The 244,047-nt window shown below is 40.7% G+C and overlaps 4 protein-coding genes and 2 pseudogenes across 13 annotated transcripts; 2 read left to right on the top strand and 4 right to left on the bottom strand.

Annotated features, from left to right (window-relative positions):
- Positions 1-3,635: 3,635 nt before the first annotated feature.
- On the bottom strand, positions 3,636-35,266 carry FAXDC2 (fatty acid hydroxylase domain containing 2). The gene is made up of 9 exons (XM_079144998.1): positions 34,914-35,266; positions 19,800-19,877; positions 17,654-17,745; positions 17,424-17,527; positions 13,781-13,902; positions 7,632-7,837; positions 7,079-7,184; positions 6,494-6,660; positions 3,636-5,573 (listed from the first exon to the last, which is right to left on the bottom strand). The coding sequence occupies exons 2-9, from the start codon at positions 19,875-19,877 to the stop codon at positions 5,417-5,419; spliced, it is 1,032 nt and encodes a 343-aa protein (XP_079001124.1). The 5' UTR covers positions 34,914-35,266; the 3' UTR covers positions 3,636-5,416.
- An 8,491-nt stretch (positions 35,267-43,757) lies between these two features.
- Positions 43,758-61,275, top strand: CNOT8 (CCR4-NOT transcription complex subunit 8). Of its 5 annotated transcripts, none has more exons than XM_079146066.1 (8): positions 43,953-44,115; positions 44,972-45,163; positions 49,063-49,190; positions 50,684-50,877; positions 52,896-53,057; positions 54,376-54,520; positions 56,160-56,270; positions 59,824-61,275. In XM_079146066.1, the coding sequence occupies exons 2-8, from the start codon at positions 45,154-45,156 to the stop codon at positions 59,971-59,973; spliced, it is 900 nt and encodes a 299-aa protein (XP_079002192.1). In that variant the 5' UTR covers positions 43,953-44,115; positions 44,972-45,153; the 3' UTR covers positions 59,974-61,275. The 5 variants fall into 5 exon arrangements, with proteins under 5 accessions (XP_079002195.1, XP_079002192.1, XP_079002196.1 ...); XM_079146068.1 differs by having other exon boundaries at positions 43,957-44,115; positions 48,984-49,190; XM_079146069.1 differs by lacking the exons at positions 43,953-44,115; positions 44,972-45,163 and adding an exon at positions 43,758-43,888 and having other exon boundaries at positions 48,984-49,190.
- A 1,916-nt stretch (positions 61,276-63,191) lies between these two features.
- Positions 63,192-112,710, bottom strand: GEMIN5 (gem nuclear organelle associated protein 5). 3 transcript variants are annotated; one of them, XM_079145451.1, is made up of 28 exons: positions 112,456-112,709; positions 111,483-111,643; positions 110,510-110,691; positions 107,111-107,262; positions 106,777-106,896; positions 105,487-105,619; positions 103,295-103,460; positions 102,265-102,477; positions 100,893-100,978; positions 99,222-99,304; positions 98,106-98,242; positions 96,684-96,757; positions 95,850-96,031; positions 93,613-93,752; positions 92,598-92,769; positions 90,164-90,391; positions 88,353-88,466; positions 87,860-87,982; positions 86,400-86,495; positions 85,881-86,018; positions 83,821-83,968; positions 80,514-80,633; positions 79,774-79,984; positions 71,650-71,901; positions 69,371-69,533; positions 68,300-68,798; positions 65,381-65,477; positions 63,192-64,826 (listed from the first exon to the last, which is right to left on the bottom strand). In XM_079145451.1, exons 1-28 carry the CDS (start codon positions 112,619-112,621, stop codon positions 64,659-64,661), a joined length of 4,524 nt encoding a protein of 1,507 aa, XP_079001577.1. In that variant the 5' UTR covers positions 112,622-112,709; the 3' UTR covers positions 63,192-64,658. The 3 variants fall into 3 exon arrangements, 2 of the variants coding, with proteins under 2 accessions (XP_079001577.1, XP_079001578.1); XM_079145452.1 differs by having other exon boundaries at positions 106,777-106,893; XR_013764734.1 differs by having other exon boundaries at positions 64,688-64,826; positions 65,381-65,472; positions 112,456-112,710.
- A 1,411-nt stretch (positions 112,711-114,121) lies between these two features.
- On the top strand, positions 114,122-145,297 carry MRPL22 (mitochondrial ribosomal protein L22). 2 transcript variants are annotated; one of them, XM_079145453.1, is made up of 7 exons: positions 114,122-114,268; positions 114,349-114,397; positions 132,200-132,335; positions 137,162-137,227; positions 137,936-138,013; positions 139,615-139,684; positions 145,006-145,297. In XM_079145453.1, the coding sequence occupies exons 1-7, from the start codon at positions 114,241-114,243 to the stop codon at positions 145,215-145,217; spliced, it is 639 nt and encodes a 212-aa protein (XP_079001579.1). In that variant the 5' UTR covers positions 114,122-114,240; the 3' UTR covers positions 145,218-145,297. The 2 variants fall into 2 exon arrangements, with proteins under 2 accessions (XP_079001579.1, XP_079001580.1); XM_079145454.1 differs by lacking the exon at positions 132,200-132,335 and having other exon boundaries at positions 114,185-114,268.
- A 35,684-nt stretch (positions 145,298-180,981) lies between these two features.
- Positions 180,982-197,387, bottom strand: LOC306664266 (rho GTPase-activating protein 29-like; annotated as a pseudogene). Its single transcript has 4 exons — positions 197,178-197,387; positions 192,371-193,322; positions 189,784-191,950; positions 180,982-181,229 (listed from the first exon to the last, which is right to left on the bottom strand). The product of its transcript is annotated as a rho GTPase-activating protein 29-like (transcript).
- A 30,446-nt stretch (positions 197,388-227,833) lies between these two features.
- Positions 227,834-231,747, bottom strand: LOC306664265 (rho GTPase-activating protein 29-like; annotated as a pseudogene). The gene is made up of 3 exons: positions 231,615-231,747; positions 230,438-231,420; positions 227,834-230,040 (listed from the first exon to the last, which is right to left on the bottom strand). The product of its transcript is annotated as a rho GTPase-activating protein 29-like (transcript).
- Between the last annotated feature and the right edge of the window lie 12,300 nt (positions 231,748-244,047).

Genomic DNA, 244,047 nt, shown 5'->3' with positions numbered 1-244,047 from the left:
TTCAAACTGTTGGAAAACAGAGTTGGCCTGGATCTGGAACATACTTGTCCTCAGCCTGAGCGTCTCCCCCACGCCAGAGGGGAAAGGGGAACACCTGGCAGCTGAGGCTTGGATATGTTTCTCACATTGTCCTGAAAGATTGCTGAGAGCTCAAGGAGGCTTTGTCTCTCGTGAAAGGTGGAGGAAGGTGCCATTCTTTTCCGAGGGTCTGGTGGGGTCTCCCCATCTTGCATCCCCCGTGTGCAAGCCATCTCTGCCCACCCTTTCTCTGATCAACCCCGCCTGGGAAGGAGACCCCGCCTGGGAACGAGGGATGAGGAGGAATTGGGGGCTGGGGGGAATCCTGCCAGTTGGTGAAGCCCTGTGGCAGGAAGGTATATGTGGACATAGAGTATACCTAACTTCTCTTCTCCAGCCACTGACTGCTTGAGTTGGGCTGTGAATGACAATGGAATGGCTGGAGTCTACTGTCGTCAGAAGCTAGGGAGGGTGACGAAGGACTGGCCCGCACAGACTGGGATGTGTGTCAAGTACAGGCAAGACTGCGTGTTCACCCCCAGTGGGAACTGGGCAGCATGGAGAAGCTTGCAGTCTTGTTGCTCAGTTACTGAGACTTCTTTGGCCCTCCTTTTCAACAGGTTCCTCTGTTGACCCAAAGGTTGGGAGCAGGAGACAGTATCCCAGGCTGACAGGGGCTTGCCCTCTGTCTTTGGGTACCTCGTTGCTTTTAGTCTGTGCCCCCCTCACCGCTGTCATCCCAGTGCTTAGTAAGTGGGAAGCCCATCTCACTCCCTGGGACCCAGTCGTCTTGACCAAGGATGAATGTCTGGTCTCTGCTGTGACGATGGGTCTGAGGCCTCTCCCTAACCAGTCTGGTGCGCCTGCCCCACATTGTCCCAGACACTGGACTCCTGGACCCTCTTCTCCCTCCCCCCCTCCCGTTTTTTTTTTCCTTTGGGTCACTCAGCCCTGTACCATATCCAGCACCACAGAAACCTCAAGTGTTTGGCCCCTGCTGGGTTTGGGGACACAAGGAAGCCTTGGAGCTAGGGAAAGGCTGTTCTCATCGAGTTACTCCCAGGTCAGGGGCTGCCATCCTCTCCATGGTCCTCTCAGATACCCCTAAAGGAGGAAACCCCTTTGGGGTTGGTTGGTGAGGACTTCATCTCAACATAGGCTGAGGAGGGGGTGGGGGGCTATTTTTCTTTTTTCTTTTCTTTTTTTTTTTTTTTTTTTTTTTAACATGTTAGGAGTTAATGTTGCAAAGAGTAGTTTACATCTTCACTTTCTGAAGACACTTGAATTTAGGACCGATGTATCTGTGACAAGCATGAGTGGCAGGGGCCATCAGGACTAGCCACTTAACACCCACCACCTTCCCATGGGAATCCGAGACCTGAGACACAAAGCAACAGCCTGCCCCATCCCCCCTGTTCATTCTCTGCCCTTATAAGGTTGATCCATGCCAGAATGACCTGTGGGTGTCAAACAGAAGGTCTGTGTGTGCCTGGGCCCTGGTGAGGGACAGGGTTCTCTTGTGCCCTCTCCAGAACCTGAGACACATGCACTACCAGTAGAGAAGGCCGCCCAGTCCTGCCTCGGCCTGGACCCCTGGGGCTCAGAGGCCTGAGCCCCCACGTCAGAGTTAAGTGTTTTTTTGTTCCATTGTAACTCTCCCCCACCCCTTTTCTGATGATTGATTTTAAAAAGAAAGTAAGCTGCTCAGAAGGCTCTGGAAGTGGGGAGGAGGGAGCAAGAAGACTAGTAGGAGGGGTAGGGGTCTTTTGCCAAAAGCCTGGGTAGAGTGGTCTGGATCATCTGGCACCCTCCTGAATGGGAACCTCAGAGTACCTCTTGTGTGGAATGGTTCCCGGATTCTCCCCAGCCCCACCCTCTCCTTCAGCCATGTTGATGGCAGAGGCAGAGAACATAAGAACTTACAGCCCGATTCTCACTGGAGAGGAAAACTTGTCATCTGGCGTTGTGGAGAAGGTTCCATCTTACGCTCGTAGTACATTATCTTTACCATGTGCTAGGATATCACATTTAAAAGGACAAAAAACATGTAAAATACTTGAATGAGCTTGTATTATAACATTAATATTATTGAGAGTATCTGCTTTCCAGGCTGAAGTGATTCATTCATTATTCTAGTCCTGCTTTAGTCCTTTGTAATTTGTGGTAATTATGCTTTTCTTTTTAATACAAAAAAAATGTATAAAAATAAAAATTTGAAAAGGCAAAATACTGGCTTGTCTCCCATCTGGGATGCTGCTGTTGGGAGAGATGAAGCCCAGTTAGGGTTCCCCAGAGCCAGAGGAAACTCACTGCGTGTGAGCGGCACCTGCGGGGGCAGCATTAGCGGGCTTTGGGGGAACCACCAGAGGCAGGCCCTCCACTGGACTGCCAGTGCATGGGGCGGCTTCCTCAGCGGTCTTCAGAACCACGTTACCAGTCTTAAGTTCATGTCTTTAAGTGAGACTCGGGGGCTATGGCTGCTGCCACAGAGGTGCGGGGAGCCTGCCTCCTGCACTCGGGCTCCATCCACTGGCTGTGGCCTGGTCTTGTAACAAGACAGCCAAGAAGAGAAAGTCGTGATCCCTTCCGCGTTGGCACAGCCCACCTCTGAAGAGACTCCTGCGAGAGTGTCAAGGAGTAATAGTTCGATCATCAGACCTGAGGAACCTGTATCATCCAGCAACCCCTGACACGAGAGGGAGGGAACAACGAGCTCCCGACTCCACGTAGAAAGTCCTTAAGGGTGAGGCACACGATTTTCCGTCTCCCATACGTGGCACTCCCTACCAAATAGTTTTCTAGAGGCTCCCCCCCCCCCCACTATTCTTCAAATGGGACATAACTTAAAGTGCCACCATGACCTCTACTGGCCAGAGGAAGTTTAGAAGTGGCCAGTGCTGCTGTATATTGGTACTTTGGGAACAGGGAGATGAATTAGTTCTCACTTCCACACATTCCTGTCAGGAATAGTCATCAAAGAGGCCACTGATTACTTATTTGCACTGTCTTAGCTCCCAAATGTGAGGATTATGAGCTTTAGAACAAATCTTAGAAAAAACGTCTACCAGGAATGAGTGGACATGGGTTTATTTTGAATGCTTTCTCCTTTCACATTTTCTGGTGTGTTTTTCCCCCCCTCTCCAGTCTTTTTACCAACTTCAGGGCCATTCTGTTTGATGGAGAAAAGGATAGATGCAGTTGCCAAACAATGGCAGCCAGGACAGTGACATCCTCTTGTCCCTCTAGGCCCCTTGTAGAGCACTTTGAAATCTAAAGCACTTCCTCTCCATGCAGTCTCCTCATCCCCCAGCCTCTCAAGTCTACAGAAGAAGCACTTTCTCCCTGATGCTTGCTTGTAGGAATAGGTGGGTGTAGGCCAGCAGCGTGAGAACTTAATAGTTGGGTGCACTGCTAGACAGAACTGGGCCCAGCATGGTGGGCAGGTGGGGCTGGGGAAGGCCAGAGAAGATGCTGCCTGGAAAGTGTTTGAGTTGGCCTACTGGGAAATCCCTCCACAGTCCTAGTTGCTCAGGAAGAAGTCCTTTTGGGTAGTTTTGCAATGGAGGCTTGGCCCTCTCCGATCTTTCTTGTCTTCTAGGAGTTGGGAGCTCATTCACTTGCAGAGACTGGTCCCAAGCTGGATGCAGGTGGTCCTCCTGCCTCTGCTCCCAGGTAGCTGGGGACCAGCTATAACAGCTTTGTTAAGGATTTTTGTAAAACCACAATAGGTGATTTTTTTTTTTTTTTTTTAAACATTTTCCTGGTATTGAGGATTGAACCAGAGGTGCCTTTACCACTGAGCTCTGTCCCCAGCCCTTTTAACTTTTTGAGGCAGGGTCATGCTCAGTTGCCCAGGCTGGCTTTGAACTGGCAATCCTCCTGCCTCAGAGTAACAGGATTACAGGTGCATGCAGCCTCACCTGGCCACAGATGTTTTCTTGGCCCCAAAGAACTGAAAGTTAGAAATAGGCACAATTGTGTAAGAATTTATTAAATAAACTGGATGGGGTGGTGCATGCCTCAGTAGAGGCTAATGCAGGAGTCATACCAGTTCATGGCCAGACTGGGCAATATTTTCTGTTTTCAAAATAGAAAGTAAAAGGGGCTGGAGATGTAGCTGAGTGGCAGAGCGCCCTGGGTTCAGTCCCCAGTAGGGGTGGAGGTAAATGAGAATGTTGGTAATGGTGGCTTTTCAGAGTGATCTGAATTGTTAGGAGCCAGAGGGTTCCTGGCCATGTCACTCCTAAAGGGGAGGCTGAGGGCGAGAACCCAGATAGCCTTGAGGCTTCGTTTCAGATAAAAAGGGTGCTAGTTAGATTTCATTTGAAAAAGGTATCTGTTAAAATCCAGCCAAATAAATGGTGTTAAGAAAACCAGTAGGGCTGGGGAGATAGCTCAGCTGGTAGAGTGCTTGCCTCGCAAGCACAAGGCCGTGAGTTCGATCCCCAGTATCGCAAAGAAAAAAAAAAAAAGAAAACCGGTGAACCATTTCAGAGAAAAAGAATTTTGCCCTTTGGCCATCTTTTTCTGGGCTCCTTGTTGAGGGAAAGAAGGGTTCTAAACACTGGTTTTGGTCATGTAAGTTAATTAGGGGCCTCAGTTGGGTATCCCCAAAGGGTCATGACCCTGACTGCTTTTGGGTGAAGGGCACCCAGCTGAGCTCAGGGTTCAGCCATGGATCTCCACAGAGAGCTGAAGGTGTTGGGGTGTGGCCTGTGCCTCCTTGTTATCAGTTAATCCAGGGAGGAGCACCTGTGTGCTATTTGTCTCTTCGGGGAAAGGAGGATGTTTGCATGCAGTGTGGAAGGGTTGAAACGGGGCCTGTGTGTGTGTGTGATGGGGGTGAGGGGATGGGGACTGGCACCTGGCATGTTAGGAAGCATCTGGAACTATTTGTCAGGGACAACTGGCCCTGAGCTGACAAAGGATGGAAAAGCCTTTTGAAAGAAGCACAGTGATATCTGATTCCCCAACTCCCTTGCACCAGGAGATCTCCCTGGAGCCCAGATAGCCTCAGGCCTACTGGCGTTTCCATCATTCACTGCATCTTACCTGGGCCACAGGCGGTCATGAGGGGAGGAACCTTTTTCCATCCCATAGCAAAGGACCAGGGGGACTGGCCAGAGCCCTCCTAAAAAGGTTTTCTCCTCCGGCTGGCCTCCAGCCTGGGGAACTTATCTTTCCTTTTCCTTAAGCCAACTCTTGGTCCCATGAAGGGACAAGGCCTAAAGTCTGGGGGAAGCCCTATCCTTAGCCCTGCCTTGCTAGGAAGCTAGCCTTTCCTCTGCCCTAGTGTGCCATCATTAGAGCGTGGCTGAAGGAGGCAAGCTGTTAGGTGCAAACATGAGACCTCGGGTCTGGGAATCCCGCTGTTGGGATAGGACTGTCAAGGGTGCGCTCACTCCATCTTCTTTGGGGAGTCAGGGATGCTCTCAGAGAGCGGGGTGAAGCCCAGCAGCAGGATGTGCCTCTCATAGGCCTTGGTCTGCTTGAATACGGTGTCGGTCCCATGGAGGTGGTCCAGCACCCCCAACACGCCATAGCACTGGTTGAACCTGGAGGAGAGACGAGGGTGCTGCAGCACTGGCACTGAGAGCCCATCTGTGGGTCTCTGTGTCCTTCATGCTGGCCTCCCACTCATTTCTCTGCCCTCATCCTGACCACATTCATCAGCAACCTGGGGACATCTTATGAACATGTCTTCCTGGGGCCACTCCAGACTTGCAAGAACTTGGAGCTACATCTCTGCCCCCCTGCCCACCTCCCCCCACCTTTATTTATTTATTTATTTATTTTTTTTTGAGACAGGATTTTTCTGAGTAGCTGAGGCCTTGAACTCACAATCCCCCTGCTTCATCCTCCAGAATCACTGGGATCACAGGTGTGTGCCACCACACCCAGCTTGGAGTCTTCCTTTGGAAAGCTCACCATGTGATCTGATGCACTTCATTTCAGAACCTCTGGCAGGACTAGGCTTGCCCAGGATGATCCAGGAGCCACCTGCACAGAACCCCTTGCTACATGTTAAAGTGCAGGGTTCTAGACTCTGCTCCTGCAAATATTTTGATTTGATACATTTGGAGTGGAACCCAAGAGCCCGTATTTTAAACAAGCATCTCAAGTGACTCCAGGAAGTTCACAGACCACACTTGAAAAAATCCTGGGGGCTTTCGGAGAACACAAGTCCCCTGGAATTACAAGAAAGATTTTCCTGCACATATGCAGTTTTCTGAAGAAAGTATCTATAACTACATCAGAGACTCAAAAGCCTCCAAATAAAGGTTAAATTCCCAACTGCTGGAGGACCCAGTGTCAGAAAGGAGGCAAAAGTCAAGGTGGTCTCAAGGTCATCATTTCCCCCACCTCCAACCCTCGCCCCACGAGCATCCACACCGAATCCAGTGCACTGTGAGAGGCTCGAGGAGAGTGAGTGGTGGTTATTGATCAAGGACAACTGTGGGCATGGGGGACTTACTTGAGATGGTGGTAGTCGTGGAATTCAGGTGAAGGCAGGAAGGGTAGATGGTAGCCGCAGTGGGAGATGGTGGTGATGATGAGGGCCAAGGAAAACCACACAGTGATGGAGGACAAATGGGAGCCCATTACTAAGGGACCTGCAATAACTGGCAGCAGGTTGGAGGCCTGGAAGAGGAAGGATGATTGGAGGCAGGCCCAGGAAAGGGATGGGGCCCAGGTGGGTCTGCATTTTGGCCCAAGGTGGTACCAGAGGAAGACTTGCTTGACTCAGATCTGGAGAAGATGGAAGTTTCAGGAACTTGCTTTGTTGGGGACATTCACTTTTGTACCTTGGGACACATTAACTATTTGAGTCTCAACTTCCTCATGAGCAAAATCAGGATCACACGGTTATTGGGAGAATTAAGGGTTGCAGCTTGTGTTGGGCACCTAATACAGCCTGGCACGTGGCGTGTCGACAATAAATGGCAGCTAATTAATTGGAAGAAGAAAGGCCCCGTGTGACCTGATTCTCAGCGAAGATCTTAGGGAAGGAAGATGGTTGGGATCACCACTCTTTCTGGAAAGCCGGGGCTGTACTCACCACATGCTCTATAGGGTGGGCATAGAGAGAGGTCACCCCAATGGGAGCTGTCCACTCGTGGTGTTTCTTGTGAATTTTCTTGTAGAATGTTGGGTGGTGAAGGAGCCTGGGAAAATAAATTAATACTTTGTAATAATCTGCCAATTCTCCTTTCTCCCTCCCTGACCAGACCATGAGGAATCAAAGGTAGGGACTGGAGGTGACATCTATGGAGTAAAGCTGAAAACACCGATTGTCTCTGCCTTCAGGTTCTGACCCCACTCCTTAGGCTGTGTGCTCTGGGAGTGGGTTACTTCATCTCTCTTCCATTTGTATTAGCTGTGAAATAAGAGTGTTGCCCAGAAAGAACTCAATAAGGAAATGAATGGGAAACTGCCCCTCCCCACACAAATGGAAACGTTTTCTTTACCGGACATTCCTCAGCCACTTCAAGTTGTCACTTATGGGAAAAATAGTTGTTTTCCTGTTGACTATTTAGCAGGAGACTTGAGATCAGAGGGTGTGGGTTCAGAGCCACAGGTGGGGTGGGTGCCCAGCCGGAGCCCCTGCTCACCGATGCGAGTAGTAGAACAAGACTTCTTCAGTCAAGGTGAAGATGGTCAACTCCAGAAGGAACCAGTGGAAGGTTGGCAGCTCTGGGCCGCAGGGGTCTCCCCACCACTTGAGGAAGGGAAAGAGGAAGACTGCCATGGGGAGAGTGATCACAAACTGGTTAAAAAGAACCGTGTGGATAGCCTGGCGGAGTTTCATGGGGTCTACCTGTTGGAAGGAAGGAGGGAGTGTGAGGAGGAGGTCTTTTCCTTCTGGAAAAGCGGCTCCACTGTGACCTGCTCACGGGAGCTTCAGAGATGGATTTGGGGTGATGTCTGGGCACAGCTGGAAGCTCCTGCCTGTTCCCCAGCCCTGGGGCTGGGACACTGCAGCAGTAAGGCCCTGGCTATTGGGTGGATGAGTAATGACACTGCCCTTGGAGACTGTCCCCTGAGCCTTCAGTCTGTCCAAGACTGCTTCCCCCTTCCTGGTTCTGCGGATAACACCAGTGTCCTCTCCCCCCTCAGGCTAAGCGCCATCTATTCCTGGTAGGCAAGCTGGGGAGCCACCAGCTTACTTGGAGAAGGTGCCAAATCCCGAGTGAGAGAACCTTGTTAGTGACGGATGCAGAGATCTGAATCCTCTGCCTCCTGTGTGTCCTGCCTCACTGGACTGGGCCCAGAGCAGAGAGGGAGACAAGCCAGGGCTGCTCTGCTAACCTCTTGACTACATCCTGGTGGTCGAGGTGGGCTGTCAGGATGGAGGCTGCCCAAGCGCTTGCACCAGGGCCCACTATACACAACTGGCCCTAAATGTTCACACCGCTTTGGCCTCAGAATTCACTCATGTTTTATTTCTGTCCCATGATGAGGCCAGGTCTGGCCAGCCTCATTTGTGATCACATGTAAGATGAAGCCTTGAGTCTCTTCTGGAAACCTTGACCAAGAAGGAGGTGCCCATCTTGTCTGTCTGTCCGTGCATTTAAATGGTACTTACTGAGTGCTCACTATGTAGCTTGCTCTCAGTGTTCCTGGGGATGGAAATCTCTAAATAAAACAAAAATTCCTGGCTTCACGGATTTATAGGGAAGACAGGCTTTACAAATATTAAAATGTCTATAATATATTGGGTGATAAGTGTTTTGGTGAAAAGAAAGTGTAAAGGAGAGAAGGGAAGCAGCAGGAGCCCCAGGTCAGGGCGGGGGTAGGCCTCACTGAGATGGTAAGAGACAGAGACACTGAGACAGAGAGGAAGAAGGGGAGGGAGCTGGCTAAGCAGACATGTAGGGGAAACACCTTCAAGTGAAAGCAAGGCTGGTGAGAAGGTCTAAGACAGCCACATTCTTGGCCTATGTGGCTGGAGAGGAGAGCGGGTGAGATGCAGAGAAACAGGAGGTGACGTCCGAGCTGGGAGGGCCCTGTGTTACCTGGGATTCTGGGGCTACCTTTAGCATGACTGTAGGGAGAGAGATCCAAGATGGCGGACTAGAGGGAGGCCGCGTTCCTTGTCACTCCGTAATGCCGGTTTCAAGCAGAGGATATCTGTTTCTCGGTGAGGCAGTTTCTGCTGCTTATCGATTCCCTGGTGTTTACCCATTTGTCTGCTGTGATGACCTGCAGTCTGCCAGCATACAGACACCTTTTTTGAGAGCAGATTGCTCACTGTCAGGTGTCTATCATCCGCCATTTGCCTGCTTCTCACCTGTCCATCGCCTGCCTTACTCCTATCCATCACCCAATGCACGAGGTTCACCTCCCGATCGTCCAACAACAGTCAGGAAACTGATCGCCAACCGCCAGTGGAGCACCAGCTGCCTGCTGCTGCCTGTAAGTTCACTGTTACAGTACCTGCAGGTTTGATTACACGTGGCTGCTGCCATTTTGAGACAACAGCCAGGCCCCGTAGGGCCCCTGGCGGGACTGAGTCCCATCTCCAGGATCCCTCAACCCAAACGATCACTCCCTGCCTCTGGGGCCCTCACATCAACTGACTGCTCCCTGCCGCCAGGACCCCCAGACCAACTGACTGTGCCCTATCACTGGGAACTCAGACCGACTGACTGCACCCAGCCTCCAGGATCCCACAACCACACCAAACACACCCGACCTCCAGGACCCCTGCCGGACCAACTGCATCCCATCTCCAGGACCTCCAGCTGACCACATCCACCCCTGAGCTGCAGCTCCCCATTTGCCAACACATTTCGAAGCCAGAGCGGCCATCTTGGATAATCCTGGAAGCCGTAGCTCCGATCTTTGGGTGGGGCAAATCCCATCTTGCGACGCCTGCTGGAGGCTTGAAGCTCATTGTCAGGTACCTCTCATGCATCAGGCTACTGAACACTGGGAGGTTTCATTAGTATATGACGGTTATACAGCAGATTTTTTTTTCTCCTTTTTAGAATAAGACTGTAGGAAGGCAATGGTAGCAACAGACCAATGAGAATTTCAGTAAAATTGACAAGAGATGATGGTGACTTGGACCAAGATGGCAGCCCTGCAGGTGGAGAGAACTGATTGGATTCTGGATCTATTCTGGAAATGAAGCCAGTAGGGTTTCCTGACTGATTGGATGTGAAGTAGGAGGGGAAAAGAATAGTGGAGAATGACTGCTAGGTTGTAACTGGAAGGGTGGAACTGCCACCACCTTAGATTAGGGAGGCTGCAAACAGCAAAGTTGTTGAGGGGAAGGTCAGAAATGCTCTTTTGGACATATTGAACCAGAGATGTCTTAGAGCGTGCACTGGAGGTGTCAGGGAGGCCTTGGATATTTGAGACTGGAATTCAAGAGATTGTTCCGCACTGGAGATAAGACTGAATGAGCTGTCAGTGTACAGGTGGTGTTTAAAGTCATAGCATTGAAGAGATAATGGAGGAAATAAAGATAAAGAAGAAAAGAGGATCCAGGCCCTGGAGAATTCAACATTAAGAGGTTGGGGAGAAGAGAAGGAACCAGAAAGGGTGACTATGAAGGAGATAAGGGGAGAACCCAGAAAGTGGGATGTCCTCGAAGCTGAGGACCAGGGGATGCACTGTGGAAAGGCATTTGGTGACTTAATGAGACAAGCCTGAGCCTGGATCACTGGTGACCTTGCCAAAAAGAATTCTGGTGGAACCTGTTTGGGGATGACCACTTACTTGGAGGACATTTATAAAATGGTGACATGTATAAAGACACAGGCTGAAGGACTTAGGAATGAAGTTTTGCAATGTCCTGAACTTACTCTCAAACATTTGGGTAAAAAAAAAAATTATACATGCACCTATATTTAGACATAAAGCAAAACTTGTTAAAATGGTGAACCTGAAGGTATGTAAAGAAGTGATCAGTGTACGATCTTTTCAACGCTTCTGTGTGTGTGTTTGATATTTTTTCATCATAATGAAAAATGTTTGGAAAAATTCTAGACAGGAAGAATTGGGAACTACAGACAACTTAAAGGGAGTTGCCCACAGAGCCAACGTATGGTGGTGGGGCGGTGAGTATGGGGGTGGGGGCAAGGATTGCTTTATTTTTTATGATGGGAAAAATGAAAAATACAGTCTATTTATAATAATACAGAGAGGAATAATCTGGGGTTGTAGTGAGGAAGAGAGAGAGAGAGAGAGAGAGAGAGAGAGAGAGAGAAAATGAATGCAAGAAAGAGAGGTAGCCAGGTGCTGTGGTGTGTGTCTATCCCAGTGGCTGAAGAGGCTGAGCAGGAGGATCATGAGTTCAAAACCAGCCTCAGCAAAAGCGAGGCTCTGAGCACCTTAGGGAGACCCTGTCTCAAAATAAAATATTAAAGAAAGGGTTGGGGATGTGGCTCACTGATTAAGGGCCCCTGGGTTCAATTCCTGGTACAAAAAAAAAAAAAAAGGTGAGGATTGTAAGTGCTAAGGCATTTTCCTGGAGTGGATAAGAGGTGATGGGTGCTGCAGAGAGAGAGCAAGAACTGTGCAGCTCACAGCAGGGAGCGTTCACCTGTGGAGCCTGGTGGGCAGGCAGAGCATGCGGGCGCGGAGCCCATGTGGTGTCCACAAAACTCTCTGTGCTTTAGTTTTCCAATTGAAGCAGGGAGCAAGGCCAACCCCAGGGAGGGAGGTTAGTTGGGGAGGCCCTGGGAATTCCAGCTGGGAGGTGTGCCCCAGGCATCCAGGGGAGTGGGAGATAGCTGGACAGAGATGGAGCGTGTGAAAGCCAGGTAGCACTCAGCTCCCATTGAGGATCTGTTTCTGATGGCTTCTTCAGGGGTCAGTCCTTCCTGGAGAGAGCCAAAGACTCAATGGCCCTTGGAGGTTCCTTCCTACCTGTGTGCCCACCTAGGATGCACATAGTGCAGGAGCAGTGGATTTGGAGCCAGGGATGGGCCCTGGCTCTGTGTCCTAGTCACAGACTGACGTTCAGCAAGTCTCTGCAGCTTTCTGAATCTTAGCCTCTGCAAAATGCAACGGGACCTCCCTATATAACTAACTCATCATCGTAGACTGTCAGGTTGTACAGGTGTTGGTGATGTTGACTGGTAGTTAAGAGCATGAATCCTGGAGTCAGGAAGCCAAAGTCTGAATCATGGTTCGACCCGTGGAACATTTCAAAGTCTCCGTTTCCTCATCTGAACAGTGAGGCTGATTATAGTTCTTGGCCTTGAAGATGTAAGAATTTAATCAGTGGTGACTGCTAAGGAGAATCATTGTGCCAGGAGCAGCTAAGGAGAGCCAGCAGCCTGGGAGGCTGAGGCAGAAGGATCTCAAGTTCAAAGTCAGCCTCAGCAACCTAGTGAGGCCCTAAGCAACTCAGCAGGACCCTGTCTCAAAATTAGAAAATAAAAGGCTGGGGATGTGGCTCAGTGGTTAAGCACCCCTGGGTTCAATCCCTCATACCAAAAAAAAAAAAAAAAAAAAAAAAAAAAAACCAAAAAACAGGAGAGTCATCGTCTGCCAGATGAAAGGTGAGTGTCAGGTACCAAGCACTGGCTTTAACACTTTGGACTCCAGCTCACGTCCTGCCAAGCTGGACCTGGAAGAAGCCCTCCTGGCTGGCTGGTAGTTGTCATTTCAAGAGAAGGGCACTGTGAGCCAGGTCAGCAGCTCCCGTTCAGAAAGGGGCCATTCTGAAGGGTTGAGTCGGGAGCACCATTTACCTCTTCTGCCTTTCTGGAATGCTCGGCTGGGTCAGAATGCCCCGAGAGCTGGGTGAATCACCCAGGCACCTAGGCACATGATCAGAAGATGACTGTTTGAGCTAGGAAAGAAGCCAGGATGTAGTTTGGGTGGAGCTCAGGAAAGAATCTGGCTTTCAGAACCAGGCATTTCCCTGTTGTGTAAGAGAAGGCTTGTGCAGCCTGTCAGGGCACCGAGCTGGCCAGCCAGGCCCTGGGAGAGGTGGGACTCCCTTCCTCGTGCCCAGCAGATTGGAGCTCCTCCTCAGCAGGGTCTGGGCTTTTGTTCATCATAGATTTGCCCTAGTAACTTCCACCATTGTTTCAATTGAATAATTAAGGAGGAGGATCGGCTTAAAAAGCAACGACCTAAAGCTGGGTGCCGTGGTACACTGCCTGTAATCCTCAGGAGGCTGAGGCAGGAGAATCACAAGTTTGAGGACAGCCTGGGAAACTTATTTTATTCAAAATAAAATAAGAAGGGCTAGGGGTGTAGTTCAGTGATAGAGCGCCTGACTAGCAGGTGCTAAGGCCTGGGTTAAATCCTGATTACCAAAAAACCAGAATACAACTGCCCCTCCACATTCAGACTCCACACTTCCCTGTGTGAAGTTGCTGCTCACCCTGGTGGCTGTCCGCCTCGTCCCCAGGGGCAGTGGTGGTCTGTGGTTTCAGCATCCAGCCCTCAGTGTCTAGATTCCCATGATAAAGGGGAGCCGTCTGACATCCCTGGCACAGGCCAGTACCAGGCTGAGATGACTATTCTGCCCCTAAAATACAGGCTGCAGTGTGGGAGAGCAGCACCGAGGTACAGGCAGGCCTGGGAATCAGGAGACAAGCGCATGGTGTACCCTGACCAGTGGCTGGGTGGCTCTGAGATTTGGGGCAAAGGATTTCCTCCTCCTAATCTAAATGGAGGGAGGCTTGACAATACCTTCTTTGCTCACACTGGCCCTTGTCCCTCTGGGCCAGTGGTGAGAATTCTGAGACTGCTTCCCTGGATTTTGACCTTGAGGAGCTGCAGCAACACTTACCGGTTCATTCTTGCCAGCCTGAATTCGGTAGCGAGAGATGAAGTTAGGTTTTCCAGTCGTGTCCACCACCAGCAGAAGCCCATTGAAGGCCCAGAAGATCAGACAAGGCACTTGGGTGGTACCTGAAGTTTGAAAGCAGAAGGGAACAATCAGGGTGGCTTTGGGCTTCTGCAACACCTGTATTAACTAAATACACAAGTTAGCATGACTGTGCCTGGCCAGGGAGGTCTCAGTGCTGAAGACCAGGGCCCTACATCAGTCCTGAGTGGAAAAACTAGCTTTGGGACCATGGAAAAGTCACTTAAGGAATGTCTGCATTTTTTTTTTTTTTAATTGGCTGTCAAGTGGGGACAACAATCTTTAAGGTTGTTAGACACACACACACACACATAAGGGTGTTATTGCACATAATCTACTCTAACAGAAATTGACCGTTGGGAGTCGTGCCCACCAAAGCCTTAATGAACTGATGAAGGGCTTGGGGGTGTAGGGTTCCGGTGGGCACAGGTCTGGGTGTCAGCTGGGGACCCTGATCCCGGTGACCTAGAACTGAGCAGTGGGACCTCAGGTGTCATCAAGGCTGCATTTCCTGAAGTGGAAGGCTCTCAGAGAACTCTTTCATCAGTCTTCATATCCTACTCTTTTGGAGAACCCTGCTTGGTCCACACAAGCGTGGTCACGGCTCAGAGAATTTCTGCAGCCTGGAACCCTGCTTGATTTTGTTAAAATCAATCTTTCCTAGCTCTGTTTGACCCTAGAACACTGTTTTCTCAGAAAAGCTAAGAATAGGATGCCATGCATCCCTGTTTGCACAGGATGATTTCAATTTACAGCTGTCATGGTTGAATAATTATTAACACCTCCTTTTACCCTTACCAGTGTCCCTATGTGGATAACAAATTTTATAAGCCATTCCACCGATTAACAGTCTACCGCACTGATGTGCTACAGAATATTTTAAAAAATATTCAAGACTTAAATTTTAGATTTGGGTGACGCGCACCTGCAATCCCAGAAGCTCTAGAGGCTGAGGCAGATGGATCATAAGTTCAAAGTCAGCCTCAGCAACTTAGCAAGGCCCTAAGCAACTTAGCGAGACCCTGTCTCAAAATAAAAGATAAAAGGGCTGGGGATGTGGCTCAGTGCTTAAGTGCCCTTGGGTTCATTCCCTGGTACCAAACAACAACAACAAACAAAAAATCTAAGTTTTTCTTTGTTTTGTTTGTTTTTTGTCCCACATCCCACTTTTTCATGAAGTCATTCCAAGTATCTGATTTCCCACTCTGAGCCAATAGCACCTTATCCACCCCAGGAGGCAGCTATTCAAATGGTATTACAGGGTTACCTGAATCTTGAACTGCTAGCTTTATTTATTCGTGTTCTGCCTCCTCCTCTAGATTCAGAATCCCAAAAGACACTTAATTCTGTGTCTCTGCACCCCTCCTCCAGCCCCCTGCCCGCTCCATCAATCAGTGTCTTGTGGTAGGTAGGACTTGGGAGAGTCTTGGCCACCACTGTAGAGGTATACGATGGGTCTAAACATTCTGGAGGGTAGTTTGGCAGTATCTGAAGTTAAAAAGAAAATGAGAAAGACAGAGACAAAAAGAAAGAACGAACATATAGATTCATGTACAAACATGTCCATCACAGCACTTTTTTTTTTTTAATCATAAGAAAACATTTAAAGTAGACTTAAAGTCCTTTAGTAGGGAATGGCTACTATGTTAGTCTTTCCATAATGTAATAGACTGGGCAGCTAAAAATATTAAGTCTGTAGTGGTTGACATGGTAACCACTACATGCCCACAGTCTATTCAATGAAAAAAAAATGGGTTAAAAAATTATTGGTGTGCTAGGCATGGTGGTATGTACCTGTAATCCCAGCAACCTGGGAGGCTGAGACAGGAGGATCACAAGTTTGAGGCCAGCCTCAGTAACTTAGCAAAACCCTGTCTCAAAATAAAAATAAAAAGGGCTGAGGATATAGCTTAGTGGTAAAGCTCCCCTGGGTTAAATCCCTAGTCCATATATAGTTGATGTCTCATAAGTACAACTATATATCCAATGTATTAGAGATGTACACTAGTATATTAATAGTGGTTATTTCTGGGAGGGAGGAAAGTGGATGATTTTCATCCTCTCTATGCTTATTTGAGTTGTCTGATTTTTATTGTCAACAATGAGAACACATTTCTTTTTATACTCAGATAGAATGAAGTACCTTTCATGTTAGCAAGAAAAATGTTGGGTTGGTGGTTACCCAGAGGGCTGTCCACCAACGTTCCTGCTTGGAACTGTGGAGGTGCCTCAGGGAAGGCAGAATAGAAGCCACTATGTAAAATGACTTTGAACTTCCTTCCAGCAAATATCCTATCTCTCCAGTGTTTTTCTTATCTCCTAAGTAAGAGGTGGTTTTCACGTTAATGCAACGGAAGCATAAAAACGCCCTCCAGCCACTTTCCCCACAGGTCTGCAATCAACTGTGCTCTCCATGACCGCTTAGTATCCCACAGAACCTACTTCCAGAATCTTCCCAGCTGAAAACCATCCTCGGGGCCATTGTGTTTGCACTTCTGCTTTGGAGCAACTGACACTTTCTTTTTGTTAACAGTGGGGCGTGAGCCCAGCCGCGGAGCTACATCCCCAGCCCTGTACATTTTTTAAGACAGGGTCTCCCTAAATTGCCCAGGCTGGCCTCAAACTTGCAATTCTCCTGCCTCAGCCTGTCACAGGGATTACAGGTGTGGGCCGCTGTGCCTGGCTGCGACAGACACTTTTTATCTTCTCTTGTGGACTATGACTTAGTTTTTAAATGGGGGAGGCAAACACTTCATCTGAAATATTTCTACATCTTCATATAAGTTTGACACATTGTACTGTATATATATATATATATATATATATATTTTTTTTTTTTTTTTTTTCCCCCAGTACTGGGGATTGAATCCAGTGACATTCAACCACTGAGCCACATCCCCAGACTTTTTAATATTTTCTTTACTCTTGCTAAGTTGCTTAGGGCCTCGTTAAGTTGTGGAGGCTGGTTTTGAACTTCGATCCTCCTGCTTCGGCCTCCTGAGCCAGGGTTAGAGGTGTGCGCCACCACACCTGGGTCACATTGTACTGTTAATATTATTTAAGTGAATGAATGTGTGATTGAGGATGTTCACTATGATAGGTAATGTTGGTACCAATGTCTATGTTTAAATGGATTTTTCTTTTTGAGATGTTTCCTTAGGCTTGTTTGGAGTCCTTCATGCTTTCTAAATACTATTGAATGGCCACTTGCTAAGAACTAGAATGGACCAGGTACAGGAGCAGCATTTAAGACGAGAGATAGAGACACTTTCTGCCCTTGTGGAGTTCCATGTAGAAGCAGGATTATTGCTCTAAACAGGCATTCATTTTTACATAAAATGTTTCTTATTTTTCTATACTTGGGGTAGAGGGTCTTCAACTTCTTAGCTTCTTTTCCTAGCTATCCCGTTTCTAGCCTTCAAGCTTAGTACTGTTCCGGAGCAGCTGTCAAGTCCTTATCCTGGGAACAATGAACGGAGACGTGGCCAAGTGGAGACAAAAGAAAAGAGAAAGAATGAACCTAGGATGGGTCCCACCCTTAGGCACTGTGGTCTGGAAACCTCACCTAGAATGAAGAGGATCCACTCTTCCCCTTCAAAGGTAGACAGCAGTCTCTCCCACTGGGCTTGCCAAAAGTAGCCAGAAGCACCCCAAAATCGCTGAAGATGCCTTGGGAGAAAAACCATTAGGTTTCTGGATGGAGACTGAGGGGAGAGAGTTCCTTACTCCAAGCTCTGCCCCCAGCGCCATCCCTGCCCTCAGGTCCTGGATTCGAGCTGGGTCAAGCAGACTTACCAAGTGACTGAGTTCCAGAAGGCCACCAACAAGAGAAGACCAGAGCCCAGGATGAAAGCTGTCCTCCTCATGGAGCCCCAAATGTGTCCCTCCTGGAGGGGGACAAAGAAGCCTCAGCCCCAGCAGGCCTCCTGCCTTCACCCAGCTCACTGCCTGAGGCACAGCTGGGACAATGTGGGACTGTGCTCACCAAACCAGCTGACCTTGCCCCTTATCCTGTGGGAGGCTGTTTGCTATCAAAGGCTCTTGGCTACACCTGGGCGTGTTTAGGCAAGTAGAGCTTCAGGCTCGGAGAGGGACGAGAATTACCCTGACTCCAGAGAACTCGTTGGGCAATTTTATCATCCAGAGAGAGGCAAGTGAGCCTTTTAACACTTGTGCAATTTGTCACCAGGCTGCTTGGCACATGGAGATAACCATCTTCTGCACTTTGGAATCACCTTTAAAAAAGCACAGGGGCTGGGGTTGTGGCTCAGTGATAGAGCACTCGCCTGGCACAGGTGAGGCACTGGGTTCGATCCTGAGCACCACATATAAATAAATAAAATAAAGGCATTGTGTCTATCAACAAATGAAAATATGTATATATTTAAAAAAAAATCTCAATGCCCAGGATCCTCTTTAACCCAATTACACAAGAGTCTCGGGTAGGCCCTGGACCTTCATTTCAACCTTGCCAATAATTCTAATGAGCAAGCAAAGTTGAGATAGTCCCCAGAGAAAGACTTGCAGAATCTATGAGAAGCAAATCTCTCCTAGGTCCTAGGGACTCACTGTGTCCATGGGCCGGCCCCACCGCCCTCTGTCCTTGAAGAAAAGTGTGTTGGACACATGCTCTGATTTTTAATAATCCCTTTGCCTTCTACCAGATTAGCCTGGGCTGCCAGCTGGAGGGGAAGATTAGCTGTTCTAAGAGCAGAGAGGCCATCGCTGGGTGACCCTTAGACATTGTTTTCCAAAAGGTCCTTCTTTGAACCAGAGGTAACTACAAGCTCAAAAGTCAAAGAGCAAAGTGCCAACCAGACTCAGAGCAAGAAAACACTGGCTTCTAGGTGTGTCACTGATTCCCCTCACACTATGGACAGGAATGACAAATGTCCCACCCCTACTGTGTTTCTAAGTCCAGATGGGCTCTGCTCATATCACTATGTAAGAGAGAACTAGAGGTGGTAGTCCCTACGGTGTGTGCCTGGGGCTCATCTGCAGTTGGTGAATGAGGCCAGGCACAGGGGCTCAGGAGGGGTGGGTGATCAAATGGGTGTGGGGGTGCAGTTCAGACCTTCAAGATCTGAGGGAACACAGTGTTTTTGTATTGAGATGAGGGTTTCCTTGTGTGGCCCAGATTGGTCTCAACCTCGTGATCCTCCTGTCTCAGCCTCCTAAGTAGCTGGGACTCTAGGTGTGTGCCACCCAGGCTCAGCTGTGCACATTCAAGCAGTCTGAACTTGCACTGAACTGAATTAGTTCTCCTCAGCATTGTCCCATCCCATGTTTGGTTTTTTTAAAAAAGTTACCAAGAAGCCATTTTCCATGGCCAGTCAAATCTTTGCAGGACTGTGCTTGTCAAGGTGCTGAACTCTGGAAACAACTAACTCCCTCTCTCTCTCTCTCTCTCCCTCTCAGACTGCATTGGCCAGAACAGTCAGAGGCACTTGCTCTTTGACACAAGCCATTCAGGGGTCAAGCTGAGTTCCGAGACGGGTTTACCTTGGGCTATTCTGATCATTCCGATTATTCCCTTTAGGATTCCCAGGACTCTTTTCGGGAACTTTTCTGGACTCGTTGGGAATTTTTCATTTTTTGAGTGTCATCAAACCAAATTAAAACCTCAATTTCATATACAGGATTACAAAGGTTTCGGGGACAGTGGGTTTTCTCATCCCTCCAGCAGCTCCCAGCAATGGTAGAGAGGGGTGGAGCAAGCTGTGGGCTGCAGGTGGGCAGGAGGCCAAGGGACAACAGTGGGACTGAGCCCCCCAGCCCCTCTCCTTCCCTCACACACTTGTGCCGTTATGAGAGAGTCTGAGTCCTCTGCTCAGCCCCTGAAATGAGATCATCACCGTGTGGCAGTCAGCCCTGAGCCTTGGGGGAGACCTCAGCTACACACCAGTACAAATATAGAAAGAGCCCCTGGCTACAGTCTTACCAGTACGGTGGGCGGGGTGCTGGCATTTACCAGCTTGGACTTCCTGTTGGGTAGCATGCTCCCAGCCTCTCCCTTCATCTGGAGAGAGAAAGCACAGGTGAGCAGGACGTTCCTCTCACATGCACCCAAGCAAAGGGGAAGTTGAAAGTCAAAGCTGCCAGCGTTTTTATTCATTTTTTCTTTCTTGGTGCCGGGCATTGAACCCAGGGCACTTTGTCACTGAGCCACATCCCACCCTTTTTATTATTATTTTTTTTTAATTTTGAGACAGGGTCTCACTAAGTTGCTGAGGCTGCCTTCAAACTTGCCATCCTCCTGCCTCAGCCTTCTGAGCCGCTGAGACTATAGGTGTGCGCCTGGCTAAGCTGGTAGCTTTGGTTGCTGTCTCTGGAACCAGACAAAATGATTCTAAAATGTATATGGAGAAATATATAAGCAGGAAATAGCTAGAAAAACACCAGAAAGGAACAAGAGTGGTGCAAGGGAGGGCATAAAAAATACTAGGTCTACCAACTGTAAAAACTTGAAGTTTCTTTAAAAATGTATTTATTCTTTTGATGGGTGTGGTGGCGCAGGCCTTTAAATTCCATCGACTCAGGAGGCTGGGGTGGGAGGATCACAAGTTTGAGGCTAGCTTCAACAATTTGCAAGGACCTGAAAAACTTAGCAAGATCCTGTCTCAAAATAAAAAATAAAAAGGACTGGAGATGTGGTTCAGTGGTAAAGCAGTCCTGGGTTCTATCCCTAGTACCACAAAAAAAAAAAAAAAAAGAAAAAAAAAAACTTATTCATTCTCTCATTTCTTGCAGCTAGTAAAGAGTTGTTGCTATAAAAGAAAAGACTTGTTTTCCTAGGACTTAAAGAATAGTTCTAACTTGAATGGTCCAATTTTGTTGTTATTTATTGGTTGTTTTAAAAACAAAGACCCAAAAACAAAGATCAAGCTATTGTGAAATCAATCAAGAGTTCTTTGGAAAAATAAATGGATATGAATGCCATGTATTAACTTCCTTTTAAAATATACCTTAAGGATCAGGGATATAGCTTAGTTGGTAGAATGCTTAGTTCGCAAGCACAAGACCTGGGTTCAATCCCCAGCACCACAAAAATAAATAAATAAAATAAAATATAGCTTAATGTGGGGCATGGTGGCCCATGTCTATAGTCTCAGCTATTCAGGAGTCTGAGGCAGGAGGACAGCAAGTTTGAGGCCAGCCTGAGCAACTTAGAAAAAGACCAGTGTTAAGTTTAAAAAAAAAAAAAAAAATCCAGTGTTAAGCTTAAAAACTGACAAACACATAATGAAAACTGATAACATCTCTACTACATAGCAAAACCAACATGGCATTGTTCACTTTATATGCTGAACGAGGTAATTTTGACCATGCAGACATATCAAATAAGCTTTTTTTTTTTTTTAAATACATCACAGTCAATGTGTACAGACATAAACTCCTTTGAATTTTAAGAAAACTTTGTTATAAGCAGATTGCATAGTACTTTGATACTAGAATTTTGGTCTGACTTTGGTAAAGGAAGATTATTTCATAATAGTTTGTCAACCGCTACGAAAATATGTCCCATACTTTTGGATGGGATGTGCAGAACTATCGAATCTGGTGACGCAGACTTTCTGGAATTTCTCCATAGTATTTTTTTTTTTTTTTTTTTTTTTTTGTGGTGCTAGGAATTGAACCCAGGGCCTGTGCTCACAAGGCGAGCACTCTACCAACTGAGGTACATCCCCAGCCTCCATAGTATTTCTTAAAGGAACTGTTGAGTCACTGTGGTGTACACCTGAAGAATATCTCAGAGGCAAGAGATATTTTAAATAAAATTTTAAAAGCTGAGAATGTAGCTCAGTGATAAAGGACCCCTGGGTTCACTCCCCAGTACTAACAAAACCAATAGCCCACCAAGGCAGAGATCTTTCTCCAGGCTAGATTCTTCCAGGTACTCCTCTCATACCAGTGCCTGGGGTGGCAGAAGCACACCCACCTTCAGGCAGTGCTACTTGTAATAGCCAAGGGATGGAAGGGAGGCAAGTGTCTGTGGACAGCTGAATAGATAAACACAATTCAACGTACATACTGTGATGGGTTGACGTATTTAACGCCATGGAACTGTTATAGGCCAGGCTATATGGGCAGTGACTAAATAGACTCCATTTTACCTTGAGACTCCAGGTTATGTAGGAAATGCTTCTCCCATGGGAATATCCAGCCTCTGTACCCGTCAACAGTTGCTTAGCTCAATTGGTTTGGCAAGACAAAATGACTAAATGGCAACTCTTGTATCATAAAAAATTGTTGTCTTTTGACTCCTATTTCTCCTAAACAATGCGCCAGGTGAACGGTGATGTCAACAATGATGGTGTGGATGTTAGTAACCATGCTTTACTAACTAGGTACTAGTTTGTACCTAGGTTAGGGTCATTTTGACCCACTTCCCCCCTCTGCTGATGATTTCATGATATTAGTTTGTAATTTCGAATCATAGCAACAGACAATTATGATTGATGTACTGATTTTTGGTATAAAAACCCCTGCAACCCTATGGTCGGGGTTGTTCTCCCAACAGCCATTTTTGGGGCATTGTGTGAGACAGTCAGGTGGCCGGCTAATAAAGACTCTCAAATTTAGACCTCTCAGTGGTGATCCGTCTGTTCTTAAGTTGCATCCCACAACAAGTACAATGGAATTTTATTTGACCTTAAAAAGGAAGCAAATCCCATCACATCCTGAAACCTGGGTGAGTGTTGAGGATGTCACACTAAGTGAAATAAGTCTAAGAGAAGTACTGCATGATACCACTTACCTGAGGTAAGGTATGTATGGGAGTCAAATTCATAGAACCAAAAGTTACAAGGGTGACTGAGGAAGAGTGGTGGTAGAGTGCAGATGAGCATCAGTTTTGCAAGATGACAAGATCTTGGAGATCAGCAGATGTGAACACACTTAGCTCTACCGGACCAGATACTTAAAACTGGCTAAGATGGAGCCAGGCACAGTAGTGTGCACCTGTAATCCTAGCTACTGACTAGGGAGACTGAGGCAGGAAGATCCCAAGTTCGAAGCTAGCCTGAGCAATTTAGTAAAAACTTGTATTGAAATAAAATTAAAAACAGGGCTGGAGAAGTAGCTCAGAGGTAGAGTCGACCTGGGTTAAATCCCTAGGACCATAAAGAAATAAATAATACAGTAAATTTTGTTTTCTGCCACAATTTAAAAAAAAAAGCTTTAATAATTAAAAGTGTTGCACTAGTATTGTCAATTATAGGCAGACATTAGGTAACAGATTAAAAGGTCTGGAAATAGATCTAAACATTTACATGCAAAACACATGACTTTAAACTGGGTGCAGTAATGCTTGCCTGTAATCCTCAGCGACTTGGGAGTCTGAGGCAGGAGGATTGCAAGTTTTGAGACCAGCCTCAGCAACTTAGCAAGGCCCTAAGTAACCTAGCAAGAACCTGTGTCTCAAAAAATAAAAAGGGCTGGGGATGAGGCTCAGTGGTTAAGTACCCCTGGTTTCAACCCCTGGCATAAAAATAAATAAACAAACATGAATTTAGAGTATAAGAAGGAATTATTATAAATAAAACTTAACAGATGCTGAACCTCATCATAATAAAAGGAAATGTGATGTAAATCTACAAAATATTATTTCTCATCTACCAGAATGGCAAAAATTCAAACGTTTGACTACATGCTCTGCTAGTGAGGTGGAGGAGAATTTCAAATTGTATTCGTTCTCTCTTTTAAAAATATCTTTATTGGAAGAAAAGAAAGGTAGGCGGAGTTCTCATGAAAACGGAAGGAAGATCACAAGAGGAGGAAGGAAGGGAAGGAAGAAATACTAGAGAATGCCATTGACCAAATTTTATTGTTATACTGTGTGCATGTATGAATATGTAACAACAAATCCCACCATTATGTCCAACTATAATGCACCAATAAAAATATGGGAAAAATTAAAAATAAAATGTTTATTGGCTAGAGGTGTGGTTTAGTGGTAGCCCTGAGGTCCATCCCCAACACCACCCCCACCAAAAATCTTTATTGAGATATAATTCACTTATACAATTTACTTAAAGTGTACATTTCAATGGCTCTTAAATGTACATCTGTTATGGTTGATTTTAGGACATTTTTATTGCTCCTAAAAGGTATTCTTACCCCTTAGACATGACTCCCCAATTTCTCCATCTACCCACTCTTTCCATTGCCCCAGTGCATTGATCTACTTTTCATTTCTGTGCATTCGCCTATTCTGAATATTTCATATAAATGAAGTCATACAATGTGTAGCATTTAATAATTAGCTTTTCCTGTGTTGTAGCATGTATCTATTTCATGCCTTCTTACCACCAAATAATATTCCATTGTGTAGATATACCACATTTTGCTTATCCATTCTCCAGGTGATGGACAATTCTGTATACATATTTGAGTGGACATATCTAAATCCTAGGAGTGGAACTGCTGGGTCATATGGCAACTATGTTTAGCTTTTTGAGGAACTTTCCAGCTGTTCTACAGTGGCTACATTATTTTGTATTCCTGCTGGTTAATTATGAGAGATTGTTTCTTCACATTCTCACCAATACTTGTTATTGTCTGTCTTTTTTTTTTTTTTTTTTTTTTTTTTTTTTTTTGGCACCAGTGATTAAACTCAGGGCCACTCAGCACTCAATCACTGAGCCACATCCCCAGCCCTATTTTGTATTTTATTAGAGACAGGGTCTTGCTGAGTTACTTAGCACCTTGCTTTTGCTGAGGTTGGCTTTGAACTCTCCATGCTCCTGCCTCAGCCTCCTGAGCCGCTGGGATTACAGGCATGCGCCCCTGCACCCGACCTGGTCTGTCTTTTTATCATAGCCACCTAGAAGGGTGCAAAGGGATTTCTCACTATGTGGTTTTGATTTGCATTTTCCTAATAACTAATGATGTGGAACATTTTTTTTTTCATATGCTTATTGGCCATTTGTATACCCCTTGAAATATCCAGTCAAATCCTTTGCTATTTTAATATTTGATTTTTCTGTCATTTTTAAAAATATTATTGAGTTGTAAGTGTTCTTTATATATTCTAGATGCCAGTCCTGTTCCTTATCTTGCTAGTAATAGCTTCCCATTTCATGGGCTGGCTCCTCGCTTTCTTGATCGGTTCATTTGCAGCATGAAGGTTTCAAATTTTCTGTTTTTGAGATGAGGTCTCACTGTGTTAACCAGGTTGGCTGCAAATTCCTGGGCTCAGTAATCCTTCTGTCTCAGCCTCCCAAGTAGCTGGGACTTCAGGTACACTTCAGTGAGCCCCGCCAACAGTTTTACAATTTCATGTATTCCAATTTATTTTTCTTTCATCACTTGTGCTTTTGGTATTTTATCTAAGAAACCATCGCTTAATCCAAGGTCACAAAGATTGAAGTCTATACTTTCTTTAAAGCCTTCTGCTGTTTCAGTTGTTACACTTAGGTCGATGGTTTTTTTTTTTTCTTGCCTTTTTTTTGGTGGGGGGAATGGATACCAGGGATTGAACTCAGGGGCACTCGATCACTAAGTCACATCTCCAGTCCTATTTTGTATTTTATTTAGAAACAAGGTCCCACTGAGTTGCTTAGGGCTTGGCTAGGTTGCTGAGGCTGGCTTTGAACTCATGATCCTCCTGCCTCAGCCTCCCGAGCCACTGGGATTACGGATGTGTGCCACTGCGCCTGGCTTGATGGTCCATTTTGAATTAATTTTTGTAGGCGGCGTGAGGAAAGGGTCCATCTTCATGCTTTTGCATGTGACTATCCATTTGTCCCAACACCGTTTGTTGAAAACTCTTCTCTGCCCATTGAATTGTGTTGGCACCCCTGTCACGTTGAATTGAATTGTCATTGAATAGTCTTTTGGCAACAAAGGTGTTTTTATGTGGTTGAAATGTGGGGCCCTATGACTGTGTTGACTATTTAAAACTTCTCATTCTAATTTTAAAAATTATGATTCAGAACTAGATGGCATTTTCTCCTTCATCATTCGGTCATTCTTGGCAGACATCACCCAGGGTCTTTCACCTGAGCCTGAACGAAGCTCACAGGCCCAGCCACAGCATGCCCACTGTGGTCCAGAGATGGCCCAGGTTAACCCCTCTGCAACTGTGCTACTCAGCGCCATCACCTGGCTGAGGAGCAGCATTACAGATCATCGGGGAGGATGAAGCACAGAGAGACCAGGTGACTTCCCGGAGTCTACAGGTGATGTGCGAGAGAGCCAGGATCAGGCCCGACTTCCACACGGGGCTTCCTGCCATTGTGCCACTTATTTCTACAGATATTTTATTTCTTGTATGTATTGTATTTGGTTTTATTATTCCAGAGGCCTGTTGACCAGTTATGACTTTAGGAAATACTGTTCCCCTGGATCCACAATTCTTATCGACTACTTAGTCTGGGGGAAAAGGAAGAGAGAATGGGGACCTAGAAAGTACCTTCCAGTGTTGGACGAGTTGGGACATCAGAAGGAGGCCACAGGCAAGCTGCTCACCATTTCCACTGTGAATTCCATTGCAGCAGGAGGGATGTCCAGTCAGCCAAGAGGCAGGACCTCCCAGGGAGCACTCCTAAGCTATTTAGTACCCAGTCGGGGAGGCAGCATCTGACTTAAGATACTCTGATACTTGGTGTGTAGGTCTGACTCCCACTTGGAGCCAGATCAATGGATTTCAGCCGCTCCATGGATACAGGGCCCTGCCCCTACCCCCGTTGGTTCTTCCTCTCTCTCCTCCTACACCCTTCCATACCACTGCCTGGCTGACAGCAGACAACCTGTTGTGGTCTGTACATGTGCCGTGTCTGCCTCAACATGAGCTCTCCCGAAAACCAACAAAAGAGAAGCAATAAAGTGAAGCTGGGCCTTGGCTCCTGGGTCTGATGGATTGGCAGGTCCTCTGTGTACCTGTGTGTAGTCCTGTCCTGCACCACCTAAACCTTCCAGAAGGACGGGTGGGAAGCATTTCACCACTCAGCCCAAACCTGTGGCAAACACTTCTCCACCACCACTAGGATAACACCTGCTGTTTAATCAGCTGGGTTTATGAGGACTTGAAAGCACTGTCCTTCAAAGGACAAAATGTATCTGATTTCCTTGACCTGAGAAATTCCCAGGGCTTGATCCTGAGTTTGGCTCACAGGTGGCTAAGGATCTGTCAGAGAAGCTGCCCTTCCCATAGTGCTAGGATTCTGGGGTGAAGCAGGTGATTTTTAGTCTGGCTAGTCTGGCAGTCTGCTCACTGTCTTGGGTCCTCCAGAACATGGCGCCTTAGGCACAAGGGAGATAGATGGTGGCGTTGGGTTCCTCTGGGGCTAAGTCAATTAAATATTTACAGACAAGAAACAAAGGAAGCAAAGCGGGGGAAACATTTGGAGATCTAACAAACCATTTGCAGACGGGCAGAGCCTTCGTATTAACAGGGGCTTTCCTCTTTCTGGCTTCTTAGGAAGTGAAAGTACTATTGACTGTCAAGTTAGCCATCTTGTTTGGGAAGAAAGCTGAGGGGTTTTAGTCTGTTTGTTTTTGAAGTTTCCGGGACTCTGTCGTCATGTCATCCACAGGAACTTCACTCTTGGCTCAGTCTCCTCCCAGCGTCTGCCCTGTCTGATCAATCCCAGCATCTTTGCTAAGAGGCCTCTGATCTTTGGGGATGCCTGATTCCTTCCAGAAATGTTTGTGAAGAACTCATTACATGCGGGGAGTTGTGGGAAGCTCTGAGATGCACAGGAGAATGAGAAACTTTCAGTCTAGATGTGTAAATCCATCATTCCGAAAATCTCTTTCAGAAGTATTGAGTTAGAGGTCTGGGCCAGAACTAGGAAACAGAACGCAGACCTGGCACACCCAAAACCCTTAAGGAAGGACAGTGCCAGGCTCTCTCCCGCTCATGGATACGCAGTGCCCAACCCCAAGTGAACCTTTTCCTCCCAGATCGATTCTAGCTTATCCAAGGAATGCTGTTTTCAGTCAGACTATATGTATATTGGTGCTAAGGATTGAACCCGGGGTGCTTTACCACTGAGCTCCATCCCCAGTCCTTTTTATTTTTATTTTGAGACAGGAGTTTGCCAAGTTGCTGAGGGCCTCATGAAGTTGCTGAGGCTGGCCTCGAACTTGCAATCCTCCCGCCTCAGCTATCTCAGCTCCTGGGATTACAGCACCACACATGTTTTAAAATCAAGATAGATGTAAGATTCAGCCACATGAATATCAAAACTGCATCAAAGAAATTCCTTATTCCATTACTGAGCTCTAAATAAGCAGCTGTGTACTTTTTATGAGGATACAGATGATAAATTCCAATAAATAAATTAGTGCACATAAGTTTTCCTTTCTGAAAGAAGTGGTGCACTTTCTTGTGGAAATCAAAATCAACTGGACAAACCATTTTTACCTTCTTTTTTCCTTTAGCTACCAGTAAGCTCAGAGTTAAATTTAAAGCTCCATCTTACTTCTTGGGGTTATTTTTCTGAATCATACTCTTGTGTATTCACAGTGACATATCCACAAGGATGTTCATTATGACATTGCTTTAAATGGCTGAAGACTGGGAACACTGTGGATGACCACCAATGAAGGACTGGATAAATAAATTATACCACAGATTACCACAATGAGATATTACCCCACCCCAGTAAGATTGGCTATTACCAAAACAAAACAAAACAGAAGATAACAAGTGCTGGCAAGGAAGTAGGGGTAAGGGAATCCTTGCACATTATGGAAAACAGTCTGCAGGTTCCTCAGAAAAAATTAAAAGTGTAACTAGCCAGGTGTGGGGGCGCATACCTGTAATCCCAGGGGCTTGAGAGACTGAGGCAGAAGGATTACAAGTTCAAAGCCAGAACTAAGCAAGGTCCAAAGCAACTCAGTGAGACCCTGTCTCTAAATAATAAATAAAGAAGGGCTAGGGGTCTGGGGATATAGCTCAGTTGGTAGAGTGCTTGCCTCACAAGCACAAGGTCCTGGGTTCAATCCCCAGCATTGCCAAAAAAAAAAAAAAAAAAAAAAAAAAAAAAAAAACTGGGGATGTGGCTCAGTGGTTAAGTGCCCCTGATGTCAATCCTGGGTACTAAAAATAAAAATGTAACTGTCATGATCCAGCAATCCCTCCCCTGGGTATATATTTAGATAAAATGAAAACAACATGTTCACAAAACATCTGTACTCCTCTGTTATCACAGCACTATCCACAGTTGCCGAAAAAAAGTAGCGGGGGAGACAACCTAAGTGTCTCTCAAGTGACAAATGGATAAAGAAAAGATGCGGCACACATACACAATGGAATACTATTTAGCCATAAAAAGAATGAAATCCTGTCATTTACAATAATATGGATGGAGCTAGAGATCATCATTTTAAGTGAAATAAACCAGATTCCGAAAGACAAGTTCTGGGCTGGGGTTGCTGCTCAGTGATAGAGCACTCACCTGCAGGCACCAGGTCCTGGGTTCCATCACCGGCACCCCGGAAAGAGGGACAGACAGACAGACTAGTACTGCATGATCTTACTCATGTGAAATATAAAAAAGTGGATCTCATAGAAATTCAAAAGGCTGAGGAGAGAGGGGTGAGTACTAAGTTACAGTTAGATAGCAATAAGGAGTTCTGGTGTGTTGCTGCATAGTAGGGCAACTAGAGATAATGATAATTTTCAGTATATTTTAAAAGGCTAGAAGAAAGGATTTTGAGTATTTTCACTATAAAGAAATAATTGATGAGCTGGGCCAAGTGACACACACTTATAATTCCAGCTACTAGGGAGGCTGAGGCAAAAGGATTGCAAGTTCATGGCTAGCCTCAACAACTTAGCAAGATCCTGTCTCAAAATTAAAAATTAAAAAGGACTGGGAATGTAGCTCTATGGTAGAGCATCCCTGGGTTTGATGCTCAGTAAAGCAAAAGAAAGAAAAAAGAAAGTTTTGAGGAGGTGGATATGTTTAATCTAATTTAAACATCATACAATGTATACATCTATAGAAACATCACACACATAGTACCACATACATCTATACAATGTTTGTGTTTTTATGTATCAGATAAAAATCAATTTAATTGATGGGCACAATGGAGCATGCCTGGAAACAGGCGCCAACCCAGGATCGTGAGTTCAAAGCCGGCCTCAGCAAAAGCGAGGCGCTAAGCAACTCAATGAGACCTGTCTCTAAATAAAATACAAAACAGGGCTGGGGATGTGGCTTGGTGATCAAGTGCCCCTGAGTTCAGTCCCTGGTACTCACCCCCCAAAATCAATTTAACTAAAAAAAAAATAAATAAATCATAGTACATCGCAGTCATTAAAGGAACAGGGCAGTTTTGTGCGAACTCTCCAGAGGTACTAGGTAAAGAAAGCCACGTGTGGCATCTCGGCAGGGGTGTGCGTGCGTGGGTGCATGCTGTTCACATACGTGCAGGATAACACACAGAATTCGGCTATCCCTAGAACAGTATCTAAGGAACAGGTTCAATGGCAGCTGCTGGGGGGATAGGGGACAGGGGGAGAGGAAGCCTATCTTTCTTCCATGTACCATTTTCTGTTCGTACCATGAGCATATTTTGCTCATTTAGAAAATTACATCAAAAAATTTAAAAATCAATTCATTGTCCCTTGTCTTTGAAGATTCCTTGAATAATTAGCTCTCCCTTGCATTATCTTTCCCTTTACTCTAAGGTCGATAATTTCAGTTCTTAAAGAGCTTGGGGGAGTCCTTGCCTCCCCTGAAATCGTATGCCACTTTTTCCATATTTGTACTTTGGAGTCGAAGGATCCATAGCTTTCAGGAGATTGTTCCCAACACCTAGGATTAAGACCAGTGCCCCTGTCGTGGTGTGACTGTAACTGCTCCTCTCTGCCCCTCTTCTTCTCCTTAATAATTTTACATGCTCCAAAATCTCCGCAGTAGCAGTTAGAGCACCAGGCTGTCTTCTCTGTGGATCACACCAGTCCCTCAGGACAAAGTAAAAGGTATTTAGTGTTTGATGGTTTCTAATCAGTTTTCATTTCAATTATAGCTGTTCTATTGTATTCTTTTATTGGAAGCTACCTCCAACTCATGAAATGGACCTGGGGATAAAGTATAAGTAAACAGAATCGGACATTAAAATTAAAAACAAAAGTTCATAGAGACTAGGTGACAATCAGGGCAAGAAGACCTTAACCCTGGAACGAGGCAGCCCTGGTGCACGTCGTAAGGCAGGCTGCTGCGTCTGTGTTATGGAAACTGGACATTGCTAAGACGGAGTGTTTAGGGACTTATTCGTAAGTGCAACCTCTGACTGTGAGGTTCCACAACACCTCTGGCCAAAGAGAGAATGACTTTATCTTCTGGTGGTGAGAAAACCCTTTGGCTGTAGGAGTAGCAGCAATTTATCTATTGACATCTGATTTTATTAGAACAATCGAAGCATTTCCTAACCTGCCCTTTATTCTTTAGCTTTGCCAGTCTGCCTGTAGCCAGCTCCTGAGATACTTATCTAGGTGTCTGAGTCCTCTTAAGATTCACAACAGTATCATTCTGCTGAATATTTTATACCAAACCAGCTTGCTTTCTGAGCCTCTCTGCCTTCCTGTGGACGTGTTTTCAGTTTTATGTGAACACAGTTGGTAAGAACGTTCCTGGGGGAGATCTCAAAAATGGGGGGTGCAGGTGGGTCTTCCACCAAAGAAGTTCCTTCACATTCTTTGCCAATCACAGTGTTCAAGTTAGAAAATTTGCCACATAAAAGCTGGGCAGGGTTCACCTGTAACTCTAGCTACTGAGGCTGAAGCAGGAAGACAGGACTTAGTAGACCCTGACTGAAAATAAAATAAAAAGAGCTGGGACCGGGTGTGATGGGGCACACTGTAATCCCAGGGACTTGGGAGACTGAGGCAGGAGGATCATGAGTTCAAAGCCAGCCTCAGCAACTTAGCAAGGCCCTAAGTGACTCAGTGAGTCCCTGTCTCTCTGAATAAAAAACAAAAAAGGACTGGGGATGTGGCTCAGTGGTTAAGTGCCCCTGGGTTCAATCCCTGGTACAAAAAAGGAAGAAAATTTGGCAAGTAAAATGAATTAAAAGCAACATTTGTAAATATTTAAAATGCTCAAGTACTACACATTATATTTTTATTGGGTTTCCTATCTCTGACTTGACTAATTCTTATTTTTTTTCCTTGTAATTTTTGAAATCTCCCTAATCTAAGAAGTTGTCTAGAGCTTGTCTCTTTGTTGGGGTGTGGGGGTAGTGGGGATTGAACTCAGATTGAGCTTGTCTCTTCTGATGTTATTTTCCATTTAAAGAAATGGAGGCATAGAAATATTCAGTATTTGGCTTCAAATTTGACATAGTGGCAGAATTTGAATTTATATTCACTATCATACCTGAGACTGTAGATGAATGCAGGATGTCAAGGATTGAAAAGGCCACAAAGGATGAGATCAGCTTGTGTTAGCTCTGAATAATGGACGTGTGTGTGAGTTACTACCGAAGCACGGTTTCTCTAAAATATTAATCATTCTTTCAGGAAACATTTATTATGTACCAGACACAATGCTAGACACGTGGGATACAAGGATAAGTAAGATAAGCTTTTTGCCCACACTTACAAAATAGTATTATGTAATTTGATTTTTCAAATGATAAAGTATTTAGGAGGAAATCAGGAAATAGTGATTTTAGAAGGAAATGCAATCAGGGAAGATAAAGAAATGAAATTCACTAAAAGTAAAGTTTCTAATATTTTGTAGCAATGGAGTGATTCTCCATCAAAGGAAATTTGATATATATTGTGAGATTATCCAAGTTAAATACTCTTTGTGTGATTCTTATTGAAAGCAGATGATTCTGGTTGTGCAAACTTTTTATTGAAAAATCTCCAAGCTAGATAAATGATACAGCAAAGCCATAGCTGGTGATCATGATCATAAGAATCTGAACCCAGGACACAGGAATAGGGTGAGGGTCGGGGGAGTAGAGACAGTTGAATTTTGAGGTTTTTCTGTAGCTCAATCTTTCAGATCCTAGGTTCCTGAATATTCTGCATGATTGAATGTTCCTTTTTTTATAGGTATATATCATCTTCATGTGAAGATGCGTTGTTTCTTTATCAGCATAAAATTATTTATAAAATTTACTCTTAGAGAACAAATGAAAACAAAAAACACAAAAAAGACCTCATGACCATCTACTCTGCTTTTTTTTTTTTTTTTTTTTTTTATATCAGGGACTGAACTCAGGGGCACTTGACCACTGAGTCACATCCCCAGCCCTATTTTCAATTTTATTTAGAGACAGGGTCTCACTGAGTTGCTTAGTGCCCCGTTTTTGCTGAGGCTGGTTTTGAACTCACAATTAATTCTGCTGTCTCAGCCTCCTGAGCTGCTGGGATTACAAGTGGTGATGAAACTTGAGAGCAGAAGTGACCCACTCCAAATGCCACAGCTTCTGGCAGAATCCAGGGTTCTAGCTGGGTGTGGTGGTACATGTCTATAATCCCAACAACTCTGGAGGCTGAGGCAGGAGGATTGCAAGTTCAAGGCCAGCCTCAGCAATTTAGGGAGACCTTGTCACAACAACAGCGCAAAAGGCTGGGAATGTGGTTCAATGATAAAGCTCTCCTGGGCTCAATCCCCAGTACAGCAAGAGAAAAAAAAAAAAAATTCCATATTTCCTAACACTTTGCATGGTGCTGCAGCATGTGGTTTTGGAACAGCACAAATTCTATTTCATAAGTGAGGAAATGACATAACACAGGGAGAGGGCACCTGAGGAAGTAACTCCCTTACTTCAGCCTTTGCTCTTAGGCTGTATTTTAGGAAAGAGCTGAACTTTCTGCCTCCAGCACCAGGGAAACTGAGCTGAAATGCACGGAACGCAGCTTCATGCCTCTGGTGAAGGTTCTGAGAGCTGCTATGACCCACCATCTGCTCAAGTGTGAGCCTCGTACAGAGGGAAGAGCCACAGATATTGATTCAAGAAGATGAAATGCTTCCAGGCAGTGGTTAGACTCTGAGACAGAAACAACTCCCTTTGGGCCGTTGTACGCCATGGGCTGCACGGTTCTTACAGAACACCCTTTAAAGAGTTTACTGCCCCACTTGACTGTTCACCCAGGAGGCAGAGCCTGCCTGTCTTGTTTACTATGAGATCACAGGACCGCGCCTGGCATGTAGCAGGCACTCAGGAAGTGTTTGCTGAATAAATGAAAGATGAGAAAAAAAAGAACGAAAACCATTGCTTTTTGCCCTGGGAATGTGTCCAATGATTGCTATTGAGCATTTCAGTGATGTTCCCTTGTGCTAGCTACTTTTTTGTCCAATATCAGAAGCTAAGTGCATTTCTGTTCTAGCAAACTGAATCGAATCTTTATATTCCAACCAGAGAAATGTAGCTGGACTTGCATATGAAACTGACGCTAACCCCAAGTCAGCATCTTGTCTTGCTGACCTGATGCCCCAAAGGGCCTGTAGGGGTACCCTGGAAACGCTGGCCTAGAGCTTCTCTCCACCTGCATACCCCGAGGGCATGCCTCTCACTCACTAACCTTTGTGGGAATCCTTTAAGTCCCATCAGACCACTAACAATTTCCACCTGAGACTGCTATTGATATATCTTAGAATGTTGCAATGGAAGCAGTTTTGACCCGACTGTCCAGCTCAAAGCCCACACATCTTTTCAGAGATTTTAGAACTTATTATTTGACCCATTCCTTCCAGGTGATGGCAGATTAGAGCTGAGCAGCAATCAATCAACAGTAGCTTCCCAACAGTCTTCCAGTTTGATTTGCCTCTTGGGAATCGCTCCTCTGCATGAATCTGAAGCCGGCCCCAGCTCATTAGTATTACCTGTCAATTGCTAGAAAAACAAAACTCCAGAGGAGACAGGGTAGTACACATGTAGGTAGAGGATGCAGACAGCTATGAGAAAGAGGTAGGAAGATGTCCCAGGACCTTATTCGGAGGCAGCCCTCACCTGTAGTGTGAGTGGGGGGGACAGGATGGTGGCAGAGGTGGGAATAGTATGTTTTGCCCTTCTGTAAGTGAACTTGAATTTGTCCTGACCTTCCCAAACAGCTTTCCTCCCGAAAACTCCCACATACCTCTGCGGTGGGCTGTTTCCAAGCTTCTCCAAAGTCCTGGTCACAGGTCAAGCCTGGATCTCTTCCCTTTCAGATGTGATCAAGTGTTTGCTGCCGGCTAACCCCGTTGTTATTTGGGTGGGTCGAGAGGCTGGCCATGGAGATCCGATCGCATTACAGAGCTTCCGACTGGCTCCAGGCAGGCACGTGATGAGAGAAAAAGTTTGGGTCTGTTTGGTCTAAAGACAAAATGCCCTTTTTTCTAAAGGGCATGTCCTTAAAACTGAGAGGACACACGCACTTCAAACAAGAGCTTGAAAGAAGTGGAGTTGGTCACTGGTCTGAGTCCCCCTCTTTTTATTTTTTATTTTTTCTAATAAAAAACTCCCTTCATCTTCTACAACTTAAGAAAATGTCCCCGTCTTGTAGAAGATAGGTTGACAAAGAGACTTGGGAGTCAGATGATAGCAGGCAGTTCAGGATAATAAAAAGAGTTAGAAGAAGAAGAAGAAAAAGAGTTAGAGACCGGAAGACATAGTTTTCTTATTTTTTATTGTTTCTTTTCCTGCCAAGGGCAGGCAGGGGGAGGGGCGGGGAGCGCCTCACATGAGCTGTCACTAGAGACTCTAGACGTAGGGAGAGGCAAAGCTGTGGAGGTCGCGTGTATTTTACAGGGGAAGTTAGCAGGCAGGAGGCACATCACAAAATGGGGACTGCCTTTGAAAAAGAACTGAGTTATTTTAAAATTTCTTTCTTCCTTTTCTCAAGATCATTTTGTCTTTATTATGAGTAAATGAGAATACAGAGGAAAAAAATGAATGCAAGTAGTGCAAAAAACAGTTGGTAGTGCAAATGTTATAATATTGACATCTCATTTTCTAAGTTGCTAAGACAGTCCTTTCTGATAATTTAATCTTTAGCTTTTTTTAAATTTATTTATTTTGATTCATAGTACACAAATGGAGTACAACTTTTGTTTCTCTGGTTGTATTATTTTAAAATTTCTAAAAGAATATTTAAAAATGGGCAATATATGCATATGATATAAAATACAAAAGAGTCAGTCCAGGAGTGCTCTACCACTCAGCTGCATCTCCAACTTTTTAATTTTTCTTTTAAGACATTCTTGCTAAGTTCCCTAGGCTGGCCTTGAACTTGCAATCCTCCTGCCTCAGCCTCTCTAGTAGCTGGAATTACAGGTGTGCACCACTGTGCCCTGCTGCCATGTTCTATTTATTTATTAATTTTGGCACTGAGGATTGAACCCAGGGGTGCTTTACCACTGAGCCACACCCGTAGCTCTTTTTATTTTTTATTTCGAGACAGCGTCTTGGTAAGTTGCTTAGAGCCTCACTATAAATTGCCGAGTCTGGCCTCACACTTGCAATCCTGCCTCAGCCTCCAGAACTGCTGGGATTACAGGCATGTGCCACCACGCCCAGCTGCCATGTTCTTTTTAGTGTTGATGTGCTGTCCCACTGTATGGATGTGTCATACTTTATTTGGCTAATAAAAGACCATGTTTTGATCAGTCATCTTTCCCTGCCTAATTCCTTGTACAAAGCCAGGGTTCAGTAAACATTCAATGCTTACTCACAAATTTATTACATTTTGTATAGTTTATGTTTTTGCTTACTTTTCCTTTTAGAAAATCTCTCTCTCTCTCTCTCTCTGGTACTGGGGATTTGAACCCAGAGGAGCTTTACTACTGAGCCACACTGCAACCCTATTTTATTTTACTTTGGGGATTGAACTTAGGGGTGCTTAACCACTGAGCTACATCCCCAGCTCTTTTTATATTTTATTTAGAGAAAGGGTTTACTTAGGGCTTTGCTTAGTTGCTGAGGCTGGCTTCAAACTTGTGATTCTCCTGCCTCAGCCTCCCAAGCCACTGGGATTACAGGCATGAGCCACTGTGCCCGGCTAGAAGGCCAAGGTTTTTTTCAATATCCCAGATGCTTCTATAATGTCTACATCCCCTGGCAGGCCACATCTATCTGGTGCACAGATCTAACATGACCACCTGACTTCCAAGGCCTGCCTTGGTCTGACTCCTTTCATATAAGATTATTTCCTCTCCTTCCTACTAATGCTCAAGCATCCTTGTCATTCACATTCATTGTTCATTTGTGACAATGTACAGAAACTTGTTTTCCCTTTTCTATTACCCCTACTTCCATATCTTTGCTGATGTTGATCCTCCCACTTGAAATATCCTTCCTCTTCTTGTCCACTCTTCTGATGCCAGTGCTTTTCTTTCTGAACTTTTTTTTTTTTTTTTTCCAGCTCATGAGAACAACACCTAGAGTAGCAGGAACTTTTTATTTTTTTCTATAATCATTTCATAGAGGACCTTTATGTATTTCCATGGTATTAATAACTCTGGTACATAGTAGATCCTCAGTAAATAGCTGATTGCTGGGCAAGAGTTACAGAGAAGACTCTCTTTCCAGTGAGAATATCTCTATAGCTGTCTGTGGCTTTCCTTCCATCCTATCTTTGGAGGGCTGCTCAGTTTTCCTTGTCTTGTGGTATGTGAGATACCGGCTCCTGGATGATCTCCTTGAATGAAGTGCTCCTGGGATAGGCGCTGTCTGAGCTCAGAGCACTGTCACCAATCAGCTGTGTGACCTCCACCTCACTGAGTCTCCATTTTTCATCTGTAAAGTGAGTGAAGCAGATTAGTGGATCTCTTAGGCCTCTCCTGATTATAATGTCTGAAGATCTGGAATTGAGATTTATGATCATGTTTATCAGTTTCTCCGGGATATGTTCCTTACGTTCCTCCCACCCCCCCAACACACATCTGGTTGGCAACTTCAGACTCTGAAAGCCTCTGGTTCCCTTTGCTACTAGGACCTTATAGAATGTTACAGAAATTCAAACGAAGACTCTCAATGCAGGTCGTATTAAAAAAGCACAGAGAGGGCTGGGGAGATGGCTCAGTTGGTAGAGTGCTCACCTTGCAAGCACAAGGCCTGGGTTCAATCCCCAGCACTGCAAACAAAATAAATAAATAAAAAAGAGAGACTTTTGTTATCGGGCTGTAATATAGAAGAGTATGGTTTGGTTGGTTAGAGCAGGGAGAGAGTTTTAGAATTAGTTCCAAAAGACAAGTTTCACTCTTACCTATGATAATGTGCCTCTCCTGCTCTCTATACTGGCCTGTGCTTCCAACTGCCAGACAGACATCATCTTTCTTCTTTGCAAAGTACCAATGTTCAGGTAGCAGTTGAAGATTTTCACAAGAACAATAATCAAAAGGCTGTAATGACAACTAATTCTCAGTTGGTTATCTAGCAAAGTTACATCAGTTGTCACCTTATATTTCCATATGCAACGATTCTCTGTGCTGGAGAAACTAGCCAGTTTTCCCTCCCTGCCACATTTAGCAGAATTAACAAAAACAAACAAACAAACAAACAAAAACACAAAACTGTCTTTATTCCATGTCTGTGGAAGTCAATGTAATTTTAAAAACATAAATCTGGAGCAGGTCATTCCACTTAGAAAAAAATTCTCTGGGATTTTCACTGCACTAGGAATACAACCTCAACGCTCCCTGGCAGACACACCTTCCCTGAGCTCTGCAGCCTTGGCTCCGGCCTCTCTGTCTTTGCTCCACCTCTGCGCAGCTGCCAGGGCCTCTTATCACTACCAATAACCCGCAGAACTTGTTTCTTATCCTCTGGCACTTGAAGCTCATTGCTCTCAGCTCCTCATCTCTTTTCCTGTCCTCATCTCTGCCTACAAGCCACCTCTTCAGAGAGGCCTTCTTTGACCTGCATGGAGGTTACTTCCCCTCGTCTCCACTAATCCAGTTATTCTCTGTCACATAATCTCATTAGTTTCATTGGAGAAAACCACCACAATTTCTCATTATCTTTCATTTCTTACTTGAATGTTTGTTTTGTCAGTCCCTCCCATCAAGTGTTAATCTCAAGGTGGCCAAGAACCAGGTCTGTTTTATTCACCAGTGTATACCCTCTAGTGTCACCATAGGGCCCTGATCACAGCAAATGGGCCATAAACAAAAATGACTGGGTGAACATTTAATCCCCCAGACTGACCTGGAAATCAGAAACTCAGATCCCCATACTATCTCTGGGAGCTGAGTGACCTTAAACGAAGTATTTAATTCCTTTCTGTGAAATTAGGGGATCTATTGGTTAGAATTATTTTTATGAACTTTTGCAGTGTTAGAAATTTAAAGTTCTATGATTACTTACTTTTAATTTTTTTTTTTTTTTTGTGCAACTGGGAATTGAACCACTGAGTTACATCTCCAGCCCTTTTTAAAAAACTTTTTTTTTTTTTTTTTTTTGGTGCAGGGGAATTTGAACCCAGGGCCTCATGCATGTCAGGCAAGCACTTTACCACGGAGCCACATCCCCAGCCTTCTCCAGCCTTTTTTATTTTTTATTTTGAGACAGGGTCTCACTAGGTTGCCCAGGCTGGCCTCGAACTTGTGATCCTCCTGCCTCAATCTCCTGAGTCACTAGGACTACAGGCATGTGCCACTGCACCTTGCTGCATAAAATAGATTTAATATATATTTCCAAATTTTAAAAAATATGAACTGGGGGCTGGGAGTTTGGTTCAGTGGTAGAGTGCATGCATAGCATGCACAAGGTCCTGGGTTCATTCCCTAGAACCAACACTAAATCAACAAAACCCAAAACCAAACAACAACAATGACAGACTATGAAAACTCTATTATCAAAATAATACTCAAATGCTTAATTATGAAACATGACCTTTGCTCTTTATTTAGGGGAATTTAGATGATCCATTGATAATTTCCAAGAGCCAGAAGAGGTTTGTTTTTTCCCCTTCTATTATGTAGGAAAAGCAGGAACAATGCATTTTCAAAAGCAGGAACTACCAAAAAAAAAAAATTAAAAAAAAGGCACCAGCTGGGGACATTCTGCAGTTGAATGTAAGACAAATATAAAATCTATTGAAAGCTTTCTAAAAAGTGACAGATGTGCCTTTCCCTGGGGGGTAGGGACTTAAAAAAAGGAATTAATAGGCAGGTTTTTGAAGTACAGGCGCAGAGAATGACTTCTTGTTATTAACCTGAAATCATTTACCTTCTGTCTCATGTTTTAGATATTTATCTTCCTATTACTTATATACACATATATATGTAATATATTTCCCATATTTATATTTATCTTCCTATACATATTGTACTCTTAAGAAGTGCATCCTGCTAGATTTATTTACTTATTTATTTTTTTGGGTGCTGGGGATTGAACCCAGGGCCTTGTGCTTGCAAGGCAAGCACTCTACCGACTGAGCTATCTCCGCAGCCTCCTAGATTCATTTAGAACTGGGAATAACAGGAAGGCTTGGCTGACCAAGACTATCACCTGACTGGTTTTTATTTTTAAAAATTTTTGAATTTGTTCTAATTAGTTGTACATGACAGTAGAATGTATTTGTACATTTTGATAGATCATTCATAGAGTGTAATCTCTCATTTTTCTGATTATACATATTGCAGGATCACATCAGTCATGCAGTCATACATGTACACGAAGTAATAATGTCTGTTTCACTCTATCATTCCTTCCCCCATACCCCTTCCCCTCCCTTCACTCCCCTCTACCTAATATAAAGCAACTCTATTCTTCCCTATTCCCTTCCCCCACCTTATTGTGAATTAGTTTCTGCATATTAGAGAAAACATTTGGCCTTTGGTTTTTTGGGTTTGGCTTATTCCACTTAGCATGGTATTCTCTAACTCCATCCATTTACCAGCAAATGCCAGACTTCCATTCTTCTTTAAAGCTGAGTAATATTCCATCATTTCCTGCAAATGACATACTTACATTTTTTTTTTAAATGACTGAATATGTACACCACAATTTCTTTATGCATCCATTGATGGATACCTAGGTTGCTTCCATAATTTGGCTATTGTGAGTTATGCTGTTATAACCATGGGTATGCATAAATCATCATAGCATGATGACTTTAATTCTTCAAAATAAATATCAAGGAGTGGTATAGCTGGGTCATATGGTGGTTCCATGCCTAGTATTTTGACTTCCATACTTATTTCCCTAGTGGTTGTACTAATTTACAATGACAGTAGAATGCATTTATACATTTTGATAGATCATACATAGAGTGTAAAAGTGTTCCTTTTTCTCCATATCCTCTCCAGCATTTATTATTGCCACACCTTATTCTATAGTTTGTAATTTAAAAACAATAGGCTTTTTTTCAAGTATGAAGTTATTTAATTAATTTCCAACTACCCCCTCAGTGGTCTGGCAGGCCTTTCTCCCATTGAGAATCACTGATTGCCACAAATGTTCTAATTTCGCCATAGCATGAATATAGTATAAAACTCTCAATCTATAATGTAAATACTATGTAATGCTTCATGAAATGTAAGCCATCTGTGTTTGGTTTATCTTTTTCTCTAATAATTTGAGAAAGAAACACCCAGTTCCAGGAGGGGGTGGTGGAGGGGAAGGAGATGGCTTCCTGATTTGATTGTTTCAGTCACATCAAGCCCAGTACTGCCCTGCCTGATAGGGCTACTCTCTACTGAATCCAATTACAATGGGTGAAAAGGATATTAGAAACCCATACAAATGACAGTGGGCAGTGTCTTGCCTTTTCCACCCTAGTATGTGTAAGCGCAAAAGGACAGGAAGCCGACCTCTGCGTATTCAGAGAAGCCTTTATTTCTTTGCGGACTGGGGCGCCATTCAGATGCACTTTCCGGATGGGAAAATGGCCCTCAGTTACAGAGGGGATTCTGGTTTTATAGGGTACAATGAGGATGATGTAACCATTGGAAACCAAGCGTGCAGTTTTGATCATCAGGGGCTAGTTGTACAGGTTAAAACCAGACCTGAAGGGATGAGTATTCAAATCTTGCTCATTGTCATTCAGGACTAATTTGACATGGGGAAGGCCAAGTTTTAGGGCCTGGCATTCCATATCTGCCCCTTTCCTTTAGGGCTCATTGTTATCAGGAATGCAATGGGAGAGGTTTAATTTTTGGCCAATTTCTGCTCCCACTTCCAGAATCACATCATCCCTCCTTTTTCTTGGGAAGCTGTCTTATAGTCATATTATTTTCTATAACAATTCGGTATGCCTCAACAGAATGACTGTCTTGCAGCTAAGCTAATGAACACTGACTATTTCAGAACATTGACTATTTCTGAGACAGGCCAGATACCATTATTTATTTAAGTTTCTTCCTTGGTGCAAGGTGTTTCCTCCATTTATTAACTATTTAATCTTCACATCTTTGGGAGTCATTCGTGTCCCTATTTTATAGATAAGGGGACAGAACACTCATTTGGAGGGGAGTGATGGAGTTCAGAAATTCCGTGACACCTGGTGTGATGCCACACGCCTGTAATCCCAATGACTCCTGAGTCTGAGCAGGAGGATGGAGGGTTCAAAGCCAGCCTCAGCAATTTAGAAAGGCCTTCAGCCACTTAAGGAGACTCTGTCTCAAAATAAAAAATAGAAAGGGGTTGGGGATGTGGATCAGTGGTTAAGCATCCCTGGGTTCAATCCTCCGTACCAAAAAAAGAAAAGAAAAGAAATAGAGCACGTGGGGCTGGGACTGTAGCTCAGTTGGTTGGTAGAGTGCTTGCCTTGCGCGCACAAGGCCCTGGGTTCAATCCCCAGCACCAAAAAAAAAAAAAAAAAAAAAGAAAAAAAAAAAAAAAAGAAAGAAATAGAGCATGTCACTGAGGCTCTTACCCAGGAGGCTGGGGATGGGGCTCTTTTCCCAGGAGACTAGCTTCTGTGAAGCCCGTTTGAAATTGCCGCTTAATGCCAAGCTGGCATGCAGCACAGGCTGCACAAGAATTAGGATTTTGGAGACTCTCATCAGGGAAAGGTGCTTAAAAGTACAGCGTGCAGGAATGAACAGGAGGCAGGCACTAGGGGTACAGCTGTCGCATGCTTACCAACAGCCCTCTCGAGGCACCTGGGACGAAGACTAGACCTGCTGGGGCCGCCCCACCTCCTCCGGGGGACAGGGGCGGGGTCTTGCGAGAGGACTGCCAGGGCGGTGGGCCCGAGACAGCTGCCTGCGTCAAGGCGGTGCTTTGTCTTCTTTCCCACAAAGCCCGACGCAGTGGTGCGTCCCAGCTTGGCCACACGCTGCCAAGGGCAGGCCTGGCAAAGAGGCCTCTCTTCAGCCAGGACTGAGAGCCTCGAGGGCCAGGGGACCTCCTGGGCGAGCTCGGCCGCGCAGCTCTAGCAACGGAGGTCGGCGCGCCTGCTCGGCTGGCGCACACCTCGGTCGAGGGAGCCCGGACGAGGCCTGCCCGCGAGGCCTTGTCCTCTTTGTGCTCGGGCGGGCCGGGGCGAGCCGGTTGCTATGGGAACGCTCCTCGCGGCTCTGGGGGCGGGCCTTGGCGGTCACGCAGGCTCGGTTTGGGGGTGCCGCCCCACCCCCATCCGCATACCATAAAGAATCCCGGGAGGTAGATGTTTTCTCAGGGGCCCCGGAGCTGCATTAATACAGAAGGCGGGATCAGGCTACACCCCACAAACTTCCCTAGATCCCCTCCTGCCAAGGATTTTAACGGTTCTTTAAAGCTGGATAGGGCACTGCAATTTGGGGGATTTGGTTAGGCGGGCCACGCCCGTCCCGCGGTTTTAGGTCTTCCTGGGCCACGCCCCCTGGGGGGGGACTAGTTCTAGGCCACGCCTTTTTCTTGGGCGTGCGGAAGGACAAGCTAAATAGAGATCAAAATTGAGTAGAGCCCGCGCAGCTAATTGCTCGGACTAGAGCGAGCCGTCCTCCGCAAGCGTCTTCCAGGGCCGCCCCACCCCACCTTTTTGACTGCGCGGCGCGCGCGCGCGCGCGACTGATCCTGCGCCTGCGCAGTGCTACCTGCTAGCTCACCAACTGAGAACTCGCACGGAAAGGCGGCGGCGCGCAAAGAGGGAGGAGCCGGCGTGATCGGGCGCGCGCTCGCGCCTAGAGTGACGCAGGAGAGCAGGCGAGTCGGGAGGATCGGGCGGATAGAGTGGCAGAGCCAGGTTGTTGGGTGGACGGTACGTAAGGCCGCTCTGGGCACGAGAGCGCCTATCTCACTGGCCCGCTCGGTTCTAGGAACAGATCCGGGGCAGAGGGAGGAGAACTCCGGGTAAGGGCTTGGTTGCCGCTGGCGCTACTGCTGCTGGGGTTTGCCCGCCAGCCCGCGCTTAGCGGGCCCTGCCAGTCAGGGTAAGTCGGACCCCTCCCGACCGGGCGGATGACTGTGTGGGAGGAGGTCGGGGCCTGTGGGTGGGAGCGGAGTGGGGGCGTGTGTGACGGGCAAGGTTCTTGAGAAGGGGAGGAAGCCCGTCGAACGGTAGTAGTAGCACGACACAACAGTCCTGTCCTCAAGGTGCGTGCCAGGACTTCACCGAGCACTCGATAGCCTTCGTTCTACTTAGCCACTACTGCAGTCTTCCGAGCTGCCTACTGTCAGACCCATTTTACAGGGTGGGAAAACTGAGGCGTAAGAGGTTAAGTACTTTGTTCAAAGCCACACCGCTAGTACGTGAGCGTAGGCTTGTCTGGCCTAAGGCCTGTAATTTTAATATCCTTGCCTTAACCAAGGGAGAAAAAAAAAAATAAAGGAATGAGGTGCTAGAAGCGGGGCGGCGGCGTGAGTGGGAGAGTATGGTTCGAAGTGGAAGGGTGACCCTGAACGGGAAGGGAGTGATTACGGGAGTCGGGAGAGGACCTGAGTTTGGAACTTGGCGGGCCTCCCCCTTCTAACTCGCCGGCCCGCCTCCTTAGTTCTTGCGGCCTCACCTCTTTTCTTTCCAGTTCTTTGGCTTTCTGAACCAGAGCCATTTTGGAGTGCACAGTGCTGGAGCACTCGGTCGTCTTAGACCTGGTCGAATGCGGTTTTCTGGGCAGCGTCTTCGGACACTGTTTCGGAGACGGAGGTTAGCGCGGACCCTGGTGCCATTTCTTGTACCGTGCATCTACTTCCTTTTCCAACTGTCTACGCGCGGCAAAGCCTTTGTTCAGTGCTCTCTAGGGAGGTTCGGTCTAGCGAAGTGATGTTTATTTTTTTCCTTGCACACAGGCTAAAACCCAGAAAAAACAAAAAGAGTATAAATGTACTTTTCCCAAGCAAGCCTGCTACTCTGGACTGCTCGCAGAGGAAACTTGCCGCTGGCTTTATCATTAGTTGCTCTTCAGAGCTTTCCTGGATGAGTAAGGAACTCTGTTTAGGAGTTTACAGATCATCAGGAGCGGTCTGAACAGATGACTGCAGGTCAGCACAGGGCAGGGAGCTTGGTAATTGTGTGTTGTGTGTCTGCCTGCGAAGACTTTTTTCTTTTCTTTTGCGGGGGGGTGGGGGGGGTGCTGGGGATCGAACCCAGGGCCTTGTGCTTACAAGGCAAGCACTCTGCCGACTGAGCTATCCCCCCAGCCCCACATTTTTCTTTTAAAGTTTCATACGTAGCTCCTCATGAGGGCGTCAGGTTTTGATGTCAGCCTGTGAGGCAAACATCGCAAATGATCAAAATCAGCATTTTCTTTAAAAATTCCTTAGGGAGATGCGAAGTTTGTGATTGCCATTTTATTTCTGAGTATATCCAACACGGTCAGATTTTCCTTCAGCTGTGAAAGTTGTTACTGTTGCTTTGGTTGTAACCCACATGAAGTACTTAGGTTACCTTTAAGGGGTTGTGCTATACAAATATTTGGAAGGCACGGAGTCACTCTGCCTGTGAAATGCTGGCGTTGAGACGCTTAAAAGGAGGAAGATATACCCAAGAGAACAGCATGTTTGTGGTTCCTGTCTCAGGCTCATTTTGGAGCAGGTGTTTACTGAGTGGAAAGTGGCAGGCCAGTTGCTGGTATTAAGTCGCTATTTTCTCTCTCCTTTTTTGGACATTACATACAATAATTTGACTTGCTAAGTTAAATGTCCATTGAGTGATTTCTCTTGTTTTGGAATGGCCCATTTAGGGACTTGCAAGCTATTACCTATTTCCCTACAGATTTTCTAGCTAAAGATTGTCTTGCAGATTTTTTTTTTTTTTTTTTTTTTTGGGTATTGGGGATTTTCCAGGGGCACTTTACCACTGAGCTACATCCCCAGTCCTTATTTTTTATTTTGAGACAGGATCTCCTGTCACCCTAAATTGCGGAGAGCCTTGGTAAGTTGTTGAGGCTGGTCTCAAATTTGTGATCCTCCTGATCCTCTTGTCTTGCCTTTGCCAATGTTCTCTTGTGTGGTCCCCGTTTGTCAGATATGTATAACAATGGCAACTTTAATTTTACAGTGGTGAGCATTTTTATAACAATTTGGTAAATGGAGGCCAAGTTTTTTTCTTTATTCCTTTTTTTTTTTTGGTCTATTTCTCTTTTGTTACTTTTGCTTTTTGCTTGAGTGGAAACCTCTCTCAAAAGCCCCAGACTGATATCCACTTCCCCTAAAGAAGTTGTTTTTGAAATGACATCAGAAAGGAAGTACATTTTTCTGTGAGGGAAGTAGGAAGGGCACTGATTTAACATTAAATGGGGATAGAAAATAGTTTTAACTTCTTTTGCAGGGAAAAATCATAAGCATGGTTAGAAATCTAAAATTCTGACTCCCAGCATGTTCTTAATTATGGTCTGATAGTGGAATTCTTCCATATTCAGTGTGAACTTCTGTTTTTGCTGCTGTTTTTATCAGTTAATTTATTAGCTTTTAGTAGAACAAAAACAAGAGAATAAATGGATTCTAAGAAGTTTCTCCCTGTATTTGTTGGGGAGGTACCATATAGTCTACTTAAGTTTAATAAGTATAATTTCAGAAAAACATGTATAAGTGTAGGATGCCTTGAATAAGTGTTCTTAAAGGACTGTTGACAAAGCAGTACATTGTTTTCCTGCTGTTTGAGAGTGACAGTTTTGTTTTGTTCCTGATTCTCATTGTTCCATTTGCCAGTCTTAAGAAAGCAAAGATTTTTCTTACTCTGCCCTTTGGAAACCATTCACTTTCATTTTGTTGTTTCTAGGAAATTGCCCTGAATACATACACTTGAACCCACTATTATATTGTGTTCTTGGGTCCATGTGATGAGCTTGCCTTAAAAGTAAAGGCCCTTAGAATAAGCTTCTAAGTCGGTCTCTTTTTTTTTTTTTTTTTTTTTTTCCCTTAAGATGAGGTCTTGTTATGTTGCTCAGGATGATCTTATTATAGGGCTGGGGCCTTCTGGGATACTGAGGCAGCAAGAAGGCCCTCTTTCAATTGCAGGTTCTTGTAATCAAGTCAGAAAGATTTCAGACAGGTTGTTCAGAGTAACAGGCAGAAGTTTATTGTAGGGATGGGAAAAGGGAAAGGGAATACTCTCAAGGGAGATTGTGTTCTCTCAGATGACTGCGTTCCAGTTATTGAGCTCTTGGAGAAGTTTCCAGAGTCTTGCTCAGGTCCGCCTCTTGAATTTTTTTATTTTTTTATTTTTTATTTTTTAGTTGTAGATAAACACAATACCTTTATTTTATTTATTTTTATGTGGTGCTGAGGATAGAACCCAGTGCTTTGCACATGCTCAGCAAGCGCTCTTCCACTGAACCACAACTCCAACACGCCTCTTAAGAGCAGAATGACATCAGACTTTCAAGTCCCTACTGCCATGACCACTGTAGGTCACTTTGGCCTATTCTGACCAATTGTGATTGGAATCCGTTCTTAACAGATTTTATGGTTAGGGGTTATTATCCTTATTTCCCTGAATTCTGGGGTCTGGTCTGTGAAAGGGTCACAAAAGTTCCTCCCTCTACTTCAAAGTAATTTGTACTCTTCTTATTGACATTACTTTGGGACTGCATTCTCCTGCAGATGACAGGTAGTTTGCTGAGAAATGTGATATATTCAGTCCATTTAAGCCAAATAGGTTTGTAGATAAATTGCTTTTTGGAAAAGAAAACAGGTGTGTGTGTGGGGGGGTCAGCCCAGTGGGCCCATTTTACAGAATTATTCCCTTAATCCCATGTTCCAACCATTCATGTCTGTATGTCATCTGTCAATCTCGAACTAGTGATCCTCTGGCTCAGCTCTCTGAGTTGCTGGAGTTACAGGTGTGGTGCACTGGACCTGGCCATAATATGCTTTTTGAGTTTTTTTGTGGTGTTGGGATCCATCCAGGACCTTGAGCATGTTAAACATGAGCTCTATCACTGAAGCCTCTCCTTTGGCATTTGTTGTAGTAACAGTATTACCCTGAGGCCACATGATATTTAATTTTGTCTTTAGAATGTTTCTCTTCCCCAGTTTCATCCTGGAAGCACACCATAAATTATTTATACCTGACAGCCTTTCTTCTTACTGTTAAATTGCTAGTTTTTTTTAGACAATATTATGTGTTTAAAACTAGACATTAGTAACAAATTTTGATTTTCATTGTGGTCGTTAAGGTTTCAAATTAGCAAGTAAAATTAGTTTTTACTGTTTAAATCCTACCCTTCATAATCTAGTTGCATAACTCTAAAGATTTAATTGTCTCCAGTCATATTTGACTTGGATTGTGGGGAAAAATAATTTCCTTTCTTGGGGAATGCAAGGAGTTGTCCCATGTCCTTAGTCATCACAGGTGTAAAGACACGAGTGTGGATCCTTGAGTGTGAGAGTTTAGGTCTGTGTTATTTTAGGCTTTCAGAGATCTCATGTGCATTTAAAGGTCTAAAGTGATTCTTTAAGAAATATTTCCATGATTTGCTCTCTTTCCAAAGTGATGTCAAAGTCACGGAAAAGGGCATATTTTGTAGACCAAGGGACTAGTTTAGTCTTTAGATAGTCTGCAGAGTGCTGAAAACTGGTTTAAAGTGTTTTCAATTCTGTGCTGAAGGGCAGCTTGGGTATATATCCTTCAATAACTTTAGTTTCTTCAGGTTAACAAAATTGTGTGTGTGTGTATGTGCTCATGTTTGTCTGTCTTGACAAAGGAAAGCTTTCTTGTTACATAAAATGAAAAATAAATATGCTGATGTTCTCATTTTAGCTTAAACTAATGAAGGCATGGCAAAATGTCGATGTTTTTGTTTTGTCGACATACTACTGTACTAACTTAATAGATTTCAAAATATGTTTTTAAATCTAGATCAGATCAAACATTGGTGATCAGATCAAGCATTGTCTGGATTACCTTCTCACATAGTTAGCTAAAAGTGACTTCTCAGGTTTCTTCAGGATGCCTGCAGCACTTGTAGAGAATAGCCAGGTTATCTGCGAAGTCTGGGCCAGCAATCTAGAAGAAGAGATGAGGAAGATCCGAGAAATCGTGCTCAGTTACAGTTATATTGCAATGGTAAGGAGCTCTATTCTACTTGATTCACTTTCTTGTTTGGACTTAAGGAATGTTTAATGTGAGATTTTGGAAAAAAAAAATTATATTTCAGTAAAGTCTTGGTAAGTTAAACTGCATGGAGGTGTTTTTTTTTTTTTTTTTTTGGCAGTGCTGGGGATCGAACCCAGGGCCTGTGCTTGCAAGACAAGCACTCTACCAACTGAGCTATCTTCCCAGCCCTTGTTGTTTTTATGAAGCACGAGGGTGAACAGTGTCTCTGAGGAGGATGTAATCTCTAGTATCTTAGATTTTTCTGTAGTGTTACTCTGAAAACTCTTTAAAGCAGAAGTTGAGTCAGCCCACAGGGTGTATCTGGTCCACTGATAGGATGAAGTTGACTATAGTGTCTTCAAAAATTTGTTGCTAGCATTTAAAAATCATGAGCCCTCACTTAAATTCCAGATTTCTGGCATCTCTGGAAAAAATATGTAGATTTGGTATTCCTCCTTGATATCCAGTGGCTGGAGAGGAAAGGGTATTTTGGTAATGTCTCCTGTAAGAGGCATGTGCCTATTTTACTCCAGGGCCCATTACTTGTTACCGTTTTCATAGCTAGCTTGGTTTATTCTTTTATATTAGTTACTTGTGACTTGTGTTTTAGAGGTAATATCATTATCTTTTTTTTTTTTGGGTACTGGGGATTGCACTCAGGGGCATTCAACCACATCTCCAGCCCTATTTTGTATTTTATTTAGAGACAGTCTCACCTCACTGAGTTGCTTAGTATCTCACTGTTGCTAAGGCTGGCTTTAAACTCTTGATCCTCCTGCCTCAGCCTCCCAGCCACTGGGATTACAGGCGTGTGCCACTGCCTCCAGCTATATCATCAAGTCTTCAGCCTGGTATTCAGAATTCTGTGATCTCTGTTTAGTCTTTTTATTCAAAGAAAATGTGGTGTTTTGTTATTTTTTTCTGAAAGACTATTTCACTTCCCTGTAGTCTATTTTAATTTATATATTAACTATCAATCTAGAATGTTCTTAATTGATTAACTGTCTGCAGTTAATCAATTAACTGCTTCTACATCTTACCTTAGTTGTTTGTTTGTTTATTTATTTATTTATTTTTTGCACTACTGGGAACTGAACCCAGGGGTGCTCTATAATTGAGCTGTATCTCTAGCCCTTTTATTTTTTATTTTGAGACTGGGCCTCAGTAAGTTGTTAAGGCTCACCTTGAATTTGTAATCCTTATGCCTCAACCTCTGGAATAACTGGGATTCAGGCATGGGCCACTGCATGCAGCTGCCTAGGATTTTTAAATAGTTGTGCAAAGCTTTATGGTTCTAGTGCTTTTTCAGTAGATATCAAAAGATCACTATTTTAAAAGATTGTGCCCAAGTGTTGGGCTTATCATATAACTTTTATAAATTGAAGCAAAATTTTATTTGTGTAAATTTTAATTTCTGAATTATTAATTTGTGAAACCTAATGAGAGGCTTTTTCCTTTTCTAGGACACAGAATTTCCTGGTGTTGTGGTACGACCAATTGGTGAATTTCGTAGTTCGATAGATTACCAGTATCAACTTCTGCGGTGCAATGTTGACCTTTTAAAAATTATCCAGCTGGGCCTTACATTTACAAATGAGAAGGGAGAATATCCTTCTGGAATCAATACTTGGCAGTTCAATTTCAAATTCAACCTTACGTAAGTTTCTGAGACATTTCTCAGTGTTACTTGTTGATCTGTTATTATCACTGCAGACTGTGATTTCTTGTTGATTTTTACTAATTTTAAGTTTTGTTTCTACTGAACCCAGCTAGATGTTGGACAAAATAGAGAATGGAATAGGGAATCTTAGAAAATAAAGTCCCCCTTAAAGAATTCTTAAAACTTAACATAAAAGACAACGTTGGTCTGAGAGTGTAGATCAGTGGTAGAAACTTGCGTAGCATGAACCCTAGATGTAATCAATCCCCAGCACCAAAAAAAAAGAAGACAACTCAATTAAAAATTGGTGCCAGGCATGGTGGTTCATGCCTGCATGCCTGTAACCCCAGCTATTGAGGCAGTTGAGGCAGAAGGATGGCAAATTAGCAAGACCCTAGGCAATTTAGTGAGACCCTGTCTCAAAAAATCAAAAGGGCTGGGGATGAGGCTCAGTAGTTAAGCACTCTTGGGCTCACTCAATCCCAGTATCAAACAAAAACAAAAACAAAAAAAACACACACATGACAAATGATCTGAATAGGGGTTTTCCCCTATCTTTCTAAAGGGCCAGTCAGCCCAGGAAAGGATGTTCAACATAATTAGTCAAATCAAAACCACACTACTTCACACCTACTGGAGTGGCTATAGTCAAAAAGATATGGCTTAGAATAATATTTAATGATTAACAGAATTCAGCATAACATAATTGAGTGTTGGAGAAAGTGTCGATATGGTAGAATCCTTATACATTGCTGTTGGGAAATGTAGAAATCTTTGGACTATTTTGGATAATTGACAGTTCCTCAAAAAGTTAAAGAGTTGCCACATGACCCAGCAGTTCCACTGCTAGGTTTATGCTCAAGAGAAGTGCAAACTTATTCATGCAAAAACTTGTATGTAAATTTTCATAGCACATTTTTCATAATAGCCCCAAAAGGAAATAATCCAAATGTCTATGACTTGTCAAATGGATAAATAAAAAGTGGTATGTCCATGTGAAATAATGTTATTATTTTATGAAAAGGAATGAAGTTCTGATTCATGCTCCACATGGAGGAACCTTGAAATGTCTATTTTTTAAGGAAAAAATATCGAGGCTGTCATTTTGCTGATTGTATGAGCTAGTGTTAAGTGTATTTTTTATCAGGTCCTATTTCTTTAATACTGCTTTGTTAAACTGGTCATTAGGTACACATGATAGTTAAGAATAATTTTTTGACTGTTATTCATGTTACAAAATCTCTGAGGTTCAGATAATTTTAGGAAGTGATTGAATCTTTGAAGATTAAAGTGGTTTTCTTTATGATTATTTCGTGCAATTATATCTGGAAACAATGTGAAATCTAGTTAAAAAGAAGTTATTTAGCTTAATATATTTTCTTATTTTTGTATGTTGTGGTATTATAAATATTACTGTATTTAAATTGATGAATATAGCTTTACAGTGGAATATTATGCCACGGTTAAAAAGGATGTTATTGAGTATTGATTTGGAAAGGTAATCTGTCGTACATAGATATAGGAATGTAGCTATATATGTGTAGTTAGAGAAAAATAGTACTAAAAAAAGTTATTTCTGTAGGGTAGAATTATATCAACATTAATATGTATTTTTTTAAAGAGGAAATTTGGAGCTTTTGTAATCAGGACATTTAGCTGGGGCAAAATTCTATTTTTTTATCTGTCACAGAAATAAGATTTTCTGCTTTATATGCTTGCTGGAGTACTAGACGAAATGAAGGATCTATTTTTTTTAAATAATTTTTTAGTTGTCAGTGGACCTTTATTTAATCAATTTATTCATATGTGGTGCTGAGGGTTGAACCCAGGGCCTCACACATGCCAGGCAAGCGCTCTACCACTGAGCCACAACCCCAGCCCCGAATGATCTATTTTTAAATTATGAAAAGTATTTCAAGAATACGTATACTATAAATATAAGTTGGTGGCACTCTTGTTGCCTACTACTTGTTTCATGATCCACCAACTAATTAGGAGAACACTTTGTTTTTCAGAGAGGACATGTACTCCCAGGATTCCATAGACCTCCTTGCTAACTCAGGACTACAATTTCAGAAGCATGAAGAGGAAGGTATTGACACGCTGCACTTTGCAGAGCTGCTTATGACATCAGGAGTGGTTCTTTGTGACAATGTCAAATGGCTTTCATTTCACAGGTCAGTTCCAGAGAATGTGTATCTTTCTTGGTGTTGGGCTACACTATAGCAGAGCATTGAATTCTTTTTTTTTTTTTTTTGGTGCTGGGGATTGAACCCATGACCTTGTGCTTGCAAGGCAAACACTCTACCAACTGAGTGAGTTCTTAGTTATTTTTGCAGTTCTCTTGGCTCTGTTCTGTTCATCAGTAGCAGTTAGAAGTTGAAAATCGTACCTGGGCACTAGTGCATTCCTGTAATCCCAGCTACTCCGGAGGCTGAGGCAGGAGGATTGCAAATTCACGGCTAACGTGGGCAACTTAGACCCTGCTTCAGTAATAAAAATAAAAAGGGCTAGGGATGTAGCTCAGTAGTAGAGTACCCCTGGCTTCAGTCCCCAGTACTAAAGAGAAAAGGAAAATGATACTTATGTTTCACTTTTTCAGAAAACACTGAACACCAGTGCTCATACTGGTTTGTTTTACACAGTATTGGACCCATCATTTGGCCATCAGTGGGTGTCTTTCCAAGTGGAAAGATGGAGGTTGGAAAGGATTACACAGTTGGTTGTCTTTTCAATTGTCTTGGAGTTTTCCAAATATTGAAAATGCAGATTCCTGTTAGGAAGTATATTTTACCTTTTCAATACTTTTGCATTTATTTATTTATTTATTTTATTTTTAATTTTTGGTACTGGGGATTGAACCCAAGGGCACTCAACCACTGAGCCACATCCCCTGCCCTTTTTCATATTTTGAGACAGGGTTTCCCTGAGCAGCTTAGGGCCTCCCTAAGTTGCTAAGGCTGGCTTTGAATTTGCAATCCTCCTATTTCAGCCTCCTGAGCCATTGGAATTACAGGCATGCATAACCACACCTGGGACTTTTAGATTTTTGATGAATAAAATCCACATTTATGCTGGGTGCAGTGGCCCTTGCCTGTAATTCCAGTCGCTCTGGAGGCTGAGGTAGGAGGACTGCAAGTTCAAAGCCAGCCTCAGCAAAAGTGAGGTACTAAGCAACTCAGTGAGATTGTCTCTAAATAAAATATAAAATAGGGCTGAGGGTGTGGTTTAGTGGTAAAGTGCCCCTGAGTTAATCCCTGGTACCACCCTCCCACCCCCAACAAAATCCACATTTATAAATCCTTGGGTTCTGTTGTATATGTTCCACAGTAGCCTGTTATATGTTACTTAGTAGAAAGTTCACAGTACAATAGGGCATACTATTTTGGGAGATTGAAAGCTCCTAACATAAGATAGCATTTTAAAGTGGTTGACCATTGGGATCTGATAACTGCTGCTTTTTTTTTAATTTCCTTGCTTTATTCTCTCTTGTAGTGGCTATGATTTTGGCTACATGGTGAAGTTGCTCACAGATTCTCGTTTGCCAGAAGAAGAACATGAATTCTTTCATATTCTGAATCTTTTCTTTCCATCTATTTATGATGTGAAATACCTGATGAAGAGTTGCAAAAATCTTAAGGTATACTATATTTTTATCAATATTAGCTAAGAGGAAAAACAGAAAATTTTGCTTTGTTGCTGTGTGTTCTGCATGCATCCTTTAGTGTCTGGTAGGTGCCAGCATTCTGCTAGATAGGGTTTCACACAGAACTGATTGGTACAGGATTTTGTGTGGCAGTTGTCCATGCAGGGTGACCTGCACATGAAGGGAGTTCTCTGTTTCTCTCATCCTGAGGCAGCAAGGCAGTGCTCTTCACCTGAGGCCCATAAAACTAGTGAAATAACTGGCAACATGAGGTGTATGTTCAGTGTATTTGAGATGGGCTCTGTACCGTCCTAGATTTTCAGAAGGTTCTTTTTTTTTTTTTTTTTTTTTTTAATGTCCACAAGTTAGGTTTTTAAGACAACATAAAGAATCAGGAGAAAAGGCACATGCCAGTAATCCCAGCTACTGGGATCCAGGAGGATCACAAGTTGAAGACCACCCTGGGTAATTTAGTAAAACCCTGATACAAAACTCAAAAAAAAAAAAAAAAAAAAAAAAAGAAAAGAAAGAAAGGATCTGGGTGTAGTTCCATGATTGAGCACTTGCCTAGCATGTGTGAGGCCCAAGGATTGATCACCAAAACCAAACCCCTGCCCCAAGATAAAAACAAAAAACATGTATGTAAAAAAAGGGTTTGTTCTTTCTTTAAAAAAATAATCGACCCTTAAATAGTTTTGTTTTTTTGTGTTTTTTTAGTGCCAGAGATTGAACCAGGGGCACTTAACCACCGACCCACATCTCCAGTCCTTTTTTATATTTTATTTAGAGACAGGGTCTTGCTGCATTGCTTAGGGCCTTGCTAAGTTGCTGAGGCTGACTTTGAACTTACGATTCTCCTGCCTCAGCCTCCCGAGCTGCTGGGATTACAGGTGTGTGCCACTGCACCCGGCTCAACTCTTAAATAGTCTTAACTGGTAAAATACCCCATTCATATATGAATTCTTATTGCCTTAATACAAAATACTTAATGACTCAAGCCCCCTAATTTCTCATAAAGTCAAGCTCCTCAAGAGTAAAGAAACATTATGGAATACAGAAAACATAAAGTGAGAGTTTACAGACCTCCCCTCAACTAACTTTCCTGATAGTGGACACCAAGAAATATATATAAAAGACACACAAAAAGGGTCAAGGCCTTTGACCTCTGAAACTTCACTCCCCTTTCCCCAGATAATCTAGAAATTAATGATAAAGTGCCACAGGCTTGGCAGAAAGTCTGAAAAGCCTGTGTTTGTGTTTCATCATCTTCTACATCCCTTCTTTTAAAAATAATTCCTCTCAGAGGGTTCTTGACCCTAAAAGTTCAAGAAGTCACTACCCTAATGAATAGTTGGCAGAAGAGATTTGCTGTCTAGAATTGGATCAGCATTTATCATTTCTTTAATCTTTTTCTATGTTAAAAATGTAGTAAAGAAAGGACCCAAAACCAGAATGTAACACAGTGTATCAGTTGGAGGGAAGGAAAGAGTTAAGGACCAAAAAGAGTATTGGGAGGCCTATTAAGTAAATGGCCTCACTTTTGCCACCATAATAAAGTGAACTCGAGAGTGAACTTGGTTGAATGCAGTAGGGCAGGTTTGGGTCTGTAATACTGTTTTCTGGACATCTCCAGGGAGGTCTTCAGGAAGTTGCTGATCAGTTGGATTTGCAGAGAATTGGAAGGCAGCACCAGGCAGGCTCAGACTCACTGCTGACGGGAATGGCATTCTTCAGGATGAAAGAGGTAACACTCTTTGACTACGAGGACCTCTCTGAAGGGATTTGCTATTTAGAAGTGGATTGGCAACTAACTTGCTGAAGGCTGAGGAGGTTGGAGATCTTTGTGGGCTGAGTTTATCAAACCTTTGTAGTTTCTGTTGGAAGTCAGTGGCCATTCTGAGAGCAGTTGTTTTTGTTTATTATGGTGTGCCAACATAATCAAATGTAGTTTGAGAGGGAACCACTTCAGAATACTCAAGTGTTCTTAAGCATACTCAAGTCCAGAGTATATTTGGTGTTCCTTGCTGCTCTAATCCTTTCAGTTGTTTGCTTTTCTTATTTCAAGAATAGGGATACATTTGTTAGACCACTCATTTATTTATTGCTGAATTCTGTTAATTGTTAAGTATATTGAGTTTACTATAGCTCCTAATAAACACTGAATATTTCCTTTGATTTCTTACCCACTTGAGTAAGTTTTAAAATATATTTGAAGAGATAGAGGAGTGAGAAACTGCTTTGAAAAATTGAAAAATGAAAATGATTTTATTGACACCTTTGAGAAGTGACTTAGATTGATACATTTCCTTTTTGTTATTCCTAATCGTAAACCACAACTGTTAACTATGTTCTGGGAAGTTGTGTTAGTCAGCTTTCATTCACTGTGATAAAATACCTGAGATATTCAACTTAAAGGTAGAGAAGTCAGTTTTGGCTCACGGTTTCAGAGGTTTCAGCCCATCGTTATTGACTTTGTTGGTTTTGGGCCTGTGGTGAGGCACACTCTGGGAGAGGGTGGTGGAGGAGGTCTGTGCACCTCCTGGTGGCTGGGAAGCAGGGAGAAGGAGGGGCCAGAGTCCCAGTATCCCCTTCAAGGGCATCCCTAGAAGTCTAACTTACTTCCAGTAGGCTTCACCTCCTAAAGGTGTACCACCTCCCAGAAATGTCACATGCTGGGGACCAAGCCTTTCAGCACATGGCCTTTGGAGGACATTCAGGACCTAAGCTGTAACATTCTGTGTTTAATCACCAAAGACTCGTGTCCATCTTACAATGCAAAATGCATCCAGTCCATCTCCAAGAATTCTCAGATTCTTGTATTTCCAGCATTGCTCCAAACTCAATGTTCAAAATCTCCCAAGACTTAAAGCAAACTCAGCTTTTAGTCCCTGTAAAAATAAATAAACTAAAGTACATAGTTCCAAGATAAAATGGCATAAGGTAAACATGCCCATTCCAGAAGGGAGAAATAGGGGCATAGGAAAGGGAAGGACTAATCCAAACCAAGACTGAGAACGAGCAGGGCTAACATTAAATCCTATAGTTCTATGTCCAGCATCCTGTGCACAGGGTGGCATGACATGAGTTCCAAAGAACTTGGGCAGCTGTGCTGTCATGGCTACAGACCATGTGGCCACTTTTGGGCTGGTTCTTCTTGTAGCCTGTAGCTTCCCTTGGTAGACAGTTTGTGGTCTCCCTGAGCAGATGTTTCCTGTTTTGGGCATCTAACTTCCTGGGACCTCCATTGCATCTTTGGCTTTACTGTCACAAATTCATGTATCACACCTTCATGTGTCAGGGGCTGCTTGCAGGCATTCGACCCTGCCATACACTGCTTGGTTCCCAGGCTTTCCTTTGAAATCTTTTTTTTTTTTTCCTGTGCTGGGGATCGAACCCAGGGCCCTGTGCTTGTAAGGAGATAGCACTTTACCAACTGAGCTATCTCCCCAGCCCCCTCCTTTGAAATCTTGGTAGAAGCCTTTGTGATACCATAACTCTTGCATTGTGCATGCAAAGTCAGCATCACATGGACTCTGCCAAGGTTTATGGCTAGCCTGAGCTCTTCCTGGGTTCATTTGAACCTGGGTTCATTTGAATCACAGCTGCAACAGCTTTAGTGCTATGATAGCTGAACAAAGGAAATAAGAAAAACAATTCATAGGCACCTCTGTTAGCGGGGAACTCTGGGGTCTATTCTCAAATCTTTGAGTCTGCTTTAGGTGGAATCTTGCTGATTCCTGAGATGTCCTCAAGGCATCTTTCCTATTGTTCTAGTGCTAAGTATTTTGCTTCCTTTTAATGGCACTAATCTTTTTGGTAACCACATTCTCCTTTGCCCCAGCTTTAAATGGACGTCTTTTCTGGACAGATTGCAAGTTTTCCAGATCTTTTCTGATTTTTGCTCAGTTCTCACTGTAGATCTGGCTAAAAAAAGCCAGCAGTATCAATGCTGTGCTTTCTCGCAGTTTTCTCTGTCATATAAACTTGTCTTTCATCATTAAACTCAGCCTCTTATAAAGTTTCAGGGCACAGACAAAATGGAGACAAGTTCTTAGCCAGAATGTAATACAAATGAACTTGAATCCATTTCCCAACAGAGTCTTCATTTCTCTGAAACCTCATTAGCACAGCCTTTACTGTCTGCATTCCCATCAGCATTTTGGTCTTCTGGGCTCCCACCAGAATTGCCCATTAATCTCCACTTCTAGCAATCTAGGCTTTCTCTAGCCTTTTTCCTGTACTTTTCCAATTTCCTCCTGCAAACCAGTTCCAAAGACTCTGATCCATATTGTGAGGAACAGTTATCAGCTTTCTGTGTTAGTTAGCTTTTCATTGCTGTGATGAAATACCTGATACAATCAACTTAAAAGGATGAAGAGTTTATTTTGGCTCATATTTTCGGAGGTTTCAGTTTATGGTTGGTTGACTATTGTTTTTGGACCTATGTCAGACCAGCATTATTGGGAGGTTGTTCACTTTATGGCGACTGAGAAGCAGAGAGAAGGGAAGGGCATTTCCCCAATGACCTAGTTCCTCACACTAGGCCCCACTTTCTTAATGTTCCACCACCTCCCAGTAGTACTACAGGCTGGTGACCAAGCTTCAGTATGACCTTTGGGGGAAACATTTAAGATCCAAACCATAACAGAAGTGTTTTAGGTCAGTGGTTCTCAACTGGGGATGATTTTGCTCCCTCAGTACATTTGGTAATGTAGACATTTTGGGTCACCGTAACTTGGTGGGGGAGGATGGTGTGCTGCTGGCGAGGAACACTGCTAAACATCCTGATGCACTGGATTGCCCCTGCCCAATAAAGAATCATCTTGCCCAGTAGTGCCACTGTTGATACCCTGCTTAGGTGCTTAGTGTCCATTATCTCATGCCTCATAACAACTTTATTATATCATCCCATTTTATACATAAGAACCATGGCTTAAAAGGACTTGAAATGACATTGCCATGTCACAAGGTGAGTCAGTCTGAGTCCAGAGCCCAAACTTGTAACGGCTGTCTTGCCTGTGAAAGAGAAGGGGCAGCGGTACTAAACAGCACAGCACAGGGATCCTGGCAGTAAGCACATTCCTGGGAGGTCCAAGTTTGCTTCGGAGACAGTATATATTTAGAGAAAGAAGAATGAAAAGACTATGTGCGGAAAAGGTCCGGAGGCCTTTTTTTTTTTTTTTTTTTTCCTGAAGTTAGTTTGATTTTGAGAGAGCTGAGGGGTTGGTGTGCTAGTGTTTAGACTTGGCGCGACTCCTGGCCTGATTCTCACTGCAGTTCTCTGTCCTATTCTGCAGTTGTTTTTTGAGGACAGTATTGATGATGCAAAGTACTGTGGCCGGCTCTATGGCCTAGGCACCGGAGTGGCCCAGAAACAGAATGAGGATGTGGACTCTGCCCAGGAGAAGATGAGCATCCTGGCGATCATCAACAACATGCAGCAGTGATGGCGGCAGGCTCTGCTGGGTGGGCCCGATCTCAGAGTGGTGCTTCCTGTGCTGACTGTGTACTCATCTTCCCCAAGAGAGAACACTTGAGCAAACTGTACCCACCATCTGCATTGAGCAGAAAGACTTGTTTTAATGAAGACAGAAGATGTCTTTATTTTAGATCCAGAAGAGGGGAGTTTGCTCTGAATTTGTAAACGAGTCTTCCCTGTTCCTCATCCCCACGCCTCTCCTCTCCAGCTGCCTCCTACCACCAGCATCCAGGGCTCATTTGACACCTTTTTAAAATATCCAGGACAAGTCTGAAACAAACTAGTAAAATGTATATAACTCTTACCTGTTGTCATTTTTTTTTTTCTTTTAAATTTGTTGCTAATCTCTGATGGAAGATTCTTGCTAAGATTCTCAGCTGAGCTGAGTGCTTCCAGGGCAAATGGTGTTCTTGGGAAGTGGGTTATACATCTTATTTGCCTTTCCTTTTTTGACCCTTCTTGAGGACATTTGCTTTCCTCATACTTTGGTAGTCTTTTATGTACTGTTATATGGAAATGAATTGCCCGTTGCTGAAATTTGAAGACATTTTACATAATCTGTCTACCACCCTTCATTCATGATCAACTCCAGGTTGGACATTAAGTTGACCACTCAAGTATCTTGAAGTCTGTGCTCCATTGTGCCACTGAGATTTGCTCTCACTCATGCATCATCTGAGGTCATTTTAAGTTTTCAGATAATGAATTCGATCCTGAAGGAAATGAGTAACATCAGATTTTGGGGTCTTACGCACATTATATTTTTAATAATCTGATTTCAGATGGTCATCTGTGTTCTCCAACCTCTTCTCCATTTTCCCTGTTTTTCCTTTCAGCAAACGCAAGGAGTTAGGTGGATTAGTATGAGTACCAGGAATGTGATTTTTTAAGAAGGTTACAGTAGTTACTTATAAACAGGGCAGTCAAGGAACTTGGCTTAGAGAGACCTCTTGGAGTAATATCCCACAAATGGGAATAGGAAGCTCAGGACTTTTGTTTTGTTTTGTTAAAACTAACCATTTAAAAGTACACTGTGATTTTTTTGAATGACTACAGAATGGAGTTTTGAAAAAACCAAAAACCTCTGGAATGGCAGAAATAAAAACCGGTAACTCGCTGAAGTGGATGAATAGCCTTGCATTTTAAAAGCTTATGGAAAACTCAATTTGAAATGAAAAAAATGTCAAGTATTATAAGCTGGTATTTAAGATGCTTGTAAATATTATTTATGTTTTTAATTTTGTAAAATAAAGATTTTTTTAACCACCGGTATGAAGGTTTGGTCTTTGAAAGATGGAATGACATGGGAGGGTCTTGCCTTTATTATTGTGTTACATACAAAGCATTGCACTTGGTAGGAACTTGCTAATGAGCACCTGTGTACAGAATTATCTGCTTCATACCCCCTGCTGTCAGGCTTTGCCAGGAAACCAATTTAACTTTATTCTTTGGGGCCACTCATTATCTGTGATGGATTAGCTTATTGCTAATTAATGGAATTCTTTAGGACATATTGAACTTCATGTAGTCTAGACTTGGCTCATGGCTTTATTTTCAGCCTTTTCTGTTGCACAAAAATGTGGAATTACAAGCCCAGAACAGATACAGAATTTTAAAAGTTTGTATTAAGTTCAGGTTTTGCTGTTGCCCAGGCCAAGCTTGAACACCTGGGCTCAGGCCTCCTGAATAGCTGGGACTATAGGCATGTATCACTGTGCCCAGCAGATCTAGAATTTTGGCTGGGAGCGAGGTCACATGTAAGAAGCTACTACCTAAGATCTGGAAAGCTGTAATCATCGGTTCATAGTCAAGGTACCCTGGCATGCTGGTGACTCAAGTCTTTTACAGATGTCCTTCCAAATTTGGATTAAAATAGGGACTTATCTTTTCTACAACTGAGAACAGAATTACACATTAGGAGAAATGCTGAGATGAAGGGTTGTTGAGTAGGGCTCTGGTCACTGCATGGGAGAGGTAAGAGATTAGTAAAGTGGTTTTAACAAAAGAGCACAAATTTGTTAGAAATGGCCACAGCTTTGCATTGTGTGTAAGTGGTTACCCTCAGAAAAGGATGGCGTGGAGGGGTCAACTTTGGGTGTAGTTCAGTCCTATAGATACTGCCTGATGTTCTTGAATTTGTGTTGTTAAATTGGTATGGTGGGCTGTCAACCACAAGCCAAAGCTGGAATGAATGAGGTCAGTTTAGAGCTCTTTGTAAGATGAAGCTATCAATGAGTTAATTTTCGGGGCTGGGGAGATAGCTCAGTCAGTAGAGTGCTTGCCTTGCAAGCACAAGGCCCTGGGTTTGATCCCCAGCCCCGCCAAAAAAAAAAAAAAAAAAAAAGAGTTAATTTTCTTGTTTATTCAGTCAGTGAATTTTCATTGAGCACCTACTAAATACTAGACAATTGCTAGGGTCAAAACATAGAAGACAATCTCTACCCTCACTGGAGTTTACAATCTACCCTGTGTTGTCAGATAACTCACACAAATACAATTTAAGGTATGAGTCACTGATGTCAGTGCGGTTGACGTTCAGGGAGTATTTTCATAGAAAGGGTATTTAGGCTGAGATCTAAGAGTTGTCATCCAGAAGAACAACAGGTAAATCCTGAAGTGGCAGAAAAGTTGCTGTGTTCCAGTAGCTAAAGATTATTGTGCCTGGAATCTAGGAGCAGGATGACAGGCCGAGGTAGAATGGAACAGGCTGGGCTGTGTGAACTACACTGAAGATCGATCTTTCTCCAAGAGCCATGGGGAAGGTTGTTAAGAAGGGAACTGACAAAATTGGATTTGCAATTTAGATTAGTCACTGCTAGAGACTTAGTAATAAGAGTGCCTTCAGAGAGACACTGGGAGGCCAGTGCAGTCATCCAGGTAACTAGGTGGTGGTACCCTGATGTTGATCTGGGTTACTGTGGGGGTCAGGGGAGATGAGAGACAAAGAACCAAAAAGATTGTTTGGTGATACATCCTTGCCACTCAAGAACCTAAGTCATCTCCTTGGTGCTCTGACTCTTTATGGTTCTGATAATTAGGGAGATGTAATTATTTACTCAGAGGAAGTTGAGTTGTTATTTTGTTAAACTTTGCTATTGGATGGTTTAAAAAAAAAAAAAATTTTTTTTTTTTTCAGAGAGAAAAGCAGATGCACATCCAAGGGAGAATGTGGGCCATCTTAGCCTGCTTTTATTGTAGTTTTCAAGTAGCAATTCTTGGGTCTTACCAAGCAGTATTTGCAGAGTATGCAGAGTTCCTCCTCCCGGAGGTGATAGTTTTGGTAAATCACAGGGGAGTTTAGAATTTCTAGTTTAATAGCTGTTCTTTACTCAAGTGGAAGGGAATACATTTTTCTTTCATTTCAGCAGACTGTGGAATTGCCATGCAGTCTGCACTTAGCCATGCCCATTTATCTTTTCATTCAAGAAGATTCTCTAACCCGAGGACCACTGCATCCTCTTGTTAAAGTTGAGTTACCACACAAAGAACTATGAGGATTTAAATTTTACTGTATCTCCTTTGTGGAATTTTTTAAGCACTAAAGCTAGGCACATACAAATATCTTTTAAACAAAACTGTCTCTCAAGCCTTTTCCTTCCTTGAGAGTTCTGTTAATGAGTTTCATTCTTACTGCTCACAACTCCAACCTTAGGAATTAATTGAAAAACTAGATACTTAAGCAAAAAGCTTTCACAATGAATCTTAAAACAGTTAAATCACTGGTAAGGAGTACTCCCTTCCCTGACCTGAGATTGTCTTAATTTTCCTGTCTTAGTAACTGGAAATGAACTGTTGTTCAATTGTTCAAGAAAAGAATAAGAATTTTTAATTAAATAGTATTTAGGGTTCCTTTATGGTAAAGCAGGAGTTCAGTGATCCAACACTTACATACGTAAAATTAGAAATATGCATTTTTCTCCAAAGTGTATTTGTGGCTTTAATTCTCAAAAGGGTTCTGTGACCTCAAAGGATTAAGAGCCACTAAAATAATTTCTTCCTGAGCTACTTGGTCACCACCAATCATTTGTTATAAAACTGAAGGGATAACGCACATTGGAGTAAGTTGTTTGTTCTTGTAAAGCTTTCATAAGTGATATATTCAAATAAGCAATTCCATAAAACAATAAAATCAAACCTTCAACCTAAAGTTGAGATGAAGGGTAGAGTCAACATGATGAGGAAGGCCTATGTCACATTCACACTTTAGTCTTTGAAAGTAGATGTAGGAGAGCCAAGGTTAATGAAAATAATTAAAAACAAAATTATACCAATAGGTAGAATAGGCAGTTCTACCTCCAACAAAAATGAGATGCTTAGGATCAGGTGAAGTATTTATAAAGGTAGCTGTGTTCAAGAACATAACACTTTGGGTGGTTACAAAAGTTTCTCCTCTTTGGGGGAAATCTGCGTAAGGCTTTGGAGATGACATAGTCACTCTGCAGTATTAGTTCTGAGCAACTACTGCTGGCTTTTCATGATCTTAGTTCCAAGGCAGACTCCACTGTGTCTAAGGGAGACAGCCGATTCAAACTTAACTCGTGGTATTAGTTTGGATTACTGCAAACACATGGAGGGGTCAGGGTGAGTGCCTGGCAAGGTGTAACTGCAGAGGTGAAAGATGTCAATAATTCTGTGGCACAGTTTCTGCAAGGTTCACGTGCAGAAGGTCTGGCAGTGTCTTCTGTAAGCTTTAGTGTTGCTGTATTTCTGAAGGAGCTCTTGGGCCTGTTGCTGCATTTCTTGGGTCACACAGCCAGGACACTGGGACCCGATATGAAGCAGGACGAGACAGCACTCCAGCACATCTGGGAAGGGCCAGGCCTGAAAGATAGAAGGATGAATAAAGACATGTCTGCAGAAGAGCAACAGACAGCACTCCTAATTCAGACTCATCTACTGATCCTTCTCAGGCTGGGCTGAGTTCCATTTCTCTCAAAAGTGATATTCAGTTACCTGAGGAGAAGTGACATGTAAAACTGGGGTGGCTAGTAGATGTTCTTTTCAAGTGACAATTTTTCTAGTGGCCTACTAAAATCAACTCAGAAAAATGTTGCTGCTCTTCTACTAGAGCCACAGCCAACTTTTCTTATATAGCTGTAAACTATCAAACACATGGTACCATTTAAATTTTACTTCTTACCTTCTAAGTATAAACTGTTTGATTTCTCTTTGGACTGAGTTAGATCAATAATCTAGTTTCACTTCCACAGACCATTTTGGCTAACCAAAGGCAACTGGATCCTAAACTTCTAAGCACATACAAATATTTAGACTTCAGAAACTGAACACAGAAGAAGGTGACTTTTCAGAATCTGGTAGAGTCAAGTAATAACACAAAAGTAGTGTTTTATCAAATGAACTGCTATAAATCTTACCTTAATACTCTCAGGAAAGTTCGCCATTCTTTCATTTGCCTCCGTAAGCCTTTTGGTTAATTCAGGCAGAGAGACTGTCTCATTTTTGTCTTCTTTACTAGTAATAATAAAAAAGCACAAGTCATGTGTCTTGCCTTTGGGAACTTTCCCCCCTAATTATTCTTATTATGGTAAAATACACATATCAATAAAAAATTCACTGACTTAACCATTTTAAAGTACACAGTTCTGTAGTATTAAATGTTTTCCTAAGGTTGTGAAATCATCATTATCATCTACACCCAGAACTTTTTTTTTTTTTTAAATCTTGTAAAATTGAAGTTCGACACATAGCTACCACTCAACTTCGTCATATAACTGGAATCATACAGTCTCTCTCTTTTTGTGAGTGGTTTATTTCACTTAGCATAATGTTCTCAAGAGTCATCCACATGGCATAATGTCAGAATTTCCCTCCTTGCTTATCTCTCAGTGGATACTTAGGTGCTTTCTTGTTTTACCTCTTGTGAATGGTTCTGTTATAAACATGGCTGTACATACCTGAGACCTGTTTTTTCATTCTTCTTTGATTATATATTCAGAAGTAGAATTCCTAGATCACATGATAATTCTGGTTTATTAAAAATATTTTTGTAGTTATCAATGAATCTTTTATTTATTTTTTATTTTTTTGGTGCTGGGAATTGAATCCAGGGCCTTGTGCATGCTAGGCAAGCACTCTACCAACTGAGCCATATCCCCAGCCTCTGAATCTTTTATTTTATTTATTTATATGTAGTTCTGAGTATCAAACCCAGGGCCTCACACATGCCAGGTAAGTGCTCTACCATGACCCACAACCCCAGCACTGGTAATTGTTTTTATATATATTTTATTGTAAACAAATGGGGTACAACTTGTTTCTGTTTGTACATGAAGTAGAGGCATACCATTTGTGTAAGCATACATTTACAGGGCAATGGTGTTTGATTCTGTTATCCGCCCCCCCGTAATTGTTTTTTAATTGGATGAACTGCCATATTATTTTCCATAGTGGTCGTCTCATTTTATATTCCTACCAACAGTACACAAAGGTTCCAGTTTCTCTATTTCTTCATCATCAGTTGCTACATTTTTTTTGATAGTAGCCATCATAATGGGTGTGATGTGCCTTTTGTTTTATTGTAGTCTTGATTTACATTTCCCTCATGATTACTGATGTTGAGTGTATTTTCATGTGCTTACTGGCCATTTGTATATCTCAGGAGGAATGCCTATTCATTTGCCTATTTTTGAATTGGGTTATCTGCTATGCCTGGGTAAACTTGTCCCCCCTTTCCCCTGGTGACCCTGGGGATTGAATCTGGGGTACTCTACCACTGAGGTACATCCCCAGACCTTTTATTTTGAGACAGGGTCTCCCTAAGTTGCCTAGGCTGGCTTTAATCCTGCAATCCTCTTGCCTCAGCTTCCCGAGTCGCTGGGATCAGTGTCACCCTGCCTGGCATGCCTGGGTAACTTATCTCACAAATACAGAGATCAAAAGAGGGTGATTTAATTCAAGGTGACATACTTTCCTTTTGTGGTGTTGGGATCAAAGACAGTGTCACACGCATTCCTGGCAAGTGCTCTACCATTGTGCTACATCTCAAGCCCAGACATAAATTTTTCAAAATGTACTACTGTTTTCCACCATTTTCCAAATCCTTTAGACACACAGTGCTAGTGATAATTTAGGACCTTTCTGCATTTGACTGCAGTCAAATGTAGGCCAGGATCTCTCTAGGGAATGGTTAGACCGAGTCACGGCTCCTAACCATGGAAATATATGGATGCAAATTTTTTCTGGGCAGAGTGTGCTTTTAAGCTTCTCAAAGGGGTCCTATGATTCAACAGTAAGAACCAATAGGTTAGACTCAAGTTTTTAGTATTTTTCTTGTTATAGAAGTAAACGTAAAACTGCCCAGAGAAGTACCTCAAATTTCTAACTCATGACTTTTCTTTTTTGCGGTGCTTGGGATGGAACCTGGGCCTTGTGCATGCTAGGCAGTGTTCTACACAACCTGAGCTCCTAACTCATGTTATCATGTGAGTACTCTGAAAGGTTTTAGGGCTTCAAAGTTTTAGTTTTAATTTTTAATGTTAGTAATAACAGCTGTGTTTACTGATCATTCTAGTATTTTCTGGGCTTTGTGCTAGGGAACACAATGAAGATAAAAAGCACTTAGCATAACAACCAAGCAGAAATTGTTAGTCCCTGCAAATCTTTCAGCAAAGCTCTGCAGTGTCAGTGACTGGCTGCTGTCCTCCACTGGCACTGTTTTCACTGGAAATGATTAGGAAGTGACGGCATCCCACCATTTGGATTTAGTCAGTCAACTGTGCAGTTTTGTAGATTACCCTTTGTGTGTGTGTGTATTTTTAATAGTACAGAATAATAGAAATGGTTTTTGTTAATGATGTAGTAATGTAACTCCACATTTTATATGACTGATTTTGGGGGATAGGAGTTGGTAGCCTCATTTTTTTTTGTTGATACTGAAGCCCAGGTGCCTTCTGCCTCCAAGATATATCCCCAACCCTTTTAAAAATTTTATTCTGAAAAAGGGTCTTTCTCAGTTGCCCAGACTGGCCTTGAACTTGGGATCTTCTTGCCTCAGCTTCCTGTGTAGCTGGGATTACAGGAGTGTGCCATCTGCCTGGCTCTGGTACCATCTTTGGTGAGGAAACTAAAGTTGAGATATTAAGAGACTTGCCTGAGGTTATTCCGTGGGGCTAGATCTAGAACTCACATCTTATCCCAAAGTCTGTGCCTTAAATACTACATTATGCTGCTTCCAAATGACTTAATCTTTAGCATCATGTACTTCTTTGAATCTAATTACACAAGAGTCCCGGAGGACAATTTCCATTCTGTGTTGTGCTCCACTCAACACTTACCGCTGGCTCTGAGGACTAGCAAGGTACTCCTCTTCCTGTTCAGGTTCATTCTTATCGGGACCATTGGCTGTGGATTTACAGAGCTGATTCTTCTGGTGTTGACGGATCATTTCTGCCAAAGTCTCTTGGACTTCAGCAACAGTTCTCTGTGAGTTCTGGAGACTGGCATGCTTTTCTGAAAAGAGCTCCTTACAAGCACTCAGCACTCGCTTACTTTCTTCTGTGAGTCTCAATTGTGGTTCTGCAGGTCTGCTTGGCTCTGGCTGAGAAGCAGCTTCAGGGCTAGTCTCTTCAGCCCCGGCACTGTCCAACTGCTCAACAGAGAGTATCCTGGGGCTGTGACCAGCCCCTACCCAGTCACTGGACCCAGGGCAAGGCCTGGAGAGAGACCACCAGATTTCATACAGACGCCCATAAATAAAAAAGGCCTCCAAACTTTTGAAAGCTGGTATGGCTGGGGATTGATGGTCACCCAGTTTGTCTCTTAGGTAGTCACAGCCTAGGAGAAGAAGAGGACTGAGTTACACATTTCTTTATTTGCCAGAAACATGGCTTCTTGCCCTCATGTTCTGTTACCTATCACCCAAGAGGAATAGCCTAAGAAAAAGGACAGCAGGGAATCACACACCTCTCCCAGAAGCCCGCTGAAGCTAAGTACCGGAGTGGGTCAGTATGCCATCTGTCCAGCGGAAGCTCTGGGGCACACTGACTGAGGTAAGATCACACTGTGCCTTTGAAAAATCACAATGATTTAGTTCAGTAATGAACTGTGCAGCTCAAGGAACGTCTTTTACTGTGCTTTTCTAAGCTTATTAGCTTGTGACTGCATTACCATTTCTGTTCCTCTTAAATTGAGTGTGTAGAAAGTGGAGAAGGCAGTAAGTGGGGCGGGGCCAGGTAAAGGAAAACAGTGTAGACATTCTGCTAACCTCTGAGGAGCCTGACAGGAGAACTCAAACGTGCTACCAAAATGACACCACTTGGCCAATCTTCATCTTTTAATGGCCCTGGTATTCCTGGTGCCACACAATGGTGTGTACGTTGTCCAGAGGCAGAGGTGGGGTCACTTACCATCAGGGAGAAAGACAGAGTAGACCTCTTGCATAATGCTGAAGTTCCCAGAGTCGCAGCTCCGGACCACAGCCCGAAGCAGTGCCTGCACGGCCTGATCCCAGGAGGCCACCTGTTGGCTCAGGACTGCCAAGGTCAAGTCATGGCAAATGTGAAGCAGGAGCTGGAGAGAGGGGCCAGAGCGTCAGTTAAACCCCCTTCTATGGCAGACACTGCACTTAGACAGGTACACTCAATTCACAATTCTGAAAGGTCCAATTTTCACAACCCATCTTTGCTTCCCTATCAGAAACTTTCCTATCTAGTTCCCCAGCAATACACAATGCCTGGGAATAAAGTGTCACCCTGAGAAAATGCCTTAAATTAAATTTGCATTTAATTTAAATAAAAAGTTATAATAAAAATCAAAACCGGGAGGGTACTTAAGATACAAATCAACTGGTTTTAGGTATGTAGTTTGATGAGTTTTGGCAAATGTATATACAGTTCTGTTACTACCACCAAAATCAAGATAGAACATGTTCATCAACCAAAATGATTCTCCTGTGCTCCTCACCCATCCCTGGCAAACATTGATCTGTTTCCTGCCACTTACATTTCATTGCTTCTAGAATTCAGATAATGGGACCACAGAAATCTTGTAGTCTTTTCTTTTACATAGCATGTTTTCAAGATTCACTGACATTATTTGTGTAGCAGAAATGTGTTTCAAAGGAATGTTGAATTTATTTTTCCAAAAAGATTTTGCTATTGTTAGGTATTGCTATGTTTTGTATAGTCAACTAGAAATCTCCCTTAATTCAAAGTAATTTTTTTTGCCTTTTTTTTTTTTTTTTTTTTTTACTGGGGATTGAACCCAGGGCCTTATGCTTGCAAGGCAAGCACTCTACCAACTGAGCTATATCCCCAGCCCTTCAAAGTAATTTTTGAATGATTAAATAAAAATTGACCCAATATAGAAAAAAAAAAAAAAGTGTTCCTTTGGTTAATCAGTACAGTATTTAATTATATGAATGCATCAGTTTTTTTGTTTTGGTACCGGGGACTGAACCCAGCAGGGGTTACGCACTGAGCTACATCCCTAGCCCGTTTCTGTAGGGTCTTGCTGAGTTGCTTAAGACCTTGCTAAGTTGTTGAGGCTGGCTTTGAACTCAGGATCCTTCTGGCTTGGTCGCTGGAGCTGCTGGGATTACACGTGTGTGCCACTGCACCCGCTCAAATGCACCACTCTTTGTATATGAATTAACCAATGGATGAATATTTGGGTTGTTTCTAGTTTTGGGTTATTGTGGACTAAGCTGCTACAAATGCTTGTATGCAAGCACTTGTGTAGACATGTGATTTCATTTCATATAGTGAAATATCTAGGCAATGGAATTGCTGGGTCACAGGACACACATGTATATTTAACTTTAGAAAAAAACTGAGGAAGCCAAGGTGAAACATGCCTGTAATCCCAGCTACTTGGGAGGCTGAGGCAGGAAGATTGCAGGTTTGAGGCCAGCCTGGGCAACGGAGTGAGAATTTGTCTTAAAAAAAAAAAAAAGGGGGAGGGAGGCACGGGATGTAGCTCTGTGGTAGAGTACCCCTGGGCTCAGTCCCCAGAACTGTAAAAGATAAAATAACAACAACAAAAAACCCAGACTATTTTCCAAGGCCTTGTTCCTCAAAAATATAAAAGGATCCTTTAATTTAAAAAATAAAAAGTAGATAAATTGAGTCATGTTCACAAAATGGACATAGTAGTCAAAATAAATAAACTTGATCTCTTTGTATCATCATGGATAATTTTACAGTGGCCACTGAAATAGACGAATATGAAATAGACGGTATGACAGAGAAGCTGCCTTTGATGAACCAGGAAATAGGGATGGGCTAAGAAAAGGAATAAAAGCAATTTCAATTTTATCCTGTTTTTTGAACCAAACAAAAAATCCCAAATGAATATATAAATCAAACCCAAAAAACCTAATGAAGCAAAAAACAAAATGTTGTTCATTCTGGTTGATGTATATTTACACTATTCTGTTTTTCTATACTTTTCAGATAAAAAAAAAAAAAAAAAAAAAAAAAAAAAAGAGTGACCTAAGATTAACTTCAAAGCTAACAGGCTTTAAGTAATCTGAGAGGTTCTTTCCAGGGTTTCTGGGCCTGCCTTGATTTTTTTCTGAAGTGCGAACTGTATTTTACTTGTTTCCTTATTATATATATTGACATGAATTAAGGAAGTCTTGTCACCAAGTGATTAATATCAAGTGCTGGTGTAGATGCCCAGGTACCTGTTTGGAGGGAGTGTTATTTGTAGCAGATGGATACTGGACATTTTGCAGCTTCTGAAAGATTGCCTGATACTGCTCTGCGGTGTCAAGGCTGAAGATGCTCTTCCACACTGCTGTCACTCTCTGCACAAAAGGCCCTTCAATGCCTGTGGCCCAAGCGTGGTAAGTAGAGGAGCTTCTGCCTTCCGGAAGCTGCTTTTCCTCCAGATGCCTGCATAGTAGCTCAAGCAGGCAAAAGACCAGTCTCTGACTCTGGGACCCAACAACAAAGAGGAGGGGGTGTTATACAGAAAGTGCTTGATTCCCTAGAGAGCTTTCCCAGTTCTTCAAAGCATTCCCTTTTGCATGTGCAGCAACCAAGCCAATCATAAGTGAGCTGCCTGTTCAATTCAAGTCATGTATGGATGGGAAAAAAGGGGCAGGATCTAACAGATACTTTCCAGGGGCCGTTTGGGGGAATCCTACCCTTTGGTCCTTGGAGCCCAAGAAACCATTTTTATAACACAGCACCCTCAACTACAGCTTTACTTACTAATTTAAGCCACATGTAAAGCCAGCAACGCTAAAACTTGTGGGCCAATTTGAGGAATACAGAAGCAAAGCATAAAGGCTCAAAGTATTGGGAGATATGAAAGAGAGACATGCAGCAGGGACCAGATGGCTTATAAGGGAATCATCTGAAGGGGAACAAAAGCAGACCATACAGTCAAAATGTACTCTTCAGGGGCTGGAGCTGTAGCTCCGTGGCAGAGCGCTTGCCACTGTGAGGCACTGGGTTTAATCCTTAGCACTGCATACAAATAAACAAATACAATAAGGGAATGCTGTTCATCTATAACTACAAAATAAATAAATAAGCAAATAAATAAAAATAAAGTACTGGAGAGATCCAAGACGGTGTACTAGAGGGAGGCTGTGTTCCTTGTTGCTCCATCACTCAAGTTTCAAGCAGAGGATATCTGTTTCTCAGTGAGGCAGTTTTTGCTGCTTATTAAGCCCCTGTTGTTTGCCCCATTTGTCTACTGCGAGCACCTGCAGTCTGCCAGCATATCAACTACTTTTTTTGAGTACAGACTGCTCACTGACTGGTGCCTATCATCTGCCATTTGCCTGCCTCTTGCCTGTCCATCGCCTGCCTTTCACTTATCCATCACCTACCGCCCGAGGTTTACCGCTGATCATCTGACAGCAACCAGCAGACTGACCGCAGACTGCCAGTGGAGCACCAGCTGCCTACTATTGCCTGGAAGTTCACTGTCACAATACCTGCAGATTTGGTTATCTGCTAACATTTTTTGACAACAGCCAGGACCTATGGGACCCCTGGCCAGAATGACTGAGCCCCGTCTCCAGGATTCCTCAGCCTGACGGATCACTCCCTGCCTCCGGGGCCCTCACATTGACTGCACCTCGCCTCCAGGATCCCGCAACCAGATCGACTACACTCCACCTCCAGAACCCCTGCCCGACCAACCGCACCCGGCCTACACCCCAAACTGCAGTTCCCATTTGCCAACACATTTGGAAGCCAGAGTGGCCATCCTGGATAATCCTGGAAGCCGTATTTCCCATCTTTAGGTGGGGCAAATCCTATCCTGAAAAGCCTACTAGAGACTGGAAGCTCACTGCAGGTACCTCTCAGACATCAGGATACTGAAAACTTGGAGGTTTGAAAACTATATGACTGTTACAGTGTGGATTTTTTTTTCCTTGTTACTGAAAAATTTTCAGTTTTAATTTCTTTACTTTTCTTGCTCTCTTTTCCTTTTTTTACCTGTTCCCTCAGAGTCTTCTTTCTACCTTTTTGCATGCTAACCACCAACTTCTTTTGGTTACACTCTCATTCTTTCTATGACCTAGAACTTCTATATATTCTTTTCTTAACCCATTAACAGCTACATCCTACATCCCTCCCCATCCTCTTTGTCCTTCATTAGAAACTGCAGACCTTATTGCAAATCTATTTGTTATACTGAAGATAATAATTAAACTCATTCTGTTTATTATGACAATATTGTTAACGTCCTCATAGGGGCTATTTGGTTTAGGCTTACATATTGTCTGAACTGGGTACTGCTCATACTGATCTCCCCCTTAAAGAAAAGGATTTGGAACCTATAGGGTCACATAAGCCTACAGAGGGGAAACTGAAATACCCCAGATCTGCACTGCTAGAGGGGAAGATACATGAACAACATGATCCAAACAAACCTAGATTCTATTAATAGAATCCAGTGACAGTATGGTAGACAAAATGTCAGAAAAGGAGTTCAGATTATACATAATTAAAATGATTCGTGAAGCAAAGGATGAGATAAGAGAGCAAATGCAGGCAATGAATGATGGCAGTTGAAAGAGCAACTGTAGGAAGCAAAAGATCATTTCAACAGAGATAGCGATTCTCAAAAACAAAAACAAAATAAACAAAAAAACCAAACGAACAGAAATCCTTGAAATGAAGGAAACAATAAACCAAATAAAAAAACTCAATGGAAAGCATCACCAACAGACTAGACCACTTGGAAGACAGAACCTCAGAAAATGAAGACGAAATAGTTAGTCTTGAAAATAAAGTTGCCCAAACAGAGAAGATGGTAAGAAATCATGAACAGAACCTCCAAGAATTATGGGACATCATGAAAAGACCAAATTTAAGAATTATCAGGATTGAGGAAGGCACAGAGATACAAACCAAAGGAATGAACAACCTATTCAATGAAACACTAGCAGAAAACTTCGCAAACCTGAAGAATGAAATGGAAAATCAAATACAAGAGGCTTATAGAACACCAAATGCACAAAATCACAACAGATCCACACCAAGGGACATTATAATGGAAATGCCTAACATACAAAATAAAGATAGGATTTTGAAGGCTGCGAGAGAAAAGCATCAGATTACATATAGGGGGAAACCAATACAGATAGTAGCAGACTTCTCAATCCAGACTCTAAAAGCTAGAAGGGCCTGCAACAACGTATTTCAAGCTCTGAAAGAACATGGTTGCCAATCAAGAATCCTATACCCAGCAAAACTTACCTTCAGGTTTGAAGATGAAATAAAATCCTTCCATGATAAACAAAAGTCAAGAGAATTTACAAATAGAAAGCCTGCGCTACAGAATATTCTCAACAAAATATTCCATGAGGAGGAAATGAAAAATAACAATGTAGGTCAGCAAAGGGAGGAACTACCTTAAAGGAAAAACTATTTAAAGGAGAAAACAAGTCAAATTAAAAACCAAAAATAAGCCCAAATTACTGAGAATACAAATCATATCTCAATAAAAACCCTAAACATTAATGGCCTAAACTCATCAATCAAAAGACATAGACTGGCAGATTGGATTAAAAAGAAAGACCCAATAATATGCTGCTTTCAAGAGACTCGTCTTATACAAAAAGACATTCAGAGACTAAAGGTGAAAGGACAGGAAAAAACCTACCACATACACGGACTCAGTAAAGAAACAGGGGTTTCCATCCTTATTTCAGATAAAGTAGACTTCAAACCAAAGTTAGTCGGAAGGAATAAAGAAGGACATTTCATACTGCTTAAGGGAACTATAAATCAGGAAGACATAACAATCATAAATATTTATGCCCCAAACAATGGTGCATCCATCCATGTACATCAAACAAATCCTTCTCAGTTCCAGGAATCAAATAGACCACAACACAATAATTCTGGGTGACTTTAACACACCGCTGTCACCACTGGATAGATCTTCCAAACAAAAACTGAACAAAAGAAACCATAGAACTCAATAACACAATCAATAACTTAGACTTAACAGACATACAGAATATTTCATCCATTAACAAGCAAATTCACTTTCTTCTCAGCAGCACATTGAACCTTCTTGAAAATAGACCACATGTTATACCACAAAGCAACCCTTAGTAAATGGAAAAAAAAAAAAAAAGAGAGAGAGAGAGATACTGCCTTGTGTTCTATCAGATCATAATGGAATGAAATTAGAAATCAATGACAAAGTAAAAAACAAATTACTCCAACACCTGGAGACTAAATAATATGCTATTGAATGAAGCATGGATAACAGAAAACATCAGGGAGGAGATAAAAACATTCTCAGAGGTGAATGAGAATAATGATACAATATATCAAAATCTCTGGGACACTATGAAAGCAGTACTAAGAAGAAAATGCATTGCATGGAGCGCATTCAAGAAAAGAATAAAAAGAATAAAAATCAACTAAATGATCTAACATTACAACTCAAAGCCCTAGAAAAAGAAGAGAACAACACCAAAAGTAGAAGAAGAAATAATTAAAATCAGAGCTGAAATCAATGAAATTGAAACAAAGAAACAATTCAAAAAATTGACAAAACTAAAGTTGGTTCTTTGAAAAAGTAAACAAAATAGACAAACCCTTAGCCACCTAACAAAGAGAGAAAACTCAAATTACTAAAATTTGTGATGAAAAAGGAAATATCACGACAGACACTACTGAAATACATAACATAATGAGAAGCTACTTTGAAAATCTATATTTCAACAAAATAGAGAATACCAAAGACATCGACAAATTTCTAGAGACATATGATCCTCCCAAACTGAACCAGGAGGACATATACAATTTAAAAAGATCAATATGAAGTAATGAAATAGAAAAAGTCATCAAAAGCCTACCAACCAAGAAAAGCCCAGGACCAGACAGATTCTCAGCCGAGTTCTACAAGACCTTCAAAGAACTCATTCCAATACTTCTCAAAGTATTCCAGGAAATAGAAAAGGAGGGCACCCTACCAAACTCCTTATATGAAGCTAGTATCACCCTCATAACCAAACCAGACAGACACATCAAGGAAAGAAAATTTTAGACCAATATCCTTGATGAATATAGATGCAAAAATCCTTAACAAAATCCTGGCAAACTGTATCTAAAAACATAAAGAAGACAGTACACCACAATCAAGTGGAGTTCATCCCAGGAATGCAAGGTTGGTTCAATATCCGTAAATCAATAAATGTAATCCATCATGTCAATAGACTTAAGGATAAGAATCATATGGTTATTTCGATTGGTGCAGAAAAAGCGTTTGACAAAATACAACACCCCTTCATGCTCAAAACACTAGAAAAAATAGGGATAGTAGGAACATTCCTCAACATTGTAAAGGCTATCTATGCTAAGCCCACAGTCAACATCATTCTTCATGGAGAAAAACTGAAAGCATTCCCTTTAAAAACTGGAACAAGACTGGGATGCCCTCTTTCACCTCTTCTATTCCAACATCGTCCTGGAAACTCTAGCCAGAGCAATTAGACAGAATAAAGAAATTAAAGGGATACGAATAGGAAAAGAGGAACTCAAGCTATCACTATTTGTTGATGACATGATTCCTTATTTAGAGGATATAAAAAACTCCAGAAAGCTTCTAGACCTCATAAATGAATTCAGCAAAATATAAAATCAACACGCATAAATCTAAAGCATTTTTATACATAAGCGATGAAACATCTGAAAGGGAAATGAGGAAAACAACTCCGTTCACAATAGCCTCAAAAAAACAAAAACAAAAACAAAAACAAAAAAACTTGGGAATCAAGGGAATCAATCTAACCAGAGGTGAAAGATCTCTACAATGAAAATTACAAAACATTAAATAAAGAAATTGAAGAAGACCTTAGAAGATGGAAAGATCTTCCATGTTCTTGGATAGGCAGAATTAATATTACCAAAATGGCCATACTTCCAAAGGCGCTATACAGATTTAATGCAATTCCAATTAAAATCCTTATGACATTTCTTATAGAAATAGAAAAAGCAATCATGAAATTCATCTGGAATAACAAAAGACTCAGAATAGCCAATGCAATCCTGGGCAAGAAGAGTGATGCAGGAGGTATCACAATACCAGACCTTAAACTCTACTATAGAGCAATACTAACAAAAATGGCATGGTATTGGCACCAAAATAGACAGGTAGACCAACGGTACTGAATAGAAGACACAGAGACATACACACATAAGTAGTTATCTCATATTACACAAAGGTGCCAAAAACTTGCAATGGAGAAAAGATTGGCTCTTCAACAAATGGTCCTGGCAAAACTGGAAATCCATATGCAGTAAAATAAAATTAAACACCTATCTCTCACCCTGTACAAAACTCAACTCAAAATAGATCAAGGATCTAGGAATTAGATCTGAGACCCTTTACCAAATTGAAGAAAAAGTAGGCCCGAATCTCCATCACGGTTGGCTTAGGACCAGACTTCCTTAACAAGACCCCCATAGCGCAAGAAATAAAAGCAAGAATCAATAAATGGGATAGATTCAAAATAAAAAATTTTTTCTCAGCACAGGAAACAATCAATAATGTGAAAAGAGAGCCTACAGAGTGGGAGAAAATCTTTTCCACGCATACTTCAGACAAAGCACTCATCTCCAAAGTTTATAAAGAACTTAAAGAACTTTACACCCAAAATACAAAGAACCCAATCAATAAGGAACTGGGCAGACACTTCACAGAAGAAGATATATAGGTGATCAACAAATATATGAAAATGTGCTCATCATCCCTAGTAATTAGAGAAATGCAAATTAAAACCACCCTAAGATTTCATCTAACTCCAATTAGAATGGCTATTATCAAGAACACAAGCAACAACAGGTGTTGGCAAGGCTGTGGGGAAAAAGGCACACTCGTACATTGCTGTTGGAGTTTTAAATTGGTGCAGCCACTTGGAAAGCAGTATGGAGATTCCTCAGAAAGCTTGGAATGGACCCACCATTTGACCCAGCTATCCCACTCCTTTGTTTATACCCAAAGGACTTAAAATCAGCACACTACAGTGATATAGCCACATCAATGTACATAGCAGCTCAATTCACAATAGCTAGATTGTGGAACCAACCTAGATACCTTTCAATTGACGAATGGATAAAGAAACTGTGGTATATATACACAATGGAATATTACCTGGCCATAAAGAAGAATAAAATTATGGCATTTGCTGGTAAATGGATGAAGTTGGAAAATGTAAGTGAAATAGGCCAAGCCCAAAAAATCAAAGTTCAAATGTGTTCTCTGATAAGTGCATGATAATATATAATGAGGTCAAGTGATGGGGGGAAGAGAAGAATGAAGGAACTTTGGAAGGTGTAGAGGAAAATGGGGTAAAAGGAGGTGGAGGACAGAAAGATAGTACAATGAAACAGTATTACCCTATGTATATATATGATTACATGAATGGTGTGAGTCTATAATGTACAGCCATAGAAATGAAAAGTTGTGCCCCATTTGTGTACAATGAATCAAAATGCACTGTAAAAAATAAAAGATATTAATTAAAAAAAAAAAAAAAAAAAAAAAAAAAGTACTCTTAAGCTCTTCCCCGTGTAGCATTTGGGCTTTACATACTCAGCTAAGCAACTGTCTCAGGCCTAGTTACTATGCTAGGGAAGAGGAATTTAATAAATTAGTATCTGAGGAGTAGATATCTAAAAGGAACCAAATGTGTACATCCTCTGGAAATTAGGTAAAAGGTGTTTTAAATATCATCTCAATTTTGAATTGTCAAAAACGGCGTTGGTAAGTTACTCATTTTTTTTTGTTGTTGCTGAGGATCAAACCCAGGCCTTCAGGTGCACTAGGCAAGTGCTCTACCACTGAACTACATCTTCAGCCAAGTTATTCATTTTTAGCCCGATGGGAACAAATAAACATTTAAGAAATAAAACAATTCTATTTCCTCACGTATTTTTATAATTTTTTTAATAGCCTACAGCTGAAGAGAGGTGTCATAGGCAGAGCACTGTGATTTCTGTGGAGGTCAACCATGCTCTCCCTTCCAGGAAGACTGCTGATGACATCAATGCAGAAACACCGGACTATAACCCAGAGGCTGAGGCCTACGGCTATTCACAGATGTTTTGTACAAACTGATGAGCAAAGGAAATTACTGTGAATGTCCATATTGTCTCTTACTTTGAGTATGGTACTTCAATGGGATAAGATGGCTCCGGCTCGCTAGGCAGTTCTAAGCATTGAATTAGAGTCTGTGCCATTGGGGTTATTTAATTGGATTTGACTAGAAAAGGATTTGGGACCCATCCTTCTTTAATCCGAGGAAGGAGATAATAATACTGACCTGTAGGCTTTCATGCAGCTGCAAGGCTTCCTGGGCTCCAACCCAGTTCTTGGCTAGAAGCAGCTCTTGGGCACATCTGAGAGCCAGAGAAGCAGACAACTCATTCTCTCCTACAATTGCAGCCAGCTCTGCAGCTGTTCTAAGTGATGCTGCATCCCCCTTTTTGGCCAAAACTTTGGCGGCATCATAAGGGGAAGTGGCTCCTAAATAGCTGCAATATAAAGGCAAACCCAAAACAAGGCATCATCATCAGCTCATCCATCCCTGACCCCGAGGGCAGCATTACTTCCTCTGTCTGCTTTGCGGCACGTACTTCCCTGTGGCTGTCAGGTGTCACTGTGTCTGGCTGTTTCTGTGAAGGCTCAAGCCAGCATAACTCAGCACAGTGTGTGACAGAAATAGCTTGAGTTAAGGGCATAGGGAACCAGACGAGAGACAAACTGAACCCTAAAAGGGCTATTCCCTCTCATTCTCCTTATTGGAAGGTATAAAGCATCACTAGAAAGTGGTAGAATCTCTGGGCCTGCTGTTGAGGTTTCCTGACATTATGGTGATTTATGTAATACCAAACAGGCAGGCCCGCTCCTTCTAAGTCGTATGAAGCTGGGTTTAATACACATATCTTGTAAAATTTTCTAGCTACTTTGCTTCCACTCCTAATCTTGGTACTTTAATTCTAGTCCTGCTCTTCCTGGTAGAGGCTGTTCAGTTGGGTACACCCCTGTCTCCCTTGGGCTTACCATTTGGCTGCTACGGCATAATGGCCATCTCTTTCTAGGATGGTTCCCCAGGTGAGGTACAGGTCTTTTAGGACTGGATCCTCTGGTCGCAACCGGGCCTTGGCAACTGCAATAGCTTCCCTAAAGCCAGTAAGAGATAACTTCAGCCAGCATGAAAAGGTTCCTTTGTAGGAGGTCTGAGGAGGGACTGCAAGGAGAACAAACTGTCCCTCTTGTGTGGTCTGTATTGTTCCAGCTTACTATAAAAAATCGAAACCCTCCATTCCACTGGCAAGTTAAAAACACATACTTTGTTCAATCCTTCACGAAGTCAGAAGTTCTTAAAGAATGGTCTATGGATTCCTTAGGGGTTTAAGGCCCTTTTGAAGGTTCATGAGGTCAGAACTATTTTCACTATAATGCAAGGGGATTACGTACCTCTTAAAAACCGTGCTGACATTTGCACTGATTGTGAAAAGCAATGGTGGATAAACTGGTGTCATGTGAGCAGGAATCAAGAAAGTGATCCTAATTAAATATTACTAATTTTACTGGACCTCTCAAGTTAACATTTTAAAATTCACATGAAAAAATGGGAAGAACATTTTGTGTTCTTTGCTGTATTCCAAAGAATGGCTCTCTAGGAAAAACCTGAATATCAAGTTGAACTAGCTGATTTCTTCGTAGCACCTCATTTCTTTCAAAAACAACAAAAACCTAACAGATGAAGGTTATTTAGTTTTGAGTATCTGAAAGATGCTTTCTTAAAAATAAAGCGAGCCTATCACTGTTGGGAAAGCAACCAACAGTATATGCCAATGATAAAATTTAAACTTCCTAGTGAAAATCCAAATTTTGGAAAATACTTGGAGCCTGACAACTTCCCAAAAGATAAAGACTTTTCTGATGAGACTGATGGTGCTCACAAAGGAGTGTGATCTTTAAAAATATGTGCCAACATTTAGAAGACCTATATAACTCAACGAACTAATATTTTTCAAATGGAATACAACTTCCAAGTTGTAGCAAAATAAAGGTGTAGCTGGAATAAAATCATTTTAGATTAAAGTGATATAAACAGAGAACAATATTTAAGAAGCATTTTGGGACTTCCATTTATAACTGTAATGAAGCAATGGGACTAGACTTGTCCCCTTGCCATAAAACTTCAACAGTGGGTAGAACATGTATGAAGCAACTGTTTTCAGATGTTGGACAACAGGTAGTGCAGAACTGTCATCTCCGAGAGAAAGGACACAACATGAGCCCTATGGTGACAATGGCCCCCATCTAAAGCACTTGCTAAGCAGAATCTCAGTGGAGACTCAACAGACTAAGAGTTGAGGGGAAATATAACAGGAATTTGAAGGGCAGGATACTAGAAAGGAAGAAGTGGTTCAGAGAGAGATTGCCAGAACTCTGCATGGGGATTCTGTTTCGTCTCTAGCTAAACACAAAGGCATGGATGTGCAGGAAATTCCTTAAGGCTGAACAAAGAACAATTAGGGAACCATAGCCCAGCAATCCCAGAGCTCTTTCAGAGCTTGGAGACCTCAGAGTTGTGACCTGGTGAATACACAGGCAATTCAGTAAAGATTTCAGAAAGAAGAGTCAAACTACATCTGGACTATGGATTTCTTTAATTTTGCCTAAAAAAGTTTAGAACATGTCATGGAAAAATCAAGGGTCACCTTGCCAAAACAAACTTCAACACTCTCTAAAGATAACAAAACTCAACCAAGATAAGCAAAAAGAAAACCTCATCAAAGCACATCATATCAAACTGCTGGAAATTACTGAGGGAAGAAAGTCCTAAAATGAGAGAAAACCCCCTGCAGTTCTTACAAAGATGGCAGTCAAGTAAAAAACAATGCAATAAAGAGAAAACAGAATCGCTGGGGTACGGAAAGACAAAAATAAATAAATAAATAAAAAATATATAAAACAAGATTGTTTTAAAATCTAGAATTCTATTAAGCAAAAAGATCCTTTAAAGATGAAAGTATACTTTTTTTTTTTTTTTTTTTGGTGGTGCTAAGGATTGAATCCAGGGCCTTGTGCATGCAAGGCAGGCACTCTACCAACTGAGCTATATCCCTAGCCCAGAAAGTATACTTTTATAGACAATGAAGACTTAAGGGAATTTGTTGCTAGCAGAACATTCTATAAGAAAATTGTTGAAGTTCTTCAGGTGAAAGAATTGATAGCAAATGGGAACCTGGACCTACATGAAAGAATGAAATGCTAGGAAATAATAAACATGCATTATTAAATAAACATATTTTAAAAAAGAACTGTTTAAAGCAAAATATTCATAGTGTAAAGTGGGGTTTTTACATGTACAACATATTAAATGTCATGTGAAAACAGCAGAAAGGATGGGAAGAAGGAAATATAATAGTATACATTAAATAGTATAATTACTTGAAAATAAACTGTGATAAATTAAAAATGCTCATCAGAAACTCCAAAGTAACCATTAAAAGATAAAGAATATACAGCTAATAAGTCAGTATTACAGTTTTTTCTTCTTGATTTTTGGGTTATGGAGATTGAACTCAGAGGCACTCAACTAATGAGTCACATCCTGAGCCCTATTTTTGTAGTTATTTAGAGATGGGGTTTCACTGAGTTGCTTAGTGCCTCACTTTTGCTGAGGCTGGCTTTGAACTTGCCATCCTCCTGCCTCAGCCTCCCAAACCGCTGGGATTACAGGCATGTGCCACCACGTCCAGCAGCATTAGTTTTAAATTAGAAATTAAAAACACTCAGTTCATTCAATAGAAAGTTGGAAAAGAAGAAAAAAAAATGGGATAAACAGAAAACAAAAGGTGGTAAATTCAAATCAATGACATCAATATTTATATTGAATATAAATGGTCTAACACTTCAACTAAATGGCAGTGATTGTCAGATTGGAAAAAAAATAAGACCCAATTGTAAGAGATCTACAAGAACTATTTTTTTCAGATTGCTTTTGATACTTACATATGTATTAGTAACAGAATAAACACTTGGGCATGGAAAAGATTCATACCAACCTCAGGAGTGTAGTTACTTCTAGAGAAGAGGAAAGGAGGAGAGAATAGGGGAAAGGCATTTCAACTAAATCTGGAATGCTATATTTTTCTTAAAAAAAGGGGGGGTGAGGAGGAGAGCTTTTGGGGTGGCTGACAAGATCCTGTTTCCTTTCACTGGTGGGCTTAAAAAGGGAGTTGTATTAATCTATTTTGTGCTGTTTCTTCCTCTTTTGGTATTTAACAATAAAGAAGTTTAGATTACTGTTTATTATGTACAATTACTGGATAAATTCTCGGACCATACAGACCTGTAAAAATGGTTTGACTTGAGCAGCTCCACAGCTTCATACACTTTATGAATAGAAAGTAGATGAGAGGCAGCCTTGACGTACTGATCCTGGAAACACAACTGTCTGGCAAAGGCTTCCACAGCCCATAGCCACACATGGTAACCAGCTGAAAAGAATGAAAGATGGTGGTTTCAAAAAAAAAAGGTTCATGGAGAGGGAGAAGGGAGCAGGGCTGAAAATTTTCTTGTTTCCATAGATAATGCATTAAGTAGAACATTTAGCTGTTAATCCAACTGCCATTACAAATCAGTTGCTTCTTTTACCTCTTTTCACTTCCATGTTCAAAACAAATTGTTTCCTTTCTTATATCATTCAAAAGACACAAAAAAGTATTAAGTTCAGAAAAGTAGTTACCCCTGTTGGGGTAAAGGGAAAGAAGCATGGGGAACTTTCAGAGTTTGTGTAGTGGTATGTTTCTTTCTATTTTTTTTTTTTTTTTTTTGGTACTGAGGATTGAACCTAGGGGTGCTCAACTCTGAGCTATATCCCAACACTTTTCTCATTTTAAGACAGGGTCTCCCTAAGTTGTTAAGGCTGGCCATGTGATCCTCCTTCCTCAGCCTCCAGTTGCTGGAATTACAGGCATGAGTCACCATGCCTGTCTGTAATGGTATATTTCTTGATATGGGTGTTGCTTACAAGAGTGCATTCAGTTTGTGAAATTTATTATACACTCAAGATCTGTGTACTTTTTGCTCTACATATAGCACAAATGGAGAGAAAGCGTAAAACAAAACAAAACAAGGATGGCATAAAAGGTTTCCTTTCTATCTTGGTACCTATCGCACCTTGCCCAAATTCCTTTCCCTCAAAGCAACACCCATTACAGTTTTTCTGAAGCCTTTGGAAATAGTCTGAATATATAACTACATCATTGTGTAAATACAAATGAATATTGTAATATTCTGTTGTGCACCTATACCCTGATTCTTTTCTTCTCTGTATTTTGGAATGTCTATTCCATGTAAGAATGCAGAGCTGCCTCATTCTTTCGGTACCTACAGGGACTCAATGTATGGACATACCTGCTTTAATCAGTCTCTTACTGATGGAAATAGAGGTTCTTGCAATCTTTGTTATTATAAATATCACTTTGATGAAAGTCATTTGTGTATCTGAATATACTTAAATTCCTATAATTAGAATTGCTGAGCCAAAGGTTATATGTGTTTTAATTTATTGTCAAATTGTCCTTCAGGAAGTTTTCACGGGCTATGGTTGGGATATGTTTCGTCCCGTGTTCATGTGCTGGAGGCTTGGTTTCTAGTGGCAGTGTTAAGAGGTATTAGAACCTTTAAGAGGTGGGGCCTAGTAGAAGGTAATTAGGTCAAGAGGGCACCACACGTGGAATTTATGCTGATCTTATAGAATGGACTGGTTCCTATGACAGTGGGTTTTTATACAAAGAGCAGGTCTTGAGCTGGGGTATATTTAATATGAGTAAAGCCCTGGGCTTAATCTTCAGCGTGTGTGTGTTGTGCGCATGCACAACACACACAAAAACCAAAATCAGAAAAATCCATAGACAACAACAGAAATTCAAGAAGCCTCTTGACCTTCCTCTGGTCTTTGGCTTACTGTTTGCCAAGTGATCTGTTCTGCTTACAGTGCTACCACTATGATGCTTTTGACCAGGAAGTTCTCACCAGAGCTGAGCAGTCACTGGCAGTATGCTTTTGAGCGGGGGCGAGGAGGAGAGCGGGGGCGAGGAGGAGAGCGGGGGCGAGGAGGAGAGCTTTCGGGGTGGCTGACAAGGAGTTAAATAAGCTCCTTTTCTTTGGAAAGTACCCATCTTCAAGTATTTTGTTACAGTAATACAGAACGGACTAATGTGTCACCAATTATGCTTTTGCCATTAACATGTGGCAATTTCTGGTCTTTCTGTAGGATACGAGTTGAGGTAGTAGCCTATTGTATTTAATTGCATTTATAAGTGATTTTAAGCTTGAAACTGGTGAGCCATCTTTAGAGGGATATATATTCCAGAGATGATGGTACTTTTTTCAGAAAGAACATACCTACTGGTGCCATAGCCACTAGATTGTCTGTCAGCTCCCCTCTTTCTGCTGCTGTTTGGAGAACACCCTTTAGATCTCCTTTCCAAAGCATGAGTTGGTGAAATAACTCTGGGTGGCCATTTTCCAAGTGACCCTTTCCTGTATGAAAGAGAGAGAGTATTTGAAAGATGTTTCAGAAAATCTGTCTCCACTGACTTCTAGAAAAAGGCAGAGTGAAAGAGGAAATTATACACTCACTCACTGACGGATAAGTCACCTACCAGAATGATTTTAATGGGGCCTGGAGCCCATGTGGCCATTTGCCCACCCAACCATTTCACTTGCACCCTCTCACTCAGAATGAACATGTGTGTTCAGAGTGTTATGATAATGCAAGGGATGTATACGAATATCCAAGTCAGGAGCATATTTGCAAAACCACGACAATAACACAGAATGGCAGTCACAAAAGAGGTGCACAGAAATGTTATCAGGGAAGCATGAAGACAGATGGGATTATGTTTACTGGGTTTGCCTCACCTTCAGTTTCAATCATTCTGTACAAGGTAGCCCTATCTGTGAAAAGCCCCAGGTGAAATCTTTCCTCAAGATCAGCAGACACATCCTCACTGAGCTCTGTAAATTAAAAAGGACAAAACAAAACAATACAGAAAAACAGATAAAGAAAATCAGATGAAATCATCACACAGTTTACTGTTTTCTGTTCAATAACTTCTGAATGTTTGTTGAAATACCCTCTTTAGATAGTGAGCAAATCAGATCTGTGCCCTTGTAACCAAAAGGCACCTGAGCTTATTATGAAGGTAGCAAAACAAGAAAATAAATGTAGGATTTTTTAGCTCAATTTGGGCAAAATCCAGAGACAATGTAGTTTGCTCAAAAAAAGATTTTTGGTGAAAAAATGTTAAAAGCAAACCTAATATTCAACATGTATTTAAATGCTATATATAAATAAAAAACATGCAAAACAAAACTAAAAGGCAAAGAATGTCCTTAGTATTCACTGGATCCCAGCTGGGCATAGTGGTGCACACCTATAATACTCAGAAGGTTGAGGTAAGAGGATTGCAAGTTCAAGGCCAGCCTTGGCAACTTAGTCAGACCCTGTCGCAAAATAAAAAATTGAAAGGGTTGAGGGTGTAGCTTAGTGGCAGAGTACTCCTGGGTTCAATCCCTAGTACCAAAACAAACAAAAAGACCCCCCAAAACTATTCACTGTTCATTTTCTGATTTTCAATAAGGGAAACAATGTAAAACCATATCATTATAATTGAATTATAGGAAGGCTTTGCAAAGATCCAAAGCCTATGTATAATTAAAAAAATGCCTCTGGCAAGACACAAGGAACTGATGATAGTGTGGCCTCTAGGGAGGAGAAGAGAACTGGGTTTCAGGATGGGAAGATTTACTTTCTTTTTATACTGTTTGAGTCTCATTTTATCACATGCATCCCTTTCAGCTCAACAAATTGAAAATCAATCAATCAATCAATCAATCAATAAACAAACTTGCTCAGATACCAAAATAATGGGCATTAAATGAGGGCTTTAAAAATCAAAAATTAAAAAAAAAAGCCTCCATGAACAAATATTTTAAAGGAACTGCCACATTATGGGTGTCTTTCCAATAAGGAAAAACAGTACCTGAAGACACTGTTAATAGGGGAAATGGTGGAAGGAGTAGACTTATGCTGAGAAACTTAAGCCAAAACTGCAGTTTGGGCGCAGAGCTGGCTGGCAGCAGCTAGAAGAGATAAAAGCAGAGCACCACATCTAAAAGTGAATGGACAGTGCTGATGGAAAGGGCAGGAAGTCTGACAGCAGGCTGTGGGGGAGAAGGTGGACGTGAAGGATGCCAGAGAATGCAGAAGCACAGACACAACTTTAGAATCTGTGTGCTCATCCATTTAACAAGTAAGCACCCCATACATGCCAGTTCCCAGAAGACTACGGACGGGTTGAGGGAATGTACTCCAGTACCTTTGCAGTGCTTTGCAGTTGCTAGCACTAAACAGTCATGATGAAGCTCCTCTTTGGACCTGTGGTCCAGGCTTGTGCTCAGAGGAAGCATGGAACGAGCTTTTCTCTTTTTGATTAAAGCCTCTGAAATGTAATCAAAGTACAGATCACCTCAAAAGCAGATCAGAAACACAACAGAATGACTGCCTATTATAGGAATGTAACCTACTAGATAGATTCAAGTTCTTACTCCTATAAAGATCGCTGGTGAAATGTGCACATTATATATAAAATGCCCTTGGTAACATTTATGAAGCAATACATCAACTACAAAAAGTTTCATCAAGTGCTAAAATAATGTTCAAAAAGAACAAACCCAACAGAAACACAATCAGAACACCCACAAATATTTAAAACCTCAACAAACAAACCAACACCAAATACTTCTGAGTCCTCTGTTGCATGCAGTATTTTAGGATGGTCTAACAAAATATTTCAATTATTAGATACTGACCTGGCTTTTCTTTAGGTGACTCCTTTTTCAGTAAAGTGACTTTGTTGTTAATGCTGACTTTTGATTTTTCAAAGCCTGAGGAAACTGGAGTATTAACAACTGGTTCTCTAGAAACTACAACACAGGGGAAAAACAGGAAAAATGTCTGAGATAAGAATAATGTAGAATTCAGTTTATTTTTTAAAAAATTAAGAGTTTTATCAGGCCTAGCAATGTAATTTTACCTATTACCAAAACATGCTTTGGAAGGGATGCACGGGTAGTCTCTCCTCAGCCTCACCAACTGGCTATTTCAGAAATCTGTAAGTTTATTATACAGAACTTCCTACTAAGAAAAAGTTATTAACCTCTAGCCTCCTTAATTACGTTATCCTCAAACTCCACTCTGGACAAGTTGCTTTTCATATATTTAGGTCACCGAGTAGTAATACATATTTACTATACAAATAAGGAATAATTTAATAGAGAATAGTAATTGAATATACATGCTACAGAATCACAACCCATAATCCTGAATACACACTTCTTTCCTTAAAAAAAAAAAAAAAAAAAGCTTGCTGGGCATGGTGGCAGAGGCCTGTAATCCCAGTGGCACAGGAGGCTGAAGACAGGAAGATCCCAAGTTCAAAGCCAGACTCAGCAATTTAGCAAGGTCTTAAGCAACTTAGCAAGATCCTGTTTCAAAATAAAAAGTGAAAGAGCTGGGATGTGCTCAGTGGTTGGGGTCCAGGGCTCAATCTCTGGTACCAAAACAAACAAACAAAACCAAAAAACCCTGTTGATATACAGGGGCGAAGGGCATTTTTGTATAGCCATTATGTGATATGAAGGCATTCTGATGAGCCTAAAATATAAATTATGCTTTTAGCTTTTTATTAACCCAAACTATGGGTTCAGTGGCCATCTTTTGGGATAGAGAGGGTCAGGGATGCCTCTACATATTTTGGTCACATTAATTTTGCCACATCATACTGTTTTAAAATTAATCATAAATCATCACTTCTATTTATACTCTCTTTTAACCTAATCATATCTTTAAGTTGTAACAGGCACCAGATAATTAAGGTAATATATAAAAGGATGAAAGTGCTAGTAATTTACTTATCCACACAATTTACTTATCCTTAACAATTATTTCTCTCTCTCTTTTTTTTTTTTTTTTGGCAGTACTGGAGATTTGAACCCAGGGCCTTGTGCTTGCAAGGCAAGCACTCAACGAACTGAGCTATATCCCCAGCCCAATAATTATTTCTCTTTAAATATGAACTAGAATACATTGAAAATTAGTGGTGGAATTTTTCATGTGTGTGAGAAATCTGAGATCTGCCACTATAGCTTAATGTTCTTCAATTTTCCTCTGTTATGGCAGAAAGCTAGGAATGAACTCCTGGTAGGAGGGGTGGGAACTTACCACCAGAGAGGTGGTGGCTTGTACAGTCAGACATTTGTAAGGGACGGCAGTTTCTTTGAATAGATATGGCCAATAACATCATACTGTTAAAACTGTTTCCTTGTAAGTTTCTGTATATGTACTACCCAAGCTTCACTCGGTCCCATGGCCTTGTCCTACCTAGCTGATGAAGTTTTCTCTACGGGGCTCTATCTCCTTTAACCCTTCATCAAAGGAGTTTATTTTAGAAACTTTAAAAACCTTAAAGAAAACTAATTGTTTCCACAGATACCACCCAAGCAAGGAGTTGGAAAATCAGGCAAGTCAAAGACAGAAAAATTTCAGACTGAGTAAGAATCCAACTGAATTTCCTAGACATGACAAAACTTTTAGTTAGTGGTACCCAGTATTCTGCACATACCCACTGAAGCGAGGCCACAGGGTGACTCTGGCTCCTGTGCTTCCTCCTCCCCATCCTGGTCTGACACCCCATTTTCAACAGGTCCCGAGTTTTCTTTTATGCACTCTTCTTCATTCCCGTCAAATGAGTCTTGTTTTACAGGCACTCGTAAGGTGGGCTTTTTCTTCTTTTTGGCCTTTGGCTTAGGTTGAGAGAGCCGTTTCTTCTCTAATTCAATACTTTTTTTGCCTGCAAAAATCACAATAAAAAAGCATAGGCTAAAATATACATTCTCGATTAAAAGTGCCCTGGGTGGTAATCTCCAATACATCATTAGTCACGCTTTGTTCTGACAGCCTTACTTTCCTTTCCTTCCCAATGAATTTTTAGTTGTATGATCACATTAACCTTTGAGATTTCATTAAATCACAAATATAATGCCTGATTACCCCTGCATAAGTCAATGTGTGCCCAACCAAAGACTTTCTCCAAAATCACCACACCACAGCCACTGAGGTCAGGAAATCAGCACTGATACACTATTACCATCTACTCCACACACTCGTTAATCAAGTTTTGCTAATTGTACCAATGATGTCTTTTTAGCAAAAGCAACTGAACCAGGATCACCCACTGCATTGGACTTTCATTCCTTTAGCCATGAACAGTTAGTTGTTCAGTTGTCCTTTGACTTTCACAACTTGAAAGTTGGAAGACTACAGGAGAGTTATTTTGTTAATTTTCCCTCAATTTGGGACTGTCTGGTGTTTTTTCGTAGATTCAGGTTATGCATTTTCAGCTGGAATACACAGAAGTAATGCTGTGCTCATCTCAGGGCAACCTACGAGGTAGCACATAATTTTTATTTGTTCTACTGTTTGGTTTAATTACTTTAGATTAAAAGAGTGTTCTGCAGGTTACCCTCTGAAAAAATATTGCTCCTGTTTATTATTACTTGCATTCACTAGTTTCAGGATCCACGGATTTTTTTCTTTCCCCAGTGTTGGGGATCAAATCTAAGGCCAAATACTACCACTGGGCTACAGCCCTAGTCCACTGAGGTTTCTTGACTAAAACTTCTTACTGTGATTGCTGAAATGTCAGTCTGTACCTTTCCTCTGAGGAGTTCAGTTTTGGAAGTGCAATCTCCTGTGGGAGGCTGCTGTGCTCTGGGGTGTGCAGGCATTCCTTGGGGATGGTTTGGAATGGATTTCTTTTCCAGAGTCCATCATTCCCTCTACAGTCATTAGGTGGCATTCCAGCCTAAGGAAGCGTGCCTCCCAGTTATTTAGACATCACTTGTATCAGTAGGAATTTCTATTTCAGATCATAATTCATTACTGTTATTCATTTTTTTAGTTTTAAAAATCACCTTTATTGTGGAATGATTTAATACAGTAAAATACCCACCTTTTAATACTTTGATGAATTTTGACAGATCAGAGTTGTGCAACCTACCACCATGAAATGCACCCCCTCTCCTTCCAGCTACCATTGACCTGCTGTTACTCTAGTTTAGTTTTGCTGGTCTAGAGTTTCATATAAACAGAATTATACAGTATATGTAGTCTTTTGTGCTCAACTTCTTGTGCTTGGCATAATTTTTTTTTTTTCTATTTCTTTTTTTGGTACCAGGGATTGAACTCAGGGGCACTTAAGCACTGAGCCACATGCCAGCCCAACATAATTTTTTTGAGATTCACTGATTTTGTTGTGTTTATCAGTACCTTTTCATTGTTTGGTGTTGGGGACTGAACTCTGGGTTTCATGCTAAGCACATGCCCTGTCACTAGGCTACATCTCCAGCCTATTACTTTTTTTTTTATGGTCAAGTGAAATTCCACTGCAGGGATCCCATACATTTACTCATTTATCTACTGATCAGCATTGAGCTGTTTTTAGTTTTTGGCAACCACAGTAAAGCTACTATGAGCATTCTTTTATGAGTCTTTATGTGTACATATAATTTCATTTCTTTTGGGTAAATTTCTAATTGCTTAATATATTCTAATTTTTCTAGTTGTTTATGGCAGGTACACAAGTCTGGTATCAGTTAATCTTTTGTAGCCAGAGTGGAATACTTTTACTTATTTTCAAGTACAAATCCTCTCAGATTTGGTTAAGCTGGTTTCTGTGTCCTTCTGATGTGTCTCCTTAATTCTTTGAGTTCATCTTTCCTTTCTGGCATAAAATGATATAGGTTCTTCCATTTCTCAAAGAAGACCCTTAGACCCTTTTTAGTGAAGAACGACATTTAGCAACTAAGATCTGGCCCCTTGCTACTGACTGGGGGTGTCCTTAGCCCCACAAGCCTGCCAGCCTTTTGTGGGCTGCAGACCCCTACCATCCTGTGCTGCTGCTCTGCATGAATGTCTTCTTTGCTAGGCTTTTATAAACTCAATTGAGAGAGAGAGGGAATTAGGCAAACATGTATGGGTTTCATGTTCTGACTGACCTTGGGGAGGCCGGGAATGAGCTTGCATGGAAGTTAGCCATTTGTACACACAGAAGTCATCTGCCCCTGAGTAGATGCAATCTGGATCCAATGGGGACCATGCCACACAAAGCAGTCGGCCTCGATGCCCTCGGAAATTACAAAGAGGCTCTTCCCGGAGAGTATCCCATACCTGAAACCAAGACACATGACAATAAATTTTCTGGTTATTGTTTGGGGGGCATAATTTATTCAATTAAAAAATTGTGGGCTCTTTATTTCCTTATGTGATTTGTAATTTCTCTGTTAGGAGTTCAATTTCACAGTACTGTTTTCCATGGGGGGTGGGGGGTTATGCGCTCTGGAGTGTGTAGGTATTCCTAAGAGGAGATTCCGAATGGGCTTTTATTGGTGCCCCATGGATCACACTGTCCCAAACCAGAACTATCTGCTACTATTTGGCCTGGGAGTTCTGGCATCATGAAAAAAATAATCCATAACTAATTTAGAAATTGGGGTTGTCATTTCATATAGGCAATTCTTTTGTTCCCAAGTCCCTGGACAAATAATCAGTTGCCTTGTTATTTCTTTAATTATCTTGGTGTCCAATTCACAGAAAGCAGGCCTGTCTTCATGGCTCTCAGCTTTGTGCAAACAGTTGAGTTACCATTCAATACTGAGACAGACACCACCCCATAGATGCATTCCCTAGCTGCTATGGTCAATTCTGGTTCTGACACCCAACACTCCTTCAACATAGCTCCAGCATGGCTGCTCATCTTTATTTTCATTTCTGTTTAAAGAAAGAGAACTTTTCACATCAATTTATCCTACCACACTCATGGTAAGTCTCCTGACTTAGCTTGCTAAGGGTCCAGATAAAACTAAAATGCCTTCTAGAGTTCAGAGAATCTTTTTGTAGAAGATGACAGTGCAGAAAAAAAACATACTCCCATCTGGAGGGGGCGGGAGAAGAGGATAGAGTTTAAATTAGGGTACACAGTGAGAGCGCCCAGGGTCCAGGACACAACAGTACCTGTGCTGTACCATCATAGGAAGCAGACACCAGCCTTCCATCATGATGTGGGCTCCAGGCCAGACTGGTGATCTTGGCCGTATGTCCAGAGAGGGTCCGGTAGGGCTCTGTAATGGTCACTGGAGCCTCAGGATTGCTCTCTAAAAGGTAAGGAGAAAGTGTTACTCCTACCATTACTAGCAATAACAAAAAATAAAAAATGAAAACAGAAGGTATTAACTCTTATTAATGCAAGAGTCCAGATTTTGTCAGATCTAGGTCATTTTTAGCAGATGATACTATTAGTGGTCTAGTATATGGGCCCATTAACAGTGTCTGGGTAAATACAAGCTTAACACAAACTGTTAGCTATTACTATTTCCTTCCAGAAGCCATTGCAATGAAAACAATGCCTTTTAGATGTAATCCTATGAAGGTTATATACTTACTGGGTATGGTATTCTGGGTAAAAGTGTATAATCTGGAGTTAATTATAAGGAAATACCAGCTAAAATCAAATTGCAGAAGCATGTGTAAAACATGATCTGTACTCATCAAATGCAGCAAAAATGTTAAATCTGATTAAATATGAGAAAGGGCAGATGGGAGTTCTTTGCAATCTTATTGCAACTTCCTTTAAAAACTGAATTATTTCAAAAAAGAAGATAAGAATAATATGAAATGAAAAACTAGGATGGTAATATTATAATAGATGAAGATCTGTGCTGCTATGAAAAATAAGTTAATGTCCTTTGCCAAAGTGGATAATTTTAGAATCCCATTAATAACAATCACAAGGACCAGGATTAGCTTTTCAACATTGCTCATTAGTTATAGTATATCTACTATTTATTGTTACAACCATAATGTGTCTATACTTTAATACTTTTTCCACACTGCTTTTATTCAGGAGAGCACCTGCTCTCCTGAATTGGTCTCAGAAAACCACTGAAAATTATTTCTAGAGAAATTAAAAATCTCAACTGTTTCATCACTCTGCAACATTATGAACAGTTTAGACATAGGTAACTTATACATATTGGGGGAAAATGAAATCCCATTTCCAACACATTAAAAAGAAAGGTCCACTAGGTGTGGTGGTTCATGTCTGTAATCCCAGTGACTTAAGAACCTGTGCCAGGAGGATCCCAAATTCAAGGTCAGCCTGGCCAATTTAGCAAGACCCTGTTTCAAAAGGGCTGAAGATGTAGGTCAGTGAGGATGCCCCTGAGTTTTGTTTAATTGCCAGTATCAAAAAGGAATTAAAAAGAAAGAGAAAACAAAGGCCCTTCTGAACTCTGGTTCTCCTAGGTGTTGAAAGGGGTTCAAAGTAGTTTAAGGTTCCTTCAGGGATAAATCATTCATGAAAAAATTAAACTCCCAGGCAGGAACAGTATTTTCTAGAACACATGCAGACTCTGGGATGAGGCTGTGAGCTTGGGCCTCGACTGTCGTATACTAGCTATGGAAGAAGTCAGTTAACCTCTCTGGATTGGACCTTAGTTTCTACATGAGTGAAGTGAGGACAATAATACCTATCTCATAGGAATAGGAGGTCTAGATGTAATCAAACATGGGAATGGGTTGTGTGTTGAGTGTGTATGTAAAACGGCACTATTGCTACTGCTGGATGGAGTATAAACTGGCAGCTTTTTTGGATAGCCACTGAGCATTAATTATTTAAAAAAAAAACAACTGTATTTTTAATGTCCACATCTCTTCATATCTGCTTCTAGAAATTTTCTATAAGAAAATTATTCATGTTCATGAGGATATTATGTTCAAAGTTCTTTAGTAATATTATTTCTGAAAAAATATAATTTAAATATTCATCATGTGTGGAATGGATAAATTATGGTATATTCATATCATGGAATGAATATATATTTGCTAATAGCAAATTTTCATGCACTGAATTTGTAGAAGAAAAATTAGTTTTATACACACACACACACACTAGCTATGGAAGAAGTTAGCTAACCTACGTAGCTAACATATGCACACATTATATATATATATAATATGTACATATATATGCACATGTATGTGTTTGTGTGTGTGTGTGTATATATACACGTATATATATTCTTCATTCTCTAAGTTAATGTTTTTGTTATGTTTGAAAGTTTTAAAGTAAGGTGAATATATTGCTTTTGGAAAAAAAAAAAGCCAAAAATAAAGTAAAAACATGTAAAGAACAGAATGGAAAGTAGCTGAACAAGCAATATAATCCCCAGTATGGAGGAAACCAAAGTTACCTAGGACAGTTTTCAGATTGTGCACATAAATGATTGCATTGTTGGAGCCAGAGGCCATTAGATAGCTCAGCTCTGGCTGGCTGCCATGATCATGATGCCAGGAAATGGCATTCACAAGCTTGTGATGTTGTTGGATGATGCAAATCAGTCTCAGGTTGGGAACCTGAAATATTTCTATTGATCTGGAATAAGAAACACACAAAGACAAGAGAGATAATCAAATTACAGTGCAGTGCGAACAGTCAGCTCCCTTACTCCATTAGTTCAGAAAGGTGAAATGGAATAAAATAACACTATCATTGCAAAAGCTATTCTCATGAAGAATCAGATATAAAAGGTTGTTTTATGAAATGAGCATATTCAACATTTAAAAATTCTACAATGTCTGGAAAGTTGTATTTGTTGGGCATTAATAAATAATACATGGCAGTGGGAAGCTAAAAGAATTAATGAACTATTATCTGAACTTGGACTACACACTGTAATTAACAATGGAAAGACAGACTGAGATCTAAAAAGTTCTGTCCAGTATTACTTCTTAAAAATGGAGTGCAGCACAGGACAGTTGAATTCAGATGACCATTTTGTGAGGCATAAAATAGCCTAAACATGCTGTAGCCAAATGCTACAAATCTTTGAACTGAAATTAATCTAAATAACTGTTGTTTTCAAAGATGCAAAGAGCTCCTGGATCAGTTAAGGATATCAATGATAAATTAGAATATGAAATACAACTGTGCTTCCCTAATTAATGTTACAGATGGCATTAGCCAGCTTGTGATTCAAAATATGTGCAACTGCAGTTATTTCTTTTTTAAGAAAACAAATACATACCCATCTTCATTGCCAAGAGCCATGATTTTGCCATCTGCTTTCCAGCTGATTTCTGTGTGTACAGGCAATTTGTACTAGAAGCAAAACAAACCAATTCTGACTACAAACATTGTTCTTTTTTCCACACATCTTATAAATCAGTGATGACAGGATGAGGGAAAAAAAGTCCCTAGAGTTAAGACATGTTCTAATTACACAACAGTCATTCTCCTAAACAGTCTCCTTAATTGGCTCAAGAATTACTAAGAATAAGAATTCTTATTATGACTTCCTAAATAGGACAGAGAACCTATTAACAACCAAACATCTACAATGTTTAACCTTTTGAAATGAAATTAACTGAAAAAACTTTTGTCCCACAGTAAAGAATGAGATGTACCCACTGGTTTCTTGGTCCTTAACAAAAGATGTACACACTTTCCTTGTTTTCTTCTTATCCTTCAGTTTGTTTCCAGAATTACTACCCTTATAATGTTGTACTCTCCAAAACTGCTTGGTTTCTCTTCTTTTCTTACTGTTTTGTTTTTCTTTTTAAGCCTGCCTTACACACCTAGAGGTTCTTCATCTATCATTTATGTGAAGGGATTCAAAATTTCTATTTCCAGCCCAGACTCCTTGTATAAACTTCTGATACATATAATCAAATGCCATTAAACTAAAAGCTTGTCAGAACAGGAATTTCTTTCATTATTTTTTTAAAAAATTTGTATTCGTTCTAATTGGTTCTTTTCATTCTTGAAGACTGTTAATGTATAGGGAACACTTAAGACAATGAAGGAATATACTTAATAAACATAATTAACTTATGATTAGGTACTATTTTTATTCTAGCCATGTGAAAATATTGAGCAGTGATTAAAAAAATACTCATTTGAAAGGGTAGGGAAATCTCAACATTTATGATTTGACTTTAAAAGACACTTCTGGCATATATGTACACTAATAGAATGTTAAAGCAAAAGTGATTAAATGTTGGAAACTAGGTAAAGGATATTAGAGAATTATTTGTATGTTTTCGCAGCTTTTGTAAATCTGAAATTATTTCCTTTAAAAACAAAATGCCAATTCAGTCTTGAGCAAAACAAAATTTGTTGTTACATTTAGAAACCATAGGGTCATTTTTACCACAGCATCATTTTGGTTGAAGTGGTTGGCATAAACAGAATGTTTTATAGTCAAGATCTGAAAATTACAGATCACTGCTGCAATTGAGACACTTTTTTTTTTTTTTGGTTTAGTTCCTATTCAAGGATAAAGACTCCTAAAGACATGTATTAGAAACCACAAATTTGCTCAAAGCCTGCTTCACAATATATACGATGCCTGACTTGATATACCACCTATCTCCAAGAATCTCATTTAGTGTGCAAAATGGGAAACCCAGAGGAATCCAAGAGGAGACTAGAGATCATGATAACTCACTTTGATTGAATTGGTGTCCCTGATGAGTTTGTTGATGTCAAAGGCCTCCCCACTCAGCTTCCAGGGGTTATGCTGTAGGACAATTCCTTCCCCTCCACAGCTGTATAAAGTGAGGGAAGGTCTGTCTCCTTCTCCGCCTACATGACATAAGAAAACTTATCAGACTTGAACTTCATCAGTTTAACTATTTGTTACTACAGGCTGACCATACCATACTATGAGAATTAAGAATTAAAAAGAATTATTCATTTGAAGCATTCTAACACAAGGGAATAAAGTCACTGTTCTTTCCACCTGAACAGTTCTTGGGAGAAGTAAAAAAGTTCTACTAATTCTATGTTAAAATTCTATGATGTAACATATTCACTTTTAACATTCTTCTAACATTCAAAATAATAGTGGCACAAAAGTTGGGATCAGAAATCAAACATCAGATCTCAAATCAAAGCTTGAGAATTTACTTTTTCTTCCAGAAATAAGTGCTTTACTCTTTGGGCATTTAAATTTATGGAGCTACAGGATTTACCATGACTAGCTACCTATAAGGAGGTATCTTCAAAGCAGTGATTTTCTTAGTATTATAGTAATTCTCTTGTTGGATGAATAAAATATAATTCCAAGGCTGCTTGAGTTCTGATGATTTATACTATTTATCCTCTCCACCGGCAGGGTGACTGCTATGGACATTTACAGATGTTTCATGATATTAAGGAAAGTATATCAGAGACTTGTTCAATACACCCAAAAAGATATTATGAAAGATTCATTACTTAAGGGACAAGAAAAAGCTGAGGGGCTAGAAGAGGGAAAGGGGTAAAAGGTAGTAATCAAAGGCCACAACCCAGCATGAGATATCTACGTATAATGAAAAAGTTCAAAGAACAATGCTTAAGAATTGCAGGAGGCAGTCTGGGGATGCTCATAAGTAAATGTTTTCTCCTAGCAATTCTAATTTGTCACCTGCCACTACTGCTTTCATGGACCCCCAGGACATAGCAGACAACGTAAGTAGTCACTGCACTAGAACACTGAAAATTTTTTTAAAAAAATTTCAGATCCTAGAATTAAATTGAAAAAAAGAGAATATATTTGTTAAAGAATGGCTCAGACACTTACCAAGTGACATCGGGGGTACTGGTGGGCCCCAAGCTAACGTGTACACAGTCTTCTTATGATAAGAGCTAGAAATTTGCGGAGGTCTTTGGAAGTTAAGGGGAGGTGGAGAACAAATAAAGATTTAAAGTAAAAGGCACAGTGGAAAATAGACCATCTTTTTCTCAAAGATCCCTTACTATTAGTTTAGTTGCTGTATTATAGAAAAATAATTTAGCAGTATCCTTCTCCAAATAGTTGATTATAAAAAGCAAACACTTAAATAACATAACACATAGCATAACATCACAACCAAAATGATTAAGCCCTAAACGTAACTGACCCAAATAAAAATGTTAATTTCATACATCTGGCAAGTTTGGTATCCTTTTTCTCATATCTCCTCCTGAAATGTTCACTTTTTTTCTTTTTTGGTACCAGGGATTGAATTCAGGGGCACTTAACCACTGAGTCACATCCCCAGTCTGTTTTTTATTTTGAGACAGTCTCAGAGTTGCTTAAGGCCTCACTATGTTGCTGAACTTGCAATCCTCTTGCCTTGGCTTCCTGAGTCGTTGGGATTACAGGTGTGTGCCACCATGCCCGGCTAAAAGTGTAATTTAAAACAATTAAAATAAGATAATTTTTGAGATATTTCATATTCTTTTCTAATACTAAGACTTCAGTACATTTTACACTTATAGCACAACTCAACTTGGACTTTGCACTTTTCCAGGGCTGTCTAGTCACCTATGACTAATGACTACTGTAAGGAATAAGGGAACTTAACAGTTGATAGCAAATATAATAGAAATGATAGAAATAAATGAGTTAGAAATCACCATAAGAGAATAACTAGACAAGTACAAGACATGGAACTTATCTAGAATCTTCAAATGAAAAAGAAAAAAAAAAAGACAATGCTGAAGAGGAAAGACCTGTATGTACAAGATGTGAGATCATATTATGAAATTAGTATTCATTTTCTCATGCATGATTAGGATAGTGTGGCTCATAGAAGAGTTTTTTAGAACTGCAGAACAGCTGGGTGCAGTGGCACACACCTGTAACTCCTAGTGGCTCAGGAGGCTGAGACAAGGGGATTGTTCAAAGCCAGCCTCAGCAACTTAGTGAGGCTCTAAAGCAACTCAGTGAGACTATGTCTCTAAATAAAATATAAAAAAGGGGTTGGGGTTGTGCCTCTGTGATTAAGCACCCCTGGGTTCAATCTCTGGTATAAAAAAAAAACCCAACCAAACCAAAAAAAAAAAAAAAAAAAAAAATCTGCAGAGGAGTGTCATGATGCCTGCAACCCTGTAACCTTGTTTCTTATGAAGCCTGAGTATCATAGTTTTATGCCTGAAACTTTGTTTCATGTTTTAGATGAAATATAGACACATAGATAAAAGGTATGGACAAATACTGAGAGAAGGCACACAGATGTTGTACTTGTCTTTCAATTGTCATGCATGAAAACTTTTGTAAAAACAAAAGCAAATGGTTTATGTTAGTGGTTCCCAAAAATCAGATGGGCTGAATCAATATCACCTGAAAAAACTTTAAAAAATAAGATTCTGAGTTCTGAACCTAGTTTTCAAGTCCAGAAGTTTCTGTATATCAGGTGTATAAACTCAAAATTAAATCCATCATGCACACATCGGTGAACTGGCTGAACAAGAATCACGCATTGCTTACTTGCTGGAATAGGTGTCATACAATCCCACTTTTCCATCATCAGTTCCAAAAGCTAAGCAGCCTTCCTTGTTTGGGTGCCAGGAGAGCTACAAGAAAAGAGTTTCTAAATGAAAATATATGAGGAAGGGGACATCATTCAAGCTTCCAAACATTCAAGTGGGAGACATTTTTTGCTCTTGATTTCTTTTAATTTTCATTGTTTAAAAAAAAAACAATGAGATGAATTAATAGCAAAGTGAAAGTCATTTGTAATTTCACAATGCAATACAAAAACCAAAACCAAAAGTAATTGCTGGGCTGGGGTTGTGGCTCAGTGGTAGGGCGCTTGCCTAGCATGTGCAAGGCACTGGGTTCAATTCTCAGCACCACGTAAATTAATAAAGGCATTGTGTTCATCTACAACTAAAACAAAAGTAATTGCCAATCTTGTTATCTCTCTTTTCAGACATTTTTATGAATAAACCTAGATGCTTATGATAGAAAAAAGTGGGTTCAAACATTAAATGATGTACATGACATATTGCAGACTAGGGATAAAAGATTCTAGAATAGTGGCTAGAGATTCAGCTTAGTGATAGAATGCTTGCTTAGCATTCATAGGGTCCTATCCCTGGCACTACAAAAAGAAAAGAAAAAAAAAGGTTCTAAAACAATTTGGAAAATAATTTATTTAATTAATAAATTTGGAAAAAGATACCACAAATTGTCAAGACTATCGGGGTTATGGTAATGGGGGCATGGAGTAGAGAGTACAGTAGAAAAGAAAGTCTACTTTCTATACTTCTGTATTGTTTAGTTTTCTTCTTCTTTCTTTTTTTTTTTTGTGGTGCTGAGGATTGAACCCAGAGCCTTACCAACTGAGCTATATCCCCAACCCCTAGTTTTCTTTTTAAATCAACAGTATTTGTTGGTCTTAGACTGAATGGTCAACACAGAGGTATCATTTTAGAGGAAAAAAAAAAGATTAAACATGTTTTCTACCCTGCATTCCATTTTATAATTTGTATTTTTACAAATGATTAACATTCTTTCCACAGCTAAAAAAAACAAACAAAAAATAACAACTCATTACTATTATTAATAGTTTGATACCATTCCAATATGTAGTTATACTATAACAATAATTTTCCATGAATACATTTAGGTTATTTATAATTAATTTCTTGCTGTTACAAAACGTGATGAGTTAATCAAGGCCTTAATAATTTCAAGCTCTGAATTCGGGGATGATGAATTTGTTTGGAGGATTCTACTTTCCTAGTTTCAAACTTCATCAAAATACCCTTAAACGACTTTTAATTTTCAATACAGTTCACTTAAATGAGTGGATATTTTCTTAAAAAAAAAAAAAGTTCAAAGCAAGTATTCTTACCGCTGTAACCTTGGACTTGACACCCTGCCAAAAGTTTTTCACATCATAGTTGTTCTTTATGGAGAGTGTATTCCATACACGGATCATGCCATCCCCAACGCCTATAGCCAAACAGCCCACATCCACGGGAGAGAAAGCCAGGCTATAGGCAAACCCACCAAGGGAAGGGAGGGTCCAACAGCACTCTAGGGTGGTCAGGTTCCAACATTTTACCTGGAAAGATTAAGGGTTAGGGCCTAAATATTTCAAAAAAGCAGAGAAACAGGAAAAATCTATTATTCCAATTGTTGGATAAGCTCATAGTGGGCAAGGACAAAGTAATTTAACTCATTCAGTAGAAATTGTAAAAAGCATCTCTTAGGGAAAAAAATCAGCAATAAATTACACAGCTCAACAGGATCTTGGAATATATTTATTCTCAGAGATGTCCAGTGAATTCAGGGTCATAGAATAAATCAGAACCCAGATCTCCATTTCCCAGAGGTCAATGGTCCTTTAATTCTATTCTAGTCCTGGTAACTTCCTCATTCAGCAAACTAAATAAGGATGAACATGGCCTCAGCACATGGAAAAATCAGAGTTGCTATCTAAGAAGCAAAATGGCCTACACCTGAGGAGTAGAAAATTTTTAGTTATCACTTGAACAGAAAGACTTGAGAGAAGCCCAGCTTAGATGCAAAACAGCAAGGTCATGGGCTCTAAATACAGTCAATTGTCCCTCAGAGAGTTCACCAAGAGCAGATGATTCTGCTTCTTAAACTATAATGGCAACAAGTCAAAGCATGATGATCTCATGTGCCCTTCCCAGGACACTTCTACTCATCTTTATCATGGGTGCTTTAGCACAAAAGCATCTTGGTGGTTTCACAAATTTTCCCTCCCTGTGCACTGCTGATATATACAGTGCTAACTGGTAACAGCACCTCTGAAACTTTAAGTAGGGAGGTGGTATAAGGACAGACGCCCTCTAAACCCACTCAGATTGCCGATCCCTGTTCTACAAAGCTGATGAAATCTAAGTAGTTCTTACATCTCTATCCATTGATGTGGAAAGAAGCAGTTGTTTGTCATCCTCAGTTTGCAAAGAACATAAATTAAACACGATTCTGGAATGATTCTGCCCTTCTGATGAAGTGCTGAAGAGGGTATATTTCCGTCTCCAAGACTGAGTGAGATCCCACAGTAGCAGCTCACCTCTGTAAAGAACACAAGCAGTCTAAGCAAGGATTTTTGAGTCAGTCTGGGTCTGTAGATGTAAAATACCTATTGTTGTTCCTTTGATGAAATAAAAGTCAACATGGCTGCAAAAGGGTCAAAAAGAGAGTCAACATCCTTTTCTGAGCCTTAGAGATTTGCTGCCGTGCAGATATGTCACAAACTAAATCTGCCAGAGGGAAAATACTTGAGTATCAGTTTGTCTCTTGACCTGAACTCTTCAAAGGACTGGTAACACTTATGACCACCCGGCTCTGTGTCAGTTTCCAACTGCTAGACCTGCCTCAATCCCCCAGGCAATGCCAAGTGGCAGGAACCCACTTCTTGTTAGGAAGTCCAAACCCATGCGTTTTCCAATTTACAAAACTTCGTTGCACCTAAATAAAACTATTTTTACTTTTCTTTGAAATATGTAAATGTACTAGACTAACTTTTGAAGAGAGCTCTCTACCAGCTTTAATTATAAAATACCATTATAATTTACACAGCTCCAAAGTTCAAGAAACAATCTCTTATTTTTTTGGGTGTTGGTGGAAAGTAGGGTCATGGTCAATATTTTGGGAGGACTATATGTGTTTTACCTGTATTACCTCATTTAAAAGCAAGAACTTGTCTATTAAATTCATTTATCATCTTCAGCAACTAGGCATTTAAAATGTCTACAGCTTCCCTCCTCCACCCAAGTACATGCTGGTCCTGAGAACCTTCCAGAAGCTGAGGGCTACCTGCAGCTGCAGGTCTTACACAAGATCCTGCAGAATTATGTGACGCTCTCCTTTCCGTATGATGGATGGGTTGAGTCAGATACTTTCAGGTTCCAAACTAGGTTTGTAAAATACATATTTAGTCTTTGTTCTTTCCTGATATATAATAAAAACCTCAGGATCTCCAAAGGGATATATACTTTTTTGTATGTTAAAAAATCGACTGATGACTGGCAGCCTTTAGGGTAGCTTCATGATAGGGATTGGTCACCAGAAAGACCAAGGTGGGATTAGGGGGTTGGAACTTTGAGTCCCACCCTCAACCTCCAGGAGAGGGAAGGGAATGAAGTTTAAGTTGATCACTAATAGTTAAGATTTAATTTATCATGCCTATGTAATGAAGCCTCTATAAAACCCCCAAAAGACAGGGCTCTGAGAGGTTCCAGATAGCTGAACATATGAAAGGTTCTAGAGGGTGGCATGCCTAAAGGGCATGTAAACTTCTCCCTTCTCCCATGTTCTTCCCTACAAATTTCTTCATCCATATCCTTTAAAATCCTTCTAATAAACTGGAAAACATAACGTGTTCCCCTTAGTTCTATGAGCAGTATGTGCAAATTAACTGAACCAGAGGATAGGACTGGGGGGTCCTGATTTACAGTGTGTGGGCCAGAAGCCCATGAGAAACAACCTGGGGGCTTGAAACTAGCATATAAAGTGTATGGGGGAGAGCTGGAGATCAAACCCTCAACTGGGGGATATGACATTCTGTCAGAACTGAATTGGAAGATGCCTAGTTGTAGAATTAATTGCTTGCTGGGCAGGAGAAATCCTCACACCTTTTGGAGTCTCAGAAGTCTTCTGGATTGACGGTTGTGGGTATGAAAGCAGAGGAAAAACAGTTTGTATTTTCCCATGGAAAGTGCTTGGTCATTTTGGTTACTGAGTGGTCATAGCCACCCTAAGGGAGAGCAAATAGCATCATCATCTCTGCTTTGTGCACGCATAAGTGACTGAAGCGCAGGGTTTTGCTTATGAACAGAAGGCAGGTAAGCAGCAGGTTGATTCTGAAATTCAGATGCGCAACTTCAGAGTTGGATACTCTTAACCCCAGGCTTGTTCAAAGATTTGTTTTTTACGATTTTGTTAGATAGAACAAGTCTCATGCTTTTTACATTTCAACTAGCCCAGCTGTGTGTGTGTGTGTCCCACCTTCTGTGTCTCTAAAGAGAAGCCTAGGAATCTTGAGCCCACATAGGAAAAAAAAAAATTATCTGAGAAGATATAACCAAAGCAGACTTACCCAAAACAACTGGACACCAGCTGTGTTGGCTGATCCCTGGGCCAGTAGAGTGTCAACCACAGGCGCTCTCTGACAGTTGGGTCTACACCCCCTCCTCGTCTCTTCAGAAAAGGTAGTTTCAAAATCATCACTCCTGAAGGTGAAACAGTCAGTGAGCACTGAAGACACTGAAACTAAGAACTTAAAGACATTACATGGTCTTGCTTTATAGGCTTGTTAACAAGTTAATGACCATGAATACATCATTTTCTCGTTGAAACATTATACATAGTGGTTAATACCAGCCTATCTACCTTTAGGCCAAGCAAGCTCTTCGGGCTGATTTCCGCAACCCAAACACATTATGAGTATATATATTTTTTAGGTCTGGGAAATTAGACTGGAGAACTCAAAGTGGTAATGCAACCCAAATTCTCCACAGCTGGAAGGACAAGGGCAGGAGCCCTCCTCCTGATGGTCATAAATCCCTTCAACAGGCACCACATTGTGGCAGGGGGGCATCTCCATCAGCACCAAGCTGGAGGTCCTAGTTTGTACTGTGTGTTAGAACCACAAGTGCAGTTTTAAAAAATACAAGCATCAGGCTCCAGCACCTAGATTCTGATTCAGTAGTTTTGATGGAGGGTCTAGGAGCCTGTATTTTTTCCAAAAATCTCCGGTTGCTTCTGCTGCAGGACCAGAACTGAAGGCCACTGTATTACACAGCTATAAATTTAGAGGATACCCTGGTGGAGGGGATTCCCAGTCAGATGCCTGCATGTGGATTTTTAACTTGCTTTGGCCAAAGTGAGTGTTTGTAAACACACATTTCTATGCTACAAATATACACATATGTATTTATTTTTTGGGTGGTACTGAGGATCAAACCCAGGGCTGTGAGCATGCTAGGTAAGCTCTCTACCACCAAGCTACATACACAGAGCATATTATTTACTCTGCATTTGTGCATTAGAGGTCTTTTCCATTCCTTTGATTCAGGTCTTGTCAAGTTCCAGTATTTATGTCCTTAAATGTCTTGCTCTCCATGCCAAATAGTGACCCTTCTAATAAAGCAGGGGTCCCTGCCTTCTCCTGGAATGGTATCATAAACTCTAACACACGAGCCAGTTGTTCAGAGCAGAGTTCTAGCCCAGATTAAATCAGGGCAGCGATTTTCTACACAGGAAAGTAAATAACTGATTTCTGACAAATGATGCACTCTTAGAACAAGAAGACAGAATAAAAGAGCAGCTAATTTCACTGGATCAACATAGCTTATACCACAAAAGAAACATCACACATCAACCTTACCTCTGCCGCGAGAGCAGCTCCAGATTCGAATGGTCTGATCTTTGCTTCCAGTCGCTAAGTAACAGCCTTTTGTTACTGGAGTTTGAGCTATAACTTTCTCGTTGGGAATTTCAGGTTCTTCTAGAACAAAGAGGGTAATTTTGTTTTTAATTTGCATTGAACATGTACTTGTGAAAGAAAAATTAGTTTCCAAGGGCTCCCAAAACTTAGCCATCACTTTCATAGGTCTGGAGTGTGATGTCTAAGGTTTTAAATGAAATTCAGACAGTGCAATTCTACCTATTTTGTTCTTTAGGTCTAAAGAATACTGAATTCTCCCTTCAGTCATCCCTACCTGAATTTTCCTCTTGGTTTATGGATAAACAATCTTCACCAGGCAGGGGACACCAGACTATGGAGTGGATTTCATCATCGTGGCCTCGAAGCCTGTGAATAACTTCTCCTTTCTTACTGATGTCAATTATAACTACTATGCCATCCTTATAGCTAAAAGACAAGAGTTAGAAATATTAGTGAAAAATGAAAACAGAATAGTCTCTCCAGTAAACATTCTGGTTTATGATTTATCACTGTGAACTTCTAAAAATTAGGTAGATGCATTTGGGGTAGGGGAGAAGGAGAAAGGACAAGAAATACTTCTGTCCTTTTTCCCAAGTGTTCATTTCACATTTCCTAGTTTTGTTAAAACCCTTCTCCATGATCAGACCCTTAGTACCATATATGTTGTCTGGCAGAAAGCTCAAACAGGGGCGTGTACTTTTATTCTAAGGGAACTGACAGGAGTTTCAGTTCTGATAGAAGTCCGGCGACTCCTCTAACTAGAGATGAATTTGTTCTAGTACACTGAAATCAGTTTCCTTTTTATAAGCAGTACTACTTTTTTAACTGGAAACTGAAAAGCTGGAGTACTCAATATTCTAGATCTGTATATTCCATAGCTGCCATTTTATGAGTCTAGAAAAAAACTGAGTCATTCTGAGAGTTTTAAAAATACAAATTATTTCAGACACATAAGAGTATCTACCACCTAGCTTAAGAAAAAAATAATTACCAAAACAGCTGAAATACTCTGTGTTCCCACCTAGATCAAACCTCTCATTCCCTTTCCCAGAGATAAATCACTATTTCTAAATTTTGTGTTGCTAGCCTTTTTTTGTGTGTGTATATATGTATTTAATGGTGGTGATGGGGTAACAGGGATTGAACTCAAGGGCACTCAACCACTGAACCAAATCCCCAGCCCTTTTTTTGTATTTTATTTAGAAATAGGGTCTCACTGAGTTGCTTAGCACCTTGCTGTTGCTGAGGCTGGTTTTGAACTTGTGATCCTCTTGTCTCAGCCTCCTGAGCCGCTGGGATTATAGGTATGTGTTACACACCTGGCCCTTTTTTTGGTATATATTCTTAAATAAGAAACAGAAGCAGTCTGTATATTTAAAAAACTCACAGAAATGGTATCATGCAGTTTATTTTTTGCAGCGTGCTCTCCCCCACTCATTCTGTTTCTAAATCATCCACGTTAACACGTGTGATTCTAGTTCCAGGTCAGTCAGTCACACCACTGTATGAACCCTGTATTATATGAATATATCACAGTTTACTTATTCAGTGTCCTTTTGAAGGTCTTCCTTTTTTTTGTGATTATAAATACAAAAGCTGCTGCTAATGTACTATGACAACTGCACACGTGATGACTGGAACTAGAACTGCCAAGGTATAAGATATGTGCACTATCGCTTTACCAGACAGTGCAAAACTGCTCTCCAAACTGGCTGTACCTACTCAACAGAATTCTACAGGGATAAGCAACGTAACGGATTAAAAAACAAACAAAAAACGCCAGAAAGAATATGTTAATCTTTGACTACCCAGACTTTTGAAAAATCTTTAAGTTATACCACACCTAAATGTCAAGAGAGCCAGCTGTTTTGAAATCTGAGTTAAGCTTTCTGGGAATAATAATGTCTTAAAGCTTAAAGATCCTCTACAAACAAATGCTTCTGATCCAACTTTCTGTGCCTGATGATGCAGCTCTCTCCTCCTTAAAGACATTTCTTGTTATGAATTCCTGCTTTTTTCAAAGTTTAAGTTTCTCTGACCCCTTGCCACTATACTTCCTGCTCACTCCCTAGTACCCTCATTACAACAATGCTCCCACTTTCTCAGACTGTCCATCTACAGATCCCCCTATTTTTTCAATACCACTTGCCCACACCCATCTTCCCACCCTTCCCTTCATGCAGAACAGATTTGACTATTTTTTTTAAACTTTAAAAAAATTTTTTTTTTAGTTGTTGATGGACCTTTTATTTATTTATATGTGGTGCTGAGCATCAAACCCAGTGCCTCACACATGCCAGGTGAGTGTTCTACCACTAAGCCACAGCCCCAACTCCTATAGTGACTCTTCAAAACATCATGATCTCCCTTATCTTCTCTCCCTCAGGGTTATTTAGTCCACAAATCCCCAAACCTTGTGGAATCCAATGATCTCCTTTTTTAATCAGTTTGAGTAATTTAAATTCATGACCATGATCCTCAGCTTGGCCACTCAATAGTGGACACTGGACCTATAATTCCCTTCACTAAGTTAATTTTCCTATTTTTTTGAAAGTGTTCATGCCTTCCTCCTGACTTTATCTCTTTGACTTTTGCTTCATGGAGATAATCTGAAGGCACAGAGTGGAACGTTCTCCATTTCCAAACCTACGTGTAATTATTTGCATATTCACTCTCTTTCTCAGTACCAAACACTGAACCAAGAGGTGCTCTATCACTGTTACCTATTCAGTCCTTTGTACTTTGAGATAGGGCCTCACTAAGTCGCTGAGGCCGGCTCCATCTTGATATCCTTCTGCCTCAGCCTCCCAGATCTCTAGAATTAAAGGCATTCATTAACCAACTTGCTTTTTTTTTTTCCTTCTACTTATCATCTGGATCCAGTCTCCTCAATTTTTCCACAACTTTCTCTATTTATAGGTTTACTCTTGCAACAAGCTGCCCCTGACACCACCTCACTACATCGACACAGCAATATGTCCTTGTATCTTTCATTTAATACTCCCTTTGCCCCATACCTTCTCTCTGCCTTCCTATCTGCACACTTTTATGAGAAATTTTGTGAACAATTTGTTTCTGTATTTCCACTAACTTATCCTACCTCAAAACCAGTCTCTCAAATCCACTTCCCTCAGACTTTCATCTCTAACATCCTAGTAAAATTACTTATGTCAAGTCTTTGACCTGGAGGGATTAAACACGTTTGGGTGAGGAGTACATGAATTGGAGAGGGAAAGGGATGCCCACTCAGGCAGCTCATGTGGAACAAACTCGGTGATTAATACAGAGACAGATCCCATTGCCACATCACTTTCCAAACTTAGAGGGAAAGCCTGAAACCGGAGACAGCAGTTGCTTTATTCTCTGGGAGTCATAAAAGACAGTATAAAGAGAGAAAAGAGTAAAAGGATATTTCCAGTATCTGAAGGTTAATGGGAAAAATCAGATATGAAGAACAAGGAAAAGTACAGTAAAGCGGAAAGGAAGGAAACGTAAAAAGAGGGAGGGAGAGAGGTAATAAAGACCTAGACAACAAAGGAACAAATGATCCCAAGGCTCCAGGGGAGAAGTTAACATCTGTATTTCAGGAGTAAATGCATCCAAGAAAGTAATGCAAATGAAAAACAGGAGCAAAACCAAAGTGAACCATCAATATAGATGGCACAGTACTTACCCTATGGCAACTAAATCTTCATGATGAGGTGAACAGGTAAGACAGAAAATTGTCCTGGGTTCTACAAAGAGGTGCTGGCTGTCATTTCTGTTAAACCAATAACAGAAAACTACTCCTTTTTCATCTCCAGATACTATTAAGTCCTTTACTCGAGGAGACCAATGCAATGCTGATATAGTATGCTTCAAAACAAAAAAAATATTTCTCATTTGTCAATGCTCAATTTTTACTTAATTTTTAACTTGTTTCACAAGCACAACACTAAGCACAATATAGGTACTTAATGAATACTTATTAATATTACTTGTTTATTTTATTCATTTATTTATATGTGGTGCTGAGAATTGAACCAAGAGCCTTGCACATGCTAGACAAGTGCTCTACCACTGAGCCACAACCTCGGTCCCAAAGCTACTTGTTAGCAACACTATATTAACAATAGGAAAATTTTAGACTACTGGGGATCAAAGAATCATTCTTTTTTTTACTTTCCTTCAATACAAAGTTCTTACAAAGTTTAAGTGGTTCTTTTCCCTTTCCTTTGTTCTCTTAAAAAGCAGGTATATCATGTAATCCTCTGATTTAGAAATGAGTTTTAGTCACTTGTTTATAGTTTATACCAGGTGTCTATTTTAAGCGAATAACCAACTATTGAATATGTTAGACTTCATGGGCCATGTTGTTTCTGTTTTAATGGAATTTTGCTGTATGAAAACAGCCAGAGACAGGACTTAAATGTAACTGTACTCTAAAAGTTGTTTGCAAAAACAGGCTAACTTCTGATTTATTAAAAAAAATGCATCCTCTTTAAAAAAGTTTTGAGACACCTTACAATATAGGGTTTCTTATTTAATTAATGAGTACATCCATAAAAGTTACCCTGCACTGATGAGTTAGCAAAACTATTTGAAACAAAAGGACTTCCAAAACAGACATATAAAAAACATCATGAGGAAACAGCAAGTCGTGGTACCTGATGGAGTGCATGTTCTGTCACAACTGTTTTTGTCTCTACATCCCAGATTTTCACAGTCCCATCATCGGAGCTGGTGGCACAGAGGTTGTACTGACCAGGGTGATGAGAAAACGTGAAGCCAGAGACTCTTTCAGTGTGTCCCACCAACTCTCCTATGACTTCAGGTGAAATTAGACTTTAGATTAATTAAACTGCTATCCAAAATTCCAGACAGAATCATTCTGTTGTTGGATGATAAGTGAGCAAATGCTTTGGAGTTGCTTAACCAATTATACTGAAAATATTCACACACTTATAGTAATCCTTCTAGGTGCTTGTACTGTTTTTTTCAGACAAGTCATTCTCTCCCTTTGAACCTTAATATTCTCAACTGTAAAATAATGTTGATATCCCTTGCTGTGCTTAGTACCTAGGCTGGGGTGCAACTCAAATTACGAAATATGAAAGTCCTTCAACTTAAGTCTGGCTACAGGTAGTTTGGAATGGAATAAATATATGGCACGTCATATTCTAAGGCATAATCAAAATCTAGTTTGGAGCTGAAAGCATCTGGCTCAACCCATCTATCATACGGAAACAAGAGTGTCACATAATCCTGCAGGTTCTTGCGCAGGGTCTGCAGCTGCAAGCGGTCCCCAACCCCTAGAAGGCGCCCAGGGGACCAGCGCGCACTTGGGTGGGGGAGGGAAGCCATAGACATTTTAAATGCCTGGGTCTGAACGCTGCCAACTTTTCAGTAAGCAAGCGGTTCCACGTGCGAGCGCCAGGAGGCGGGACCGCCCGGCCACAGCGTGGTGTGGATCATTCTTGGAGACTTATCGCGACACATCTCAGTGACTTTGGGCAGACCCCTTCTCTCTCCCGCAGTCACAGACTTTGGGGAACTACAGGTAAAGGGGTGACTGGAGACTATCAGCGGGAGTCCCGGGGGACGGCAGGAGGGCTCTGGGCCAGAAGCGGGGGGAGTTACCTCTAAACGCGGGAGTCCCCGGGGTCGCGCCCGCTCCCGGGCCCACGCGCACAAGGAAGACGGAGGTCCGGGCCGCGAAACCGAAGAGGCCCCCGGGCACTGCATCGCTGCAGCGGGTGCAGTACCAGTTAGGAGAGGGCGGCAGCGTCCGCGGTTCCTGCCCCATAATCACCCGCAGCCGAGGCTGAAGGAAGCAGCCACAGGGATGGCTCGCTCGCAGCTCCACGCCGTAGCCGGGAAGGGGGCGGGGTTGACTTCGAGCCCCGCCTCCTCTGGCCGCCGCTACGGCGCACGCCGAGGTCCATACGGCATCGCGCGCTCCTTTCCCGCCTCCTCCCGGCTGTGAAGGGCGGGGCCGCGCCGCGCTCACTGAGCTAGGCAAGAGGTAATCCTCAACCCGGCAGGAGGGTCCGGTCCTGCTTAAGCTCAGCTCTGAGGTTAGTTAGCTATTTTCACTTCCCACAGGTTAGACTGGTGGAACCACCTTCGCACATTGCTGCTTTATTTTTTGGACCTGTGCAATCACTAACCCGTGCGAGGGTACTTGGCTAGTGCTAGAGATGTTTTAAAGACATCTACAAGAAGGTAGTCAACGAAAAAATAAAACTATGGATCAGAAATCAGAAAGGGAAGGAATAGTTTTTGCATCTGGATCGGAACCTTGACTCTGAATTTTGGTATTCAAAGATTAGAGAGAAATGGAGTGCCTCTTTTGGTTTGCTTGATTGAGCGCCAGCTCCGTGACGGGAATTGTATGTTGGTTAAATTCTGTGGGGGAAAAAGCATGGAAGTCTCCTTCCAACTCAAACATGCTAAAACGTTCAGATTCTGTTCCAGAACTGTGTTGCTTTTTTGCACTGGGTATCTAGGAACCTGAAATACCTATCCTCAATCCAGAGGTCAAACGTATTGGGATGTGTCTAGGGGCACTAACTTTGGAGGCACAAAACCCCACACTGATCACTGCTTTGCCTGTGCTTAGCTGAGACTTTGCCCTATCCTAAGTACGTTTCCCATTTGAAGATTTAATCCTTGCCTTGTTGGAGGACTGAGAAAAATACATGAGATGTAGCGAAACGCCTGCCAGGCACATATGGCGGCCAGTGCCCCGGCATACTGACTCATCCCTGGGAGGGCAAGCTGATGAGTACCGGTCAGAAGATCAAACGTCGTGTTTAAACTGTTCTTTAAAAGGGCTTTCCCACGACTTCCAATGGCCTTTACAAACTTGGGCCACAGGGTAGTTATTTCTGACAAGAAAACTCAGGCCAATTTAGGGGACTCTGTTCCCTCACTCCTTTCAGACCACTTGTGAGATGAAGGCTTCACGATTTTTCTGAATCCTGGTGAATTTCCGTAAGTCCACTAGTTTTCGTTTTCGTTTTTTTTTTTTTTTTTTTTTTGGGGGGGGGGGTGCTGGCGATTAAACCCAGGGACGCTTTATCACCGCTACATCCCCAACCCTTTTTATTTTGAGGCAGGGGCTAAGTTGCTGAGGGTCACGCTAAGTTTTTGAGGCTGGATTGGAGCTTTATATCCTCCCGGCTCGGCTCCCGCGTTGTTGGGGTTATCGGTGTGCGCCACGGCGCCCGGCTAGCTTTCGGTCTTAATTATTAAGTCATTCAATTTCAAGCCAGACGCGCTGGCTATACCGTGAGCACACGCGGCGCCCTCGCGGTCTCCACGGCAACACTGTTTCCGGCACAGGAGTACTTCCGGAGTGCTGCGCATGCGCCTTGCCCCGCCGGCCTTTGAACTCAGAGGCTTCCTCCGGGGCAGGGACAGATGGCGGCGGGGATCCTGGCCGACATCGGTAAGGATTGCTTAGTAGTTCAGGGGCAGAAAAAGGGTCAGTAGGGGAGTCGGAGTTGACAGCTTGTATTAATGTTGCAGGCGCATCATGGATACAGAACCTGAGGAGCCGGGGGAAGCTGGCCTTGGGGTAAGTCTGTCGCCTTGGCGTTTCACTGGGGCTCACGGCCTCTTTGCTAGTCAGTCAGGCTGTGGGGCCAAAGTGGTGCACTAGGCAGCCCAAGTCCGCTCTGTCGCTCGGTTTTTCCACCGTAGTGCTGCACAGCCCCGCGGGGGCCAGAATTAACCATTACTCCAGGGCTGTTCTGAATGGTTTTCTTCTTCTTCTTCTTCTTTTTTTTTTTTTTTACAAATATTTTAACATTTATTCTAAATTCAGAAATCAAGTCCAAATGGTTCTCTGATGACAAGAGAAAATTACCAAGTTTATACTTGGTCCATAAGAGAATCAATAGGGAAACAGTCAATTCACAATTACAGCTTCGTGTATCAAAGAGAAATTTTCAAGGGCTGTGTCCTGTAGACCTCTTGAAGCTGCATCAAACACTGTCTGACCAATATTGATTTTCTGCTTCTCATAAGCATTTTGAGCATTTCTTCCTACTGTGGAACAGTTTTCAGATTATCAGACACCAAATCAGAAGCAGAAAACCAAATAACAATCTTTGAAATTGAAAGGTGAAGAATATTAATAAGTGAATGCTTTGGTTTTTCAATGCTGTATTGTTTCAAACAAAACATCAAATGCTTCATTAGTAGAACTGAAACTCAGGAAAACCACACTGAGAAATAAAAAATGGTATCAACCAAATGAGTAATATAAAATATTCACATCAATCTCAAATATGGCTATTCATAAAATGATTATTTTTGGTATTCTTTTAGCACACATGTGTATACATACACATATATATAAAACTTAGTTATCAAATTCATTTATGAGAAATCGTATTTCAATTCTATTTTCTTAAGTAACTCGATTTTTCTGAACACCATCTTAATATGGGACAGCCCCACTTAATATGGGACAGCCCAGCCTTTCTCTTTGCCTCTTGGGTGACTTGCTTCTGTGGGCAGGAACTCTGTTGTAGACTATCTTGGTTTACATGGTGCCTGACCCTGACGGTGCTGTAGCATGTTGTATGTGTTATCACTTCCTCCTAACATTCTGTGTACATAGTAGATACAGCTTTACCTGTTTTTCGGAGAAGGAAATTGAAGCTTTCCAAAGTGACATAACTTGCTCAAGGCCACTCTGTTATGGGAAGTTTTGAAGCTATGTACTGTACTCTGTAGAGCATTCTGTGACCTCAGGACAAAAATATTCTTTATAAATGAGGGAGTGTAATTGAATTAGGAGCTGGGAAGAAGCCAGTCCTCTACTGCTTGTCTGTTCTGCAGTACGGTATTGATAGTTGGAGACTGATAATTTGGTTGTAAATTTTCTGATTGGTTCATTTTTTTCATGTTCATAGGTTTTGGAGACAGATGAATTGGGCATGAATCCACCTCTTAACTGTGATTTTGGAAAAAGTTACTTGTTCTTTGTGTCATTTATCTTTTATGTGATATGAGTGACATTATTACCTATTGCATAGATCTGATCCCCCACCCCAGCCCTGTGCCAGGGATATCTGAACCTTGTGCCTTGGGAATACTAGGCAAGCTCTCTACCACTGAGCTGCACCCTCATCTTGTAAAGTTTTTTTTTTGGGGGGGTGGGGGGAAGGGGTTAGTGGATTTGGACTCAGGGACACTCGGCTGTGGAGCCACATCAACAGCCCTGTTTTGTATTTTATTTAGAGATAGTGTCTCAGTGAGTTGCTTTTGCTGAGGCTGGTTTGAACTTGCCATCCTCCTGCCTCAGCCACTGGAATTACAGGCATGTGCCACCTTTTAAAGTTCTAAAATGAGGATTAAAGGAGATAATGCTTATGAATTGTTTAGTACAGTGCATAGCACTAAGTTCTAGCTGCCATTAATATTATCATTACAAATTATTATTGAGTTTCTATTATATTTAACTCTGTCCTAGGCTCATGAGTACTGGGTAGATGAAGAGGTGGGCTAAAAAAGAAAATAGGAAGCCCTGGCTCTTAGGATTTGCCCACACCTAGCTTTCTTAGATTATCTTCTGTCACTCCATTCCCAACTATGCTGTTTTATTTAGTTTTTCTGCATATGCTGTTCATTTACTTGCTTCTTGGCTTTTTCATGCTGTGCCCTTGCTTCCTGTGTGTAACGGCAGTCCTACTCATTACTCAAATCTGTGTTCAGATTTCCCCTTCAGGAAGTTTTCTTAAATCTTTCTAGAACTAAAAGAAATTAATTTTTCCTTTCTCTTAGCATATATGCCTTGTATAGTGGCTGTGTGTGTGTGTGTGTATATATATGCACACACACACACACACACACACACATATATATATATATATATACACACACACACATATATATATTTCTGTGCCTTTACTAACTTGTATATCTTAGGTAGGGACAGTTGATTTGTTTTTCTTTATAGTTCTTTTATAGGATTATTTATTGTGGTGCCGGGGATTGAACCCAGGGCCTTAGGCATGCAAGGCAGGCACTCTATCAACTGAGCTATATCCCCAGCCCTTAAGAAAAATTTTGACAGTTTTTGTTAATTTGAATTGTTTCGCATTGACTTATACTAGGAAACTTTTTTTTTTTTTTTTTTTTTGGGTACTGGGGATTGAACCCAAGGGTGCTTTATCACTGAGCCAGATCCCTATTCCGTTTTATTTTTTATTTTTTGAGACCTGATTTCACTAAGTTGCTTAGGGGGCCTCACTATGTTTCTGAGGCTTGCCTCCAACTTGGGATCCCTCTACCTCAACCTCCTAAATCTCTGGGATTACTGGCATGTGCCACCAAACCCATCTTATATTAAAACTTAGAGTAAATAATTTGAGCAATTTGACTTCAGTTTTTCCATTCATGTCATGATACAAGAGTGTTGGAATTTGTTAGGTAATCTTCATGGGTCTTTGCAGTTCTGCAGTTACATAATTTTATGGATCCTTATTCTGGATTTTCTAATTGGGGAAATGACCATATGAAAACGAAGTAAAATAGTATGACTAATGCTTCACATTAATCATGTAAAAATCTTTTTTTTAAATATTAAAACAAAAATCCCCATTTAAAACAGGGATTTAACCCAAGGGCACTTCACCACTGAGCTCTGTCCCCAGCTCTGATATTTTTTATTTTGAGACTGGGTTTCATAAGTTGTTTAGGACCTTGCTAAGTTGCTGACTCTGGCCTCAAACTCGCTATCCTCCTGCTTCAGCCTCCTGAGTTGCTGGGATTACAGGAATGCACCACCTCACTTGGCATAGCCATGTAGTCTTAAGAGGTCATTTGAATCAGTGATTAGAAACTTAATGGCTTGTAGATGCTAGATAGATCATAGAAATGAATGAACTAGAAATTCTGTGTAAAATCAGAGACTAGTAGGGCCAGTGTCAATAGAGTGCATTCCTTGTCTAAAGACATTGAATTGGTATTATGGTTTAGATAGGAAGTGTTCCCCAGAGACTCATGTATTGAAGGCTTGGTCCCCAGTTCAAGAATTTTCAGAGGTGGGGATCATGAGTATTGGATCATGAGACTCTGACCTCATCAATGGACTAATCTGTTAAGGGGTTTATATTTTGAAGGCATTATTGGGAGAAGAAGGTCACTGGGCTTGTTTTGAAAGGGTATATCTTGTCTCTGATGCCTCTGTCTATCTCTCCGATTCCTGGCTGTTGTACAGTGAGCAGCTTTCCTCCCCATACCCTTCTGCCATGGTGTTCTGCCTTTCCTCAGGCCTCCCCCAAGAGTAGCCAGCCCACCATGGCTGAAACCTTTGAGACTGTGAACCAAAATAAATATTTCCTCCTTTATGTTGTTTTTCTCAGATGTTTTGTCATAGTGATGGAATGCTGATCAACACAATTTGGTTAAGAAAATAATGCTGTTGACCAAGAAAAATTTTTCTATAGTCTGTGTTTAGTGGCAGACTGACAGTTTTCAGTCTTTTAATTCCAAGTCTAATATTTTACTGATGGTGCATTTGATAAGTTTTGTGACTTACTGAACATGATTCAGTTAATTTAGGCAAAGTTAGTATCTAAACAAAATTTTCTGGCCTTAAGTTGTACTCTGTCATAATCATAGGGATGGCAAAGTGATGGGCTCAAAAGAGTTTGTCAGGTGGGTCTTTTTGCAAGGAGTGATTTTAAAGTTTAAAGAATGATGTAGTATATTTTGGTGGTTTTAAAATGGAAGGGTTGGTGTAAAAGTGCGAGGGCTCTAACAGCTAAGCTGTACATAGGTTAAACATTCCACAAAGAAAGCCAGGTTGGAACTGACATGATTTAAATTTGGAAGAATGATGACAGAAGTATGATATATTTGAATAACCATTGGGCTGCAGGATAGGTAGGTCTGGATTTCATATCTATGCCAAGGACATATGTTATGGCCTTGGGTAATTTGTTTAACTTCTCTGAGGCTCAATTTCCTCATTTCAGAAAAATGAGAATAATATCTACCTTAGAGAGTATTGTGAGAATGAAGAGGCTAATATGTAAAGATGTCTACTCTAGTGTCTGGCCGTGTGGAGGTGTGGTGTGGAGATGATACCACTATGAAGTTCTTTAAAGGAACCAGATTTTAGGCTGGAAGCCATCAGTAGTCACTCTACCCCTACAAGAGATTGCATGTCTTTATTAGCCCTACTTTTGTAGAACCGTTAGCATGAAGATAAGAAATTGGAACATGTATTAGTCTACTTTTCTATTTAGTCGTTACTCTTCGAAGACTTTTCCAAAGTATAGGGTAGAAGTTTACCTTTAATTTTCATTTATCCATGCTTTAGTATTCTGATTGCCATGACCAACAATTTTTGACAAGTTACAAAGATTTTGTGTCCTCTTAATTAAGCCTCACCTTGTGGCTGATGAGTTGTGTCCTTTAGGACAATGATGCTTAAATAAGAGTCATAGACCTCTTTGAAAGTGTAAGGAAATGGACAAAACATCTTTCCTAAAAATTGCATTTCTAGGTTTGCTTATAATTTCCTAATCCTCCACACAGGACTCTGCACTGGGACATCATATCTGAACATCAGCATCTTTGTTAGGTGGGGCCCTGTGATGCTTGCCATACAGCGGGCACACAGTGCAAAGAGCATTGAAAAGCATTTTGGGCATGACATTTGCATTGAGTGAAATAGCATTTCCCTCAACTTATTTGGAAAAAAATCAATCCTACAGAAGTTGAAGGAATGTTATTAGTATCCTTCAGAGAGATCCACCAGTTGTTAACATGGATTTAACTTTTTTCTGTCAATACCCATGCCCCTGACTCTGCTTTATTTCTTCTGAACTATTCGAAAGTTAGTTGTACACTTGTAATGCTTCACTTTTAAACACTTTGGGTATGTTTTCTAAAAGTGTAGACAGTTCCCAAGCATCACAAACCTTAATCAAAATGAGTGGTATAATTTAATGATCTTTTATTTTACTCCTTTGGGTAAAAGCATTCAAACAAGTATATGTTAACATTTATTTTATTTAATTAATCAACTCATTTAAGAGATATTTTCTTCCTGGCTCTGAGTTACATCTTTTTTTATGCCTTTATTTTATTTATTTGTTTTTATGTGGTGCTGAGTATAGAACCCAGTGCCTCACACATACCAGGCAAGTGCTCTACCACTGAGCCACAACCCTGACCCCTTAATATTTATTTTTGAAAAAAGAAAAATTGATCATTATTTATAACTTGAAAATGATCCCTGCTGGCCATGGTGGCACATACATACTATAATCCTGGAGGCTCGGGAGGCTAAGGCAGGAGTTCGGTGAGTTCAAAGCCAGCCTCAGAAAAAGCAAGGCTCGAAACAACTCAGAGAGACCGTGTTGCTAAATAAAATACAAAATAGGGCTGGGGATGTGACTCAGTGGTCTAGTGCTAAACTGCTCATGCTCTAAAAGACAAGATCTTATAGATGAACATTTTTAATTCCATGGTTTTTATGGTCTCTTGATAAGTTTCTTTTATTTATGGGACATTTTGCTCCTCTCAAATCACTCTCAAGCCAGTTCTTTCAGTTAGGAGGGTTTGTATCTGGTTGAAGTCTAACTCACATATCTAAAAGGTTTCTGTATTAGTTTTCTAGGGCTGCTGTAACAAATTACCACAAACTACGTGACTTACAACAATGAAAATCAATTTTCTCACAGTTCTTGAGGGCAGAAGTCTTACCTCAAGGTGTCAGCTAATGGCTTTGCTCACTCCGAAGAGTTGAGGAGAGAATCCAAAGCAAAGAATCCTTGCTTTGTAAGCTTCTGATGGCTCTTGACCTTCTTTGGCTTGTGTCCCATCTTTCTCTGTTGTCTTTATGTTGCCTTTTTCTCTCTGTGTGTGTCTGTCTCACAAGTTCCTTTGCTTCTCTCATAAAGCTTATGTGGTTGTGTTTAGGGCGGAATAACAACCCAGGATGAGTTCCTTGCTCTTAAGAGCCCTAATGGGGTTACATCTTTTGCTATTTCAATCCCAGGGATCAAGATGTTCACATGTCTTTGGGGCCATCATTTGGCCCCCTGCATTTTCTTCAAAAGAGGTCCCATATATCATCTTCAGGCCTTTTAATTTTTTCCCAGAAAGATGCCCTGCAGTGACACTTTTACTTCTGCAGCTGCTGCAGCCTAGAGGCACTTTCCCTTGGTCTCTGTGGAAGTCTGTGCTTTATTCAACACTCAGCCTGAGTTCCATCTCCTAAATTCATCCTAATTTCAGTCCTTATGTTGGTCCTTTTCTGGCATCTTACTGCCTAATGCATATTTATGGTTAATTCTCTGTCTCCCTAACTGAATCTTAAATCACTTGTAGGCTGGAAGTATGGTTTATCTCTCTACCTTCCCATCACCTTGAATAGTACCTGTAGTATAATAAGAAATACAAGTGTGTGTACAAGTTGATAAAATGTAATCCATCCTGAAGAGATCCAAGTTTTAGTCTGGAAGATTACAAGGAATTGGGATTCATGTTTTTCTTTTCCAGTGCCCAAAAGGAATATTAATCACAAATTCAGCATAGTACAAATTTTCAGCTTTATGTAATAGCATAGCTTGCATGATTTTTCCAAATGCTTTTCACTATTTCAGTTATTCTTTAGAACTAATTGAGGCCTTTAGAGGTTCTGTTTACCCATGCTACAAGTTCCTGATTAGAAAATGACTTAATCCTCTGAATAATATAACAGTGATCTGAAAGGGATAATGCCTTATTTTCAAATGATTATTGACAGCAAAGGCTTTTATTTGTTTCTTTTTTGTGTCTATGAAATAGGAAGTTGATCAAAAGAATATTTGTATGGCCAGGCACAATGGCACATACCTATAGTCCCAGCTACTCAGGAAGCTGAGGCAGGAGGATCTCAAGTTCAAGTCCAGCCTGGGCAATTTAGGAAGTCTCTATCTCAAAATAAACAATGAAAAGGCCTGGGAGTATAGCTCAGTGATAGAACATACCTGGCTTCAATCCCCAGTACTAAAACAAAGAATATATGTATGTACTTGTTGATTTAGTCTCAGACTATTTTTTGGTCTCTAATAGGTGTAGATGTTCAGTATCCTATGTTACCCAAAATGGCAGTACTGCAGAGTTTGAGAAACTCTGTTTTATGAGTCAAAGTTGCTGGAATTTCATTTTTATGGAAGTTTGCTAAGCACTTATTTCCTTGTTTGTCCTTGACTTTCCCAAAGTAAAATTATATTGAGCTATGAGAATATACATATTGCTTCAGTCTCTTTATTTCAGATTTTAATTGAGACAAGAGGGAGGATGTATTCAGTCTCAAGTGTACTGTTCTCTTATTGTTCTGATAAGTAAATTCAGAACAAAGAACTTTTTACTTTGATAAGTGTAATAGCGCAGTATTCTTAAGATTGAGCCTGAGGCCCACACTGTCTTCACTTGGGGCTTGGGAATACCTTGTACTGAAGTTCAAAATGAACTTTCAGCAGTAAATAGGAGGTATTACTTCTCTTTCTCAAATTGTGACTTTAGAAAGTCCTCAGACAAACTGTCCTATCTGAATTAACTATTAATCTTAAAATTTGGCTTATCTGCTACTCATCCTTGCCTGATCATTTTTAAAAAGTATCTTTTAAAAATTATTTAAATTTGTGTGGGCAGGTAGAAAACCCCTGAATAATGAGAGTGAGGAAAGTGAGTTCCCATATACCACTGTCTTGGGCATGAACTCTGACAGTCTTGATTCTGCTGTTGGCAGCTGTGTGTGTGTGTTGTGTTGTGGTCATTCTGGAGACCTGGTTCACACCTAATTTTTTTTTAAGCCCAATTTATGAAGATGGTGTGAAACTCAAGGACCTGAGTTTCCTGGTAAATGAAAACATTGCTTAGTAGCTGCTAAGCAGTGATAATGATATTTGAATTTTAAAATGACCCAAGTTGATCGTAGGTGTTTTGTAAAGTTGCCTTTCAGTGCCTCTTTCTTTCTCTCTTCTTTATTTTTGAATTTTTCACTTTTTTGATTTTTTAGAATACTAGTAGTAAATTAGAGCTATGAACAGACTTAAAACTTGGTTAGAAGTTTTGTCGGAAAACAATCCTAGCAGTAACCTGTGCCTCATTTAATTCCACCAATTTCCTATTCTTGAGTTTGTTTTCTCTACTGACTCTTCTCAGACTCACACACATAAAAAGTCTTATAAGAGCTTTTGATTTTTTTTTTTTTTTTTTTCCCCGTACTGGGGATTGAACCTAGGGGTGCTCTACCACTGAACAACATCCCCGGCCCTTTTTATTTTTTATTTTGAGACAGATGGCTAAGTGGCCCAGGTTGGCCTTGAACTTATGATCTTCCTGCCTCAGACTCCCTGGTAGCTGGTATTGCAGACATGTGCCACCATGTCTGCCCATCAGAACTTCAGTTTTAAATTGGTTTGTAGTTTTTAAAAATATTTTTATGATTTGTTGATGAACTTTTATTTATTTTTTGTGTGCAGTGTTGAGAACTGAACCCAGGGCCTTTCACATGCTAGGCATGCGCTCTACCACTGACCTACAATCCCAGCTCTTGGTTTGTATTTTTAAGATTAAGGTTACTTCATTTTATATGCTTTAATTCAGTGTAATTCTTACAATTGGCCAGGAGAGGGCACATAGGAACTTTTGATTTAATACATAGTACTTGTAAATTAATTAATGTTTGGAATAATATTTTAATTTGATGACAGTGTATTAGCATTTACTTGGTAGTTCAGTTTAGGAACATTTGAACCTTGAAAGTATTATAGGTGTTCAGAAATTTTCTTATTTTTAATTCATAACATTTAATTTATTAAGCATTATACTTAATTCACCAGATATGTATTGAAGATTTGAGGAGTGCAAGGCACTGCGCTGTCTGGGTGGGGTTCAGAACACAAGGACATTGTCCTCAAGAAGTCTCCGATTGGTTAACACATTAGTGATGTCACTGAATGATTGAAAACAAAGCCAAGGTTCATATTTCTAGCTGTCAGTAATGAGACAGAAGGTAATTAAAGTTAGGAGATAACTAGAAATGACATAGTCCAGTTCCTCTTTTTAAAAACAAAGAAACCAGGCCTCAAAAGATCCATTGTGTACTCTCTAATTGCAACTACATAAAAACAAGCTGTCATGATTACAAACTTAAGAAAGCTTGAAATTGTGTAATGTAAAGCTCACACTTCAGAGGCTTTATTTTGGGGGAGACGGGAGAGAGAGCTATTCACAGTGTCTAATTTTAAAATATACTAGCTATCAGTGTTTATCGTGCTAGCACCATAGGATGCAGTATATTACTAATCCACCAACTGCACAAGGAGGTAGGCTTTATTACTCATAAGTAATTATATTTAAAATTCGAGTCATTTTAAGTATCAGATTAAATATTTTACTTGTTATATCATTTGAGGTAACTTATTACTCCATTTACTGGTGGGAAAATTGAGCTCTAGAAATTGATGTGTCTTCCTCAAGGTTAAATACCTAGTAAATTAGAGTTAGGATTCAGGCCCTGGTCTAGCTAGCCTCTGCCCTCGTCACCTGGCTTATAGATTCATTAGGAAATTCTGCACTGTAGATCATGTATCCTTGTTTTGTGCTTTTCAGTTAAAACATTGGAACCAAAATGTGGGTGGTAAAGGTACACATTTTAGTAGGTATTTTGATGGCACTGATTTTGACATTAGGATATGAAATAGTGAACTTGAAGTAAAGTAGAAGAAATGCTAGGAAGAGAATAGGTTGGTTTGATTTTTAAGTCTGAATGGTTTGAGGATTAAACAAATAAACAAAAAAACCCAAACAATTTTGCCACATGTATCATTCAAGTTATATATATAGAGAGAGTAAGAACCTGCCAGTACTCATGGGGGTTAATGTCTACTCAGCATCTGTGTGCCAACATTGTCCTTGGCACTAGAATACAAGAGTGGTAGACTTGCCCTCAAGTTGCTCAACATCTGTACTCTCATTGTAGCATATGATTCTAGTACATGATACATGACAGTGTATGATCCAGGTGGCTATACTAAACTGTGGTCAAGTCATTGTGGCATGGCTGGCAAGAACAAAGTATTCAAACAATGACGGAAATAAAACATCGAGTGAGCTTCATGTTGCATGGCTTTTGAACTAGAATTTAACAAAGGATAAGCATTTCATTCTGGAGGTAATGAGAGAGGAGACAGCAGCGTGAGTGAGTAAAGGTGTGAAGGTCTGAAAGTATGGGGCTTATTTAGTGAACATCCCTGTGGTAAGCCATAAAGTGAACAAACTGGGAAGGGCAGATTTGGACTGATAACGAAAGGTCTTCTGTGTTTTGCTAAGCGTTTGGACTCTGTATTTCAGATAGTATGGAACTAGCAAAGTTCGTGTTAACTTTTTATTTGGATACACTCAGACATACACGAAAGATACAGCATGATGAACTTCCATGTACCCAACATCCAACTTCAGCAGTTACTTAGGGCCAACCTTGTCTGTAGCCTTTACTCTCCCAGATCATATTTTTAAACCAGTTCCCCATACTATATGATTTTATTCATAAATATTTAACTATGTGTTTCTTTCAAAGTATAAAATATTTTGTTGATGTTTAAATTTCTGTTGGCTTTTTAATTGTCATACTTTTAAAATTGTGATAGTTCACACATTAAAATTGACATTTTTCTGAAGTCTTTTAATCTGCAGATTCTTTATTCTGCATTTTTCTCTTGTAATTTATTTGTTGAAGACAATGGGTGGTTTGTCTTTTAAAGAGTTTTCTATAGCCTGGGTTTTGCTGTGTGCCTCTATACCATATTATTTAATATGTTCCCTCTTCTCTGTATTTCCTGTTTTGAATCTGCAGTCTTGGATCAACCAGATTTATCTTCTGTGGGAAAGACTACTTTATGGATGGTTCCTGGTGTGTTTTTCTGTCAGGAGGCACTTATGTCTTCATTATCCATTAATTTACTAAGGATAATAAAATGATGTTATTATAATTCTTCTATTTCTTCATTATTAACTCCAGAGAAATCAAATTTTCCTACATCTATTGCTTGGCCACTTAGCGATAGAGTTTGTATAGAGAAAAGGATGAATGCTTGATTCTGTGTCTTTCTTGTTTGGAGGGAGGTACTGGGATTGAACTCAGAGGCATTCAACCACTGAGCCACATCCCCAGCCCTATTTTTCTATTTTATTTAGAGGCGGAGTCTCACTGAGAGGCTTAGGGCCTTGCTGTTGTTGAGGCTGGCTTTGAACTTGTGATCCTCCTGTCTCAGACTCCAGAACTTTTTTTTTTTTAGATCTAATATGGTCTCATGACTGTAAGCACATTTGCTGTATTTCAACTTTCTGCAGTTATTATTCTTATTAATGCTTAGATTGACCCATCTTTGGCCTGTGGATACATCCACAGATTAGCTCCCGAGTGCTTTGACATGCTTCTGGGAGTATGATTGCTCCCCTGTTTTCTGGTATGATGAGTTGTTCCTTGTTCATCTTGTACATTCTCTGCTCAAGATTTTCAATCAGCTATTTCTCCCAGAAGTTTAGTTCTTTTCAATAGGAAATGAGATTTCAGAATCATAATCTGGACACTAGATAGAGGTGCTCATTTTTCCTAGGTTGGTCATTGTTTTTAGACCTCTTCAGTAGAGAAATCTAACACTTACTGGATTTTGAACCTCATTTTCTTATATGTGTTTGTGCATCTACTTACTCTTACACCAAGACTCTCAGTTCTCAATGACACTAAAAATGTTGAGTTAAAATATTTCATAGTTAAGCATTTGCTTTTTCTCAACAAAGGTGTTTAAGCTGGAGAATGACATGAACAGCTGTGTTTTGTAGAAGGGTAACTCATTTTGTACTCAGGCAGAGGAAGATGGGATGGAACTAGGTTAACTGATGGAAGAGGAAGCAAGCTAGTGGCTATTGCTGTAGTTCTGAAAGAGTACAGGTCCTGAACCAGGATGGTGGCTGTTGGATTGGAGAAGAGATAAAGCATTTGAGAAATTTCATGGGAAACATCTGTAAGACTTGGTGGCTCTGGCAGGATGCTGTTTGGGAAGGTGAAGATGGAATACCATTCAAGAATGATTTCATGTAGTGATTTGGAGGGGCAGAAGATGCTGGAAGATGGGAGAGGGATTGTCAGCATTTGGAGTGGGGGAAGTCAAGAAGAGTAAATTTGAGTGAACTTATTATCAAGTCCCCGCATATTAGTTTGAGATCTTACCCTTGGTTACCTTTCTGATATTTTCTAGTACCTAACAAGATTCTCTTATTCAGACTTCTATTATTTCTCAACAGTGTGGTTCTGCATAGGTGATAACACGTCTTTGCCATTGGTGGGAATAGATGTCCAGGTTCTCTGCTAGTTGCGATCTTGTTCAAGATTAACCTGAAGCCACCTCTGAAATCCTCTACCTCTGTTGCCTGTGTTATAGTTATGTATGGTTTTATATGGGCCTTTAATTGTTTTGTGTATTTGTCTTGCATATTCAGCAAAGCTGGACAACTTCACAGGTACAGTTAGGGATTCATTATGCCTTTTTCAATCTTATTTGGGCCTGAGCTGACTTATAGTAGAGAGTCAGCATTTATTGGCCAATCTGGGCAAAAGATCTTGGGTTAATACCTTTTTATTACTTGGTTTACATGAATTATTGCTTCTTTTTAGTTGTACATGACAGTAGAATCCATCTTGATAAAATTATATAAGCATGGATTATATCTTATTCTTACTAGGACCCCATTCTTGTAGATGTATGTGATGGTGGGATTCACTTAGATATTTTCATATATGTACCTAGGAAAATTATACCAGATTCATTCTACTGTCTTTCCTATTCCTATCCCCCCTTCCTTCATCTAATCTACTGAATTTCTTTTCTTCCCCTCTTCCCATTTATTGTGGTTTAGCTTCCACATATCAGTGAAAACATTCAACCTTTGATTTTTTGGGATTGGCTTATTTCACTTAGCATGATAGTCTCCAGATCTATCCACTTAACTGGCAAATGTCAGAAGTCATTTTTCTCTATGACTGAGTAATATTCCATTGTGTGTATGCACCACAATTTCTTTATCCATTCATCTGTTGAAGCATACCTAGGTTGGCTCCATAGCTTAGCTGTTGCAAATTGTGGTGCTATAAACAATGATGTGGCTGTGTCATTGTAGAATGCTGATTTTAAATCTTTTGATATATGTTGAGGGGTGGGATCACTGGGTCAAATGGTGGTTCCATTCCAAGTCTTCTGAGGAATCTCCAAACTACCTTCCTTAGTGGTTGCACCAATTTGCAGTCCCACCACCAATGTATGAGTGTACCCTTTTCCCCACATCCTTGCCAACATTTATTGGTACTTGTATTCTTGATAGTTGCCATTCTTACTAGAGATGAAATCTCAGTATAATTTTAATTTGTGTTTCTTTTTTTTTTTTTTTTTTTTTTTGCGGTGCTGGGGATCGAACCCAGGGCCTTGTGCTTGCAAGGCAAGCTCTCTACCGACTGAACTATCTCCCCAGCCCTAATTTGTGTTTCTTTAATTGCTAGAGATGTTGAACATTTTTTAAAATATATTTGTTGACCATTCGTATTTCTTTTGAGAAGGGTCTATTCAGTTCCTCTGCGCATTTATTGATTGGGTTTTTTGTTTTTTTTTTTTAACTTTAGGTTTCTTGGGTTCCTAGAAATTAATGCCCTGAGGGTAAGCAGAAAAATTTTCTGTAGGCTCGTTCTTCATTTTCTTTGCTGTGAAGAAGCTTTTTAGTTTTATGTCATCCCATTTATTGATTTTTTAATTTATTTCTTGTGCTTTTAGGAGTCTTGCTAAGGAAATCAGTTCCTGAGTCAATATGTTCAAGTGTTGGTCCTGCATTTTCTTAGAGTATGTGCAGGGTTTCTGGTCTAATTCCTAGGTCTTTGATCCATTTAGAGTTGGTTTTTGTGCAGGATGAGAGATGGGTTCACTTTCATTCTATTACATGTGGATTTCCACTTTCCCACCACCATTTGTTGAAGAGGCTATCTTTTCTCCAGTGTATGTTTTTGGTGCCTTCGTCTAGTATTAGGTAACTATATTTATGTGGGTTTGTCTCTGTATCTTCTATTTTGTTCCTTTGGTCCTCTTGCCTGTTTTGGTGCCAATACCATGCTGTTTTGTTACTATAACTCTGTAGTATAATTTAAGGCCTGGTTTTGTGATGCCTCCTGCTTTATTTTTCTCACAGAGGATTGCTTTGGCTCTTTTGGGTCTCTTATTTTTCCAAGTGAATTTCATGAGGACTTATTCTATTTCTATGAAGAATATCATTGGAATTTTGATGGGAATCACATTGAATCTGTATAGCACTTTTGGTAGTGTGGTCCTTTTGACAATATTAATTCTGCCTATCAAAGAATGTGGGAGATCTTTCCATCTTCTAAGGGGTTCCAGTGTTCTGTAGTTTTTTGTTAGATCTGTTCCTAAGTTTGTTTTTTTGAGACTATTGTGAATGGGATATTTTTTCTAATTTCTCTTTCAGCTAATCATCATTGGAGTAAATGAATGCAATTGATTTAGGGGTGTTAATTTTGTATCCTGCTACTTTGCTGAATTAATTTATGAGTTCTGGAAGTTTATTGGTGGAGTTTTCAGGTCTTCTAAATATAGTATCATGTCATCGACAAACAGATTGAGCTCTTCCTTTTCCTATTCATACCCCTTTAATTTCTTTCTTTTGCCTAATTGCGCTGGCTAGGGTTTCAAGGACTTTGTTGAATAGAAGTGGTGAAAGTGGTATTCTCTTTCTCTCTCTCTCTTTCTCTCTTGCTTTTTGCATTTGCTGAGAATTGCTTGTGGCCTAAAATATGGTCTATTTTAGAAAATGTTCCAAGTGCTGCTCAGAAGAAGGTGTATTCAGTTATTGATAGATGAATTATTCTATATATGTCTGTTAATTTTAGATTATTGTATTTTTTAGTTCTGTAGCTTCTTTAGTTTTTGTTTGGATGCGTTATCTAGTGTTGAGGAGTGTTAACGTTACCCAGTGTTATTGTGTTGTGGTCTATTTGATTTTTGATATTGAGGAGGATTTGTTTGATGTATGTAGATGCTCCATTATTTGGGGCATAAAATATTTATGACTGTTATTTCTTCTTATAAACACTATGAAATGACCTTTGTCCATTCTGATTAACTTTGGCTTGAAGTTCACTTTATCTGATATGAGGATGGAAACCACTGCTTGTTTACACAGTCCATATTAGTGATATGTTTTTTCTCATCCCTTCACCTTTAGTCTGCAGATGTCTTTGCCTATGAGGCAAGTCTCTTGGAGACAACAGCATATTGTTGGGTCTTATTTTTTAATCCAATCTGCAGTCCTGTGTCTTTTGATTGATGAGTTTAGACCATTTACATTCAAGGTTATTACTTAGAAATACTTTTTATTTCCTCTCATTTTGATTTATTTCTGTTTTTTTGGTTGAATTAGATTCTCCTTTGATTGACTGTTCTTCTAGTGTAGTTTCATCCTCTGCTGGTTTTCTTTTTTATTCTCCATTCTTCTTTTTTTTTCGTTTAAAAGTTTATTTTTTATTTGTTCTAACTAGTTATACGTGACAGTAGAATGCATTTATGCATTTTGATAAGTCACACGTAAATGGAGTATAATTTCTCATTTTTCTCATTTACATATTGTATAGTCATCCATTTCTTCTTAATGAAATATTTCACTGTGTGTTTTGTAGTGCTGGCTTTCTAGTTGTGAATTCTTTTAACTGTTCTTTATCATGGAAGGTTTTTACTTCATCTTCAAATCTGAAACTTAATTTTGCTGGATACAGTATTCTTGGCTAGCATCCATTTTCTTTCAGACCTTGGTATGTATTATTCCAAGACCTCTTAGCTTTTAGGGTCCTGGGTGAAAAATCAGCTGAGATCTGAATTGGTTTTCTTCTAAATTTGACCAGTAATTTTTTTCTAACTTCTTTTAAAATTCTATCCTGATTCTGTATGTTAGGCATTTTCATAGTAATGTGTCTTAGAATGGCTCCGTTGTAATTTTGTGTATTTGGAGTCCTGTATGCTTCCTGTATTTGGCTTTCCATTTCATTCTTACGGTGTGGGGAATTTTCTGATATTATTTCATTGATAAGCTTGTGCATTCCTTTAGTTTGTATTTCAGAGCCTTCATCTATCCCAATAAATCTCAAATTTGGCCTTTTCATATTATCCCACATTTCTTGAAAATTCTTGTTCATGGTCTTTTAACCTCTTTTCTCCATGTTCAAACTTTATTTTTAAGATTACATGTTTCGTCTTCATTGCCAGAAACTCTTCCAAATGGTCTAGTCTATTGGTGATGCTTTTTTAATTTGATTTTTAATTTGGTTTATTGAATTTTTAATTTGGTTTATTGATTCCTTAATTTCAAGGATTTCCAATATATTCTTCTTCAGAATCTCTTATCTCCTGACCTTTCACATCTTGTATTTTCTCTCTGATTTCACTCCTTACATCTTTTACTTCATAGATCACTTTAACCATAAACTTTCTAAATTCCATCTCTGACATTTCCTCCACTATGGTGTCAGTGGAGTCTGTTGTTGAAGTATTCTGTGTTGTTTGTGATGGTCTGTTCCCTTGCTTTTGTACATTGTTTGTGTGTCAGCTCATCTATCTGGATGGATCTGAAGCAGTGGAATTTCTATTCTACAAGCTTATAGTATCTCTGTAGGTTTCTAGTACCTCTTGAATTAGGGTTGAGCCCAATAATAGCAACAACCTGTGCAAACAATATATAGAAGTAGCCTAGGTACTTTGCTCCTGTTTTGATGTCTACAGTGTTAATTGGCACAATAAGCAGAAATGGTAGAATCAGCAATTCCATCAGTAAAAACAATAAATAATCATAAATTATTTCTGGCATAAAATCAAACAGTAGGTGTTATATATGATTTCTGCCATATTAATTATTGCTGTAGCATCCGTGGTGGGGACTGGCATTATATAAACCAATTAGTGTTAAGAGGTGTTAAGGATAGAGTTGATTAAGAGCAAAGAAGAGGTAGGAAGGTAGAAAAGTGTTTGCAGTTTCACAGGGTGAATAGAGCAAATGAAATGATGACATAGGATCTGTTGGTTATGAACAAGGAGAAAAAATAGGAGTAAAAATTTAAAGGAATAGGGAAAGAGAAAAGTAGCCTCCCACAAACCAGCCCTTTATGATGTTTTTTGTAAAAGTGGTCTCTATTAGTCAATACTTCTAGAATGTTTCCATTTGTGATTCTTAAATTATTTTCAACAAAATGGAGCTAATGTGGTTCAGAAGATGCATGAACTCTGCAGAAAGGTTCTAGGTTTCTCTTGTTTTACAGGCTGTTTTCATCTCACACTGTGTTACCCCAGTCATATGTCCACACAAGTGCTTCACTTGACATTTCTAGAAAATGGGAGAAGAAGAATAAAATAGTTTATCCTCCACAGCTGCCTGGAGAACCCCGGAGACCAGCAGTAAGTTTGTGGGTAGAACTAATATCTTAATTTTGATAAAATGCTTTCAATCTTATGTAACTAGCAATGATTTTATTATTCCATGACAAGAAAAGAAAAAATTATACAACCGTTTGCATGATCTTTTAATATACCAGATTTATCTCTCTGTAGTTTAGAAAGGTTGTCACTGCTTTACTTGTTTTCCTTTAATAAACCTCTTGATAGCAGGAAGTTTTAAGACGTACTCCAGGAGGTTTGCTGATGAATTCTTGATGGAGCATGAGGAGTTGGCAAGAATGACTTAAACCAGTGGCCAATGTTTAAATATATATGGCTTTCCAGTGTTTTATATTTGAATAGACATGTTGTTTTTCCTTTTTGTAGTACACAAACCTTTGAACTTAATGTTGAATTAATCACTGGATTCCTACCAGAGATTTATCTTATCTTTAGCTGTTCAGAATAATTTTACCCTCTCCAAACTGCTAGAGATTATTCTAGTTTGAGATAAAACACCAACTTCTAGTTTAATGTGAATTTACTGTGGTGTACATACACATCTCCTAAAAAGTTTAAGAAAGTAATACCATAAACAGGATGAGAACCTTTAAATCCTTTAAGTATGATAAGTATTTCATAAATGGAATTGCTGTTAATTATAGATTATTCAGTTTAGTAGATATCTGAGTTATGATAACAACCATGTCATTTGCTTAGTTTTTATATGAATTGATAACATATATAATTTTATTCATTTATTGGTAATGAAAATTGAACCTAGGGATACCCTACCACTGGGCTACATCCCCAGCCCTTTCATTTTTTATTTTGAGACAGGATCTCACTTAGTTGCCCAGGCTGGCCTGGAAATTGTGATCCTCCAGCTCCTGAGTTGCTGGAATTACAGGTGTGTGCTAGTGCACCCGACTTTTGAAAGCATATGTTTAATAAAGAACGATTGAGTTGCTAGTGTTGGTCTGAATTAGTACAGCTTTATGTATTTTTTTCTTTTAATCTGGTGGAGTTACTTTATTGATTTTTAGAAGAGCTCCCACTTTAAGAAATAAGAAAAAGATGTTAAGAGTTTAAACAAATAACTTTTAAACTTTCATATTTTATCATGGCAGCAGAATTTGAAGGTTGGATTTGTCACAGAACCTGAGCTATAAAATATTGATTCCATTTTATAATTAGCCAAAATTTAGAAAAAGTTACATATTTGCACAGTGTACATAAAATATTATTTTGTATGATTAATGTACTTTCTTTACTTCTTACCTGAGTTCTTTGAACTTAGACATTAATTGGAAATATGTCATGATAGTCTCTGTCAGGTTTGGAATCTGAGCAAAATTTTGTATTGTGCAGTGCCAGTCTTTTTAGATACTAAAAAATAATGCTTTGGCATGTATCCCAAATGTCAAAATTCAGATAATTGATAGTATTTAACCTATTTAACTCTAGGAAGTGAAGAACAATGTCAGTCTAGTCAGTTGTGTTTTTTGAAACTATTTCAGTTAGCTTTTTTGCCACACAAGCTCACATGTACACGTATACCACACATTCTTTATATAAGTGTCAGTGTAAACATATTTGATTTGATTTCATAATCCTTTTGGAGACAAATTATGACTTTAGGAAAATAAAGTTTGGTAAATTGATATTGGTGCACCAGTTAAACTTTTTCATAAATTATGTTTGTTATGACTGAACATATTAATATCTTTTGTTAATACCTAGCTTACTTACAAGGAGTAATTTACTCACCCAGCTGCATATTTTATAATACTGTATCATTATGTACAGTGTTCCCTGGACTTGCTTATCTGCTAGTTGAAAACTTTAAAATTTTTTTCTGTTATGGGGATTTGACCCAGGATCCCTTGTGTACTAGGCAAGTCTTCTACCACCAAACTGCATCCCCAGCTCCTTTTATTTTATTTTGAGATAGGGTCATGATGAATTGCTTAGGATGGATTTGAGTTTGTGATCCTCCTGCCTCAGCCTCTTGAGTAGCTGGGATTACAAACACGTGCCATTGCACCTTGCTGTAAACATTTTTAAAATTAATTTTATATCCAGTTTAAAAGAGATAATATTTACTATTCTACTTAATTCTGATATTCTGCTTTGGAATACTTAGTTAATAGCTGATAAGTAGAGGTAGTAAATAAACTCTAGCAGTTAATTAAATGAATGTCACCTGTGTAAACATGTTTTAGGCCACTCAATATTTTTAAGATGACTATTCCTAATGTGGCTAGTACCAATTTCTAAACAGATTCCTATTTAGACTTAGATGTGACTTCATTATGGCAAAGAAAGTAAGAGAGAAATTAAAAGGGCTTTGTTCATTACTTGGGTTTGAGTTTTCTTTTGCAGAATCTTTGAAAAGATCCATGTGAAATAATGATAGTGAGTGTATATCAAAACTGTATAACCATTTCTATAAGAGTCATGCTTTTAATGTATGGATTAATCAGTATACTGATAATAAGCCACCTGTATGGATCTCATAAAGCTTTTTAGTAAGGAAGATGTGATGCTTTTCTTCATTTGAGTTATATGCATTTAAAAAATAAATTGATTTGGGGGTTGTGGGTACAGTGTAGCTCAGTAGTAGAATACCTAGCATACATGAAGTCCTGAGTTTCATTCTTGGCAAGACATACACACACACACACACACACACAAACAAATAAATTTATTTTAAAAAAAGTTATTGGTTTGGATAGTTTATAGTTTAGACTTTCTTTTACTCAATTTGAATAACTATTTTGTGCATTCTGTCCTCACCCAACTTTATCTAGTATATATGTATACTGTATTTATCTAGTATATAGTGTATATGCTGTTAATACGCAGTTAACAGCAGTGACACATAACTATGTCTTCTGACCTTCAACTTTGCCACTTTCTTTGTTTGCTATGATAGATTTATATATTGTGAATTTGCTTTGTTAATATTTAGAAAGTTCTTCAGGCTGGGGGTATAGCTGAGAGGTTGAATGTTTGGCATGTCTGAGATCTTGGGTTCAATCTCACCAGCACCAAAAAAAGGAGTGGGGAGTGTTAATCATTTCACCTTTACAAAGTACATGTAGAGCCTTTAGTTTAGAAGAGGATGATTGAGTAACTTTCCCCTTTATTGTAAGCAGTTCATTCCTTTTTTTTTTTTCCTGTGCTCTTGCCAGGATTACTATCTGCATATTTAGATTAGTTTTAAACTAATTATTGATAATTAATTTAAAAAATATGTAGTTGAAAATATGACATTTTAGATTAGTTTTAAACACACATGTATGTATTATTATTATATTTTTACAATTTAAGGATAATTACATACAATTCAGGTTTAAAGATAACCCATCTTGGGAATCCATAATTGAAAAGCTTTTATAGGAAAGATTTTATCAAGTGGATTAATTTCTGCACATTAGTATCAGTCACGACACTTCTTCCCTTGCTTGCTCTCTAGGATACTTTATTGCTGAAAATGTAATTAGGCTACTGGTATAGTTTTCAGCTTGTCAGCTTCTATTGCAACTGAAATGAAATTTGCACCGTATTTGTTTTAGTCAGCTTTTTTGCTTCTTTGACTAAAAGACCCGACAAGAACAATTTTAGAGGAGGAAAAGTTTATTTTGGGGCTCAAGTTTTCGAGGTCCCAATCCATAGACAGCCAGCTCCATTTCTCAGGGCTTGTGGTGAGACTGAACATCATGGTGGAATAGTGTGGTAGAGGGAAGTAGGAAGTAGCTCACACGATAATCAGGAAGCAGAGAAAGAGACTCCACTTGCCAGATTAACAAAATGTATACCCCAAAGGTACTCCCCCCAATGATGCACTTCCCAGCCACACCCTACTCTCCTCCAGTTACCACTCAGCTAATCCCATGAGGGGATTAATTCACTGATTGGGTTCAGGCTGTCCTAACCCAGTCATTTCTCCTTTAAACCTTTTTGCATTGTCTCACATATGAGCTTTTGGGGGATACCTAATATCTAAACCCACCACAATATTAAAAGATGACCACTCTTACAAGTTTTTTGGTCTTGGGCAAGTCATTTGAGTTCTCAAATTTTCAGTTTATGAAAGGATTATAAAATGTTTCCTTTCCCACATCATAGAGTTAGACTAAATGAAATACTGGAAAGAAACAGGATATGTCCATTACTTGAAATAGAAGATAATAAAAGCTGACCAGCAAAATGTTTTCAAGATACTTTCATCCAAACCTTTTACTGTTCTTCTGAACAGAGATGTTGCAAATGTTGGCACACACTAACCATTTTTTATAGTTTCTATTTATTCTTTAGTAATTTTTTTAAAAAAAATTTGGGGGCTGGAGATTGAACCCAGGGTGTTTAACCATTGGGCCACATCCCCAGCCCTTTTTACTTATTTTTTTATTTAGAGACAGGGTCTCACTGAGTTGCTTAGGCTTTGCTAAGTTGCTGAGGCTGGCTTTGAACTTGCCATCCTCCTGCCTCAGTCTCTTGAGTTGCTAGGATTATAGGTGTGCACCATCACGCCTGGCTTCTTTAGGAATCTTTTTTTTTTTTTTTTTGTGGTGCTGGAGATTGAACCCAGGGCCTTGTGCTTGTGAGGCAACCACACTACCAACTGAGCTATCTCCCCCGCCTCATTTAGTAATCTTTTAACATAGAGTGAATTAAGAAAAATTCAACTTTGTGTAGGGAGAAAGAATCTCCAAAACTTTAATATGTTTTATTTTTTACAGTAGCATTTTTATTGGGTATAAAAAGCAGAAACTTGAACAGTGTATGTCACTGTCATTTTGATAAACTTAATACAGTTTTTTTCCCCCCCTATTTGTAAGGAAGTCTACCACTGTCGAAGACAAATAAAATACAGCAAAGACAAGATGTGGTATTTGGCAAAATTGGTAAGCTAAAATAACTATTACTATATGATGCTTAAGAAAAAAACCATGAACCCCCTCCATCCCCATTATTTGAACAATACATACATATCTGTCCTGATTTTCCCAGTGAGGAATATAGCTACATGTTCGGATAATCAGAAGATAATGTAAAAAATGATTGTTCAGAGAAGTATGATTTTTGCTTGTTTTAATGTTTCTTCTGAGAAACTAAATCACATTGGATAGATATTCACAGTAGAGGCAACGGGAGTCTGAGCTGTAACCAAGAGCATCCAGGAAGCTAGCTTACTTATCTTTAAAAGTTGATTAGACTTATTTTAATACTGTTGATTTTTAAGTTTTTCCCCAAGACATGAAATTCATAAATGAGAGAAAAGCAGCAAATAGTTGTCATTTATCCTGCAGGTGAAAGAGATGCATTTAATGCTAATCACATTTGTTGCCAATCTATGATCTCTCTTGTCATGCTGTTCTTTTTTAATGTACTTAAAACTATTACATTCTAGGCTTTATGGTATTTAAATTCAATTTTGATTTAAAGATGGGTAGTATCCCTCTTCACACTTGTTTTCTTGTTATGTGGGTTTAAGTCACTGTTTCTAGAAGTTATTTAGATTATTGTAAGCCTTTGCTTTTAACTGAAAAGGGAACATTGGTTGTGTAAACTAATTTATTTATTCTCTCTGGTCTGTCACCCTTTAATTCTAGATACGAGGAATGTCCATTGACCAGGCTTTGGCTCAGTTGGAATTTAGTGATAAAAAAGGGGCCCAAATAATTAAAGAGGTAAGCTTGTCTGGCTGGGAGTGGAGGAGATAAGGACATGCAGCTATCTTTCAGGTGTTAGTACACTTAGCCCAAGCCCTGAATTTCCTGAATCTTCTGGTGTAAGTATACACTGTATATAATATAGATTTAGATTTAAAGTACTCAGTTTTATTAATTTTATTTCTCAGGAATGCGGTATGCTTTAAGCATTTTTCCCCCTGAGATACTTTTATTTGCACTACACATTTTCTTATTTTTTAATCTATGAAGTAATTAATCTTATTTTTAATGATTTGGGGCTTGGTGTAATTTTTAGAAGATTGTTTGGAGGGGGGGGATCAATTCTAAAAGACAGCTTATGATTTTGTAACTAGTTGAATGGAAGGAACAGTGGAATGGAACCATGAATTGGAATCTCGTCCTTTCTCTGATATTTTTCTTGTGACCATGGACAAGACGTTTAACCTGTCCAGTTCTGTTTTGCATCTGTACACTAGGTGGAATTGGATGTGGTGGTTTCTAAAGATCATTCCAACTCCTAGAGTAGCTGATTCACTAGGTACAAGTGTGCTTAGTGGTAATTTTGCTTACTTGTTCTAGGCCTATGGATGTCCCTTTTTCAAAAATGTGTTCACTATTACAGGGATTTCAGCATTATTCTTTCTTCAGTTAATTCTCACTTGAAGTCAGTTCTTACTTTTCAGTTTGTAGTTGAATAGTTAAGTTTGGTAGATTCCGGCTTCAAAGGTTCCCATGTAAAACTTGGTCTTGATTAAACCAGTTCAAAATGCATTCACTAGGTGTCTGTTGTATACTCAGCATTGAACTTCATTCTTTAAAGGAGTAAAAGATCTGGTTTCTATTATTTCTGACAAGTTGTCCTATTTTTAAAAAATGTGTTCTCAAGAAGTTAACTTTTTTTTCTTTTTTTTATTGTACAAAAATGGGATATGACTTTTCATTTCTGTGGTTGTACACAATGTAGATTCACACCATTCATGTAATCATACATATACATAGGGTAATACTGTCTAAGTCTACTATCTTTCCTTCCTACACCCTCCTGCCCCATTTTCCTCTACATCATCCAAAGTTCCTTCATTCAAGGAATTTAACTTAATTGAAAATATCTCTGGAGTATCAATTTATAATTTTGGCTTCTTTTTAAAAAAAATTAGCTTCTTAAAGGCAGTTCTCAAGTATGATTTTGTGAACTGATGGTAATAGTTACTTTGGATCCAGAATTTAGAATTTTCAGTAAGATGTAGCTCTTGAATTTCTTGAAGTTTTTGACGAGTTCCTGACTGAAAGGCATCATGTTCCTTGCCAGGGGCCCTGCTTATAAGCACTGCCATGTTCCTTTACAGCTTACATCTGCCACTTAAAATCCAGCAGAATAGATGGCATTCGGGCACTAGCTGTTGTGTCTGAGGAGGGAAAGCTCACTGTATCTCTTATCCTTAGTACTTTTGTCATTTGTTTTTCTCTTTTAAAATTGACTATAAAATGGAGACCCATGCTTAGCAGTTGTAGTACAGAGATAACAAGAGTTGAGAAATTTAGTCATGTTCTAGTTCAGGATTAGCCATATGAAAATGCCTTTCTTTTCCTTGTTTAAGGTTCTTTTAGAAGCACAAGATATGGCAGTGAGAGACCACAATGTGGAATTCAGATCCAATTTATATATAGGTAAGATTTTTAATATTCTTAGCATTAAAAAATATCTTTCAGTGCTGATGCCTTATTCTCTAATGACAGTCTTTGATATCTAACTACTTTGTCACCTAATCTCTGCCCTACTGAAGATATTTATTCTGCTTAAGTTAAAAAATTTCATCTCAGACTGGGAATATAGCTCAGTTGGTAGAATGCTTACCTTGCACATACACAGCCCTGGGTTCAATCCCCAGCACCACGAAATAACAAACAACAACAACAACAAAACCTCATCTCAGCTTGCCTGGAATTAATGCCAACAACCACACCTCCTCCTTAAATTCAAATTAGTTATGGTTTTCAATTGAAATATCTTCCTTTAAAGCTGACTTCTTTATAACTAATTTTATTCTGGTACATGCACAAATGTAGAGGGAAATCAAATTCGCAACTCAGAAGATGCAGGGCCACAGTAGTTCAAAATCATGAGCATTCTCTTCTGGGAGCAGCATGCATGAATACAGGGAAGAGCCCAGAATCACTAGACGGATGAAATGGATAGGGAGCCAGCCCATTTGCTTAAAGCCTATTGCTGACCTTTCCTGCTCTAGGATTCCGAATATCAAGTCAAATTTAATTAATTTTATTCAATTTCATAGGGATATGAGATCCTAAGCAGTTAGACTTCATAATAGATTCAGATACAAATGAAATTGGGTTTGTCTTTAAATCTTTTTCACAAACTGTCTTTAAATCCTTTTCAATAATTATACTAAAGAGAGAGAGGCTCAATAATTATGGTGTTGGGGGGAGGGCAGGCTCAGGAGCTTAGTCCTGGGGGGGGTGGTGACTGAGGAGCTTAGTCCTGACATCCTACATGAAGGAGCAAAGTTCAGTGTTGCCTTTAAGCAAAAATATACTTAACAAGTCCTATGCAGATGGGCCTTTAATTCTGATGAAAAATCTCTGCCCTATCTTCAGTCTGTAGAGTTATGTACAAATCATTTTTCTTAAATAGGATTGAAAAGTTTGGACTCGTCTTAAATTTTAAAAAATTTATTAAATATTTTGATGCCTAAATTCATAATCAAGAGATGAGTATCCTTGGGCAGATGAAATATTATCATGCCATGTTGGACATTTCATCCCTCTATTTGCCAAATTTCTTAATAAGAATCTTATGAGGTTTTTATGTACTCAAACCTTACCACAGACCTATTGAAGCAGAAACCCTAGGGGACAGACCTGGGAAACTTTAATAGGTACCCTAGTGATTTTTATAAAATGTGCGAAACTGATAATCTCCTTTCATTCTTGGAAAGGCCTAGTCATTGCATTCCATAGTCTTCTCTTAGAATTTTGAAAGACTGATTATTTATTGGTGACCATTTTGGTTCGTTAATGGCTCTTTCAGGGCCCTGAAATAAGTGTACATATTTAAAGGAAAATGTTTTTTTGGTAGCGTGTGTTCTCATTATAAGTTAATTCCTTCAAATGCCTGTCATTGGTCTAAAGCTAATATCTGGTGTTGTATAACGACAGATTTAGAAAGTTCATTTCATTTTCAAACTTATTATGATGACTAATGACATTGTGAACAGACCTTAACAAGTGGACATGAGCTAAAGTCACTGTGTAGTGATTCATGGCATCTAAAATGATTCACTTTAGGGAAAGTGATCAGCTGGCTTTGTATATCAATCTTCTGGGATTAAAGTGATGAAGTGGGAGTTGGGAGGGCTTCTGATGGTAAGAACGTGAAGAATTGCAGTTACCTAAATAATAATGATTGAAAACATTGACAATATTTTAAATATATGATATCCATTGGGCATTATCTTTAGAAGAGCCTAGGTCATTCCCATTTTTGTGACGTTTTCATGTTTTCTTTCATTTAAATATTATTTGGATATCTAAACTGTGCATACCACCTACACAATTGGCAATGATATACCTTATATATCAGTTTAAAGCATCTAGCACATGTAATTTTGTTCTTTGACAGTAAAAATCCTTTGGAAGAATACATAAATTGTTCTTCTAAGTTGGAGCAAAGCCATGTATACCATTAACATTGTATGTATTTGGAAACTTTGAAACTTGTTTCAGAATTTTAGTAAATTTCCAAAGATACGTCTAATTAAGAATGTTATTAATTAGCAGAGGATGGTTTTCACAATAATTTTTGTTCTTTGTGGATATGTTTTGGGGGTAGTACAAAAGGAATGTAAGGGGTTGAGCAAGTGATTTCTACAGATGAAACATAAGCATTTATAAAAGGTAGCGTATGATTTGGGAGCAAAAAGAGTAATACAGATATATACTATCAGTATGGATTAGAGTAGTCATGGAGATTTTCCAGAAAAAGTTTGGCTTTGTGGGTGGGTTTTTGGGAATCTGGAGTAGGGTCTAGGAGAAGAGCAGATATTTTTTAAAGTGGGTAACCACTTAAGCAAAGGCATATAGGCTGGAGTGAGCAGAAATCGTGTGATACAATGAGCAGAACAAAGTGAAAGAGGTACAGTAGATAGAATTGGAAGAGTAGGTTAGGCCTAGGTCCTAGGGGGCTGAACATGGCAGGTGGTGGCATTTGCTTCAAGCTGTTTTGAAGAGGAACCACAGAAAATTTTGGAGCAAGAGATTTATGTTATTAAGGAAGTTCTCTGAGATTATTAACTATAAGCGGTAGTTTTGAAATTGTGCTCTGAGGGGCCTCTGGGATATCTTGGTCTTGTTACACCCTTGGAACCCATTACAGAGCCTGGTAGGTACTCAAGAAATATTTGTCCAGTGAGGGAGTGGCAGCATTGTGGGTCTTTTCTGCCTGTGTTTCAATGAGAACAGATTCACATGACAGTGCTTTATATATTGGGTGCCCGCACATTGTATCATTTTAGTTGCAGTGGTTCCATAATAAGGCAGTTCGAAACCCCTAACATACAGGATTATGAAGGAGAGATTGGAGGACAGGAGACCAGAAACCTGTTTGAAAGCTCTACTAAGTCCTGATTTCAATGGGAACTCTGGGTGGCACTATGTTAGTCAGTTTTCATTTTTTTTTTTTTTTTTTTTTTTTTTGCGGTGCTGGAGATTGAACCCAGGGCCTTGTGCTTATGAGGCAAGCACTCTACCAACTGAGCCATCTCCCCAGCCCCAGGTTTCATTTTTATAAGAAATACCTGAGACCAGTCAGTTTTAAAGGAGAAAAGTTTTATTTTGGCCCACAGTTTTGGAGGTTTTAGGCCATGACTGACTGGCTCTGTTGCTTTTGGGCCACTCGCAAGACAGCACATCATGGTAGGAGTGTGCGGTGAAGCCATTTACCTCATGGCTGGGAGGTGAAAAGAGAGAAAGAGAGGTTCCTACGGCACCTTAAAGGGCATTCTCCCCGTGACCAGAAAACCTCCCTAAAGTTTCTGTCACCTCCCAACAGCACCAGAATTCTTAAACATGGCCTTTGGGGGACATTCCAGATCTAAGCCGTGGCAGTGGTTGTCTGAAGCATTTCTGTTAGCATATAATAAAGAGCATTGGCATTTCAAAACAATGAATGCTTTTGTTTTGACACAAAGAAATGATGGCATTATGTACTGAAAGAAGGGTAGATGACCTTTCATGCCTTTGTGATGGAATCATGACTGGCGTTTAGCAGGTATTGTGCTTCTGTTCTTGGGCAGATCTCTGAATTTTGTGCTTCTGGGGAGATGGAAGGAAAATGGGAATTTAAACAGACCCCATTAAGGTTGATTATTGTGTTTTGATTGATTATATACTGTGTGCAGTTAGCTAGTTTTAATGCTTCTTTCACTGGTGTTGTGTTCCTTGTCTTCAGGGTGTTTGGAGATTGGTGCTCAGGTTGGGTGCAGTAGCAGTTTTGGATAGAAGCAGCCATCTTGTTTGTGAAATGCTTTTTAGACGTTTCCTACTCACTTCTGTCTCACCATTCTTATTTGTAGGTTTTCTCCAGGCAGGTTGATCCAGGGAACTCAGTGGTGCCCTCAAAGTGTATAAGGCTGCTTTCTTCTTGGAAATTCTTACCAGTGTCTTGAGTGCTGAGTAGGTGGACTTGGCGTAAAGGCAGTGGCACTTTATTTACTTCACCGAGACCTCAGGCAGCTTTCTTAATCACTTTCATCCTTAGCTTTCTGTTTGGCAAGGGCTAGGAGAATACTGCTGGAACCCCCTCCACGACAGGATATTGTGATTAGGGGTTGTCCCATACTACTTAGATACTGTCCCTGTATTTATAAAGTTACGTTATAATACAAATGTAGGAATACCAAGTGTTGAAATGGATGGGGTTGATATAAATTCTGCAGAATTTACCATCTTAAAAGGTTTATTAACTCAAAAGTAAGGACTAAATACATTTAGAAGATAGTAGAAGGTGGCTACTACTATGAGTGAACAAGTGATCAGTTTTTTATGTACTATTTAAATGATTTCTTCCAAATTTAGACTTTGATAAGGATAGATTTTGATAGGCCACATGACAGAAGGGAGCTGAGGGTGAAGATGTGCTGTCCAAGTTCCTAAAACTGGCCGTGAATCAGAATTTCAGATGGGAGTATTTGCTAAGGATTTAATTTCGAGGGCTCACCCTAAATATACTAAATTAGAATCCCCAGAGGTGGGGTATCAGTATCATATTTTAAATGTGCCCCTAGGTTAGTCTGGTGTAGTTGGTCTTAGAGGCAGATTTGGGAACTCCTGGCTCCCATGGCTGGTCATAACAGGTAGAAGAATAAAATTAGAATTCTTTACCTTAGCCTCCAGGGTCCTATGTAATCTGTCCCCCATCACCATCTCTGATTCCTTTCTCTTTTTTGTACCACCCTTACCCTTGCTAAGCAGACTTTAGCATGCTGCTCTTTTTTTCTTCCTAAAACAAACCACGTACATTCCCTCCCAATGTTCCCTCTGCCTGGAATACTTTCTCTCTAGACATTTGCTCGGATGACTCATTCTCACCTTAGATCTTCCTCAGGGATGCCTCTTGACATCCTCGGTATGAAGTTGTACCACATCAATCTCTGTCACATCTCTGATTTAATTAATTCATAGCACTTGCCACCAACCAGTATTACTGTGTTTTCTCCCTCCAGTGTAAACTGTGTGGAGTTAGCGGCCTTGCCAGTCCTGTTCACTCCTGTGTGTTCGGCTCCTAGAATAGCGCTTGACCCTTTGTGCTCAGGAAATACTTGTTTTGAGATGAGCCTGCTTCAGCCAGCCGGTGAGCTCATGTCATGAATGCTAGGATCTAGGTGAGGAAAGGACAGGAGTCCTCCACTGCTCAAGCCGTGGTCTTGTGGGTAGCAGCCATTTCCTGTAACTCTCTCTTTCCTCCCTTGCAGCTGAGTCCACCTCAGGGCGAGGCCAGTGCCTGAAACGCATCCGTTACCACGGCAGAGGTCGCTGTGGGATCATGGAGAAGGTTTATTGCCATTATTTTGTGAAGCTGGTGGAAGGACCGCCCCCTCCACCCGAGGCACCGAAGACAGCAGTCGCCCATGCCAAGGAGTACATCCAAGAGCTTCGCAACCGGACCATCATTCATACTCTGTGATGGGGGAATTCGGACTCCACAGTGTATATATTTTGCCATTTATTTTTTAAAAATAAAAAAAATACAACTGCTTTTTATGATTTGTCATTGAATTATTGAAACATGGTGTATCACTGCAAGTTTCATATGAATATTTATAAGGTTTTGCCCATCTCTCTTGAGCCTCTGGGTATGTTTATATGCATTTGCAAGCTGGAAGGGGAAATCAGCTTCAACCTCAGTAACACACTGTATTTCAGAAGGGTTTTGGAGTGTCTTTTGAAGGAAATATTAACTTTTCAACTGGTGTCCTGCAGATGGCAGCTTTGGTACAGGGCTTGAATAGAATGTCAGGAGAAGCTTGTCCTGATTTCACTTGATTTTCTCTTGGGACCGGGGGAGGGTGCAGTGGGAGGTAAGTGTGGCTGCATGTTGCTTCATTGCAGTATTTTAGGGCATTTTCAGCAGTTCTGATTTTCCTTTCACCCTTGGCTCAGGCCAGTATGTGAAGGATTATATATTCCTTTACTGTTTCAGCAGTAACTTGAAATTAGAGGAGTTAAGTATTCTAATCAAAAACTCAGTAAGCCCTTCAAATTTCTGGCTTTTCTTCTGGTCAAGCTAAAGCCTGTTTTCCTCTCCTACCAACAGTGCTTTGGATATCTTGTTCAAGACCTATTCATTTTTTCAAGGTGAATTCAATTGCTGAGAGAGGACTTGAGTCAACCTTAGCATTGCATTCTAAAACAAGACAGTAGGTGGCACTACCTCACCTCTTGTTAGCAGAAAATCGATCCTGTCAGGTTAAAGTGTTCAGCACTACCTGTTTTCCTTTAATACACATGTTTTCATTGACAGGAATCACTCTTTGTCCATAGCTGTGTGGATAATGTGTCTCACACTTTTGTAGGCAAAGGAAGGATCAGAGGTGCATGCTTGTTAATGTAAACATCTGGGCCCTAGCCCTATCCCATTGATTCTGATTCATTAGGTCTTGTGGAGGGGCTAGTTCCACTCTGAGAATACTACTGTAGAGAATGAAGAATGTGGTTTAGTGCCATGTTTTTATATGGCATCAGTAATAACCACTAATTACTGGGACCCTGTTATTTGCCAAGCTGTGTGCTAGTATTGTATGTAATTCTTCACAACATCCTGTGAACCTAAAAATTGTTTTGCCACTTTACAAAGGAAAAAACCAAATCATACAAAATTCAAATAACGATCACAGAGTCACACAGTATGTAAATATTGGTGCTGTGACTTAAATTAGGTTTCCAAAGAACCTGACTCTGCATTCCTAACGAAAGCTGGGTTTTTGACTCTCTCCAGTTAAAAGTATTTCATGGGTAAAAAAGGCATCAGGGCTCAATGGAAGAAACCAAAGTTTGGGACAGATTCCTTTTGGATCCTAAGCTGTATAGAGTCATGGAAATAACACTGGTAGGTAAAGGCCAATATTCATTCCAGCATTGTGTGTTCCTTACCTACAAAGAAGACTCTTGGCACATCCTTTCCCTACTGGCCTCTATTTTACTCATCTATAAAATGAGCTTGGTGTTCTCTGAGGAATCACTTGAAGAATTTGTTAAAAAAGGCAAATTCCTGGGTTCTACTCAAAATAAGTGAGTCAGAATTTCTGGTGTGGGAGACCAGGAAACCCCTGCTTCTGTGATTTGCTTGTTGGAGAATCACCAGGCCAGAGGATCTCCGTGTTCTGTTTTAGCACAGGTGCTCCATGATTCTTAGCTTTAGAGTTCAGAGTTCCTCAGATGTGACTCAAATAAACCTAGTGGTGACATGAATGCCATAACTGTGAATTATGTAAATGAGCACACTGCCTCAGTCAGGCTATGAAAGCTATTTTGAAAAGGGTTAAGGGAAAAATTGAGTTTTTTTTTTTTTGGTGCTGGGGATTGCATGATAAGCACATGCTCTACCCCTGAGCATCACCCCCAGACCCCTCACCCTGAATAGAATGTCATGAGAAGCTTGTCCTGATTTCACTTGCTTTTCTTGTGATCTAAGAAAATGAAGAAAATGTGCTTGTGATCTAAGGTTAAGCCTTCATTTGGAACTACTGTGGTGTGTGATAAAGTATTAATAGCCAATATGTAGCATTTACTGTGTATGTGGTACCATTTTAAGCATCTTATATATATGGTCTCATGGATTTTTCCCATTGTGACTGTGATGTGGAGAACATCTTGTGAGTCTCCACGGCTGAGAATGTACTTTCTAACATAAAAGAGCACTGTGGTCCCCAGTTGAAGCTTGACTTTAGTTTTCAGAACTGATGCCCAATATTCCTGATTAATGTCGGTCACTGAATCCTTGTAATTTTCTTTCTTTTTCAAAAAATTTTGACAGACTTAAACTTCTGTCGTTGGAGTGGATTGTATTCAGAAGCACGCGAATCCCACAAGCATGCAGCTCAGTGATCAGCTGGTGAAGGAAGGTGTCCAGGTAACCCCCATTAGGTCAGAAATAGAGCATTCACAGCAACCCTGGTACACTTCATGCTCCCTTCTAGGCACTACCCACTCTGCTCCCCAAAGGTAACCATTATTCTGACCTCTGGCATATATACATATTTGAGTTGTCAGCACTTTTTTTTTTTTTTTCCCAACTTGGCATAATTCATTGAAATATCACTATATGTCTTGTGCTAAGGTATAGCCAGTGGACAGAGTAAATATGACCACTGCCCAATGGAGCTCGTACTGCAATGGGAAAGAGATTCCAAATCAGTCAGAGCTAGTGTTTACTCTGCTGCATACAGACACAAAGGGATCAGAGACTAGAGAAGCAGAGTCCACCAGGGATCTGGAAAACAGGTTTTTTGTTTTGTTTTATTTTTAAGTTTATTTCCTTACAGAGGCAATGAGAGGCAAGGGTAAAAACAGCAAATGTGTGGATCAGTGAAGAGTTCTATTGACTCAAAGGGTTTTGCTGTTAAGAGTATGAACATTAGGATCACTTCATCCCTCCACAAGATCTGTGTAGGATACAGTATGGTATACATACTATCTTTGCAGCTGACTGGGATTCAGCAAACTTTATAAGGCTCTAGCTAAGTCCCAGAGAAAGTCAGGTGAAATGTACCACAAACATTGCAAATAAAATGAACGTGTTTCTCTGAAAGTGATGACGAGTAATTAGATTTTTTCCCATGCATTTTGTTTTAACAGTTTGCAATAACAGTTTTAGTTGTGTACAAGGGGCTCAATCACATGTTTTTGGAGCATGTGAGCATCCATACAGATTCCAAAGCAAGAGAAAGAGCACAGGTGACCTGACCTTAAGAGAACTGGCACCTGTTAAGCCTCTGTTCCTGGTATAACTGTCCAGGATCAGATTTCTATTTGAAAGGTCTATGCTTTATTCTTAAGTTAAACCAACCTAGTGTGAATTCTCTTAATGTATAACTTACAGTCAGGTGCAATGGTGCACCCCTGTAATCTCAGCTACTGAGGCAGGAGAATTGCAATTTCTAGGCTAGCCTAGGTAACTTAGAACTTGTCTCAAAAAATGAAAAGAAGCAAGCACTCAGCATATAGTTCAGTGTTAGTGTGGGAGGCCCTGAAATCAATCTCCAGTCCTGCAGAGGGAAAAAAGTATAATTTTAGGATTTATCTATTATAAATACTTTGAGTAAAAGAGGAAATATCGGTAGATGAATTTTACTTGTGCCCTAAATTTTTTTTTAAATGTTTTTCCATTAGAGACTTGAATGAATGAATCATTGTTATTCCACTTTGGAAAGCAAGGGATGGCTACATGGAGAATTTAAAGAAAAACATAAATGAATTGAAAGTGTTGTTTAATGTGAAATGTGGAGGAACATATTCTGGAGTCTATTTGAGGAAACCTCTAAACCTCCTAAAGATCATCTATAAATTCCAGTGCCCATAGTGGACCCTGCAGTTAAAAAAAAAAAAAAGAATTGTGATTTTAATGATTTAAGTGTGTCTAGCCATAGTTCTTCACTTTCCCCCTACCTATATCCTTGCTCTTTGTGCTGACTTTGCAGCTGCTCTTATTAAGAGTAGAGTCTTTGAATCTGGGCTGGCTTCGTGACGACTTTGGCTTTGTGTTAAGAGTGGCTGTTTTCAGTTGTAAGCCTTGGCTTAAGAGACCTTGCTTGCTTCCTCTTTCCTTCTTGAGCCACTGCTGCTGCTGTCTAAATATCCCAGGCTCCACTGCTAGAGGCTGGGAGATCACATGGAAGGGAGCAGTGGGCCCTGGCTGACAGCCAGCCAGCTCCTCAATGGGAGAGAACCCAGCCGATGGGACTAGAATTGACTACAGAAACTTGAAAATCCCAAATGAGACTGGAAAACCACCCCCACACTGACCTATAGACTCAAGAACAATAATTACAGCTTATTGTTTAAGCTGCAGAGATATGAAGTGTTTTGTTAAACAGTAATAACTGATAAATATTTCAAAGTTTGTACCCTATAGAAATTGTCTATCCTTTTTAAATGACTGTAACAGTTTATAAAATTGATTCTAAGCTTATCACACAGAAGCGTCTTCCAAATTAGGTAGTCAACTTTTTTTTTTCCATTTTTTTAAATTAAAAATCATAAATTTACATAGGGCAATGTTGATTGATTCATTCTGTTATATTTTCCCCTTCCCCCCACCCCTCCCACCCCTCTTTTCCCTCTATACAGTCCTTCCTTCCTCCATTCTTACCACCCTCCTTATCCCTAACCCTAAACCTAACCCTAACCCTAACTCTAACCCCTCCTACCCCCATTAAATGTCCTCATCCGCTTATCAGCGAGATCATTCGTCCTTTAGTTTTTTGAGATTGGCTTATCTCACTTAGCACGATATCCTCCAGTTTCATCCATTTGCCTGCAAATGCCAAAATTTAATCATTCTTCATGGCGGAGTAATATTCCATTGTATATATATGCCACAGTTTCTTTATCCATTCATCAACTGAAGGGCATCTAGGTTGGTTCCACAAAATGGCTATGGTGAATTGAGCAGCTATGAACATTGATGTGGTGTTATCTCTGCAGTATGCTGATTTTAAGTCCTTTGGGTATAGGCCAAGGAGTGGGATAGCTGGGTCAAATGGTGGTTCCATTCCAAGCTTTCTGAGGAATCTCCATACTGCTTTCCAGAGTGGCTGCACTAATTTGCAACCCCACCAGCAATGTATGAGTGTACCTTTTTCCCCACATCCTCGCCAACACCTTTTGTTGCTTGTGTTCTTGATAATCGCCATTCTAATTGGGGTAAGATGAAATCTTAGGGTAGTTTTGATTTGCATTCCTCTTATTACTAGAGATGTTGAAACTTTTTTTCATATATCTGTTGATTGCTTGTACATCTTCTGTGAAGTGTCTGTTCATTTCCTTAGCCCATTTGTTGATTAGATTATTTGTATTCTTGGTGTAGAGTTTTTTGAGTTCTTTATAGATTCTGGAAATTAGCACTCTATCTGAAGTATGAGTGGCAAAGATATTCTCCCACTCTGTAGGCTCTTGACAGTTTCCTTTGCTGACAGAAAGCTTTTTAGTTTGAATCTATCCCAGTTGTTGATTCTTGCTTTTATTTCTTGGGCTATGGGAGTCCTGTTAAGGAAGTCTGATCCTAAGCCAACAAGTTGAAGGTTTGGACCTACTTTTTCTTCTATAAGATGCAGGGTCTCTGGTCTGATTCCGAGGTCCTTGATCCATTTTGAGTTGAGTTTTGTGCAGGGTGAGAGATAGAGGTTTAATTTCATTCTGTTGCATATGGTTTTCCAGTTTTCCCAGCACCATTTGTTGAAGAGGCTATCTTTTCTCCATTGCATATTTTTGGCACCTTGTCTAGTATGAGAAAATTGTATTTATTTGGGTTTGTGTCCATGTCCTCTATTCTGTACCATTGATCTACCTGTCTGTTTTGGTACCAATACCATGCCGTTTTTGTTACTATTGCTTTGTAATAGAGTTGAAGATCTGGTATTGCGATACCCCCGGCTTCGCTCTTTCTACTGAGGATTGCTTTAGCTATTCTGGGTTTCTTATTCTTCCAGATGAATTTCATAATTGCTTGCTCTATTTCTGTGAGGTACATCATTGGGATTTTAATTGGAATTGCATTGAATCTGTATAGCACTTTTGGTAGTATGGCCATTTTGACAATATTAATTCTTCCTATCCATGAACATGGGAGATCTTTCCATCTTCTAAGGTTTTCTTTAATTTCTTTCTTTAGTGTTCTGTAGTTCTCATTGTAGAGGTCTTTCACTTCTTTTGTGAGATTGATTCCCAAGTATTTTATTTTTTTCAAGGCTATTGTGAATGGGGTAGTTTTCCTAATTATTCTTTCCAAAGATTCATCACTTATGTATAAAAAATGCATTAGATTTATGTGCATTGATCTTATATCCCACTACTTTACTGAATTCACTTATGAGTTCTAAGAGTTTTCTGGTGGAATTTCCAGGTTCCTCTAAATATATAATCATGTCATCAGCGAACAGGGATAGTTTGAGTTCCTCTTTTCCTATTCGTATCCCTTTAATTTCTTTGGTTTGTCTAATTGCTCTGGCTAGAGTCTCAAGAACGATGTTGAATAGAAGTGGTGAAAGAGGGCATCCCTGCCTTGTTCCAGTTTTTAGGGGGAATGCTTTCAGTTTTTCACCATTTAGAATGATATTGGCCATGGGCTTAGCGTAGATGGCCTTCACAATGTTAAGGAATGTTCCCACTACCCCAATTTTTTCTAGTGTTTTGAGCATGAAGGATGCTGTATTTTATCGAATGCTTTTTCTGCATCTATTGAAATAATCATGTGATTCTTAACTTTTAGTCGTTGATATGGTGAATGACATTTATTGATTTCCGGATGTTGAACCAACCTTGCATCCCTGGGATAAAACCCACTTAATCGTGGTGCACTATCTTTTTAATATATTTTTGTATGCGATTTGCTAAAATTTTGTTGGGAATTTTTGCGTCGGTGTTCATTAAGGATATTGGTCTGAAATTTTCTTTCCTCGATGTGTCTCTGTCTGGTTTAGGTATCAGGGTGATATTGGCTTCATAGAATGAGTTTGGGAGGGTTCCCTCCTCTTCTATTTCATGGAATACTTTGAGGAGTATTGGAATGAGCTCTTCTTTAAAGGTTTTGTAGAACTCGGCTGAGAACCCATCTGGTCCCAGACTTTTCTTTGTTGGTAGGCTTTTGATGACCTCTTCTATTTCATTGCTTGAAATTGATTTATTTAAGTTGTGTATATCCTCCTCGTTCGGTTTAGGTAATTCATATGTCTCTAGAAACTTGTTGATGTCTTCGAGGTTTTCTGTTTTGTTAGAGTATAGATTTTCAAAATAGCTTCTAATTATGTTTTGTATTTCACTCGTGTCTGTTGTGATATTTCCTTGTTCATTCCGAATTTTAGTAATTTGAGTTTTCTCCCTCTTTCTCTTTGTTAGTATGGCTAAGGGTTTATCAATTTTGTTTATTTTTTCAAAGAACCAACTATTTATTTTGTTAATTTTTCTGTTTCTTTTGTTTCAATTTTGTTGATTTCAGCTCTGATTTTAACTATTTCCTGTCTTCTGCTACTTTCGGTGTTGGTCTGCTCTTCTTTTTTCTAGGGCTTTGAGTTGTAGTGTTAAGTCGTTTATTTGTTGATTTCTACTTCTTTTGTTGAATGCGCCCCATGAAATAAATCTTCCTCTAAGTACTGCTTTTATAGTGTCCCAGAGATTTTGATATGATGTGTCTTTGTTCTCATTTACTTCTAAGAATTTTTTAATTTCCCTCCTGATGTCTTCTGTTATCCATTCATCGTATAATAGTGTATTATTTAATCTCCAAGTATAGGAGAAGTTTCTGTTTTTTATTCTGTCATTTATTTCTAATTTCAATCCATTATGATCTGATAGAGTACAAGGTAGTATCTCTATCTTCTTGTATTTGCTAACAGTAGCTTTGTGGCATAAAACATGGTCTATTTTAGAGAAGGATCCATGTGCTGCTGAGAAGAAAGTGTATTCGTTCTTTGTTGGATGGTATATTCTGTATAAGTCGGTTAAGTCTAAATTGTTGATTGTGTTATTAAGATCTATGGTTTCTTTATTCAATTTTTGTTTGGACGATGTATCCAGCAGTGAGAGAGGTGTGTTAACATCACCTAGTATTATTGTGTTGTGGTCTATTTGATTTCTGGAGTTGAGAAGGATTTGTTTGACGTACATGGATGAGCCAATGTTCGGGGCATAGATATTTATGATTGTTATGTCTTGCTGATTTATGCTTCCCTTAAGCAGTATGTAATGTCCTTCTTTATCCCTTCTGACTAGTTTTGGCTTGAAGTCCACATTATCTGAAATGAGGATGGATACTCCAGCTTTTTTGCTGTGTCCATGTGCATGGTATGTTTTTTCCCATCCTTTCACCTTTAGTCTATGGCTATCTTTCTATGAGATGAGTCTCTTGCAGGCAGCATATTGTTGGATTTTTCTTTTTAATCCAATCTGCCAGTCTATGTCTTTTGATTGATGAGTTCAGGCCGTTAACATTCAGGGTTATTATTGTGATATGATTTGTATTCCCAGTCATTTGACTCATTTTTGTTTTTTGACATGATTTGGTTTCTCCTTTATTTGGCTATTCCTTTAGGCTAGTTCCTCCCGTTGCTGATTTGCATCGTTATTTTTCATCTCTTCCTCATGGAATATTTTGCTGAGAATGTTCTGTAATGCCGGCTTTCTTTTTGTAAATTCCTTTAGTTTTTGTTTATCATGGAAGGATCTTATCGTCAAATCTGAAAGTAAGTTTTGCTGGGTATAAGATTCTTGGTTGGCATCCATTTTCTTTCAGGGCTTGGTAAATGTTGTTCCAGGCCCTTCTAGCTTTTAGGGTCTGGATTGAAAAATCTGCTGATATTCTTATTGGTTTCCCCCCTGAATGTAATCTGATTCTTTTCTCTCACGGCCTTTAAAATTCTGTCTTTATTTTGTATGTTAGGTATTTTCATTATAATGTGCCTTGGTGTGGGTCTGTTGTAATTTTGTATATTTGGAGTCCTATAAGCCTCTTGTACTTGGTTTTCCATTTCATTCTTCAGATTTGCGAAATTTTCTGATATTATTTCATTGAATAGATTGTTCATTCCTTTGGTTTGTTTCTCTAAGCCTTCCTCAATCCCAATAATTCTTAAATTTGGCCTTTTCATGATATCCCATAGTTCTTGTAGCTTCTGTTCATGATTTCTTTTAATCTTTTCATGATTTCTGTTCATCTTTTCTGTTTAGTCAACTTTGTTTTCAATATTAAATATTTTTCTTCAATATCTGAGGTTCTGTCTTCCAGGTGTTCTATCCTATTGGTTATGATTTCTATGGAGTTTTTAACTTGGTTTATTGTTTCCTTCATTTCAAGGATTTCTGTTTGTTTTTTTTTTTTTCAGTATCTCTAACTCTTTATTGAAATGATCTCTTGCTTCCCGTATTTGCTCTTCTAACTGTTGACTGTTGTGATCATTTAATGCCTGCATTTGCTCTTTCATCTCCTCCTTCAATGCCTGCATTTGCTCTTTCATCTCCTCGTTTGCTTCCCTGATTGTTTTAATTATGTACATTCTGAACTCCCTTTCTGACATTTCTTCTGCTATGCTGTCATTGGGTTTTATTGATATAGTGATGCTATGGACTTGATACCAGGATTCCACCATAGCTGCACCAAAGGGACCCAGGCATTGTCTTACTGGAATTCATTGTCTCCTAGTCTGTGATGACCGCATGTTGTTCTCTTCCCATGTTTGAATTTTTCAGTCACAGTTCATCTGTGACTGAACCTTAGCTGTAAGGGTGTCTAGTAACATGTTTTAGTTTTTTAGTCTTATTAGCATGCCAGTATCCTCCAGTCAGGGATATCCTCCTGCATGAATACTATGTAGTTGAACAAGTTTGGTTCATTGTTTCTGTGGTGAGGGAGAATATATACCATGAGGATATTGGGGTGTCTCGGCATCAGAACCAAGATTTGGGCTTCGGTTGGGTGATTTGTGGAGGGTCTAAGGAAGCAGGAGTTCATTCTGGATTGAGTGCTGTCAAAAGGGGGGTAAATCTATGACATCTCAAATGGAGAGCAGACTGGAGTGAGAAAAAAAAGTATTAATTGGTAGAGAATTAATAGTCCTTCATTTTAACCAAGATAAAGGAATGTTTGGTATTTTATGGGTAGCACAGTGACCTTATTTTTGTCTGCACTTAAGCAAAATTGTGTGGATTTGCTTTCGTCTCTTTCCATGATCTCAGAGTAACCTGGCCTGAGCTAAGTGTGAGATGGTTCACGTCCAGCAGAGAACTGTGTGGCCTGTGGCTGGGTAGACCACACGTCAAGATCTGTACTTTCCTTTCTCAAGTACGTCTAGAAGGGGCTTGGCGAATAAGCCGATGTATCCTGTCTGCTGCGAGTCTCATCACATTTATGGTGAAGTCAGGCACAGTGTGCCCACTATTCATGATCATTTCATGTTTTCTGAAAGTTCAGTCAAAGGAGTAAAGCAAATAAGAAAAAAAAATTTGGAAGAAGAAGAGACAAGTTTTTACTTGCATACAATTATCTACCTAGCAACCCAAAAAAATCAACAGAAAAGTTATTAGAAGGAGAATTCAGTAGGACAATAAGTTATAAAATCCGTGCAGAAATCAATGCTTATCTTTTAAAATAAACAACCATCAGAAAGCACAATTTTAAGAAGGCATTAAAAATACAAGACGAAAATATCTAGGAGTAAACTGACATAGGGAAGGCCCATATAAATAAAACTGTAAAATCTTATTGGGGGACTTGAAGGAAAGCTTGAATAAATGGTAGGGCATATAGCATTTATGGGTGACATATCTCAGTAATGACATCATTTCAATTGTAATAAAAACCTGTATATATGTATATGTGTATACATATATGTATGTATATATATATTTATATTTATTTTTATTTTTATTTTTTTGGTACCAGGGATTGAACCCAGGAGTGCTTAACCACTGAGCCACATCCCCAGCCCTTTTTAGTTTTTTAAATTTTGAGATAGGGACTCACTAAGTTGCTGAGGCTGGTCTCAAACTTGTGATCCTCCTGCATCAGTTTCCCAGTGTGCCGGAATTACAGGTGTGTGCCACCACACCCAGCTAGACAGCATAATTCTAAGGTCATCCCAGAAGGATGAAGGAATTTTGGAAGGTTGAGGGGTGACTTACACTACTAGAAGGGAAGATTTATTATAAAGTAGCATAATTTGGGGGTAAGAATAAAAATAGCCCCAAGAAAGGCTTACATCCATATACAAGTGGTATAAGATAAAGGCAGAATTTAAGTGTACTTACACTTTTGCTTAGGATATAGACAGCTGTGGGACACACCACTCCCACCCCATCTACGAGAAAACAACAAACAATAAAATCATTACTTTTGTTGAACTCACGAGATAGATGAGTTTGTGAGGCAACCACATAACCTAGTTCAAAAGAGACAAGCTCCTCCAAGGACAGAGGGGCTACGCAAACTTCTAGCCTGGCAGAGCACTAGAAGAGGGGCCACCACGATGCACATGCGTGGGAAGAAACCAGCCTGACTGTGCAAAGCTGCCCAAATCCACGTGCGGGTCAGTGTGTCAGTGTGGAGTAGCTGAGGTAGCATTCAGCTGCGAACTCTCCCCAAGATTTCCATAGGGTGGTCACTCCAGCCCGCATCCCTGGTGCCAGCAGGTAGGTGGCACTTAATGCTTGTTGGGAACACAAAATGCCATATATTTTCCTGGATTCTTCCCTCAGAGGAATCAAAATCCTTAAGCCACTGGGGGTAGAGTTGCAAACTCACTCTCCCACAGAACACGAAGAGGTCAGTGGGTACAGAAGAGGCACAAAACCTCACTCTTGGGACAGTTTTCCCTGGACAGTAAACTAAGGCCTCAGGTCTCTTGGATGGCAAAGTCTTCCAGAGCAGACTGATAAGGATGCAAAGCTCTGAAGATGCATGAAAAGCATTTGATACAAGTGAGCATCCTTTTATAGTAAAAACTCGGCCAACTATAACTTCTCACTCTTATAAAGGGCACCTACTAAAAACCTACAGATAGCATCATGCTTAGCACTTAAAGATTGAATCTAAATTGTGGTACATCCATGCAAGGGAATACTAGTCAGCAACAAAAAGGGTGAACTATTGATGCACTCAGCAATATGCATGAATCTCAGAAGCATCGTGCTACATGAAAGAAGCCAGACTCAAGAGGATCATCTATGCTGATATTTGGGGAAAGGCAAAACTATAGGGCAGAGAGCTGATCAGAGGTTGGCAGGGAAAGGGGGACAGGGGTGGACTGGGAATCAACTCTGGAAGGACACAGGGAACTTTTTGGGGTGATGGAAATATTCTGTCTATATCTTGATTGTGCTTGTGACTGTAAACTATGTAGATTAAAATTCAATACTCTTACAAAGGACAAATTTTTCTCTATGTGAATCATATATTAAGAACCTTAACTTTTAAGAACATTCTGAATAATGCTGAAATAATTGGTGAACCATTTGGAATAAAATTTTCAATTCCTCTCATAAGATAAATTCTAAATGAATCATAGATATGAAGGAAAAAAAACGATAAAAAAACTTAGAAGCAAGCAGAAAATATAGGTGATGAATGTGTAGGACATAAAAGCATAAAGCAAAACAAAGAAGAGAAGAGCTTAACAGGATAGATTGCCAAGAGGTAGAGGGAATGCATCCTTGAGAGAGGACCCACCGAAGCCCCCACGGAAACCCTCACCGCCTTCCCTCCCTCCTGATCTCCTTTCTTTCTAGCATGTGAACAGTAGTTATGTGACATTTTGAGATTATTCATCACACTGCAGCCTTCTGTGTATGAGACATATCATCTGCAATCCCAGCTTCTTGGGAGGCTAAAGCAGGAAGATTGCAAGTCTGAGGCCAGCCTGGGCAAAAAGGGATGGGGGGTGTGACTTAGAGAGCACTCCTGGGTTCAATCCTTGGTACCACACATAAGAAACATGACAGGAAAATTTGGGGTCCAGTTATGATTTCCTGCATTTTACATACAGAGGAATTTAGTCTATTAGGCCTAAGTCAAGTTTTCATTCCCTACAATGTTCTTACAATTAAAGCAGCCACATGATTTAGCAAAAGTGAACACACTCTGAACTAACTTTGGGGCGTGGGGTAGTGCTGGGGATTGACCTTAGGGCTTGGTACATGCTAGGCAAGCATCCTACCACTGAGCTTACAACCATCCTTAAAAAAAATTTTTTTTTTTGAGACAGGGTCTCAATAAGTTACCCAGTCTGGCTTCAAACTTGTGATCCTCCTACCTCAGCCTCCACTCCTGGATGACTGTAAACTTTAAAAAATCAAGGCCAGTTTAAAAGAATCTAGGTTGCAGATATGAGATGTTTAATAAAAAAGAATAACTATTTCTGAAATCTATTGGCCCCGGGATGGAGAAAGCCATTTTATACAGCAAAAGCAGAAGCCATGAAGGAAAAGATGGGTATTTTAAGAGTGTAACAGCTATATATAGATAATAGGATTATGGTCAACTCAATTTTACTTTGTGTGGTTTTTTTTTTTTTTTTTAATATTTTCTAGGTAGACTATATATCATCTAGGTAATTGGAAAAAAAAATTGTAAAATTAAAAATAAGTCTCATTTTGAGATCCAAAATGGCAGGCTAGAGGGAAGCTGTATTCCTTGTCACTCAGTGACTTGGAATTCGAGCAGAGGAAATACTATTTCTCTGCAAGGCAGCCGTGGCTGCCCACTGATCTCCTGCTGTTTACCCCCCATTTGTCCTCAGCAGTCACACACCATCTGCCAGCATAGCCCATCTTTTTGACTGCAGATTACTCTCTGACGGCTGTCTATCATCCACCATTCGCCTGTTTGCCCACCTCTTGCCTTTCACCTACCCATGGCCTGCCATTGGGCTTCCACCCGCCAATCATCCACTGATAACCTGCTGACCACCAGCAGATTGCCCACTGCTGGCTACCCAGTGTTGCCTGGAAGTCCATTGTCACAGCACCCAAAGGTTTGGTTTCATGGGGCCACTGCCATCTTGGCTGATACTGGCCAGGGCCTGTAAGTTTGCTGCCACCACTGCTGCCATCTTGGAGCATGATCCCTCAACCCAGTCTGGGGACACCTGGGGATACATTGGGGTACCTGCAGGTCTGGTTGCACCTGAGGACCTTCTGCTGGGTGTGCTAGTGGCTGTCATCTGGCTGCCTCTGTAGGGTGGCTCCTTTGTGTGAGCATATCCCCCTGGTGATCTGTCTGCAAGTTAAAGGGGATTGAGATCTTGGAAATGCAGCAAGGCAGAGCCTGGGGAAGCTGAAGCCTAGGTTCATCAGATTGCAGCTGGGTTCGTGTGGGCCAGACTGGGTCTGGCAAGCCTTTGGAAAGCCTGAGACTAGGGGCAATTCCCTGGGGGGAGGCCACAGGTTAAAACTGGAGAAAACGGGGCTCTCTCTAGCTCACTGAGTTCTGAAGTGCATGGGGATGGAAGGCACTGGCTACAATGGGGTGGGAAGACTGCAAGATGGTGAGGGCATCTTGTTATTGACTTGCCCACCCAACTGGTCTAGCACCCACCAGATTGGAGCTAACATCAAACTTCAGAAAACCCCACCTATTGGTGGAGACAGGAAGCTAAGAAAATTTTTGAAAGCCAATGGAAGCAATCATTCAATTTTCCATTGAGATTTTCCTTCTTTTTTTCTCTGCCCTCTCTCACATCTTTGGTAGCATCTTTAAATCCTATTATTTTTCATGCATCAATTTATTGAGGAACGGGATGTATGAATAGTATATCACAGTTTTGTTGTATATTCTTGTATTTTTAATATTTTTATTTAAAAACATCTGTACATAGTTTTTCTCTCACCTACCTGTCTTCCTAGATTCTCTTTCTCACTTCTCTCATACTAACAGCCAACCTCTATTAATTGCTTCTTTGCTTTTACTATAAAGTTTTACCTCCATCTTCTCTCCTTTTCCCTCATGAACATCACATCTTACACTACTTCTGTTCCCTCATTGTCCATCATTTGAAATGGAAAACCCTTTTAGTAAACTTACTGTTTATGTTGTAGACAATAGTTGAACACATTATTTCTATTTATTGTGACAAAACTGTAGACACCTTAATAGGAGCCATTTGGCTTAAGGTTGTATATTTTTTGCATTAGGTGCTGTTAATAATGGTCTCCCTCTTAAAAGTGAGGTACTGGAAACCTTCAGGGACACTATTAGACTACAGGGTAGAAACTGTACTGCCTCAGATTCATACCGCTAGATGGAAAGACACAAAAACAACATGAAAAAACAAATGAACAAAGCACCTCAAATAAACCAAGATGTTTCAACAGTAGAATCCATAGACAACACCATAAAAGAAATGTCAGAGAAGGAGTTTAGAAAATACATAGATTGATCTTCGAAATAAGGAATGGTATTGGAGAGAGAATACAGGAAGTGAAAGATAATTTTAATAAAGAGGCAGAGACCATAAAAAGGAATCAAGCAGAAATCCTCCAAATGAAGTGAACAATAAACCAAATTTAAAATTCAATAGAAAATATCACCAGACTAGACCACTTAGAAGACAGAACCTCAGACAATGAAGACAAAATATATACTCTTGAAAATAAAGTTGATCACACAGAGAAGATGGTAAGAAACCATGAACAGAACTTTCAAGAAATATGGAATAACATGAAAAGATCAAATTTAAGATTTATTGGAATAGAGGAAGGCATGGCGATACAAACCAAAGGAATGCAGTCTTTTCAATGAGAAAACTTCCCAAATCTAAATAATGAAATGGAAAATCAACAATAAGAGGTTTACAGGATCCCAAATGTACAAAATTACAGCAAACCCACACCAAGGCACATTATAATGAGAATGACTAACATACACAATGAGGATAGAATTTTAAAGGCAGAAAGAAAAAAAATCAAATTACATGTAGGGGGAAACCAATTCATATTTCAACTGATTTCTCAATCCAGACCCTCAACTCCAAGAGGTCCTAGAATAACATATATCCAGCTCTGAAAGAAATGAATGCAAACTGAGAATTTTATATTCAGCAAAATTAAGTTTCAGATTTGAAGATGAAATAAAAACCTTCCATGATAAACAAAAATTTAAAAGAATTCACAACTAGAAAGCCTGCACTACAGAACATTCTCAACAAAATATTCCATGAGGAGGAAAAGGGGGAAAAAAAATGAAAACCAGCAAAGGGAGGAATTACACTAAAGGAAAGACCAATTTAAGGAGGAACTAAGTCAAGTTAAAAATAAAAAATGAACCAAAATGACTGGGAATACAAATCATATCTCAATAATAACTGAATGTTAATGGCCTAAACTCATCAATCAAAAGACACAGACTGGCAGTTGGATTAAAAAAAATCCAGCTATATTCTGTCTTCAAGAGACTCACCATCTAGGAAAAGACACCCACAGACTGAAGGTGAAAGGATGGGGAAAAACACATCACTCACATGGATTGTGTAAACAGGCAGGGGTTTCCATTATAATATCAGACAAGGTGAATCCCAAGTCAAAGTTAGTCAGAAGGGATAGATAAGTTTATTTCATAGTGAAATCATACACCAACAAGACATAGCAATCGTAAATATATACGCACCAAACAATGGAGTATCTTGGACATATATATAGAGTATTTCATCCATCATCAGATGAATATACTTTTTTCTCAGCAGCACATGGATCCTTCTCTAAAATAGACCATATGTTATGCCACAAAGCAACTCTCAGCAAATACAAAAAAAAAAAAAAAAAAAAAAACCAGAACTACTACTACCCTGCATTCTATCAGATCATAAAGGAATGAAACTAGAAATCAATGAAAAAATAAAAATAGAAACTACTTGAACACCTGGAGACTAAATAGTATGCTATTGAATGATGAATGGATAGCAGAAGAAATCAGGGAGGAAATAAAAAAATACTTAGAGGTAAATGAGAACACTGATACAACATATCAAGATCTCTGGGAAACTATGAATGCAGAGTGCTAAGAGGAAAGTTCATTGCATTGAGCTCAGTCATTAAAAGAATAAAAAGTCAACAAATAAATGACCTGACATTACATCTCAATGCCCTAGAAAAAGAAGAACGAATCAACACCAAAAGCAGAAGACAGGAAATAATTAAAACCAGAGCTGAAATCAATGAAATTAAAACAAAAGAAACAATTGAAAAAATTGACAAAACAAAAAGTTGGTTCTTTGAAAAAATAAATAAAATTGAAGAGAGAGAGAAAACTCAAATTATTAAAATTCATGATGAAAAAGGAATACCATGATGAACACTACTGAAATAGAGAAGATAATTGGAAACTATTTTGAAAATTTATACTCAAATAAAATAGAAAATCTTGAAGACATTGACAAATTTTTAGAGACATATTATCCTCCCAAACTGAAGCTGGAGGATATACACAATTTAAACAGTTCAATTTCAAGCAATGAAATAGAAGACACCATCAAAAGCCTACCAACCAAGAAAAGCCCAGGACCAGATGGATTCTCAGCAGAATTCTACAAGACCTTCAAACAAGAATTAACACCAATAGTCCTCAAATTATTTCATGAAATAGAAAAGGAGATAACTCTTCCAAACTCATTCTAAGAGGCTACTATCACCCTGATACCAAAACCAGACGAAGACACATCAAGGAAAGAGAACTTCAGACCAATATCCCCAGTGATAAAAATATTCCTGATGAACATAGATGCAAACATTCTCAATAAAATTCTGGCAAATTAAATACAAAAACATATTTAAAAGGTAGTATTCTATGATCAAGTGGGGTTCATCCCAGGGATGCAAGTTTGGTTCAACATACAGAAATCAATAAATGTCATACATCATATCAACAGGCTTAATGGCAAGAATTATATGATTATCTCAATAGATGCAGAAAAAGCATTTGACAAAATGCTTCATGTCCAAAACACTAGAAAAAATAGGGATAGAGGAACATACCTTAACATTGTAAAGGCTATCTATGCTAAACCCACGGCCAACATCATTCTAAATGGAGAAAAATTGAAAGCATTCCCTCTAAAAACTGAAAGAAGATAGAGATGCCTTCTTTCACCACTTCTATTGAACACAGTCCTGTAAACCCTAGCCAGAGCAATCAGACAGATGAAAGAAATTAAGGATACAAATAGGAAAAGAACTCAGACTATCACTATTTGCTGATGACATGTTCTATATCTAGAAGATCCAAAAATTCCACCAGAAAACTTATAGAATTCACAAATGAATTCAGCAAAGCAGCAGGGTACAAAGTCAATACTCATAAATCAAATGCATTCCTGTACGTCAGTGATGAATCCAGGAAATTAGGAAAACTACCCCACTCACAGTAGCCTCAAAAAAAAAAAAAAAAAAAACTTGGGATTCAAACTAACAAAAGAGAAGAGAGGCCTCTACGATGAAAACTACAGAACACCAAAGAAAGAAATTTAAGGAGACCTTAGAAGATGGAAAGATCTCCCATGCTTTTGGATAGGCAGAATCAATATTGTCAAAATGGCCATACTACCACAAGTGTTATACAGATTCAATGCAATTCCTATTTAAATCCCAATGACATTCTTCATAGAACTAGAAATGGCAATCATGAAATTCCTTTGGAAAAATAAGAGACCTAAAATAGCCAAAGCAATCCTTAGCAAGAATAGTGAAGCAGGAGGTATCACAATACCAGACCTTAAACTATACTACAGAGCAATAGTAATAAAAATGGCAAGGTATTGGCATTGGTATATAGACATGTAGACCAATGATACAAAATAGAAAACATAGAGACAAACCCACATAAATATGGTTGTCTCATATTAGACAAAGGTGCCAAAAACATTCACTGGAGAAAAGATAACCTATTCAACAAATGGTGCTGGGAAAACTGGAACGCCACATGTAACAAAATGAAATTAAACCCCCATCTCTCACCCTGCACAAAAATCATCTCGAAGTGGATCAATGACTTAGGCACTAGAACAGAGACCCTGTGCCTAATACAAGTAGGCCCAAATCTTCATCATTTTGGCTTAGGACTTCCTTGGAAAGTCTCCTAAAGCACAAGAAGTAAAATTAAGAATCAATAAGTGGGGTGGATTCCAACTAAGAAGCTTCTTCACAGCAAAGGAAACAATCAATAACATGAAAAGAGAACCTATGGAATGGGAGAAAATCTTTAGCACATGCACCTCAGAGAGAGTGCTAATCTCCAGGATATATAAAGAACACAAAACACTTAACACCAAAAATCCAAATAACCCAATCAATAAATGGGCTAAGGAACCAAACAGGCACTTCACAGAAGAAGAAATGAAATTGATATACAAACATATAAAAAAAAATGTTCATCATCTCTAGCAATTAGAGTAATGCAAATCAAAAGTACTCTAAGATTTCATCTCACTCCTATCAGAATGGCAATTATAAAATATAAGCAATAATAAGTGTTGGTGAGGATGTGGGGAAAAAGATACACTCATACATTGCTGGTGGGACTGCAGATTGGTGCAACCACTCTGGAAAGCAGTTCGGTGATTCCTTAGAAAACTTGGAAAGGAACCACCATTTGACCCAGCTATCCCACTCCTTGGTTTATGTCCAGAGGGCTTAAAATCAGCATACACAGCCACATCAATGTTTGTAGCTAAACTATGGAACCAGTCTAGATTCCCTACAACAGATGAATGGATAAAGAATGGATAAAGAATACACAATGGAATGTTAATCTTATAGAAGAATGAAATTATGGCATTTGCAGGTAAATGGATGGAACTAGGGAATACCATGCTAAGTGAAATAAGCCAGTCTAAAAAAACCAAAGGCCAAATGTTTTCTCTGATAAGCAGATGCTGATCCATAGTTGGGCGGTGGGGAGCAGAGTAGGGAATAATGAAGGAACTCTGGATTGTCTGTAGGGGAGTGAGGGGAGGGCAGGGTAGGGGTGGTGGGATGGGAAGGACTGTAGAATGAGACAGACATTATTACCCTGTATGCATGTATGATTACACTACTGGTGTGACTCAGCACCATGTACAGCCAGAGGAATGAGAAGTTATGCCCTATTTGTGTACAATGTGTCAAAATGCATTCTACTGTCATGTATAACCAATTAGAACAAATTTAAAAAAAAAATAAGTCTCATTTTAAGGATAGTGAACCAAAGGTAGAAGGCAGCTAACCCAGAAGAAGCAAGGGCTTTGGGTTCTTCTCGTTACTCCGAGTTTTACATTAAACCTTATAGGTTTTAACAGGTGGAGAGAAAAATTGGTGGACAGCAATTGATTAAAGGACCTTGAGCGGGTGTTGATGAAAATGTGGCCGCATTAGAATGTTGAAATAGGATGGGACCGTGAGACCCTCCACCTGGATGTGCAGATCGTAACTTGGACAAAACTGTCTTCTGACCCAGCCTTGTTCATCACAGATGTTAAGGTCCAGAGAAGGCCTGGCCCCGGGCAGAGGACAGACGGAGAACACAGCAGGAAGCCTGGGCCAAGTCACAGAGGCGAGGGAAACTCCTCCGCCTTTGACAGGGATTTACATGGGAGGTTAGGAGACGGTGGGCTTGGTGGCGGTCCAGCTGGTGGCTCAGGGCACTTCTGTGCAGCTAGGTGCTTCTCTGTGTCCGAGTTCTTTGTTGTGAGAAGCGGTTGGTGTGAAACAAGAGTGTCAGATGTGACATTTCCCTTGGTGAGTCGTCTCCCTGTTAAGCTATGTTAACTGTGTTCATGGGACAGAGAAAGTCCGGGACTGAGTGAGATGGACGCAGGTCTGTACCCCTAAAACCTTAGGCTAGTTTTTACTTCCCTCTCTGCTCTCTAATATTTCACTGCACCATTTATGTCATGCCAGTGGCCTTCCACAGGCTTCAGGACAAAGTGGATACTCTGCACCCCGGCACATAAAGACTTGCTTTTCATTCTAGCAGCGTCCAGCATCACCACACACCACAGCCGTACCACACTAGCCTAGTCCTCTGAATGCTTAGCACCCTGTTTTATGGCTCTGGGTATTTATAATGTTGTCAATATTATCAACTCTCTACTATGTGCCAGGCACTGTGCTAAACGTATGATCTCCCTTCTCCCGGCATCCTGTCCTGAAGTCTTGGTTGTTGTCTCCGTGAGAAACTTGGGGTTCAAAGAAATGAAATGATTTGCCTGGGCTCACACAGCTAAGTGACAGAGTTGGAATAGGAATGCAGGTTTAACTCTAAAGCCTGACTTTTCTTTTTTAAAAATTTTGTGAAAAATATAGAAAAAAATGACTGTATTACCCTTTTTAAAATGTATGATTCAGAGCTGGGGGGATAGCTCAGTTGGTAATGTGCTTGCCTCACAAGTACAAGGCTGTGGGTTTGATCCCCAGCTCCATGCAGGAGAAAAAAAAAAAGTATGATTCTCCTATATTAAATATGTTTACTTTGTTATACAACTATTACTACCACCTGCCTTTAGAATTTAACTTTTCCCTTCTAAGACTCTGTACCCATTAAATAATAACTCTCCAGTCCCCCTCCCTGGAGTCCCTGGAAGCTACCTTTCTCATCCCGTCTATGAATTTGACTACTCCAGCTATCTCATGTAAATGCGATCAACCAAATTTGCCCTTTTGTGACTAGCTTATTTCATTGAGCTCCTAGTATTTTATCTTTGATCACTTACGAGGCTGGCAGCTGGCAGGTGTCTCTACTGTGAAGTTACTCTTTATTCTCTTTGTAAAAATAAATATCTTTGAGACAGTACATCTCTCTTTCCTCACCAACCTTTCGCTTGCTAGAGTCTCAGCGTCTACTGATGTTTCTCTACTGAATTAACTACTATTGTGGTTGCTGAATGCTGATTTTTTTTTAGTGTAGCGTCAAGGTCATTTCTTCTGCATCCAGTTGTTGTCTTTGTACTATAAAGCACTTTCTCTTTGCCATTTATTTCTAACATTATGAATTCATGAGTGCTTATGAGTGCTTATTGTATTCAATAGATTTTAATGTGCTACTGTCATTATTTATTTTAATGATCAAAATTTACCAGTTTTCCCAGTGGGAGGCACTTCAAGGTGATTCTTGTCTTTTTTTTTTTTTTTTTTGGTACCAGGGATTGAACCCAGGTCAATCTTTACCACTAAACTACATCCTCACTCTTTTTATTTTGTATTTTCAGACGAGGTCTTGTTAAATTGCTGAGGGTCTGGCAAGTTGCTGAGACTAGCCTCGCATTTGTAATTCTCCTGCCTCAGGCTCCTGAGTCACTAGGATTACAAGCCAGTGTGTGCCAACCATGCCCAGATTCCTGTGTCCTCTTAACATCCCTCCATGATTGTTTGAGCACTTCCTTACTTTGTTATGGGGCGCAACTTAAGAACAGACTGCTCACCACTGAGAAGTCAAAATTTGAGAGTCTTTATTAAGCCGGCCGGCTGACTGTCTCACACAATGCCCCAAAAATGGCTATTGGGAGAACAGCCCTGATCACAGGATTGTAGGGGTTCTTATATCAAAAATCACATTAATCATAAGTGTCTGTTGCTATGATTCGAAATTATACATTAACATCATGAGATCATTGACAGAGGGGGAAGTGGGTCAAAATGACCCTTACCTAGGTACAAACTAAAGAATGGTTACTAACATCCACACAATCACTGTTCACATGGTACATTGTTTAGGAGCAATAGGAATCAAAAGAGAGCAATTCTTTACTACATAGGAGTTGCCATTGTATATTATTAAACATGTCATGCTAAGTAACTGATGATGGGTACAGAGGCCGGGTGTTTCCATAGGAGAAGCTTATTTCCTACATAACATGGAGTCTCAGAGCAAAATGGAGTCTGTTTAGTCATTTCTCTTAGAGTCTGGCCTATAACATTCTCATGGAGCCACATCTGTCAGCCCATCACAACTTTATGACACTGAAGGTGCTCCAGGCTCGTTATTTTCACTCTGGGTTCAACAATCTGAATAGAGCATACTTATGTGTAAAACAAGACTACCCCTAACTGTTTAAAATGCAAAACCAGAGTAAATTACTCAGTTTGCGTCTTGGGCCTACCTTCAGGCCTGCGCCTGTTTTGAGACTTCACCCCATTTGTTACCAGATTTGTTAAGTATCAGCCCCCAAAGAGGAGGTGTGTCTTTTATAGCCAATTAAGCATTACCTGGGAACCTGAGCATCCTTGAGACGGGTCACTGCAAGGAGCCAACGAGGATCTGATGATCCACATTGCAGGAATCCTGGACTTCCTCCTCTCAGACGCTGTAAGGCCTGCCAGTGTGGGGGCTCTGTCTGGAGGGACGAGAGCTTTTACATATTTCTCTTTAGTGATAACAGAAGTGAAACTATTGTTGTAAAAAGACATGAGGTTTAGAATGCACCATATGGTACTGGGAGGTGTTCATCGCCACAGCCTCTCATGGCTGAACTCAGAATGGCCCATATTTCTGCACTGATGGAAAACGAGCCACTGACTGCCAGGAAATACCCATTGTAGCAGCTCTTCAGCCATGTCATTTAAAATAATTACTAATTAAATGAAAATAAAATAGAGTCCATAATAACAAGAATAACCTCTGTAGCGTCGGTCATTACCCAAGTACTGCTTGCTGGAGCGTTACCTAGGGGAAGATCGCCTACGAAAGGAGAGGAACTGCCTGGCAGCCGGCTTCCTCGCTGCTGCTGCTGCTGCTGCTGAGCAAGGCGGAGGGGCTGCTTCGGTGCTTGGTGACCACAGACCTCATTGTATATTCCATCTCTATTGCTGATCTCATGTGGTTTCGAGGAATTTGTTCACTAATACAGAAGGCAGCATGCCATTGAAAATCAAGGGAATGGAGAGCTGTGTGGCACTTGTTGATGGATTTATATTGTGGCAGGAAACAACTCAAGCAATTACCTTGTATTTGACGAGTATCTCTGACCCCCACCTTAAGAAAGGCAAGGCCCTTTGCAAGAAGGCCTTTGAGTGTGTGTTTCCAACATCAGGTGATCATGAGCAAGATGTGGAACAGTGTCCCTGGAGCAGTTTCAGATGACTTACAGAGGTCTGTGGGTACTGAAGAAAGGAAAAGGTAGAGGCTGCTAAAGGCAGGTTTTCTGATTTTCTTTTGGGGTGACCTAAAAGAAGAGGCATTCTTAAAAAAAAAAAAAAAAACTTCGTTAGATGTTGATCGACCTTTATTTTATTCATTTAAATAAATGGGTGTGCTGAGAATCACACCCAGTGCCTCACACATGCTAGGCAAGCTCTCTACCACTGAGCCACAACCCCAGCCCAGAATATGCATTCTTTTCTTTATTCATCCATGCAACAGATGTTTATTAAGTATCTACTATGTACCAGATGTCCTATGAGGTGCTGGGAACATTAATCAAGGCAGACAGGGTTGCTGACCTCAGGATCTGACAGTCTGTTGGGTAGGAAGGAATATATTAATATGAAAGCATAAAAGTATTATAGGGTGGGCTGGGGAGATAGCTCAGCTGGTAGAGTGCTTGCCTCGCAAGCACAAGGCCCTGAGTTCGATCCCCAGTACTGCCAAAAAAAAAAAAAAAAAAAAAAGTATTATAGGAAAAGAAGAGAGAGCTTGGGAGGATAGCAGAGAGACTGTCAGCAATGTGGCATCCCTGAAGGACACTTTGAGAAAGTGCCTTTACTGCTGAGGCCTGAAGTCAAAGGAGGGCTTGGCTGGTACTGTTGAAGGGAGACTGTTCCCGGCCAAGGTCGGGCTATGGGCAAAAGACCTGAATGAGCATGCAATTTAGTTCATTTCAGAAACTAAAGAAAGTCTAGGGTGTATGGATTTCATTCCAAGTGCAATGGGAAGCTTCAAGGCCAGGAATTGGCAGCACCTGGTGTATATCTGTAAAAGTTCAACCTGGTAGGGAGGAGCCTCTGGGGAGCAGGGCCTGAGCAGATGCAGGAAAACCAGGGAGGAGTTCATTTAAGAATTCAGGTAAGAGATGAAGGTCACTAGCAGGAGATGACCGGAAGTAGACAGACTGGGTGTTCATTTAGGCAGTAGAATGAACTTGGGGTGCTGGGGAGAAGGGAGGAATCAGGGCACAGATACCTGGCTTGAGCATTAGGAGAATGGTTATGCAGGATGCTCAGATGTGAACTATCGGAGGACAAATGAACCTAGGGATTCAAGTGCTTGGATTTTTAAAGTATGGTTACATATATGTGATATTAGACTTACCATTTTGACTCTTTCTGAGTGTATAGCTCATTTGTATTGGTTGCATAATGATGATTATCATCCACCTCCAGAACTCTGTCTTCTTTCCTGCAGACACTCTGGACCCATTAAACACTGACGTCCCCTCCCCTTCCCTCAGCATTCTGTTTTATGAGTTTGGCTGCTTCAGAAGCCTCACGGAGGTCCATCAGGTTAGTGCACTAGTCTGGATTTAAGAAGAGGCCTCCTGCTCAGTTTGAATCCTGTTGCCAGGGTGCAGCAAGCCCTCTATGGATAATTTATCATGGTGGACCTACCTTGTTTGTTTGTTTGTTTGTTGGTTCAGGGATGGAACCCAGGGATGCTTTACCACTGAGCTACATTCCCAGTCCTTTTTAACATTTTGAGACGAGGTCTCCCTAAATTGCTTAAGGTCTGGCTAAGTTGTTGAGGCTAGTCTTGAACTTGCGATCAGCCTCCTGAGTCGCTGGGATTACAGGTGTGCTGCACTGTGCCTGGCTCCATGTTTGTTCCTCGAGGTTCCTATTCCTACCAGCCTGCTCACTCTTGGAGGAGATGGATGTTGAGGCATTGGGTTCCCTTCTGGTGAGCACTTTGCGCCTGCTTCTCTCCTTTCTAATCCATGTTGTTGCTTAGTAGAAATTAATGAAGAATAACTAAATATGAGCTGCAAACAAAAGTGATGGAAAAAGGGAGTTTATTGTCATTTGGGAGGGAAGGTATATCTATTCAGTGAAAATCAAATAGTTTTGACGATCTTAGAGTGAATGGAAGGCATTTGGTTTATTTTTCCCTTTTTTTGTAACAAAGGAAATGCAGTTTTAAAGTGTTTTTCAATTTCTCTCTGAGCTCCCTTTCCATTCTCTGATATCTTTACTCCTAATGGGATAATATAAACTAGTTTTCTATCGTCTATTATTCTTCAAAGCTGTCGATTTACTCTGAACACAACGAAAGCAAAGATGTTATTAACATAAAACAACTTCCAATTGAGCTGCTAATAAATGCTGAAATGCATCCACATTTTGCCTATTGATTATCTCCAGCCCCCAAAAGCAAACACAAGCTTCTACGGCATGCTGCCTGTGGAAATGAGAGATTTAATTAGATGAAAACCGAATGAGCTGGAAGATCTACTGCGCTTGGCCATCAATGATGGTTATTCATAATTGGCTGTTTGAAATGTCCCCGCTCCTTGAGCCTTTTCACTTAAAAAATTCCCTACAGTGCATTAAGACAAGTTCATTGTTAGACGATTTTCCCCTGTGCATTTCCCCAGCTCAAGGTTGTGGACTAGAATGAGCCCTGTCAGGCCATAAATCAGGTGTAATAGAACATCTTGAATTGAGAATTAGCAAGGAGAGCAGGGAGATCGGTTCCTCTCCATCTCGGGCCCATCTGCAAATGCTGAAGGTGGAAAAGAGGTGCTGGTGGAAGGTGGAAGAAAGGGTCCATAAATTCGGAGAGTGGAATTCTTTAGAACTCACTAGCTCTGTAAGTACCTGCATTTAAAGTTTAGTGTCTGGTATTTAGTGAGGGGAGTGTATTAAGAAGTTGGTATTCGCTGGGCCAGGAGTGTTTCCAACACCTTTCAGGCATCCTGCTTTCCAGGCCAGTGGGGGAAAGGAAGATGGAATCATGGCCTGCAGCAGCCACAGGGTACTCAGCCTACACAGGTTTTCCTACTTGGAAACCCAAGCCAATCATTAACCCTGGAAGGCTTTGGATTCTTTCTTTACACAAGGGGGATGTGAATTGTGCCTTTCTCGTGGGTTTGCTATAGGTAAAGCTTTTGGCACAGTGACTGGGCAAATGGTAAGTACAAATGACGGTCAACTCTAACCGATAATCACTTTACACCTCTATAGGTCCCAAGGAGAAGACATTTGTTTCCCATAGCATCTTGGCCAGTGCCATACCCTTCTGCCCACTGTAAGAATTAAAGGACATGTCAGGGGCTCAGTATTTGGGTTCTCAGAGATTTGGTTGGGAACTGACATATTCAATGGGTATGCATTTAAAATCTTAAATTGTTTTTAAAATAGCACTTTGCTTTTCTGATTGCAAAGCAGTGACAACAACCTACCCTTGGTGAATATGGTTGTCAAAAGGACAGGTATGTGGGACCTAGACTAGGGGCTGTAGAGCAGGCGTGAGAGGGACATAGTCAGGCTCTCTTGTGGAGGTTTCTGGTAGGCTACTTTAAAAAAAAAAATTATTTTAGTCATTGAGGGACCTTTGTTTTTATTTATATGTGGTGCTGAGAATCGAACCCAGTGCCTCACACATGCTAGGTGAGTGCCTGACCACTGAATCACAACCCTAGTCCCAAGGCTATGATTTTAGTATGTAGTCAAGGTCATGAACACCCTGATTCAGCGTATGTACTCAAGGACTCAAGGTCATAAATATCTGCTTGTGCACATCCTTACTTATGTAACCTGCTGTTACTGGTGCTTCTTTGTCTGGCCTGCATATAAAACAGTTCTAGGGAAAGACTCAGGGTGGAGGGCTGCCTCCATAGCTGAATAAAGCATGTCTACTATCTCAACTGTGCCTTGCATCTTCTTACACCTGCCAAGATCCCAAATCTGTTTCCCAGGGTCTAAGCCCCTACAGGACACTGGCACACAGTCCTGCTCCCTACCAGTGGAGTCCAAGGACTGTATGACGATTCCATGAGTTGGTACACGTGCAACACTTCGAATGGGGTGTAGCACATCATATGTGCTCAATAAATACAAGCTAGTAATGAATAAAATATAGCAAAAAAACAAAACAAAACAAAAAAACTGATCACTTATTCTCATGGCCCTCAGATAATTGCTGATAAATATTTACAAAGTGTATTGTTATTAGTACAGTGCTAGGCATCCATATAGCCTATATATACATACCATTTATTTAGCTCTTAATGCCATCATATCCTGTGCTCAGTTATTTGCATATATTATTTCATTCAACTCACACAGTAGTCCTACAAGGGAGGTGATATTATTGTCCTTTTGTTTGTTTGAGTAAAGAGGATCATTAAGGGTAGGTAATTTTTCTAAGGTAAGATAAGTGAAGGAGCTAAGATTCAAATGCAGGTCTCCGATTCCAGTGGTCTCACACTACCTAAGAAGCCTGACACTGAATTCAGACCAGGCAGCCCACATGAAAAAGACAGAAGCATGATCTAAATTGGCTCCATGCTATGACTGTAGCTCTGATAATCAGGTCCCAGAGTCTATCTCGCCACAGTAATTTGGACATTAAAACAAAGCTGGCGGAGGGGTGAAACCCCGTCGTGCCCACACAATGCCGCATATCAAATAGACACTTGGGAAGCTTGGATGGGTTCTTCTAAGAAGTCTCTATTGAGTGCTTCCACGTTCAGGTCTGATTCTTCATGTCTTATTACACGGCATTTATGTGGCACTAGAATCTCAGGCTACTTATTTCCCTTTAATATTGAGTCCCTTTTATTTACCACAACTGTATAAAAATACTGTGGTATGTTCTTGTTTCTCAAGTGCAATTTCGAGTCAAGTGAAGCAGATAAATAATGTCAATGAAAATATCTTTTGCAGTCACTGACAGTACTTATCCCTCCAGAAATGAAGAGTTAAAGGATGCATAAATGTTTAATTCTATTTTGCATGTTAATGTAACCATTGAGCACTCTTGGTCACCAAGCAAATTAATTGTCATGAAATGAGTCAGTAACACGCTGCCTGTGCTGAACTGTTGTCTGTTGAATCAGACACCCCTGGGCATGGTATTGTAGAGGAAGCAGGCCTCTGTGGCCAAATTTCATGACCAGCTCTGCTGCATTAGCATACTGGAAGGCTCCTTGGAGAACCCAGGGCACTGTTCTAGCTTCCCGCTGGTTCTTGGCACGTTGTGGAGTTGTTTATGCAGTGAAGGCTCCTTTCCCTTGTGAGGGAGATGCAGGGCAGGACCGGGAGATTCTGATATTGAATCACACAGCCCCCAGCTGTGTGACTTTTACAAGTCACAACCTCTCTGAGCTTTACTTGGTTCATGTGTAAAATGGAGTTATGACTAATAATTATATATATGTGAATATATATATATATTTGTTGTATGAAAAAGTATTTTGCTTTCATCTTTGAAATATAGTTTTTATGGTAATGATAGATTTCAAAATTGAAAAGTATTTTTTCTTTAAGCACTTTAAAAAAACTTATTTTTATTGTTTTCTGATTTCCTTTGTGTTAACTAAAAATTTTAAATTGTGGTAAAATACACATAACCAAAATTTTAAAATCTTGACTCTTTTTAAGTGTACAAGTTCAATAGACTAATAATTATATCTAAATATAATTGTAATAATATGAATATCACCATCACTTGCCTAGCAGGGTTATCATGAAGATTAAATGAGAAAAAAGGATGTACAGATGTTTTGTAAAATAAAAAGTCCTTTGCAGGTACCAGTTGTTATAGTGGGCATGACCTCATCCCCTCTCTTGGCTCAGTTTCCCCACTGGGAACTTAGACTTCATAAGCCTCATTCTGAGCATTTTGTGAAAATGTTTCTTCTTATCTGGTAGAAGTTTCCATCTCAGTAGGGAGGCAAGCCTTATGCAAAAAGACTGTTTTCTGCAGTGAGACAAGCTTCATTATGCACATGGAGGTTTTAATACTTTTCTTGTCATCCAGGGAAGGAGTCATAGGTAAAGTCAGTGTGACTTTTTGGCAATTCCATATTTCTCTCCATCTCTATATCTACATGTCATATCTTTCTATCTCTATATCATCTACATCTGTATCCCTATTCATTTATCCTTATTTATTGATTGATTGATTAAGGAGGTATTTATCCAGTACCTCCAAAGTCAGGCACTGTTCTAGGTCCTAGGGGTACAGCAGTGAACAAGAGAGACAAATTTCCTGCCACTATGGAGCATACATTTCAGTGAAGAAGGCAGAGGAGAAGTAAGTAGACACAAAATAGCAAGTAGGAAGGGACAGGTACTATAAAGAAAAACAGTACAACGTAAGGAGATGGAGAGTGAGAGAGGACAGCCTTGTAAGTGGAGAGGTCAGGCGAGGGCTCTTTGAGGGGTGATGTTTGAGCAGAGACCTGAATAGAGTGAGAGGGTCAGCATGTGCAAGTCTGCAGAGAATAAGCAAATCAAATCCGACAGCACATTAAAAAGATCATTCACCATGATCAAGTGGGATTCATTCCAGGGCTGGAAAGATGGTTCACCATAGGCAAATCAATAACCATGATACAACACGTCGACAGAATGAAGGACAAGAGTACCCATCATCCCAATAGATGTAGAAAAAACACTTGATAAAAGTCAATGTCCCGGTCTGGGGCTATAGCACAGTGGTAGAGCGCTTGACTCACATATGTGAGGCACTGGGTTTGATCCTTAGCACCACATGAAAATAAATAAATAAAGATATTGTGTCCATCTACAACCAAAAAAATTTTTTTTTTAAATTCAATGTCCCTTCATGATAAAAACTCTGAAATTAGGAATAGAAGGCCCATACCTCCATGTAATAAAAGCCATATATTACAGGACAGAATCATACTGAGTGAAAAAGCTGAAGACTTTTTCTCTAAGATCTTGAACAAGACAAGGATGCCCACTTTCATCACTTTTAGTCAAAATAGTATTGGAAGTTCGAGTCAGAGCAATCAGGCAAAGAAGAAATGAAGGACATCCAAGTTGGAAAGGAGGAAGTCACGGTATCACTGTTTGTGGATGACATGGTGTTTATATACAGAACCAAAGATTCCACCCAAAAGTATTAGAAATTATAAATTCTGCAACATTGAATGACACAACATGCAAAAAGAATAAACAGTGTTGTTATAAATGGCTAGTAAATTATCTGAAATATAAATTGAAAAAAGCAATCCCGTTTACAATAGCTAAAAACATTAAAATACCTAAGAATAAATGTAACCAGAGACTTTAACCACAAAGTTCTCTACAATGAAAATTATAAAACATTGATGAAAAAAATTGAAGAGGGCACACACAACGAAAACAGAATGACATCCCATGTTCATGGATTAGAACAATCAATATTGACAAAATGCCGATGCTACCCACAGTGATGTATAGTTCACACCAGTGACATTATTCACAGAACTAGAGAAAACAACCTTCAGATTTATGTGGAAACACACATACACACACACCAAACCAAATCCAAACAAACAAACCCAAATAGCTAAAGTAATCTTAAAATGGGCAAACAGGAGGCATTACACTACCTGAATTCAAAATACACTACAGACTTATAATAAAAGCTTTAACAATCAGTGCTGGGAAAATTGGATATCTACATTCAGAAGAATGAAACTACACCCCTACCTCTCACATATATAAAAAACCAACTCAAAATGGATTCAAGGCCTAAATATAAGACCCCCAAACTATGAAACTATTAGAAGAAAATAGGGGAAACTCTTCAGGACATTGGAATGGGCAAGAATTTTTTGGATAAGACCCTCGAAGCACAGGAAACAAAAGCAAATGAAATGATATCAAACTGAAAATGGAAAATAACCAACCAAGAAAATAAAATCAAGAGAGTGAAGAAAGAACCTGCAGAATGGGAGAAAATATTGTCTCACTGTACAACTGACAGGAATTTAATAACCAGGATTCATAAAGAATTCAAATAACTCAGTAACAAAAGCAAAAAAAAAAAAGTTGGGAATAACCCTAGCACCATACACACACACACACACAACACATTGACAATAAATCTAAATAGATGTTTTCCAAAGGAAGACATTCAAATGACCAACAGGAATAGCAAAGAATGGTTGACATCAATAACCATCAAGGAAATGCAAATCGAAACTTCAATGAGGTAACACCCTGCTCCAATAAAAATGACTACTTTCAGAAAGACCAAAGATAACAAGTGCTGGCCAGGATGTGGAGAAAAGAGCACCCTTGAGCACTTTTAGTGAGAATGTAAATTAATACAGCCACACACACAAAGAGGATCCTTAATATATTAAAAATAAAACTAACACTTTTGGAGGGCAACTACCTCCTCTGTGAATGCACCCCAGGGCGAGAGCAGGCGTTGGCTCTCTTCCATTCACCATGGAAACCAACAAAGCCTGTTCTTACTGTTGAAAAAGTGTAGGACTAACATGATCCAGCCACCTGACTGCGGGTATATATTCAAAGGAAATGAAATCAGTGTGTTGAAGAGATACCTGCCCTTCCATGTTCGTTGGAACACTCATCACAACAGGCAAGAAATGGGAGCGAGCTAAGCGTCCATCAACAGATGAATAGAAAGAGAAAGTGTTGTTCGTATACACAATGGAATACCATTCAGCTATAAAAAGGATGAAATCCGGTCACGTGTGACAACAGGGATAGAATGGGATTATTAAGTGGAAGACTCAAAGTCAACAGCTGCATGATTGCTCTCATGGAATCTAAAGAGGACCTCAGAAGAAGTTGGGAGTAGGATAGTGGTCATCTAATGCTGGGCAGAGTAGGAGGGAGTGAGGAAGGGGGGAGATCTTGGTTAATGGGTACTAAGTTACAGTTAGGGAGGAGCAGCAGGAAGTTCTGGCATGCTTTTGTGCAGTAGGTGAGTATGGCTAAAGATAATATACTGTCTGTATTTTTTAAAAAAACTGAAAGAATTGGAAATGATAAATGTTTGAGGAGATAGATATGCTTGCCCTGATTTGAACATTACACAATGTGTGCATGTACTAAAAATTGCATCAACAGGACTGGGGATATAGCTCACTTGGTGGAGTGCTTGCCTTACATGCACAAGGCCCTGGGTTCAATTCCCAGGACCACACACACACACACACACACACACACACACACACAATTGCATAAACATGTCATGGGACCCTATATGTATCCATAGTTTTTTTTTTTTTTTTTTTTGTACTGGGGAATGAACCTAGGCATGCTTAACCACTGAGCCACATCCCCAGCCCTTTTTATATTTTATTTTGTGACATGGTTTTGCTAAGTTGCTTGGGGCCTCCCTAAGTTGCTGAGGCTGGCTTTGAATTTGCGATCCTCCTGCTTCAGCCTCCCCTGTCAGTATGTTTTAATGTATCAGTTTTAAAACAACAGTGTGCAGCCAGCTCTGTGGCAGCAGTCTAGGCAGCTGTGGTGGGGGGAATGCCCCGCACAGAGTACAGAGGCCTTCCTGCCCTGGGCACGTGTGGCCATCTTTACCTTCTGCTCTTTCTCTTCTCCCTGGGCTCCAGAGAGGAGAGTGGTTCGAGAGCTCAGTCAAGTGCTCTGGGATTCTGAGGCTCCTCTGGGCAGCTGGGAATCAGCACTGGGAGAACAGAAAATCTTATTGGTCCCTTTGCCTCATTTTAACCCATGAATATGCCTCACCTTGAGCCCTGCTCATCAGAGGCCAAAGGGACACACATCTTCTGCGGGCAGCTGGGGTTGTTCAACCCTGTCCTGCCACTTTGAAATAAATGAGGCTTTAGAGAGAGAAATTTGGTAAAGAGGGGACAACTCTGGTAATGAGAAGAGGAACTACCTAGTTCTTGAAGCTTTCCGATGTATCAGGTACCCAAATTACCGTAATTTATTTATAATTTTGTGTTTATTTGGATGTTGGTTTAGCTCTTTTAATAGAAGAGAATAAGAGAGGCTTTAAAGATGCAGAAGTTAATTTTTCTCCAGATACAGGTTCAAGCTAGCAGGTGGGCCTGGAGAGGAGAGCAGCCATGGTCCATGTGGTCATCGTGGGCTGGGCTCCCTCTGTTTTCTTGCTGCACCGTGTATGTCCTAGAGATAGCCCTGGTCCACTGGGTCAAGATGATGCACAATACCCCACCATCGTGTTCCGACCAGCAGGAAGGGGAGAGGAGAGTGAGGGCATGCTGGTTAGTTTTAAGGGTGTGACCTTAGAATTATAGACATTGTTGTATGTTCCATTGGCCACAGGGTTTGCCAGACTCAGCAAATGAAAATACAGGAGGCCCAGTTAAATTTGATTTTCAGCTCACACTCAGTAATATATATATATATATATTTTTGTCCACATAGGTCTAACTTATACTAAAAAAAAAATAGACTTTAATTTGGGACATATTTATACTAAAATGTTATTGGTTGTTTATCTGAAATTTGAAGTTCACTGGGCATCCTGTTTATCACCTGGCAACTCCAACTGGCATAACCTGATCACAGGAATCCAACGGGCTGCAAGACACTGGGAAATGTCACCTTAGCTGGTTGGCAATATATCCATCTACCACTTGGCGTTTCAATCGCTTGAAGGAAGAAGGGAAGACTAGATGGGGGTGGGTGGCAATTAGCAGTCTTTTAATGCAGAGGACATGGTCTCCTTCATAGTCATATTCGTACATCTTACATTAGTATTTATCAGGTATTTCTCAGAGGACAAATACTAGATCAACAAGACCAAAAAGGTTTCTGCTCTCAAAAAGTTTATATATTAGTGAGAGACACAGTAACATTGTAAGATGTAGAATTTCAAGTAGTAATAAATGTTCTGAAGAAAAATACAACCAGAATGGTTCTAAATTTGTTAGGAAAGCTGCTTTTTTTTTCTTTCTTTTGGGTAGCAGGAATTGAACTCAGGGGCCCTCAACCACTGAGCCACATCCCCAGCCCTATTTTTTGTATTTTATTTAAAGACAAGGTCTCAGTTGCTTAGCACCTTGCCTTGGCTGAGCTGGCTTTGAACTCTTGATCCTCCTGCCTCAGCCTCCCCAGCCGCTGGGATTACAGGCCACTGCACCTGGCAGGGAAGCTGCTTTTTAAATGAGGAAATTTCCTTGGGAGAAGACCTGTCTACAGTGAGGGGCAGCCAGGTGCATGGGCTTCTTCTGGACCAGCTGCTGCAGACCACCTTAGCCTTGGCATGCTTCAGGAGCTAGCCAAAGTCCCAGGTAGCTGGCATGCAGGGCCTGAAGGGGACGGATGTCTTAGAAGGCTAGAAAATGACACGCTCCCCTGAGGAGTTGGAACAAGACAGTTAATGTGCTTCACTTCCATATTTTTAGAAGCTCCCTGTGCATGGGTACACAGTGGGTTGCAGGAGAAAGAGGGGAAGAATGGAGATGCAGTAGGTGGATAGGATTTTGTGGTGCAGCGGGTTTGGATGGGCTCTGGGCAGAGGGGAGAGAGAAGCGGAGGGTGTCAGGAAGTGCAGGTAGGCACCCGGGTCCTCACCTTACAGAAGAGAGGCTCGGAGCCACCGGAATCTAGGTCTGTGGGACTCCAGGGTGCTGCTGTTCTATGTGGTGGTGGATACATGGTCTTGCAGCTTTGAGAGTGGAAGGAATGGTCAACCCTGATTCTGACGTCTGCAGTAGGAGCCAGAGAGAATGGAGAGCGAAGCGTGCAGCTTTCCCCCTTCCAGCTGTGGCTCTCTCAAGCACTCAATTCTGAGACTCCGGTCCAAGGTAGTCTTGTTATTAGCTTCCTTAGACAAAGTCTTGTCTCACCCTCTATGGAGAAAATAAAGCGTCTGTGCCAACTGCATCATAGCTGGCAGCTCTGATACCAGTAGAGATGTCAGCTCTGGCAAGAGGGAGGTGACTATTATTCTCTGTGGTCGTCAGGACCTGGTTTGTAGAGGAGTGAGGCTCTGATAGCGGCCGCACCAGGTTCTGAATCCCTTTTACCAGCTGAGCCTTGGTTTTTTGCATCTGCAGAGTGGGACCCTGGAACAGCTGCTCCACATAGCTGCTGAGCGCTTTTAAAGAGAAATGTACCTGAGAGGAGTGGCAGCTAGTGAATGTGATTGCATCTCCCTTCTTTTGTATAACCAGGCAGCCACAATATGAAACATTTTACGAAGCTGTGATCACTCTGGCCCCAGCTTGCTCTTATTTCTTTATCTTTCCTCCCGCTCCCTTTCTGACCCCAATCTTTTCAACATTCCCCACCCCCTTCCCTCACCTCTTTCAGTCCTGTCTGGATGCCTGGAGCCAAAGACCACATGGCCTACTTGGAAAATGGAATGAAGAGCAGAGGAGGAAGCCCAGGAGGAGGGTCAGGAAATGTGGAAGGCCCTTCCATCAGCCGGTTCTCTACAAGAATACAAACTATTGATAGAGGGAAAGGCCTTATGGACTTATTGTTCTCTCTTAATTCCAGAAGCACGCTGTGATAAGAAGCAAATAAGAAATGTACGTTCCCTCCCCTCACGTGGTGTTCATAAAGAGTTGGCCTTTCCCTGTTGGCCAGTTAATGCTCCTCCCAAAGCAGGTGGAAGTTTTCACTAGTCCTACTGAGGCTGTGAGACCAGAAGCAGAATGTTCAAAAAGGACGTTCTCTCCTGCCTTCTTCAACCGGAAGGGGGGAAAAAAATTCACAGACAGACAACATAAATCAGTTTCACTGTTTCACTACCAAAGCTACTACTATGGGAAGTACTAGAATTAGCTTTGAAAGAAGAGAGAGTCCATCATGAGAACTATGCCATTTTCACAGTTCCTGAGGCAGGGGAGAAGGCCAGTGGGTGGTGGGGGCAGGGGACAGTGCAAGGATGTCATCTACCAAGGACTTCCGCACCTGGGATGAAGTTGTTGTTTGAACTGCTGGACTCCAATTAAAACCAGGGCCATTTTGATCCTGACCCCGCAGCAGCCCAGAGCAAAAGGGTTACATCTTGAGGATTTCCTCTGCCATCTGCTCAGGGAAGGCCTGATTCCTGGCTGGCCGATGGAAAAGGCTTTGTTGGGATATGAGGCAGGGAAGGGAGGAGGGTTGGTCAGTCATGGAGGAAACAAGTCCAGCCAGCGCAGGTGGCAGGCGGGGAGGTCAGGGCAAGCATTGAAAGGTGAATCATCTCTGCCCTGTGCTTTATGAGAATTGTTCTCTGGCCTGCAGGGCGCAGGGCATCTGAGGATCGCTGCCAGAGAAGAGTCCCTTCACGTGGAATGTCCACAGCTGGAAACTCCATAGAGACAGAAAGCAGATTCATGGTACGATGAGGAGGGGAGAGGAAGGGGAGAATGGCAAGTCATAACGGGGTTTCCTTTTATGCCTGGAGCAAATAGGTAGAAGTGTAGAATGTGGGAGGGTGGGGGTTGTACAATGTTGAGAAGATACTGAACACCCCTAAATTGTAGATTATTATATTATGTGAGATTTAGTTCAAAAAACAGGAACTTAAACAGAACTCCTTCTTGGGATCCTCTCTGGACAGACAGCCCAGCTGGGCTCTGAGCCTGGTGCAGTGCCTTTGATGTGGGTTCCTTTGGCCTGCCCTGTCCTTCCCCACTCAGGAGAGCCCACAGGGCTGCCTCCACCACCCCACTGATAACCAGCATGGGCCTTCCTTTGCAAATATAAAGAGTTACTTGTTCCTTTTTGATCCATATACTTTTCATTTTCTTTTCTTGCCTTATGACGTGGTGGAACTTGCAGCTCTACCTTGAATAAGGGTAGTAAGGGTCGACATTCTCATCTCATTCCAATTTTAGGGGAAAACCTTCATGATGTCTCCTCAGTATGATGCCAGCTGTAGGGTTTTTTCCTATATGCCCTTTCTCAAGTTAAGGAAGTTTCATTTTAATTTTTCTGAGGAGTTTACTGTGAATGGGTTTGAAATTTGATCAGTTTTATCTGAATTAATTGATATGATCATATGATTTTTCTTCTTTGGCCTGTTACTGAGGAGGACTAGACTGATGATTATTGAATGTTTGAATCAGCTTTAGGTCCCTGGAATCAGACCCTTTGTTCATGATGCAGAATTTCGGTATATATTGCTGATTCTATCTCCCAATATTTATATCTATATTAATGAGGGATATTAGTGTATAGTTTTCTTTTTCGTATTGTCTTCTTCTTCTCTTTATTTATTTTTTGGTACCAAGGTTCTACAGCTATTTAAGATGAATGGAGAAAGTGTTCTTTCTTATTTTCTGTAAGAGCTCATGTAGAATTTAGTGTAGTTTATCTTTAAATGTCTGGTAAAATTCTGCAATGAACCATCCTACTCCTGAAGATTTCTTTTTTGGAACAATTTTAAATAATTATCAATTCACTATCTTAATATTTATAGGACTACTTATTTTTGTCTTTCTTTTCTATTTTTTTTTTGTTTTTAAATTTTGTACTGAGGATTGAACCCAGGGTCACTTTGCCACTGAGTCAATCCACAACCATTTTTATTTTTTTATTTGGAGACAAGTCTTGCTAAGTTGCCAAGGCTGGCCTTGAATTTGCCATCCTCCTACTTCAGCTTCCTGAGCAGCTGGGATGACAGGCCCGCACCACCTGCACCCAGTTTAAAGGCTATTTAAATAATCTGTTTCATATTGGATGAGTTAATAGTTTGCCATTTTTGAGGAATTGAACCATTTCATCTAAATTGTCAAATGATTTGTAAAGTGGTTCTTTAGTATTCTTTTGACATTGCAGGAATTGTAGTGATATCTTGTCTCATTTGTAATATGATAATATGCATCTTTTCTGTCTGTCTTGCTGGAAGTTTGCTCATTTCCTTGATATTTTCAAAGAACCAGTTCCTTGTTTCATTATCCCCCTAGTGTTTTTCTGTTTTCAGGTTCATTGATTTATGCTCTCATCTTGATTACATTCTTTCTTCTTTTGTCTTAGGTTTCTTTTGCTTTCTTTGGATTTCTTTTGCTCATTTTTAAAAATATTCTTTAGGTAGGAGACTAGATTACTGATTTGAAAATTTTCCTTTTTTCTATACACAGCATGCAATAAACTTCACTTTCCACAATTTTAATCCGTGTCTCATTGAAATGATTTTCATTCAAATCTCTGTGTTTTCAGATGTCCTGGAAACTTTCCTGTGGATCAGTAGGTAGAAGTATGCTGCTCAGACTCCCAGTGTTCGAGGGTTTTGTGTTATCCTTCTGTTACTGAGTCATCGTCTGATTCCATTGTGGTCTCACACTGCGTTTTCAGCTCCTTTGGATGATTTGAGCCTGTTTTATGGCCCAGGATGTGTCCCCCTGAGCCCATGTTCTGTTGTTACTGATGAGAAGTTCTGCTGCTAACGGATTTTATAACTGTCAAGTGAATCTGTTGGCTGGTTGTGTTGCTGAACTCTCCTGTCTAGCTGGTTAAATGGTTGAGAAAGGGATGTTGAAGTCTAACTCTAACTGTGGTTTTTTCAATTTCTGTCATTTTGAACAGTTTTTGCTTCACACATTTGACAGCTGCGTTGTTTGGTGCGTACACATTCAAAATTGCTATGTGTGTTTGTGGGTTGACCATTTTTATCCACATCAGTGTCCTTTCCCATCTCTGGTACGATTCTTTGCTCTGAAGTCTACTTTATCTGATATTAATATAGCAGTTCACATTTTTGTTTTTGGGGTTCTTTGGGACCAGAACCCAGGGGAGGTAACCACTGAGCCACATCCTGGTCCTTTTTACATTTTATTTAAAGATAGGATCTTCCTAAGTTCTTAGGACCTTGCTAACTTGCTGGCTTTGAGCTTGGAATCCTCCTATTTTGAACTCCTGAGTGGCTGGGATTAGAGGCATGTGCCACCGTGTCCAGCCACTTCCTGGCTTTTTAAAATTTATGTTAGTGTTTGGTAGTGTTACTGTCTTTCTATTTTTATTTTTAACCTGCTTTAATTTTTATATTTGTCTGTTAAAAAATTCACTCTGATAATCTGTTTCTTCAATGACGTATATAGACCATTTCTATTTAATATAAGTATTGCTATGTTAGGTTTAAAGTGTGCAATTTTATTTTGCTTATGTTTCTTATCTCCGTTTTTTGGTTTTTATTTTTTCCTGCCTTCCTGTAATTATTTGATTGTCTTGAAATATGTTCGATCTATGTGTTCTGTAGTGTTTCAAAGTATATATTTTTGTATAGCTTTTCCGTTGGTTTCTTTGTTTTCCATGTATGTAACTTAGTCTACTGGTATTGTTATTGTATCAATTTGAGCAAAGTACAGAAACCTAACCTTCCTTTACTTTCCCTCATTTATAATTTATTATCTCAAATAGTTCCTCCATTACATTAAGAATCTCATTAGTCATTACTGTAATTTGTAATGTACAACCATAAAAATTGTAAAGAAAACTTAAGAGTGTGTCATTTACAGAAAGTGGATCAAAGTGAAGGATATTTTGTGAAGTGAAGGATATTTTGTGAAGTGAAAAAAGTGCAACTCAGAGAAGTCCTGTATGTTCTCTCTCACATGTGGAGGCTGAAAACATTGACCTGAGTGACAGCAAGAGGCTGGGGAAGGAGGAGAGTGGGAAAGGGAGGCTGGGATTTGATCAGTGCCTGCCACTTGTGTGGTTAGAAATATTGCACTGAGCCCCAACAATTGTGATGTGTACAATGATTACATGTCAATAAAAATAATTTAGAGTATTTTTAGTTAAGAAATTTTTAAATTTGAAAAAGAGAAATTGTGAGAATAGAAACCTGTTTTACTTGCCCATATTATTGCTCATCAACCTCTCTCTTCATATTTAAAAAAAAAACATTTTCATTAGTTGTTGATGAGCCTTTGTTTATTGATCTGTTTGTGGTGCTGAGAATGGAACCCAGCGCCTCACACGTGCTAGGTGAGCCTCTGCCCCTGAGCCACCACCCAGCCAGCTCTCCTCATGTCTGACGTTCCAGGATCCCTTCCTTTATCGTTTCTTTCTCACTGAGAACTTACTGGGCCGTCCTTTTTGGTAGGACTGCTGTCAACAGATTCTCTTACTTTTCCTTCCTCTGAGAAGGTCTTCATTTCCCTGTCATTTGCCAGATGTAAGATTTTTTTCATTTTTTTTTTTTTTTTATCATTTCAAAATATACCACTTCCTATGGCCTCTGTTGTGTCAGATGAGAAACTCTAATTGGTGTGTCCCTATAAATAAGGCATGGTTTCTTTCTTTTTATGGGTGTGAAATAATCTTTTGGTTTCTCCTGCAATTTTTTTGCTGGTGGAGGATATTGGGGATTGAACCTAAGGGCTCTTAACCACGCTGAGCCACATCCCCAACACCTTTTATTTTTTATTTAGAGACAGGGTCCCCTTGGTTGCTTACAGCCTCCCTAAGTAGCTGAGGCTGGTTGAGAATCTGTTGCCCTCCTGCCTCAGCCTCCCAAGCTGCTGGAATTACAGGCATATGCCACCATGATGGGCCTCTCCTGCAATCTTGAGGTCTCCATGGCTTTTGTGTGTGTGTGTGTGTGTGAAAAATAATATCTTTATTATAGGATAAACAAAATTGCCTATTATAAAGTTCACATTGAGGTACCATATGGGGCAAAGATGAAAAAGCACACAGTATGTAGGAAAAAGACACAGGACTTTAATTATAAAAAGTTTGATGTTTTTGTTTTTTGCTTTTTTTTACAGTTTTTTTTAAGGTAGGACATTAAAATTTTATTCTGAAATTATTTCTGGCTACAACAATAACAATTAACAAATATTCACTAAATAGTCTTTCTCCTGTCAACAGCTGTAAGGTGCATACAGTATCATAGAACTGGCCACTAGGATTCAAGTCCACTAGAACATATTTCATGTGCAGTGGCAGCAGCAGAAGCTCACAGACAACTTGACGTACATATGTAGACAGTCCACATTCAACCATTTTCACGTATTTTCAGTACACACAGTGGCAGCACATTATAGTCACGTGTCCAAGATGTTGCCTGATAAGAACCCAAGCGCTGCCTAGACATAAGTGTAGCAGTTAAGCTGAGTAAAATTCCAAATAGTGTTACATAGGTCCATAGCAGAGAGATGTCCAAGCCCCTGGGAAACAAAGAGTACAGAAGTACTTGTTTCCTGCTACCACAGCATTATGTTGGGCAATACTAAAACTTTTACCCACCAAGTCAGATGTTTAAGAAGTCTTCTGCTTGCCAGAATTATTCTTGATGAAAAACATTACAAATTGAATGCTCCCTTTAAAATAATTCACTCTTGTATTTTAAGATTCCAGTCTGGCCCAATGATGCCTAAAGTATTTTCTGACATTCTGATGGAGACATTTAATATGACTCCAAACCACCCATGAAGCTTCAAAGTGGCTGAAGTGCCTTGTACCATATTGTAAAAATCCCTCGTCATCCTTACTAGAGCCAGTCACATATAAAGGGATGCACTCTGGCTCATACCAACTTCCCTGGGATTAATCACACTATAAAATTACATGGTTTGAGGTAAATTTTTACAAATAAAGTTGATTTTTTAAAAATTTATTTTTATTGTAAATAAATGGGATACATGTTGTTTCTAAAGTTGATTTTTGTCTAGTGTTAGCATAAGAAAAAATATCCTTTAAAAAATCAGTCTGATGTTAAGGTACAACAAATGATATCTTTAACCCCTTAAATACAGGAATTCCCTGCGTAAGTAGACAATAGGTATCTTGTTCAACACCCCATGATGATTCATGCCTTATGGTTTCTATGAAGGCCTGTAACTAGACAACTAAGACAGATGTATCTTTGCAGATGTGGGTTGCACCTTGACTGTCCATGATAGATGACCGATCTGTTTCATCTATAAAATATCAAGTTTTTATAACTAGTGCATTTCTGTTATTTTCTGGGTTTCATCATTTTGTCTAAAGTAGGATATAAGTATAAACTTACATAAGTTTATTTTACTTATATCCTATTTATATCCTATTTACCTATATCAAAAATAGGATATAAGTAAAAACTTATACATCATTTTGTCTAAAATAAGAAAATAGGATATAGAATAGATATATCCTATTTTAGACAAAATGATGCATAAGTTTTTACTTATATCCTATTTTAGACAAAATGATGTATAAGTTTTTACATATTTCTTGTTTTAGATATAGGTAAATAGGCTAGAAATGGGATATAAGTAAAATAAAGAAATAGGACATAAGATAGAAATAGGATATAAGTAAAAAAAATATAAGTTTATACTTATATCCCATTTTAGACAAAACGATGAAACCCAGAAAATAACAGGAATGCACTAGTTATAAAACTTGATATTCTATAAATGAAACAGATCCAATCATCTGTCCCTCCTCTCACATTCCAAACAATGAGGCTTACTGAGCTCTACTCTAGGAATGAACTTAAATAAATTTTTGCTTGGTTCTAATGAAATATACATTTTCAATGGTTGATAGTCCAGGTGGAAAAAGTACATAAAATGATTTATAAGTCAAAACATTTCATACAAAAGAAATGTTCATAACAAACCCACACAATATCAAGAGAAAATGCACTGAATTAAAAAATTTCTGAAGCAGTTATTTCTTAAGACCACTATAGAAAATACTATAAAGTTTGGAACTGTCATGAAGTAAAAATTTATACAGATGAAGCTAAGGGGTAAAAAGCTATCAAATGTATTAAAACCATCGAACGTCAAATAAGATATAAGTAAACTATATAATTTAAAAATAGGTTTAAGTGCATTTTCTTTGTGCAATTTAAATGACATATAGAACTGTAAAATAAGATATGATATAATAATATCTGTCAGATAAGATATAAAAACTGTCATATATAATAATAAAAATTAAAGTGTCAAATAAGATATAAGATATGATATATAAGCCAAATAACTAAACTATATAATTATAATATGATATAATAACTAAACTATATAACTATATAATTTAAAAATAGGTTTAAGTGCATTTTCTTTGTTCGATTTAATTGACATGTAAAAACTGACAATTAGAATGCAATTAATAGAGATTTGCAAGCTTTTTGGCCATTATATAAATATTAAAAAGTTAAGTAAATTGCCAATTGAAAGATGAAAGCTTACATACATACTGCAAATACACAAATGGTCAAAGACTCACTATAAAACTGTAAGGGAAAAAACACCCACGCCTGAGAAAGACCATTATAGAATTGCATTAGAACTTTGTGATGTTTATGTTAATAAGTTAATAGTTTTTGAACTGTTTGAGTTGTGTTTGCTTTTTAGTTTAAAAATTCACTTGCATCAATGGAATATCCACACTGCAGATTTGTTGAGGACTACATCACACATTAGGGATGCATTTAAATGGACCATTTCATGGGGAAAATCATTGAAGTTTTAAAATGATGATACTTATTTCATGAATAACTTCAAAAACACAGAAGTTAAGATGATTCCAGTGAGGCACAAATGTGGCCCGATCACACTACCGTGCAATGTGACTAGCAAACAGGACACAAGGACAAACAGCAAGATATGCACTTTGGCAATCCTATAGAAAAGCGGTCCTACTAAACGTTCTTTCAAAAAACAAACACAATAGCAGAAAAAGAAGAACAAAAAGAAAAACTGAGTTTTGACAACCCCACACAAATCGTGGGACGTCATCGTGAAGGGCGCCCACAGGTGCGCTGGTTGAGCACGTTGGACTCACGTCAGGCGGGCCCCGCGCCTCTGAGGTCTCTGGAGGCTGCCCGCCTGGCTGCAGAGGACCAGCGGAGGTGCTGTCCACGTCGGGAGCTGATTTCTCCACCGGACTCCTGGGAGTAGGAGCTGTGCCGGGAGACGCCGCTGCTGAGTGCAGCTGGCCTCTCCTCCGTCCCCTGACATTGCTGGTGGGGGTTCGTCGTTCATAAAGTGGTGTCCAGTGCTGGGGCTGCAGCATTCTGGGTTCTCTGGCAGGAGCGAGAGGGTCGGAATGGGAGGACCGTCTCTCTGAGGCCTCTCCTGTGGACCTGGCTGGCTCGTTGGGTGGTGTGGCACTGCTGGAATGCTCACCACTGACGCTGACGCTCATTGTCACTTTGTCCTGGAGTGCACTAGGCACAATACTGCAGTCTTGGCACTTAAGTTTTGTTCAGATTGTTTTCCCCAAGTTTTGATAGAATCTCCTGATCAAAGTCATTAAATTTGGAACAAACAGTAGTAGCGGTATCTTTTCCATTAAGTCCTTCAAAGGTAGGATTCTTGCAGAACTAACCCACATTTCTGCTCTTTCTGTCACTAGGAAGGCTGGTAAGAAGTAACCTATCTCCAGGCAAACTGACAGGTCTACTCTTGGTCCTTGGTGTATGCCTCTGCATATGTTTGTTGCTCTATCAGATCACAAAAGAAGTGGCTTACTGGTTTTACAAATGTCGTCCTCCTTTTGGGTGATGATTCAAGTTCTTGTGATCAATGAGACATGCATCATGTTTTTCCAATGCATTTTGCTGGCGTTCTGATTCCTCAAAGGATGTAGTGGATTCAAACTTTTTGCTTTCCCTCTCTGCAGTGTGGACATCTTCCTCTGAAGAAAACACGGTGACTTCCTGCAGAGTTCTGAGTGTCTTGCTTCTGATGATCCCAGAGGCTTTGAAGGACGGCTGTGATCACCCTGCGGTGGAAGAGCACTCGCATTACCCATGACCACCTGGGGCTGTGGGGACCCACGGAAGATCTTCTGTGAGTAAGTGATGATGAGCTCCACCAACTGCGCCTGATTGGAGTATTCAGCAAGGGAGGAGATGGTGACAGGAGCAGTCGTGGGCTGTGGCCTGATGAGACTGGGTCCGAATATCACTCCCAAGTTTTTGGAGTCCATCTTGTTTTCTTCTGCATAATCTGCTACCCGCTTAAGATGTCCAATGAGGTACTGAAGACTGTTAAAATTTGACATTGGCAATTGTCTTAGAAGGTCCTTGCTTTTGAGAAGAATTTGGTTTATTGCTATAGACGTATTTGGATGTTTTTTATCCTCAGGGTCTTCCTTTTGACTGCTTGTTCCTTACTAACATGTTGGATCTGTTTGGCAAGGTCTATAAAGCCCTCGAATGAGCGGAATAAAAGGAGTGGTTCTGGAGCTGTTGAAGGTATGGTTTTAAGACCTCACAGATGTCATGTGAAGTAAATGCTGAAAGGGTCCACCAAGTGCCTTCCCTTCTCCAAAGCTCAACACAGCTTTTCAGTTCTTGTTTGTTTCCGCTCACACGATAGATTCCCTGTAAACACAAGGCTCTCTTCTCAATATCTGAGGCACATATTTTGACTATCAAAGGAATTCCCATCCGGCTCCTTTTGGCTACTTGTGTGAATTCTGCTCCAAATAAGTGTACTTTTCCCAGAAGTTTCTGATGACCACAGATGATGACTAGTTGTCCAAACATTTTCGATGACAAACAAGTAGACACTCTTCACATTCGACACCTTGGAACACTACAGTGCCTTCACAATCTCTGCATTTTGTGGGGAATCTCAATTGTCGGAACTTGTGAGTGACAGCTGCTTTAGGCATCAATGTTTTCTTAATTGCTCCAAGGAAATTGGTTCCAACTTGTGGAGGGGAAGGTGACTCTCTTGTACCTAAATCATCTGCAGGAGACATGGTTCCACTGGATGGAGTTTGTGGAAGTTTTTGATGAAAGTGGCCTGGACTTACAGATTCTGAAGCCAAAGATCTAGATTCACTGCTCGCTCCAGGTCTCTCAGAGTCACTGACCATCCCAAATGTCCCTGATCTTATGAAAGGAGAACCTGTTAGGTCTGCACTGTTAGACCATCTGTCCTCTTCAATTTATCACAACTGTCAGGAAGGCCCACAACATCTGTTGGGAGAAATCCTAGTTCTTGGCTGGCAGCAGTGAACATCTCAAGTGTGTAAGGAAAACTTGCAAGGAGGAGCATTCCACTTCGGCCACCTAGGAAAGTAAAAAACTGCCCCAAATTGACTCAGTGTTACCAAGGCAAACCATATAAGAACCTGGTGGTCTGATCCCCCGTTGCACATTGTGATTGGGCAAGAAACCTATAAAATATATAGTTGTTCCCACAATAAACGAGTTTGCAGGCTGCTTGCCACAAGCCTGCTTCTACCCAACTCCCGGAGTCTGGGTCTTGACTCCATGATGCCCATACCCCACGTATGAGTTAACCCAGCACAAGAGAAGCTACAAACATCCTCTATAGAGTCAACAGAGCATCTGTCCTCTTCAATTTTACCACGACTGTCAGGAAGGGGCACAATATCCTCTGAAGAGTCAGCAGGGCCACATCCGGATGTCTGGGAACTGCTCACTAATGGTTTCCTTCTACTGCTGTCAACTTCTTCTCCTGTTGAACTTGTAGCCTTCATACATTCACTGTACTCGTGGCCTGGATCATAGAGTTTGGCATTATCAGAGAGAGACTGTACGCTGTTTGCAAGGGAGGCAGCCTGCAGGTGCTGCATCTGGAAGAGGTTAACTGTTACAGCTTTCAGGGTGAGATCACACAGCAAAACAAGGGTGCTGAGTCATGTTAAAATTTCTCTTGGTATTTTCATGAGCATTTCGTCTTTCTTCAACCTTTGTTACACACACTTTGTAGAGCTCATTGGCTGCTTCCACTTCGTGAAGGGCTTGCTCTTCCAACCTGCTAGGTGCTAGGGAGATGTTTTGCTAATCCACCACTTGAGCCCCGATGCTTCTCCTCTGCATGAAACAAGGATGATTTTGCTTTTTCATACTCATGTTGATTTTGCGAGCATAACGATTTTGCCTTTTTGAGAGCAGCTTCTGTTTTAAGGATTTCCTTTTGTTCCTGTTTCCAAAGTTCCTTTATTTCTTTCCTTTGTTTTCCATTTCATTTTTCCTCCACAGTAGAGGTTCTAGAAACGCGTTGGCTTGGAGAGCTGCAATTCTTTCTTCTAAAAGGTGACTGATCTGTGTGTCGTTGAGGAGGGCGCTGGTGAGCAGAGACTGCAGGGCAAGAACTTCTCCAGCCCAATTTTGCTCCAGTCGCCTCTGCCAACTTTCCGATATTTCTGGTGGACTCCAACTGCAAGTGAAGCTTTTTCTCCACCCGTGACACTATGTTCTTTGTATATATATCCCAGGTTTTGGCGTAGGTCAGGCCAATTCCACAGAGTCAGTGTTTCTTCCCAGCAACTGGGTTTAGTTCCATAAGTAGAAAAATTTCCTTTAATATTGGATGAGTGGACTGAGCCTTGCAGATATGTTTCTCAGAGACATTTTCGTGAGAAACAGGCAGTTTGTCAGGATATTCCCAAAGGAGACCAAGTTTTTAAGATATTACTGAATCCGGCAGGGGATGAAGGCGGGTGGCTAAGGAAAGGGAAAGAGACTGCGGGAGGCGGGTGGGGACCTAAATGAGGAGGCAAGTCCACCGCAAGTCTTGCCCTGGCTCCTGCGGCATTCGCCAGACTCCCGCTGCACAGCGAGCTTGGCAACGTCCCCAGCCTGTTCACGTGAGAGCTCCTGTTGACAGGATCCGAACTCCAAGGACCCCGCCCCGCCTGCATCCACCTCCATTCTGGGCCACGGTGAGGCCTCCTCGGCCCCTGGATGCACCTGGCCTGAGGTCTGCTCTGCAGTCCTGAGCCCCGTCCTGTGTCCTGGACATCACGCTGGCCCAGTGCCCTGGGCCCGCTGTCCTCCGCAGCTTCTGTACGTCGTGTCTCTCGCCTGACTTGACCTTCTAGTCAGCATTCTTTTTGTTCTTTCTGTCTTGCTCTTTCTAAACTCTCTCTAATGCTCTTTCTAAGTCTCTCTCCTTCTGAAACTCCAATAAAGCCAAGTTTCCCCTCTTTGCGTCCCTCGGGTGCCGATGTCTCCTTTTTTCTCAGTATGTTTTCTCCCTAAGGTTCCAGGGGAGCCAGTTCTGTCATCGTCCTCAATTCGAGTCTCCCCGTGTGTCCTCCAGGATCGAGGCCACCCATCATGCTTTTCTGTCCGTTGTTGCACTTTTCAATTGTGATTTCCCCTTGGTACGTGTTTTGTGGCTCCTACTTACTCGTGCCTGCTTTCTTTTCTTTGGAATGAACCATGGAGTGGGAGCCTATGGAGGGGGCACGGTGTCATACTTCAACCCATGTGGGACAGTGCGCACTGATCACGCAGGGTGATTACATTCCCTCTCCTCATTATTTCTTTGTTTGGAGCCTCTGAGCCCCTCTGCTATTTCCTTGTAAAAGACAGAATGGGTTCTTGTGAGCTACTGTCACCTACTGGGCTGGAGATCACTAGATGTTTCCCTTCTATCTCTTCTGGGTCCCATTATCCAGCCTTCCCCTAGCATACCTGTCCACTCTCTTTCTCAGCCTCTGGTAATTACTAGTTTCCTTTCACACTGACTTTTTAATTTTATTCATTGATTTATTTAGCTTCCACATGTGAACACAGAAATACAGTATGCAGTATTTGTCTTTCCATATCTGGTTTATTTCACTTAACATAGTGTCCTCCAGTTTTATGAATTTGGCTGAAAATATAAAATTTCATTCACTTTTATGGTTAAATAATATTTCACTGAATTAATATATATGGATATACATGTATGTTTACACATATGTAATGAACATATACATATATTTGCATACATATGTATGAACAACGAGGTGAATTCTGTATGTTGTCTATTGTTTTGAGTGTGGAAACAGAGACGGGACTACAGGTATCTCTTTGACATACTGATTTCATTTCCTCTGGGTACATACCCAGAAGTGGGATAGCAGGCTCCTATGCTTGATCTTTTTTTAGCCTTTTGAAGAATCTCCATGACTGGCTGTATTAATTGATATTCCTACTAACCCTGGGTTTCCTTTTTTCAAATTCTCACCATTATTTGTTATGTTTTCCTTTTCTGATAAGTGACATTTTAACTGAGATGAAATGATGCTTCATTATGGTTTTGATTTGCATTTCCTGGATGTTCAACATTTTTCAGGTACTTGTTGGTCATTGGTGTTTCTTCCTTTGAGAATGTCTTTTTCAGATCATTGCCAATTTTCTAATCGGACTTGTTGTTTGTGTTTAGGGTTTGTTTGTTTCTTTCTTTGTACTGGGATTAAGCTCAGCGGTGGTTAACTACTGAGCCACATCTTCAGTGAGTTGCTTGGCGCCTTCAGAAGTTGCTGAGCTGGCTTTGAACTGCAGAAAACCTACAGATAGCATCATGCTTAGCACTTAAAGATTGAATCTAAATTGTGGTACATCCATGCAAGGGAATACTAGTCAGCAACAAAAAGGGTGAACTATTGATGCACTCAGCAATATGCATGAATCTCAGAAGCATCGTGCTACATGAAAGAAGCCAGACTCAAGAGGATCATCTATGCTGATATTTGGGGAAAGGCAAAACTATAGGGCAGAGAGCTGATCAGAGGTTGGCAGGGAAAGGGGGACAGGGGTGGACTGGGAATCAACTCTGGAAGGACACAGGGAACTTTTGGGGTGATGGAAATATTCTGTCTATATCTTGATTGTGCTTGTGACTGTAAACTATGTAGATTAAAATTCAATACTCTTACAAAGGACAAATTTTCTCTATGTGAATCATATATTAAGAACCTTAACTTTTAAGAACATTCTGAATAATGCTGAATAATTGGTGAACCATTTGGAATAAAATTTTCAATTCCTCTCATAAGATAAATTCTAAATGAATCATAGATATGAAGGAAAAAAAACGATAAAAAAACTTAGAAGCAAGCAGAAAATATAGGTGATGAATGTGTAGGACATAAAAGCATAAAGCAAAACAAAGAAGAGAAGAGCTTAACAGGATAGATTGCCAAGAGGTAGAGGGAATGCATCCTTGAGAGAGGACCCACCGAAGCCCCCACGGAAACCCTCACCGCCTTCCTCCCTCCTGATCTCCTTTCTTTCTAGCATGTGAACAGTAGTTATGTGACATTTTGAGATTATTCATCACACTGCAGCCTTCTGTGTATGAGACATATCATCTGCAATCCCAGCTTCTTGGGAGGCTAAAGCAGGAAGATTGCAAGTCTGAGGCCAGCCTGGGCAAAAAGGGATGGGGGGTGTGACTTAGAGAGCACTCCTGGGTTCAATCCTTGGTACCACACATAAGAAACATGACAGGAAAATTTGGGGTCCAGTTATGATTTCCTGCATTTTACATACAGAGGAATTTAGTCTATTAGGCCTAAGTCAAGTTTTCATTCCCTACAATGTTCTTACATTAAAGCAGCCACATGATTTAGCAAAAGTGAACACACTCTGAACTAACTTTGGGGCGTGGGGTAGTGCTGGGGATTGACCTTAGGGCTTGGTACATGCTAGGCAAGCATCCTACCACTGAGCTTACAACCATCCTTAAAAAAAATTTTTTTTTTTGAGACAGGGTCTCAATAAGTTACCCAGTCTGGCTTCAAACTTGTGATCCTCCTACCTCAGCCTCCACTCCTGGATGACTGTAAACTTTAAAAATCAAGGCCAGTTTAAAAGAATCTAGGTTGCAGATATGAGATGTTTAATAAAAAAGAATAACTATTTCTGAAATCTATTGGCCCCGGGATGGGAAAGCCATTTTATACAGCAAAAGCAGAAGCCATGAAGGAAAAGATGGGTATTTTAAGAGTGTAACAGCTATATATAGATAATAGGATTATGGTCAACTCAATTTTACTTTGTGTGGTTTTTTTTTTTTTTAATATTTTCTAGGTAGACTATATATCATCTAGGTAATTGGAAAAAAAAATTGTAAAATTAAAAATAAGTCTCATTTTGAGATCCAAAATGGCAGGCTAGAGGGAAGCTGTATTCCTTGTCACTCAGTGACTTGGAATTCGAGCAGAGGAAATACTATTTCTCTGCAAGGCAGCCGTGGCTGCCCACTGATCTCCTGCTGTTTACCCCCCATTTGTCCTCAGCAGTCACACACCATCTGCCAGCATAGCCCATCTTTTTGACTGCAGATTACTCTCTGACGGCTGTATCATCCACCATTCGCCTGTTTGCCCACCTCTTGCCTTTACCTACCCATGGCCTGCCATTGGGCTTCCACCCGCCAATCATCCACTGATAACCTGCTGACCACCAGCAGATTGCCCACTGCTGGCTACCCAGTGTTGCCTGGAAGTCCATTGTCACAGCACCCAAAGGTTTGGTTTCATAGGGCCACTGCCATCTTGGCTGATACTGGCCAGGGCCTGTAAGTTTGCTGCCACCACTGCTGCCATCTTGGAGCATGATCCCTCAACCCAGTCTGGGGACACCTGGGGATACATTGGGGTACCTGCAGGTCTGGTTGCACCTGAGGACCTTCTGCTGGGTGTGCTAGTGGCTGTCATCTGGCTGCCTCTGTAGGGTGGCTCCTTTGTGTGAGCATATCCCCCTGGTGATCTGTCTGCAAGTTAAAGGGGATTGAGATCTTGGAAATGCAGCAAGGCAGAGCCTGGGGAAGCTGAAGCCTAGGTTCATCAGATTGCAGCTGGGTTCGTGTGGGCCAGACTGGGTCTGGCAAGCCTTTGGAAAGCCTGAGACTAGGGGCAATTCCCTGGGGGGAGGCCACAGGTTAAAACTGGAGAAAACGGGGCTCTCTCTAGCTCACTGAGTTCTGAAGTGCATGGGGATGGAAGGCACTGGCTACAATGGGGTGGGAAGACTGCAAGATGGTGAGGGCATCTTGTTATTGACTTGCCCACCCAACTGGTCTAGCACCCACCAGATTGGAGCTAACATCAAACTTCAGAAAACCCCACCTATTGGTGGAGACAGGAAGCTAAGAAAATTTTTGAAAGCCAATGGAAGCAATCATTCAATTTTCCATTGAGATTTTCCTTCTTTTTTTCTCTGCCCTCTCTCACATCTTTGGTAGCATCTTTAAATCCTATTATTTTTCATGCATCAATTTATTGAGGAACGGGATGTATGAATAGTATATCACAGTTTTGTTGTATATTCTTGTATTTTAATATTTTTATTTAAAAACATCTGTACATAGTTTTTCTCTCACCTACCTGTCTTCCTAGATTCTCTATCTCACTTCTCTCATACTAACAGCCAACCTCTATTAATTGCTTCTTTGCTTTTACTATAAAGTTTTACCTCCATCTTCTCTCCTTTTCCCTCATGAACATCACATCTTACACTACTTCTGTTCCCTCATTGTCCATCATTTGAAATGGAAAACCCTTTTAGTAAACTTACTGTTTATGTTGTAGACAATAGTTGAACACATTATTTCTATTTATTGTGACAAAACTGTAGACACCTTAATAGGAGCCATTTGGCTTAAGGTTGTTATTTTTTGCATTAGGTGCTGTTAATAATGGTCTCCCTCTTAAAAGTGAGGTACTGGAAACCTTCAGGGACACTATTAGACTACAGGGTAGAAACTGTACTGCCTCAGATTCATACCGCTAGATGGAAAGACACAAAAACAACATGAAAAAACAAATGAACAAAGCACCTCAAATAAACCAAGATGTTTCAACAGTAGAATCCATAGACAACACCATAAAAGAAATGTCAGAGAAGGAGTTTAGAAAATACATAGATTGATCTTCGAAATAAGGAACGGTATTGGAGAGAGAATACAGGAAGTGAAAGATAATTTTAATAAAGAGGCAGAGACCATAAAAAGGAATCAAGCAGAAATCCTCCAAATGAAGTGAACAATAAACCAAATTTAAAATTCAATAGAAAATATCACCAGACTAGACCACTTAGAAGACAGAACCTCAGACAATGAAGACAAAATATATACTCTTGAAAATAAAGTTGATCACACAGAGAAGATGGTAAGAAACCATGAACAGAACTTTCAAGAAATATGGAATAACATGAAAAGATCAAATTTAAGATTTATTGGAATAGAGGAAGGCATGGCGATACAAACCAAGGAATGCAGTCTTTTCAATGAGAAAACTTCCCAAATCTAAATAATGAAATGGAAAATCACAATAAGAGGTTTACAGGATCCCAAATGTACAAAATTACAGCAAACCCACACCAAGGCACATTATAATGAGAATGACTAACATACACAATGAGGATAGAATTTTAAAGGCAGAAAGAAAAAAAATCAAATTACATGTAGGGGGAAACCAATTCATATTTCAACTGATTTCTCAATCCAGACCCTCAACTCCAAGAGGTCCTAGAATAACATATATCCAGCTCTGAAAGAAATGAATGCAAACTGAGAATTTTATATTCAGCAAAATTAAGTTTCAGATTTGAAGATGAAATAAAAACCTTCCATGATAAACAAAAATTTAAAAGAATTCACAACTAGAAAGCCTGCACTACAGAACATTCTCAACAAAATATTCCATGAGGAGGAAAAGGGGGAAAAAAAATGAAAACCAGCAAAGGGAGGAATTACACTAAAGGAAAGACCAATTTAAGGAGGAACTAAGTCAAGTTAAAAATAAAAAATGAACCAAAATGACTGGGAATACAAATCATATCTCAATAATAACTGAATGTTAATGGCCTAAACTCATCAATCAAAAGACACAGACTGGCAGTTGGATTAAAAAAATCCAGCTATATTCTGTCTTCAAGAGACTCACCATCTAGGAAAAGACACCCACAGACTGAAGGTGAAAGGATGGGGAAAAACACATCACTCACATGGATTGTGTAAACAGGCAGGGGTTTCCATTATAATATCAGACAAGGTGAATCCCAAGTCAAAGTTAGTCAGAAGGGATAGATAAGTTTATTTCATAGTGAAATCATACACCAACAAGACATAGCAATCGTAAATATATACGCACCAAACAATGGAGTATCTTGGACATATATATAGAGTATTTCATCCATCATCAGATGATACTTTTTTTCTCAGCAGCACATGGATCCTTCTCTAAAATAGACCATATGTTATGCCACAAAGCAACTCTCAGCAAATACAAAAAAAAAAAAAAAAAAAAAAAAACCCAGAAACTACTACCCTGCATTCTATCAGATCATAAAGGAATGAAACTAGAAATCAATGAAAAATAAAAATAGAAACTACTTGAACACCTGGAGACTAAATAGTATGCTATTGAATGATGAATGGATAGCAGAAGAAATCAGGAGGAAATAAAAAATACTTAGAGGTAAATGAGAACACTGATACAACATATCAAGATCTCTGGGAAACTATGAATGCAGAGTGCTAAGAGGAAAGTTCATTGCATTGAGCTCAGTCATTAAAAGAATAAAAAGTCAACAAATAAATGACCTGACATTACATCTCAATGCCCTAGAAAAGAAGAACGAATCAACACCAAAAGCAGAAGACAGGAAATAATTAAAACCAGAGCTGAAATCAATGAAATTAAAACAAAAGAAACAATTGAAAAAATTGACAAAACAAAAGTTGGTTCTTTGAAAAAATAAATAAAATTGAAGAGAGAGAAAACTCAAATTATTAAAATTCATGATGAAAAAGGAATACCATGATGAACACTACTGAAATAGAGAAGATAATTGGAAACTATTTTGAAAATTTATACTCAAATAAAATAGAAAATCTTGAAGACATTGACAATTTTTAGAGACATATTATCCTCCCAAACGAAGCTGGAGGATATACACAATTTAAACAGTTCAATTTCAAGCAATGAAATAGAAGACACCATCAAAAGCCTACCAACCAAGAAAAGCCCAGGACCAGATGGATTCTCAGCAGAATTCTACAAGACCTTCAAACAAGAATTAACACCAATAGTCCTCAAATTATTTCATGAAATAGAAAGGAGATAACTCTTCCAAACTCATTCTAAGAGGCTACTATCACCCTGATACCAAAACCAGACGAAGACACATCGGAAAGAGAACTTCAGACCAATATCCCCAATAAAAATATTCCTGATGAACATAGATGCAAACATTCTCAATAAAATTCTGGCAAATTAAATACAAAAATATATTTAAAAGGTAGTATTCTATGATCAAGTGGGGTTCATCCCAGGGATGCAAGTTTGGTTCAACATACAGAAATCAATAAATGTCATACATCATATCAACAGGCTTAATGGCAAGAATTATATGATTATCTCAATAGATGCAGAAAAAGCATTTGACAAAATGCTTCATGTCCAAAACACTAGAAAAAATAGGGATAGAGGAACATACCTTAACATTGTAAAGGCTATCTATGCTAAACCCACGGCCAACATCATTCTAAATGGAGAAAATTGAAAGCATTCCCTCTAAAAACTGAAAGAAGATAGAGATGCCTTCTTTCACCACTTCTATTGAACACAGTCCTGTAAACCCTAGCCAGAGCAATCAGACAGATGAAAGAAATTAAGGATACAAATAGGAAAAGAACTCAGACTATCACTATTTGCTGATGACATGTTCTATATCTAGAAGATCCAAAAATTCCACCAGAAAACTTATAGAATTCACAAATGAATTCAGCAAAGCAGCAGGGTACAAAGTCAATACTCATAAATCAAATGCATTCCTGTACGTCAGTGATGAATCCAGGAAATTAGGAAAACTACCCCACTCACAGTAGCCTCAAAAAAAAAAAAAAATACTTGGGATTCAAACTAACAAAAGAGAAGAGAGGCCTCTACGATGAAAACTACAGAACACCAAAGAAAGAAATTTAAGGAGACCTTAGAAGATGGAAAGATCTCCCATGCTTTTGGATAGGCAGAATCAATATTGTCAAAATGGCCATACTACCACAAGTGTTATACAGATTCAATGCAATTCCTATTTAAATCCCAATGACATTCTTCATAGAACTAGAAATGGCAATCATGAAATTCATTTGGAAAAATAAGAGACCTAAAATAGCCAAAGCAATCCTTAGCAAGAATAGTGAAGCAGGAGGTATCACAATACCAGACCTTAAACTATACTACAGAGCAATAGTAATAAAAATGGCAAGGTATTGGCATTGGTATATAGACATGTAGACCAATGATACAAAATAGAAACATAGAGACAAACCCACATAAATATGGTTGTCTCATATTAGACAAAGGTGCCAAAAACATTCACTGGAGAAAAGATAACCTATTCAACAAATGGTGCTGGGAAAACTGGAACGCCACATGTAACAAAATGAAATTAAACCCCCATCTCTCACCCTGCACAAAAATCATCTCGAAGTGGATCAATGACTTAGGCACTAGAACAGAGACCCTGTGCCTAATACAAGTAGGCCCAAATCTTCATCATTTTGGCTTAGGACTTCCTTGGAAAGTCTCCTAAAGCACAAGAAGTAAAATTAAGAATCAATAAGTGGGGTGGATTCCAACTAAGAAGCTTCTTCACAGCAAAGGAAACAATCAATAACATGAAAAGAGAACCTATGGAATGGGAGAAAATCTTTAGCACATGCACCTCAGAGAGAGTGCTAATCTCCAGGATATATAAAGAACACAAAACACTTAACACCAAAAATCCAAATAACCCAATCAATAAATGGGCTAAGGAACCAAACAGGCACTTCACAGAAGAAGAAATGAAATTGATATACAAACATATAAAAAAAAATGTTCATCATCTCTAGCAATTAGAGTAATGCAAATCAAAAGTACTCTAAGATTTCATCTCACTCCTATCAGAATGGCAATTATAAATATAAGCAATAATAAGTGTTGGTGAGGATGTGGGGAAAAAGATACACTCATACATTGCTGGTGGGACTGCAGATTGGTGCAACCACTCTGGAAAGCAGTTCGGTGATTCCTTAGAAAACTTGGAAAGGAACCACCATTTGACCCAGCTATCCCACTCCTTGGTTTATGTCCAGAGGGCTTAAAATCAGCATACACAGCCACATCAATGTTTGTAGCTAAACTATGGAACCATCTAGATTCCCTACAACAGATGAATGGATAAAGAATGGATAAAGATACACAATGGAATGTTAATCTTATAGAAGAATGAAATTATGGCATTTGCAGGTAAATGGATGGAACTAGGGAATACCATGCTAAGTGAAATAAGCCAGTCTAAAAAACCAAAGGCCAAATGTTTTCTCTGATAAGCAGATGCTGATCCATAGTTGGGCGGTGGGGAGCAGAGTAGGGAATAATGAAGGAACTCTGGATTGTCTGTAGGGGAGTGAGGGGAGGGCAGGGTAGGGGTGGTGGGATGGGAAGGACTGTAGAATGAGACAGACATTATTACCCTGTATGCATGTATGATTACACTACTGGTGTGACTCAGCACCATGTACAGCCAGAGGAATGAGAAGTTATGCCCTATTTGTGTACAATGTGTCAAAATGCATTCTACTGTCATGTATAACCAATTAGAACAAATTAAAAAAAAAAATAAGTCTCATTTTAAGGATAGTGAACCAAAGGTAGAAGGCAGCTAACCCAGAAGAAGCAAGGGCTTTGGGTTCTTCTCGTTACTCCGAGTTTTTACATTAAACCTTATAGGTTTTAACAGGTGGAGAGAAAAATTGGTGGACAGCAATTGATTAAAGGACCTTGAGCGGGTGTTGATGAAATGTGGCCGCATTAGAATGTTGAAATAGGATGGGACCGTGAGACCCTCCACCTGGATGTGCAGATCGTAACTTGGACAAAACTGTCTTCTGACCCAGCCTTGTTCATCACAGATGTTAAGGTCCAGAGAAGGCCTGGCCCCGGGCAGAGGACAGACGGAGAACACAGCAGGAAGCCTGGGCCAAGTCACAGAGGCGAGGGAAACTCCTCCGCCTTTGACAGGGATTTACATGGGAGGTTAGGAGACGGTGGGCTTGGTGGCGGTCCAGCTGGTGGCTCAGGGCACTTCTGTGCAGCTAGGTGCTTCTCTGTGTCCGAGTTCTTTGTTGTGAGAAGCGGTTGGTGTGAAACAAGAGTGTCAGATGTGACATTTCCCTTGGTGAGTCGTCTCCCTGTTAAGCTATGTTAACTGTGTTCATGGGACAGAGAAAGTCCGGGACTGAGTGAGATGGACGCAGGTCTGTACCCCTAAAACCTTAGGCTAGTTTTTACTTCCCTCTCTGCTCTCTAATATTTCACTGCACCATTTATGTCATGCCAGTGGCCTTCCACAGGCTTCAGGACAAAGTGGATACTCTGCACCCCGGCACATAAAGACTTGCTTTTCATTCTAGCAGTGTCCAGCATCACCACACACCACAGCCGTACCACACTAGCCTAGTCCTCTGAATGCTTAGCACCCTGTTTTATGGCTCTGGGTATTTATAATGTTGTCAATATTATCAACTCTCTACTATGTGCCAGGCACTGTGCTAAACGTATGATCTCCCTTCTCCCGGCATCCTGTCCTGAAGTCTTGGTTGTTGTCTCCGTGAGAAACTTGGGGTTCAAAGAAATGAAATGATTTGCCTGGGCTCACACAGCTAAGTGACAGAGTTGGAATAGGAATGCAGGTTTAACTCTAAAGCCTGACTTTTCTTTTTTAAAAATTTTGTGAAAAATATAGAAAAAAATGACTGTATTACCCTTTTTAAAATGTATGATTCAGAGCTGGGGGGATAGCTCAGTTGGTAATGTGCTTGCCTCACAAGTACAAGGCTGTGGGTTTGATCCCCAGCTCCATGCAGGAGAAAAAAAAAAAGTATGATTCTCCTATATTAAATATGTTTACTTTGTTATACAACTATTACTACCACCTGCCTTTAGAATTTAACTTTTCCCTTCTAAGACTCTGTACCCATTAAATAATAACTCTCCAGTCCCCCTCCCTGGAGTCCCTGGAAGCTACCTTTCTCATCCCGTCTATGAATTTGACTACTCCAGCTATCTCATGTAAATGCGATCAACCAAATTTGCCCTTTTGTGACTAGCTTATTTCATTGAGCTCCTAGTATTTTATCTTTGATCACTTACGAGGCTGGCAGCTGGCAGGTGTCTCTACTGTGAAGTTACTCTTTATTCTCTTTGTAAAAATAAATATCTTTGAGAATACATCTCTCTTTCCTCACCAACCTTTCGCTCGCTAGAGTCTCAGCGTCTACTGATGTTTCTCTACTGAATTAACTACTATTGTGGTTGCTGAATGCTGATTTTTTTTTAGTGTAGCGTCAAGGTCATTTCTTCTGCATCCAGTCGTTGTCTTTGTACTATAAAGCACTTTCTCTTTGCCATTTATTTCTAACATTATGAATTCATGAGTGCTTATGAGTGCTTATTGTATTCAATAGATTTTAATGTGCTACTGTCATTATTTATTTTAATGATCAAAATTTACCAGTTTTCCCAGTGGGAGGCACTTCAAGGTGATTCTTGTCTTTTTTTTTTTTTTTTTGGTACCAGGGATTGAACCCAGGTCAATCTTTACCACTAAACTACATCCTCACTCTTTTTATTTTGTATTTTCAGACGAGGTCTTGTTAAATTGCTGAGGGTCTGGCAAGTTGCTGAGACTAGCCTCGCATTTGTAATTCTCCTGCCTCAGGCTCCTGAGTCACTAGGATTACAAGCCAGTGTGTGCCAACCATGCCCAGATTCCTGTGTCCTCTTAACATCCCTCCATGATTGTTTGAGCACTTCCTTACTTTGTTATGGGGCGCAACTTAAGAACAGACTGCTCACCACTGAGAAGTCAAAATTTGAGAGTCTTTATTAAGCCGGCCGGCTGACTGTCTCACACAATGCCCCAAAAATGGCTATTGGGAGAACAGCCCTGATCACAGGATTGTAGGGGTTCTTATATCAAAAATCACATTAATCATAAGTGTCTGTTGCTATGATTCGAAATTATACATTAACATCATGAGATCATTGACAGAGGGGGAAGTGGGTCAAAATGACCCTTACCTAGGTACAAACTAAAGAATGGTTACTAACATCCACACAATCACTGTTCACATGGTACATTGTTTAGGAGCAATAGGAATCAAAAGAGAGCAATTCTTTACTACATAGGAGTTGCCATTGTATATTATTAAACATGTCATGCTAAGTAACTGATGATGGGTACAGAGGCCGGGTGTTTCCATAGGAGAAGCTTATTTCCTACATAACATGGAGTCTCAGAGCAAAATGGAGTCTGTTTAGTCATTTCTCTTAGAGTCTGGCCCTATACATTTCTCATGGAGCCACATCTGTCAGCCCATCACAACTTTATGACACTGAAGGTGCTCCAGGCTCGTTATTTTCACTCTGGGTTCAACAATGCTGAATAGGAGCATACTTATGTGTAAAACAAGACTAAACCCCCTAACTGTTTAAAATGCAAAACCAGAGTAAATTACTCGTTTGCGTCTTGGGCCTACCTCAGGCCTGCGCCTGTTTGAGACTTCACCCCATTTTTTACCAAGATTTGTTAAGTATCAGCCCCCAACGAGGAGGTGTGTCTTTATAGCCAATTAAGCATTACCTGGGAACCCTGAGCATCCATTGAGGACGGGTCACTGCAAGGAGCCCAACGAGGATCTGATGATCCACATGCAGGAATCCTGGACTTCCTCCTCTCAGACGCATGTAAGGCCTGCCAGTGTGGGGGCTCTGTCTGGAGGGACGAGAGCTTTACATATTTCTCTTTAGTGATAACAGAAGTGAAAACTATTGTTGTAAAAAGACATGAGGTTTAGAATGCACCATATGGTACTGGGAGGTGTTCATCGCCACAGCCTCTCATGGCTGAACTCAGAATGGCCCATATTTCTGCACTGATGGAAAACGAGCCACTGACTGCCAGGAAATACCCATTGTAGCAGCTCTTCAGCCATGTCATTTAAAATAATTACTAATTAAATGAAAATAAAATAGAGTCCATAATAACAAAGAATAACCTCTGTAGCGTCGGTCATTACCCAAGTACTGCTTGCTGGAGCGTTACCTAGGGGAAGATCGCCTACGAAAGGAGAGGAACTGCCTGGCAGCCGGCTTCCTCGCTGCTGCTGCTGCTGCTGCTGAGCAAGGCGGAGGGGGCTGCTTCGGTGCTTGGGACCACAGACCTCATTGTATATTCCATCTCTATGCTGATCTCATGTGGTTTCGAGGAATTTGTTCACTAATACAGAAGGCAGCATGCCATTGGAAAATCAAGGGAATGGAGAGCTGTGTGGCACTTGTTGATGGATTTATATTGTGGCAAGGAAACACTCAAGCAATTACCTTGTATTTGACGAGTATCTCTGACCCCCACCTTAAGAACGGCAAGGCCCTTGCAAGAAGGCCTTTGAGTGTGTGTTTCCAACATCAGTGATCATGAGCAAGATGTGGAACAGTGTCCCTGGAGCCAGTTTTCAGATGACTTACAGAGGTCTGTGGGTACTGAAGAAAGGAAAAGGTAGAGGCTGCTAAAGGCAGGTTTTCTGATTTTCTTTTGGGGTGACCTAAAGAAGAGGCATTCTTAAAAAAAAAAAAAAAAACTTCGTTAGATGTTGATCGACCTTTATTTTATTCATTTAAATAAATGGGTGTGCTGAGAATCACACCCAGTGCCTCACACATGCTAGGCAAGCTCTCTACCACTGAGCCCAACCCCAGCCCAGAATATGCATTCTTTTCTTTATTCATCCATGCAACAGATGTTTATTAAGTATCTACTATGTACCAGATGTCCTATGAGGTGCTGGGAACATTAATCAAGGCAGACAGGGTTGCTGACCTCAGGATCTGACAGTCTGTGGGTAGGAAGGAATATATTAATATGAAAGCATAAAAGTATTATAGGGTGGGCTGGGGAGATAGCTCAGCTGGTAGAGTGCTTGCCTCGCAAGCACAAGGCCCTGAGTTCGATCCCCAGTACTGCCAAAAAAAAAAAAAAAAAAAAAAGTATTATAGGAAAAGAAGAGAGAGCTTGGGAGGATAGCAGAGAGACTGTCAGCAATGTGGCATCCCTGAAGGACACTTTGAGAAAGTGCCTTTACTGCTGAGGCCTGAAGTCAAAGGAGGGCTTGGCTGGTACTGTTGAAGGGAGACTGTTCCCGGCCAAGGTCGGGCTATGGGCAAAAGACCTGAATGAGCATGCAATTTAGTTCATTTCAGAAACTAAAGAAAGTCTAGGGTGTATGGATTTCATTCCAAGTGCAATGGGAAGCTTCAAGGCCAGGAATTGGCAGCACCTGGTGTATATCTGTAAAAGTTCAACCTGGTAGGGAGGAGCCTCTGGGGAGCAGGGCCTGAGCAGATGCAGGAAAACCAGGGAGGAGTTCATTTAAGAATTCAGGTAAGAGATGAAGGTCACTAGCAGGAGATGACCGGAAGTAGACAGACTGGGTGTTCATTTAGGCAGTAGAATGAACTTGGGGTGCTGGGGAGAAGGGAGGAATCAGGGCACAGATACCTGGCTTGAGCATTAGGAGAATGGTTATGCAGGATGCTCAGATGTGAACTATCGGAGGACAAATGAAACCTAGGGATTCAAGTGCTTGGATTTTTAAAGTATGGTTACATATATGTGATATTAGACTTACCATTTTGACTCTTTCTGAGTGTATAGCTCATTTGTATTGGTTGCATAATGATGATTATCATCCACCTCCAGAACCTCTGTCTTCTTTCCTGCAGACACTCTGGACCCATTAACACTGACGTCCCCCTCCCCTTCCCTCAGCATTCTGTTTTATGAGTTTGGCTGCTTCAGAAGCCTCACGGAGGTCCATCAGGTTAGTGCACTAGTCTGGATTTAAGAAGAGGCCTCCTGCTCAGTTTGAATCCTGTTGCCAGGGTGCAGCAAGCCCTCTATGGATAATTTATCATGGTGGACCTACCTTGTTTGTTTGTTGTTTGTTTGGTTCAGGGATGGAACCCAGGGATGCTTTACCACTGAGCTACATTCCCAGTCCTTTTTAACATTTTGAGACGAGGTCTCCCTAAATTGCTTAAGGTCTGGCTAAGTTGTTGAGGCTAGTCTTGAACTTGCGATCAGCCTCCTGAGTCGCTGGGATTACAGGTGTGCTGCACTGTGCCTGGCTCCATGTTTGTTCCTCGAGGTTCCTATTCCTACCAGCCTGCTCACTCTTGGAGGAGATGGATGTTGAGGCATTGGGTTCCCTTCTGGTGAGCACTTTGCGCCTGCTTCTCTCCTTTCTAATCCATGTTGTTGCTTAGTAGAAATTAATGAAGAATAACTAAATATGAGCTGCAAACAAAAGTGATGGAAAAAGGGAGTTTATTGTCATTTGGGAGGGAAGGTATATCTATTCAGTGAAAATCAAATAGTTTTGACGATCTTTAGAGTGAATGGAAGGCATTTGGTTTATTTTTCCCTTTTTTTGTAACAAAGGAAATGCAGTTTTAAAGTGTTTTTCAATTTCTCTCTGAGCTCCCTTTCCATTCTCTGATATCTTTACTCCTAATGGGATAATATAAACTAGTTTTCTATCGTCTATTATTCTTCAAAGCTGTCGATTTACTCTGAACACAACGAAAGCAAAGATGTTATTAACATAAAACAACTTCCAATTGAGCTGCTAATAAATGCTGAAATGCATCCACATTTTGCCTATTGATTATCTCCAGCCCCCAAAAGCAAACACAAGCTTCTACGGCATGCTGCCTGTGGAAATGAGAGATTTAATTAGATGAAAACCGAATGAGCTGGAAGATCTACTGCGCTTGGCCATCAATGATGGTTATTCATAATTGGCTGTTTGAAATGTCCCCGCTCCTTGAGCCTTTTCACTTAAAAAATTCCCTACAGTGCATTAAGACAAGTTCATTGTTAGACGATTTTCCCCTGTGCATTTCCCCAGCTCAAGGTTGTGGACTAGAATGAGCCCTGTCAGGCCATAAATCAGGTGTAATAGAACATCTTGAATTGAGAATTAGCAAGGAGAGCAGGGAGATCGGTTCCTCTCCATCTCGGGCCCATCTGCAAATGCTGAAGGTGGAAAAGAGGTGCTGGTGGAAGGTGGAAGAAAGGGTCCATAAATTCGGAGAGTGGAATTCTTTAGAACTCACTAGCTCTGTAAGTACCTGCATTTAAAGTTTAGTGTCTGGTATTTAGTGAGGGAGTGTATTAAGAAGTTGGTATTCGCTGGGCCAGGAGTGTTTCCAACACCTTTCAGGCATCCTGCTTTCCAGGCCAGTGGGGGAAAGGAAGATGGAAATCATGGCCTGCAGCAGCCACAGGGTACTCAGCCTACACAGGTTTTCCTACTTGGAAACCCAAGCCAATCATTAACCCTGGAAGCTTTGGATTCTTTCTTACACAAGGGGGATGTGAATTGTGCCTTTCTCGTGGGTTTGCTATAGGTAAAGCTTTGGCACAGTGACTGGGCAAATGGTAAGTACAAATGACGGTCAACTCTAACCGATAATCACTTTACACCTCTATAGGTCCCAAGGAGAAGACATTTGTTTCCCATAGCATCTTGGCCAGTGCCATTACCCTTCTGCCCACTGTAAGAAGTTAAAGGACATGTCAGGGGCTCAGTATTTGGGTCTCAGAGATTTGGTTGGGAACTGACATATTCAATGGGTATGCATTTAAAATCTTAAATTGTTTTTAAAATAGCACTTTGCTTTTCTGATTGCAAAGCAGTGACAACAACCTACCCTTGGTGAATATGGTTGTCAAAAGGACAGGTATGTGGGACCTAGACTAGGGCTGTAGAGCAGGCGTGAGAGGGACATAGTCAGGCGCTCTTGTGGAGGTTTCTGGTAGGCTACTTTAAAAAAAAATTATTTTAGTCATTGAGGGGACCTTTGTGTTTTATTTATATGTGGTGCTGAGAATCGAACCCAGTGCCTCACACATGCTAGGTGAGTGCCTGACCACTGAATACAACCCTAGTCCCAAGGCTATGATTTTAGTATGTAGTCAAGGTCATGAACACCCTGATTCAGCGTATGTACTCAAGGACTCAGGTCATAATTCTGCTTGTGCACATCCTTACTTATGTAAACCGTGCTGTTACTGTGCTTCCGTTTGTCTGGCCTGCATATAAACAGTTCTAGGGAAAGACTCAGGGTGGGGGCTGCCTCCATAGCTGAATAGAGCATGTCTACTATCTCAACTGTGCCTTGCATCTTCTTACACCTGCCAGATCCCAAATCTGTTTCCCAGTGGTCTAAGCCCCTACAGGACACTGGCACACAGTCCTGCTCCCTACCAGTGGAGTCCAAGGACTGTATGACGATTCCATGAGTTGGTACCACGTGCAACACTTCGAGGGGGTGTAGCACATCATATGTGCTCAATAAATACAAGCTAGTAATGAATAAAATATAGCAAAAAAAAACAAAACATAAACAAAAAAACTGATCACTTATTCTCATGGCCCTCAGATAATTGCTGATAATATTTACAAAGTGTATTGTTATTAGTACAGTGCTAGGCATCCATATAGCCTATATATACATACCATTTATTTAGCTCTTAATGCCATCATATCCTGTGCTCAGTTATTTGCATATATTATTTCATTCAACTCACACAGTAGTCCTACAAGGGAGGTGATATTATTGTCCTTTTGTTTGTTTGAGTAAAGAGGATCATTAAGGGTAGGTAATTTTTCTAAGGTAAGATAAGTGAAGGAGCTAAGATTCAAATGCAGGTCTCCGATTCCAGTGGTCTCACACTACCTAAGAAGCCTGACACTGAATTCAGACCAGGCAGCCCACATGAAAAAGACAGAAGCATGATCTAAATTGGCTCCATGCTATGACTGTAGCTCTGATAATCAGGTCCCAGAGTCTATCTCGCCACAGTAATTTGGACATTAAAACAAAGCTGGCGGAGGGGTGAAACCCCGTCGTGCCCACACAATGCCGCATATCAAATAGACACTTGGGAAGCTTGGATGGGTTCTTCTAAGAAGTCTCTATTGAGTGCTTCCACGTTCAGGTCTGATTCTTCATGTCTTATTACACGGCATTTATGTGGCACTAGAATCTCAGGCTACTTATTTCCCTTTAATATTGAGTCCCTTTTATTTACCACAACTGTATAAAAATACTGTGGTATGTTCTTGTTTCTCAAGTGCAATTTCGAGTCAAGTGAAGCAGATAAATAATGTCAATGAAAATATCTTTTGCAGTCACTGACAGTACTTATCCCTCCAGAAATGAAGAGTTAAAGGATGCATAAATGTTTAATTCTATTTTGCATGTTAATGTAACCATTGAGCACTCTTGGTCACCAAGCAAATTAATTGTCATGAAATGAGTCAGTAACACGCTGCCTGTGCTGAACTGGTTGTCTGTTGAATCAGACACCCCTGGGCATTGGTATTGTAGAGGAAGCAGGCCTCTGTGGCCAAATTTCATGACCAGCTCTGCTGCATTAGCATACTGGAAGGCTCCTTGGAGAACCCAGGGCACTGTTCTAGCTTCCCGCTGGTTCTTGGCACGTTTGTGGAGGTTGTTTATGCAGTAAGGCTCCTTTCCCTTGTGAGGGAGATGCAGGGCAGGACCGGGAGATTCTGATATTGAATCACACAGCCCCCAGCTGTGTGACTTTACAAGTCACAACCTCTCTGAGCTTTACTTGGTTCATGTGTAAAATTGGAGTTATGACTAATAATTATATATATGTGAATATATATATATATTTGTTGTATGAAAAAGTATTTTGCTTTCATCTTTGAAATATAGTTTTTTATGGTAATGATAGATTTCAAAATTGAAAAGTATTTTTTTCTTTAAGCACTTTAAAAAAACTTATTTTTATTGTTTTCTGATTTCCTTTGTGTTAACTAAAAATTTTAAATTGTGGTAAAATACACATAACCAAAATTTTAAAATCATTGACTCTTTTAAGTGTACAAGTTCAATAGACTAATAATTATATCTAAATATAATTGTAATAATATGAATATCACCATCACTTGCCTAGCAGGGTTATCATGAAGATTAAATGAGAAAAAAGGATGTTACAGATGTTTTGTAAAATAAAAAGTCCTTTGCAGGTACCAGTTGTTATAGTGGGCATGACCTCAGTCCCCTCTCTTGCTCAGTTTCCCCACTGGGACCTTAGACTTCATAAAGCCTCATTCTGAGCATTTTGTGAAAATGTTTCTTCTTACTCTGGTAGAATGTTTCCATCTCAGTAGGGAGGCAAGCCTTATGCAAAAAGACTGTTGTTTTCTGACCAGTGAGACAAGCTTCATTATGCACATGGAGGTTTTAATACTTTTCTGTCATCCAGGGAAGGAGTCATAGGTAAAGTCAGTGTGACTTTTTGGCAATTCCATATTTCTCTCCATCTCTATATCTACATGTCATATCTTTCTATCTCTATATCATCTACACTCTGTATCCCTATTCATTTATCCTTATTTATTGATTGATTGATTAAGGAGGTATTTATCCAGTACCTCCAAAGTCAGGCACTGTTCTAGGTCCTAGGGGTACAGCAGTGAACAAGAGAGACAAATTTCCTGCCACTATGGAGCATTACATTTCAGTGAAGAAGGCAGAGGAGAAGTAAGTAGACACAAAATAGCAAGTAGGAAGGGACAGGTACTATAAAGAAAAACAGTACAACGTAAGGAGATGGAGAGTGAGAGAGGACAGCCTTGTAAGTGGAGAGGTCAGGCGAGGGCTCTTTGAGGGGTGATGTTTGAGCAGAGACCTGAATAGAGTGAGAGGGTCAGCATGTGCAAGTCTGCAGAGAATAAGCAAATCAAATCCGACAGCACATTAAAAAAGATCATTCACCATGATCAAGTGGGATTCATTCCAGGGCTGGAAAGATGGTTCACCATAGGCAAATCAATAACCATGATACAACACGTCGACAGAATGAAGGACAAGAGTACCCATCATCCCAATAGATGTAGAAAAAACACTTGATAAAAGTCAATGTCCCGGTCTGGGGCTATAGCACAGTGGTAGAGCGCTTGACTCACATATGTGAGGCACTGGGTTTGATCCTTAGCACCACATGAAAATAAATAAATAAGATATTGTGTCCATCTACAACCAAAAAATTTTTTTTTTAAATTCAATGTCCCTTCATGATAAAAACTCTGAAATTAGGAATAGAAGGCCCATACCTCCATGTAATAAAAGCCATATATTACAGGACAGAATCATACCGAGTGAAAAAGCTGAAGACTTTTTCTCTAAGATCTTGAACAAGACAAGGATGCCCACTTTCATCACTTTAGTCAAAATAGTATTGGAAGTTCGAGTCAGAGCAATCAGGCAAAGAAGAAATGAAGGACATCCAAGTTGGAAAGGAGGAAGTCACGGTATCACTGTTTGTGGATGACATGGTGTTTATATACAGAACCAAAGATTCCACCCAAAAGTATTAGAAATTATAAATTCTGCAACATTGAATGACACAACATGCAAAAAGAATAAACAGTGTTGTTATAAATGGCTAGTAAATTATCTGAAATATAAATTGAAAAAAGCAATCCCGTTTACAATAGCTAAAAACATTAAAATACCTAAGAATAAATGTAACCAGAGACTTTAACCACAAAGTTCTCTACAATGAAAATTATAAAACATTGATGAAAAAAATTGAAGAGGGCACACACAACGAAACAGAATGACATCCCATGTTCATGGATTAGAACAATCAATATTGACAAAATGCCGATGCTACCCACAGTGATGTATAGTTTCACACCAGTGACATTATTCACAGAACTAGAGAAAACAACCTTCAGATTTATGTGGAAACACACATACACACACACCAAACCAAATCCAAACAAACAAACCCAAATAGCTAAGTAATCTTAAAATGGGCAAACAGGAGGCATTACACTACCTGAATTCAAAATACACTACAGACTTATAATAAAAGCTTTAACAATCAGTGCTGGGAAAATTGGATATCTACATTCAGAAGAATGAAACTACACCCCTACCTCTCACATATATAAAAAACCAACTCAAAATGGATTCAAGGCCTAAATATAAGACCCCCAAACTATGAAACTATTAGAAGAAAATAGGGGAAACTCTTCAGGACATTGGAATGGGCAAGAATTTTTTGGATAAGACCCTCGAAGCACAGGAAACAAAAGCAAATGAAATGATATCAAACTGAAAATGGAAAATAACCAACCAAGAAAATAAAATCAAGAGAGTGAAGAAAGAACCTGCAGAATGGGAGAAAATATTGTCTCACTGTACAACTGACAGGAATTTAATAACCAGGATTCATAAAGAATTCAAATAACTCAGTAACAAAAGCAAAAAAAAAAAAAGTTGGGAATAACCCTAGCACCATACACACACACACACACAACACATTGACAATAAATCTAAATAGATGTTTTCCAAAGGAAGACATTCAAATGACCAACAGGAATAGCAAAGAATGGTTGACATCAATAACCATCAAGGAAATGCAAATCGAAACTTCAATGAGGTAACACCTGCTCCAATAAAAATGACTACTTTCAGAAAGACCAAAGATAACAAGTGCTGGCCAGGATGTGGAGAAAAGAGCACCCTTGAGCACTTTTAGTGAGAATGTAATTAATACAGCCACACACACAAAGAGGATCCTTAATATATTAAAATAAAACTAACACTTTTGGAGGGCAACTACCTCCTCTGTGAATGCACCCCAGGGCGAGAGCAGGCGTTGGCTCTCTTCCATTCACCATGGAACCAACAAAGCCTGTTCTTACTGTTGAAAAAGTGTAGGACTAACATGATCCAGCCACCTGACTGCGGGTATATATTCAAAGGAAATGAAATCAGTGTGTTGAAGAGATACCTGCCCTTCCATGTTCGTTGGAACACTCATCACAACAGGCAAGAAATGGGAGCGAGCTAAGCGTCCATCAACAGATGAATAGAAAGAGAAAGTGTTGTTCGTATACACAATGGAATACCATTCAGCTATAAAAGGATGAAATCCGGTCACGTGTGACAACAGGGATAGAATGGGATTATTAAGTGGAAGACTCAAAGTCAACAGCTGCATGATTGCTCTCATGGAATCTAAAGAGGACCTCAGAAGAAGTTGGGAGTAGGATAGTGGTCATCTAATGCTGGGCAGAGTAGGAGGGAGTGAGGAAGGGGGAGATCTTGGTTAATGGGTACTAAGTTACAGTTAGGGAGGAGCAGCAGGAAGTTCTGGCATGCTTTTGTGCAGTAGGTGAGTATGGCTAAAGATAATATACTGTCTGTATTTTTTAAAAAAACTGAAAGAATTGGAAATGATAAATGTTTGAGGAGATAGATATGCTTGCCCTGATTTGAACATTACACAATGTGTGCATGTACTAAAAATTGCATCAACAGGACTGGGGATATAGCTCACTTGGTGGAGTGCTTGCCTTACATGCACAAGGCCCTGGGTTCAATTCCCAGGACCACACACACACACACACACACACACACACACACACAATTGCATAACATGTCATGGGACCCTATATGTATCCATAGTTTTTTTTTTTTTTTTTTTGTACTGGGGAATGAACCTAGGCATGCTTAACCACTGAGCCACATCCCCAGCCCTTTTTATATTTTATTTTGTGACATGGTTTTGCTAAGTTGCTTGGGGCCTCCCTAAGTTGCTGAGGCTGGCTTTGAATTTGCGATCCTCCTGCTTCAGCCTCCCCTGTCAGTATGTTTTAATGTATCAGTTTTAAAACAACAGTGTGCAGCCAGCTCTGTGGCAGCAGTCTAGGCAGCTGTGGTGGGGGGAATGCCCCGCACAGAGTACAGAGGCCTTCCTGCCCTGGGCACGTGTGGCCATCTTTACCTTCTGCTCTTTCTCTTCTCCCTGGGCTCCAGAGAGGAGAGTGGTTCGAGAGCTCAGTCAAGTGCTCTGGGATTCTGAGGCTCCTCTGGGCAGCTGGGAATCAGCACTGGGAGAACAGAAAATCTTATTGGTCCCTTTGCCTCATTTTAACCCATGAATATGCCTCACCTTGAGCCCTGCTCATCAGAGGCCAAAGGGACACACATCTTCTGCGGGCAGCTGGGGTTGTTCAACCCTGTCCTGCCACTTTGAAATAAATGAGGCTTTAGAGAGAGAAATTTGGTAAAGAGGGACAACTCTGGTAATGAGAAGAGGAACTACCTAGTTCTTGAAGCTTTCCGATGTATCAGGTACCCAAATTACCGTAATTTATTTATAATTTTGTGTTTATTTGGATGTTGGTTTAGCTCTTTTAATAGAAGAGAATAAGAGAGGCTTTAAAGATGCAGAAGTTAATTTTTCTCCAGATACAGGTTCAAGCTAGCAGGTGGGCCTGGAGAGGAGAGCAGCCATGGTCCATGTGGTCATCGTGGGCTGGGCTCCCTCTGTTTTCTTGCTGCACCGTGTATGTCCTAGAGATAGCCCTGGTCCACTGGGTCAAGATGATGCACAATACCCCACCATCGTGTTCCGACCAGCAGGAAGGGGAGAGGAGAGTGAGGGCATGCTGGTTAGTTTTAAGGGTGTGACCTTAGAATTATAGACATTGTTGTATGTTCCATTGGCCACAGGGTTTGCCAGACTCAGCAAATGAAAATACAGGAGGCCCAGTTAAATTTGATTTTCAGCTCACACTCAGTAATATATATATATATATATTTTTGTCCACATAGGTCTACTTATACTAAAAAAAAAATAGACTTTTAATTTGGGACATATTTATACTAAAATGTTATTGGTTGTTTATCTGAAATTTGAAGTTCACTGGGCATCCTGTTTATCACCTGGCAACTCCAACTGGCATAACCTGATCACAGGAATCCAACGGGCTGCAAGACACTGGGAAATGTCACCTTTAGCTGGTTGGCAATATATCCATCTACCACTTGGCGTTTCAATCGCTTTGAAGGAAGAAGGGAAGACTAGATGGGGGTGGGTGGCAATTAGCAGTCTTTAATGCAGAGGACATGGTCTCCTTCATAGTCATATTCGTACATCTTACATTAGTATTTATCAGGTATTTCTCAGAGGACAAATACTAGATCAACAAGACCAAAAAGGTTTCTGCTCTCAAAAAGTTTATATATTAGTGAGAGACACAGTAACATTGTAAGATGTAGAATTTCAAGTAGTAATAAATGTTCTGAAGAAAAATACAACCAGAATGGTTCTAAATTTGTTAGGAAAGCTGCTTTTTTTTTCTTTCTTTTGGGTAGCAGGAATTGAAACTCAGGGGCCCTCAACCACTGAGCCACATCCCCAGCCCTATTTTTTGTATTTTATTTAAAGACAAGGTCTCAGTTGCTTAGCACCTTGCCTTGGCTGAGCTGGCTTTGAACTCTTGATCCTCCTGCCTCAGCCTCCCCAGCCGCTGGGATTACAGGCCACTGCACCTGGCAGGGAAGCTGCTTTTTAAATGAGGAAATTTCCTTGGGAGAAGACCTGTCTACAGTGAGGGGCAGCCAGGTGCATGGGCTTCTTCTGGACCAGCTGCTGCAGACCACCTTAGCCTTGGCATGCTTCAGGAGCTAGCCAAAGTCCCAGGTAGCTGGCATGCAGGGCCTGAAGGGGACGGATGTCTTAGAAGGCTAGAAAATGACACGCTCCCTGAGGAGTTGGAACAAGACAGTTAATGTGCTTCAACTTCCATATTTTTAGAAGCTCCCTGTGCATGGGGTACACAGTGGGTTGCAGGAGAAAGAGGGGAAGAATGGAGATGCAGTAGGTGGATAGGATTTTGTGGTGCAGCGGGTTTGGATGGGCTCTGGGCAGAGGGAGAGAGAAGCGGAGGGTGTCAGGAAGTGCAGGTAGGCACCCGGGTCCTCACCTTACAGAAGAGAGGCTCGGAGCCACCGGAATCTAGGTCTGTGGGACTCCAGGGTGCTGCTGTTCTATGTGGTGGTGGGATACATGGTCTTGCAGCTTTGAGAGTGGAAGGAATGGTCAACCCTGATTCTGACGTTGCAGTAGGAGCCAGAGAGAATGGAGAGCGAAGCGTGCAGCTTTCCCCCTTCCAGCTGTGGCTCTCTCAAGCACTCAATTCTGAGACTCCGGTCCAAGGTAGTCTTGTTATTAGCTTCCTTAGAACAAAGTCTTGTCTCACCCTCTATGGAGAAAATAAAGCGTCTGTGCCAACTGCATCATAGCTGGCAGCTCTGATACCAGTAGAGATGTCAGCTCTGGCAAGAGGGAGGTGACTATTATTCTCTGTGGTCGTCAGGACCTGGTTTGTAGAGGAGTGAGGCTCTGATAGCGGCCGCACCAGGTTCTGAATCCCTTTTACCAGCTGAGCCTTGGTTTTTTGCATCTGCAGAGTGGGACCCTGGAACAGCTGCTCCACATAGCTGCTGAGCGCTTTTAAAGAGAAATGTACCTGAGAGGAGTGGCAGCTAGTGAATGTGATTGCATCTCCCTTCTTTTGTATAACCAGGCAGCCACAATATGAAACATTTTACGAAGCTGTGATCACTCTGGCCCCAGCTTGCTCTTATTTCTTTATCTTTCCTCCCGCTCCCTTTCTGACCCCAATCTTTTCAACATTCCCCACCCCCTTCCCTCACCTCTTTCAGTCCTGTCTGGATGCCTGGAGCCAAAGACCACATGGCCTACTTGGAAAATGGAATGAAGAGCAGAGGAGGAAGCCCAGGAGGAGGGGTCAGGAAATGTGGAAGGCCCTTCCATCAGCCGGTTCTCTACAAGAATACAAACTATTGATTAGAGGGAAAGGCCTTATGGACTTATTGTTCTCTCTTAATTCCAGAAGCACGCTGTTGATAAGAAGCAAATAAGAAATGTACGTTCCCTCCCCTCACGTGGTGTTCATAAAGAGTTGGCCTTTCCCTGTTGGCCAGTTAATGCTCCTCCCAAAGCAGGTGGAAGTTTTCACTAGTCCTACTGAGGCTGTGAGACCAGAAGCAGAATGTTCAAAAAGGACGTTCTCTCCTGCCTTCTTCAACCGGAAGGGGGAAAAAAAATTCACAGACAGACAACATAAATCAGTTTCACTGTTCACTACCAAAGCTACTACTATGGGAAGTACTAGAATTAGCTTTGAAAGAAGAGAGAGTCCATCATGAGAACTATGCCATTTTCACAGTTCCTGAGGCAGGGGAGAAGGCCAGTGGGGGTGGGGGCAGGGGACAGTGCAAGGATGTCATCTACCAAGGACTTCCGCACCTGGGCTGAAGTTTGTTGTTTGAACTGCTGGACTCCAATTAAAACCAGGGCCATTTTGATCCTGACCCCGCAGCAGCCCAGAGCAAAAGGGTTACATCTTGAGGATTTCCTCTGCCATCTGCTCAGGGGAAGGCCTGATTCCTGGCTGGCCGATGGAAAAGGCTTTGTTGGGATATGAGGCAGGGAAGGGAGAGGGTTGGTCAGTCATGGAGGAAACAGTCCAGCCGCAGCAGGTGGCAGGCGGGGAGGTCAGGGCAAGCATTGAAAGGTGAATCATCTCTGCCCTGTGCTTTATGAGAATTGTTCTCTGGCCTGCAGGGCGCAGGGCATCTGAGGATCGCTGCCAGAGAAGAGTCCCTTCACGTGGAATGTCCACAGCTGGAAACTCCATAGAGACAGAAAGCAGATTCATGGTACGAGAGGAGGGGGAGAGGGGAGAATGGCAAGTCATAACGGGGTTTCCTTTTAGCCTGGAGCAAATAGGTAGAAGTGGTAGAAATGTGGGAGGGTGGGGGTTGTACAATGTTGAGAAGATACTGAACACCCCTAAATTGTAGATTTATTATATTATGTGAGATTTAGTTCAAAAAACAGGAACTTAAACAGAACTCCTTCTTGGGATCCTCTCTGGACAGACAGCCCAGCTGGGCTCTGAGCCTGGTGCAGTGCCTTTGATGTGGGTTCCTTTGGCCTGCCCTGTCCTTCCCACTCAGGAGAGCCCACAGGGCTGCCTCCACCACCCCACTGATAACCAGCATGGGCTTCCTTTGCAAATATAAAGAGTTACTTGTTCCTTTTTGATCCATATACTTTTCATTTTCTTTTCTTGCCTTATTGACGTGGGTGGAACTTGCAGCTCTACCTTGAATAAGGGTAGTAAGGGTCGACATTCTCATCTCATTCCCAATTTTAGGGGAAAACCTTCATGATTTCTCCTCAGTATGATGCCAGCTGTAGGGTTTTTTCCTATATGCCCTTTCTCAAGTTAAGGAAGTTCTATTTTAATTTTTCTGAGAGTTTACTTGTGAATGGGTTTGAAATTTGATCAGTTTTATTCTGAATTAATTGATATGATCATATGATTTTTCTTCTTTGGCCTGTTACTGAGGAGGACTAGACTGATGATTATTGAATGTTGAATCAGCTTTAGGTCCCTGGAATCAGACCCTTTGTTCATGATGCAGAATTTCGGTATATATTGCTGAATTCTATCTCCCAATATTTATATCTATATTAATGAGGGATATTAGTGTATAGTTTTCTTTTTCGTATTGTCTTCTTCTTCTCTTTATTTATTTTTTGGTACCAAGGTTCTACCAGCTTTAAAGATGAATGGAGAAAGTGTTCTTTCTTATTTTCTGTAAGAGCTCATGTAGAATTAGTGTTAGTTTATCTTTAAATGTCTGGTAAAATTCTGCAATGAAACATCCTACTCCTGAAGATTTCTTTTTTGGAACAATTTTAAATAATTATCAATTCACTATCTTAATATTTATAGGACTACTTATTTTTTTCTTTTCTTTTCTATTTTTTTTTTTTGTTTTTTAAATTTGGTACTGAGGATTGAACCCAGGGTCACTTTGCCACTGAGTCACATCCCCAACCATTTTTATTTTTTTATTTTGAGACAAGGTCTTGCTAAGTTGCCAAGGCTGGCCTTGAATTTGCCATCCTCCTACTTCAGCTTCCTGAGCAGCTGGGATGACAGGCCCGCACCACTGCACCCAGTTTAAAGGGCTATTTAAATAATCTGTTTCATATTGGATGAGTTGTAATAGTTTGCCATTTTTGAGGAATTGAACCATTTCATCTAAATTGTCAAATTGATTTGTAAAGTGGTTCTTTTAGTATTCTTTTGATATTGCAGGAATTGTAGTGATATTCTTGTCTCATTTGTAATATTGATAATATGCATCTTTTCTGTCTGTCTTGCTGGAAGTTTGCTCATTTCCTTGATATTTTCAAAGAACCAGTTCCTTGTTTCATTATCCCCCTAGTGTTTTTCTGTTTTCAGGTTCATTGATTTATGCTCTCATCTTGATTACATTCTTTCTTCTTTTGTCTTAGGTTTCTTTTGCTTTCTTTGGATTTCTTTTGCTCATTTTTAAAAATATTCTTTAGGTAGGAGACTAGATTACTGATTTGAAAATTTTCCTTTTTTCTATACACAGCATGCAATAAACTTCACTTTCCACAATTTTAATCCGTGTCTCATTGAAATGATTTTCATTCAAATCTCTGTGTTTTTCAGATGTCCTGGAAACTTTCCTGTGGATCAGTAGGTAGAAGTATGCTGCTCAGACTCCCAGTGTTCGAGGGTTTTGTGTTATCCTTCTGTTACTGAGTCATCGTCTGATTCCATTGTGGTCTCACACTGCGTTTTCAGCTCCTTTGGATGATTTGAGCCTGTTTTATGGCCCAGGATGTGTCCCCCTGAGCCCATGTTCTGTTGTTACTGATGAGAAGTTCTGCTGCTAACGGATTTTATAACTGTCAAGTGAATCTGTTGGCTGGTTGTGTTGCTGAACTCTCCTGTCTAGCTGGTTAAATGGTTGAGAAAGGGATGTTGAAGTCTAACTCTAACTGTGGTTTTTTCAATTTCTGTCATTTTGAACAGTTTTTGCTTCACACATTTGACAGCTGCGTTGTTTGGTGCGTACACATTCAAAATTGCTATGTGTGTTTGTGGGTTGACCATTTTTATCCACATCAGTGTCCTTTCCCATCTCTGGTACGATTCTTTGCTCTGAAGTCTACTTTATCTGATATTAATATAGCAGTTCACATTTTTGTTTTTGGGGTTCTTTGGGACCAGAACCCAGGGGAGGTAACCACTGAGCCACATCCTGGTCCTTTTTACATTTTATTTAAAGATAGGATCTTCCTAAGTTCTTAGGACCTTGCTAACTTGCTGGCTTTGAGCTTGGAATCCTCCTATTTTGAACTCCTGAGTGGCTGGGATTAGAGGCATGTGCCACCGTGTCCAGCCACTTCCTGGCTTTTAAAATTTATGTTTAGTGTTTGGTAGTGTTACTGTCTTTCTATTTTTATTTTTAACCTGCTTTAATTTTTATATTTGTCTGTTAAAAAATTCACTCTGATAATCTGTTTCTTCAATGACGTATATAGACCATTTCTATTTAATATAAGTATTGCTATGTTAGGTTTAAAGTGTGCAATTTTATTTTGCTTATGTTTCTTATCTCCGTTTTTTGGTTTTTATTTTTTCCTGCCTTCCTGTAATTATTTGATTGTCTTGAAATATGTTCGATCTATGTGTTCTGTAGTGTTTCAAAGTATATATTTTTGTATAGCTTTTCCGTTGGTTTCTTTGTTTTCCATGTATGTAACTTAGTCTACTGGTATTGTTATTGTATCAATTTGAGCAAAGTACAGAAACCTAACCTTCCTTTACTTTCCCTCATTTATAATTTATTATCTCAAATAGTTCCTCCATTACATTAAGAATCTCATTAGTCATTACTGTAATTTGTAATGTACAACCATAAAAATTGTAAAGAAAACTTAAGAGTGTGTCATTTACAGAAAGTGGATCAAAGTGAAGGATATTTTGTGAAGTGAAGGATATTTTGTGAAGTGAAAAAAGTGCAACTCAGAGAAGTCCTGTATGTTCTCTCTCACATGTGGAGGCTGAAAACATTGACCTGAGTGACAGCAAGAGGCTGGGGAAGGAGGAGAGTGGGAAAGGGAGGCTGGGATTTGATCAGTGCCTGCCACTTGTGTGGTTAGAAATATTGCACTGAGCCCCAACAATTGTGATGTGTACAATGATTACATGTCAATAAAAATAATTTAGAGTATTTTTAGTTAAGAAATTTTTAAATTTGAAAAAGAGAAATTGTGAGAATAGAAACCTGTTTTACTTGCCCATATTATTGCTCATCAACCTCTCTCTTCATATTTAAAAAAAAACATTTTCATTAGTTGTTGATGAGCCTTTGTTTATTGATCTGTTTGTGGTGCTGAGAATGGAACCCAGCGCCTCACACGTGCTAGGTGAGCCTCTGCCCCTGAGCCACCACCCAGCCAGCTCTCCTCATGTCTGACGTTCCAGGATCCCTTCCTTTATCGTTTCTTTCTCACTGAGAACTTACTGGGCCGTCCTTTTTGGTAGGACTGCTGTCAACAGATTCTCTTACTTTTCCTTCCTCTGAGAAGGTCTTCATTTCCCTGTCATTTGCCAGATGTAAGATTTTTTTCATTTTTTCTTTTTTTTTTATCATTTCAAAATATACCACTTCCTATGGCCTCTGTTGTGTCAGATGAGAAACTCTAATTGGTGTGTCCCTATAAATAAGGCATGGTTTCTTTCTTTTTATGGGTGTGAAATAATCTTTTGGTTTCTCCTGCAATTTTTTTGCTGGTGGAGGATATTGGGGATTGAACCTAAGGGCTCTTAACCACGCTGAGCCACATCCCCAACACCTTTTATTTTTTATTTAGAGACAGGGTCCCCTTGGTTGCTTACAGCCTCCCTAAGTAGCTGAGGCTGGTTGAGAATCTGTTGCCCTCCTGCCTCAGCCTCCCAAGCTGCTGGAATTACAGGCATATGCCACCATGATGGGCCTCTCCTGCAATCTTGAGGTCTCCATGGCTTTTGTGTGTGTGTGTGTGTGTGAAAAATAATATCTTTATTATAGGATAAACAAAATTGCCTATTATAAAGTTCACATTGAGGTACCATATGGGGCAAAGATGAAAAAGCACACAGTATGTAGGAAAAAGACACAGGACTTTAATTATAAAAAGTTTGATGTTTTTGTTTTTGCTTTTTTTTACAGTTTTTTTTAAGGTAGGACATTAAAATTTTATTCTGAAATTATTTCTGGCTACAACAATAACAATTAACAAATATTCACTAAATAGTCTTTCTCCTGTCAACAGCTGTAAGGTGCATACAGTATCATAGAACTGGCCACTAGGATTCAAGTCCACTAGAACATATTTCATGTGCAGTGGCAGCAGCAGAAGCTCACAGACAACTTGACGTACATATGTAGACAGTCCACATTCAACCATTTTCACGTATTTTCAGTACACACAGTGGCAGCACATTATAGTCACGTGTCCAAGATGTTGCCTGATAAGAACCCAAGCGCTGCCTAGACATAAGTGTAGCAGTTAAGCTGAGTAAAATTCCAAATAGTGTTACATAGGTCCATAGCAGAGAGATGTCCAAGCCCCTGGGAAACAAAGAGTACAGAAGTACTTGTTTCCTGCTACCACAGCATTATGTTGGGCAATACTAAAACTTTTACCCACCAAGTCAGATGTTTAAGAAGTCTTCTGCTTGCCAGAATTATTCTTGATGAAAAACATTACAAATTGAATGCTCCCTTTAAAATAATTCACTCTTGTATTTTAAGATTCCAGTCTGGCCCAATGATGCCTAAAGTATTTTCTGACATTCTGATGGAGACATTTAATATGACTCCAAACCACCCATGAAGCTTCAAAGTGGCTGAAGTGCCTTGTACCATATTGTAAAAATCCCTCGTCATCCTTACTAGAGCCAGTCACATATAAAAGGGATGCACTCTGGCTCATACCAACTTCCCTGGGATTAATCACACTATAAAATTACATGGTTTGAGGTAAATTTTTACAAATAAAGTTGATTTTTTAAAAATTTATTTTTATTGTAAATAAATGGGATACATGTTGTTTCTAAAGTTGATTTTTGTCTAGTGTTAGCATAAGAAAAAATATCCTTTAAAAAATCAGTCTGATGTTAAGGTACAACAAATGATATCTTTAACCCCTTAAATACAGGAATTCCCTGCGTAAGTAGACAATAGGTATCTTGTTCAACACCCCATGATGATTCATGCCTTATGGTTTCTATGAAGGCCTGTAACTAGACAACTAAGACAGATGTATCTTTGCAGATGTGGGTTGCACCTTGACTGTCCATGATAGATGACCGGATCTGTTTCATCTATAAAATATCAAGTTTTTATAACTAGTGCATTTCTGTTATTTTCTGGGTTTCATCATTTTGTCTAAAGTAGGATATAAGTATAAACTTACATAAGTTTATTTTACTTATATCCTATTTATATCCTATTTACCTATATCAAAAATAGGATATAAGTAAAAACTTATACATCATTTTGTCTAAAATAAGAAAATAGGATATAGAATAGATATATCCTATTTTAGACAAAATGATGCATAAGTTTTTACTTATATCCTATTTTAGACAAAATGATGTATAAGTTTTTACATATTTCTTGTTTTAGATATAGGTAAATAGGCTAGAAATGGGATATAAGTAAAATAAAGAAATAGGACATAAGATAGAAATAGGATATAAGTAAAAAAAATATAAGTTTATACTTATATCCCATTTTAGACAAAACGATGAAACCCAGAAAATAACAGGAATGCACTAGTTATAAAACTTGATATTCTATAAATGAAACAGATCCAATCATCTGTCCCTCCTCTCACATTCCAAACAATGAGGCTTACTGAGCTCTACTCTAGGAATGAACTTAAATAAATTTTTGCTTGGTTCTAATGAAATATACATTTTCAATGGTTGATAGTCCAGGTGGAAAAAGTACATAAAATGATTTATAAGTCAAAACATTTCATACAAAAGAAATGTTCATAACAAAACCCACACAATATCAAGAGAAAATGCACTGAATTAAAAAATTTCTGAAGCAGTTATTTCTTAAGACCACTATAGAAAATACTATAAAGTTTGGAACTGTCATGAAGTAAAAATTTATACAGATGAAGCTAAGGGGTAAAAAGCTATCAAATGTATTAAAACCATCGAACGTCAAATAAGATATAAGTAAACTATATAATTTAAAAATAGGTTTAAGTGCATTTTCTTTGTGCAATTTAAATGACATATAGAACTGTAAAATAAGATATGATATAATAATATCTGTCAGATAAGATATAAAAACTGTCATATATAATAATAAAAATTAAAGTGTCAAATAAGATATAAGATATGATATATAAGCCAAATAACTAAACTATATAATTATAATATGATATAATAACTAAACTATATAACTATATAATTTAAAAATAGGTTTAAGTGCATTTTCTTTGTTCGATTTAATTGACATGTAAAAACTGACAATTAGAATGCAATTAATAGAGATTTGCAAGCTTTTTGGCCATTATATAAATATTAAAAAGTTAAGTAAATTGCCAATTGAAAGATGAAAGCTTACATACATACTGTAAATACACAAATGGTCAAAGACTCACTATAAAACTGTAAGGGAAAAAACACCCACGCCTGAGAAAGACCATTATAGAATTGCATTAGAACTTTGTGATGTTTATGTTAATAAGTTAATAGTTTTTGAACTGTTTGAGTTGTGTTTTGCTTTTTTAGTTTAAAAATTCACTTGCATCAATGGAATATCCACACTGCAGATTTGTTGAGGACTACATCACACATTAGGGATGCATTTAAATGGACCATTTCATGGGGAAAATCATTTGAAGTTTTAAAATGATGATACTTATTTCATGAATAACTTCAAAAACACAGAAGTTAAAGATGATTCCAGTGAGGCACAAATGTGGCCCGATCACACTACCGTGCAATGTGACTAGCAAACAGGACACAAGGACAAACAGCAAGATATGCACTTTGGCAATCCTATAGAAAAGCGGTCCTACTAAACGTTCTTTCAAAAAACAAACACAATAGCAGAAAAAGAAGAACAAAAAGAAAAACTGAGTTTTGACAACCCCACACAAATCGTGGGACGTCATCGTGAAGGGCTGCCCACAGGTGCGCTGGTTGAGCACGTTGGACTCACGTCAGGCGGGCCCCGCGCCTCTGAGGTCTCTGGAGGCTGCCCGCCTGGCTGCAGAGGACCAGCGGAGGTGCTGTCCACGTCGGGAGCTGATTTCTCCACCGGACTCCTGGGAGTAGGAGCTGTGCCGGGAGACGCCGCTGCTGAGTGCAGCTGGCCTCTCCTCCGTCCCCTGACATTGCTGGTGGGGGTTCGTCGTTCATAAAGTGGTGTCCAGTGCTGGGGCTGCAGCATTCTGGGTTCTCTGGCAGGAGCGAGAGGGTCGGAATGGGAGGACCGTCTCTCTGAGGCCTCTCCTGTGGACCTGGCTGGCTCGTTGGGTGGTGTGGCACTGCTGGAATGCTCACCACTGACGCTGACGCTCATTGTCACTTTGTCCTGGAGTGCACTAGGCACAATACTGCAGTCTTGGCACTTAAGTTTTGTTCAGATTGTTTTCCCCAAGTTTTTGATAGAATCTCCTGATCAAAGTCATTAAATTTGGAACAAACAGTAGTAGCGGTATCTTTTCCATTAAGTCCTTCAAAGGTAGGATTCTTGCAGAACTAACCCACATTTCTGCTCTTTCTGTCACTAGGAAGGCTGGTAAGAAGTAACCTATCTCCAGGCAAACTGACAGGTCTACTCTTGGTCCTTGGTGTATGCCTCTGCATATTGTTTGTTGCTCTATCAGATCACAAAAGAAGTGGCTTACTGGTTTTACAAATGTCGTCCTCCTTTTGGGGTGATGATTCAAGTTCTTTGTGATCAATGAGACATGCATCATGTTTTTCCAATGCATTTTGCTGGCGTTCTGATTCCTCAAAGGATGTAGTGGATTCAAACTTTTTGCTTTCCCTCTCTGCAGTGTGGACATCTTCCTCTGAAGAAAACACGGTGACTTCCTGCAGAGTTCTGAGTGTCTTGCTTCTGATGATCCCAGAGGCTTTGAAGGACGGCTGTGATCACCCTGCGGTGGAAGAGCACTCGCATTACCCATGACCACCTGGGGCTGTGGGGACCCACGGAAGATCTTCTGTGAGTAAGTGATGAGGAGCTCCACCAACTGCGCCTGATTGGAGTATTCAGCAAGGGAGGAGATGGTGACAGGAGCAGTCGTGGGCTGTGGCCTGATGAGACTGGGTCCGAATATCACTCCCAAGTTTTTGGAGTCCATCTTGTTTTCTTCTGCATAATCTGCTACCTGCTTAAGATGTCCAATGAGGTACTGAAGACTGTTAAAATTTGACATTGGCAATTGTCTTAGAAGGTCCTTGCTTTTGAGAAGAATTTGGTTTATTGCTATAGACGTATTTGGATGTTTTTTATCCTCAGGGTCTTCCTTTTTGACTGCTTGTTCCTTACTAACATGTTGGATCTGTTTGGCAAGGTCTATAAAGCCCTCGAATGAGCGGAATAAAAGGAGTGGTTCTGGAGCTGTTGAAGGTATGGTTTTAAGACCTCACAGATGTCATGTGAAGTAAATGCTGAAAGGTCCACCAAGTGCCTTCCCTTCTCCAAAGCTCAACACAGCTTTTCAGTTCTTGTTTTGTTTCCGCTCACACGATAGATTCCCTGTAAACACAAGGCTCTCTTCTCAATATCTGAGGCACATATTTTGACTATCAAAGGAATTCCCATCCGGCTCCTTTTTGGCTACTTGTGTGAATTCTGCTCCAAATAAGTGTACTTTTCCCAGAAGTTTCTGATGACCACAGATGATGACTAGTTGTCCAAACATTTTCGATGACAAACAAGTAGACACTCTTCACATTCGACACCTTGGAACACTACAGTGCCTTCACAATCTCTGCATTTTGTGGGGAATCTCAATTGTCGGAACTTGTGAGTGACAGCTGCTTTAGGCATCAATGTTTTCTTAATTGCTCCAAGGAAATTGGTTCCAACTTGTGGAGGGGAAGGTGACTCTCTTGTACCTAAATCATCTGCAGGAGACATGGTTCCACTGGATGGAGTTTGTGGAAGTTTTTGATGAAAGTGGCCTGGACTTACAGATTCTGAAGCCAAAGATCTAGATTCACTGCTCGCTCCAGGTCTCTCAGAGTCACTGACCATCCCAAATGTCCCTGATCTTATGAAAGGAGAACCTGTTAGGTCTGCACTGTTAGACCATCTGTCCTCTTCAATTTTATCACAACTGTCAGGAAGGCCCACAACATCTGTTGGGAGAAATCCTAGTTCTTGGCTGGCAGCAGTGAACATCTCAAGTGTGTAAGGAAAACTTGCAAGGAGGAGCATTCCACTTCGGCCACCTAGGAAAGTAAAAAACTGCCCCAAATTGACTCAGTGTTACCAAGGCAAACCATATAAGAACCTGGTGGTCTGATCCCCCGTTGCACATTGTGATTGGGCAAGAAACCTATAAAATATATAGTTGTTCCCACAATAAACGAGTTTGCAGGCTGCTTGCCACAAGCCTGCTTCTACCCAACTCCCGGAGTCTGGGTCTTGACTCCATGATGCCCATACCCCACGTATGAGTTAACCCAGCACAAGAGAAGCTACAAACATCCTCTATAGAGTCAACAGAGCATCTGTCCTCTTCAATTTTACCACGACTGTCAGGAAGGGGCACAACATCCTCTGAAGAGTCAGCAGGGCCACATCCGGATGTCTGGGAACTGCTCACTAATGGTTTCCTTCTACTGCTGTCAACTTCTTCTCCTGTTGAACTTGTAGCCTTCATACATTCACTGTACTCGTGGCCTGGATCATAGAGTTTGGCATTATCAGAGAGAGACTGTACGCTGTTTGCAAGGGAGGCAGCCTGCAGGTGCTGCATCTGGAAGAGGTTAACTGTTACAGCTTTCAGGGTGAGATCACACAGCAAAACAAGGGTGCTGAGTCATGTTAAAATTTCTCTTGGTATTTTCATGAGCATTTCGTCTTTCTTCAACCTTTGTTACACACACTTTGTAGAGCTCATTGGCTGCTTCCACTTCGTGAAGGGCTTGCTCTTCCAACCTGCTAGGTGCTAGGGAGATGTTTTGCTAATCCACCACTTGAGCCCCGATGCTTCTCCTCTGCATGAAACAAGGATGATTTTGCTTTTTCATACTCATGTTGATTTTGCGAGCATAACGATTTTGCCTTTTTGAGAGCAGCTTCTGTTTTAAGGATTTCCTTTTGTTCCTGTTTCCAAAGTTCCTTTATTTCTTTCCTTTGTTTTTCCATTTCATTTTTCCTCCACAGTAGAGGTTCTAGAAACGCGTTGGCTTGGAGAGCTGCAATTCTTTCTTCTAAAAGGTGACTGATCTGTGTGTCGTTGAGGAGGGCGCTGGTGAGCAGAGACTGCAGGGCAAGAACTTCTCCAGCCCAATGTTTGCTCCAGTCGCCTCTGCCAACTTTCCGATATTTCTGGTGGACTCCAACTGCAAGTGAAGCTTTTTCTCCACCCGTGACACTATGTTCTTTGTATATATATCCCAAGGTTTTGGCGTAGGTCAAGGCCAATTCCACAGAGTCAGTGTTTCTTCCCAGCACTGGGTTTAGTTCCATAGTAGAAAAATTTCCTTTAATATTGGATGAGTGGACTGAGCCTTGCAGATATGTTTCTCAGAGACATTTTCGTGAGAAACAGGCAGTTTGTCAGGATATTCCCAAAGGAGACCAAGTTTTTAAGATATTACTGAATCCGGCAGGGGATGAAGGCGGGTGGCTAAGGAAAGGGAAAGAGACTGCGGGAGGCGGGTGGGGACCTAAATGAGGAGGCAAGTCCACCGGCAAGTCTTGCCCTGGGCTCCTGCGGCATTGCCAGACTCCCGCTGCACAGCGAGCTTGGCAACGTCCCCAGCCTGTTCACTTGAGAGCTCCTGTTGACAGGATCCGAACTCCAAGGACCCCGCCCCGCCTGCATCCACCTCCATTCTGGGCCACGGTGAGGCCTCCTCGCCCCTGGATGGCACCTGGCCTGAGGTCTGCTCTGCAGTCCTGAGCCCCGTCCTGTGTCCTGGACATCACGCTGGCCCAGTGCCCTGGGCCCCGCTGTCCTCCGCAGCTTCTTGTACCGTCGTGTCTCTCGCCTGACTTGACCTTCTAGTCAGCATTTCTTTTTGTTCTTTCTGTCTTGCTCTTTCTAAACTCTCTCTAAATGCTCTTTCTAAAGTCTCTCTCCTTCTGAAACTCCAATAAAGCCAAGTTTCCTCTTTGCGTCCCTCGGGTGCCGAATGTCTCCTTTTTTCTCAGTATGTTTTCTCCCTAAGGTTCCAGGGGAGCCAGTTCTGTTCATCGTCCTCAATTCGAGTCTCTCCCGTGTGGTCACTCCAGGATCGAGGCCACCCATCATGCTTTTCTGTCCGTTGTTGCACTTTTCAATTGTGATTTCCCCTTGGTACGTGTTTGTGGCTCCTACTTACTCGTGCCTGCTTTCTTTTCTTTGGAATGAACACATGGAGTGGAGCCTATGGAGGGGGCACGGTGTCATACTTCAACCCATGTGGACAGTGCGCACTGATCAAGCAGGGTGATTAGCATTCCCTCTCCTCATTATTTCTTTGTTTGGAGCCTCTGAGCCCCTCTGCTATTTCCTTGTAAAAGACAGAATGGGTTCTTGTGAGCTACTGTCACCTACTGGGCTGGAGATCACTAGAATGTTGCCCTTCTATCTCTTCTGGGTCCCATTATCCAGCCTTCCCCTAGCATACCTGTCCACTCTCTTTCTCAGCCTCTGGTAATTACTAGTTTCCTTTCACACTGACTTTTTAATTTTATTCATTGATTTATTTAGCTTCCACATGTGAACACAGAAAATACAGTATGCAGTATTTGTCTTTCCATATCTGGTTTATTTCACTTAACATAGTGTCCTCCAGTTTTATGAATTTGGCTGAAAATATAAAATTTCATTCACTTTTATGGTTAAATAATATTTCACTGAATTAATATATATGGATATACATGTATGTTTACACATATGTAATGAACATATACATATATTTGCATACATATGTATGAACAACGAGGTGAATTCTGTATGTTGTCTATTGTTTTGAGTGTGGAAACAGAGACGGGACTACAGGTATCTCTTTGACATACTGATTTCATTTCCTCTGGGTACATACCCAGAAGTGGGATAGCAGGCTCCTATGCTTGATCTTTTTTTAGCCTTTTGAAGAATCTCCATGACTGGCTGTATTAATTGATATTCCTACTAACCCTGGGTTTCCTTTTTTCAAATTCTCACCATTATTTGTTATGTTTTCCTTTTCTGATAAGTGACATTTTAACTGAGATGAAATGATGCTTCATTATGGTTTTGATTTGCATTTCCTGGATGTTCAACATTTTTCAGGTACTTGTTGGTCATTGGTGTTTCTTCCTTTGAGAATGTCTTTTTCAGATCATTGCCAATTTTCTAATCGGACTTGTTGTTTGTGTTTAGGGTTTGTTTGTTTCTTTCTTTGTACTGGGATTAAGCTCAGCGGTGGTTAACTACTGAGCCACATCTTCAGTGAGTTGCTTGGCGCCTTCAGAAGTTGCTGAGCTGGCTTTGAACTGCAGTCCTCCTGCCTCAGTCTCCCAAGCCTCCGGAATTATAGGCATGTGCCACTATGCCTGGCTGTGCTTAGGTTTTTTGAGTTCCTTATATTTTCTGCATATTTGTCCTTTGTCAGATGAATAGCTTGCAAAGATTTTCTCCCATTCTGCAGGTGGCATCTTTTACTGTTGATTGTTTTCTTTGCTTCACAGAAGTTTCTTTGCTTTATTCAATCCCATTTTTCCATTTTTGGTTTTGTTGTATGTGCCTTTAAAGGTCTTATCTAAAAAACCATTGTCTATACCAATATCTTGAACTGTTTCCCCTATGTTTTCTCCTACTGGAGAAAAAAGTTTCCATTCTTATATCTATTTTTTTTTTCTTTTTATCCACATAATTTATTTTTTTTTATTGTAAACAAATGGGATACATGTTGTTTCTCTGTTTGTACATGGCGTAAAGGCATACCATTTGTGTAATCATAAATTTACATAGAGTAATGTTGTTTGATTCATTCTGTTATTTTTTCCCTTCCCCCCACCCCTCCCACCCCTCCCACCCCTCTTTTCCCTCTATACAGTCCTTCCTTCCTCCATACTTGCCCCCTTCCCTAACATTGATGTGGCTGTGTCTCTGTAGTATGCTGATTTTAAGTCCTTTGGGTATAGGCCAAGGAGTGGGATAGCTGGGTCAAATGGTGGTTCCATTCCAAGCTTTCTGAGGAATCTCCGTACTGCTTTTCATCTCCATGGTTGTGCACAATGTAGATTCATACCATTCGTGTGATCACACATGCACATAGGGTCATGATGTCTGTCTCATTCCATCATTTTCACACCCCCCTCCCTCTCATTTCCCTCTTCGTAGTCTGATGTTCCTCCATTCTTCTCTCACCCCCTCCCACCCCCATTGAGTATCATCCGACACCTCTCAGGGAAACATTCGAACTTTGTCAATAATGAGCATGAGAAGCACGTGTGTGTTTGGGGTGTAAACAGCCTGGAGGGCTCATCTCTTCATCCTGGAGCGCAGGGCAGTCACGGTGGCCGGTTCTTTCAGGATCACTAAGTTGAGCTCCTGTGGTAAGCAGATAAGCTTGGGAACATGCCCACATCATGAGTCTCTAGCAGTACTTTCCCCTGGCTTTGTTTAGTCTAATGGAAACACATTGTGTAATCAGCAATGCATGTGGGCATTAATGAACTAGACTCAGTACTCTTAACATTCAAGGCTTTCGAAGAATTTATGTCTGGAGGAAAATGGGCTTGGAGAGTAAAGGCGAGGATGTTCATGGATTTAGAGTTAAAATTATAGTTTATTTTCCCTTTACTGTTGGTCTCTTTTCTATCTATCCTTATTTCTTCTATCCTACCTTGGAAGTACTAGAAGATAATAGAGGAAAAAAACTACATTACAATGATGTTTTCATTTGGCCCCAAATGCACAGGTAGAAAACCAACCACAGACCAAAGGGATTGCATCAAATGAAAAGATTTCTGCATAGCAAAGGAAGCAGTTAACAGAATAAAGATATGATATATAAACAGGGTGAAAATATTTGCAAATATTATATCTAATGAGGATTTAGTTTTCAAAAAAGTCAATAGCAAAAAGTCAAATGATCTGGTTAATAAATAGGCAAAGAATGGACCTGAACAGATGGTTCTCAAAGAAGTCATTCAGATGGTGAACAAATGTGTGCAAAAATCCTCCACATCATTCATCATAAGAGAAATATAAATTAAGGCCAGAATGAGTATCATTTCCTTAGTGTCACAATGGTCATTGTCAAAAAGGAGGAAAATAACAATAATGGAGAGGATGTGGAGAAAGGGAATTATTGGTGCATTGTGGGTAGGAATGTGAATTAGTATAGCCATTATGGGAGACCCTATGAAGTTGCTCCAAAAACTAAAAATAGAATTACCATATGATCTCGCAATGCCACTTCCTGGTCTACGTCCTAAATACTTGAAAGAAGAATCTCAAATATCTGGACTCTCATGTTCATTTCAGCATTATTCCCAGTAGCCCAGATATGGAATCAATCTAATCCATCAAATAGAATGAATAAATGTAATGGGGCACATACACACAACAGAATGTTACTCAGCCTGGGAAAAAATGGGTAAACCTGGAGGACAGGCAAAAGCAGCCAGGCATAGAAAGACAAATGCCACACAGACTCACATATATGTGGAATCAAAAACAATCAAACTCATAGGAACAGAGTGTAGATAGGTGGTCACCAGAGATGGTGGGTGGGGGAGTGGACTAGATGCTGGTCAAAGGGCATAGGGTGGCAGGTAGAGCAGAGGAACAAATGAAAAGTGTTTAAGGTAATATGTTATTTAACTTGACTCAGTCATTTCACACTGAGTACACACAGCATCACAATGAACATAATTGTAGGTTGATAATTTGCCAAAATTCTTTTTCTTTTGGTACTGGGGATTGAACTCAGGGACACTGACCACTGAGCCACGTCCCCAGCCCTATTTTGCATTTTATTTAGAGACAGGGTCTCACTGAGTTGCTTAGCACCTCACTGTTGCTGAGGCTGGCCTTGAACAGGAGATTCTCCTGTCTCAGCCTCCTGAGCTGCTGGGATTACAGGCATGTGCCACCATGCTCAGCTACTGATTTAATTTTGATCCAGCTCGATTTAATTTTTCTTCAGTGGCTCATGCTTTTGGTGTCTAGTCTGAGAACTATTTTGCTGATCACTAGACACAGATTTTCTCCTTTTTTTCCCCCTGAAATATTGCATAGTCCTGTGTTATATACCAACTTAAATCCATGTCCACTTGAAGTTTAATTTGTGCCTGAAGGGTGAGATCAGACTTTTTTTTCCTTTTTGATTATGGATATCCAAATGCTTCAGCACCCTGTATTGAAGAGTCTATCTTTCCTTCATTGAATTGTGTTGGTATTTGTTGAAATCTACTGGGACTATTTATGTGTGTCTGGGTTCTCCCTTTAGTTCAGTTGATTGATGTGTCCAACCCTCTGCCAGTACTGAATGGGACTTGATACCCAGAGCTGTATGCCTTAAAAATGGGTAGAATGATTCCTCCCAGCTCATTCTACTTTTCCAAAATTGTTTCCGGTCTTTTAGTTGCTGTGTCTTTCCATACATTTTTAGAGAAATTTTATTTCTGATATTTTTATAAGAACTACATGAAATCAGCATATCAATTTGTGGGTAATTGATGTCTTCACTGTGTTGAATCTTTCAATTCATGAACAAAGTATGTCTCTCCACTTATTTAAAACATCTTTAAATTTACTTTCCTCAGTATTTTGTAGTTTTCAGCATGCAAATCTTATGCACTTTCTGTTCGACTTACATTTAAGTATTTCTTTTTAGTTTTAAATATTACATATATTTTTAAATTTCAGTGCCTTCATATTCTTTATTAGCATGTAGAAATGATTGTACTTTATTTTGATGTTTATCTTTTCTTTTGCGTAGTTGCTGAATGCACTTTGTAGCTCTAGGAGTTTTTTTTTAGGACTTGGGAGTTTCTGTGTAAACAAGTGTGAGTCCTGATCCAGCGTGTCACAGAGGTTCCCTGGGCTTCAGTCCACTTACTTGCTAAGTGGGGATGATAATGTCTGCCTCACAAGGTCGCCTTAGAATGAATTGGGAGTGTGAAGTTTATCATAATGCAGGGAAGCATCCTTGCCGCTCAGTAAGTGGAAGTGGGTATTATCAGTGATAATTCTGTTGTCTGCTATCTGCCCAGCATAGTTTGGATTTCCCAGATTCAGATACAGAAAGAATTGTTTTTTCAACCAAGTCCTTTAAACAGAATCCTCAAACTCCACAGTGGTTTCTTTTTATTTTTTATTTTTTAATTTTTTTTTTCACCCTGGCTGAGAGAATCTTGAATCAATTCGACAATAAGACAGAAGCCCAAGGAGAGGGTCACGAAGGTGTCACCTTCATAGGGATCAAACTGATGCTGGGGATTAAAGGGATTTCTTAGAGTTGAACCCCAGAACGTGACTCCTCACCCATGACAGACAAAGCCAGGGCTGCCCAGCCCAGTGCCTGCTCCTGCTGAATGTCATTTTTATAGCTCAAGGAGCAGAGCAGCTAGCCCAGAGAAAGAGGGCTTGTTCCCTAGCCACCTCCCTGGACAACCATCTGCCTCCAGGAGGGAGGCCAGGAACACAGCCTCTAAGAAGCAGCCTTTCAAGAAAAGCCTCCAGAGGGAGGGAGGTGCCTCTTCTCCTAAGAGATGTCGGCATGGTGGACCAGGAGGGGCTTCCTGGACCACAGGGTCCTGCTGCCACCTCGGTCTCCACCTGGTCTGCCATGGACGTGGACATTCTACTGAGGGCGACTCCTCCCTTAAGTGAATAGTTTTCGTTACCAGAGGAAAAAGAAGAGCACTCACAAGACCTGGGAATAACCCCATCCTACCCGACCTCAGGGCAATCCTAAAGCCAGGTATGGAACATCAGCTCCATGGAGTGTTGAGAAGCCTTTCAAAATGGTGTTTTCTAAGAGTTCCTTATCACGCGGGGATTATGGAGCATCGTGTTATGATGTGAAGTGAAAACACAATACAAAATCACGCGCATCATGTCAACTCAGCTATTTCAGAACTTCCCTAAGAAAATGGAAAAGTTTTGGGGGAAATTCCAAAATATTCATGGGCTTTGTCTTGTTAGTTTCCCCTCCATATAGCTTACAAGTGTTTCTGTGATAAGCATGTATTTCTTTCATAATGGAAAAAAAACCAACTTTATTTAAAAAAAACTCTTTTTTAAAATGGCAAGGGTTATGTATTACCAGTAAAACCAGCAATTCAGAACTCCATGAAATCATGAGATTGCAGAATTTTAATGCTGTAAGGAACCCTAGAGATTTTTCTAGTTTAAGGATTTTTAAATAGTTTTTTTTTTTTAAGGTCACAGATTTTTTTTGAGAATCTTCTAGAAACTATGACTTTTTCTCAGAACATGTATACATATCATTATTTAAGTGACTTTTAGTTTCAAGTTACATAAAGCCCTAATCAAAGTATCTTAAACAATGGAGAAAATCCATTGACCCGCACAACTAAACACTTTTGGGAGATCAGGTGAAGCTTGATCTAGCACTTGAACAATTTCACCAACACTGTCATTTCTTCTATCTCTCATCTCTCATCAGCCTCATTCCAAGATTGGATCACCTGTGGGCTCCAAGATGATAGGTGGATGATTTTGACACTTCATTCTTAATATTTATATCCAACAAGAAAGAATGTCTGTTTCCACATGGCTGGCAAATGCCATAATATTTGATCTGATTGTAAAGTTTAGACACATGCTTATCCCCAAACCAATACTTCAACCAGGAAATAGAGAGGGCCAATCACCTTAGCTAGGTCACTTGTTCTGCCTTGAAGTTGACAGGAAATTAGTGTCCCTGGGACTATATTACTCACATAGAAATTGAAGACACAAAAATCCCTACACACTCAACTCTCTGCATATAATTTATCCTTATTCTTCTTTTTTCCAGTATTGGAGACTGAATCCAGGGGCGCTCTGTCACTGAGTTATATTCCCAAGCCCTTTTAATTTTTTCTTTAGAAGCAGGGTCTCACTAAGTTGTCCAGGCTGGCCTCGAATTTGCCATCCTCCTGCCTCAGTCTCTCAAGTAGTTGGCATTACAGGTCTGCCCCGCTGCGCTGTTAGCCTTGTTCTTAAACTCCCTGGAGCCTGCCCATGTCCTGCAGATTGAGAATTCTTGGTCTACTATGACCCTCCCAGTTTAAGGATCAGGACTTAGAGACCCAGAAAGAGGTCATGAACATCCCCAAAGCCACACAGTCCACTGTCTGCCTGATGTTCTTCATGCCACCAAATTCCCTTTCAGAAGAAGTCAGAGATGAATGTGTAATACGTTAGACACTCAGCAGATCGCAGAGCTTCCTGAAGACCAAGACCGTTTGCATTTTGATGAAGAGACGGGGAAGGTCTTATGTCATGGGGACAGAAAGGTCCAGCGGGGGTGAGGCAGCTGCACTGAGGCCTGGCTAGACGTCTCCATGCAACCTGGCATTAAAAGCAAGGAGAGAGGAGCAGCATGCCGTGTCTGGAAGACGACATTGGAATTTCCCATGGAAGAACCCCGCTTGCTTGGGAAACTACGATTCTAAGAAGCGCTTGTTTATGCAGGGCGGTAATTGGATCGAAATGTGAATTATTAAACTGCATGTGGGCGGCGCTGCTTGCCAGGTGTTTAGTGATCATGTTCAAATGTGTGGGGCCGGCCCATCGGTGGAGAAGATGATCCTGCCAGGAAGAAAGTCATTTAAATGTGAGGGTGTCTCCCACAAGTTTCTGAAGTAGCTGTGCAGACGAGGCCTTGCAAGTGACCGAGTCGCGCTGCTTGTTTTGGAGATGGGAAAGCTGAGACCCAGCATGGCAAGGGACTCGTCGAAAGCTTGCAGTTAATTGCTTCTACTTTTTAAAGATGTATTTTTAGTTGTAGGTGGACATAATACCTTTATTTTATTTTTTTATGTGGTGCTGAGGATCGAACCCAGGGTCTCATGTGTGCTAGGTGAGCACGTGCCACTAAGCCACAACCCAGCCCAATGACGTGCCTCTTTTTCTGCTCTCTCTGGGTACGCTTAAGTCCCTGTGGCAGAGTCCTTACTTTGGCTTTCTAACCACCAGTTCCTTGTCCCCTACCTGGAGAGACTGGAAAACTAATTTTTATTTCCCCAGCAATGGGTGTTGATCTCAGGATTTTGCACCTGCCGGGCAAGCACTCTGCCACTGAACTGCATCCCCAGCCCAAGCTAACCTGTGTTTATTGCTGCTAGAATTCTCGTTGCAAGATCAGTCCCACCAGGTAGCTGCCCTGCCTGAGGCTTCTCTGCCTCTGTGGCTGTGGAGGCAGGTGCTGGAGATGTGGGTGTCTCCAGGGTCCTAATGGGCAGTGGGACAGTAGCTTTATAACCCTGGAATTGCAGCCATAGCGGCATGACCTTGAGCTCCATGGTCCCCTGGAGACCTGGGCTTCTATCCCCGTGGCCTTCAATGCTCACAGTCTCTCTTTTTAGCTCATTGCTTGTATTCAGTATCTTTCTATTGTTAATAGAGTGATTTCTGTTTCCTACACTGATCTGCAAAGTCCAAAAGTAACATCATCCCCTCTCTCTTCCCACGGGCTTCCTCTTCCTATTGACTTTCCTTCTGAGTACTTTGGACCTGAATTCTCCCTCAAAGGCCCATGTGTAGAAGGTTTGGCCCCCAGCCCACAGTGCTGTTGGGAGGCAGTGGAACTTCAAGAGGTGGGACCTAGTGGTGGAGCTTCTGTTCATTGGGGGTATGATATTGAAGGAATGGTGGGACCCTAGCCCCTTCTTCTTCTTTCTTTGCTCCTTGGCCACAATGTCAGTGGTTCTGCTCTGTTACCCACTCCCCACCATAATGTATTTCCTTGCCACAGGCCCCAGAAGGAATGGAGTCAACTGACCATGAACTGAAAGCTCCAAATCTGTGAGCCAGACTAAACCTTTTCCCTTTATAAGTTGGTTATCTCAGCTATTTGTTATAGTGATGGAAAACTGACTCATACACCCTCATCCATCTGTTTCCCCACGTCCTCCCAGTAACACAGGTTTGAAGGTGATTTTGACTTTTCTCTTACTATTCTTGTATATAATCATTGGACAATCTCATAGATTCTACTTTCTTTTATGGTAGTCAGCCTGTTAGTTTTATACGATCCATTTAGATCAGATTAATGAACAGAGAGAACGTGAAGGCTTGCTGAACTATAATGAGCATCAGGCATGATTGGATCTAGGGGTTTAGACAATGCCATTGGGACTTGTTCTGTCTCTCCTCCTCCATGCTGTGCTTTCTGCCCATCTCTCTCCAGTGGTATTCTGGGGGCTCTGACAACTCTAGGCTCACATGATCTTTACATCAAGCCTGTGAGAAGCCAGACACCTGCAATCCCAGCTACTCAGAGGGCCAAGTGAGGTGGGAGGATCACACGTTCAAGGCCAGCCTCAAAGTATACTAAAGAGGTTGAGGGTGTTGCTCAGTGGTAGAGCACCTGCTTAGCTCGTGCAAGGCCTTGGGTTCAAATCCCAGTACTGGGAAAAAAAAAAAAAAAAAGAGTTCTCGAGAGGGAAAGGTTTATCTTTTACAACATTTTTAGAAAAAATTCTAGACGAAGTCTTTGTGGGTAAAAGTGACCTTAACACTTATAGGTTGAATTGTGTTTTCTCCAAAAGATATGTTAAAGTCCTAACCTCTAGTACTTCAGAACATGACCTTACTTGCAGGCCTAACCTCTTGCGTACTTTAGAACGTGACCTTAGCTGCAGATGTAGTGAGCTAAGTCATAATGTGATAGTAGAATGGACTTCAGTCCAATATGGCCAGTGTCCTTATAAGGAGAGGAGAGAGAGGCACAGGACACTGCCAGGAGACGCAGAAACAGGGAGGGAAGGTGGCCTTGTGAACAGAGGCAGGATGCCCCCAACCCAGACACTGGTAGAGGCAGGGAAGCATCTTCCCAGGGGCCCATTGGGGGAGTGTGGCCCTGCTGGTGCTTCAGTTTCAGACTTCCGGCCTCCAGAAGTGGGAACAAATGAATTTTATTTAGTTATTTATTTGTGGTACCAGGGATTGAACCCAGGGGCACTTTACCACGTCTCCAGCCCTTTTTGTTTTTATTCAGAGACAGGGTCTCGCTGAGTTGCTTAGGGCCTTGCCAAGGTGCTGACGCTGGTGTTGAACTTGCAATTCTCCTGCCTCTGCCTCCCGAGCCACTGGGATCACAGGCGTGCACCGCTGTCTTGGAAAATCCCTGTTGTTTTAAGCCACCTCGTTGGTGGCTCTTGGCTATGGCAGCCCTGGGAAACCCCAGGTGACTGGAATAAGATGCTTGGCCAGGCCTGGGGCCGTGTCCACCCCTGTGTCATCTTCACTCCAACAACATGGGCTGGGGGGGAGGCTGTGCTGGATCCTCGAGAAGATCTGGAGAGCGTATCCTGAAGAGGCGGCTGGACTCTCCCTCGCCAGAGCGGAGGTGCCCTGTGACGCGCACGCCCTGCGCGGTCCCAGCGCTCTCTCGCTGAACTGCTGGCGTGGCTCCCAGTGCCCTCTGACCCTTCTCTGCCCCTGCAGCTCGCCTAGTAGGGATGTTGGATCGTGGGTCCTCGTTCTGGGTCCCCTCTTGCCGCTCTCTGGGAAAACCCCTTCCGGGGCTCTCCAAACCAGAAGAGTAAGGTCCCATGCTTGAAACGAGCTTCAGGCTGGCTTCCAACTTGCCTCCATTTCCTCATGGATTTGTTTATTTAGGGGTGTGTGTGTGGTGTTGGGATTGGGTTTGGAGTCAACTTGCACTTGAAGTCTAAATCAGACTTAGTCTCCCCCAAGAACCTTCCCAGATGTCGCCTCAGCTGGTTTTCAGGAGTCTCTGAGCTGCTTTCCTCCATTCCCGTTAAGGCCCCTGTGTCAGTTTTCTAGGGCTTCCGGAAGAAGATGCTGCAGAGGTGCTGCTTCACCCTGGGAGTTCATTTTCTCACCATTCCAGAGGCTGGGAGTTCAAGATCAAGGTGTCGCGAGACCTTCCCTCATCTTGAGAGCCTGTCTTCTCGCTGTGCCCTCACATGGCCTTTGATTCCTGGACTCAAATGAAAACAGAAAGAGGTGATGAAGGTAAAACGAGGCCATCAGGACGGCCCTGATTCAATCCAGCCAGTGCGGCGAGGGGGAGACGTGGGTCCTGAGCACTCTCCGCCCTGGCTCTGGTCCCAGGCCCACGCTTCAGAGTGCACTTCTCCACTGTGCTGGGTCTGTCCCTCTTCCATCTCTCTCTACCCCAGCCCTCTGCTGTGCCACTGTGCAAAGGCACTAGGTCTTTCTGTGTCATTCTCTGCTATATTATCCAAAGCCTCTGGAGTTTTTCCAAGTCTCTGTTCACATTTAAGCTTCAGTGTTTCCCAGCCACCCACAGCCACCTCAATGAGCAGCTTCTCTTCAGTTGCATTTTTGTTTTGTTTTTGTTTTGGGTGGTACGGGGATTGAACCCAGGGCCCTGTGCATGCTAGGCAAGCACCCTACCAACTGAGATCTCCCCAGCCTCTGTCCAGGTGTTTTGATTCAATCCTGTGGAGAAATGGGTGGGTGCTGGGTGCCTCTATGCCACCATCTCAAGTCTATTAATCACCTCTTTGAAGGGCGTCTCCAAATATAGTCCCGGAGATTAGGGCCTGCCCAAATGACCTCTTTTCTTAAGCATCCCTTTAAAGATCTCCATTCTAAAAATGATTATACTTTGGGATATTGGGGATTTGTGACTTCAGTATATACATTTTCATTTTTTTTTTACTGGGATACAATTCAGGCCATAGCAGTATTTAAGACCTTCCATTTTATTTTTATGAATATTTGTATACTCAATTTCTTTTTCTTTTTCTTTCCTTTTTTTTTTTTTTTTTTTTTCCGGTACCAGGGATGAACCCAGGAGTGTTTAACTACTGAGCCATATGACCAGTCCTTTCTTTTTTAATATTTTATTTAGAGATAGGGTCTTGCTAAATTTCTCAGGGCCTGGCTAAGCTACTGAGCTGGCTTTGAACTTGTGATCCCTGGTATCACATCAGTGTGCCACTCCCGGCTGCTGCTCATTTTAATTCTTAGAAGATGGTGGCACCTC

This window comes from Sciurus vulgaris (assembly GCF_902686455.1).
Source record: "Sciurus vulgaris genome assembly, chromosome: 6".
Classification (NCBI taxonomy): Eukaryota; Metazoa; Chordata; class Mammalia; order Rodentia; family Sciuridae; genus Sciurus; species Sciurus vulgaris.
This window is presented reverse-complemented; position numbering and strand designations above follow the sequence as displayed.

Excerpts from the sequence above, each read along its gene's own strand:
- FAXDC2 (XM_079144998.1), bottom strand. The coding sequence starts at position 19,877 with ATGAAGGGAGAGGCTGGGAGCATGCTACCCAACAGGAAGTCCAAGCTG. Across the intron at positions 17,746-19,799 it reads GCACCCCGCCCACCGTACTG|GAGGGACACATTTGGGGCTC; the intron begins GTAAGACTGTAG and ends GTCCCCCTCCAG. Across the intron at positions 13,903-17,423 it reads GTGGATCCTCTTCATTCTAG|GTACCACCCAAGTGCCTTGT; the intron begins GTGAGGTTTCCA and ends TTCAAACTTCAG.
- MRPL22 (XM_079145453.1), top strand. The coding sequence starts at position 114,241 with ATGGCGGCGGGGATCCTGGCCGACATCG. Across the intron at positions 114,269-114,348 it reads GGGGATCCTGGCCGACATCG|GCGCATCATGGATACAGAAC; the intron begins GTAAGGATTGCT and ends TTAATGTTGCAG. Across the intron at positions 138,014-139,614 it reads GGGCCCAAATAATTAAAGAG|GTTCTTTTAGAAGCACAAGA; the intron begins GTAAGCTTGTCT and ends TCCTTGTTTAAG.
- CNOT8 (XM_079146066.1), top strand. Across the intron at positions 53,058-54,375 it reads AAATGGCTTTCATTTCACAG|TGGCTATGATTTTGGCTACA; the intron begins GTCAGTTCCAGA and ends TCTCTCTTGTAG. Across the intron at positions 56,271-59,823 it reads CATTCTTCAGGATGAAAGAG|TTGTTTTTTGAGGACAGTAT; the intron begins GTAACACTCTTT and ends CCTATTCTGCAG.
- GEMIN5 (XM_079145451.1), bottom strand. The coding sequence starts at position 112,621 with ATGGGGCAGGAACCGCGGACGCTGCCGCCCTCTCCTAACTGGTACTGC. Across the intron at positions 86,496-87,859 it reads AACTGCAAAGCACTGCAAAG|AGCTCAGTGAGGATGTGTCT; the intron begins GTACTGGAGTAC and ends TTTAATTTACAG. Across the intron at positions 86,019-86,399 it reads CAGAATGATTGAAACTGAAG|GAAAGGGTCACTTGGAAAAT; the intron begins GTGAGGCAAACC and ends TCTTTCATACAG.